At 32.7% G+C, this 241005-nt stretch overlaps 24 protein-coding genes and 1 long non-coding RNA gene across 31 annotated transcripts; 11 read left to right on the forward strand and 14 right to left on the reverse strand.

Annotated features, from left to right (window-relative positions):
* Positions 1 to 767: 767 nt before the first annotated feature.
* On the forward strand, positions 768 to 13920 carry LOC130645115 (transient receptor potential cation channel subfamily A member 1 homolog). Its single transcript, XM_057450990.1, has 20 exons — positions 768 to 896; positions 1248 to 1285; positions 2307 to 2493; positions 2602 to 2670; positions 2865 to 3016; positions 3380 to 3538; positions 4069 to 4418; positions 7843 to 8029; positions 8276 to 8472; positions 8594 to 8820; positions 8884 to 9049; positions 9271 to 9386; positions 9708 to 9943; positions 10682 to 10969; positions 11400 to 11533; positions 11810 to 12023; positions 12316 to 12486; positions 12920 to 12988; positions 13175 to 13336; positions 13449 to 13920. The coding sequence occupies exons 2-20, from the start codon at positions 1271 to 1273 to the stop codon at positions 13683 to 13685; spliced, it is 3336 nt and encodes a 1111-aa protein (XP_057306973.1). The 5' UTR covers positions 768 to 896; positions 1248 to 1270; the 3' UTR covers positions 13686 to 13920.
* Positions 5345 to 6456, reverse strand: LOC130645125 (cystatin-C-like). The gene is made up of 2 exons (XM_057451003.1): positions 6233 to 6456; positions 5345 to 5656 (listed from the first exon to the last, which is right to left on the reverse strand). Exons 1-2 carry the CDS (start codon positions 6406 to 6408, stop codon positions 5410 to 5412), a joined length of 423 nt encoding a protein of 140 aa, XP_057306986.1. The 5' UTR covers positions 6409 to 6456; the 3' UTR covers positions 5345 to 5409.
* Positions 13921 to 14066: 146 nt separating the features above from the next.
* On the reverse strand, positions 14067 to 17564 carry LOC130645118 (protein kinase C and casein kinase substrate in neurons protein 1-like). The gene is made up of 5 exons (XM_057450995.1): positions 16791 to 17564; positions 16449 to 16715; positions 15353 to 15677; positions 14890 to 15010; positions 14067 to 14436 (listed from the first exon to the last, which is right to left on the reverse strand). The coding sequence occupies exons 1-5, from the start codon at positions 17452 to 17454 to the stop codon at positions 14317 to 14319; spliced, it is 1497 nt and encodes a 498-aa protein (XP_057306978.1). The 5' UTR covers positions 17455 to 17564; the 3' UTR covers positions 14067 to 14316.
* A 380-nt stretch (positions 17565 to 17944) lies between these two features.
* On the forward strand, positions 17945 to 24441 carry LOC130645121 (histone-binding protein RBBP7). Its single transcript, XM_057450998.1, has 14 exons — positions 17945 to 18102; positions 19095 to 19242; positions 19504 to 19554; positions 21336 to 21430; positions 21515 to 21590; positions 22254 to 22351; positions 22423 to 22699; positions 22917 to 22980; positions 23057 to 23119; positions 23200 to 23277; positions 23409 to 23485; positions 23569 to 23626; positions 23700 to 23810; positions 23983 to 24441. The coding sequence occupies exons 1-14, from the start codon at positions 18072 to 18074 to the stop codon at positions 24061 to 24063; spliced, it is 1308 nt and encodes a 435-aa protein (XP_057306981.1). The 5' UTR covers positions 17945 to 18071; the 3' UTR covers positions 24064 to 24441.
* On the reverse strand, positions 24275 to 43216 carry LOC130645117 (NADPH oxidase 4-like). Of its 2 annotated transcripts, none has more exons than XM_057450993.1 (17): positions 43128 to 43216; positions 29212 to 29281; positions 28615 to 28710; positions 28200 to 28313; positions 28028 to 28112; positions 27797 to 27925; positions 27665 to 27711; positions 27311 to 27417; positions 27098 to 27224; positions 26922 to 27014; positions 26764 to 26835; positions 26524 to 26586; positions 25937 to 26173; positions 25407 to 25489; positions 25116 to 25239; positions 24769 to 24950; positions 24275 to 24588 (listed from the first exon to the last, which is right to left on the reverse strand). In XM_057450993.1, the coding sequence occupies exons 2-17, from the start codon at positions 29266 to 29268 to the stop codon at positions 24468 to 24470; spliced, it is 1737 nt and encodes a 578-aa protein (XP_057306976.1). In that variant the 5' UTR covers positions 29269 to 29281; positions 43128 to 43216; the 3' UTR covers positions 24275 to 24467. The 2 variants fall into 2 exon arrangements, with proteins under 2 accessions (XP_057306976.1, XP_057306977.1); XM_057450994.1 differs by lacking the exon at positions 43128 to 43216 and adding an exon at positions 36510 to 36579.
* A 238-nt stretch (positions 43217 to 43454) lies between these two features.
* On the reverse strand, positions 43455 to 58246 carry LOC130645120 (homogentisate 1,2-dioxygenase-like). The gene is made up of 14 exons (XM_057450997.1): positions 58056 to 58246; positions 50649 to 50714; positions 50169 to 50257; positions 49950 to 50055; positions 48582 to 48724; positions 48253 to 48287; positions 47805 to 47884; positions 47523 to 47622; positions 47301 to 47428; positions 46907 to 47011; positions 46406 to 46532; positions 45820 to 45875; positions 45505 to 45627; positions 43455 to 44369 (listed from the first exon to the last, which is right to left on the reverse strand). The coding sequence occupies exons 1-14, from the start codon at positions 58092 to 58094 to the stop codon at positions 44223 to 44225; spliced, it is 1344 nt and encodes a 447-aa protein (XP_057306980.1). The 5' UTR covers positions 58095 to 58246; the 3' UTR covers positions 43455 to 44222.
* On the forward strand, positions 51812 to 52641 carry LOC130645126 (uncharacterized). 2 transcript variants are annotated; one of them, XR_008982681.1, is made up of 2 exons: positions 51812 to 51861; positions 52258 to 52641. It is a non-coding gene; the product is annotated as an uncharacterized LOC130645126 (long non-coding RNA). The 2 variants fall into 2 exon arrangements; XR_008982680.1 differs by lacking the exon at positions 51812 to 51861 and adding an exon at positions 51868 to 52028.
* LOC130645122 (uncharacterized) lies at positions 52613 to 54679 on the reverse strand. Its single transcript, XM_057451000.1, has 7 exons — positions 54552 to 54679; positions 54313 to 54439; positions 54128 to 54240; positions 53978 to 54054; positions 53673 to 53875; positions 53189 to 53518; positions 52613 to 52822 (listed from the first exon to the last, which is right to left on the reverse strand). Exons 1-7 carry the CDS (start codon positions 54569 to 54571, stop codon positions 52613 to 52615), a joined length of 1080 nt encoding a protein of 359 aa, XP_057306983.1. The 5' UTR covers positions 54572 to 54679.
* Positions 54319 to 58048, reverse strand: LOC130645119 (V(D)J recombination-activating protein 1-like). Its single transcript, XM_057450996.1, has 3 exons — positions 55592 to 58048; positions 55137 to 55429; positions 54319 to 54764 (listed from the first exon to the last, which is right to left on the reverse strand). The coding sequence occupies exons 1-3, from the start codon at positions 56528 to 56530 to the stop codon at positions 54581 to 54583; spliced, it is 1416 nt and encodes a 471-aa protein (XP_057306979.1). The 5' UTR covers positions 56531 to 58048; the 3' UTR covers positions 54319 to 54580.
* A 1420-nt stretch (positions 58247 to 59666) lies between the features above and the next one.
* LOC130645123 (pyridoxal kinase-like) lies at positions 59667 to 67524 on the reverse strand. Its single transcript, XM_057451001.1, has 11 exons — positions 65928 to 67524; positions 64184 to 64238; positions 63422 to 63526; positions 62783 to 62866; positions 62669 to 62703; positions 62445 to 62530; positions 62169 to 62214; positions 61787 to 61889; positions 61434 to 61552; positions 60938 to 61004; positions 59667 to 60404 (listed from the first exon to the last, which is right to left on the reverse strand). Exons 1-11 carry the CDS (start codon positions 66018 to 66020, stop codon positions 60283 to 60285), a joined length of 915 nt encoding a protein of 304 aa, XP_057306984.1. The 5' UTR covers positions 66021 to 67524; the 3' UTR covers positions 59667 to 60282.
* Positions 67525 to 72909: 5385 nt separating this feature from the next.
* LOC130645124 (cytosolic Fe-S cluster assembly factor NUBP2 homolog) lies at positions 72910 to 76001 on the forward strand. The gene is made up of 2 exons (XM_057451002.1): positions 72910 to 73225; positions 75142 to 76001. Exon 2 carries the CDS (start codon positions 75159 to 75161, stop codon positions 75933 to 75935), a length of 777 nt encoding a protein of 258 aa, XP_057306985.1. The 5' UTR covers positions 72910 to 73225; positions 75142 to 75158; the 3' UTR covers positions 75936 to 76001.
* Positions 76002 to 77629: 1628 nt separating this feature from the next.
* On the forward strand, positions 77630 to 85895 carry LOC130645116 (mitogen-activated protein kinase kinase kinase 7-like). Its single transcript, XM_057450992.1, has 17 exons — positions 77630 to 77765; positions 78419 to 78433; positions 78561 to 78637; positions 78791 to 78895; positions 79000 to 79071; positions 79147 to 79192; positions 79495 to 79642; positions 80906 to 81030; positions 81496 to 81529; positions 81708 to 81802; positions 81888 to 81945; positions 82647 to 82719; positions 83053 to 83695; positions 83773 to 83957; positions 84207 to 84262; positions 85120 to 85213; positions 85406 to 85895. The coding sequence occupies exons 1-17, from the start codon at positions 77759 to 77761 to the stop codon at positions 85508 to 85510; spliced, it is 1938 nt and encodes a 645-aa protein (XP_057306975.1). The 5' UTR covers positions 77630 to 77758; the 3' UTR covers positions 85511 to 85895.
* Positions 85896 to 86690: 795 nt separating this feature from the next.
* On the forward strand, positions 86691 to 116703 carry LOC130645127 (tyrosine-protein phosphatase non-receptor type 13-like). Of its 3 annotated transcripts, none has more exons than XM_057451004.1 (46): positions 86691 to 86810; positions 89060 to 89195; positions 89544 to 89645; positions 89808 to 89881; positions 90031 to 90090; positions 92823 to 92915; positions 93888 to 93974; positions 95589 to 95766; positions 95928 to 96317; positions 96630 to 96786; positions 96967 to 97060; positions 97154 to 97222; positions 97350 to 97433; positions 97665 to 97755; positions 98096 to 98166; positions 98659 to 98735; positions 99270 to 99456; positions 99763 to 99918; positions 100220 to 100285; positions 100372 to 100440; positions 100837 to 100913; positions 101000 to 101088; positions 101293 to 101352; positions 101572 to 101760; positions 103102 to 103236; positions 103487 to 103666; positions 104377 to 104822; positions 105306 to 105455; positions 106084 to 106312; positions 106794 to 107066; positions 107495 to 108122; positions 108293 to 108695; positions 109049 to 109213; positions 109734 to 109825; positions 110041 to 111142; positions 111513 to 111603; positions 112230 to 112297; positions 112811 to 112852; positions 112925 to 113023; positions 113452 to 113510; positions 113751 to 113826; positions 114033 to 114098; positions 114427 to 114503; positions 115394 to 115466; positions 116128 to 116190; positions 116374 to 116703. In XM_057451004.1, exons 2-46 carry the CDS (start codon positions 89063 to 89065, stop codon positions 116431 to 116433), a joined length of 7230 nt encoding a protein of 2409 aa, XP_057306987.1. In that variant the 5' UTR covers positions 86691 to 86810; positions 89060 to 89062; the 3' UTR covers positions 116434 to 116703. The 3 variants fall into 3 exon arrangements, with proteins under 3 accessions (XP_057306987.1, XP_057306989.1, XP_057306988.1); XM_057451005.1 differs by lacking the exon at positions 86691 to 86810 and adding an exon at positions 88405 to 88679; XM_057451006.1 differs by lacking the exons at positions 116128 to 116190; positions 116374 to 116703 and adding an exon at positions 115562 to 116086.
* LOC130645128 (macoilin-1-like) lies at positions 97172 to 127283 on the forward strand. Its single transcript, XM_057451007.1, has 10 exons — positions 97172 to 97175; positions 118793 to 118892; positions 122008 to 122149; positions 122678 to 122804; positions 123658 to 123787; positions 124134 to 124200; positions 124621 to 124699; positions 124976 to 125429; positions 125640 to 125825; positions 126223 to 127283. Exons 2-10 carry the CDS (start codon positions 118813 to 118815, stop codon positions 126908 to 126910), a joined length of 1953 nt encoding a protein of 650 aa, XP_057306990.1. The 5' UTR covers positions 97172 to 97175; positions 118793 to 118812; the 3' UTR covers positions 126911 to 127283.
* Positions 127284 to 128811: 1528 nt separating this feature from the next.
* On the forward strand, positions 128812 to 136515 carry LOC130645129 (uncharacterized). Its single transcript, XM_057451008.1, has 3 exons — positions 128812 to 128971; positions 132398 to 132577; positions 135113 to 136515. Exons 2-3 carry the CDS (start codon positions 132455 to 132457, stop codon positions 136430 to 136432), a joined length of 1443 nt encoding a protein of 480 aa, XP_057306991.1. The 5' UTR covers positions 128812 to 128971; positions 132398 to 132454; the 3' UTR covers positions 136433 to 136515.
* Positions 136516 to 137570: 1055 nt separating this feature from the next.
* LOC130645130 (pyrroline-5-carboxylate reductase 1, mitochondrial-like) lies at positions 137571 to 142212 on the forward strand. Of its 3 annotated transcripts, XM_057451010.1 has the most exons (6): positions 137572 to 137781; positions 138265 to 138459; positions 138632 to 138773; positions 139028 to 139236; positions 140782 to 140918; positions 141953 to 142090. In XM_057451010.1, exons 1-6 carry the CDS (start codon positions 137635 to 137637, stop codon positions 141954 to 141956), a joined length of 834 nt encoding a protein of 277 aa, XP_057306993.1. In that variant the 5' UTR covers positions 137572 to 137634; the 3' UTR covers positions 141957 to 142090. The 3 variants fall into 3 exon arrangements, with proteins under 3 accessions (XP_057306994.1, XP_057306993.1, XP_057306992.1); XM_057451011.1 differs by lacking the exon at positions 140782 to 140918 and having other exon boundaries at positions 137571 to 137781; positions 141953 to 142212; XM_057451009.1 differs by lacking the exon at positions 141953 to 142090 and having other exon boundaries at positions 137573 to 137781; positions 140782 to 141040.
* Positions 142213 to 142985: 773 nt separating this feature from the next.
* Positions 142986 to 145312, forward strand: LOC130645133 (feline leukemia virus subgroup C receptor-related protein 2-like). The gene has a single exon (XM_057451013.1). It carries the CDS (start codon positions 143269 to 143271, stop codon positions 144883 to 144885), a length of 1617 nt encoding a protein of 538 aa, XP_057306996.1. The 5' UTR covers positions 142986 to 143268; the 3' UTR covers positions 144886 to 145312.
* A 168-nt stretch (positions 145313 to 145480) lies between these two features.
* Positions 145481 to 158157, reverse strand: LOC130645132 (uncharacterized). Its single transcript, XM_057451012.1, has 10 exons — positions 158002 to 158157; positions 154307 to 154546; positions 152241 to 153515; positions 151572 to 151771; positions 150887 to 151094; positions 150417 to 150579; positions 149768 to 149880; positions 148758 to 149149; positions 147917 to 148063; positions 145481 to 147318 (listed from the first exon to the last, which is right to left on the reverse strand). Exons 1-10 carry the CDS (start codon positions 158096 to 158098, stop codon positions 146728 to 146730), a joined length of 3426 nt encoding a protein of 1141 aa, XP_057306995.1. The 5' UTR covers positions 158099 to 158157; the 3' UTR covers positions 145481 to 146727.
* A 2829-nt stretch (positions 158158 to 160986) lies between these two features.
* LOC130645134 (uncharacterized) lies at positions 160987 to 163793 on the reverse strand. Its single transcript, XM_057451015.1, has 7 exons — positions 163686 to 163793; positions 163275 to 163477; positions 162825 to 163191; positions 162520 to 162632; positions 162249 to 162438; positions 161996 to 162139; positions 160987 to 161873 (listed from the first exon to the last, which is right to left on the reverse strand). The coding sequence occupies exons 1-7, from the start codon at positions 163783 to 163785 to the stop codon at positions 161701 to 161703; spliced, it is 1290 nt and encodes a 429-aa protein (XP_057306998.1). The 5' UTR covers positions 163786 to 163793; the 3' UTR covers positions 160987 to 161700.
* Positions 163785 to 164742, reverse strand: LOC130645136 (uncharacterized). The gene is made up of 2 exons (XM_057451017.1): positions 164190 to 164742; positions 163785 to 164023 (listed from the first exon to the last, which is right to left on the reverse strand). The coding sequence occupies exons 1-2, from the start codon at positions 164740 to 164742 to the stop codon at positions 163854 to 163856; spliced, it is 723 nt and encodes a 240-aa protein (XP_057307000.1). The 3' UTR covers positions 163785 to 163853.
* A 667-nt stretch (positions 164743 to 165409) lies between these two features.
* LOC130646025 (V(D)J recombination-activating protein 1-like) lies at positions 165410 to 166345 on the reverse strand. The gene has a single exon (XM_057452159.1). It carries the CDS (start codon positions 166343 to 166345, stop codon positions 165410 to 165412), a length of 936 nt encoding a protein of 311 aa, XP_057308142.1.
* A 7365-nt stretch (positions 166346 to 173710) lies between these two features.
* On the reverse strand, positions 173711 to 175519 carry LOC130645135 (homeobox protein Hox-A1-like). Its single transcript, XM_057451016.1, has 3 exons — positions 175008 to 175519; positions 174664 to 174921; positions 173711 to 174541 (listed from the first exon to the last, which is right to left on the reverse strand). The coding sequence occupies exons 1-3, from the start codon at positions 175384 to 175386 to the stop codon at positions 174096 to 174098; spliced, it is 1083 nt and encodes a 360-aa protein (XP_057306999.1). The 5' UTR covers positions 175387 to 175519; the 3' UTR covers positions 173711 to 174095.
* A 1105-nt stretch (positions 175520 to 176624) lies between these two features.
* Positions 176625 to 195221, reverse strand: LOC130645137 (malonyl-CoA-acyl carrier protein transacylase, mitochondrial-like). Its single transcript, XM_057451018.1, has 6 exons — positions 195048 to 195221; positions 180488 to 180765; positions 179975 to 180074; positions 179806 to 179881; positions 179399 to 179643; positions 176625 to 179059 (listed from the first exon to the last, which is right to left on the reverse strand). Exons 2-6 carry the CDS (start codon positions 180760 to 180762, stop codon positions 178688 to 178690), a joined length of 1068 nt encoding a protein of 355 aa, XP_057307001.1. The 5' UTR covers positions 180763 to 180765; positions 195048 to 195221; the 3' UTR covers positions 176625 to 178687.
* Positions 195222 to 199788: 4567 nt separating this feature from the next.
* Positions 199789 to 210657, reverse strand: LOC130645144 (succinate--CoA ligase [ADP/GDP-forming] subunit alpha, mitochondrial-like). Its single transcript, XM_057451031.1, has 13 exons — positions 210628 to 210657; positions 208808 to 208868; positions 206655 to 206767; positions 203993 to 204109; positions 203661 to 203804; positions 202911 to 202979; positions 202759 to 202816; positions 202599 to 202682; positions 201150 to 201227; positions 200663 to 200803; positions 200241 to 200290; positions 200082 to 200153; positions 199789 to 199877 (listed from the first exon to the last, which is right to left on the reverse strand). The coding sequence occupies exons 1-13, from the start codon at positions 210640 to 210642 to the stop codon at positions 199845 to 199847; spliced, it is 1035 nt and encodes a 344-aa protein (XP_057307014.1). The 5' UTR covers positions 210643 to 210657; the 3' UTR covers positions 199789 to 199844.
* Positions 209022 to 239708, forward strand: LOC130645138 (protein RRP5 homolog). Its single transcript, XM_057451019.1, has 48 exons — positions 209022 to 209249; positions 209699 to 209815; positions 209956 to 210126; positions 216333 to 216497; positions 217789 to 217885; positions 218032 to 218132; positions 219247 to 219315; positions 220369 to 220476; positions 220549 to 220752; positions 220995 to 221062; positions 221689 to 221745; positions 222535 to 222595; positions 222884 to 223030; positions 223366 to 223571; positions 224325 to 224433; positions 224811 to 224861; positions 224998 to 225204; positions 225498 to 225566; positions 225653 to 225748; positions 226088 to 226156; positions 226331 to 226502; positions 226668 to 226720; positions 226811 to 226907; positions 227363 to 227502; positions 227763 to 227873; positions 228090 to 228160; positions 231954 to 232034; positions 232233 to 232332; positions 232442 to 232524; positions 232608 to 232670; positions 232883 to 232976; positions 233115 to 233198; positions 233656 to 233758; positions 234069 to 234249; positions 234567 to 234626; positions 234761 to 234786; positions 234889 to 234985; positions 235327 to 235440; positions 235680 to 235876; positions 236619 to 236665; positions 236748 to 236783; positions 237353 to 237451; positions 237675 to 237743; positions 237830 to 238014; positions 238282 to 238450; positions 238725 to 238878; positions 239146 to 239311; positions 239484 to 239708. The coding sequence occupies exons 1-48, from the start codon at positions 209037 to 209039 to the stop codon at positions 239650 to 239652; spliced, it is 5406 nt and encodes a 1801-aa protein (XP_057307002.1). The 5' UTR covers positions 209022 to 209036; the 3' UTR covers positions 239653 to 239708.
* The last annotated feature ends 1297 nt before the right edge of the window (positions 239709 to 241005 follow it).

Raw genomic sequence — 241005 nt, forward strand, 5'->3', positions numbered from 1 at the left:
AACTATTTTCAAAAGCTTGCACCACTGATAGCGTTAGTAAAGTCGCGACCGCTAATTATAAGTCGTGGCTGCATTTAACGAGATAACAATTTACAGACCGCAGCCATAGAATATAAATATTATACGTACCAAATCCGTTCATTTCTGGCGGTAGAACTAGCGGCCGCGACTTATAAACGCAACTAGCGGCTACAAGTTACAAGTCGCGGAGACGGGTTTTACCGCCAGTTTTGCCGCCAGTTTTGAAACAGAATTTAGTTTGTCCAACTTAGTCCTGGCACAACAATGATATAGCAACGTTGCGCAACTTTACCCATACAATAAATTATAACGAAGTTCCTGTCAAATTCAAATTAACATACAATAAACTTCCTAGCTACTGAAATCACTTTTTTTTATCACATAATTTATTCTCGCCAATTAAAAACGTTAACATTTTTTTGGAGGATGTTTTATAGACGCTTTTAAATAAAATTGTAAATAATATAATCGACTTTGCCTGTTACAGACAGAAAGACCTGTTTTCGTATTATTTTATGCCAAAAATTTAAGAGGCTCTAGGAACGAGGTTGTTTGTCGTTTTATTCTTTTTGTACTATATCGTTTTCCACTTGAAAATAATATCTGGGAGTTTAATTAATTAACAATACTGTGCATTTTTCGTCTTAGATTCTGGGTCATTTTAAATCTAAGAAACTTCACAGCATCTTATACAGAGCATGCGAAAAAAATTCAGAAGATACCGTGCTCGGTAAAATATTTTATAAAATTACTCATGCGAGAAAAAAAAATTATTGGACGAATTAAATAGATTTTTACGATAAATTTTCACGTGGTTTAGTATTTGTTTACTTTTGACCAGAACTGTAGAAAGAAGATGCTGTTGTAAGCATTGTGTAAGTTATTATGTCTGAGAGCAACTTTCAAAACTTGAGTTTTAACGTGTTGAAATTATTTGTAGTTTTTCGTGTGCAATTTTTAAACGATTCTAACTGATATGTTTATAGCTTCCAATATCTGATATAATTTGTTTAAATAATAAATATATTAACAAGCGATTTTTTGACTACAATTTGCGAAGTAAAACCCGGCACGGTGTAGAAAAATGGCATCAATGCAATAAATATGTGACTTGCTATATGATTCTACACCGCATAATGAAATAAATTATACAAGAAATAAAGATTAAGAAAGATGTAAATAAATAAATATAAGTGAATTATTAATAATGTCTTTTTATGTTTCAGAAATCCATCAGACATATGGGATAATGAATCTTTATGAGGTGAGAATTGCTTTATAACAGCCCATGGACTTCTGTGCTGCTTTGAATAAATGCACGGAAACGCTTAAAAGAGGGCGGCAAAAGGAATTTTTTTTGTATTTTTTCGCTTTTTTCTTGCATATAAATAGTTATATCACCACCATTAATATCGTCATCGTCAATTGTGTCAGCCTGTGAAGCATTAGCCATATTTTTTTCTTGAAATTTCCAATGGGTACTTGTGAAGTTTTTTTATTGTTGAAATTCAACATTCGCATTTTGTTTCAAATAAATATCTCCTTAAAAGATACATTTATGAGTGGGAGCGTCTTGAAAAGGGAGAGCGTTTAATTTTAATTAAGGGTGGCATCTAGCAGCAATGGCGGTTTATTGGAAGCATAACATCATTTCATTGATGCAAAACTGTTTCGTGGCTTGTAAAATATTTGGGCGTAAAAACATAGTGTAGTGAAGACGGATGATTAAAAAAAAAACATTTTTTAAAATAAATACACTAGAACAATACACAAGTCTAAAAAAATTTTGAGCTATTAACCGTTCAGAGCTTTGGCTTGAATCAGAAAAAAAAAAATGAGGAAACGGAAAAGTTCTTTGGCAACTATGCGTTTAAGGAGGCAAGGATCTTTTCTGCAAAGGTGGAACATTTATTATTACAGATAATAAAAAGAGGAAATTTGGTAATCCTTAAAATTGATTTTTTGCTTTTTGTTTATAAACCCATGAGCTTTTTCTTGAGGTTTTTCTAACAGGCCCAACTGTGCAATAGTCACTCAGTACTGTTTCAAGTGTCACAGCCTAAAATTAATAATTCATTAAAGGGTACATTTGGGACTTTTTTTTTGATGAAAGAAAACGGCGAGGGTAAGGTCCATATGAAAGAGAATTGTATTTCTCATCCGGTAGCGCCTAACCTTAAACGTCGCGAAAGCATGCGGCATGAAACCATGCTTGGCAACGAAAGATTAAGATCGTAGTATTTCAAAAAATAAGAGGAATTAAGATTTTCTTCTTCGTTTAACAGAGTGCCAAAAATGGAAACGAAAAAGAATTAAAAAGTCGCATCGATGAACTGTTCAGTGAAATAGTTGATCTCGCTGGTCGCAAAGCAACTTTGGGGAGACACGACTCACATCAATTGACGCCCCTTCATTACGCAGTAAAGTACAATAACATTGGTGTGGTCCGAATACTGCTAGAAAAAGGCGCCGGTAAGGGTTGCTTTGGGGAAAAAATTTAAAGCGTTAAATGATCATAATTTAATATTTACAAAAACATAAACTATGATCTCTGTTTCTCTTTCTAACATGTATTTTTAGATATAAATGTACCAGGAAAGGGAAACACTACCCCACTTCATTATGCAACCCGATATATGAAAGCGAATGGTAAGACTAACCAGATTGTTTCCAATTTTAAAACTTTCATCTGAAACAATAATAATAATGATAACAGAGAATTCAAAAAATGACTGGAAAGGAGGTTGCGTGCTACAAACCATGCCCAAGTATACAAGCAACCTCGTGCCCATGATAGATGCAAGTTTTGTTCGTTTCTTTTAAAAGAGCCGTCTTTTGTTTAGATGATTGCTCACTGTTGCAGTTATTAATATACAGTGAAGCAAACGCTAATGCTGTAGATGACAGCGGATCAACGCCTTTGCATTACGCGTGTTTAAAGGGAAATGAGAAGGCCGTGAGGGAACTTCTTAAAGTTAAAGATATCAATATCGAGGTATCTACCAACGCTTTCTTAATAAATATAATATAATTTTAGTTCTCTCCGTTTATTTATTCCATTTAGAGGTAAAGAAATTAATTCCTTGATTTACCACGCTCCCTCTGAATAAGCACAACATTTAGAGACAAAAAGGCTTTATAAGCTTGCTCCTTTGGTTAATCGCACCCTCCAGCGCAGACATCTGTTTTAATTGGGCCACTATTCCTGCAAAGTAAACATTTACCGATGAAACAATTTTCCTAAATGATGTATTACGCACTGTATTTAGGACGATTAAAAAAAGTAACGCTTTTAAAAACAGAAAGATTGTTAGGCTTTAATTATCTGCACAAGGTTATTCTTTTACATATCTTTTAGGCGCAAGACAAGTTAAAAACCCAGCCAATACATCACGCTTGCGCATTCGGCTCTCTAGATATTTTGGATTTGCTGTCAGAAAAGGGCGCAAATATACTGGCAGAAAATGAAGCAAAAATGACACCAATTCATGTTGCAGTCTCCACTGGTCATACAAAAGTAAGTTCACAATTTTTTTATTCAAATGGATGTTAAAAAACGCTCAAAAATTATTTTTTTTTAAACTTAATGAAAATTTTTATGTCGTGAAAACCTTACAAGAAAGCAGAGACTAAACTACTCAATCGTCATTCGCGCATCATTTAAGGTTGTCATAGTGACTGGTACAACTTGGCCGAGGTTTGAACCAATGTCCTCTTTTATTAGGTAGGGAACACTCTACCTAATGTAGCGATGGATTACAAAAGCAAATTATCGTGTCTGTTATATTGAGACTTTAGGTTCCACTTGAATATAATAAGCCTAACAAAAGTAAGAACCGAGTTATACCGATAACTTTACGGGACCAACAAAATTGTTTGAATAATCGATGGTTCGGATAATTGGCCATGATATATACTGTGACGCCTTCGTTACGTCTTTTTGTAAAAGAGTAGAATTTACATTTGGAAGAAGAGATCTTGCCACCTGGGCGGAAAATTTTACAACATTAAACCTATATTCTAAAACTTTGCTTATCTTTTTTACAGTTGATTGAACATATGTTTGATCTCGTTCAACAACAACATGGCATATCAGCTATACCCAGAATTATCGAGCAGCAGAATATAGAAGGTCAAGCGTTGTTACATCTAGCTGTTCTTAGTTCTCACTTGCAAGTAGTAAAATTATTACTGGAACGAGGCTGTGACGTCAATCAACTTATGGATGACGGAGAAACAGTGTTACATATTGCTGCTGTTACTGGACATGTTGAAATTGTGAAATTATTGTTAGCGCATGGATGCGAGGTTGATAAAAAAAATGATATGGGACGAACAGCTTTGCATAAAGCTTCAAGATTCGGAAAGAATAAAGTTGTGGATATGCTGATTAAGGAGTATGTATAATTGTTTACTACTTGCATGGCTTCTCGAGCTTTAAAATTGATGTCTATTATATTGTTAAAATAAAATCATGTAAAACGATAAGTTTAACATGTGAAGCCTCCCTGCATTTTTCAACGCATTAACGGAAGATTTGTACAGAAACGGGTAAAATATTCTAGTCCAACCCTTAGGACACTTTACAGCAGACAGATTTTCCTAACGACTAATGGACAATTTCATTACAGGGAACCTGAAATTGGTCAAACTATATTTAAACTTTTCTCTTCGTGACCATATTAGTAATGTAAAACTGGCTCCTAATTTTTTCTTTAATCCGACCTCACCGACAGAATTCTTTTCTCAATTTCATATTGGACGCCGTCTCGCAGCACCGGTAGACTCAATCACTACATGCGCAGACTTATTTGAGGCAGGCGTATAGTATATACATCTAATGGACCTGCAATGTTGTACATTCAATTTACATCCGTCTACACCTAGAAAAATCATTTATTAGGGGCCACCCTTTCTCTTCTACTTAGTCTTGGTCTGGTTCCATTCCATATCTAACAACCAACCTCTGCATAGCGGATACGTTTTTGGTTAGAATAATGTCTACTATAGATAGGTTTTACTATATTATAAAAGATACGACGCTATAGTTTATTTGTTTTTTGATCTGCTAAAAGAAACTAAAAATTTGTATGAGCAAAGTCGTTTCTATCTCCATTTGGTAGAGGAGCTAATTGGGAATGGTAAGTCTGATTATCATATTTAATTTTATGATTTTATGAAAGTAGCGTGTAGATACCCTCTTTTATCTGTGCCACAATTGCTCCAACGGATTGTAATATTTAGATTGTCAATAATATTCTATTGAAAAAAACAGATGTTTTCTAACTTGAGATGTTTAAATAAAATGAAAACTACGAAAGAGTAAACAATCTATCATCATAATATTTCATGTCAAAATTACTTTATCTTTCATCGTTAGGTGTACATTTAATTCTGCGAGCAGTGGATACCTCTGATAAGAATTTGTTTTTTCTCGTTTACCCACGGTCGTGACCAAATGGTGAACTTGCATCGTCGGCTTACACCACTGTTGTCAGCAGGACAGTCAGTGATCTTTTTGTTGCTATTTGCATCTGTGTTTTTACAAACAGAGCTGACCATTCTGATTTCTACTCTGTATAACGTACCACTAACGACTTGTCTGGACGCTCTCACAATAGATTCTGCAACAAGTCTAGATAAAATTCCATCAAATTTTTACAAATATTCCCTTAAACCTTACAGTAGAACCCCATTTTCGAACTTTCAAGGCACCAAGAAGAACGTTCAAAAAATCCGGGATTCGGGAAATCAAGAGTTGTACAGAAATGTGAAAAAGAATGAAGAAAAAAAGCATTGAATACCAACCTCGTTCCCAGGGTTTTGCCGCTATCAACTTCATCAACAAGGCAAAATGCCCTGGAAACGAGGTTGATTAAATACGTGTTAGTAAGATATTTTTTCTTATCTATTTTAAGAAATAGCTTGTAATCACACTTTTTTATATTTCTGAAGTTGAATCAACCCGTTAGCTAAGAACGGCAGTGGATTTTGGATTTATTTGCGGCTGCTTTATCCTAGAATAGTTAAGATTATCGAGGAACTAAAAAAACATACATAACATTTATCGCAGTGTTAAATTTCCATCAGTATCACAATCACAACCATACATTTGTGAAAACCGAATTTGACTTCTGTTCTCTTGTCCACATTCACGTGCACACAAAAGCGTTGTAAATATTAACAAATATTTTGATAAAAAAAGCTATACCTCATTTTGTTTTCGCGTCTATTGTTCTTCTCATTCAACTGATCAACAGCCATGTCGACTCCTGTCATCAAATCTTGAGCTTTCGAAATTTCTTCTTTCGACATTTCAAAAATCCCGCCGCCCAATCCTGCCACAGCGCAGGCGATTCCAGCCAAAAACACTAACACAGAATACATTACGAGGCAATCGACTACTTTCGAAATGAAGTATTGAAAAACATCTTCTTTTTATACTTTCTGAGACTAATAACGCTTAACTTATAAATAGGGGGGAAAACTATTTCAACCTTTTTCCTAAACTTATTTTTTATTCTGATCAGAAAGCTTTAAATGAAAGCTGGATATCAAAATGATAGACACGGGGATATGTGTTCAACCCCCGGAATGTAAATGATATTGACAAAGTCTGTTCTAATTAAGACGCCATTTTGTTGATACAAATGATAGAGAAAGTAAGTATGAATAAATATACTATTTGTACGGCTGTCAAGCTGTTTGTGTGCAGCTATTACACCATCTTCTATTTACCTCATTCCCAGGCCATCATTTGAGAGTCAAACCAAACGATAAACTTAGAAAAACGTCTGAAGTCTACTTGTAATAACAGTTTAATACCATTTTAATTTTTTTTAAATGAGTATTTATACTCCGCGTGTAATAGTTCTCGATACAACGATGGGGTGTGCATAAAGCAGAAATCCGTCGAAACGGACACTTACGTCAAACCAAACACTACCTTACGTTGCTTTGTTATTACAAAAAATCAAGAATAGTCTTGAATTACATTATATTTTTCATTTTACAATTAAATTTTAGACCTCTCAAAATCTGGTACCTCCTTAAACCAGACATCTCTTAAAATCGGACACATCTCTGAATTGGACACCTGTTTAAAGCGGACAAAACCGTAGCCTGTACCGGTTAAGGCGGCGTTTTATTTTGTTTCTTTTCTACAAAATGCACTGGTAACTTTATATAATGAAAGAAAAAACAAAAGTATTTAGATGTCTTAATTTTGCTTTCAGTTTATAAATTCATAGTTCATATTTCAGAAACGTCCCGCAACGTATCTACAATCTTAGACATTAATTAGCATACAATTATTACATTTTGGTCCCCATTCTGCTACACTTAGTCGTAGGGTCAAAACTGGTTGCCTCTTGAAAATCCAACCTAGATGGGAAAGGCAGGAATTAAAGATTGTAGTTAAGTTTCAATAATTCACTCGTTAACATTTCTCTATTGGTCATCCTCATACTCAATACGGGTCAATCAAACTTGTACCTAAACTGTATACTGCAATGAAGAAACTTTGAGTATCCTTTGCCTCACTTCCTATAACATTTAGGCTTTCCAGTGCGTGTTACATTAAATTTTATTTGACATTACTAATGAATCGATTAACTGCTTATTTAGTGCACTGACCGTAAAAAAGTTTATGGAAATCATTTTAAACACTGCCAGTAAGCCTTGCAACTGTGATTTCGTGTTTAACCGTGGATATCTTTCACCTCTACACCATATTACATGTCTGGCACGATTTTACACCCTGTAACATTATCTTTTTTGCATGTACAAAGTTTTTTTAATAATCCAAAATAATCATTTTAGAAATGCTGACATCAACATGAGGGACGATTTGCAGCTAACTCCTTTAATTCTCGCATCGAGCAGCTCTAGTAATTCTAGAACTATTAAATACTTACTGGAGAACGGTGCTAACATCGAGTTATGCGATAAAGAAGATCGTACCGCACTTCATATGGCAGTGCAAGATAACAATGAGAAAGGTGTACATGTGAGTTAACATTGGTTAACTTATGAAAATACCAAACCTCGTTCACAGGGTCTCTTTTTGCCTTTTTGAAACCTGGGAAAACAATATCAAAAAGAAATGTTCGCGTCGGTCCCAATGTCAATAAAGTGAAATAAGGCCTTAAACAATAATTTTAACCTTGAGACCATTCAAATTTCACCAAATCTAGCTTTAAAATGGTAAAAAGAGTCAAAATGTTCCGTTGCCGCTAATTATTAAACTTTTTAGACGCTATTGAAGTTTGCAGATTTAGACAAGATCATTAACACGAAAGATAAAGACAGCAACACACCATTGCATATTGCATGCGCAAATGGTTATGAAGAAATCGCTATTAGATTATTAGATGCAGACGCTGATGTACAAAGTAGAAATAATGATGGAAAAACACCTTTGCATTTAGCAGCTTTTTATGGACAGGACGAGTAAGTAACTTGTCTAATCAGCTTAGTATTGGTTCGTAACGTTCGTAATGTTTTATAGGCTGGCTGTTATCACAAAGAATATATATTTAGGGGCAAAAATTTAATAAATATTGTTTTTTAGTGTCGTTGATAATATCTTGGAGAAAAATGCTTCTGCTATTAACGACTTTGACACGGAAGGAAATGCCGCACTTCACCTTGCTGCTTTAAAAGGTCACCACGATGTAATTGAATATTTACTGAAATGTGGAGCTGCAGTTAACGATAAAAATGCCGAAGCAATGACTCCATTGGATTGTGCTGCAACTAGCGGACATACAGAGGCAGTGAAAATACTTATTTGGGGAGGTAAGTGCGAACATTATTCTTGCATATAGTACAATCTCATGCTAAAACAATTATCTCATGCAGGTGCGTCCGTCCAGTCCGCAAGTGAATCGGGGTCAACACCTCTCCATCTTAGTTGCATTGAAGGTCATGTTGAAACAACGGAAGAATTACTAAAACACTGTGAAGTTGGAATGACGGATAATAATGGTAGAAATGCTTTGGATCTCGCCATCGATAATCGAAATGAGTATGCTTTTTCTCTTCCCGTATTAAGACTTCTCATAACTTCACTTTGATTACAAGGCGTTTTCAAACCCTAGTAAATCTCTTGCTGCTTTTGTGCTCTTACGAATAACATTTATTAGTACTCATCACACAAAAAGTCAAAATCCTGGTAACTACTGTTGATAAGGACACCTTATATGAAACATGCTTTCTATGTATTACCATAACCTGATGTATTTTTAGTGATGCAGCCATTGCCATATTAAATCACAGAGATTGGCATACCGCCATGCGTAATCGCACTCTGGAAGATGGGCGCGTTACGACTCCGTTAAGAAAAATGATAGCTCGTATGCCAGGTGGGTTCATTTTCACGTTATGTTAAAGGCGTTTGATTTACTTGTGTCTGCGTTGTTAAGTTTGTACTATAGTTTTGTAACTGACTTGCGAGAAGGTAATCAACTGCGGCCTAGTCTGATTTGGACTGATCTATTGTAATTCGACAACGTCATTTTGTTTTGCCTATTTGTGATGATAACTTTAGCCACACTCTGTTAAAATGACTGCGGTGAAAGTTACCATAAGATATTAAATGTTCATATCCACTTTTCTTATCATAAAAGAAGTGCATGCGACCGAGGTTAATATGAATCTTTTATTTTGAATTTATTGTGTATTAGATGTTGCGATGCATTGTTTAAACCGTTGCATCGCTGAAGAAGAAGAGTTTCCGAACGATGATGAAAAATACAGCTTTACTTTAAAGTACGAATTCTTGGACGACGTGTACAGTAACTGGCCATGTGATATTGTTAGAAAGGACACAGAGGAGGGGAAAGGGAAAGGAGAATTATATACGATAGAAAAAATAGAAAAGGAATTGGAGAAAAAAGAGTCGCATGTGTTTAGTTATATGGTATGTGTTTTTTGCAGTTCTTGTCATTAAGGTCACCGGTAGTCATGTTAGCGATAGCGGTCTTGGAACGAGGATGTTTTAGGATTTAGCAGGTTATAATATCTCAATTCAAAATATGTCCAGCAACACCGTGTTCATGCACTTCACCGCTTTTTTTAACATCGAAATAAGTGGCCACTCATTTTTCTATTTTTAAACTCTCTCACAAAAACGCTTGTCCTTTGGCATAAAATTTAGCGTTAATTAACCCTGGAAGCCACCCAGGATTTTTTCTCTTTTTGATATAAGGAACGACAAGAAAGAAAATTTTGTCTATTTCGTCCGCCGTCCCGTTATAACAAAGAGACGAAGCGCCCGGGGTTAAGGTTGCCCTGGAAGATATCTTCGCTTAGATTTTCTTGATTTTCTGTGATGTATCTTTGTCTTTATGAAGAATATAGTAAGATAACCGAAAGAGTGAAAATAAGCAAAACAGTTTGCTATATTTTTAATTCCTTCAATTCGCAACTTGTTCAAATCACATTGGATTTTAAATAATTACCTGCTTTCATAAAAAATACTGTTATACAATAAAATTACCTCCTTGCTCTAATTGACGCCCCCTTAGAGCCTCAAACTATAAAGCACCCGGGGGCTTTATCAATGATTTATAGCGGCTGTATATCTTCAACACTGGCATGGCCCTTTAAGGATCTCAGTAAAAAAAGAATCTTAAAAATGCATTACATTATTTTACAGGTCGAACATCAACGTCAAGAACTTTTAAGTCATCCGCTAACACTAAGTATGATCAACATGAAGTGGATGAAATTTGCGTTCTATGTTTACTATTTCAAGTTGCTACTGTATGTCTGTTTTCTCTTCTTTGTGACTGGTTATATCATGGTATCCGCACCGCTCCGTGAACCATACAGAGCTACAGATTGCACTATAGATGTAAAGAATGCAACTTTAGAAATGAAGATTTTCGTGGTGTTTGGGAAATATGTGGTGTTTCTTTTAGCACTTATTCATCTACTGTTCGAGGTGAGTGAGTTCATGTCTTTGTAAAGAATTTTCAAAGCAGCCCACTGACTAAATTTTATTCCGCTTAATTGTTTCGGTGGGACATGCTTTTAACTTTTAATAATTTTTAAAAAATAACATTTAACATAATAGCATCAGAGATTTTCGTGCCCAGAGTTCGTTTTATTTGCGAAAATTTATAGTCTTTGTTTGTGGGAATTTACGCGATTAAAATAAAGGTAACAGTTATTTACCTGAAAATTGATTGATACCAACCTTATTGTGGCATTTAGTATCCTCCTAAGTACCAACAAAGACATTATCACTGTATCACCATATAAATATTTTCTACCAAAATTAATTTCGCGATTTATTAAACGCTTTTTCGCTGGAATTCAATTTCGCCAATTTCGCGCAAATGTCTTGAATTTATTTCATCTATTTTTTTTAGTTAATGCAAATGGTTAGTCAACGTTTGGATTACTTTGCTATTGACAACCTTCTTGAATGGACAGTCTATCTGTTAGCAATTGCCAATGTTATTGATGATTTGATTGATCTTCCTTTGGAGAAGGCTGGTTTAGTGTACGTTATAGACCATTTTTATAGCATTTCATTGTAGATATTTCCTAGCGTTTTCTCACCTTCTGTCTCGTCTTAATGATTTTTTGCCAAGCCACATTCTGGATGGATGGATGAATCACATTATTTACAATTATATCCTTACTGGCCAAATACAACACGAAGCTTACGTGTGTTTAGCCCAGCTCCAACATGAATTTTGGTTGCTATATATAAAAGTGTAGCACAAACAATAGCAATGTTTGGATTCACTTTTAAATAATGTTTCCTATTATCTAGATGTGGATCATATCAGAAAAGTGCGGGAGCAATTTGTGTATTTTTGGCATGGTTTAATTTTATTTTATTCATCCGAAAAGTTCCGATGTTTGGTATATATATCGTCATGTTTTTATACGTTATCAGCACGTTCTTCAAATTTTTTGTCGTGTTTATATTTCTTATTATGGCGTTCGGATTCTCATTTTATGTCCTGTTACACGACGAAAAATCAGTAAGTTGAATATCTTTTATCTATTTGCTCATTTTTTATCATTGTTCGTAGTTTTATTAGATGAATTCTTCTCCAACATCGATCGATCGATCGGTCGGTTGGTTGATCACCGATCGGGGGGTTAAATAGTAAATACGGTATGACACCCTTTTTTAAATCCAGCGTAGCGCTAATTTTTGTAGTCAAGTCGAATGGCGGGAAAGTATATAAAATAAATAACTCCAATTTTATATTTGTTACCTGCGATTGTGTTTACTACTTCATTTACTTACTTCTTCTCTATTTTACCTAGATTCCTTCTTTTGACAGTCCATTTGGCTCTTTAATCAAAACCGGTGCTATGATGACTGGTGAAATGAATTTTGACGACTTCTTTTTTGGTGACCATAAACCATCTATTGTCACGTGGGTTCTCTTCATTTTGTTTATATTGCTAATGGTCATCGTTCTAATGAACTTGCTGGTAAGACACAACGTTTAAACGAAACCTTTTTCTAATTGTTACAACTCTTTAAAACGTACGAGCACTTTTTATGAATAGAAATTAATGGTTGCGAAGCGGAATAGAGTACTTTATGTTCATCATAGGCATATAATATGTTACGTAAGGCCAAACTAAAAACCGCAATACCGTACAATCTAAGCTTTCATTTCAAGACACCACTTGAAAATGGTCGTTGGCGAACGCTCAGAGAAAGTTTTAAACAATATTGAACAATGTTTAGCTTTCATTAAAACAAGTTATTCACGATTGTTATTGAAGTGTGGCAATTTACTATGATTGTTACTTGGCCGTTAATAGGACTGTAAAACAGTCGGGACAAAACTGTACTGAAATTTGATTGGAGGTTACCAGAATTTTTATTTTTTACAATTTTTTTTATTTATGTGAATAGGTTGGTTTAGCCGTAGATGATATTCAAGAAGTTCAAAAACAAGCAGAAATGACCAAAGCCACTATGCAGGTCAGTTATGCGGATTGTAGCTAACAACTTTGAGTCTATCGCTGCAGCAGTGCAATTGGCTTAGAACGACTCTACTAAGTAAACTACTTACTTTAACCTGAATTAGACAGAGAATTTTAGAAATGCTACAAGGGAATACCAAAATCTGCCAATGGAATTCGTTCTCTTATCTTATCTTTTTTTCAGATTGATTTATGTTTGGACTCTGAGAAAATATTTCCAAAAATGTTACGTCAAAAATTCATAGCACGTGAACAGACAGTTTATCCAAATACAGATAAGATGTTACCATCAAACATAAATGCAGAAATTATCGCGCAATTGCGTGATATTGTAAAGACGGAAAAGGTATACAATTACAACAATTTCTCATACAATTTCTCTGTTCTTGACGATGTTGTTGTTGTTGTTGTTGTTGTTTTTATCCTACAAATCTTATCAATTCTCCCTCTTTCTTAAGGAACCAATAGATGAGTTACAGGATAGCTTAAAAGGGTTGCAACAGAAGATGGGTGGTCTGGGAACAAAAGTGGAAGATATGGAGGATCAGTTACAACATACAATAAACGAATTAAAAACTATGATGGCACAGATGCTCGAACATCAACAAAGAAGGAGGAAAAAAAGACCAGCAAAGCCTACAGATGATAAACCAGGAGAAGCTGACACAGAAGATGTTGATGAAATTGCTACATGAGATCGTGTAGCAACCAAGCTCGTTAAAATTAACATATCTAAAATTTAAAACTTGTTTCTAAGGACCCTGGGAATTTAATAGAGTTGTTTTATTACTAAAAACGTATGTTTCTAAAACCTCCTAACACTCGGAATACGGTACTGTTGCTTGGTACTGTTGCTTGGTAGTGTTAGATGGCCCATTTCATCCTCTTTCTAAAACATGGGGCACTTCTCATACCAACCTAGTCTGTGTGATTGTTTTTGCCAACTTTTGACCACAAATTTGTGATTTGTCGTTTATGGGTGAATTGCTGTCAAGCACAAAGTAAGTATTAGGAAATTATATTGTAAATAAAAAGTGAAATTAATGTAAATTATGTATGTAGAAAAGTAGCTAGACTAAAAAATAACCAAAATCTATTGTTAAAATAGAAATGAAATAATTCTTCATACAATACGAAAGCATTAACTTTTTGTCTTGTTGTTGTGCAACTGATGCAAAGAGACTTTGGGATCGAAGTTGTTAAAACTATCGTTAAGGAAGAATTGCTTTATACGCCTTCACTTATTCACTTTAAGTTCTGCATAAGAACGCGTCAAAATCAGGACCAGATCACAGTAACTGCTTTCAGCATTAGGAAGGCCTTTGTTTATAAAGTTGTGCAAACGCCACTTTTTTTTTGTTTCGATGATGGTGAAAGTGTTGCTCTCTGGTTTGTTTGACCATTTGCAGGGGTTTCGTGCGGGTTGTGCAATGCGGGATCATACTCCTAAAAAAGAAAAGTAAGTTACTTATATTTTTAGCTTTTGTTTTATCGTCGTCTGCTGATCAAAAAAGTGTTTTTAACAGGGGTTAGTTTCGTTGTGTTTACAGAATTTAATTTCACAATTCATTATATCAGGCAGTAAAAATAAACTTGTGGGTGAGATCGTGATATTCGCAAATAAAGCCTATTAATTTTTTAAAAGACAACCTCGTTCCCAGAGCATTTTGCCTCTCCCTTGTGCTGCGATTATTAACAGATATGACGAAAACCATGTTCGCCTTGGTGTCGAGATATATAAAAAAGAAACAACAGGCCCTGGGATGGAGGTTGTATAAAAGCGCTAGGGGTAAAAAAACAAAGGCTTTATTTTTTTCTGAACACTTTAAAATGCACAAAAGCCTAACATTAGGGTAAGCTTACAGAAATAGCAATTTATAACACAGCAAGGTAACTTACAACATATGACAGCGTCACAAACGGATGGTCGATACCATAACTTTGCTGGTACCAATTTAAATCATTTTGAATATGTATGTTTTGGTATACTAAACTTAACTCAGCGTAGATGTCTTTATAGCTAAACGAGAAGAAGATTTTTGTGAATGGAACTTAACAAACAAAATCTTTGTTAAAGCACAAAATTACAGTTTGGGAAAAAAAGTTTGCAGGAAATTATTTAGCAAGGTATATTATCCGTGTAAAGTCGTGTATGGAAAAACAAGGAAAGACCTTTCAATATGTTTTTGCATAGCTAACCCAACATCATTGGAGACAAGTGTCACATTAAAAGTTGATACAACAAAATTTCCTAGCATGGAGCAATGAAACCGGGCAAAGAACTAAAATATATATTCTACCGAAATAGTTAAAGAGAAAGAAACCTAACCTAATAATACTATTGTAAATTAATGATACATACTTTTCAATAAAAATGGTGCGATCCAAGCATGCATGTAGAGCAATCAACTTCTCCTTAATAAATGTTCTTCTTGTTTCTTCAAACTTCTGACACTTTCCAAACTCGTACTGCATGTCGTCCATATATTTAGGATTATAATTGCTGATGTCTCGTAAAGCTTCTTTATACTTTTCTTTATTGACGTCAATCTCTTGTTCTAATTTTTTAACTTTTGTTTGAAGTTTTGACTTCTGTTCAGGTGTTAATTCAGTAGAGCTTTTTTCTTCTGTTTTTGCAAGTCCCCAAAGATGATTGGCGGAGTGGTAGGCTTTCATACATTTGTTAGCTATATCAAAGAAAAAGAAGAGAAAAAGTGAGGTGTTTTTTTTGCTTTATTTTAACAGATTAAGCAGGCTTTTGTAAAACCATGTGTTACTTCTAGATTTCAAACGGGTTTTTTAGCATGTAAAAGAAAATTAGTCGTTTGACATAATAAAACGTAAAACATTATAATTCCTGGTGGTCAATTGTCTTGAAGTACTTCTACCAAATATAAGTTATAGTGCCCACCTGGTGCATACCAAGTGGCCAATTTGATACGTATACCATATGAACAATAAGAACACACCTTGTAGATGTATACAACTAGGCGTTTACCCATAAAATAATCCACTGGATCGCTCGTTCTTTTATATATTGCATTTTGTGTTTCCGTAACACGATTTTCTAACTTGCGTGAACTCTGCGCAGAGACAGACAGAGAAGAGAAAAGGCCATTAAAGAAATTGCACGTTTGTATATCGCATACAAAAATATGCTGCGTTTCGACGCTACGTCACTGAGAATTCTTTGTAGCAGAGGGAAGTTAAGACGAATCGAAAAGAAACAAAGTGCACTGAGAACGACTTTGTGTTTTGTAAAAGAAACTTCAATCGGTGTAATTTCCAGACTTTAATTACTTGCAGGTCAAGTATTTTAAAAAAGGTTGCTACTGACGAATTCAAAATAAATATAAATAGCTCCGTGGCAATCGTGGTTTGTTTTGAGAATATATGAAGTTAATTTGAATTCAATCATTGATAAAATTGAATTGGAAAAATAAATATTAAATGAATACCTTCGTTATATTTTATAACCCAAGGCTTTTGAGCTTTAGCAAAAGCTTCTTCGCTTCTTTTTGCTTCTTTTATTTTTGTGAGCGTTTTTGGGTAAACTTCATTTCTCCATTCTTGAATACTTTTACTTAGACCTTCAAGCCTCGTGTAAACTGATGAATGGAGATCTGCTAACGATACTCCTTCTTTTAGCCCGTCGATGACAGCTGAAAATGATGTCCCATATTCGAAGGATTTGTTGGAAACTTCGAACCACTTGTTCTGCCATGCTGAGAAGTAAAAGCAGTTAGAAATAAAAAAAAAACGAAAACAAAAACAAAAACAGAGAGAAAAAAATGACTTACATTTAAGTTTAGTCGCATATAAATTTTCAATTTCAGCCCTTTCGTGGATCATTTTAGACAAATCTTCCAATGTTTTAGAACCATCCTCTATTCGTCGTACAACTTTGCGATAATTATTTTCAATCCAAAAATTTTCTTCAACAGGTTGAACCTTGGTGTTTCCTTCTTTGATTTCAATCTCTTTAACTAATTTCTCTTGCTCCTGTAAAACTGGATACAGTAGAGCGTCGGCCGGCGGTGGAGCAGTAGGTGTGGAAGGTTTGTTTATAGGTTTATCGCGTTCATGCTCAGCTGAGGTTTCGTCGCTTGAAGGCTCTTTTACTTTCTCTTGCTCTACAATCTCCTTAGTTGCCTCTGGCATTTCTTCTTCTTTTTTATCGGCTTCTTTTTCCTTTGTTTCTTTCTGCTCCTTATTCACTTCTACGTCTTTTTCTTGTTCTGGGTTTTCAGGTTCTATTGCTGGCAAATCTTCTTTCATTTCTTTTTCTTTCGATTCATCATTTTCTTTTTCAGTGTTTTCTTTTATTTCTTTTACTTTTGAATCATCTGTGGAATCCATTTCTTTGTCACTTAGATCTATATCTGAAATATCTTCAATCGCAACGTCGTCTGCTGAATGGTGAAGCGTTTTGTTGTTATCCTGCTGGTCTGTAGATTGTTTCATATCTCGTGTCGAAAAATGAATAGAAATAAGAATAGCTTTTTCTGTCGTTTTAGTAAAAATAAATTCATTCGTACAATTTGTTTAACAATTTTATTGATATTCTTATTAATTCATTTTGTAAAAATATTAGTGGTTTTTATACTAATGTTACTTCGCCGAGAAAAGCAATTGAACTTCTCACCTGGTCACTATATACGAGAGGATATTTTAAGGAATGTTCGTTGCTCAATAAAAACCGCTTTGTGATGTAGCGTAAGACTGAAGTATTACAACTCAGGGGTCGTGAGACCCTGGGTGACGAGATATGATTGGCAATTTTGTTTTATTTGTATAAGCAAAAAGTCAAATAAAGAAAAAGTAGTTGAAGAACAAAAAGTTTTATCTTTGATAAAAATAAAATAAACTGCAAATTACTCAATTTTAAGCAAAAAAAATCAATAGATAGCTGGGCTAAATTCAGTCAGTAAAATACACATACGTGACTATTTAGACCAATCAGTCAGTTCCCGCCATATTTGTTCAGGATTTGCCGCGAACAAAAATAGTGGTGATCACCAGAGATCACAAACAGCATAAAACTCCATATAACTTTACACTAATTCTCACATAAATATAAAATGGCTACAGGCGGCGTGTCTGGTACAACAGGTAATTAATATTTTGAGTTTATTTACTTATAATTTTAGATAGTTTAGCTAGTTAGTTGGATAGCTAAAACTATTTTTTGTAATTTGATTTACTGATATGATTGTCGGGGACGGTTCTAGGGTGTTTAAAGCTTTCAAGGTATTTCGGGTACAAATACCTAATAGGCGAAAAAAAAAAATATTGGTGACCAACTGGTAAAAATATAGGTTTTTATTTTTACCTATATTTTTACCAGTTGGTCACCAATATTTATTTTTTATTGTGACGTGGTCCAACTTTTCTGTCTCTCTTTTTCCTAGATCTAAGCAAACTCTACCACATTTCTAGAAAAGCTCCTTCTCTAACAGATAACAGTTGTTTTGCAGTTCTTGTTTGGCAATAAATTACATAATCTTGTTCTCAGATCAGTTACCAAATTACTGAAAAATTCTCGGTTTCTGCACTACGATATCGTACATGCAAACTTGTTGCAAACATTTAGTGCAAGTGATATATTTTCAACTTGCACAGATTTTTTCAGCCCTCACAAAGAATTTTTTGCCAATGTTGTGTAAATTACCAAAAGCATATCAAAATCATATCACTAGCAACAGCTTTAGAACAAAAAGACCATACTAAAATATAAGAACAAAATATCTCTCATCTGAAGCTGTATTTAAACATTTTTTTTTTTGCTAATTTCCAATGTTTTGTGTAATGTGTTGCTGAATCAAATTTAACCAATGAAAAAAAGTACCTCGACAAAAAATTGCAGAAGCAAAAAAGATGCATTCCTGCTTATAACCAATGACTTTAACTTCTGCTTTTTCTTAACATTTTTACAAATAGTTTTATTTTAAAACTAGTCGGTGGCCTGTGGAAAAATCCATGGGTTCACCCAGTCTTTTTAGACCGCATTGGGTGCTTCTCGCTACTTATGGTACCATTTTGCGTGACAGACAGAGAGACGTATACAGGTATTATAATATAGATGATTTTGTTTGTTTGTTTAGAAGCTTATGATGATGCAGCTGAGGAAAGAATTATTAATGAAGAATATAAAATATGGAAGAAAAATACACCATTTTTGTATGACTTAGTGATGACACATGCATTAGAATGGCCTAGTCTCACTGTCCAGTGGCTTCCAGATGTTACCAAGTAGGTTGTTTGGAAACTTGTGTATCCAGTATGATTTTATTAAAGATATTTAAAATTGCTGAATGTGTACTTGTCCAATCGTCATTACATGCCCTGACTTTCTGTTCCTTTTGTATTTATCACAAGCAGGTTTTTTTAAATCTGTTTTTGCAATACTTTCTTAACATCAGTACATAGGTTTAACAAGTTTGTCTTGTGAGGTTAGTTTCATTGTTTAAACACCTTTTCCTATTAGTAATGTTTTTTATTTTTTTATTTTAGACCAGAAGGAAAAGATTATTCAGTCCATCGACTCATACTTGGAACACATACGTAAGTAATAATTCCTACTCAGAATTATACCTTATAGGTAAATACAGCCAAACTAGTCGTTAGCCCATGGAAAAATCCATGGGTTCGCCCATCCTTTTTATGCCACATTGCAAGTGTCTCGATACTTATGCAGCTAAGCTACCATTTTGCATGACTGACAGGCAGGCGTATACGGGTATTATAATATAGATACTAATTTAGCTAATTTTTTAAAAACCAAAAATTTGTTTTAAAAACACTTTATAATGTCTATTAAAATAAGCTCTTTTCCATATCACATGTTCACAAATTACTTAACAAATTTATCCATTTTTGTTGTTCAATATGGGTCACTCTCAAGCATTACTACCTAATACTAAAACAGTTAAGGGTTTGGAAGACTTAGTATCATTGCGTGTTCCTGAACTAAAAAGGATTTTGTTTGCTTACAAGGAGAAAACATCTTGCACAAAAACTGACCTTATCCTTTGAGTTTATGCTGTATTCTGTTGCATAACAAATGATAGCAACACTTAATATCCCTACATGTTCTGAAGAAGATGGCAATGCTTATGGTATTTATATAGGGAGAGTGTCATAAGGTTCCCTAGGTTGGCAAGCAAAAAATTTTAGTGAGTCTTATTCTGAAAAGATGATTTGAGACGTCAAGATGAACAAGGCATTGTTGTGCTCTATAAATGAAAGTAATGAATGTATTTAACACTACCCCCTACAATTCGAGGAATACCAATTGTCCTCACATATACTTATTATTACCTGATTGTTGTAGTTACAAGATAATTATGTTTTTCCTAGCTAGTCCAGGATTTGAACCTGGATCTCTCGTTTGCATGAGTGTCATAGCCATTAGACCAACAGGGTATAAATATATATGAAAAATTTAAAGGTGCAATTATATATGCTTACGGATTTACAGCACACATAGACTACTTAACTTTTTTGTGGATATCAAAATTCAATTTTTTTTATTAACTAACTGGGCGTTGACGTTGAAATGTCTGGTTAAGTCAAGTTTACTGTGTTATCTGCCATTAAAAGTGTGGTAACCAGACTTTTTCCTTAGTTCTTTGTCACTCACTCGATCAGCCCATAACTTTGATACAAACGTGATACTTCCATTGGGGGATAACCCCACCAAAGCTTTCCAAGTGGTATGATATTTATACTGTGACTGCGTTTGTGACTGTGATACCATAGAAGAAGGGGTTTGTATAAAAATTTCAGTACCATCAATGATAACACGTGTTGTCAGATACACTCGAAATTGCTTAGGCATGTATTTTCAAACCATTTTTTGAGAAGGAAATAGGAACAACAGAAGAAGTTCATAATAAGGAAAGTTAGTTCTTGAGATGTGACCAGAAGATACATTAAAACGATCAACAAACCAACCTTCAAACGTACTAAGGCAATAAAAAACTTTTCCAATAAAGACTGATCGTTTACGACCAGGTTTGGAATGACCATATCTGGAGTTTTGATAAAATAAATTACCATGATTCCTACTAAGAGCAAGGCATGCAATCTTTCGCTCATCTACAAAAAGGAAATTTAGAAGTGCGAACGCAATTTGCATGTGTGAAATACTTCACATGTTTAAAGTAGTTCAGGTGCTGTGTTGCATGTCTTGATTCCTTGTTAATTTACTTGTATTTCAAATCACCCCGGATTCTACATTTAAATTTATTTTTTTATTTTCTACCTAGTATCAGTGATAGAATTGGTTATTTGTAAGAGTTAGCTGTGTTTCTATCTATTTATTTTTTCTATTCTTTTTTTAGATCTGATGAACAAAATCATTTAGTTATTGCCAGTGTACAACTACCAAAAGACGAAACTCAGTTTGATGCTAGTCATTATGATCATGACAAAGGAGGTATGTAGGAATGCTGATGACAAGTGCTAAGTTTTATAATTTTTGTTGTATCATGAGTGTTGAAACTTTGCATTGGTTTTCCAGAATTCGGTGGATTTGGTACAGTCAGTGGTAAAATTGAAATCGATATAAAAATAAATCATGAAGGTGAAGTAAACAGGTGAAAATTATTTAAAAACATTTTATTATTACTGTCACATGAAGATTAACAACCAACTTGCTTGTGTGCTACCATTTCTGGACTAGAATTGTTATAGAACTAACATCAGTAAAGCTGTTAAATATATATAGGGTGAAACTAATATCAGTAAAAAGCTTTTTTATGTGTAATTTGTGGTACATTATTTTGAGGGGACTAAAGTATGTGTAAATAGACTTATTTAAGCTGTTGTTTTGTTGTGGACTGCCAAATAATATTCAAAAGAAACCTTAACTTGTATCTAAAGCAAAACAGAAAACTTTTATATGATGAAGAGTTGTGAAATCAAACCACTTAAAAAATAAACAGCGTAATTTTCTCTAAGACACATTGATAACATGAATGGTTACAAAGATGTGTGAAGATATGCCAAGTAACATCTGTAAAACATATCCAGTTTTAAACAGACATCTTGGATATTTAAAAATTTCTGCACTACACACATGCAGCTTTTAAGACATCTTAAAATTACAATGTTTTTGATATCTGACTTTTGTAGGATCATAATAGTTTGGATATAGTTGTATTCAGTTTTATCTTCTGCAATTATCTGTTGTCTTGTAATAATTTCAAGTTGTTATCAACTTTTGGGACTTATCCACTTTTGTTTATTGAAACGTTTAGAGCACGATTCATGCCACAAAATCCATGCGTAATAGCAACCAAAACACCAACATCCGATGTTCTAATTTTCGATTACACAAAGCATCCATCAAAACCAGGTAATTCTATATAGAAAGTTAGATTGTTTTTTTTATGTCCTGCAGTATTAAAACATACAAATCTTTTTTAGATCCTAACTCGGGTTGTAATCCAGAACTTCGACTGAAAGGACATTCAAAAGAAGGTTACGGTTTATCCTGGAATCCCAACTTAAGTGGTCACTTACTCAGCGCTTCCGATGATCATACGATATGTTTGTGGGACTTAAAAACAGCAGCTAAAGAAGCAAAGACACTAGACGCTGCCCGGATTTTTAACGGTCATTCTGATGTGGTGGAGGATGTTTCCTGGCATTTGTTACACGAGAGTCTGTTTGGATCAGTGGCTGATGATCATAAGTTGATGATGTATGTTTTTCTTCTCGAATTGATTTATCTAAACTGCATGTCCGATGTTCTAACTTTTCAATTCAAATAGATTCAAACTTGTTTCTCTTTATGAGATATTTTTCTACTTTTAAAGAAACAGTGTTCATAAAATGTTTCAGGTGTTGTTGATAGACACCCGGCAAAAGGTTTTTATTTGCAACAGCAATATGCTTATTTTATTTTTCTCTTCTTCTAGCTGGGACACTAGAAGAGGAAGCAACAACAAGCCCAGTCATACTGTTGATGCACACACAGCCGAGGTGTGCTAATCTTTTATATCGTTTTTGTATCGATACTGAAATGTCAAGCATTGCAATTTGCTATCTTTTTTTATAGGTCAACTGTTTATCTTTTAATCCATACAGTGAATTCATTCTTGCCACCGGCTCAGCTGATAAGGTGAAAATTTATTTAAAGTTTTAAACAAGAAATGTTTGTTTTTCAATTCTATCGCTTAACTGTCCTTGATTTGAATTTAGACTGTTGCATTATGGGATTTACGGAACTTGCGATTAAAACTACATTCTTTCGAATCTCACAAAGACGAAATTTTCCAGGTAGGTGGAAATTTCCAGATTTTGTCCTGAAATATATAAATGATGTATTTGCATGTATCACAACTAATTCTGTCTATGACTTAACTTGTTACCTTGGAAACCTGCTTATGTTACTGCTAAACATTTAATAGGTTCAGTGGTCACCCCATAACGAGACTATATTAGCCTCAAGTGGAACTGACCGTCGCCTGCATGTATGGGATTTAAGGTAGGGTGATAACATATATACGATATTGGTTTAAAAATTTACGTGCAAAAATGATTGAAAATATTGTTATATTATAATTTTAGTAAAATAGGAGAAGAACAAAGCTCAGAAGATGCTGAAGATGGCCCGCCTGAACTTCTGGTAAGTACTGCTTTTGTCAGTTGTTTTGTTTTTAAAAATACAATCAAATTCAACTGATTTGGACTTTTTTTAGTTTATCCACGGTGGTCACACTGCAAAAATATCAGATTTTGCTTGGAATCCAAGCGATCCCTGGGTAATCTGTAGTGTGTCAGAAGATAATATCATGCAAGTTTGGCAAATGGTAAGTGAGCGAGCGAATATGCTAGATGTCTACTAGATGCTTACTTTTAAAGCAAAACAATATTTGTGCCGTTTGACGTGTTATATTTGTATGTTGTTTTTAGTTATTCGATATTTCCCCCGTCTGTTGTTTTCCAAGCGACCCCTAATATGAAGTTTTCCTACTTATTTAGGCGGAAAATATATATAACGACGAAGAAATCGATACACCAGCAGGCGAACTCGAGTCACGTCAACAAACGCAGACATCGTAAAAAGAACGCGATAGTGAAATGTTCGTTTCATTATCGATACTCGTCTAACGTTAATAAACGAAAAAGAAGTGGCCTAATATTTTGTTGCTGTTGCGCTAAATCGGACAATGCGGAGACTTTTAGGAAGTACTGTAAACGTAGAAAATATATATAAAAAAATTAAGATTTTTTCCTAAAGAAAATTCGTTTTAGACAACTTAACAAAACAAAATTGTGTTCGAGCATATTTTTCCTAGAAATAAAATTTTAAAATTTACAAAAAAGTATATTAAAATACCGTAACCGAAACAATATGTATATTCAGTTTTTATTCTTGTTATGAATATTTATTTACACGGATATTGCGTCGATCGACCGAAAGATAGTCCTGTTTTGTTACGTAATTTGATTTTCTTCCTTCATGTTTATGCAAAACTTTCTTTGTGGAATATAAAAGAGTTTTCGCGGTCCTTCGTGACGGTGCAAGCTTCATATAAAGCGTGTGCTAGCGGGTTTGGTCCACAGAAAAACACGCCAATTCTTGTTCTAAAGGAAGAGCAGTAAACATGTTAGCACGGATGTAGTTTAGTTTAAGGGGTTAACTAGAATTATAAACTATTATATTATTAAGAGGGCGCCAGAGGCTGATTACACTTGTTTCAATTTGATTAGATAAAGAATATAAATTTTAAAATCTTGGACTTGTATATTTGTAGGTTGCCATACTTGTTATAGCTCTGTGCTATTGTTTTTAAGATTTCGTCGAATTTAGGTCTTCCGTAATTCAGCCGCTTTTGAAACCATTGCATTCTCTGATCAATCATGGAAGGATCGTCTGTCGTAAGCTTCGAATCACGTGTGACGTATAAATGACAGACAAGCATATCTGGCATATTAATCGATTCCAGCTGAAAAAAACATTTAAGATAATTATTCTCGACAATTATACTTAATGAAGTAAAGTCTACCGGTAAAAATCTTTGCAGAACTATAAAGTTTATCGCTAAAGACACTTGGGACGAGAATGAGCAAGGAAGTCCTCAAATATACAATAAAACTTAGCAGGAACCTACGTGTTTCACGGTATCAGACATGAGTTCCAGGAACCATGTAAATTCTTTTATATCTCGACAAACCCACACAAGGTAGATTCTTTTCATCTTAAATTTTTTGTTCAAATTTGTTGGGTCTAAATATCTAGAAAGAAGTTTGTTACATTTTATATTTTCTTATATTTTACTACGTTTTCAATAGAAACCCTAGGTATACTTGGTCGAAGTGACGGTTGTTCATGTTTGACAAGTACTTAAAGTGGTCACACTTTCTTTAAATAATTCATCACAAAAGCAAATGGTCACACTTACTTTAAATAATTCAACACACAAGCAAATGGTGTAATTCCAATACCAGCAGCTACACTGACATTAACTGGATACCTGAAGGAATCCTGAAAAAAAGATATTCCACACTTCAAAACAAACTCTCCTCCATCTTATGTATTTTAAACTTGAAAGTTGTTTATGTAGGAGTTGATATAACTCGCCAGGACGCTCTGCGGAAATTGTTATCATTTTAAATTGGCACAAAAACAGACGAAAAAAATGCAATAGACTTGCTTGAAGATTACCCTTCTTCACAGGATAATTTAAGATTTTTTTACATTGGTTAGCTTAAAAATCTAATAGTGATTCTGCTTGTTTACTCTCATGAATCGAGAGACTCAGCTCTATATACTTCCCTATTAGTGTTTATCCCCAATCCCATAGGGCTGTCCAAATATAGAAAGCCTCATAAGTCCTGGGGACGAGGTTGCAAACTCGAGCATGTTTAGGTTTCGACCAAGTAAAAAAAATTGGAAAGTTGGAATAATTCAATCATAGGTTTAATTGTTTACCTCATTAGGACTACCGTACGGACCGTCAACTCTAATAATTGGAAGGGCTCCTCTGCAAGCAGACTCCGTCCACTCCGCATCAACTTTCATTACACAGCTATCCCCAACTCTCTTAAGCTCGACACCATTCTCCTCGCAACTCTCCAGCAACAATTCTTTTAACAGTTCAGTCCAGTTACCGGTAACTTTTATATGCACGGAAAATGTGGCGGCATCACCTTCCTTAGCAGTTGGAATCTAAGAAGGAAAACTTAAATATATTATATAGCAAATAACACCTATAAATACATTTTGTTATTGAATACGAACGGATCAAAATTTCGAAGGCAATTTGGAACTAAAAATTTCATTTGCGATTTTGCACTAAAAAATGCTTAATTTTTTGACTTGAAAATGTCCCAGTACGTTTATTTTTTTAATTAAGTCTAATATCCCGAATAGTTCCTTGCATATGATAAAAAGTAAAGTAAAGTTCTTCGTAACCACACGGGATAATACAAACTTCGTAGTTTTTAAGTAGAACGGCAATAGTACATTACGAGGTTGACTAACTACATAATTTTTTTATCGTGTGCCGGTTTTCTTACCTTGCTAAGAGTGAATGCATGCCATTCAAATTCTGCGATATCCGGACATTGGACAAGTATATACTAAAGCATAAAGATAAGAGACGTGATTGACATATTTTGGCTTTCGAAATGATTTCTTGTTGCATATAAAAAACAGTCATCGGGTAAAATAGATTGATAAATTTCGTGCCCAGGACCCTGTCTCTTCACTGTTTCTTCGAAGGTTTAAGAAAGAAATTGGATATAGTAAATACATACATGTCCAGGTTTAGCTTTAAAACCTTTCTTCAACATATGCAACTCAATCACTCTTCCTTCATGTAGAGTTACCTGGTAAATAGACGGATCAAATCTTCAGCATGATGGACACATTACAAATGGCATATATAGAATGAAAATTTATATACTCTGGTTACCTTAGCAATGGTAACATTGCGGGTTGCTCTGTACCATCGAATTATACGATCAATAATGTACAAGCAAAATGGACCAATCAGCCACTTCCATGTCTAGATTAAAAGTATTTCATTGGATAATAAATATAAGAACCAGGAAAACACAAAACAAAGTAAAGTATGCAACATAAACTTACTTGTGCGCCATTAGGTTCAAACTTAGGAGGTTCACAATGCATGGTTTTGTTCATCCATGTTTTATAATCAAGGCTTTGACATCTGCGCGGATGTTCGTTTAAATTTGATTGCCATTTTGTTATCCCACTAAAGTAGAAAAAAATATATTTTGATTCCGTGTTACATAGGATCTATATATATATATATATACAAATTAAAGTTTTGTAACTTACCCTAGGCCATGGATTCCCACGAGAATTAAGAAACACAAGGATAGATGATGTGTGTACCAGAATATTTCATAATGTTTTCGACGAACTGCTTGAAATGATGTTAAAACCTAAACTCAAAACAAAAAATAGTAAGAAGAAGAAGAAAGAAGAACAAGAACAAGAACAGGAACAAGAACAAGAACAAGAACAAGAACAAGAACAAGAACAAGAACAAGAACAAGAACAAGAAGAAGAAGAAGAAGAAGAAGAAGAAGAAGAAGAAGAAGAAGAAGAAGAAGAAGAAGAAGAAGAAGAAGAAGAAGAAGAAGAAGAAGAAGAAGAAGAAGAAGAAGAAGAAGAAGAAGAAGAACATACCACCGCTGAAAGGACCAACAACATGACAATACCACTCCAACCAGCAACTGAAAACAAAAAAAGAACAACATTAAATACCAACATTAACAGTCACTTCGCTACTAGTAACGTGCACAAAAAAATGAGTTTTACCTTCAGTTAAGAAAAACCACAACGTCGTATCCTCTTTCGAATTTTTATTAGGATTTAAGTCTTCCACAACCTTTGTATAATTCATGCGAAATCGCATAACATTTACCAAGTGAGACAATGAATGTGTAACTAAACAAAGAAATAGTTTGGTTAAACGAGACATAAAGTGAAAAATAACGAGTCTGAGTATCACAAAATAACAAAAAGAATTCGGTAAAATTATTTACGTACCCCCAAGGACGCATATCGTAAATGCACACATAATGTGAAGTCCCTTCATATGGTTGATCAAACGTCTTGGATTGCTGTGTATATACTAAAATTATATCATGTAAAATAAGTGTTTGTTTATTTATTTTAAAAAGTAAGTTAGCTAATTATATATAAAGTTTAAATAAACTACCTTGAGTATTTTGGTCCTCACAAATGAATTCACCGTCCGGCACATAGGGATAAGGATCAAAGCACAATTGAAATTTAATGCCATTGCGCATGCTCGAGACAAACATATGGAATCCTAAAAATAGAAATAAGTTGTTATCAACGAATGGAACAAGGAAGTTGATTCCTAGAAGATTTTGTTTTGTCTTTTGATTTGAATTAGTTAAATTCATGCAAAGGGCCTGAATCTGAAAATTTAAGAAACAAAATACTCCATGGAAAATGAACAACAAGACAACTTAGTCATTGTTTAAGACTACACCAGCTGCTTTTTTTACAGCTCGTTGTGAGTATACATGATGTATAATCTGCATAACGATTTAAAAGCAAAATAATACATCCATAATGGTATACTCATTAACCAACCAATATCTTACCTTCAGCAGCATATATAGGTAGTGGTATTTATCCGAATTTCTGTATAGCAGATACGTGTCCGTAAATAGATAGATATTGACGCCAAGCCATACCGTCTACAAATGAAAAGCATGCCGTGTTTAAATAATTAAGTTTAGAATAACACCTTCGTTTACAGGACTTTACGCGTTCGTTTTTTAAATCATAAACAAACGCGTTAGGACCGATTTTTGCGGTACTTTTCCGAGGTCAGGAGGCTGAGTTCAAGGTTGTTGGATTTAAATCCTTAATTTTGTTCATACTCGACTGATACATTATTTCTCTAGAAGCTGTGCAGAGGCTGTATAAAATTGACGGATGTAATAAAAAACCTAAAAATTAGCACTCAATTTCAATTTTGTTTTTTTTATGAGAAACGTTCGCGTCATTTACCTGATGAGTGTAATTACAGTAAGTGGGCAAGCATTCTTAAAAAATAGATTATTTTCCTCATTGTTTTTTGTTTTCTAAGTTGTTTATAAAAAGTAGAAAAAAGGTTGTCAAACTATATTTCCTGTAAACTTAATATAAAATTCGATAAATAAAAAAAAGCAAAATTTAGAAAAAAATATACTTACCCAAATAAATATTTTTAAGGCTTGATTTTGTATAAAAGTTCTAATATTTTTGCCCATTTTTTTTGTTTAACTAAAAAAAAGAAAAAAGAACATATCTACATCAATATGTTTACATATAGCAATGGCTTCTGTCTAACAATCTTTAGTATATATGTACATAAAGCACTGACTACAATAACCCTCACTGACTCTTTCACAAGCACCAATCCAAAGCAAGTACACTTTATTTCATATCAACAGTTGTATACAACAGACAACATTTTATTAGTCAAAACTACATATATAATATATATCCAACAAAAATCAAACTCTTTAACTAATGTAAAATTGAATATGAAATCTGTTTATCTTCTTCTATCCCAACTTGAAAACACATTGTTAAGAGGCAAACGAAATACTTCAGAAAGTCATTAACGATAATTTTCGCAAGCCTTTAACGAGGTGTTTGATTAATTACGCCAGATCGGAATTGTGTCATTGTGTCAGCTTGCATAATGACAATAATTACACAATGTTGATTTCATCTGTAAAAAGATGGGAGCAGATTCGATCAACTTTTGTGTCCATACCACTTTGATGTTTGATATGTTTGTTAGCAATCATCGTTGGGAATGAAAATAAAAAGGGTGACAAACTTACTGTGATCTTAATTCAATTATAACGATTTATAGTCATTTTAACCCACTTATAATATCGTTGAAATTTTATTGTTAAACTGATATTAGGGCTACCCTCATTCATAACTAACATATATATTTTATTGCTAAATAACAGCGATTTGTTTCCGCGTTTTATTATAATTTTTTTAAGTCATTTCGGCTGAAAAAAACTTTTTAACACGTGATTTATTGTACATGTAATACACCTTGACTGTACTTTATAAATCTTTGAAAGAAATTTTTGTTTAGATAATAAAAGATGTGAACTCTTGTGCAGATATTACTTTTTGGTCACAGGAAATAAGTTTTTTAAAATATGTTGATCCAGTTGCTGTCGTCGGCTTTCGTTTTCGCTGGCTTTCGTTTTCACCGGCTTTCGTTGTCGTCGGCTTTCGTTGTCGTCATTTTTTAACATAAACCTCTAGTTATTTAAATGTTTCAGATGAAACTCTATTTTTTCTCTCTTTTCCTAATCAATAGAAACTAATTATCGCTCAAAATACAACAACAACAACGGGTGAGTAAAAGTTAAATGTAAAAAAGGAGTTCGAGGAATTTGAACGCTTTTGACGTCTTTATATATTGACATCACGAAACATAATTATCCACAATTTCCTAATTTGTAATAGCTTGTCGAAATGAGCATGACATGGCTTCTTTTCTCGTCAAAAACGATTTTCACATTCTCTGTAAGGAAACTTCCTTGTATTAAAAATTATTCTACACATAAACCCCGCAGATGTCAACATCTGCCTACGCTCGAAACATTATACCGAAAAAAAAAAACAGTTGTTAGTCGTGGAAAAAAGCACGAATTCGCCCTACTTGAATTATGCGTCGAAACAAAGTGAACAAAAATATATTTTATTTGCTATTATGTGTGCCCGTAACACTGTTTTTTTGCGCATCGATAAAATGACAACTGAACTGAACTGAAATATTGAAAGGCTAGAGGCCGAGCACCTCTAGTAGACCTTTAAGAAAAATTGATATAATCTATAACAATGTGAATTATATTTTCCTAGTTAACGCTCCCTTTAAATATGTAAGTAACAGTACGCGATATTAACACTGTGTATAATCTTATTTTCCCCAACATTTTTTAATTTTTTTTTTTGGTAAATAAGTTGCACGTGTAAAAACTTTTAGAACTCTTAGTATTCGCTTTCCTATAAAAGAGTTTCTTATAAAAAATATGCGTCTACGTCGAGAATAATCAAGGCAGGATATCAACTGGTTTAATCAGCTTAAAACATACAAGTAACGATCTTATAAAAAATTGTATCGCATGCTTTCTAACCCAATTAATCATTTTTGTAAGCAGGTGTGGCGAAGAACATCAACCGCCATAAGTAATAATACATGATCATACAAAATGGAGTAGGAGATACTGTTTCGTGAATCTTTGCACGACAAAGTCGAAAAGCGTTTTTACGACTCCTATCTTGACGTTTTATTATATAACATTTTATAAATGACACTTACTTGTTAATATCTGATTTGTCATGGGACACCACCCTTCCCCCTTCTTGGTGGCGGTGCCGGGTACAAGGTGTTGAGGTGTAAATTTTTATAAAAAATGTAGTATTTTGATGAGGAAGGCATTGATGAGCTTTAGGCCCTCTATTAGGCCGATGTTGCTTGATAAAAAACTTACAGAAGACACGACGAAATCTACGGCTACGACGACGACATATATAAAAAAAACAAGTGATGTTGTCATCCCAGTCAATCTCGATATGGGACATCCTCATAAAAGGCCCTGGGATCGAGGTTGCGCTTAGTTTTAAGTTTAAGTTTTAGCAGTTAAGATCATTTGTAGACATGTTCTTCAAATACGCACATTATATGATCTTGTCTCTAGGGCTTTCCTTAATTTGTGAAAGTAACTCGCATAGAAAAGTAGAAGCGGAGGGGTCGAGGTGGAAAAAATACCGGTTGCTAAATTTAGTTATTAGAGCGGTTAGGTTTCAGAATATACCAAATGGGAAAATGAATTATAAAAGAAAAAATGGTTCAAGCTCGTATGTAAAATTTAATTATAAAAGAACAAATGGTTCAAGTTTGTATGTCAAATCGGAAAAAAGTTATTACTCCTATGTAAGTTTTAATTATTTCGTTGTGTAAAAAGTCACGTAAAGCAAACAATATCTTATTCTGTTCAAAATGGTTGCACACAGCTTACTCCGTAACCCCGCAGAATAAGTTAATTACTTCAACAAACAAAGATAAAAGAAAGAGTGATTTGGGGAAGGTCAAATTTACCACGGGCTAATAATTATTATTTAGGGTATCCGTTGTGTTGCTCTGAACACGAAAAATGCAAATGGGCCAAGCTGAAAAAAAAGAATAGACAAATCCGCGGATTTATCAGTGGGATTACGACCAGTTTCTACATTAATAATCCCCGTGTTCTGTGGATCTGTGTACGCAAAAAAAAAGAATTCGTGCTACAGGTACACGAAATAGCAAATACGATATATTTTTTATTTACTTTGTTGCGACAGACGAATTCCCGTAAATTTAAAGGACGGGTGATCGGTCCGCAAATCAAGAAATCAACAAAAAAAAATTCGCGTTGTGGAAATGCCAATTGCATTTCGAATAAAAAAAGGCTGTCTCTTTCACTGAAAATTGTTTTCTTTATAAACATTTTTCTACCAACCTCGTTCCTAGGGCGTCTTACCTAACTAGCAGGATAGAAAGAGCCTAAAGAGAGTGATCTGATAATACAAAAAAGACAAGATTACATGGGATCGAGTTTGACTCCTTGATTTTGTGGATTAATTATGCAGTCTGTCCTGTTTTGAATTCAAGTTTTTAATTGAGAAAATTTTTTTATGGAATTCTTGTTGAATTTTAGTGAGGAAATAATATAGTTACTCGATGACGAGGAATAAATTAAATTAGAAAATCATGTTCTGCGTGAAATAAATATTCTCTAAAGCTTGGCTCTCACTATGGGCTAACGATGTGCTAACCATACTGCGCATGACGCGCTAAGACCTTATCCCATAGTGTGAACGTAAAAGTACCTGCTTAGCTAACAGCTGAACTCATCGTTAGCTCATCGTTAGCCGATTTTTTAAAATTTTCTAATTTTTTTTTTTAAATTTTTCGGCTAACAGTGAGATAAGCTCACTTTCAGCAACCTTCAAAGCAAGCCGACATAAATCATGCTAAAATCGATTTATTCGTGTTAAAAATAGTAGTATGTTTTGTTGTGAAAGGTCATTTTCAAAACTAAAATGGGTGACAAAATTAAAAAAATGATGTTTGAAGAAGAAGGAGAAGAGTTGGTGTTCCGAGTGAAAGATTTTCTCTACCTTTCTGACCCAAAGTCGTTTCCTTTTTCGTAATTTTGTTAATTCCTTTCTTTTCCAGGCTACGTCTCTTCTCGAAGTAGTAATAATAACAAGACTTTCTTTCTATTTTTATTTTTCTGTTCTTTTTCACATTAAAATCGACTACAAAAGAGCTAATGATGCACCGCAGTGTGAACGTGAAATGAATGCATCAGGTACACGCAGCTCAAAAATTGAAATCGGCTTATGCGCACTATGGTTAGCTCATTGTTAGCCCATGGTGAGAACCAAGCTTAACCTACTTTGTCAATCACTTTATGGATTGTACTATTTATTTGCATATTTTGTAGATTTATTTAAAAGAACGCTTGCAATTGGTCGAACTAAATAGTGCTACTACATGTTTGTACATAATCAATACAATACCGTACTGTCATCCCTGCAAATTTGTTTATTTCTCATGCGTTTTCTAATTAGGACAAAAATAGACCTTTAAATAAAATATTATTACCCCTTATTGTCTAGAAAATAATAATTTCTTTCGTTAATTAAAATGGGGTATACATACAAAGTGCAAATTAACGATTAGAAAAGACATATGAAAAGCCATACACAAAATTAAAAAGAATGCTTTGATAACAATTTCTCTTTACTAGAAATGATGAGTCATGCAATTAAAAATCAGCTTGCGTCTGATGCACGCTACATCTCCGAATAAAAGATAAAATACCTGTATTTTTTTATATTCTGTTCATTTTACTCTTTGAACAAATTTAATCTAGATCAAAAGTTTCGAGCAAATGTTAAAAAATGGTTTTTGTTTTTTTTAAATTGCATTATTATTATCTCAATATGGGAATTTAACCTATGGTTGCCATCGACTTGTCCTATTTGAAAAAAAAATTATTTTCCATAATATTTGAGAATTTTAGCGGTATTTTAATTTCGAAAATTTTAAAATTCGCTAAATTCGCTACTTTGTGAGGCTTCAGAACGTTCAGGTGCAAAGAAGAAACTTCACGATTGTCTAAATTATTGGTCAAATGTGTTAAACTACGGTGTGTGTTTTTTCATCGCCTGTTTTTTTAGAAAGAAATCCCTAAATCCCTTTTGAAATCCTTAAATTATTTCAAGACATTCTAAGGCACTTTCTTTCCTTCCTTTAAGTTAATTTTGTTATTCTTGATTTTTAGAAACGCCTCACAAACATATAACACACATTCATAGCGTCAACTTCGAGAGAATTGTTATTTTAGTAGCCATGCCGCGCTAGTTAAATAAGATTGTGGCTAAAATTGCAAAATTTTACTGCTATCACACAAAGACTGTGCCTTTTTCTTCATTTTAAAGTTCGCGCATAGTGTAAATCAAATATTCGACTATGAATCACCTAATCTAGAAATTTTTAAAATAACATGAAAAAAATATGATAAGGCACTTTAAGTTAGCCACAAACAAAGATACGCTGCAAAAAGTTTACAAAAATTGTATTTTTGATGAGTAATCTCTATTAATTTTTTCACAGTAAGTTATTGTTTATCTACGGCGCGAAATATGTCCCTACCTCGCGCATGCGTAATTGACACTTGAAGAATATAAGAACGCATGTCACGGCTTTTCCACAGTTGAAGGTCACATGCTATTAATGACACTGGGTTTACGAATGTTATCATCCCAAACATAATTAAATGACAGACATTTAGAAAAAAAGAGCGGTAATCAAAAACTGGTATTCCAGAACTATAAAAGATATAAAACAGTTGGAGATAAACATCAGATTAATAAAAGAATTTCGAAGTAAGCCTGATGAGGAAACGAAACCATCATTTTTATAATAAAGAAAAGAACAGAGAGATATATTAAACAAATCGTAGCTAAGTTGATTGCAAAGTAAATGCGCTTAAACTTACACCGAAGAACCGGTATGCTCTTTACTTTAGTTTCAAATTGTGAACTGAACGCCCTGTATTTTAAAAATAATGTTTATAAGAATCATTGAGGCTGAATTTCCAGAATTTTAAGTATATCATAAAAATGATGTAAAAGGTTATTAGACAACTATTCTAAAAAAATTGAAAATATGTTATACACTGGTTCTAATTAGATATTAACCTGTATTCCTCTCATTCATTCAACAATGTTTTAAATGCTATAACATTTTTTGGCAGTTTTACTTAAACTATTCGTCGAATTTTTTAAGAACACGAGACTCGAATCAACATATATGATTCTTATATTATTCAGGTGTGCAGTGGAAGTAAAATACGTTTTCTTTGTTTTATAAACATAACTTTTATAAGCTTAGAATATTCTTAACTTCACCATCAAAGCGACCAAATGATAAAGCTGAAATTATAACGAGGAAGTTCAAATGAAACCATAAAATCTGACATTCTCGTCCCCAGAGCTCTAAATCTTATCCATGGGGATGAGAATGCATCACATAATTTTAAGTGAAACGTACTTTTCACAAACGCATACAAGATGCTATAATCGGAGTACATTTGCTATTTAAAAGCTTTATGAAACCAATATAGTATGAGAGCTAGATGGTCAGAACAATGATCTTATGAAAATAGTTACTTTAATGTACTCTACTTATCTTCTTCTTTAAAACAATCTTCTGTTTCTTTTCTTCGTTTTACACGAGTAGCCATTATTTAAACAGAAAAAATAAAAACACAACAATGATGTCACAGCAAAGTATCATTTCTTATACATGCACGATCAATATGAACAATTACTTCATTTAATGTAACAACCTAGTTCCAGCTCTCTTATCTGGCATAAACCAACACTATGTAAACATAAAAAGAAAAGCACTGTTTATGAATGCCATTGTAATCTTCATGTGAAGGAAACACGAAAGTAACAATTTGGAAATAGAACACACAGCTTTTGGTGAGATTTATAGGAATATTTTTTTCCAATTTTTGTTGTAGTATTATACACAGTTAGTCACGTGATAACTAGTGGTCACGTGGTCTTATAGTATGGATAATTTAATTGACGGCTATTACTTTACGCACGCTGCTTTTTAGAGTCGTTAGCAAATGTCATATCAGAGGAATTGATATGCTTTAGAATTATTTTCCATCACCACGCAAAACATTTGTTCACCTGAAGCAGAAAATCGAAAATCCACCCCCTCCCTGCTATACGAAAATGATGGCCTGCTTCGAAAGTTTTAAAATGCGTAGGTTGCACTTTGTGTTGATGCTACCAGGAAAAAATTTCTGCGCAAAAAGTCATTACTAAGAAAAAAGATACTCGATGTCAAAGTTATTAAACACAATCGCTTGAGAGAACATTAAAAAATAGATTCAAATCTCACCGGACTGTATTGACATAAAAACGTGGTTATTTCATCCTCCTGTATTCATGAACCCACTCTTTTAATCATGTTTTTTTCTCAGAAGTATATAATAAGTTTATTTAAAAGCAAGAAACCAAACAAATTTTTCAAATAGTTAAAATGGAAAAACATTAGGCTTGATTGACGTCAATTTTAAACTCTGTCAGGTTTTTATATTTACATCGAAACATTCTGCAAAGAATTGTGGGTATCAGAAGCTGCGGAAGTGAATAAAGCAGATAAAATAATTAAAAAACGTAAACATGGCAGATTCATAAAGCGAACGGAACCTGAATTGTTTAGGATCTGTCTAAATATAAGAAAAAACATAACAAGTCCTAGGTACGAGGTTGATGAGATAATTTGCTTTAATAATGTACTTCGTCGTTCACACTGCACTTTGATCGTCGTCAATTCTAATTGACTGTCATTATATGTTACTGCTAGCTAACAATTGAAATCGCTTTCGACTTTACGAAGTTGAAAGGTAAGCTTAAACGTCGACCTCGGTCAACAATTTTTTTTGCATTTAAAGCAGGGGTAAAATATAAACATGAATTTTAAGTTTTACATACACTTTGTAATTTCAATCGGCCCTTTTTATGTTGCGAAGAATAAAGATAAAAAAGAATGTCTGAAAAATGTTTTCTTTTCATTTCGAATTTTCTTTTTCTTTATATTAGTATTTTTCTGCAATACATTTTGGTGATTTTACAGATAATAAGATTTTCGTTAATTAGTTAACCCAGAAATTTTCAACTTTACCTTTTTTTTTTGACTTTGAATACTGCAGTAATCAAAACCTAAGAAACAGAATTAACATGAGCTTGCAGTTTCCTTACTTTTTATAAGCAGCCTATTTAAAATTACCACTAAACAACACATTTTTTGTTATCAAATCTCAGAGTTCATTACAAGTTCACCACGATTTATAAGAATCATCAAAAGGTCAGTTTCTGAAATTTAAAGAATAATTTAAGAATAATGCAGAGGCTTTCTCATAATTTTTTGTTAAAATTCGATTATTCTGAAATATTCACATTCTTTTTGTGCGTTACATTACTTTTTTTTCAGATATTTTTGCTTTTCCTTATTTCTTTACCATGTCAAAGTATTATTCACGTCTCTGTCTTCAAAAATTATTGGAGAATCACAACAAGTCGAGCTACAGACACAGGAAAAGACAAATGCGATATATTTTATCCACTTTGCTTCAAGCAGCGATTTCCTTTTTAACAATTGTTGACACATGTGTTTTTCTGTGAACGAGAAAAACGTCGTGCTACAGACACACGAAATAACAAATGCGATATAATTTTGTCACTTCGATACGATGGGCGAATTTCCAGACTGACCAACCTGTGGTGTTTTACTCGACATAACGATTAGTCCCTATAATAATACTACCCATGGTCCATCTGTTCGTTTGTAACGCATAGTTGGGTCGTGTTACAAAAACACAAAATGCAAGATGTATATAAAGGACAAGCGAACCTGTGGATTTATCCACGGTCCCCCGTAGTCTATAATAGTAACAGTCAATTTTCCGTATGTTTGAAAGCCAAAGATATTTATAAAAAAACATTTGCAGAATTACCCCAAAGAAACAAATAAATAAAAAAATACCAAGCCGTTGATATCAAAAACTATGTACTTCGTCTGATGAAACATCCTTAACAGTCAAGACCGCATCCACTGCGAATTTCATATACAATCATAACTCCCCTTTTGTTTCTTTAATATCGCAATTCAACCTTATTAAAAACAATGGCATTGGCTAATCGAGTATAAGCAAAGTTTAATTACACCATGTAGGAGTGAAAGGATCGAAACTAGGGGAAGTATTTGTGTTAGACGGCGTTTTCTTGTCGTCAGAATGACTCGACAGTTACTACAGCTTACGACAGGCTTAAAATAAGCGTGTGGAATGTATTTTACATAGACACTCCCTTCAGTTACAATTAAACCATTTTTGATACCACTTTTTGCTTTTATTCTTAAAGTTTGTATATCCGGTTTCACATATAAACTGTTAAGTAGTAAAAATTTATCTAGGCTGCGAATTTTCCCCTTAAAGATGACACAACGCATTGCTTTTTTTGTCATGCATGACTCTATATTTTTAAGAAGTCAGTTCAGACGTTTTAAATATGTCTCGCTTTCAGCCTAAAATTTGTCCTGTTATGTATATAGATCTTTATTTATGTTCGGTAAAACATACTTATGTTTGTATATATATTACGCATCAGGCTTTGATTTGGGGAGTTGAGAATACATGCTTAAAAACAAACGACATAACATATCCTTAATATATTATTCCATAGAAGTTAGGAACGGCTTAACAATAAGACCAGACTAAATTTTTTTATTAAAATTTTTTGACTCTTGTTGGAATCTTACTTTCTACAATTATTTTTTAATATGACAAAAAGCGTGTAAAATAAAGTAGCAGCTATAGTGACTCCTATGGTCAATCGTAATTCTGCAGGAACGTAAAGTTCTTCTCAGCCACTCCCAGTCTCATTACAGAATTGTTCTTATAAAAACTTCTTTAACAATTCACGCATTCATAGCATTACTAACTTAACATGTGCTCAACATGAATTTGGTCAGATAGATAATCGAGAACACGCATTAAATGTTTATTCTTGATGATTCACGTTTGATAAAAAAGCGGAAAAAAGATTACGATGAAACTTTCTCACATGATTTGTAAACAAGAAAACCGAAAGTTACTTAAAAATGCTTTATTGTATGCAAAAAATAAAATAGCTAAATTGCGATTTGCTAGACATTTTAGAAAACTTTCCTTTCTAATCTTAGATAATAGTAATGCAATTTTAAAAGCCTGGTTTAATAATCGGAGCAGAACTTTCATGTAATCAGCTACTACTTGACATGCCTTTCTCGTTTTCAGGGATTTATTTTGTCTTGTTCACGCAGAAGCTTTATACAAGACGAAAAATCCCTGGGAACGAGAAATAAAAAACTTCTTGCTTCAAGGAAACTTCAAATTTATGAGTGATTCTCACTTTTAAGAACAAGATTTAGCACTGTCTACTACTCGCGAAAATAACAACAACGCCTTCTTAGAGCACTGCAAAATACAGAGTCCTAATAGATGTTTGATGTTTCCCGTTAAAAGTGTAAATAAAGACCAATACATCCCTTTCCAGTTAGTCATTATTTCAACAATTCTTCAAATAATTTTTAAATTAAATGACACGTGTGCGGTGGAAGGAAGTTGGAAGTAAAGGTGCGACATGCTAATTAAAAGGTGATACAAACACTTTAGGAAATTTTCTTCAGACAGTATTGAAAATAGTCTGCAGCCTTTCTTTCCGTTGAAGGAAGAAGTTTCGGAAAAAATAAGGTGTACTTTCTTTCGAGCTGTGAAGCAAACCTACAGGGAAGGAAAGATTTTATCACGTAATCTTTCTAGAACATAAAAATCACACTGAAGACGACGACAAAGAGGACAAAATACAACCTCGTTCCCAGGGCATCTTGCGTTTTTGATTATTTTGGTTGCAGGCTTTTTAATAATGGCGCCGGGGGCTAGAGATCCTGGGGACGACGATAGATATAGTTGCAACCCGAGATGAAGTGATAAACCTTTTTTTAATCTACAATTTTCATAAAAAAATAAAAAAAATGAAAGTCAAAAAAGATGACAGTACTTAGTATATATATTTTCAAATGTTTTGTGCAAAAGCAACATTTCCTTAGCAAGGATATAATAAAACCTCTACAGGAAAATATTACAATACAATGTCATTTAAAAGAAACCAGGTATGAATAGATTTGAGCGCGATAACGATTCTTGATGAAAATTTTATTTTTGTCGCTGTAAGTATTGTATGACTAATAATCCACATTTAAGGTGGTCGCTACGTTAACTTTATTTGAAAAAATATTTTTTAAATTTCTTAAATGTGTTGATTACATGTGAGGTTTGATAAACCAAAATTTTTAATTAACAAAACCAACGAATTTGGGAATGAAAAATGAAAATAGGCTGAAATTTTGCAGATTTTTTTTTTTTGTCTCGAAAAACACTCAAAAGTTGGGAATATAAATTTCCTTAAAGCACGGGTCCTGAAAATAACCGGCTAAAATTGGGCTACAAAAGCCACACTGTTACAACGCCATAACCATGAAAAGTGCTCATGTTTTAGAAAAGGTAAAGCCTCCCCACTTTTTTTGCCAATTAGTGATGTTTTTTTGATAAGGTTATCAAGTGTTTTAATCAATTATTAATTCGTCAATATATACATACGCTCTGTATTCGTGCTACAATTATATGGAAAAAATGTTATCTAAATACCTGATCAAAATTGCCATATACTATAGCCTTTCTCTGCATTATCTTTATTTTGCTTCGATATTACTATTGCTTATTTTGAAAATATATCTTACATAAAATATGGCGTGTCTTCTATATTTCTATATGTAATCTCCTGCATTTAGTGAAGGCTTTCGAGTGCAATATTTCGAAATTTTGAAGTATGTTTTAGCCAATCTAGGGGGGCACAAGTTTAAAAGTTTTTTTAGCCCGTCGGCTCCACCCAAGGTTAGACCTCTTTTAATACTTAATAATTCTACATTTCTACAACTTCTCAGAGTGTTTTAACTTCGTATCGGAAAATTCCAATGTAAAAAATCTATAAAGTCTTGGGAACAAGGTTGATGTAGCATGTCAATCATACGTCCCCGTCTCCCCTGACTCTCTTGTCTTACAAAAGTGGACTTACATTTTTACCAGACAAACCTAAAATGAACAACATCGCTTGTTTTAATGGTAATCACCGAATTAACTTAACTAAGTTTAATTCGTTGAATCTTGATAACAAAGTAATTAGTGAAATCAAGTAAAAGCAGATAGAAAGAAATTCAATAGATCTAAAATACCATAATAGAGGGGTAAAAAAAGAAAATTAATATTATACATTTACATGCAATGAATAAGCAAATTACATACTCCAATCAGTGGGTGTGGTCTAGAAGGTGTGATGAAATATAAGCATATATTTTATTGGCTTACAAAGAGAAGGCATCACAACAGAGTGATCGCATTACAATTATAATAATTTAGGCTTGGTTACCATGGTAACAAATTCAGTCTGGTCGTTATGCTACCTGCTGTTGGATTCATTTGCAAGATCATATAATATTAACGTAATAACATCGTGCAGCATACATGTTGTTATGTGGCTTATTGCTGATGTTTTCCAATTTTAAGGGCGTTTTCTATTTTTTTTATTATATATATTAGAATCATATAAATTAATATTATCATTCAATTTAAATTTAGTACCTGGTTAAACACAACCTGTGTTCATGTCGGGTATTACAAAAAATGTCAGTTAGAACAAATACACCCGGAGAAATTCACCCTCGTTCCCAGATTTTTTTGACTTTTGCCTCTTAGATCGGAATATCTGTGGGAACGAGGTGGGAGAGAAATCATCGATTAAAACCATTAATAAATAGATGTAACCTCGTTTTCAGGACAAAGCAAAATACTCTGATAATCTAAGAGGGGGCAGGTTTGGTTGCGGAAAAAAACTCGTCGCTAATAAGCGTCATCTTTAGAAACCAATCAATTCTTGTTTAACGAATCAATTGCTTGTGTGCGCTTTTTCCGCTATGGAATATGTTTTGGAATACCGTTTGGCGAATCTCTAAAGAGCAAAAAGCAATTATAGAATGCGATAGTAACGAGTTATCTAAAATGAGAATAGTTGTTCGTCTTTACGATAAAAGTCTTTTTGTTTCACAGCAGTAGTTCTGAATTTACACGCTTCACCTACAAAGAAGTCTTCTACAACTGGAAGCCGCAGACGAACGCACTACTCTACACCCGCTCGCTGCAGCATTCCGAGTCCCGTTCGCTACCAGGCAGTGTTAGTAAAAAGGAGTGTGCTTTTATATGAATATACTAATTATACTCGGCAGTCATGATCGAAGTGCAATCGGGGGTGAACCATTCTTATTATCTACATCTCCTGCTTAAATTGCTCATGGAATCCCTTGCATAAGCTAACATATTGCAAATTGATTTTATCTGAATTGTCTTACAGAAGACCGAAGAAATCGTAAGAAAGAAGCAGCTGAATTCCAAGGAAAAAAATCCGCGGAGTAAGACATCTCGATCGTCAGGGACTGTTTACTTAAAAGTTATTTTAAAAGTTAAGTTGTTTTGTTAAATCGATGGATGTTGTAATACAAAAATATGAAAATCAATAATAATTTAAAAATGATAAGTACTGGGTACGAGGTTGGCTGGGACGTAGTAGTAATAAAAAGTTTCTAGACATTAAGTCTTACTATAAAGCAAAACAAGTCACAGTCATGCCGTGCACACTGAAAATCAAACATAAAACTAATATACGTAGTACTGGGTACTAAATTGGCTGTCACGTTATAGTAAAAAAAATGCTCTAGTCAGAAGCAGAAGAAACTACAGGTTATGCCATGTACACAATGAAAATCAAACATAATCTAAGTTAAGAAGTACTGGGTACGAGGTTGGCTGGCACGTAATAGCATTAAAAATTCTCTGGACATCAAGTCTTACTATGAAGCAAAACATACCTTAAATGAAGTTCTTTATTACAACAGTCGACAAAGATAAAGCACAGGAGCTTCTGCGTTAAGCTACCATTTTTAATCATATCAACGTGTATGATTCAGCGGGCTTTAAAAAATAGACTTCCGTTAAAAAATAGTCCTTATCTACTTCGCTTTTTTATCAACAAAAGTTTTTATCAACAAAGGTGAATGCAAAACAAACAATGCGCGGTCCTGTCGTGCTATGACGAATGAAATAGTGTCATAAAATCGAATTGATTGACCGAATCTTTCGTACTGTCGCACTGATGTTAAAAATTCTGAGATGAAAACTAAAACACTTTTAACAAATAAAAATCAAATCAGTGTATTTTTTTTTACTGTTACATTAACGAAAAACAAATGAACAAACATTAAAAATACAAATAAAAAAATAAAAACTAGAAAATTTTCTAAGTAAGAAGGAAATCGATAAAAAAACGATTTAAATAATTTTATAAAATAACTCACCAAGGATAAGGGTGGCAAAAAATCATTTAAGTACATGATCGTCAAAAAGTTAAAGAGTTAAAAGCATTTTATATTTAGCTTGGCCCTGCATGTCAGTACCTAACTGCATCTGTAGTTTTTACAGATAGTGATGTATTCTTTAAGGCATGAACGAAATTGATCGACGTCGAGCGATTCGACCATTTCAATCCGACCAAATCCGGTAACGCAAAAGAATATAGCTTTTAAGTTAAAGTGTTAATATAAAACTTTAAGTCAGATATTTTAAATCGTTTAAAATAAATCTATTTGTTTTTTCCATGTCTGTGTTAAGATGTTTAAAAATTCACTGTAATTTACGTGCGCTCGTGAACATATTTGAGGACAGGGGACATGTGCTATATACTTTTAATAGAAAGAAAAAAACAATTTATAGTAACCACACTAATTTTCAGGTCAGTGGATGAGAATCAACATTATTTATAAACGATTAAATATTACATTATTTTCACCTAAGTGGATTTTTACCACCAACATTGTACTGTGTCGAAATATATCTACAAATTGACGTCAAAATATTATCAGAAAATTATAAAACAACGTGTTAAGCGGTTTATTACTGGCATTGGATTATCGGTTTTCTTCCGGTTTCCAGTTCGGGTCAAAATTGGGTTTCAAGTCTTGCCAGCATTTGTAATAGTTTTTATCTAATTTCTTACACGACATTTCACCCCATTCTGTCAACCCGAGGCTCAATGATGATTCGAACATAAATGCCTAAAAACGAAATGTATACGAGTTAAATACATGCTTATAGCAAATTTTGAATTGTATTTCACTACTGTAATGCTTCGAATAAACGCCCGGGGCGTTTATTAAATATTTTGACATTTTTGGGGGCGTCTATTCGAGGGAGCGTTTAAAAGAGGGGGCGTTTATTATAGAATTTATTATATATAAATTTATTATAGAAAATTTCCTTATTTTGCCGATGATATGAGGGATTGTGTTTATGAAATTTCTATATTATAAGCACCATTAAAATTGCCTTTTAATTAAAAGAGCAAAACAATAACAGTTATTGATTTTTTTATTATATATTTTTACTATCGCCTCGAGTAAACGCCCCCTTATGAGGGAGGGGCGTCTATTAGAGGGGGCGTTTATTTAAAAAATGATTGAAAACGTGGGGCGTCTATTCGAAGGATTACTACATTTTTTATAAGAATCATACTGTTTGGTTTGAGCTTTGTCATTTTTAGGAAATCGCTATTTTAAATGATACTTTAGCGAATATAAAATTGTGGATAGTGTAACGCAGTTTCAAACATGGTTGAACAAACGAGGCCGACATTTTATAAAAAAGCCCGCCTTTTTTACAAACAAAATAAAAATATTGTCTAATGATCGAGCCTCAGAATTATTTTTTAAAAATTTTAAAAATTTAGGGATTGCGCCTTGATAACATTTATAAAAGAATGTGTACAATAAAAGAATAAAATGAGATAACTTTGAGAGATTACATAAGATCAAAAAGTAAGAATACTTCTAATTTCAAAACATTTTGACCCAACTACTGTATTCTGGTAACAAATCTTACTGCGTGCTTATATTTTTCTTATTCAAATTTTAACGATGGTGAACGTACCAAATGCAAACACGACAAAATCTCCTTATTTTGCGACACTTGTAAAAACGGATTTTGTTGGAAGACATTCAATATTTTAATTATCTACAACAATTTAACTATGCAGGATAATTAACAAAGACTTTCCGGGACTTCCTTCGTTACTATAATCACTCCGAAATGCGTCAACATTTTGGAAGTCTACACATGACATGTCATCAGCAACAAAGTTCACTGGCACACAAAACAAAATGATTTAATATTGTGTATAAAAAAATAACTTACAAGCGCTCCTTCAGCAATTCTCTCTGGTTTCAAGTCTGCTTTTGATCCAGCCTCAAATACATTTGCAGCCGGACCATGTGGGGTCATCATACTATGGAGGGTTGCTCCACCAATAGAAACATTCTAAAAAAACATGCTGGCTAGGTTAAACACAATGGTATAAGTTAAAGCAGATTATGCGCGCGAATTGAATTTTTGTTGTCTGTACAACTGGGAAGTTACCATAAGTTATTACAAACAAATAAACGAAACTTTTACATCAACACTTAAGAATACAACGCTTTTATCAATCAACAAAACTTAACCTAACTCCACCTTTTTAGCTTCGTATTGACCTTTCAAAACACCCATAAATTCACTCATGCAGTTGCCTATTTAAAAAAAAAATATTTTAAAAACAATATACATTGATATAAATATATGTTAGCCCGTGGAAAAGGCCTAACGGGCGCATATATTTCCTATCGTCATTCCGTGCATCCTTGTTAGCTATAAGTATGAAGTAGTCGAATTTAATCTGCTGGGGGTCTGAAATCCAGCTGTGCACAATTAAGGAAAATTGAGCACACGGAACGAAATTGGAGGAAAGTCAAGATCCGTTTTTTCAGTAAAAAAAACACCCTTATCACGCTTCTCAATCAGCAAACTTTTGTATTATGTTCTCATTTCACCACCCTTTCTCAAGCTTGTGAGGAAAATTTTAAAACAAACGAATCATTAACACAAGTTTAATTTATTACCACACACATCCCCTCAATCTTTATTTATTTCTCAGCTCTCCCAACTATTATGAACCTGTCCCTCTTCCCAAAATACAAACGTCGACTTAAATGCCTATTCCCTCCCGTACAATTATAGAGTCATTTAAAAATTCAACAGAACACATAACACCAGTACTTACGGTGATAATACGGTGGACGAAATGTGTTTTCGTGCACCGACCAGCGTGGCGGGAAGATGACAAAATCAGCTATTGCAGTACCAGGTTTGTGACCAGGACAACTTAACACTGTAAATATTGAAGGATCCTTAAAACAAGTTTGCGAGAAAAAGGTGAAAATAACATCAAAGCAAAACATCACGCATGTTTTTTTATATAGTCTTTGAGTTCAGTATCCACGTGCTGGACTACAATTCAAATTTAAGACTAAAATAAATTTGCTTACATTGTGAACAAAATGAAGCACTGAGTATTTTATTTTGTACGAAGAGCTTAAAAAAGCTTTTTTAACATGCCATATTTTTCTCTCCATCTTAACCCTTCACACAATGGATGTTATAAAACCACGTGCTATTTATTTCAACGTGCAACATTTCACATTTGTTTACATTTTCAAGGAAAGAACTAAGATTTTATATTTCGTAATAATAAATATTCAAATGAAGCGATAATTGAACTTACCATGTGATCAAACGATACGGAGTTTACAACATTAAACTTATTCAAATCATACTTGTAGGGTGCATAGTTGCCATGCCAAGCTACAACATCAAACGGAGTGTGATCCTAAAGAAAAAGAAAAGATCTTCACAGAAACGGTTTCAGAGCTTACTTTTTAAACTAGGCTCTTAACTTTTTAAACTCTTCTAATTTGCAGGCTTGTGTACTTCATGATCTTAATTTTTAAAAACATTTAGCCTCCTTTTATTGTACCTAATTCATGATCTATCCTGTGGATCGTCCAAATGTCTTATCCATTCAATTCACACGTATGATATTGAAAAAAGACCCTTGAAAGATTTTCATGTCAGATTTGGAAAAAAAAGCATTTAAGAAAAGAATCTGCATCACAAACCTGCACAGCCTTAAACAATTTTCCTTGATACTTTAAAATGATTTCGTAACCATCTGGCCGCATGTAATCTTTATCGTATGCAGCAACAGGTGTCAAAAAATGTTTGGGATAAGCAAGACCATTGGCACCTAAAAGCAGATTAAATTTCAATATTATTTGTTGTGTGGTGGAGGTGGCATAACATTACTATTTTTTCATGGTGGCCGGTCAATATTTTCTTACCAATAGGTCCTAAATCAGGCAGCACAAAGTGGTTATCAAATACTTCAAGGATGAAACCTCGACATTGTTGCTCAACATGAACTGTAAATTTGATACCTTGCTAAACAGTAAAACATAACATGTGGGAAATTAAACGATAAAATTGATATACTATTTCTGCTGGAAAGCCAGTTTGACCTGATCCAAAAAGTGACACTTTTTTGATTTATGACTTCAACCATTGTACCTGAGCATGATCACTGAAAAGTGACATTACACACTCGAGATTGTCCTGCGTATTACCTGAATTACACAAATTTCGTCAGGTGCAACTGTCATCTTTCCAAATTCAGTAAAAATGCCAAGAGCACCATGCTGTGGAACTAAATTAAAAAGATTACGCGACATATATCAACACGTTACGTAAACATATCAACACATATTGTTACATTCAAGTAAGAAACAGCCCATGAAATGGGCAAACAACATCGCCTGACAAATACCCAGCCGGTAGGCTGTAAAACCTCTACTTTGGCACATTGAGACCTGGGAATACAACATGCATTAATCACAATTTTTTTGTCCATATTATGAAACAATTAATGTAACGTAAAACCTGTTTTAACATTGACAAGTTCCTAAACCTAAATTTTTTTAGCCAGTGTAGACATCTTGTTAAAACTCTGCTCAAAAATATTAAAAATCTAAATTTAAAAATTTGCAGAAGAATTGAGATGACAAATTTACGTACCAATAAGAAAGTCTCCATCAGAATTGTAAAAGCATCTAAAAGAGAGATGCTAGTCATATAAAACTTCTTGTTATCTTGTTGCTCACTACATGATGAAATATATTATATTTTGCTCTGATATGTACATAATTAGGCTACGTCCAGCGAGTACATAGACTCGTTGGTAGAGGTAGAAACTTCGATGACAACTTTCAACACCTAAAATAATTTGTGAATTGCTATTTCCTGTGCTCTTTAGAACACAAGTTCGGCAGTAAAACAAGAATTGACAATTCTTAAAGAGATTAGGGTTGCGTGGTGCCTAACATTTGCTAATACAAAGCACAAACCTGTCCCCCATTGGTTTGTTACAGCAGTAAACATGGATTCCTAGTCCATGGCGTGTCTTTGGATCTCCAGCCCCACAAATGGTTGCTAATCCGTCTATAAAATCAGTTGGATTTTCTGGAAGGTCAAACGGGTTCCATTTTAACTACAAAAAAATGTGTACAACTGTAATTGGCCTAAATATGTCAATTTTTCCTCACCATCTATCTTTTCATGCGTTAGTACTTCAAAATAATAAAAAAGTAATAATGTGTAATGATCCTGTCGATCAAACAGTGGAACAGACAAAAAGTCAGTAAAATAATACCAAAACAGTATATGTTACTTTTTTTTTTGAGGGGGGAGAGGGGGTGGGTGGTTAAGCAAAACTTTAAAGGGACCCTAACACAAATAATTATTTTTTTATATATTTTAGAGGATAACAAATTATTTAATAAAGTCTTTTGGGAGTTTTTAAAAATGTATTTTCGTTCTTAAGATACTTAGGTTTAAAGATTTCCATTTGACCTTATGACATTATTATTGACTAATTAACAAATCAGTAGAAAGATCCACATAGGTAGTCAACTTAAGTACAATAGAAAGGTTCATCTGAACTTTGATAATGTCAGCAATGACCTGTCGATGCACAAAAAATTTTTTTACCCGCTGCCTTAAAAAAAGATATAGCACCATTTGCTTTTGACTTTGCCACACTGTTTCTAAGTTATTTGGCCTCAACATTATAAGTGGATATTAATGGCTGCATTAATGTAATTTAAGCTATTGATGTTAATGTACTGCTATTGACATTGAATTAACTTTATTGACATTGTGATGTTTAATTTGTCTATTAACATTCAAGACATGCGTTTTTGCGACTTTAGTCAGCACAAACTAAATTTTTAAATGTCTTGTGGAATTATATTATTAATATCTTGACATAAACAAATTTTGAAAGCTTAATAATGAACTTATCACAAGCTTGTTTTATGTCAATTTGTTTTTTGTGCAAAAAAGTGGCTACATTTTAATGTGAATTACAATAGGAAGCAAATCTAGAACCCTGTATTTTCCTAATGAATATTTATTTCCTCAAGATTCAAATTAAACCTTATTGTCCTAAGGTGAAATTGAATATCATATGCTTTAAAGTGAGAAAATGTGGTTTATCTTAGATAGTTCTAGAGTGTTAGGAACGTACTCGCAATCTTGTGGGTGAAGATATCAATATGGATAAAATTATGTTTACGTGATTTTTAATGGCTTATAATGCCAATTTCTTGTAAACAACTTTTTATCATCTGCAACACACACGAAAATCATTTTCTGTGTCAGAGTATGATTTGTGCAGTCCATGTAAATTACAAATGCAGATGTTTAAAACAAACCTGATTGGGATTAGGGTGTCTGTCATTCCAATCACCGTTAAATGTATTCATGGGATACTTCTCAAATGGTGAATGCTTTACTGATGGCAGTATTCGATAAAGCCAACTGAAAATTTTTATAGGAAATTAACACATTTGAAATAATAAAAATAATTTAAGAAATCTACCCTTGAAGTGATATAGAATAAATCCGCTTTGCTACAAATAATAAAGACTTACGATCTTTGGTTATGTGTTTTTGGGCATGTAAAAGCTGTGCCAGACAATTGTTCTGCATATAAGTTATATGGACAAACTTGCGGTGTGTTCTAGATGTGTGAAAATGTAACAATACGCAACTGAAACTTAAAGTTGCACCAAGGTCATAGGAATGTTTTAAAATCTCAAGTTATCCAGACAAGTGTATACCTATAATGGCATTGAGTTGGAAAAACTATATACAATTTGTGATGTGATCCCACAGCAATATCAAAATGTGAAAGCAATAATTATTAAAAAAAGATTATGGAATACACCCAAAAACTAAAAATGTTGAAAGGAATAGTGAGATAAAATGGGACAACTAAAAATTCTCTTTCATTTTGAGAACCACAATCGGTTTGCTGAATTTGCATTATTTCTTTTAACAAATAAATTTCAAGCCTTGATGGAATAAAAAAAAATATTCATATATAATGTAATTTTTTGTTTCTAACTTACTCCATCTCTTGGTAATGCATGTGGTAATGCTTCTGAAGAAAACTCGTTGCCAAAACCGCTGACATACTAAATCAACAAATCAATACAAGGTAATCAGTTAACAGTCTACATTGGTGTAAAAATATGGAATTGAAAAAATCACAAATCTGTTTTTGCACATATCTAGATTTTATTCTTTTTATGGTCAACTAAGTCTGATTACAAGGTTCTCGATATTCACAACGTAGTAAGAGATAGTAGTTAAAATTTTCAAATGTTTACAAAGTTTTAATACACATATCAAGCAAACATATGATGAAAGTCAAAAACGAAGGGTTAAATTGTAAAAATAGTGTAAATGTCCAATTAAGAGTTCTAGACATTTATTTAACCTCACAATTTTATAGGTTGGTGCTTAAAAATAGATGTTAATCAAGCACTGGGTGCTTGCTGACAATAACTTAATTCTATTCATGCTGTAGTAGGGGATTTTTTTGAAAATATGCCGAAATGTTGCCACGGCAAACAATTTTTTGGGTTTAGTATATTTTTCATATTTTTTCTTTATAAAAAAAATTAGTTTTCCCCTAAAGCAAACTGTATTTATTTGCTTTAGGGGACTTCTTGGGAGACAGTATATTAATACATTATTTTTTGTTTGTAACATTAGTACGACTAAATACAAAGCAATTATACAAATCTTATTAGGATTTATTTATTAGGAAAATTTTGATTTAATTTTGAGAACAATATATGGAATCACAGTCCCGATATTTACTTGCTCGCGCATCTAAGTGAATACGTAATCCCAGATGCGCGCGGAGAAATGGAGGTAAAAATGTAAACAAACCAAGCGGGCACATTACTGTTCTTCCCAGATTGCGAAAACGGCCTGTTTACAACCAGGACAGCCGGATTATGTATGCATGGTCCGATTATGTCTTTTTTGCACTGGTTATGTCGTGGTGACAGGATTATGAATGCTGATATATATGGCTGGCCAGGCAGGCTGCACGCATATTTACGGGACGAATTTATTTGTGTGCATGCGCTGAATCACACTCGTGAAAACTAAACTTTTTAAAAATGGTAACCATAGCTACGCCGAGCAAGGGAAAGACAATAGATTGCAACGCTTCGTTGATTATAAGTTTTTAAATAGTTTATAGTATGCGCGGTTTTTTACATTGAGAATTTTTCTGAAGAGGAAGGAGCGATGTAGCCAGAGGAATAAGTAAGTTATAAAAAAGTTTATTGTTTTCTCCAGTATTTGACGTGGGACTTCGTCCCCTTCCAAAACATTAAAATTGGTAGTGGGTGTAGTAAAATTGTAATATCTTTTTAACTAAAGTTTTCTGTGGGAAAGACTCTTAGATTTAGCTTATCAACACCATCCTGATGGTAAGTTTAGTAAATTAAAAACCATTTCACTTTTTTTTGTGGTGTTTTTATTATCACAAAGTCGAAGGAAAAAGGCACCTTCCACACCACGGTGAGTCAGCCTAGCTATTCAATGAACATCCAATAAAAATATTTACATTATATATACATGATATACACATTGTGTAGGGATGCTCTATAAACATCAGCTAGAGCTAGCTAGTAGAGAGTTTTCTCTTTTTTATTTCAGGAACCATCCCTTGTCCTACGGGGTTACATCGCAAATAATGCTCCTTTGTCATTAAAAGTAGACGATTTGTGTCCGGTTTTACTGCATGGTATAGCCGTGCAATGCCATTGAATTCAGCATGGATGCTTTCTGCACCTTGTTCTCCATAGAACCCTAAACCTGTACCCCAAGCAGAAACAAAGTTTACGGCATGATCCTCAAGTAGATGTAACTTTGGAGTGATCGATTGAAGGGGAAATATATCTCGAAGAAACACCATCAGTTCTTTTACATTTAGTTCTAAAACAAATGTTTACATGTTATGGCTTTTATATATGTGTGTAATTTGTGCAAAAATGTGACCAATTATTAGTGTTTATATAATATACCTACCAAAGTTTTCAATTTTGTCTTGGTTCATAACTTCACGTGTATTTAATGTTTTGTGACATTTCGAATAATGTAAAAACAGCTGTTTAAAGTTTTCAGCATGTAAAATAGCATCTGCATGTATGTCTGATCCATTGTATCCAAGTTTAGTGACAGTGATTGGAAGTATATTGCACATTTGGATAAAGTTGTTAGGCTAAATATCAAATGTTGTTGATTACAGTTTCTGTTAATGCACTTTTTTAATAATAAGCAAATATTATTAATTACTATTCAAGCCCTAGTTCGTTAATGGTAAGTTGCTTATTAAAAAATATACAATATAGAACATTATTTTTTCACCTCAAGCATTTTATTTACATGATTTCCAATAAAGCTACCACCATAATAAGCTTGGCGTTTAATGTTGAGCTTGTTGAGGATAGCATCAACTGCTTGCACACAAGGACCATCAGTTTTTTTAAAATTGTTTGCTTCTTTTAACTCAAAATATTGAATTAAATTGAGAATATTTTTTTGCATTTGTTTTGAAAAAATTTGTCTTCAAATTTAATATTTATACCTTTTCAATCTTTTTTGCTTCAAAGTGTTCAATTCTTAGTTGGTACATGTTTTTAATTTTATCCTCATTGTTTGGGTCTCGCATTACAGCTGCAATGATGGTGTCATTAATCAATTGGATCTTTTCATCACAGTCTTCAATATTTTTTTCTAACAAGTCTATTTCTGATGTTAAAGCAATAAACTTGTTAAATTCCTCTTCTTGGGTTTTCTGATTAGCGTTTGCCATCTTGGTTGCTAACGCGATGTCCACACTGTGGCATTTATCTTCAAACATTGTAAAAAATTTTAAAAAACATCCCAAGGAAATGTGTAGTCCAGGTAAAGATGCCTAAAATTGAGTAATAAAACTTGACTGATTAAATATTACTTTATTATCACTAATATATATAACTATGACTAAAATGTATTTTAAAACAATAGTTTTGGAGGCAACAGTGATCAAAAATATACATACAGTATAGTATAGCATGAATTTTACTTACCTGGTCAATTGGAATGTTAAAAAGTGGGTCATCAATTACATTGTAGTTGAATTTTGCATTCTTCAAATTGCCACCAGAGTCTCTAAATTTTGCTAAATTCTCCTTCAAAGTTTCCAGGGTTCTTACAGGAAATTTTCCACGTATATCCACAGGTTTCTGTATTTCTTCTTTTGTTGCTATGCAATACAAACATGGGTGTCTCCCTGAATATTTTAAATGAAAATAAAATAAAATAGGATTTTTTATTTTGACTAATACATTTTATATTTTGTACTTTTTTTATATTTTGTACTATTTTTACATACCGTTAGCTCCGGTTATGCCATATGCACTGCTTAAAAATTTGTAATCACCCGAAAGAAATACTCTTACTCTCTGGTCACTAAATGTAGAATATAGGTATAAATTTTAAACATAGAAGTGTTAACTCTAACAAAAATGTGATAAATACCAACCCAAATTTGCTGGACTGTAGTCTATCAATTTGTTCTGTAAATCGACTTGTCCCAATTTTCAAATTTGATCTTCTATCCTTGGCCTCAAAGATACTGAAGACCACAGTGTTTGACTATAAAAATCATAGGAAAATAATGTTTTTTTTTCTAAAAGGTAGTAAAAGTTATCTAGCACTTTCTTTTACCTTGCTGTTTGGATTCTTTGTGTTACATATTTGAAATGAAAGCTTGAATGAACCACCGCCATGATCTCCTCCTATTTTTACATGTATTTCATTATTCATGAAGGGGTAATCAGTTAATAGTCCATTCCTAAATAGAAGTAGAATTGCATCTGTCTTAAATTTTTATTTTTATTTATTTTTTAAGTTTTTTTTAACTATATGTATCTTTTTCCTAAGAGTAAGTAAACACAAAAACCTACTGTCTTAGACAGTGAAACATTGTTTTGACTTAGGATTCCAGGCTTTCAACATAAACCCATGCCGCACTTCTTATTTCAAATTTGCCTTTGTGCCCTTTAACTTCGAATGAGAATGGAGCTAGTTCTGAACGCAATTGATCACCAGTCCATTCCGTAGCCACTTTTCTTTGTTTTCTCTGTGATGGTATGGATATGTTAAAGGTTGATAACCATCTATATGCAGAATATTATTATTTTTTTAAATGTGCATACTATATACCTTAGGAAAATAAAGTTTGCAGTTTTCTTTTTTGGTAAGAATTTAATTTGACAGATGCTAAATAAAATAAATTTGATGAGCACTAATCCACCAACACTGCTGACACACTTTCTTTCCTTAAGGTATTAATTTTGCATAAATGCTATTATGATAAATATATAAACAGGTAGATGTATAACACCTTTTTCATAAGAATTATACTTTTCATTTGAGTCTCATGATTTTAAAAGTCTTATTTAAAAAGGTGTAACATGTCTATTCTGTCTTTTTTGTGAATTTTCATATATATAATTATTTATGTATTAGTACTCAATTTTCAGCCATACCTTGACATTGTTTTTAATTTTGACAAGGGAATACTCAAGTCTGCCTTCATTGCTACAAATTCCTCTGGAGTTATACTCTTTGTTGTTATATTGGCTCTCTTGAGTATTTCTACTCTCTCATTTTCCTTCAGACTCTTGACTAATTTGCCAGTTTGTACGCTGAACCCACTTTCATTTCCACCAGAAGAAAAAAGTAATTGGTTTTTTAAAAACTTGTTCCTTTTTTCTATGGTCCGCTTGCAGACTTCATTACTATTTTTAACCGGTTTCGGTGTTGAGGTAAACATGTAGGGCTAAAATAAATTTGTTTGAAATCATTAGTTTAATTTTATTTAATTTTTAAAATATCAAGGATATATATGTATATATATATAATGTAAAATAATTGGATATGTAAATCAGTTATTTTTGTAAATATATGCATTTTCCATTAACTGAGATTTTAAGATACATACCCTAGGTCCTCCACTTTTAAATTCTATGCTGTTATTTATATCAGTTGATTGTTTCATTTTATGTTTTAAAACATGCAAGGTGGCATCCTCTATTTCTTTTGGAACAGGAGATGACTCGTCCAATAAAAATACATCTCTTATTGAATAATTTGCACTTGTATTTGAACTTGTGGATGTGTTGCACGATATATTGTGTAATTTAAGCTCATGTAATTTATCCAATGTAAATTTCTCTCCACATTTGTTATCACAGTCAACTTGTAAACTATTTACCATGTGGTTTCGGTGCAAACTTGGTTTTAAATTTGATTGGTTGACAAGAGTGATGATGTCATCGCGTTTGCACTTAGGGCATTCACTTTCATCTTGAAAACTTCCTTCAAGATATATAAGGATGCATTCTTTACAAAATGCATGTTCACATGTGATAACCATTAAAGGTTGTCTCAGAAGATTTCCACAAAGCATGCACAAACAAAACTTGTAATGTGGATTTTTTTCTAAGCCATGGTGACTGACAACGGGTGGAATAATGTCATTTAAATTTTTGTCACTAATTTCCTCTAAGGCTTTTCTTGACCATATCTGCTTAAAAGTACTTGGTCGTCCTGTTTTCTTCTTTTTTGATAGCCTGCCTCCTTTTTTCATACCTTGAACATTTTCACATACAGAGCAAACTTCTGTATGGGGAGACCAATTTTTAGGTTTCAACTGTGTTGTTGTATTCCTATTTTCAATATTTTTAAGTGTGTTGTAACACCGAAAGCAAATATATTTGGGATGAATGTTGTCCACATCCTCCTGGATATGAACAAAAAGTAGTTCTAATTCCTTCTCCAATGTCATTTTCTGTTTTGCAATACCTTTACTTTTAGTTAAAAATTCTCCACAAACTCTACAAAGTTTTGCCAACATGTTTTCATGGTTTGTGGCGGCCATATTTTTTTCAAAAAGCAGGGTCTGTTTCAAGTCTTTAAATTTTTAGGAAAAAAGTGAAATGCATTCCAAACATAGTTTTTTGAAGAGCTTAAGGTCTGAACTAAATGCTGTAAAAACCTCTTTGGTAAAAAAACTTTGGTTGTCGAGATATTTAATGATGTAGCTAGGTCATTTTTTGTGTTTACTTTCGTTTTGTTTTTTTACCGCGTAACTTCAAAACAAAAGCAAGTAAGATGTTTTTTTCGCTTAGTTACGTAACCTGGCCTCACTTCCTTCAATTAAAATAGTACATTTCCTTAGTTTGTTGGTTAAATCGCCGTAAAAAGCATCAATTTTGGGATAGGCAATCTGACCAAGAATCGGGCTTTCGCCTCTGAGGCGCTATATTTAAAAAACAATTTTTCGCGCATGCGCATAATTAAATTCGCTATCCGCGTACCGCTAGAACTAGCGTGGCTGTGATTGGCATTTTCTTCGAACTTTTGTGAATTAAAAATTTCCTGGAAGGTAGAACACCCTTAAAAACTAGACATGGCAAAAGAAAAAAGTCTAGACGTAATTCTTAGTATAAAGTGCTCTTGTAGTAAATACATTTCAACATAATATACTTAGAAGTAACTAAATTTCACGGAACCTAAATTATTCTTTTTGTGGGAGTTAAGTTTGGTGAAAAGATATTAAACTTGCGAATCCTAAAATTTAGTATTTGTCACGAAATTTCGTTTTATTTGAGAACAACAACAACTTTGCCACCAGTGATGACGAATGATATAAAAGCGATCGGCCCGATTATATTTGTTCTAGAAGTCTCGAACAATATTTGACTGTCATACATTAGCTGGCCTTGCCCGATTATGTGCGTTCTATAATAAGTGAGAAATAATATTAGACTGTTGTATATAAACTGGTCTGCCCTGATTATGTTCCTTTTATATGTGCCAAATAATATTTTTTTGAGTAATAAGCCAGCCCATCCTGATTATGTTGCCCTGATTACGTATTTTCTGCCCTGTTCTTAACCGGGGCAAGCTGTCATACTTAATCAGGGCAGCGTTTATTATCCGGGCAGAACATTACCTCCATTTCTGCGCACGCAGGAAAAACATGGCACTATGATTGAATGTATGGTCATGCACGCTCTTTTGTGTAGGTAAAAAAGCAGGACTTACAAAATGGTTATTAATGAATATTAAAGATTTTTAGCATAAGATCCAAGAGGAGTCGGAATTAAATTTTAACTTTATTCTTCTAATTTTTCTTAAAAAATTTCACTTTTTTAGGCGAATATATTTTTTGGGATAGATTTCTTTGATTATTGTGGTTTGTTGTTGATATTTTCTACCTATAGAAATACTTGTATGAAAAAAAAAACTTTATAAAAAATATTTCACTCTTTGCTACAAGCCTTCTTATGACACACCTCCCAATACTCCCTTTTGTGTCTTGTGGATTCTTACAGTTTTTCAAAATTCCAATTGTAGTTTTTGATGCAACGGTCTGAAATTTAAATTGCTGTTTCCCTCACCTTACAATCAGCAAAGGCTACAGACGATAATTCAGACATTGTTTGATTTGATGTTGTTGTGTTGTGATGGCTTGTTTTGTTGGTGATGTTATCAGCCGTCAATCAATGTTTCCGTGTATTGGTACCACCATTGAAGCCTGTTTTCAAAGAACGGCATCACCCGCCACCCTCAGTCCCGGGCTTTTAACTTTTGAGATAAAAGAGATGACCACTGCGGGACGAGGGTTAAGTGCACCCCTTACATTTTTTGAACGCGTGTTTGATTTTTATACAGCAGGGGGTATAGGTTTGTCTATGGTTTGTCATATGATCTAATAGAAGTCATATTACGGCCTCTTTGAAGGCCTTTGCATAGTTGACGGCGTTCCGAGGGCCAAGCGCCAAGGAAAACGACTTGGGACGTCTTAGTCCTGGAGACTTGAAGGATTATACCGATGGCGCAGCGAGCGTATATTAAAAAAAAGCGGTGAATTTATTAACTGCCATTGTATATCATTCTCAGGCTTATTTTGAAAAATTCTTTGTGGCAAACAGGAGGGTGTATTCTGTACGTTTGTATAGAAACTAAATACGGGAAATGTCGCTTTAAAGAACGCCTTAAAAAGTAATTTTTTCAATCATTTCACACAAAAATTGAATGCCAACAAAGAATCCAAATTATTATAACAAAACAGGTAACTGTGTTAAATGCACTCAAATTAATACAGAAAGTGAAAATTCTAAGAAAACGCTGAAAAGGGCCCTGTTTGTTTTTGTAGGCGAATTTTCATTTGACAAGTTCTTTTAATCGTCAACAAATATTTCCAAGCACGCACTTTCTATATCCGTCATTAAGTTGAGCAACTTCGCTTATAGGACATTTTGCCTTTTTCATTAATTTGATAGCAGCAAAAAATTGTTGGCTACTCCGTTAGCGGCTCAGGGACCAAAAAAACCCTGAGGATGAGAATGATATACTTTAGGAGTACTAATTTTCACGGGTATTTATTTTCGCGAGTCAAGAAAAGTTGTACTTCACGGGTATTAATTTTCGCAAATCGAAGAAATGTTGATTTTTCGCGAGTAATAATTTTCATGAATTGTTCGTATTTCGAATTTTCGCGGGAATTGATTTTCGCAGAAGTAGACTTTAAATAAAAAAATGTAATTTATTAACTTTGCATTCCACAAGGCTAATCAAACTAAATTGTTTAGTTTTATAAATGTATAATATAGATAGGAAAACAGATGTTATAGGGGTCGATGTATTTAGCAATCGTATTTGCAGCCAGCGAACTTGTTTCCAGAGTTTTTTTGTTTCTGGTAAAAAAAGAACGAACATAACTGTGTAAGATAAATAAATCCCAAAGTTAACGTTGGCAAAGAGCAGAACTTAGAGTCCATTGCCCATGTGATTGCGAGTAAAACCTCTCACCAAAATATAGTGAGAGTAACAAACTTTCGACCATTTTACAAATTCGCCAATTCTTGGCATGCGACGCAAATTTCTCAGATTCGTAAGTTGCATAAATTACGTTTCAATTGCGTCTGCTTCGTGCCGAAATATTAAAAATGGCCATGCTGACACCAGAAAACTGGACATTATTAATTATTTATTTCTTTTTACATATAAATGATAAAAATCCAAGACTTTTTTCGTAAATATTATTATCAATATAACATTGCTATTTTTTCTATTTGTACTTAGACCTTTATTATTTGTTTTGTTTTTTTCCCACTCTCAAACTGTCGTGTATATACAATTAATAGCTACCACTTTTAACGCCACACACAAATATAAACTTACAAGGATAATTGGTTTTATGACACATAAATGCCATTATCCGTTTTAAAAACGGAATAATAAACAGTGTGATAGCAAGCATAAGACAGTGATAAACAGCAATACTTTCCAGAGGCAAAATTCTAGCTATGAGATATTAAAGTTGCAAAAACATTTAGAAGAGTTAAAAGTATAGCATTGTTGCAAACAAAATAATAAAAAATAAAATATAATTTTGTATTACAATTTTATAATCTTTTATTTAAATTTTTAAAAATATAATTTTGTGTTAAAATTGTGTTAACAAAATTGGCAAGATAAATGTAAATGTTTTAAATATTTGATATTAATAAATGCATTATGTTTGGATGAAGTGTAAAATCGTTCAAAATTAATCCTACTGAAATTTTAATTAATTTCATTTAAACTTTTTAAACGCTCAGTTTCTGCAAGAATAAAAAAATATTACGTGAAGGTTCGAATTTCAGCCGTGAATGTTACTTCGGGATTTCGGATTATGTCTAAGCTTTGAACTAGACGAAGTTCTTTTTGTGCAACTGATGGTTTCTTTCCTTCTTCAGCAAGAGCTAAAAACAAAATAGACACTACAATTCTATAGCCAAATCATACATGTAAAAAACACTGAAATACGAAAAACACTGGCTAAATCGTGGTGTTTTTTAAAGCAGGTTTTTTACCACAAGATGCAAGCCTTTAACACATAATGGGCATTGAACTCCTTCATGGTAACATTTCTTTCTCGCATTGATATTCACTCTTTCAGGAAAGTATTCCTGATCTCTCAACGCTAATTTATTTGAGTTTCGCTAATGCTTCAGGTCAAAGCTTTAACATGTTCTTTTAAAATTTATAATTAGAGTCCATTTTAGTAGGAGAAGGTAAATAGAGCATTTAAACATTCGAAAAATCAAATATATCTAAAAAGAAAATTGTTTAAAAAATTCGAATTATCAATTTTTTGGGAGTCAACTATAAATGATTACATAAAGTTTTGCGGTTTTGATTGGTTCACATCTTCAGATGAATATCCAATCACCTGATTCAAGGCTATCGCTCACAACCTCAAAAGGTTTGGAAAAAGAAGTTTCATGCAACATACCATTCGCTTCCATCAACGTTTTTTTCAACACCGCTTGCATTGCAGACATGGTCTTTTCGCATGCCAGCTACATAAAACAAATTTTAGGAAAGTGAGTTAGAGGGGAAACAAAACAATCTATCCTGCAACAACAAGGTTTCCACTCATTTTGCTAATAATTTTTTTCAGCATATTGAAGAGAATTTAGAAGAATTTAAGCGGATTTTTTGGAGATTGTTTTGACTAGCAAGAAAAAACAAATATAAAGTTTAGAAGATTTTAGGAGAATTTGAATTAGTGAAAGTGTTAGGATCACAAGAGTCAGGAATTCCAAAAAAAAATTGAGCAAGGAAGACAATAGAATTGACCAGATCTCATTTCTGCATTAGCTGATTAAGAGTATAATGTATTAACTTATATTACGCAAAAGAAAATCCATTACAAAAATTGAGTTTTTAAGAAAATTTGAGTCCTATTTACACCAATAATTCATCAAAAATATGCAGAAGTAACACACCTTTAGATTATCCGGATGCACGTGTAGCCATGCCAACAGCATGCTGGAAAACAAATCCCCAGTACCAGTAAAGGTCTCATCAAGTCGTGGAACCGGTAGACGAATATAGTGGCCCTTTTCTAATAGATTAGAAGAAGATTGACATTAAAAAACATGTTTTTCAACGACATTTAAATGTCAAAATAATGAACAAGAGTTATTTCCATTTAACAAGTTTACAAACTTAGGTATATTGCAAGTTTGACCCAGTCAGACATTTCATTTGCTGAAATTATTTTGGTACTGCCCAATGCATACTCAAGATATACCAAGAAACGACTAAAGTTGTGCCAACTCAACTAAAAGCAACTTACTATCATGCTGTGAAGCCAGTAAAACCAACCTGTCTTCGTTCTCTAAACATGTACTTGTGAGAATGACTGTTTTAACTCCTATGCTGTGCAGCAACTTTAATGCCTGAAATATCAAACACGTTCTTAAAGTTGGTAGCCAATTTAAAACATTGAATTTCTGTACATCTAAATTTTCGTACAAACTACACAGAACTAATAAAGTATGTTTTTTTTTCTTTCCATGGTATTTGTAAGGGAAAAAAACCTTCCAAAGTGACTTAATTCTTCTGTACACGAGAAGAGATAATGAACATCATCAAACCGTAGTTAAATTTCATTAAAGGAGAATTATAGAAAATTCACATTGCACAACAATTAAGAAAAAAGAAAACCGCAAAAATACCTTGCAGGCATCTGACTCAGTTTTTATTTCCACCCCAGTTAAAAGTCTGAAAGAAATAGTTGTCTACACACTCACTGTAATGCAGTAATTTTTAATCAACAAGCATCTAACGTCCTATACATATGTATACCCTGTATGAGCTCGGTGTTGGGGAGGGAGAATTATAAAAGAAAAAGAAATATCCGAAATAATAATAGAGTATCAACCATTGTAATAATTCCGTGTACACTTTTGTTAGAAAATGCTGGTACTAAAATAATTTTTAATTTCACTTACTCAGCTTCGAATTGATTAGGAGTCAAGATATCAGCGAGAGGAACAAGTTCATCACGATAGATCGGCAGCAAACTTTCAGGAACATACTAGCAAAAAAGTTAACTCAAATAGTGCAAAATCATTTTTCTTCGTATTAACAAAAGTAAATGTACAAAGCAGGTTCTTTAATTCATTTTTTATGCAAAAGATAGACCATCATAATGTTAAAAAAATATCAAACTTACAAATTTCCCATCATCTCCCATAACAGGATCACACACTAAAAATAATAATAAAATAAGAATAATAATTAACACGGAAATAAAATAAATAAATAATTAAAAATACAATAAATGTACCATATATTATGTTAGGGTTTTTTAATTTGAGGTGTTTTAAAACATTTACTATCTCCTTTAGAAATGATTCTGAGCCACAATATCCTAAAAAAAAATTAAGGCATATAATTTCAAGTTTAGTGCTCTATCACTTTATAACAAAAATATTAAGACAGTTTTCTTTTGTCACACACAATGCTATCTAACATGTGTGCACTTTGAGGCAGCAATTTGTTATTTCTATATGTATACTTACACACTTTTCCTTGAATCTTTTCAAAAAATCAATATCATTTCCTTTCACCAGTGAATTTTACAACAAAAAGTATATTTTTCATGATGGTGTTATACCAAAAATTTATTTTTGCAATTTTCTAAGTTGAAGACATGGGTTGAGACTATTTACCTACTATCTGCACACAGTAAAAGACGCTATTTTTAGTGTTAACAATGATTTCCAATATTTATTACTTTATGAATTTTAACATTTTATTGGTTTGGTTACCAATCTATCGGTTTATCAGTATAATATACCGGTTTTTAAATATATCACAATGTCAATACAATTACATTGACATAAAAACAGAGTTTATCATTACTCTGCCATTCACCTATAACCTAAACGTTTAAGGACAGCGGCCATATTGGGGCTAAACTAACCTGTTAAAAAGTGAGAGTAAATATCAATTTCATTTTCTTTCAAACCATTAAAAAGTACTTTTAACTCTTCTGCCTGTAGAACTTGACCTTGAATTGATTTATAACCTGCAACAAGAATAGCAAATGTAATTATAATGAAAATAAATAAAATTTGATTGGATCTAATACCTGATTTAAAATAGTACATCTGCTACAAGCTGTTACATGCGGTTAATATTTGCAAGTTTTAACGTAATCCTCAAAAACAAATAAGTGTACAATGCAAATCTTGAAGGTATCAATGTTATGCACTTTGTGTTAAATTTATACAGTACATGAAAAAAATATGACCGCAAGACCTTTGAAATTCACCTCACAAAAACAATATCTAAAGTATTGTCTCACTCCTATTACATTAGCAAAGAATTGCAGAGGTAAAAAAATATTTCTCTTATCTTATAGTTTTTATTATTGCAAATTCAGTTCACTTTAAAACCAATGGAAGAAAACTAATCAGTTATAGAATCTACAATACAATTCGTACCAAATACTGCGAGTTTGAACAAACATGACACTTTAATCAACCGAAAATAATAATTGTATTTCAAATAAAGATTTGAGCATATTTCATCAAAATTAATCTGAAACAAAACTTTGTACAAAGTCGTCTGCTGTGGCTAACAATGTGAAAATATAAAAAAACCCGACTTATTTTACTAATCTAATAAAAGTGGATCCTATCTGCTGAACCATCTTTTTTAGTATGTAACAAAAAATTGTTACCTGTGTGGTTAGACAATTGTACAGAATTCATTGCATCCACATCAAAACCTAGAACCTAAAACAAGAGGTTCACACAATTTCACATGATGTTTGATGGTTTCATCAGCAAATCATAGTGAACACTGATGCAATTCCTATCTCGATAATTAAAGTTGTTTACATTACATTTTATTCAAAATCTCTTGTGTTTTTTAAGGTTGATTTTAATTTTTCATTACATTAATGTGTATGTAAACAAACTTAAGAACTATTAAGCAGACAAACAAAACAAAAAAAAGTAGAGGAAGTCAATTTTAGTGTGCTTGTAAACAAATTATATCATTCTATATACTTGAATTTTGTCACATCAGGAATTAATTGCATCCCCGTTTGCCAACTGCCAACATGTATTGGAAGGGATACATTCTGGTTTTGGTTTATAATAAGTTTGACCAAATTTCTTGCAGCAGTAAATAAAAACAGTCGATTGATATTTTTAGTTGTTCAATGACTGCTTTAATTATCATCATCAGCATCATCATCGGATTAACATCCGTTTTCCATACTATCATGGGATATATTAATGACTGTTTTTAATCTGATCCAGAATGTGCTTGTTTTAAACTCAAACTCGTCTGCATTAAGTCTGCCCTTTTAACCACCTGCCAAATCTTTCCCAGTCTAGCACTTGTCCTAAGACTACACTTTATCCTCCTCTGAATGCCCCAGCCAAGCAGATCTTCTTATCTGGGTAATGGCCCAAAAGTAACTCAGCCTGCTTTTTAGCTTATCTAAACTCTTTCTGTCTTTCAAACTGGTGTTACACATCCACCTAACTATTTTCATATCATTCTTTTCTGAATCGCTCTGTGTGAATAAAACACAATAATACTAGGAAATTTGAATTAGCAAGTATTTAAACTACAATTATTTTATTTCTAATTTTTTTTGAGTTAAATGTCACTTTTTTAACAAAAATAAATAACTTGTACCTCCAAGCAATGTTACCCAGAGACAGATAGGATTAAGTCTGTACTAAATGTTTATGATGGCATTATCAGAGGATATTGACTGATGTCTAAAGCATTGCTTGACTTGCGGGTACAACTGTTTTAGTTGTGCATATTTAGTGATACATATTGTGGTGTTCATTTGTTAATCCTGTATAGGCATTTTTGGCATTTGCATACTGTTTGTGTCTTACGCGCTCCGTAACTGTACGTAATTTGTTGAGAAACGGTAAAAACTATCATAAAATATTAAGCAACTGTTATAACTGAGATACTTCTTTCTAATTACATTCACGCAGATACAAAATAAACACCAAAAATCACAATTACATCTTGGAATAATCAATAGACAAATCCAGATAATAATCTTTCTCAGTTTGGAGGAGATATCACAGTTCAAAAAGTTTTTTATCTTTATTTTATCAACATATGCTCACTCAACCACCAGAAAATATTTAAAATTTAAAAAAATGAGAATTTTATAATTTTAGCCATTTTTATACTTATATTTAACTCCTTTTTTAAAAAAATATTAAAATTAATTATCATATAAAGGCCCTAATATCATATTTATTTTTTTAGACTAGTTTTACGGGCATACAGGAAAATGTTACTTTATATATCTTTCTTCTACAAAAGTGCTAAGTTTGACTTAACTTCGCTAAGTTCAGGAGGGAATGTAGACCAGCCAGAAATTATTAAAAAGTCTTTGAGCAGACTAGGATTAATGTAGATATTACAAATTTACTAGACACCTGTAAGGGAAATGTTGCAGACTTGTTTCCAACATAGCCAGACACAACATGACTTTGTATTGACAGAATACGTTTCAACTTTTCCATTGCCATTAACACATTCACCAAATTAAACGCTTCTAATAACCTTTTTTATATATCTAAAATAAAACTTTATGAACATTAAAGCTGAAATTCAACCATTGAGACAAGAAAGACTTTTTGGCAATGTGGCAATTGTTTAGGGGTTTCGAATTAAGATTTTAAATAGGGTTGTGAACTTTTTTTAATGGTATACATTGATGTACTCAAATGTTTGATAAATTGACACAACTGTTGTGTTAAACTTTGGACCATCTATGTTTAAAATTGATTATTGTCAAGTTCTGCATCTGGGATATATTTTCCACATTTTGCTTGCATACATTAATTTATTTTCTGTGAAATAAATTTTGCATTTCTGTTGGAGTTTTAATCTCAAGAAACCTAAAAAGTACAACAGAAGAGAGTTTGTAATAATGAAAAATAGCAAGGTGGTTCGAAGGGAAACATAAAGATTAATGTTAACTTTATTTAAGCCTTTTTGGGGGGCTATAAAAAGCCTGTGGAAGGATAAATACCCTCTTCAAAAATAATAAAGCAGATATAAAGGCCTATCAATAAGAGAATAACACTCGAGCGAAAAATCGATTCCCCAAAATTACAATAATTTAGACTGGGCAAGCAATCTGAATAAATAGAATAGAATAGATATAAACGCATATTTTATCACAAAGTCTTTTTTTATTTTACTTTATCTTTTTTATATATTTTTGTTTTTTACTGTAAATAATAAGGAGAACATTGATTTCCATGTGAGATAAATTGATATTGCTCAGCTCCAAATTTTTTTTTTTTGGAATTGGGGGAGCAATTAATGGCTCAGCAAGTTTCTCATTCCTCAGAATTGGGCGAGCCTTTGCGTGAGCAAGAGCAATTGTTCTTCCGTTATTGATAAGCCAGCAGACATCATATTGGCGCAAAACTTGACACAAATGTTTGTTAGCACATTAGGGGACAACCGAAATAAAAGAATTTTGATGATCCATTAACTAAAATTGTAAAAAAGGTAACAAATTCCAACCTCTATAATGTATGCTTCAAAAGTTATTACAAAAAAAATTTGAAGGGTCGGGGCATAAAAAGCTCTCTACTTACTGTCCATCTTACTTACTGTCCATCTATGGATTTGCTTGTTCATTTAGAATTACCTACAATTTTTTTCACAAAACTAATCTACAATCATTATTAAAATACTTTTCAATGTCAAATTATTTTTTCACATAATCTTGTCATGTCATGATAACTAATAAAATTGCCTAGACCTGCTGCTGCTAGTTTAATTCATTTCCCTAATACTAAATTTTAGAGGCTACATCCATACACAATTTACCACTGCCATAATAGTAATAATTTTCGCATGCAGAAAAATTCACAGTTAAAAAATATGAAAATTTTACATTATTTTCACAAGATTTCCACAAGATTTACAATTTAGTTTTTAATTTATTTATTTGTTTTGCACCTTTCTAATTTCTTTTTATTCTATATACTTTACCTTTATTATCACTTTCAATTTAATTTACTTTTAATTTGCTTCTTTAAATTTAAAATTTAGCTTGGCTAAGAGCTGTCATGGCAAACCATAATGCATTTTGCCATTGACAAGTGTGCACTAGTCAAAAAAATTTAAGTGGTGATAGAAACAAACCCTGTAGTGCAATTTTACAACCCTCCACCCCTTGAAAACCTAACTTTAGGGTCAGAACTTTTGCAGGCAGATTAGTTCGCTTCTTTGCATTTTATGGTTGCTTTCACGAAATTTTTTCACTACAAAAAAATCAAGGTTAGTGATTTAATTCTTCTTTAATCATCAACTAAAATACATTTGTTGTCTTTATTCTTCTTTGGTGCTATAAACATTTCTTGGATATTCCGATTTCTTGAAAAAGTAATAGATGCAGACTTCTGATTACTAAAAAAAAGATTTTCCTTGTCAATTAAGTGGTTTTTGGTTTTTAGAATAGTTTTGTTGCAAAATTTTGCAATTTTTAAGCAGTTCAGAATCAAAACTGCAGAAGCAAGACCTAACAAAACAAGAGTAAATAATCAAACTAATTAATTCTATTTTTATAATGTATGAAATGCGTAGTTTGGGTAAGCACTGTCTTAATATGAGACAAGGATCCGGATCACCTTTTTTATCATAACATTTGAAGCTTTCATTAGAACGAGAGTTATATGTCATTGATAGAAGATCATCACAAATTTATTTAAATATAAACAAATATATATGATAAAAAACTTATATTGTGTACTATTGTTTCCGAAATACACTTCTTTATTTTTTATACAGACCTTAAATAAAAATCACACCACTCTTAAAATAGCAACTAAGTTATATAAGGGCATGGGCCAGAGGTTGAGTAAGTGTCTAACAATAAATGCGTTTATGACAATATAAAAACAGGTATTTTAAAGGTATTATGGTACACTATGGCAACTCTTGCCCAAGCGAAATTTTTAATTACATTTGTTTTAATTTCATTTTTGTTTTAGGCTAAAAGTAAAACAATTTTAAATTAAATTATATTTAAAATGAAATAATTATAAAATAGTTTAAGTTTAATTTAAAAAATATATATATACATACAATAAATAAAAATACAAAAGTCAAATTAAAAGTAAATTAAATTAAAAGTAGACAAAAAAGAAATTAAATAGAAAATAAAAAAATCGAAAAGAATTGAAAATGAATATATAAATAAATTAAAAATGCAATTTTAAACAGTTTTTCAAGTGACAGATCTCGGTGACCATACTAATGGCTAGATCAAGAATATACAGTACTGGAAAAAGGTTGTTTAACATATCGAGCGCGCAACGTGAGCGGACTCCTTCAATACGCGATGTACCACGTTTATAATAATAAGAAACAATTAAAATAAATTGTCAAGATCTATCGAGAATCTAGTATCATGACAAAATCCATCTCAATGTGTCGATGATAGGTGATAATAAGAATACATAGAAAGTTTTTTTAATGAGAATAAAGAAAAAGTTTTTTTTTCAAACACATCTCCGTTTTATTTTATTTTTATTTTAAATAAGTGTATATTAAAAGAAAATTTTTAACTTTTGTATTTATTAAAGTTTTCAACATATTTTTTTTATCACTGCTTTTCGTTTGTAAACTTTTAAAAAAGCGATCTAAAAATGCTTTTCTATCACCGCTTTTCGTTCTTAAACTTTTATGCATAAGTTAAAAAAATATAACACAAAGGAAGTATAATTATATTTAAACATCCCGCGATTATTGTTGAATACATTCTTATAGTTTTATTATAAGAAAGTGTTAATGGCCTTTATAACTTCGAGAATGATATCGAGACAGATGCATCATGAAGCCCTCTTGATACAATTTGAAGGTAAAAAAACGTCTATTGCAATTTAAGAATACCGTCGCGAAGCGCGATGTTAAACAAAATCTTTCCAGTACTGTATGTCTAGCTAAGACAAGATACTGTGATGTAATTTTTCTTAACCTGTTACATTGATAATGGGATAAGTTGAATCATCAGGACATAGTAGATGAGTTGCGAATGCTTCCAAAGTTCCGCATATGCAAGCGCATCCTGACAAGCAAGAAAAGAAGGACCATCTTTTTTTCTAATCTATGGATTTTTAGGAATATAAGGTTGAAAATAAAGTAGAATAGTTTCTCCACTATTATCTTCTCTGTTTTTAAGTGCAGACATCACAAATTTTAGAACCAGTTTTTTTTTTACCCTTAATATTTGCCTGTGCACATGCGTGTGCATGTCCATTGTTCTTGATGCAAAATCAAAACATTACATCACATCGAAATTCATCTATAACAGCACAGGCAGCAAGTTGGGCTAGGAATTCCCTAATTAGCAGTATAGCCACTTAAGTTGGCCAGCTGGGGAGAGAATTTCTTGTTGAATTTCTTTGTGGTGCCAGAGATTAGTTGCTATAGCTCTCGTACTCTGTGCAGGAGACCAGGGTTCGATTCCTCTTGACAGCGATTCAACATGGACGAGTGAATGTTACAATAGCCCCAGGTTAACCCAAGTCATGTGAGGGAAGGTGGCACACTGTGTGGGCTGTTGGGTGTTGCCGAGAGTTGTCTAGTAAAATGTGGACCCTAATTGGGTCTGCATAGCTCAAAATGAGCATTAAATACTCTAGGACTCTCCATCTAAGCCATGGCTCCTCCTGGAAATAATAGACAGGGTATATCCCTCGATATTTGTGAGGCTAGCCATGTAAAAATATGCACATCATCTAATTTCCAAGATCCTGTAGCTCAGAGAGCTTTAAACACAAAAAACAGCTTTATTATCTCTCCCCTCCTTGTACATAAGTAAGTAAATATTATTTCACACAAGTACTTTTAAGCTATGGCTATAGCTACAATACATGGAATCACATTCCCAATATTTACTTGCGCGTGCATCTAAGTGATTACGTAATGCTCGATACGCGTGCAAAAATGGAGGTAAAAATGTAAACAAACCAAGCAGACACTAATGTGTCTGCTTGGTTTGTTTACACACGCAGGAAAAAACACGGCACTATGATTGAGTGTATTACAATAAAAATGATGTTGGATAGGAAAAATATGAAAAATGCTAGGTAATGTCCATGTCTCTCAAAATTATCAAAGCAAACAGAAAAACGAACGTATAAAATATGTAGCGTGACGCTGTAGTTTAGTGGTTTTCACTCTCGTACTTTGTGCGGGAGACCAGGGTTCGATTCCTCTTGACAGCGATTCAACATGGACGAGTGAATGTTACAATAGCCCCAGGTTAACCCAAGTCATGTGAGGGAAGGTGGCACACTGTGTGGGCTGTTGGGTGTTGCCGAGAGTTGTCTAGTAAAATGTGGACCCTAATTGGGTCTGCATAGCTCAAAATGAGCATTAAATACTCTAGGACTCTCCATCTAAGCCATGGCTCCTCCTGGAAATAATAGACAGGGTATATCCCTCGATATTTGTGAGGCTAGCCATGTAAAAATATGCACATCATCTAATTTCCAAGATCCTGTAGCTCAGAGAGCTTTAAACACAAAAAACAGCTTTATTATCTCTCCCCTCCTTGTACATAAGTAAGTAAATATTATTTCACACAAGTACTTTTAAGCTATGGCTATAGCTACAATACATGGAATCACATTCCCAATATTTACTTGCGCGTGCATCTAAGTGATTACGTAATGCTCGATACGCGTGCAAAAATGGAGGTAAAAATGTAAACAAACCAAGCAGACACTAATGTGTCTGCTTGGTTTGTTTACACACGCAGGAAAAAACACGGCACTATGATTGAGTGTATTACAATAAAAATGATGTTGGATAGGAAAAATATGAAAAATGCTAGGTAATGTCCATGTCTCTCAAAATTATCAAAGCAAACAGAAAAACGAACGTATAAAATATGTAGCGTGACGCTGTAGTTTAGTGGTTTTCACTCTCGTACTTTGTGCGGGAGACCAAGGTTCGATTTCCCCCTTGACGGCAATTGGGGAGATGTTGCACTGGTGGGCCGTTAGATGTTGCAGGGAGTTGTCTGGGCAGAGTGCTGACCCTAATTTAGTTTGATCAGTGCAGGACAGAGAGAGCATTAAATACCCCAGGATTCCCCATCAAAGCCTGGCCTCTCCTAGAAATAATAGACAGGGTATATCCCTTGATATTTGTTAGGCTAGCCATGTAAAATATGCACATCTATTTATCTATCTAGCTAACCAGCTACTACACAATTGAGAACAAAATAGATGATGGCGTGGTTTTCGATTTTTCGCTTAAAATGTATTTCGGACGTCGGAGGAGCAGCCCCTGCGGTTAAAGTCCCGAAAAATTCGGGAGACATTTGGAAATCTTTCCATTAAAAAATCGGAAATATGGAAAATAAAAAGTTACCCATTTACACCAGGGGAAAGGCATTTACGCAAAACTGAAAGAAGAAAAGATTTAGCTCATAGTTTTTGTTACATATTATTTTTGTAGTGTTAAAGGAAGTAAAAGTTATAAATAAAATTTCCTACTAATTTGTTTCATTGACGGACGGTAGGGTTCACATTTTTTTATTGCATTCAGGATTGAAATTGGAGTGAAATTTGAAAGATTAAAGGAGTGAGAATTTGAAGGATTAAAGGAGTGAAATTTGACCTATGTGTCATGTTATTAATGGGGTGACATAGTTTCCTTATTTTTCTTTTTATAGCTATGGATATGTTCATTTAGAAAGTTGCCAATCTCCAAAAGTGTCACATTTTACTTTATTTTTACCTATTTTTACTGATTATCTGTAATGTAATGTTTTATCTTGTTTTATTCTTCAGGTCATGGTACATCACTGTCATTTTTAAGAAGCAACTTTACTATAACAATTGTAAAAAAACATTCAATGTAGCATATTATTTGATAAGATTGCTACAATGATAGCTTTGCTGAAACTGTTAAAATTGCTACAATGTGACAATTACTACATTGCTACAATTGCCACTTGCTACAGTACTGTAAAAAGGTATCCTAACATTGTGACCCTGTAACATGCGCACAATTTATACGCAATAGATTTTTTGACATTTCAAATCTATCAGGACAGGATATTGCGATAGACCTGATTTATAGTGCAGCATTCACTAAATGAAATGAATTAATTCATGTTTATTATTTCATATCAAATATTATGCTTGAAAGAAAGAATAAGAAAAATGAATATATGCAAAAAGCTTTGCAATCCTGTTTTAATATTTTTTAAATGAATCACAATGATGGTACCTTTCTGCGTTCACATTTTAATTATTTTTAAACAAATTATATAGCAACTTTTAAGCTTTCTGCAATCCTGTTTTGACGGATTTAGACAAATTGGGACAACGTTAGTTTTTCACAATCTCGTTTTGATGGTATTTGGTATTAAATCACAAGGACAGTTAAGCTTCCTTATTTTTAAAAGGAATTATACCTTTTTAACTCTCTTGTTTTAATGGTTTACAATCAAATAATGATATTTAGGCTTTCTGCGATTTGACTTTGTAGTAATCAAATGAATAACAGCAATGTTTTAGTTTTAAACAAACTTGTTTAGATGGTTTTTAAAATAATGGCAGCAACATTTTAGCTTTCTATGGTCTTATTTTAGTAGTGATAGCTGATAATGTGGGAAAAAAAGAGCAAGCATAGTTATTCGCATAAATTCTACTGCACAGCTGGCCGATCCTTTCTTCATTCACAAGACTGACCTGTACGTTGTTTTTTTAAGACCTATTGCTAATAAATTTGATATTTAATCAATGCAATTAACAATTTCAAATTAATTTTCGCAAAGTAGATTTCTAAAAGTAGTCTTCCACCTTTTCTTAATTTATATACATTGGTTCGCGTTAAGAGACTGTCTCCCAAGAGGCTGATCCAGATATTTATTTTGGGCGTCGTTAGCCCCTGCCCCTGAAATGTTTTTAGAGACTTTGCAGGGGGTCTCTAGATTGGCTTAAATAGCTTTACCTAGAAACACAAAATGTCTCTATAAAACTTTTGATATTTCCCAGTCAAAAAAACAAAATTTATGAACGATGGCCACCTATTTTTTCATATCTCTTTCTTGGAATAAAGTTTTTATTATACTTGTCTCGTTTATAGGTGAATTATATATCATATAGTTGTCCAAACTTATAAACCAATACGAACGCAAGTAATATACACTGACAAACGATCAAAGAAATCTGACATTTTGAATTTAATGACTAATAAGATCGCGCATTAAATAATAAATCAATCAATAAACAGTGAACCTTGTTGCCATGCATCTATTTATCAACATGTTTTGTTGAAAGTTTAGTTCATAAAAATGAAATTATATTTTTGTTCTGAGCAGGTCTTTTTGTAATTCGATTTATATAATTTTAAAATTTGTATTTGAATTGAAACAATGCAACTGCATTCGTTTTTTTGTTTTTTTAAATGTGGTTTATGAAAAGTTAGTTGCATTTTTAAATAGTTGGGGAAGGTTTTAGAGAAGGTTTTATATAGTTCAAGAAATTTTCAAATAATCCAAAAATAAATCTAGCGCTACTGTTTGGGCACCCAAGTATATATCTCCCCAAAATTGGTATACCGATGTCCAAATTGACCTGGATCGGCCCCTGTCTCCACCATCGTTTCACATCTTATACAAATTGAAACATTATTTATGGATTTTGAAACTGTTTTAAAACGAATCTAGAAACAAAATTTGAAACAATTATGACATAAATTCCAAAACAAATTGTTTTCTCAAAGCAATTAAAAATGTGATGAATTTATTATGTGAAAGTATTTTTGAACAATACTTTTCTTCGTCAGATGTCACAAAAATTTACCCAATGTTACTTTCTTTGAAAGGATTAGAAAAATTGCGTATTCATAGTTTTGATTCAAACAATGTACGGTGATCTTTACGCTTTCTATGATCCCCATTTTGATTGTTTTTAAACGATCTATGGCAATATATCTTTTTGTTGATCTTGTTTTGACAATTTCTAAATGATCTATGGCGTCTTTTTGCTTTCTACGATCTTGTTTGACTGTTTTTAAACAATGTACAGCAATCTTTTTGCTTTTCAAGACCCTGTTTGACAGATTCTAAACAATATGCTGCAATCTTTTCGTTTACCAACTGTGAAGCGCCATGTTAACAATATGTCAGTCTACATAATAGTTACAAACATTAATGACTCCTCTTACAACTGTTTCGTATATTCCTGGTCATAAACATTGCTGAAATTTATACTATGTTTGTTCCCCATGTCAACACAACAACCTCTGCACAGTGTACACAGCAAAGGAATTTTGTTTCCTAATGTTTTGGAATTCTTTTCATAATGTTTATTTTAATATCATCAGCTAAAACTATTAAAGCCTGTGTGCGCGATTGTGATTGTGCATGTGTTTTATCTTATAGATTGGCCTGATTTCTCAAGAGAAAAATTCAGCCTGCAATCTGTTGCTTTGTTTTAAATAAAATAATTCTTAGAGAATTTTCTTTTAAACCTTGAGGAAATTTGCTGAGAAAAACACTATTTTAATTTCACTTAAATTACCTTTGCTACATGTAATATGTACAGTGTTAATCACTGTAAATGCTAGATTTCTAATATAAAACCATTGCGCTTTTTATTATAGAATATTCACAACATAAGATGACTGAGAACTTGAAATCTATTAAGCATGTGTTTTTAATTTTGTCTGGCAAAGGAGGAGTTGGTAAAAGTACATTTGCTGTACAGTTTGCTCAAGGCTTGGTGAAGCAGGGAAAGAAAGTTGGCATCCTGGATGTAGATTTGTGTGGTCCAAGTATACCCCACATGCTAAAACTAAAAGGAAAGGATATTCACCAGTGCACAGAAGGTTGGGTGCCAGTGTACACAGACAGCAGTCAGAATTTAGCAGTGATGTCTATTGCTTTTTTACTGAAGAACGAGAATGATGCAGTTGTTTGGCGAGGTCCAAAAAAGAATGCTATGATCAAGCAGTTTTTATCTGATGTTTACTGGAAAGATGTAGAATATTTAGTAATTGACACCCCACCTGGTACTTCAGACGAACACATTTCAACAGTGGAAGCCTTGCAAGCATTACATCCAGACGGAGCTATACTGATAACTACTCCGCAAAATGTTGCTACTGCTGATGTAAAAAGGGAGTTGACATTTTGCCGTAAAACTTCTATGCCTGTATTGGGTATAGTTGAAAATATGAGTGGTTATGTTTGTCCGTCTTGTAAAGAATGTTCAAATATATTTTCAAGTGGTGGTGGCGAAGAGCTAGCAAAACATGCTGGTGTTACTTATTTAGGAAACATACCTTTTGATCCTTTGTTAGCAAGCGCTCTTGATGAAGGATCCAACATGATGGATTCGGAGGATTCTCCAACAACAAAAGCAATTAATCAAATTATTAATTTAGTTACATCCTAGTTAATAACATAAAAAATGATTTATTTTTAATTATACGTACTTCAAAAAATAGTTTTCTCTTCCATACCAATGTTATCATTCAGTCCGGGTCATATGAATTTTAGAGTGATACTTCACTCGCCTTGATTGTCGTAGGTGTGTGATGAATTTCACGCGTCTTGCCTTAATTGGGGAGAGTGATTATTCAGTTTTTTATAATTTGAGGTGCGTGATAACACATGAAAAGTGTGGTCATCTGGTAGGCCTACTGAGTAATTGAATGTATTTGCATCTTTATTAAAGGACCGTCTCAAAATTTCAAAATTTTGTGAAATTTGAATGAATGCCACAATCAAAAACGGTCGGTGTTATTATGAAGAATGTAAGGTAGAGAACATTAAAGTAGGCCCCTTTCCTTCATGCTGACACTCTTATGCCCGGCTGATGCATTACACTGAGATTGAACGAAAGACGGCAGACCATTTGGAACCATGTCACAAGTCAGTCCGACCTTCATCGTCACAGAGAATACTGCGAGTGGAGTGCGCACATATGGAAGTTAAATATAACCAGAACTTGGGAGAGGTTAGGTGTCTTGAACCTTAGTACAGCTTTCAGACAAATACCACAGAAAAAACATGTTGAATAAAGTTTAATCTTTTTAAAAGGGGAAAGAGAAATCAAATATCTTTAGTATTAATAATCGAAAAAAATTGTATATAGTATTAAAAAGAAGTCCAGAAGTTCTGTCTCCCACGCAACACAGCAGGCAATAAGTCCTGCCCTCAGTTTTGTAAGAAGAGATGTTCTGCGAAGACTCTAACAATTGAGTCTCCTGTACAGTTTTGCTTCATGTTAAGCTGTGCCAGTGACAAGCATTTTCGAAGCATGTCATTGGCGACTTCTGCTATATACAACTTAATGATGCCCTAACCTAATGAATTTATCTAGAACGTTTTCAACTTCTAAAAATAATTCATTTTTAAACGCGCCTGTTTTTCATTCAAATTCCGAACTTTAAGTCATTTTTTTCTTTAATTATTAGCATAGATAATAATTACTTTATACAAAAGACATTTCAGGTGCCCATTATTGAAGTGACTAAAGTGTTTTTGATGCGTGATTGAAAACGCTGCTCCATTGTTGCAGGAGCGTGTGGAGGTGCGGGGCGTGATCGCGCACCTCAAAAGACCAGGACTGTCATTATATGTTTAACTTTAATTTATGCAGTTAATTGTCATAGGAATTCAATACTTTTCTTTTTAAGTAAAAGAATAAGTTCAGAAAATACTTTTCTACACATTTGCTGTGATTAAAAAAATTGTTTTGTAAAGAACAATATATATATATATAACAAAATTCCTATCCTTTTTAAAGTAAAACTTTAAGTCATAAGGTAAAAATATGTTTTAACTGATGACATAAGGTTTCACATATGAAAAGCTTTGTGATTTAGTTCTTTATAATTATGTTGTTATTTAAATACACTATTTAACTGTACTTTTCTTTGCTGTATGTATGTTTCTTTGTAAACTGTGACAATAACACACTTTCCTATCTGTCTTGTGATAGATACGCAATCTAAATAGTTGTCATGGAGAACAAGCAAACAACATTCTGTAAGACATTGGTTTTTGTCATTAACATACTAAAATTTGAAACAGCAGCCATATTGGTGCTGAGCTTTTTAACAGTAAAAAGTTTGAGCAGACTTTTATGTGTGTATGTGTGTAAACATCACTATGACTGTCACCTCTTTCATGAATTATTATTTTCAATACTAGATGTTAGATAATTATTTCTTTGAACTGAGACCAGATTGATAAAGTAAAAATTTTCTCACCATGACTGGTAAGTTTATGTGTTGTGCTTAACAAATTTTGAGAACGAGAACTGGACTCTGTGTATATGCTTGCATTTCCTTTAAAAGCTATCAGAACAATTCATATTGGCATTAAACTATTTTTAAGAATTATCAACACATATCGTGTTTTTTGTTCTCAAGATATTTTGTATTCAAGGATTGTCAAGGTGCATAAATATGACGTCCAAAAATTTTTTTTGATACATGTAATAATATTTATTGACAAATGGGACCAGTAATAGCCTACAAGCCTAAGATGGATTTAAGTTATTATGAATTCCCAGTTTTTTAGGGCGGGGCGAAAAAAATTGGATATCAGTTAATGAAATTAATTGAATTGAGAAGAGACATTTGACTGAAGAATCCCACCCCTTTGTCAGGCTTGAAGAGAGGAGTATATTTATTTACTCCGTAATTAGAAATTTTTAAAACAAACTCAAAATAAAGGGCACCATGTTTTGTCAAATTTTCTTTGTATGACTGTATGGAGCCTTCATTGTGTTATTATGTCCAGGGGTTTTTTCTGTCAAAAAATTGCTTAATATTACCAAAATTGCTAGATTACGACTCCGTTTCAATTTTTGTTAGCTTTTAAGTGTTTAATATAAATAAAATAACACTACTATTTTTTTTATTTCAGCTTATGAACCCATCGGTAAGTTTTCAATCATGTGTACATTGTGATTTTTGCCGGAACATACAAGTAATATTTTCTTTATTAACATTTTTAAATGCTATATTCAGATCTTGAAAAAGGTTCATATTATTTTATTGTTTCTTAGATTCCCTCGATTTTGAACCGTTGGCGCCATATGGATTTATCAATGAAATTGACTATAATGAATTAGAATTACTTGAGGTAGAATTCTCTTGTTTCTTTTATTAACTAATTCTGTTTGGCATAACTGATAGTAAAAATAAAGAGTGCAGTCTAAATCCTGGGAGATTTGAGCAGATTTCTTTTATGACAAATTGCTTGTACTTGTGCATAAATTTCTTTTTAAAATTATAGATAGTTGGAAGGGGAGCATTTGGTATTGTTCAAAAAGCCAGATGGAAAGGTCATATTGTTGCCATCAAAACCATTGAAAATGAGAATGGTGAATTTAGGGATGAAGTATGGATAAAGCAAGAATTTTTTGTTTATTATTTTTATATTATTTAAGCAACGAAGTGATATATCTGTCCTAAGGAATAAGAATATGATGCCAATTATTTTAGGTGGAGTCTCTTTCAAGTGTTCGACATCAAAACATAATTCGACTTTTTGGAACTAGTGTGAAGAAACCAAAGGTATTACCAATTTTTGATACAAAACTTTTAACAGAATAATAGATATTTTTTCTAAAAGCTTTTCTTCTATTTTAGGTGTGTTTGGTTATGGAGTATGCTGAGTGTGGGTCATTGTACAACCGTAAGTTGTTCTGCATTTCTTCATTTTTATCTGATTGATGAGTTATTTCAGGATCATGTGTCCATCATAATCAAATTTTTGTAGAACTGTATATTTTTAATACATTAGGCTCTTTGTAAGCATTGGTAAATTTAACACAAACTTATTAAAAGGATTTCTAGATGGACGATTTGATGAAGTGGCATTATTTCATGTGACTGATTAGATTCATATCACAAATATTTAACAGCAAATGTTGAATTGGAGGCGTAAATAAACTATGCATGTCCAATTTATTGATCTGCTTTTTTTATGTTATCCAGTTCTTCATCCATCTGATCCGAGTCAAGACCTAATACCATATACGTTTGCGCACGTAATGAGCTGGTCTCTTCAATGTGCAGAGGCAGTTGAATATTTACACAATATGAAACCAAAAGCGGTTATTCACAGAGATTTAAAACCACCAAAGTAAGACATTTATCTATATAATAATACGTCAATTCCGTCTGTATGTCTGTCACTTTTGCATAGTGGATTATATTCTTCACATTTTTCTTTGATAAAGTCTGTAAAACATCGCCCATAAAATTGTTTTGTAATTTACCAAACTTTATCATTAAAATATTATTAACATCAAAGGAAAGTATATTAAAGTAATGAAGCCATTACAATGCACTTAAGATTTGAGGCCAAATAACTTGGAAACGAGGTGGTGACGTCAATTATTTTTAACCGCTTGGGTAACTAGGGACCACCTAGGACCAATTTGGGTAATTTTCCCAAACCTGGGTTCCCAAATCCGTTTCAGAATTGATGGGTTATGACGTCATCAAAAAACTTTAAACCACAATATTTCCGTAACCGTTTGTGAAAAGTACATGATTCTATACATTTTCTTGATCAGATACAAACCTCTTAGATAAAATTTTTGGGTTGTGTTAAGGGGCAATTGCTAACTAAAAAATTTTTAAACCTTTATAACTTTTTAACCATTGGTCAATAGCACATGTAATTATACATTTTCCTCATGAGTGTTTCAAACTCATTACAGGAAACGGATAAACAAATTTTGTGAACTAAAACCTAAAACAACCTATCTTTTTCTATTATTTCTCCACGGGTCTTATCGACTAGTAGTTACATAATTTGAGGATGACAAAATTGATTGACAGAAACATTGAGAAACTCATTTATTTAGGAGGGGAATATAAACAAGTTTAAATGGAATGTAAAATACGAATTCTAATGTCGTAGACTCCTTCAGTATTGAGTTGTGAAATAACTATTTAGTTAAGTACAAATTGGTGAAAATACAAGAGCTTAGTCGTTTTGTTTAAAAAAAGACTTAGGCAACAATTATGACCATTTTTTATCGAAAAGCATGAACATTATATTTGTAATCTGCATGACTTTTATTTTATCGAGAATCATTTTTTTGTATGATTATCAGTTGACACTGTGATAGCTAGCTAGAGTGCTTATTAGAAAAGGCACTTTTTAAATTAAATTGTGATAGGACAGATTTGCTTATTGGCAGGTTTGCCTAAAGTAAGTGAGATGCTTAATAGTAAGTTTCAGGATAAAGGTTAAAATGTATATAATATTGAAGAAACAACAGTCCTTTCTTCAAAAAAGTCATTTAAATATTGAATTATTTTAAAATCTATTGACCTGCAATACTTAATAAAAGTGTTGGGACATCAACTTTACATGTTTTTTATGTTTTACTAGTATGTTATTGACTAACAATGGTACGGTCCTGAAAATATGTGATTTTGGAACAGCATGTCCAATTCATACAGAAATGACCAGCAACAAGGGAAGTGCATCTTGGATGGCACCAGAAGTTTTTGAAGGTTAGTTTTTCTTGGTTTTACTTTTTAATGACATTATGAATAAAAGAATAATAATATAGAATCCGAAGGTTGTAATAAACGAGATTAGCAATGAATGTATGATAATCAAACTTAAAGATAATACAATAAGGTTATTTTGATTGGTTGGAATACTACTTAGGCTCGTCTTTGATAATTCACCCGCTAAGAGTCTTTCATTCTATCTCAAAGGGGCTGTCTCACTAAGCATAGAACAATGTCTTATGAAATTTAGATAAAGTCTCTTCTCCTATTCTTCCAGCACATTTTGCCCAATAGGTGTAGGGCTAGAATTTCTTATCAGATTAGTTTGATATTTAAAGTTTAAATTAAAAGCCAATTTATTTTAATAGTTCAACACTGATGTCAGCAAATTAACGTCTCTATGTTTTATGTGGGTAATCTGATTTTGTAAATATTAGATTTAATAAAGGAATTTTGTTTTAGGTACAAGATATACTGAAAAGTGTGATGTATATAGGTTTGTATTTATTTATGTATTGAAGGTTTAAGAATAATGTAGATTTGGAGTACATTCCTATTGATAATGTTTTAATTTATTTATCTTCCAGAAAGTTTTAATCTTAGATTAATGATTTAATCATCTCGACATGATTAATTTTTCAGTAGATAGTATTACATGGTTGACTTTGTTTTAGTTTTGGCATAGTGTTGTGGGAAATGTTGACACGTAGAAAGCCATTTGATGAAATAGGCCCCCCTGCTTTTCGTATTATGTGGGCCGTTCATAGCGGTAGGTAAAATGTTTTGAAGTTGGTATAAAAGTTTCTACCGTTCATCATACTTCACTATTATTATTTTGTATAATTTACTTTTAGGCACCAGACCTCCTCCAATACAAGGTATCCCAGAATGCTTAGACAAGTTAATGTGTAGGTAAGAACACTTTTTATAGAAAAAATCCTCAAACTGTCAAGTATCAATTTCCTTAATTTGCGCATACTTTCAAATTTTGACTTTTGTAAATGTACAAAATTCATAAAAAATATCTTAACATAATTTCAGTTCAATTTCAGTTCCTAATTTTTGTTAAAAATATTGAGGCCTAGCACAAAATAATGCCTAAAAAGTAATTTTTAGTTGACATATTTTCCTTATCGGTTAGAATCGCACATCATGTTGATAAAGAAGATGTGCAGGTTTTTATCTTTCGGGTTGGCAGTCATCTGTCTCTGAAAAAAAATCCCCCTGAAACATATCTACTGAAAAAGACTGGAAAACAAATTTAGATGTAGGTGTAAAGGTAAATACTGATTGGACGCTTAGGGTGCTTGTTAAAACTTTAAATCTTGAATAAATGGGCGCTTAAACGAGAAGGGCGGATAACCGAGAGGGTACATAATCGAGAGGGTCGCTTAATTAATTTTATTTCTCCTTTTCGAATTATTTCTTTTTAAAGCTTGTTTATGAAATTTTTAACAGCCTCTTTATTCATTGCTGGGTTAAAAAAAAAACGATTTCTGTATATATCCTTTTACAAGGCACGAAAAATTCTCATTACAGGTAAAAAACCTCTTCGTGAGGACTCTTCAGTTAAAATGGACTTCTAAATCGGGTGTTGAAATATTTGTTTCTAGATGTTGGGATAAAGATGAAGCAACAAGGCCATCTTTTGAAATCATTGTTCGCTTTTTCAAAATAGCCAACATGGTGAGTTAAATTTTACACCCCTTCTTAAGAAGAGTGAACAGCGAAATATCTGCTGCCTGAAGGAATATAAAATCAAATTCCATCCCATGCGAAATATATTGCGCCTGTTTTGCCGAGATCAAGCAAACTAAAGATGCAAAAAGTTGTGCCATTCCTGGAGAAAACAAAACTAATAATCCGAATTTATTTTTGACTTAGATTCGGTCTTTTTAATTGTCATGTTATGGGAACCATTACGGCTTTTTTTCTTATTGAAATTGAATGGAATTGCTCCTAAATAATTTTATTAAAAGTTTTTAATAACGTTCCATATTTATTTGTATTTTATTTTAGTATGTTAATGGAGGTCTCAAACCAATTTTTGAAAGTGTTTCTACACCAGACTTAGAGGAATTCCTACCATTTGAGAATTGCGAAGAGCGCACTTCAATACCACTAAATGCTCAGCAGGAAGAAATATTACAATACAGCTATCCTGTTGGTGTAAACAGTAATAATTCCGACAAGATGGACGGCGAACCTCGACATCGGACTAGTAGTGCCGATTCAGCTTCGTCAAGAAAAAGTTCTGCTTCCGTTCACTCGCCGTACGATAGACCAGGTCTTTACAGCCCGTCAAATAGTCAGGGGCAACCGTTTCAAAAGACGCCTGCAGGTCGCCACGTTCGAGAATACAGTGATCCGGAAAAATTAGGTCTTATTGCTTGGCAGGCGCCCCCAGATCATTTGAGGTCGCCGTCGCCGTCGCCAAATCCTTACATGTTTTCAACTTTTAACGCACCGAATGGATATCCAATAGTTCCAGAAACATCAGAAATCCAACATGGCATTCACAATATGAATCTGCGACCTCTATCACCCCAGCCCCATAGATATATAGTTCAGTACCCATCAAACAGTTCAAATACAACGTCGCCGACTTTTATGGATAAAGTTACGATCGAGCGTTCGGACGAACGCTCACCCACCAGGGCAGGTTGGATATCTTTTATTTGAATTCCTAACACTCCAAAGTCTATATCACATGTGCATTTTTTAATTCCCTATTCTTAGGTGCCGTTCGACGACCATTACATGAGCGATCCCAATCGACGCCTATTCTTGCAGATAACCAGAATTCTCAAGCTAAAAAGAACAAGTCAGATATCGATTTCCGCGTTGTTCCATCGAATTTAATGCCTATCACTCCTTTGGACTGGGATGAAAGATCAGTAAAAATGTACGAGAACTATATGGAGGTAAATATCTTGTTATTGTTGTTGTCGTTGTTGTTGTTGTTGTTGTTGTTGAAACAGTTTTGCTTTGTTTATTATTTTTATTTGCATGTTAGTCTTTTTTTTCATTAGCGCTGAATTAATGCACAAACATTTAGCAATCTTGTCTATTTTTTATTGTTTCTTCTAAAGAAAGTAAAATATCAAATTAATTTTTGTTGCTAGCACTACAGCTGTTTGGAATTGTAATTTCGACCTCATTTTTTGTTATAGTCTTTAAAGCAGTACATTGAGGTCCAAGGAAAAATAGAACGCTTACTACAAAAGAAGTAAGTTAGTGATCATTAAGAAATAGTTCCTTTCTCTTTGTTGTGTTTTATTCAGTCATGGGAAAGTTTTTATTTCTTATGAAGAATATACTGAAAACATAGGATCTTGCACCATACCGTATTTACTATAGTATTTCGACGAGCGTTCCAACCTTAGAAATAGTCTGGAATAAAAGAGAGGCGGAATAATTTTTATAGGCATAAATAGTAGATTATATTTTAACAAAAGAAAATCATTGATGAAAAGCAAAACAATGATGAATGCTTTTAAAACTTTTAATTGAAATTCTAGCATGTATCCTCCAAGCATGTATGCAAATAAAAGTTGTTGTAAAATTTACTTACACTGCTATACGGCGGAAATATTTGAGAAAGTAGGTACGAATTAGAAATTACAGCAATCCCCCTTATGCGAAATTAGTAGAGACCGAATTATTTTTTTATCCAATACCAAAAAAAGAGGGGTTCGCTAGAGAGGCTAAATTAATATAGTAAATACGTCTCAGAATAAACCAGGACGTGAAAAACCTAGTATGGATGTTTTTTTTGTCTAAAATTTTCAAACTGATTAAGCTACTCTGTAGTATTTTAACGCAGTTAAGGAAATTATCGTGACGAAATATTCACGAGACGGAATACCAGCTTAAAGTACGAAGAAAAAAGTTATTGTTAACTTATTGCTATATTCATGATTGGTTCATTTCCTGTGATAAAATCCATTTCACGCTTGTTTGGCGCGTGTATGGCTTTTCCCCCATATATTTTGAACTTTAGCGTTAAAATCAAACAGGATCCAAGAAGTTTTAAGAGATTTTTATTTTATTTCTGCATGAAATGTTTTTTGTTTTTTGCTTTAGGGATACAATTTCCAAACATATCGAAGAAATTGATAACGAACAGAAACGAGAGTCTCACTATCTGAAGGATTATATCAGAGAACAGGCCGACAAGGTACAGCTAAGTATTAAGAGACGATACGCCCTAGCCAGATCTTGCGACAATATAATTTAAAATTATTGAGTTTTTCTAGCTTTTGTTCAGCCTAAAAACAAGTCAAAATTACCTTTTATTTTTGTAAATATTTGTAAATTGTTTGTAAATTTAATTTTTCCTGATCAAAAACTAATGACTTGAACATTTCAGCAATCGCTACTGGCCTTTCACAGCGCTGTGAAAACAGCTTTGGAAAGAGACAAGCCAAACCAAAGACCACGTTCATTATTGCCTGCAGCAAGAAAAATGTCTTGATATCCGGTTTCTCCTATACTATAGTCCGTTATGTTGGTGTTGTTTGGTGCTGGTCGGTAGAATTCAGTCGTCGTCTGAGATTATGTGATTGTAAACTGTGCTTTTTATATAACGTTTGTAGTAGTAATAATGTTTTTATTCCTTAAAATAAACTTAGTGCTGTCTGTCTGTGCGTCAATAATGATTGGTGCGAGTAGATGCAGGTGCTTTTTGCGTGCTTAAGTCGAGATCTTTAAAATAAGAAAAATAAAATAAGAGAAAATGTCATTGGTAATCTTAATTTTTTGATTAAATTTTACTTTGTATATAACTAGCATTTCTCTGTATTTAATTTAGAACGAATAAAAGGTGTTACTTTTTAAAAAATATTGATTGGACACCCTCATTTATCCTACTACTTTGTCTAAATCCCTCATGCTTATCGAGAATGATTGAATAAGCGCCTTTGGGTATTGGATAGCGTCACTGCTAGATAGTGCTCCCAAATTTCGCAAATCATCTTTAAAAAACAAAAAAAGCGCGTTTATTAAAACAAAAAGCACAAAATTAGGGCGCGTGTTAAAATAAAGGTAAAAAGGGACATAAAATTTGTTCAATCCTTAATTGAAATTATTATACCTTCTCGAAAAATAATATTCGTCTTTTAAAAAAGCCTGATTGTAAATGAGCCGTTAACTTAAGGCGGATTTCCATTTAAACTATTTTTACGCGCAGTCGTAAGTCGATATGGGCATGTGCAGTTGTTAATCAAATCGGTGATTGCATCATTCTATTCTCTGCGATCGGTCGCCAAAAAAAAGTAGAAACAGATCTTACTTGCACGATCGTAAAAATGCTTTTGTTAAAAATTAGCCAATAACACTAAAAATAAAAAAATAGCTAAACAAGACTTCATCAATGCTGAAGTAGAGCACAACGAATATATATATATTTTTTTTAGAAAGACACGGAATGTTGAGCTGAAAAATACGCGTGGGCGAAAATAATTTGAATGGAAATATGCCTTTTTGGAAAAGTTTTTTTGTAAATCGAGCTTCCCCGCCCGCTGGAGTGTTTATTGTTCCATGGGACATGTTTCTTAGAATTATTACTCTTCTCCGGGGTGATCCATTTACGTCATTGGAAGGTATGAAGTAGACACAGGGGACCGATGATTGGCCACAATATGCATTTGATGAGTTGATTGGTTTCGTACAACATTTATAGTTTTTTTTCAAATTTTATCTGCTCAAAAATGGCGGCGATTGATCTGTAAACAAAAAGTAATCACAACAGCAACCGACTCTGATAATAATTATAGGTAATTGTTGGTGTAAGTTTTTGCTGGAAATTTTAGGTTTTATAAAGTTGAAAATATTACTTCTTTAAATTTTAATTATTAGGCGAGAAACAAAATGAGAAATGTAACGATTTTTTATATAACATCTTATAAATAATAATGCTCATTTCAATAGCCAGCTAGCTAAGACCATCCTATCCTATAAACCAGATTACACAGCATTATGCTTTTTATTTACAGAAACAGAAACAGAAAAACATGGAGAACCATGTATAACACATCCCATTAAAAACCCTACCTGACCTATATAAACAAATATTTGTGTGAGGTTTTTAAGACAAAAGGTTCATGATTTTTTTACATAAAAACATTTCTGCATAAAACAGTCATACTTGTATATGGAAGCTATAGTAGCAATTTTGGTCTCAGCTGACCATATAAATATGTCTCTGTATTATGATGGAATACTATGTTTTGCCAATCCATGTATATCATGCAGTGCTACCTATTTTGACTATACGGCGGGTTAAAGCAACTTTCTGTTTCGATTTTTACTGGATGTATCTATGCTGTTGATAAACAAACTCATGGTTATATCCTGATTTCGCCAATGCTTCTTTATAAATTGGTACGGATGCGTTAAATACCTCCTATGTATAAAATATATAAATAGCGATTTCTAAGATTTTTGTAAAGGTAGTCAATTTAAGTTGAAATACGGTGACTTTTAATCTTTGTAGCGACAGGTTCTTATTATTTTTCAACCAATTATAATTAATTAATGATTTTTTTTAAACTGAACATCAGATTTGATTACAATTGGCATTTCTCTTTTTGCCAAGCAGAGAGAAAACCTTACTTAATTACTTCTCTTAGGGTAATTGGAAGGCAACTTTATAACTAAGACAATTAATTTTCATCTTTTTTTTATCAGTCAATCATCATTCGCTGCATTTTCAATTGGATTCACTAAAGTTTATTCCCTTAAAATGTAAGTCCAACGTTTCCAAAATTAGTTTTTTCCAAAATAAAGAAAAAAAAAACTAAAAAAAATCTGAAAAATTATTTACAATTTTTTATTTTAATATTGTAAACTTTTATTCATGTTTTAACAACTTATATATGTACAACTTTATCTGTCAAAATACCCTGTTTATATCAGAGCAAAAGGGGTTTTAAATTTAAATATTATAGTAGTAATTCTTAAAGCAATCCATCCATGTATGCTGCACTGTAAACTTAACTAAAGTCGTATTTTAGTATAAACTCATAGTGATCAAGAAATGAATAAATATTTATTGACTAACAATCATAACACTTTGGATTGCAACATAAAGCGAAGTATTCGAACTTGTGCATGTACTTTATTACTTATAATCAGATATCCTATACACTTGCTGTCTTTTAGGGATAGAACATCTTTTTATTATCCTGAAAATGATGTTAAAAAAAACTCAACATTTTTTATTTAATGAGATACTCTTAACAAAGATTTTATGAAATTAACCGCAGAGTTGCTATAAAATCCCTACTTTGTAACCATTGGTTTTACATATGGACAAAATTCAATTAAACTATATAAAGATGTGCTATAATGTTCTTGATTAACAATGACTGAAAATGTACCTACAATGTGTTACGTATGTCACAATAAGGTGACATTTGTACATTAAGTTGGATTAACAATCCATAGTAAAATGTAAGCAAGGTAACTACATCCAAGTATATAATACATCATTTTTTTGTTTTTGTATTTTTTTCACACAGAAAAATATTTCTTATATTGTTTAAGAACTTTTTCTTTGTAGTTTCAAACTGATTTAATGAAATCAAACAGAATTAAAGAAATTTAAAACTTATTAAATCTTATAACCAGAATTTATTGTTTAAGTAAGAAGATTTCTCTTATTATTGATTTTTTACAGGAACGTTAAAGCATAGCTACAATTTCCAAATTCATATTTTATTAATATATAGGTAAAAGATGTACATTCTATAAGCTGTTATAGATTAATTTAATACAGTCATTTACGATAATCCTAATAATAATGAAGTTTGATGTAATCATTGTGTTTATCAACACCTGGTCTTGCTATTATTTGTAGATCATAATATACATAAACAAGATATTATCTTTACATCATATAACCAAATGAATTAGTCATTAATCATTCTCTTTTATAATTTTTTTGAAGTAAAATAGAATATAATTTTTAATATAAAGTAAGTTAGAGAAATACAAGTATGTTTTTATGACTTGTGATTTTTAGAGTATGCCAAGTTTGCCATTTGATCAGGCAACTCTTGAGGAAGTATTGGAGGTGAGAGGTGAGCCATTGTATGAGGAAGAGTTATGGGCCTTGGTAATGGAAGGTGTTAATGCACTGAGAAGTGTTTTATCTAAAGGTCTGTTAGTTTGTTTTTGTTTTATTTTTCACTGTTTTTTTTCAAATAGTATTTCTACGAAAGTACCTATGTGCTATACAAAGTTAGTTTTTATATGAAGAGTTGAATTAGCATTTTGCACGAAAAAAATTAGATATATAACTGATACATTTTTTTACCACATGAGAATATACTAAAATTAGTCTACACCCCTGTTTTAATCAATGTAAATAGCATGTGAAAACTGTTAAATTAAAATACTGTCTTTCATTTTAAATCTTGAGTTAGCTTTTCTCTTTTATTCTCTGTTATCAATTTTAACATGATCAAAGCTAGTTTACTATGAACGCCTTGTTTTATACTTTTTAGGTGAACGTGATGAACGGCTGTACCATCTGGCACATACTTTAAGACCTGACACGATTTTACTTTGTTTAAATGGAAGAATTAGATTTGCAATTACTAAGCATGGTAAAATAACCTTTAAGTTTTCAGTATTCGTAACGATTACTTATGGGCGCTAACATTTAAGGTGTTAAGTTGACTTGTAAATAGTGTGCCTAGTACGTTTCAAGAAAAAGTATTGTAAGCTGTTTTGCTTTGTTTGATTATGATATGTTTATATATTTTTAGTTAAAACTGATCCAAGATTTGTTCCACCTGAAACTTACTCTGAAAAATCGAAGTCAAAGTCGAATATGGAAAAGGTATAAGAAATGTCTACAGATTTAATACAAAATATTTTAAGAAATCGTCATCTTTAATGTGAGAAACAAATGTGCTGCTTTAAAGTTTTTAAATTAAAGACTTTTTGTTTTAGTCAATATGCCTTTATTCGTTGCTGTTGTTGTCTTAGATGCTGATTTACTCTTTGGGCATGGCCGTGTTAAGTGCTGCAGAGAATGGAGAAAGTGTTGTAAGTTTTAAAAATTTTAACTTTTTTCAGCATTAACCCAAAATATATTGAAGATACAGAATCCTTTCCATGCTGTTTTAATAACTTTCATTGTGAAACTATTTTGATACGATTGTTTAAAATATCATTTGCGATACAATGTAAAGGTGTTAATGACAGATTATTAAAACACATTTTAAACAATGTTAAACCAATAAAACCAATTAAACTTGTTAAACATAATATATTTTTTTGTAAAAGGACGTGGAAACATCCCTTCAAAGCCTAAAATTTGCTGCACTTTCTTCAGAAACGATGAGCAGACATCCTTACAGAGCTTAACAATTAATGCACTTTGATCTAGAATGCCCAGAATACATTCTTTTAGCTTAATTGAAGCTTAATGTTGCCATATTTCATTGTAAACAAGAATGCCACCCTACTAAGATTAATTTCTTGTGTTTTGTACTAAAATGAGAAGAAAAATTCTTTGCAAAGCTTTGAAAACTCTGTATTTCGTTCTAAAATAATGAGAAAACGTTTTTGAAGCTTCAATATGGCCATATTCTTCTTAATTAAAAAAAGCGTCTCATCGAAGATTAAATAGCGTCATAATTCTTTCGAAAAGGACGAAAAAACGTCCAACAAAGCATTAAAGTTGGTGTAAAAAAGAAAAAACCTCTGCGAAGCATAAAAGTCACCATACTTCCTTCTGAAATGTTGAAACGAATTATGCTATGTGAAACGATCATACATAAACATAAAAAAATATAGTTTTTAATGTTTTTGTATGATCGAATTTAAAACAAACAGTACAAAATAATTTTGGAAACGATCTTGGAGACAATCCCCATATGGCCATAACTCAAAAGTACCCCTTAAATTTCTATGAAACACTTATAATTGGGAAAATTTAAAGCTTTCGTTAGAATTATCCTTAAAACTTGAAACTTACACAATTTATTTAATCAAGAAAAATGATTCTGCAAAGTTTGGACACTGTTTAGGCAATTTTGATTTTTATGCAAGTAAAGTTATAATGTGTCATTTTTCAATTCGAATAGGACAACAGTTAATATGTGAAAATGTTTCCTGATTTCTAATAAGCAACATGTTATCAACAAAAAACGAACTGCTTAAGAGCTTTATTAACGCATTAAAAACCAAATTATGAGAATCAAGAAATATATTAGAGCCTGGGCGAGTTGGCTAAGTGTTGGCCCGATTGACAAGTCAGCTGATTGAAAAAATTGCATAATTTATGGGAAAAGTCAACCCGGGACAAAACCTACAGTGTTGCCCAGTTGAAACAAAAGGCATTTCATTTTTTAATAATGGCAGATGCAAGATGTAAACAAACAAGCAAAATTAAAACAAAATTATCATTTAGGGAGTTTATAATCTACTCCACAAGTTCTAAAGTCTAATTAAACTTCTAGGCTGCTGCTTTGCTTGCTATTATTGTTTTTCTTCTGTTTTGGATTGCAAAACGAATGCTTTTCTTTTTCAACCTGGCACCTGGTCTTGGCAAAGTGACATTAAATGAACCTAGCCAACCCACCTAACCAACCCGTCACGGGTTAAAAAAATGCGCCTGGTTGACTCACCTCATATAATGTCAAGTGTTTTTTAGTAGTGATCTGCCATTGTGCCAAGCTGTTTAATTTTATCATACTGAGCATGTGGGGAGCCCACTCCCCTCATATATTCAGGCTCTTAGACTTAGTGGTATCAGTTTTTAGATAAGTACTGTGTTTGCAAATCCTACCAAATCGGATTTATTCACTTTCAATTTTTAAAAAACTTGTGTAATTTTGGTGGAACATGTCCAGCACCTGAAAATAGCAAATTTTATCAAATGCGTTTTAGAGCTTTTAAGATTGAAAAGTCGTGTGAAAGTGAAAATCACTTTTTTGTTGAAAGCCTAGTCACGTGAGTATGTTTATACAGCTGGATCATATAAGGTATAAATATTTTACTGCCAGGGGCAACTGGATTGATACTGAAGCAGTAGAAAAAATAGCTTTTTATTACAATAGGTCTTTCTGGGCAACTGGGTTGATAATGAAATGGAAGCTTTTTAGTTATTCCTATAAAAGAACCAAACTTTTTGTAACTTCGAATGTGTAGTTTAATCTACAATCTTTTGAATATTTAGGATTATGTGATTTTTTATAAGAAAAATTGTTTTATTTTTTTAAATAATATTGTGCTAATTATTATCACACTTATGTCCAAGATTTAACATCTAAATCACTGAAAGAATTCAAACATTAAAAAAAATGAAAATTAAGAAACTTCCTTTTCTGAAAAGGCATCAAAACTTCGGCCGCTTTCCTTTCCATGTCTTTTTTGTTTGGGGTCTGCAATTTTTTTAGATCTGACACTTCAGTGCAATGGCTTCATAAACAATCAATTCATGTCCTGAAGACATTTTTATTAGAAGTATTTGTTTTAAAATTATGTACAAAATGATTCGTCTTTTTTTTTCTTTCACACATTGATTTATGAATTTTGAAAAACAACTTAATGAGTATTAATTAATACACACCTTGCATTAATGCAATACTGGCATGACTTGGTGTAGTAAGGTATATATAGTTCTAAAAATTTGAAGTTTTGTTATAAATTTGTCAGAAGTGCCATTGAAACTTGCTAAATGAAAAACCAATCCATTTTTTTTATATATACACATGAAAGCATTATAAATTTATAAGGAGCATTTTTACACCAGTTATTACATCCTCTTATAGAAATTCCAACTTGACAGAAATCTAGATGCACTTCTTTGCAACATGGTTGAAGATATCTACTATATGCGATCAAGTATCTCTGAAATAATTCAAGTATGTTATATTTTTGTCTGTTCTTGTATTCATCTTCTTAATTTTGAGCTGCAGCGTTATATAATTTTTTAGTCTAATAAATATATATTTTATAAGGTTTTATAGAATCCATACTATATCAAAAGAATAATCTAAATTTTGCCAAAAAAAACAAAAAAAAATCTTTGCTTAATAAGACAAAAAGTATCGAAATATTAAAGGTGTTCATTGTTCTTTATTAACTTCAAGAAATGCAAAGGTTGACAGAAAAAGAAACTAAAAGAAAAGAAAATATTTTGAAGCACCCACTTTAAAAACAAGATATTAAAAACTAATATTTCTGAAAAAGCCATTCTAAATAGCTCAAGGTATTTAACAATTTTTATTTTGGTCTGACAGAGTGTTTTTGTTGGACCATTATTATACAGCCTGCATTATTTAAAAAAAAAACATGTTATAAAAATAACCTTACACTCAGGTGAGATGCTTTCTTAATAATTGATAACCTTACTCATTAATCCTTGAACAACGGATTTAAACTAATGTGTCTGCTACCTCAAAACATTAACTAATTTAATACCAGCCCCATGGGTCTATTTTTAATAGCTTTTTGTTTTAGATGAGGTATTGACTAGAAAAATTATGACTTTACCTATTACAAGAATTTTAGAAAGTTTTATTACTGTTACTAAAATGAAAGTGATAATTTTTTTTATTTTGTTTGTGAAAACATTTTTTCATTTTATTTTTTTATTTTACATTATAAATTAGGCAAATATAAAGTAAAAGATGAAGAAATTGGAAAAGGCAGTTTTTAGAGAAAATGATGACATCAGCAAGAAAAAATAGTCTTAGTAACGTTTTTAGTAATGCTTAGTAACTGTGGCACATTTTATAGTCCTTTCCTAAATTTAATGCAAGTGGTAAAATTATGACCCCCTTAAAAATGAAACTGAAAGCTGACTATTAAATGTTTTATTTTTTTTTTCTTAGGTATGTCTTGAACATATTGATTCTACTACTTGTTATATAAAAATCAAAAGTATGGCTGCAGAAATTGTTGGTCCTTATGGCTTGGAGGTATGATGGTGTTAATGTTTACTGGTTTTAGGGTGACCAGCAGATATAGATAAGATACCCAAATATCTGGATAAAACATTAACATTTAAACAGGCAGTAAAATTGGGCATTATCCACATATATGTATATATTACTAAATCAAGTACCTTAGATGTTGATATCAAGCATCTAACCTTCCTCTGCTTTATAAATGGTTGCAACAGCGTTTCTTTCATTATGTTTGATCAACCATTTTAATTCAACTAGCCCATAAGCCTATGGAAAAATTCAATTAGGCAGAAGAACAATGAAAGAGATATGTCGTTTGTATTTTGATGATGTCTGCATATACACCAAAAATCATTTTAGAATTTTTATCTATTTTGTCTTTATTTATTTTTTTTTTCTATTTTGTTTGTTTTGTTTATTTTGTTGAGCTTAAAACGCTGTTCAAGATGATGTATGGAATCGTGTGTTTTAGACAAATGTTTAAAAAGATTTTGGTGTTTAAAGGTTTTTGATGATATCATTATCCTGTTTGTTCCAAAATAGGTTGACACAGCTTTAGGATATTAGGATGGGACTGAAATAGGATATCCTGCTATTTCAGTCTCAGGTGGTTCCTAGTTATCCATTTCCAAGCTATTATGCCTAAATTTAAAAGTGCAATGCAATGGTTTCACTAATGATAATTAACTATAATAAGTATATGATAAGTATGTCAAACTAATGTATTAATGTCATCAAACAAACAATATCCTCTTTGCAAGAGTGACAGATACACACAGTGTTTTATTAAAGAGACTAGTCGATAAGCCTATGGTAAATATCCAGTTCAGCAAAAGAACAATTTAAAATATCTGTCATTATATTTTTCACTGATCGTCTGTAACAACGATTTATAGAAGATTCTTTTTTCATGTTTTTGCGATTTTATTATCCATTTTTATTTTAGCTGACAAAGTGTTTACACTTGTCTAAAACAAAAAATGCTTTTATACTTTGATGTTCTGAAAGATCAAAAGATGTATTATCATTGCAACTTGCACAAAAAAAGAGTTGTTAGAAACTTTATTTGAACATATTATTTAGTATTCGTTATGTATTAATACTTTTATTATGTTTAAAAAGTGTTTTTAGCATGGGACTTAAAAATGACCTTTTTTATTTGTTTAAAGTTATTGTGGTACTTCATTCGTGTGACAATTATTTTATTGTCGTAGTTCTGCCATCTTACATCCTGAGAAAGACAAAAATTTAATTAAAACTTGCTGTCACCATTTTGAATTCCTAGTAGTACTAATACTAATAAGTACTAATTTTCAGACCTTCAGGCTGTCAAGTAGATTGTTCCATATTGCGGACATCGTGGAAAGTTCAGCTACTGTTTACTTGTTTACTTGGATTACATTTGCAACCTACTGTTGTTAAGTGATTCTGTTTGGCCATATCAAGAAATACTATATTCAGGATTGTAGCTAGAACACACAGTGATTTTGGTCTATTGTGTGTATTTTGTGCATGTTTAGCACAAATGGGTACCTAGAGAACATGCAGCAATAAAAAGATATTTTTGGAATTTATAATTCAAAATATTTAAAATTAAAAGACACTACTTTTTTTTCTTTTTTTTAGCCATTAACAGCCAACACAGAATTGATCCTTCCCCAAATACCCACAAAATCTTTGACGAATGGAGATAACAAGGAAAATTACCCATTCGATCCTGGTCCAATGTCACACATACAACCTATGGAAGCCTTGAAACCAGTCACTTCATCCAAAGAAAAGGGAATAACCATAGACATAACTGGTATATAAATACTCTATTGAGTTCATAGTGATTATAATGCTAAAATAACATTGACGTAGTTGTGTTCTTTTTCTAAAATAGAATTAAATTTGAAAAATCAGAAGCATGTTGCTAGACTATATCTTGTTTCTTGATTTATCATGGTTTATTTCTGTTTTTAGATCATGGTGGTCGACCAATGCTAAATTCACTTGACCAAAACTCTTGGGACATCCCAAAACAACAAGCAAACTCCCCTTCCACAAGACATCCTTTGTCACCAAGATCACTGAACATGGACGGTGGGAGAATGACAAACTTTTCAAAACCTGATGTGGTTGGGGCACCTGAGCAGCTGCTAGAATCAAAAGCCTGGTCACCAACTTATTCTAGTCCTGACTTTAAAGTTCTAATGGATTTAGAACATAAAAAGCTTGCTGAAGACGGGTATACCAGAGATGTACCTAGGATGATTTCTCCAAGCAAAAACTATAGAAGTATGCCAGCATTAAATAACATGGCAGAACAACAATCACCACCTTTGAATCACCAATATAAACACAAAATAAAGGGTAAATTGTTTTACTGATTTAAGTTTTATGTAAGCACTTTGATCCAATACAAAAAAAGGAAAAGAAAGAAAAATATACTTTTTCTGTGTCAAAATACACTTTAATTAGATGGTGCGCTGTTGCGGTTTCATACGTAACAATATTATTACCAGTTAGGGTATACTGTATGAATAATAAGAAAAAATTAAATACAATTTGAAAGTAATATATCTAAACCTTTGTTCACTTAAAATTAAAAAAAAAAATATCACATTTTACTTTATATTTTGATTCTCAAATCATATTCCAATAAAAGTTACTGTTTTTCATTAGAAACACCAGTGGGATTACCCCGTTACAAAAGTGCCAGTTTTATAGCAGATTCTACATCCGTTCATACACCCACCAGTCAGTATTCATCCCAAATTTCATTAACACATGGTGCATATGTATTGGATGCAGATTCCAATTGGGGACAAACTTTAAAAAGGTTGATACAATTTGATAGTATAGCTTTTGGTAAAGTCACATTAAGTTTTTTATGTCGTTTTTTAAAGTACGTAGTATGAATAGTAGGGAGAGAAAATCTTTAATTGCTCATGCCTTGAAAATAAAATACAGAGAAAAATACAATGTGATTTTTAATTAATGGTTACTAATTTTTCTTTAGGTTTGGTAGTGGCAGTACAATATCTCAATACTCAGATGATGGCTCAAAATATTTTACAACTTTGCAGCCACAACAATATCGACCAATCGAGTTGGTGAGATAATTATTTTACAACACTAGATCGTTTTTTAGAAATTAGATTGTTTTTTTTAATGGCTAATAAATGTATCTGGTAATTGTTTTCCAGCCCCACTTAGGTCCTGAGTTTATTCGAATATCTGCAGATCCGGACACTGCTTTCGTTGACATAACACCAGTAGGTTCTCTTTTTCTGTTTGCGTAATTTTTTGACTATCATTAAATGTGAAATTTTTCATGCATTATTGTTGTGTTCCCAGATGTAATTTTTGTTACTGTTGCAGTGTTTTTTTTTCTTGTTACAGCCTCGTTTAGGACCATTGCCAAAAGGTACACGTCCAGTATCAGTTTTTCTCCCTAACACACAAAAAGTGCAAACTAATGTCCAGGTGAGGAGTAAATTTTTAGATTATGTATTTTTGAAATAGCTGCATGCTCTATATTGTTTAATTACCTTCTCTTATTTGCCAAAACTATTTGATTTTTTCTTATTATTTTAAAGAAATACTATGAAATGGTATACAGGAATTTCAAAGTAATAAAAAATATTTTTGGTGCCATGAAAGCTGTTCAGACAGGCGTATACTTCATAAAAGTAAAAATTCTTTATTTTTTTCCAGGTGAATTCTAAGGGAAAGGAGTTATTTGATCAAATTGTTGTCTATTTGGGTTTAAAGGAAACCGTTTATTTTGGTTTAACAGAAATCAAAGGTTTGTAATTGTTAAAAGATAAAACCCATAATCAAACCGATATGTATTACGTTTTTTGTTGATTACTTAAATGTTTTGTAGTATATAGAAATATTTTTTATCATGTCTATACAATCAGTATATTTTTAAAATAATTGTTTCATTTTTAAATATTACCACACAGTTAATTCCAGTCTAAGAAACCCACACATAATAGAGTTTTAAAAGAAAAATTACTTTAAAATTGTCAAAGCAATTGTGTGACATTTTATTAACTTCATTTGGATCTTGGATGAAAAAGTAAATTTAATTGACTGTAATAATACTATTTTTCTAATACGATTTTTTTTGCTATTTCTAGATGAAGAACATCTCTTCCTGGACTTAGACACAAAATTATCAAAGCATGCCCCTGCTGGCTGGAAGGATGAGGTACAAAATTATTCCTGCTGAAAGTGTTAATGATTGTCTTTCCCATATAAGTGCTGATATTGTAGTTCTTAGCTTATTTAACTTGTAGGGAGTTGTTATCTAGCCTTATAGCAGTTTGCATGACAGTTAAAAAAGCAAATTGGAGCTACTTCTTATGTAGCTCTAGTGGGTAACATAAAGATGCTAAACCTTAGTGTGTATGAAACACTTAGATATACTGTTAAAATCAAGCAAAGAGAGTAGAACATTATGAGAAGTACTCTTCATGTTGTAGAAAGAGGATAAACTGGGCTTGACATGAACATGAACCATATAAGTCTTTACTTAGCCACCAATGGCAACTAGAATTTTTGGAAACCCTAAAAAGGTACAAAAACAGGCAAGAATTTCAAGGGTTAAAGTTGAAGTTTATAAGAATCACATTTATATGATGATTGTGTTTGAAGTACCTGATAGTTATTTCATTAATAATTTATTAATCATATTTATTAGAATCCAAAAAAGAGGAAGATAGAATTCATATTGCATTTTAAAGTCAAGTTCTTTGTGGAGAACCCAAGTACTCTCAAGTATGTATTTTCATGTTATTGCTATTGTTTTTTAATGTTCTGCTGTGAATTTTTAATAATTGGACAAGAAGAGCTCTCTTTGTATTTACAGGATTATTATTCAAGGCCATACTGTTTTATTTTGGGTCTAAATGAGTAAAAAGGTTGAATAAAAAAATCCCTAACTCGTTTTTTACCTTTCATATTTGTAATAATGATTACATAACATTTTAATGCAAATTCACTCTTGCAAACCACGAAACTAATGTAACTGTGCAGAAATAAAAATTTAAAAACACGAATCAACACATCATCAAATAAAACTCGTTTTGTATCGAGTATTTAAAGTTATTCAGTTATATTTTCTTGATTTATTGAAAGCCTTTAATAGAACATGTACATGGACATATGCACAAAAGTATACTTTAAATGATCCTTTGTTATGATTTTGGCATCAATGTGTCCATATAAAATAAAATCTTAATAATTAATGGCTTTTCTTAATTTTTGCAAGCATGTAACTAAAGCATAAAATCTTCTAATGTTCCCACTTAGACACAACTTAACTGCACATTTATACTACATCCAACTCCGTCAAGATCTGTTGAGTGGGTATACCCATTGTCCAGATGAAACCTTATTGCTGTTAACATCGTATGCTCTTCAAGCTGAGTATGGACCATTTGAACCAGAATATCATGGAACAGAATATTTTCGAATTGAAAGTTATTTACCTGGTCGAGTATGTTTTACTACTGCTAGTATTTATGATGTCTATAAAATTAAAGTACCTCTGATGGTCTTTCTGAATAAGAAAATAAGACAAGAGAAGGGTTAAAACAGCTAAGAAGTAAAATGATTCACATATAGATCTCATTATACTATTTTTTTTGTTTGTTCCAGTCATATTTTATCTTGTTTTATTGTTTTCAACACAGCTTTGTTGATATCAATATGCAGTTTAAAACAATTTGACGTTTATGCAAAGGCTCTTTTAACTTTTAAATTACTTTGATCTCTTCAAAAAAAAAATTCTCGTTTAATTCAGGTTTTAAGCCGTATGAGTCGATTAGAATTACTTCGAAAACTACCATTAATGCATCAATCTCACAATGCCTTGGAGAGTCATGCAGCTGAAGCTGGTTTTTTAGAGGAGGCCAAAAAGTTGCCTGAGTATGGTGTCATCTTTCATAAAGTGTCAAGAGTAAGCAACTTGTTTTTTTGTCTGTGATATCTAAATTTTTTTTAAAAAAGGGTACACACAAATATAGGTTTACGCTTACACAGACTTGGTCTCAATCAGCATCTATGGATACGAAAGTTGTTTCGCTTTCTACTTTTTGTTGACTGACTTTGACCGTTTTGATCAAATTGAGCATTTTTGTTATACTGAAAACTTGCCTGTTGTTATCATTATGTAAAATAACAATTTTTTTTTAAATTTATTGAAATAAGATAACTTTATCTTATTTTACTGATCTGAGATAACTTTCATTCTTTTTCAGTCAAAGAAGATAGAAACAGACATTGTATGGCTTGGTATATGTGTCAAAGGAATTATTATATTAGAGGTAAATCAATATGTTTAAGTAACTTATGTGTAAGTAGCGGATAAAATGTAAAAGAAATTGGTTGTGTTGTATATTTATAATTTTAGCCTAAAGGTAAACAAAGGGCTGCAGTTCATAAACAAGAATGGAACTTGATAAAAGAATTCAATTTTGAGGTATGATTGTTCTTACTTCATAAAGCATGTAATGGATATGGGCATTAAAATAAGCCTGTTGTTTTAAAAAATAAACGAAGAAAAACGTGGTAAAATTATGATCATGTGTAGCATTGATGTCAAAAGTACCCAAAATCTAATCGTGACAGAATTGTTCTTAGCAAATAATTATGATTACCATAAAAGCTAATTTAAGAAACTGATTTTGGAATAATTATTTTTTTAACCGGTAAAATGTAGGTGCAATTAAATGTACTAAAGAGAGGCCTTTTCAGCGGGAGTGATAAACCTGTTTTTTGGAATTTGCTGTTGTATAGAACAATTTTATGCTAAAATATAACACTAATATTTTGTAGAGTGTTTTATATACGTGAAAAGTTACCATTTGATTTTTAGAAAAAGAAATTTTTAATCAAACCAAAAAATCCGGAAGAACATCCTAAAATGGTTTTCTACACAAATCATTATCGAAGGTATGTTGGTCTGTGTTTTTTTTTTAATGTTAGTTCTGGTTAGCGCACACCGATCATAAATTTTTGTAACACTTGTTTGGTTTTAGATCAAAATATTTATTCAAGATGTGCCAATCATTCCATCGTTTTCAGATTTTTAACGAAACTAGAGCATCCAGCAAACCTACAATGCAAGGTACATAATCATATCTCATATGCGGACTTACTGTAGTGTGATACTTAAGGAATACCTTTTAGACTTTGTGCTTAAGCAACACGTAAATAATGCAAGAAGGGGGAATGGTGCCTAAAATAGCAAGGAACTGTAATTCAAATAGCAAGTTTTCATGAGGTTGTTAAGAACATTATTATTGTTAAATTTTCTTACATCCTATTTTAGGCTCTCTAGTAAAAAAAGACGTGAAGGAAAGTAAACAATATTTTGAAGACAAAAAAGCAGGTATTGTATTGTACAATTATTCAGAGAATATTGGGACAAGACTGCACAAAAAATCTTGTTTCGATTGCAATTCTCCACAATATGTTTGATGTATATTTGTGAGTTGCAGGTTGGTTTGCATTTTTTGAAAAGATGTTTAAAATTTCAGCACCTATTATGACCTAGTATAAAGACAAAGGTAACAACAACTTTAATGATAACCTTATCTATATTTTTCAGATGTGAACCAACAACAGAATAATGACAGAGAAAAAAAAATTGTCTTGGTAAACTTGCGAAAGACTTCAAAGGAAGGGTTAGGGATAACAATAGTTGGCGGTGAAGATTCTAATCGAATATCTCAAGGAATATTTATAAAGAAAATAAAGCCTGGAAGTTTATGTGCTAAGGATGAAAGATTAAATGAAGGTATATGGCCTAACTCTCTCTGTATACACATGCTTTAACCCTATTTATATTGGGGGAGATTCCACCACCAGCCCAACTTTTTTATAACTCCTAAAATATTGCTCAAACAGGTTAAAACCTGGTTAATTTCAACATTTTTCTATTTGGTAACTTTTGATGAAAAAAAAAATTTTAAATATCGTTTTGTGACTTGCTATGGTAATCGTATTGCTAAATGTGGTCCTAACCTTTTTAACAATGTTTTTATTCACCGTTTGTATTTGTCATGTAAATTATAGCGGGTGATGACCTAGGAACCATTTTGCAAACAAAATTCATGTGCAAACCAATCGACTCCTTGAATAATATGAATATTATCATGTTATGAGCAAGCGAGTTTATTCTATGCTATGTTTCGACAGCTACAGCTGTCATCGACGGGCAATGATCGTAATCATCTTTGGCTATTTATTATTTGAAGAGATAATTGAAGGATCGAAATTAACCAATCAGATCACAGCAATTAAAGTAACTTTTTTCACGGACCCAGATGGAAGCAATAAATTGATTAAAATCTTTCCTTTTTCTAAAAGTTCGCTTTATGTTACGTTTCAAAAATCGAGCCCTTGTGGTCAGCAGCGAAAACACAGCAAAATTGCTGAAATTATCAAATTTTAATCCTTAATCAATTTTTTTAATGCTGTTTAAGGTGGTTTAACCCGCCCGGGGAATTCGATGCCATATAGGCCAGTATGAATAGCGTTAATGACTTATGAACATGTTTGTTTATGCTTGTTTATCATAAAAAATTAGGTAAAATCGTAGCTTCATTAACAAAGAGGTTAACTTTTTGTTGCTTTCAAAATGATAAAAAAAAAACATTCTAAAGTTATCAACAAAAAGCATGCAAAATTGGGCATTTTTTTAATCATAGAATTAATATTTACCCTTTATTTAAAATCATTTTGTCATTTTTGTAAATTTGCAATCCTGATAGCAACCCAAATATCCTAATAGATTTTGATACCGATGAACCAGTACCATCTCAGACGCTTAAAAATATGTTTCATTTGTCAAAATGAATTTAAAGTGGTTTAATTGGCTGCCAGAGAAAAACTGCCTTTTTTGCTCTCGTAGTCTGATATCCTAAAAGAACTCTGGATTGATCAAAATTGTTAAGACATGAAAATGTGGTAAAAAAACATGTTAATTACTAATTCAGTAGATGTGGTATTCTACAATTTCAGTATAATGTTGTCTAGCGGTAATCAGTATTAGTATTGTTGAAAATCCTTCTTATTTTCACTTGTGTTAATAAAAGTGACCACTTAGCCAACTGAAGAATTTTCATGCAAATCTTAGGTGACAAAATCATATCTGTTAATGGCCATAGTTTGGAAACTGCGTCCCACGATGAAGCAGTTAACGTTTTGCGCAATGCTGGAAACGAAATTGAACTCATAGTGTCAAAGATGGTGGGAAATGCCAGTATTTTAGGTATGGCAGCATTGCGTTTTTTCCATATTATTCTTATGTATTATGACTGTAAGCAATGCCAACTACACACAACAAAATGTTGTAAAAGTGTCGGAACTTTTAGGTCTTAATGTTAACCTCTTGAACTGCAACGAGGTTCAGTTTTCTTGGCAGGCATTTTGTTCTCATTAGATCAGAAAATTGACTGATCAAATTCATTTTTTAATCATGAAAAATGTTTTTTTTCAATCCTTTAAATATTCCTAACCAGATGTGACTGGTTTATCACCAACTATGAACCATTTACAATTAATCCGAGAAGACCAACAGAAATGGACAAGTACACAAAAGTCTGAACATCATGCCAATTTAAAAGAAAAATTATCAGGAATTGATTTTATTGATGATGACGATGAGGAGGAGGATCAATTTAGTGAACGCCCAATTGATGGTAAATATGTTTTTTTTTTAAAAAAATAAAAATAATTCGAGTATAATTATTACAAAGAAGGTAAACATGGAATACTTAGGGAGTTGTTTTTACCTAAGAACCTAAATAACTGTTTTTACGTTTTTACTTTTTTCTCACAGCTGCGAAATAGATAAATAAATGTGCATATTTTACATGACCCTGTATATTATTTCCAGGAGGGGCCATGTCAGGGAGTCCTGGAGGTCAATTAAGATTTTTTGGAGAAAATTGGAAACATTTTTTAACCTCTCAGTTCTTGAGCGAGAGCTTTTTTATTCATTTGAAAAGTCTATAGAATCTAAAAATTATTTTTATTTTTTGACTGTTATTGAGGACTATATATCATATCATCAGAGTTGGATGACTGGTGTAATATGTTGAATTATATAACCTAAAAACACACGTACTCTTGTGGGACTATTGTTCCCATCATCATGTTACAGTTGCCTGCAAGCACATATCGTGAACAAAAAAACAATTATATGGTTATGTAAATATATAAATTGTTTCTGGTAAAATACGCTGCTGATATATTAAACATTATAAAACCATAGAAGTAAGTAATAAAAATGACGTAGAAACATGTGATAGAGTAACACATGATATGGAGGTATGTTAAGATGAACGTAAAAGCTTAATGTATATTTATGAACCATACTGTCTAATAATCAATTTATTTTTTAACACAGTTCCAAACACAAAGAAAGTACCAAAAGACAACACTGTTGTCAAAGATGTTGCACCAAGAGAAAGTTCACACACTCGAAATGAAAGATCTGCTGATCAAGCGGGTAGTCCAAGAGGGATGTTTTTGGTAAACGATGTTGAAATCAATCATGATGAGGATTCTTTGTATAGTGAAACTGAAGACAGCTTTTCAGAACAAAATACTACTTTAAAAAGGTTTGGGGGTTTTGAAGAGTTAGACAAAATTGATAGTCTTGATCAACCAAATTTTTTTCACAATGTGTTCAAGAAGAATTCTGTAGAAAAAGAGAACAATCTTCGCCAGCACGAAGTTGATGTTGTGCAAAGTGTACCAGGCAACCATGTGGGAGTTGATATGAACGAAACCATTGAAGATATAGAAGTTGAGATTCGAAGAGAAAAAGGATCGTATGGATTCAGCGTAATGGTAAATCCTCTGCAAAATGTTTGGGGGAAAAAACGGCCACCCTTTTTCAAATTATATTTGTAAAATTTGTAAACTTGAAAACATTCTTGCTTAGATACATTGTGGAGCTGCGTTAATAGTATGAATTTTCTTTCCAGCCAGTTTTCAGTTCGAACAGTAATTTTGCGACATAAGAATACAATCCTTCTTTTTACATAATCTTTGTGAATTTACTGCATCTTTTTGCTTTGTTTTTCTGTGAGAAAAAGTTGCTGTTTATCAAAGATGCAACCTTTCTAATTCATGTCTGCGCTCCCCAAAAGTTCACAGCAGACTCTATTTATTTATTTATTGGGGGATTTTAAAAACATTTTTGTTAAGAGAATAGTGTTGAGGTTAGACTCAAGATTCTAGCGATTGGTTTGTAGAACATTATAAAAACATTTACATTTAGCCCAAAAAATTGTCTCTTGTATTTGTTTTGATAAAACCTTTTTCTCATAGGGCGGAATAGAAAGTTCTCTGCCACTTGGTGGTATCTACATACGATCTTTACAAAATAATGGAACAGCAAAAGCTACTAGCAAAATCAGGACGGGTGATCGTTTATTGTCTATAAATGGTGTATCCTTGGAACATGTTTCTCATAAAGAGGTACTTTTAACCACTAGGGAATTTATTTTACCTGTTAATGACTACTGTTAAAAATTTTCTTTAAATTTTAAAAAAAGCTATACCTGTGCCTACTAGAATTTTGCGATTTAAAAGGTCAGAGTATTCTGTCTTTTATAATATGGTCATTTCGCTTATATTATTATCCAAAACTACTGGAGTTTATATTATTAATTTTTATAAGCAATACATAATTGCATGGTTTCTTCCAATAAAATAACTAATTAGCTCTGTATTTTTATGTTGTAAAACTTAGTGTCTTTAATTTTCAAATAAGACAAAGTTACCCCTTTCAAAATCACCTGATAACATTTTGAAAATCTATATCTTGTGGTGTTCTACAGTATTCGTTATAAATGCGTTTATACAATTTAGAGTTCTGCTGATGAAAACGTGTTTTTTTTAAATATGTTGCATTAAAATATATTGCATTACAATATATATTATATAATGTAATGATTTTGTGATATATAACATCAGTTGTTTAGTGAAGATGAAGTGTTTTAAAATTATTGTTAGCAAAAGTTTAAATTTATCCATTTAATTCCGTTTTAACCCGAGTACGAAATAGTTTTGTCATTTTTTATTTTTTTATTCTTCTTTCTTTCAGGCAGTTGAAACGATACAGAATGCACCACTTTCCACATCCGTAATTATTGACCGAGGAATCGAGATATCTCCCGAATACCTAGCAGCTGTTTCACCAGTTGTTAATAAATTTCAAAGTTTAAAAGCTGAACATTCAAAACAGCATGTATTCGAAGAAGAAATCGAAAAAGTGAATGATGGAATTGGGCTCAGTTTAGCTGGTGGTAAAGATTCTGACATTGTGTATCAAGGTAATGACATTTGCAAAAAAATTTAAAAAGAAATGTGAAATGCAATCGATAATAATATTTTGGTACTTGTGGTTAGCTATTTCGTGCATCTTTGGCACAAAATAGCGATTCCTCTACCATTTTGAACAAAGTACGGCTAGTATTAAAGAGACTAGTCGTTAGCCCGTGAGAAATCGATCCGTCGCAGCGAATTCAACAAAGATACAACGTGTTTGTTATTTGCAGCTGAAAGATTTTGTGCAAGGTTTAACATGAGCCGGTTTTGACTAACAGACAACGTTTATTATAGAGTCTAGTCGTTAGCCTGTGGGAAATCTACGAAAATTTGACCGTTGTAGCAAAGTTGATAAAAATATATCGTATTAGTCCCTTTTACAGAGATTCTTTATTTTTGACTCATTCTCCTTCGTACAGTATGTTTCAGTGCATGTTCTTCTGCTTCGGATTGTGAATGTTTTAACTGGTTTTTAAAAATCTTTAGGTCAGCTTATGATCAAAAAATTATTTCCTGGACAGCCCATGGAGCAAAGTGGTAAGTTCTGCGTTGGAGATGTGATTTTAGCGATAAACGATCAAATCGTGGAAGAGATGACGTTGCAGGAAGCCCTCAGTGTGATTCGTTCTGCTTCGAAGACAGTAAAGATCATAGCAAAACGACCCAGCAGATCCGACATCCCAGAAGAGCTGTTTCTGCATAGTCGACCTGTTTCTCCAGAAAAATTGTTGCAAGACTTTCATAAGAAGGATATGCAAGGTAATGTCTCGAACAATGCATTTGATGAGAGAACATTGGGATAAGTCTAGGGGTAGAATATCTATGCTTAGCCTTTTTACGTTTTTTGCTCGTTTAAAGTTTGCGATACTTAAGGAGTAGTTTTACGTGGAGTTTGCTATTTCCTCCAGTTTCTTGATTTTTTTTAAAGTATCAAAATCGTCTCTAATCTTCTCAATGTTTTTTGCAGAAAGCATTACGATCTCCTTAAAAGCAGTTAAAAAAATTTCTGAAACACCCTCAATTCTCCTCAATTTTGACTCTAAAAAACAGTGGAAGCACTTTCTTGTACGATGATTGTCACTTCATTTTTTATTATAAACAAGGGTGTATTGAAAGAATGTTATAAAGGATACGTACCGAAATATTATCTCGATTTACCTGTTAAATATTATCATTTTTTTTTTCAGTTGATGGTCGTGGATCCCGAGAGGGAAACAGAATTGCGAAACAGTTGCTTCAAGCTATGGCATACAACGACTCTGATGATTCGGCTGATGGCTTCAGTTTTTCTGAAGGTTTAAGCAACGACGAGAACGGTGTGAATGATGATGAAATATTAGTGCTTCCACCCAAACCAACCCAGCCAAAATCTGACAAGATTGAAAAAAATATACCTAAAGGATTGAACCTACTACCAATGAATAAAAAAACTAAAGCTGTTTCAGACAATATCCCCTTGGCAACTAGCACTCCTTCGCCAAGAAGTTTGTTGGATGTGGTAGATGGCATGCAGCAAAATATGGATGTAGAAACAAAGGAAAACCAAGGTGAAAGAGAACGTCTACATAACCAGTTTAAAAATGTTAATGAAGAGGATTCTCAAAGTAGGACGGATTCTGACTCGTCGTTGGGTTATCGCCGTCATCGGCCATCTAAACAAAAACATGACGGCGATATTAAATTAGATCATCTGAAAGGTGCATCCAATGTATTATATTTAGTCAAGGATGAACAAGGAAGGCATGGTCTTTTATTTGAAAACATCAAAAATCAACTTGTTGTGAAAGAAGTGTTAAAGGATCAACCAGCTGACTTGTGAGTTTTGTTTCTTTTTTTCAGAAAAAGACATACAAATAACAACTTCGTGAAGTTGCTATCCTGCGTGAATAATAGTTCTTCCTATCAAAAAGTCCTTTTGAATTAGTTTCGCTATTATTTTAGTTCTGTAAAATAGTCAGCTATCATCCATGTTTCTTTTTTTTTAGACAACAAGCTTTTCAAAAAGGACTTGTTATTAAAAGTATTAATAATCAATCTACTCAATCGTTCACGCCTCAAATGGCTGATGCTCTAATTGCATCGCTTGACTCAAGAGTCAAGTTTGATGTTGAGCCTGCTCTTATAACGGAACAAGTTCAAGAAGCAGTAGTGGAAAAGACGGAGACGTCGTTTAGTACTGAGAAGGTACCCACTGACCAACAGAACTCAAATAACCCATATTTAAATCGAAATGAGGCTACATCTCTAGGTGCGGCGTCAACTCCAGGTGGAGTATTTCGTGCTGTGCCAAGCTCTCCTGTTTTAAAGAGGCTTGATATGTCGAGTAGGTCGCCGTCACACGATAGTGGATCAAGAAGAGTTTCTTCGTCATCAGTGACGTCATCCACGGTAAGGCCTGATATAAGTCTTTTACTTTCAAAACTCTGATATGTTGTTTTGACATAATGTACAATGAGCAGGAAAACCGACGTTCAGATATTTGTTGTTCAAGTTGTCAACAGTTCAATGAAAATGCGTACTTTAGTTCCATAGTGGGAAGGTTATTGCATAAAAGACTAAAGAGTATATCAGGGAACGGCTACTTAAAGTGTTTAAAGCAAAGCCTCTTGGCAATTCTGCATACGATCAAAATGCAAGAAATTCTCATAAAAGATCAATGTTTTAGACCAATTAAATCCCCATATATTTTCTGACAATGCTTAAGAAAGAATTTTGTGGTAAACCATTAGTTTTTATTGTAGGGAGAAGTGATTCTTGTTCAACTGGAAAAAGGATCAAAAGGTTTGGGTATCACATTAGGGTCTGGTAATGATATTGATAGCGACTATGTTTTTATCAAGAAAATTGTACCAGGTAGCGTTGCAGAAGAGAACGGACAACTTCGTATACGGGATCGACTAATTTGTGTAAGTGGCTTCCGAATATTTTTTGAAGATGGTCCACCGCCTACATGAGACCCGATTTACCCAGTATTTTAATATAGACCATAAAAAGCTTTTGTCGACATGATATGCTCCATTTGAGTGTTAAAGGTCTCATGTCGAATCAACATAAAATCTTTGTCAAGATTATTTGATCAAATGAAAAATGATGATCATGGGTAATAAAAAGATATTCTATGCCCAAAAGACAACAACAAAGTGTATATGATATCCGATTATAAGTAATAAAGTACATGCACAAGTTGGAACACTTAATGCTGTGGGTATTAAATAAAAACAAGTGTTTTTAATTTTTTTTTTAATGTTGTACATGTCTTAATTTGTTGGTTTGTTTTCAATGTGGTTAAATAGTGAGGTTTTCAGAGCAAAGAGATTTAATTTAGTTTGAGCGAAAGAACTTTTCGTCCCACGATGTATTCGGCGCCTTAGTTAAATACGATAAGAATTTTCCACTTGACTAACGGAATCCAACATTTATTTTCAGATAAATGGTGAAAACGTAGAAGATTCAACACAGAAAGAGATTGTTGCCAGATTTCGAAGACTTTCCGGAACTGTAGCTCTAGAGTGTTACAGGTACGCTCCTCTTTAGTGTTTTTTATACGGACTTCAATATTTGCGGAATAGTTTGTGATGCATTTTCAGATTCTTTCAAATGTTATGAAAGAGAAAATGATCTGTCAAAGACTATAATTTTGCGATTAACAGAACTGTTAAGTTTTGCGCTATTGTAAAAAGTCATGAATTTTAGGTACGTCTTTCAAACAAAAATTGCGTGTGTTCTCTTTTAGACCACCAGACAATATCTCCCCAACCCATAAATCTCGCTTGTCACCGGCTAAGACTTCAAGTATAAATCCACTCAAACTGCCAACGTTACCAGCACCGCTTGTAAACCAATCACAAAAAAAAGGAATAAAGATACCGAAAAACCACTTTGAATTAAATAAATTAAATGGAGAATCGAAAATGGAAAACCATGGGGAGAAAATGGAAAACCACGGGGAGAAAATGACTGAAACTATCTTTTCGTCGAGTAGAGCTGCATTTGACTTCTCTGCTGGGCCATCCAATACTAACTCCTCGTCTACAATGAGCTCCGATGAGAACGATGCTTACGTCGAACTAAATACTGCTCCTACTTACTATCCCCGCAGAGATGTAAGACATATTCGTGATATGAAACGAATGCTTTCTCCAATTGAATCTGCATCTACAACTTTAGAAGTGACAGCGATGGAGGAAAACCACAAAGAAGAAGAACAAATAGTACAGGACAAAAAAACAGAGTTTGACATAGCGAATGAGTTTAATATTGCTGACTTAGTGATTCCTCCACCTCAACTACCTGATGATGTTGGATGGAGTTCAGATGATGACCTTAACTCTCAATCTCTGGATTTTTCTCTTCCTGGGATGGATGTTAACGGAGTACTTCAACCATCCAGCTCGAGCAATAGTCTTAACAATGAGAAAGAAGATAAAACAGTGGCGAAAAAGGTAAACGGTAATATTGCTACTAAATCTAATGAAAATATTTCTGCATCCCCTGCAAGTAAAGAAAAGACTGGGTCACCAGCGAATGTTGTTTCCAGACCTCCTTCCGGTGCATCTTCTTCACAGAGTATGCGCAGTGGTATTCCCCGTCTGATCAGGTCTCGATCGAACTCATTGTCCTCTGAGAACTCCTCAAGATGTCCATCAAGAAAGCAATCGATCGAGTCACAAAATGTAATATCTGCTGACATCAGCTTTAAAAACGGCAACCCTTCCACTGAAGATCATTTTGTGGAAAGAAAAAATTTCGTTTTCTATACAAAAGATAGAATTAGTAAATTGATCAAATCTATTGATACTAAAATGGAGAATTTACAAATCAATTCGGAGTTCATGGTGTGTACCGTTTTCTTTTCAATCTTTCGTTGTTTTTTTGTATCTATGTTTGTTATTTATTGTTTGTTTGTTTATATCAAGTTAGGTGTGTCCAATTAGTAGCACCTAGACATGTTTTTTGTAATGTATTAGCCATGTTTACGTTGGATTTGGCTCTAAGTTATGATGACAAAGGAGAAGTTACTCGAAATGGAATAACGTAGTTCTAAATTAAATAATCACCCTTTTATGTAAAAATGTCGCTGGCGCTTAATTAAGATGGCCGCTTATTTTAAACGAGTTCTTACAAGTGAACCGGTTTGAGTGGGGCGCTTAAATCGATATAGCATGCCACATCAGATATTTACTGTGGTTATTTTTACTTTCTTAGACTCTTCGTCAAGTGAAAACAACTTCGACTTCTGATGTGGGCAATCGAGCCTGCAATCGAGGGAAGAATCGAAACAAAACAATATTGCCCTGTAAGTTTACTTTCGTCATAGCAACTCTTCAAATAAGGCTGAACACGTGATGCATTAAAGACAAGTGTTTTAAGTAGACAATTTTAGTCATCGACAGAATACTGAGTACTAGGTGTGTAGATAGATGCAATTTGATGTTTTAGTTTGAAACAGACTACTCGGAAGACATATGTAGATAGTGAATTTGAAGACATCTACTGAAAGGTTTCGACACTATGTTCATATGGTGATTTAATTAGTGTGAAAAATGGAGCCATGCTGAAACAAATGAAGGGTGTTTATTTTAGCTTTTACGGTAGTTTTTAGTTTTAGTTCAGAATATTAATATGTATTAATATTTTTGTTAGTAAACTAGTCTTTTGATGAAGTTGGGTTTTCACGAAAGGAAAATGACATCGGGCATAAGTAGCCTCAATTTGATACGTTTGAAGATATGCTTGTAACAATATATTTAAGATCTCTACAAAAGGAAGCCTTAAAAGTCCTTAACTTAGCTACTTTAGAAATATTCTTATATTCCGGCTGGACGAAAAGATTTCTGACAAGATTTCTAACGTGTGTCTGGCTATATTTCTATTTTGCGTGGCTGATATAGCGCCTTAAGATATCTCCCTAATCTTATTTAGATGATGACAACCGCATAGTGCTGGCAGGTGGCGAAGAAACTGATTACATCAACGCGTCACTTATCAAGGTTATCACTTAGTAACAAACTTATTTTAAAGATATCTTACTTTTCCACAACTCCTGTCTGGAAGATTAGAAATTCGTGATGTGCCCAAGTGTTTGGGATACATCAGAAATTCTAAAAAATATTTTTTGTAAGAAATTATCGAAATTATAATGGTACTTAAATAAACTACTCAACTAACTTTAGGTGAAACAAACGTTTTGGTTTTTATCATTCCATTTTATCAACGTTTTCAGGGTGTAATCCAGAAATGTAAAATAAGGCCGCTAAATCCCAAATGGGAATTTCATCCAGGTAGTCTTTAGTATTATTGGAATCTTATTCCTTCACAACTTGCATAAAATGGATATTTTGTAGTGAGTATAATCAGCTCTTTTAATAAATTGGGAAATAACCGTTTAACGGCTACTAAGAATGCTGGATTACACCCTGTTTTTTTCTTGCCTACAACTTTTGCTTTATCATATCTTGGTGATATTTCAGTTTATGACTTTATTTTCTTTTTACGTTTTTTAGATTCCAATCGAAGGGAGAACACTGGATTACATTGTAACACAGGTAAGTACGGTGTAATTAAATACTACAGAATTTTTTTCGAATTTTCCTTCTGTCAACTGAATTCTATTCTAGGCTCCGTTAGAATCGACGGTTAACGACTTCTGGAGATGTATTTGGGAACAAAAGATCGAGCTTGTAGTTATGTTGACTAAGCAAATTGAAGGAGGAAAGGTGCGATTCCGCAACGAAACCCTTGTTTTTATGTTCAATATTTGTACTTCTGTATATGATCGGTTAAAAATGTTAAAAATGTGAAATGAATACGACATTTGGAATTCTTCAGGACAGAACAAATTTGTTTGCAGGGAACAACTGTTGATATGTTTTTCTTTCTTTCGTGTCTTTGCAAGTGAGAGAAAACTAACTACTGTATGCAATTAAACCTTTAAAAGGGCGAAAGAAAGAAGTCTGGGCTAGTTAGAGTAGAGAAATTAAATGTTGGCCAGATAAAATGGAAGAATGTCTAAATTATCAAGGTTCTTTTCACAAGAAAGTATTAGTAAAAGGGTCACGAATATACCGAACTTTTCAACAAAATAACGACTAAAATACGTAAAAAACGTAAATATTCAGACGCTTTTTTCATTTTCGTTTTTTAGGCCAAGTGTTATCAGTATTGGCCGAATGCTACCGCCTCTCCAATGAAGATCATGGATAAGTACGTGTACATGGAACTATTTCTATTAACTGCAGTTCTTTGCGTTCTTTGTGGAGTATCTCCTTCAAGCTTTGCGAAGAAGAGCATTCTCGCCAAAAAAGCTTCATGCTTAATCTCCTACATTTTTAAACCGATAAGCCAGAAGAATATTAAATATATAGATCTACCTTAGCGTGTTTTTGGTAAAACTAAGCTATCTAACTATCAGTTAAACTTAATTTTTGATCTTCACAAATTTAGATTTGAAATTGAACTGCTTTACGAAGAAGACAATGGATCCTTTATATACAGACAGATACAACTACGAAATTCCAGGGTGAGTAGTTTTCGTTGAGTCTGTATGATGCAAGCACATCGTGTAGGTCAAGAAAATTGTCTCTCGTCTTTTCTGGGTGTTACAAAACTATTACTGTGAACTTCACCTTCTCTGCTTCAGTATTGCACAGAAATTTGTAAATTCCGTGTCCCTATCTGCCTATTGTTCATATTCTTTCTCACATTTTAATCTCTGTATCATTTTAGATGGACAAATCATTGTTTATAACACAAGCTGCTTTTACATCATGGCCTGATAATGGTGTGCCAAAGGTTGGTTGATTCCATCTTTATATTTGTTGCTGTTGTTGTTCTGGAGGAACCAGAAGCTTCATTTTTGAGTTAAAAAACAAAATCATGATGCATGTAAACATTTTTAGTAAATCAAGGTTTTTTTACGCAATTATTTCTTATCTCAGTAAATGCCATAATGTAGTGCAGGAGTGCTTCAAGTCTTTAAACAAAAGGTCCGTGTGAAATCATTAGAAACTTTTTAAAGTAATAATCTAAAAAACTGTGAAACCAATATTTTGATAACTTTTTTGGTTTCTGTTTGTTTACTTTTTTTTCTTCTGTTTATTGCTTTCCGTTCTGTTCGTAGGATGTGATAGAGTTCTTGGGGTTCATGAAATTTGCTCAAAACTTTAGATCTTCTTCTCCGACATTAGTACACTGCAGGTAAGTGACGTCACAAAGATGCAACAGTTATTTTCCCCCAATCATATAAACATCTAATTAAGTTATGCACCAATAACAAAAGCCAGCATCTCTGAGGACGGCAGGTGTTTTTTTTTCTTTATGACGCCATTAGAAGATTTAACAGATGTCGAGATTTCCATTATATTTATTTTGTCACGTGATCAATCGTTAATTCAGATCTGAAAGCGACGTTTTTTTCTCTTTGTTTCATTTTATCAATAAAAATTTATTTTAAAACGCAACCTATTTCCTCTAATTAGAAATTATTGTGCTGTTAGTATTCTCATTTTACAACGTCACTGCGGGTTAACTGTTCACGTAAGCTTCGCTTTTTACAACTACAAATCTTTTGGAAAAGCACAAATAGGTCTTCTTTGTTAGTATTTTTTTTTGCACTTTGGTTGCTCTTTTTATATAAATTTGTTTTTTTCTCGAAAATAATGAATAAAAAAAGGTTAATGAAAGTCAAATACTGTTTACATTTGATAATTCGACTACCCGATAATGTAAACTTTCGTCCTAGCATGGCCGAGGAATTAGTTTTGAAAATGGAGACGTCAATTTATTAGCTAAGAAAGTCCTCTATTGTTAAGGTTTCCGTAGAAATCCAGTCCATTCAATTTTACTGTGCGAGTGTTTACAAGCAATACCATCTATTTCTGAAAAATGGTAGGGGAATGGGGGCTTCAACTCCTCCATTTCTTGTTTGGTCGGCCCTGTCTGGATTCGTTCAATCACAGAAACGACATTTTTTTTTTTTTTTTGTGTTTTTCAATTTCATATCTTATATTTTTTTGGTTTACGCGTATATTTCGCAGACCATCTACAATGTTATAGAAAATCATTCAGTGATTAACTTTTTGTTTCAGTTCTGGTGTTGGACGAAGTGGTGCTTATGTTGTGATCGATAGTGTTTGGAACGCCATAGAATATGACGTAATGGTAGGTATAATCAACAACTTGGGTTGAATTATCAAAACGATACTTTTTATTCTTGCTGGCATTTTGTAATTCTCAACACAAATGTTGACTTTTAGTCCTTGTACTGTCAAGTTCACGTCAGCAAAAAGTTTTGCAACATTCTACGTTTTCAGATCTCTCAAATCAATTACCTTTATCCACCAGATCAAATTATTTAATTCTTGCACTATTTGAGAAGGTAAGATGTGATCACGCTGCTTTGTGCTTATTGGTTTATTTTCATTGAAGGTTTGCTCTGTCAAATGTCTTCGTGTTTATTGGTGGATTTGAATAAGGGATTCTCTCTGACACATTCTTTTGCATCAAGCTTTCGTGAGAGAACCTGAATTTTCGATATCCTCGAAGAAAGCTTAGTTAACTAGGCGATTAATCTAATATTGTCCTAGTTTAAAATAGCGTCCAACATTGTTTAAGCGTCCATGTCAAAAAAACGTTAATAATATTAAGAAGGCAGGCAGAAGTCGTAAATATCCCAAAGGGATAAACAATGTGTGCAGATGAGTTATCGGCCAATGTTTGTTTACGCTGAGCTTTGTGATCGAATGAACAACTAGGGAAATGGAATGTTTATATCTGGTAAGAAAATTCAATAATTAGAAATTCTTCTATATTTTTTTTGTAGTTCGACGTAAGTAAAATCACCAAACTTGGTAAAGAGCAAAGACAACTGCTTATCCAAACCAAGGTAGGCTGCAAGACTTCATTCCGTTACTTGTTCATGAACAAATCAAAGAATAAATCAGGACATTTTACCAACTTCTTTAAATATATTTTGTCAGTTCACCTTGATTTGGTGGTTCCGTCAAGCATGCGTACTAGATTGGTTCTTTTAAATGTTAATTTTTGGAATTATTTTTTATATTTTCAGGAACAGTATCAATTCTGCTATCGAGTCATTCGAGAGCTTCTGGACGATATACCATGGTGAAAGATCAAGAAACTATAGCAGACATTATGTTTCAGTTTAGTTACTGTGGTTGAGTTACACGCCCCTCTTTTCCCTGCTCCCTTTTTACTTTCTCTCATGATAACCCTCTGTTATAAATTACAACCAAGTTCAAACCTCTCTTAACAAAAATCTGTTTTAGGATTGTGAGAAGTATCCAAAATCTAGGTTATGTTAAAAAAATTATTCAGTTGCATTTATTTATTTGTATTTTGTACATCGGATTTTTAAATATATTATTTGTTTCATTTATTTTTTCCTTTTTAATGCGTCGATGTACAGCTTTAGCTTTATATTGGGGACGGCGCGAAGAAAACGGCGCGCCGTCCCTACTATAAAAAAACGGAAAAGGGTCCCTTGGGACGAGTTTAAGCACATACAAATTAACACCATTTAAAGCCGGCGTAACAAAAGATTGGATTTAATCTTGCACGGGCCCTTATCTTTTTTCCAAGGCACCTTCTTTTCGTTTCGTCTTAGATTTTCATAAAGAACAAGACGAGCTATGTACCAACATCTTGCTAACTCCCACACACTCGACAAAACTTGTACATGTATGTAGGTGAATGTTGATCTAAAAAACATGAAATGTTAGCCGTAGGTGGCGAGGTTACTGATTAAATAACGACACAGCTTACTAAACCAATATCTAGTGGTGTTTTGATCGATTATTAAGCCAAATGACAAACCAAGCCGTGCTGAAGGATACACATAACGTAAAACTGCTTATTTGTATAAGCTGTGTCCTGAGGCGTACCGAGGTGTGATGTTTTAGGAGTTTAATTTGGAACGACACCGCCCAGCTTATATAATGGCCCTTAGATATTCATGTCGGTCAGAAACAATATCTTACTCAGAGCTTCTCTTTTCACTTTCAATCAAAAAAAACCTGGGAACGAGATGACTTCTAGAAGAACTAGAAACGAAGTCGCATAGTTAGTTAGCTTTTGATTTATTGAATACGTGTACGTGACTTCCAGTATAAAGAACTTCCTCCGAAGCATTGTATGCTTTTCCCGCTATCAGCTAAATTCATAGGCCAGAAGAATGGGCGCTAATATTTTGCTTGCGGGGAAAAAATTCATAATGGGGGGTTTGTTGGCTTCTAAAGTGAAGCAAATAGAGTCAAACACAAAACATCCAGCTTTATATTATGAACGTTATTATAAACATTTAGCTGCATAATATTGCAATATACAACGTTTTTCTTATTTATTATCTAGCCAAGTACACCAAAACAATCGCCGCCATTATGATTTTTTTCCCTACAAGTGAATTCAGACGAACTTGACCGTATGAATTTGGCTAATGGCATTATCAGCTAACTAAGAATTTTGTAAAGATACGTGTTCTCGTGTTTTGTCGTGAGGTTTTGTGTAGGAAAGCCATTTGGAAATATCTTTCCTTTCACATAGGCACACAGACACGCAAAGAACTACTTTTTTAGTAAACAAAGTATTTTGCGTTGACTGAAATCCGTTTTACGAGAGAAACAGTGTTATTGAACTGTTAAATTTATATTAGGTGCGGTACTAACATTTCAGGATCATTGCAGAATCCAAAAAATAACCTTCTTTCCCGCAATCTCCAAACTCGGGAAACATCGCCACTAAACGTTCAGAATAGATTATACCAATCCGATCTAGGGGTTTTAATTCCCCGCCTAGCCCGTCATACGAATCGATTCTCTGGCTCTGCAACTTACTAAAGGCTAATATCTTACATTTTTTTCTTCTTTTTAGTACCCAACTCCCTCTCTGTACAAAAATAAAAAGTGTCAAAAGAAAACTTTGCGAAGTGTTCTTTTAGACCTGAGAATTAAAAATGACTTGGAATTGCTGGCGGAAGAGTTAAAAACAACTAATTAGGTTGTAAGTTAATTTTGAAATAAAGTACGGTATAAATTACTATAATTTTGCACTGAGTTTCCAAAATAAAAAATGGAATAAGCTTGCAAGAAGAAGTTCTGAAGTTAGCCATTTCAAAATCCTGATGAAAACAGTGCGTAAACAGTGAATTAATAAGGTAAGAAGTTTTCGAGTTCCTATATTAAAAAAATTTAACGTTGTTGAATTCCTCCTCGTCTATAAAATAAGTTTGTGCGGTGAATGGGCGCAGCTGAGCTCATTTCCCCTTCCTGCGAACAGACGAGGGTTATCTGGAGATGTGCGCATGCGTATTAATTAGTCTGGAAAATGGAAGCAACACAACATTCTGAAATGTTGTTGTTTCTTCAAAACATCGTAGAGCGGAAGGTTCTTTTGGGGGCAAGAAGAAGGATAGCTTTTGATTACTTTATTAGATGATAAAGTTGTTTAACTGATATTTTGAATTCCATTATAGAAACAATTATTATATGTCATGAAGAGAAGAACTATAGACCCTTCTAAGCTTCGGAGACCAGTGAAACGTTCGCGTATTACAGATTCCGTTAATGGCAGGTGTGTTTCATAGCTTCTGGCATAAATTTATCAAACTAGCTAAATAATTATACGTAGCTGTTAAAGATGCCATTTCGCGTAGTTAAAACCATACAAAGTTGTTTTTATTAGATCGTTGGGTATAAGAACTTCGTAACTAGTTTAAGCAAATACCGACTGTTGGGCAACTTTTTTATTAAGCATACACATAGACATAGCTAATTTTATTTTTATGTGAATTTCTTTGTATAGAGAGATGCTATTTATGTACCTGTGGTGCCTCCAAGCCCATGGCAACAGGTCGTGGGGGGAGGAGTAAAAGGGGGCAATCGGTCTTTTGCACTAGCCTGATTAAAAAATGCAGTCCTGTTTGCAAACAGTATAATAGATAAATTCTGTTGTTTATATTTTTTAGGTGGTAAGCTATTTCAGCTCTGGCATTTGCGTGGCAGGAAAAAAGGTTGGGTCACTAGGTGAATCGGATTAATTATCAGTCCATTTTGTCACACAAAAAGGCATTCTTGCGACTTGAATTCAAACAATGTTTTCGTGAAAAGAAATCCACAGGAAAAGACCTTTCTTAACCAAATCCTAACATCTTTTTTCCTCGCAAATGCCAGAGCCAGAGAGCTTTTCACTTAAAAGTAAACAAATAATGTCACTCTGGAATTCATTTATGTAGCCCAATTTTAAACGCTTGTTCCGTTTCAGAAAGCCCCATCCTGGGTAATTTTGTTCAGCTTTGTTGCCATAGTGATGATTAATATTTTGCTTAATTGACGAATCACATTTGTGCTACATCCGGCATTTTTAAGCTGTTTACGTTAATATTTATGTTTTCTCAGATAACAATGTTTATCAAAATGTTCAAAGTTCCCTAATCAGTGGTGATTTTCAATTTGATAATTATTTGCATAAAAAAAATAAAACAGCTAAATCTCAATACTCAAAAAGTATATATAATTTTGTGAGTATTTTTTATGGAAATGCAACCAGCAGCGTGTTTTTCATTTAGCGAGAAAAACATTATTTTATAATTTATCAAATTTTGTGTATTTTAGAGAAAAAGGGGGTTAGAGGGTGTTTTAGTCTGTAACAAGATGAAAGGTGATAAGATATAAGAGCTTGCCTGTAAGAAATCTTCTTACCTATACTGCATCAACTTATAACAATAGGGAAAGAAAATACGCGCGTACTTTTACCATGTCATCAGTTGCTCAAAAATGGATATATTTTTTAGACTGAAAAAATTTATTTTTTCACAACGGCTAAAAATTTCTTATTTAAGAGATCAGAATTGATACAATGTGGCATTGAGACGTAGATTTTGAACTGCAAGTCCTACTAATTTTACATCAATATCTTAATTTAAATTATTGAAGCCATTACAATGAAGCTATAACTTTGAGGCTAAATAACTTGGAAACGAGGTTGTGATGTCAGTAATTTTTCTATACATTTTCTTATTCAGTGTTTTAAGCTATATGAACTGTCAACAAAATTTATAAAGATGGTAGGAAAAGTGTTTACGATGGGTCAGGCAGGGTCTATTATTTGTGATAAAATGTTTTTGTTATAAGCTCCTTTGCAGTGGCTACTGTGCAGCCATTTTTTTAATTTCTTGTGTAAAAGGGGATTTTCATGAAGCAAATTGGATGATGAAGTTGCTGATTTGTTTTGATTTTGCTTCACAAAATTCGCTTCACTGTAAAGTAGAAACAGTTTCTATTTTTTACCGATAATGCAAAATATTTCACTGTAAAATTTTAACCAATCAGAACGCAATCTTATTTATTCTTAAAAACCTAATCACTGGAAAAAATTTAAAATAGCTGCCTTGTTTTTAATACCCAAATTCATTACATGTTTTGTTTGCTGTTTTTTTTCTTGTAAAAGTCAAAACATATTTCACAGCTAATTTTTGCAGAATTAGGCATTCATTCACAATCCCCCTTAGAATGGTTCTGATTTGCATATCCATGTGGGTAAACATTGCTACATTGAGTGTTTTGGCTAACACAGTGTGAAACTGGTTAACAGCTTAAGCATTTTTTTCCTAATTAGGATTTAAATAAAATATATGCTGATGATGACTCTGAAAAAAACCCATTTTAACACAGAAATTTGGTATTTTTTAGACTTATTACCAAATCACTATTTCCTTTTGTATTTCAAAGAAAACCAATTATGTTGTCATATTCCCCATCATATTGTTATAAACCTCCAACTTTTCATTTTATTTTTTATGTGACCTATTGTAAAAACAAAATTAGAAAATTTTTAGACGCAGCTAAATTAGCTTGCTGATACTAGGTGTCCCAATACACCAAAAGTGAATATGTTGTATATTATCCAATATTTCATTTCCCAGACTAGCTTTTTCTTAACTTAGCTGGTTATGTAGTTCAGCATTTCACATTTGGTTGATACTAGAAGACAATGTTTTGCTGTAAATAAAAAAAAGGATTTTATTCCAATGTCTATAGATAAGCTTGAAACACTGATAAAAAAGTATCAACATCATGCCCATTCAACAAAGCATTAAAAAAGTATATTTGAGTGCAGACATTTTTTAATGATGTCATCTGGTAGCCTTATGATAGAGCGTTCGATTTCGGTGCGGGAGGTCTTGGGTTCAAACCCCGGCCGAGTTATGCCAGAGACTATAAAGTGTGAATCTATTCTTTCTGCTTAGCGCTCGGCATGAGAATAGGATTGATATCTTAGGCGGTAGTTGAGCGATGGCTGTGCTTGCACAACTTTTGTAGCTCAAATAGAAGGGGGTCCTGTGTAGGGGGTCCTAGTGCATTTGCACTAGGACCCCCTTCACAGGACTCTCGTTGATAGCAGTACCAATAGGAACTAAAGAGGCTATCTTAGGTAAATAATTTCAGTAATAATAATAACAATAATAATTGTGCGGTGTCAACCTATCAACTTCTTAATGATACATCAGCTAAAACTTTACTTTGTTAGCATGATATGATGATATAGTTGCAGATTAATATTTCCACATGGTTACATTAGATAAAGATGCAATGAGCTACAAAAAGCAACCTAAGCTTGCTTTATTGATTGCAGGAAAAATTTTACATAAAAGATAGCACTTTATACTTGTGATGTATTCTTTTTTTAGTTGGTTCTTGTACTTGCGTTTCTTCATTGTTTGGCTACTGATCATCACAGTGGATTTTTTACTAGAATTTCGATTTGAATTTTTGTGGCCATTTTGGTTACTCATTCGAAGTTCTTTTGACTCATTTAGATATCAGGGAATGGTAAGTCTTTTTTTTAAATTATTACTTTAATGTTTTTATAGCAAAACTATTTATCAAGAGTGTGATTAATATATATTTTTTCAAATTTTTGTCAGTTTACAATGTAATTAATATACGGGTACGAGTTTGCACAAGTTATTAAAAATTTTTGCACTCCTTGAATGCAAGGGTAAATAATGTTGGAACTCGAATACAGTATTGTGTTTTTTATTTACGTAGCTTTATCAATGTTAGTTAATGTGCTTCAAAAAAATATAAAATTTGTAAATTTTAAAGGGTTTGTGTTAGTAAGAGAATCTTAATGCTTAAAATGTTTGCTGTGTTAAACTTTTATAGTTGCCACAAATTTTATAGTATTATTTTTTTCCTAAAAAAACCCTTTCAACTCACTACTAAAAGCTTTAAATTTAAGGAACAAGCCTGATTTTTTGGTTTGATACCCAATGCATTTATCACTATATAACTATGGAAGGATGCGTGATTATTATCAAGGTGTACACTAATTTAAAGTTTAAAATTTTATTTCAGGGATTAACACTTCTGTTTCTTGTCTTCACATTGTTTTCTGACATTTTATGCTTCCTATTTCTTCCTGTTCCCTGGTTGTTTTTTGTGGCTAGTACATATGTTTGGGTACAATTTGTTTGTAATACAGGTAAGTGATGACTCATTTTTAAAATATTTCTCAGTTATCGCATCACAGAGAGCCTTCAGTTACTTATGATTTGCCTACTATATGTTGAGTCACACTTTTATCTACTAATATACCCTGGAACTAAAATAAGTGCCACATTTAATAAGCCTAACCTTTCTCCAGCAAAGGCAGGCTAATTGAAAAATAAATTTTCTGGGTAGACATGGCAAATCTCTAATGGAAAAATCCATTCAACAGTTCTCATGGCGATTGAGACAAGATTTTTTTAGATACATTTGGAGAATGAAGATGATTCCACTGATCTTGATTTTGTAGCAATAATTCTAAATCATTTTTATATTATTTTTTTGTTTTCTAAAAAAAAAGAAAAAAAGTAATATAAAGAGTTTTAAAATATTTTGTTAGTGCTACCCTCGTATTAGCACCACTCTCCACTCATCATCTTCAAGGTCAGTTCTTTATTAAGAACCAAACAATTGATATAAAGGTTATATCCCAAAGGTAATCAATCAGATTTTTCAACTGCAACTATAACAAAATTTGGAATAAAGTTGGAATTCAACTAAGAAAAGGTTTTTGAGATCTGATTTACCGTTTCGTTCCAAACTAACAGTCCTTTCAAAAATTCATTTCAACTTTTCTTGAAGACAGGAGCAAAGAAAATTATGAAAACAGAAGTATACATTTAACAAAAGCCAATCAAGATTATTTATTCTTGTTTTGTTCCAATCCTGTCTGTGCTTGGGTAGAAATCCAGCTTATAAAAATTCACAATTTAATCTGGTAAGATAGAATTAAACGATTCTGACGTTGGCAACTTGCTTTTATCATTTGAATAATTTGTTTTTTTTAGAACGTGGACCATGTATAGCTACAATATCCTTATGGTTGGTCTTTGTTTATGTCGAAGCATCAGTCCGTCTGCGTGAAATAAAAGCAGCTCCATTCCACTTAGATTTATGCAGACCATTTGCAGCTCATTGGTAATGTGTAACCTATATAACTGCACATACTCGCTGTGTTGTGTCGTACTTTGCTTGATTCAGGCTTGTCTTAGACAATCTGTTCTTTTTTATACCCTGAGTCAGATTCATAGTTTTTGTCATTCTTCTTTTAAGTTAAAATGTGTACAAGGCTTCAACTAGTTGCGCAATTTATTGCCTTGTACACTTTTTAAGTTCCATCCATGATTTTTAGCACTTTAAGAGTGCTGACTTAATATACTAAAAATCATGGATTCCTTTTCTGCTTAGCAATCAGCTAAAGGGACTGTTTTTTAATTTTTTTGTCATTGGTTTGTTTGGATAACATTATTTTTTTACTCTTTAGTATTGGCTACCCTGTAGTTAGTTTGGGCTATGGTTTTAAAAGTTATGTGGGATACAAAGTCAAAAATGTAAGTGGTGTACTGTTTTTATGTAATAACAAACACATGAGAATGTTTGAGTTATGGAGTTTTTTATCGTTAATTTTAAAACAGACTTGTGGGGAAAACGGTGAGAACTCCTGAAATATGGAAGTGCATTAGTAAATGGTACTGATAATCGACTTATTTGTTTTCAAATATTTACTTTTCACAAAAAAAAATTCTTGTGGAATATTCAAAAGTAATTGCAAAAGTCTCCTCGATTAAAGCAGATTTTCACGAATTAAAAATTTAACATGGTGAGATTTGTGTGTCGAGTATATCTTTATTACATGGTTGCAGAGAAGAGTAGTGGATGTGTCCTTGTATGGCTGAGATATTGAGCCAACCTGTGTGTAAAGTTATAAAGACCACAACGTGTGCTAAATGAATGTTTATTTTCTTTACTAGTATAAACAAACAGAAGTAGGCAAGAAAAATAGTTTTTATCACGAACTTGTATCATATGCACTACCTGTAGAAATGCAAGGTATGTTTTTTATATTTCTATTTGAAAACTGTCGTTGAAGGTAAAGTGTGAATTTTGTGTCAACTGTGTGTCGCAGCCAGGTGATATATACTAATTAAGCACACACGCACACACACACACTATAAAAGTTTTGAGGTCGACAATTTTTTTATGGCGCATCATTTCGCCAGCTTAGTAGAGTGTGGCGGAAACTTTAGTAGCAAATTAAATTGCCTATTTTACTCTGCATGCATCTTTAAATTAGATATTGATTTCGTATAAACTTTCCTATTTTAGACACAAACATACAACAAAAGAAAGCATTGACTTTTACAAATGGCATAAACACGAAAACAGACATTGAAAGTATATTAAGTACTGAAGCCAGAAAACGAGGGCTTAAATTAACAGACATTGAGGAGCGTCAAGGAAGCAGTCCGCTTTCATTGAATGACCTCGAAGTGATTGCTAACGTACCGGTGAAAAAGAACAGCGTAAATATTGAACCCAGTGAAATGGGATTTGTGAAAGTTCCGAGTAGAAACGGTAAATTTAGTAACGGTGATTTACATTCGAATTATCAAAAAAAGAGTAAACATAGTAAGAAGTCAGTGGAGAGCGAAGATGAACTGTCCGATAGCACGGAGTCTTCCACGAGTAGTCGTATAAGTTATGATAATTCACCGAAGACAGCAAAAGATATTAAGTATGAGAGTTTGCAGTCCAAGTTGAAAGAAGAACAGCTCAGCAGGTCTCTTGTTTATTATTCTTTATTTTATTCTTTATATTATTCTTATTGTCCTGAAGGCGGTTGTTGAGACGAGACCATTCATTTTCTCAAATCGGTAATATTTAAATTTTAAGGAAACTATTTAAAAACTACTTAATTAATATGCCGTTCTATAAATTGTATGTAAAGTTCTTCAAAATATCCAGCTTTTTTGTGGTTCCTATTTTTTAGACGCAAAGCTGAGCAGCAGGTTTCTCAATTTGAATGCGAAACGAGAAGATTACGCTCTGAACTAAATAATGTGCGACAAGCTGAAATGGAATTGAAAACTCAAGTGAATGCAAGTCTGATAAGCGAACGTTATTTGAAAGCAGAGTTAGAGCAGCTCAAGTCAGATAATGAAAGCTTACAGTTGAAGTAAATAATCATTTGTTTTTTTTTGTGTTCTTGAAAAACTTTGAACTGGTGTTCAGTTACTTTGTAGCTACTGTTTATATACTTTTTTGACATTGCATTTTATCCGCCTGATACACTTGTCGTTGTTGTTATATATAAAGTGTCAGCAGAATGAATAGTTAGATATGTTGCGACGGAGTGTCCTAGAAGTTCACTTTAAATTGTGCTGTCAACTCAGTTAGCATGTAATAGCTATTTGCGAGGCTGCACTGACATTCCCTCCGGGGTGTTTATTTTTTATTCTATAGTGTAAAAAAAATATTCTCAGTGATAATTTCATTGAAGTAAGGGCCATTAACAAAACAAATATTTTAATTTTGTCTCCGGTACAATAGATATTGGGATTATTTTATTTTAGAATTAATTCAATGTCGTCATCTAAGTCTCAGGATAAATCTTTAATCTCATCTCTCGAACGTAAACTTAAGCTGGAACGTGAAAATCGTGCTAATGTCGAGTTACAATTAAAAGAAAGCAAGAAAAAATCGAGTAAACTCGAAGCGGATTCGATCGTGGCGCCCCGAGCGGAGAATCACGACGCATGTCATTCGCGTCGACAAGAGCTCGAGTACGAAATATCTAAACTCCAAAGCAAGTTAGATGAAAGCGCTCAAAACATCAACGAATTGCAGAAGGAAAACGACAATGCGAAAAAGAAAAACTCAGAAAAAGAGCGAGAAAAGATGAAGAAAGATGTGGAATTTTTAACTGGTGCTTTGAATGCCATGCAAGGCAAGAATTTACATCTGGAAAGCAGTTTAAGTTCAGAAACCCGTCTGAAACTAGACTTATTCTCGGCTCTCGGTGAAACTCGTCGCCAGCTAGAGATTGTTCAAGGCCAAATGAAAGTGAAATGCAGCGAAGTGGATGCACTGAAACTAAAGATTGCCGAAGTGATGGCTGTGATGCCACAAGAATACAACTCCTCATTGGCTGGATTAGTTTCTTCAAACGCTAATGCCACGCATATGAAATCAAATGGAATCGATAGTATCGTTACAACATCGAGTTATATGCCAGCTATCAGTCAGCAAAACGGACTTTAAGTTGACTCGTGTCAACAACATGCTTGTATTGACTGTTCTTAGAGATTGAACATTGCTCTCACACACCTATCTTTTCGTTTTGTTTACATTATGTTTATGCGATAGCTGGTCTGTTGTGTAGAACAGGGACGGTAAAGAACACATTCCACATAAACGCTATCTCAAAAATGTTTGTCATCTATAAATAAAACCTTACTCAAAAAGCCTTTTTCTTACTTAGGTGTTTGTTCTCATACAGTAAGAGCAACTGTGGCGGGGTGTAATTTTTATTTTGAAGCTGTGACGGGGGTTCGATTTTGTTTTAACCTTGTACATTCTTGTATTTAAGACATAGAATGTGTTTTAGTTTGTTTTTAACATAGCAAAATATTCACATATTTGTTATTTATGATTTCCCCCATTTTATGTCCTATGCTGTGTTTAGATGCATCGTTAAAGATTTTATTTCAGGCATATCCTTTGAATTTATGAATTTATGAAGCCTAAATGCTCCATCCTCTATTCCAGGGCTTTTCTTCTCTTTTTGATATAGGAATGTCGTCTCCCCGTCTCGTTATAAAAAAGAGACAAAGGATCGAGGTTGCAAAAACTCATCTTCCTCCCTACGATCTCTTGACTCCTAAGTCCTTTTTTAGATTTTGCAAGGTAAACGAAGAATGACGTACATTAAAGACACTTTGAAAATTGTTACCCAAATTCGCGAAATTTAGGCCCCGCAAAAATTTTGAACAAACTTATTCGCTAAAATTTTATTTTTGCGAACTTTTAATCTTACTAACTCCTTGTATTGATTAATTATGGTAGATTATGGTAATTTTAAACGCTTTTGCAATACGAGTACATAAAGACTCGTGAGAGTACATAAAGTACCGATGGCTTTAGAGGCAAAAGGGGAATCCTCGTGTTAAATTCGTTAAATAACAAACGCTTTTGATCTCAAAGAGATTTCTTCAATTGTGCAGAATTAATAATTCCTGAAACATTGGGCTGCGCAACTATTAAATAACTTGATGATTAACTTTTGGCTATCTTTTGCCATTCCTCAGAATTCATATAATAAGACGATCGACTTCCCCCCCCCCCCCCTCCAGTGATTTTTAAAATTGCCTTCTCCTATTGACGGGTTTTCTACGAGTCGAATCGTCGTAGCAAATTAAATATTATATACCAAATATAAATAAGTTTTAGGTACTAGAAATAAAAAAAAACACGTTTTGAATGAATTTGAAAGAGGCAGGCAAAATCAAAGCAAAAGAAACTGCGCATTTTCAGACACACAATAGAGTCTAGGTAAGACTGGTACCGCATTTTCTCATCTGACGCCCTGGGCGTTCAATTAATTTTCGAGTCTTGATCTATTAAGTTGAATTCAACATTATTTGCCCTAAGTGTAAACTCTTAATAAACGCCTCCTTTACATAAAATATGGGATGGGCGTTAACTAAAGAGTGGTCGTATACCTTAATGCTTCAAATAAACGCCCCCCCCTTCTCTTAAAACGCCCCCTCGAATAGACGCCCTTTTTCAGTCATTTTTTTAAATAAACGCCCCCTCTAATGGACGCCTCCTCGAAAAGACGCCCCCTCAATTAGGGACGTTTATTCGAGGCGACTGTAAAAGTATTTGCTTACTTTTTTCCTAAATCTTTGGTTTAAGGTTGGAAATGTTGAAACATTGTGAATATCTTTTATTTTCTGTTGTAATATATTTTAAAAGTATCCTTAACAACTGCAAAAAAGACGAAATTTAAAATTTTAATAAACGCCCCCTTCTTTTAAACGCCCCACTCCAATAAACGCCCACCCTAAAACCGTATTACCGTAATGCTTCGAATAAACGCCCGGGGCGTTTTACTAAATTTTTTTATTTTTTTAAATAGAGAGAATACTGTACGGTAGTCCAGGCTAGCTTTGTTTTATTTCTCAACCAATAGAAAGTGTATGGTAGCTAGAATAATTTTTGGCCAAAACTTTGTCACTTCTCCAGAGCAAAGAAGTATCAACAACAAAAAGAAAAAATTAGTACTTTTTGAAACCCTAAGTTTGATTCAAGACTTACCTGGTAAGACTTGTTGTGTTTTATTAGATAAATAAAACTGGGAAAAGTTAGCTAGATATCTCAGCTAGTTTTTCCTTTTGACCAGCTACTAAAAAGATCAATGAGGTAAAAAAGCTTGCTAACTAAACCTCTTCTAAGTTTAAATTTGAAAAAAACTAGCTAGCTGTTATATATAAATTCTGATTTTAGCCTAAAAGTGGCAGCAGCACCACCAGACAGGAACGGATGGTATTAGTCTCAGATGTATAGTATATAATACTTTTTTAGGAAGGAATTGACTCAAAAAGACACCCTAATATCATAGCATCAGATTTAGTGATGGATTTAATGTAAGAGTTCTATACAAAATTGCGAAAAAATTAGAGACAGACATGGGAATCCTGTCAAACAAATCCTAGTCTTACCTAAAGTCAAGCAGAGAGTAGTGTCATAAGTCTGTATTAGCAAGTTTACTAAGAATAGTACATATCAGTTAATTATTGAAAATAGAAAGAAAAAACATTAGGGCATGCCATATCAAAGAGGAAGGAAGTAATGAAATCTGAGACTGCACCAGGATTTTATTTATGTATTAAAACTGCAAGAATTTTATCAGTACCAGTGGTGATTAGGACTTGGAAACCATCTTAGGATTTATGACAGAGGAAGTATAACTGACATCAGTCCTAGGCTGGAATTCAGTTAAGGAACATAACAATTGTCACCAACAGTAATGTTACTGCTGGGCTTTCAATCAAAGAGCTCTGCCTTAATACTAGCAACACCTTTGGTTTATTGAAAAGTGGAGAAATTATGGATACAGTAGACCCTTTTGACACATGTTCAGTATATATATATATACATTAAAAATATCTCCTTTACATGCTACTTTTTTAAAAAAACTTTGAAATATTATAAAACATTGATATATATTTGTAGAAAAAAACTGGAACGAAGAACACCCTCCTTTGTTAAAACCGCAGTATAGATAATGATTTGTTTGTGTGCCATAACTAATTCTACAGTATCTTTGTATGTGGTTGCTTTTTCTTTTTTTTTTAATATATATATACCTGATTGAGCAAGCCTTCATTTTTTTTCATGTTAGAGGCAGGGGAGGTATACATATGTTTAAACTTGCACAAGAAATGTTTGTCTGTTAAACGAGTCTAGATAGCATAACATAGATGTAGACATTTTAAGCCTTAGGTTTTTCTATGATTAAAATTTAGAATTCATTTAGAAAAACAAACTTCTGTTTACAAATAAACACTTCTTTTACCTTCACAAAAGTTTATGTTCACCCCAGCCACTTTTATTAAAATAATGAATTATTAATAACATAAAATTTTTAAGGATTTGTTTTTCAATAAAATAGCTGATTAGTTTTTAAAAATTGGACAGGAAAAAGGGAAATAAAAGTTTTTCAACTAGAAACATACAGTGCCGATCGCAAGTAACTATACATGAGTATACGAGTATGCATACAATAAATACCGAGTACTGTGCAAGACGAGTACAAGTAATTGGCGAGTATACTACTACATACCCTTGAGTATAGCCTTATTATGTATGCGACTACAATAAGTGAATGATTTGTAAGTACGTGTGCGAGTATAAGATAAAAAACGGGAATTCCAGGAATTCCTGTTTTTTAGGAATCCTTGTAACATAATTTTTATCGATGCTACCTTAGACATTGTAAAAACTTTTACTTCGTATTTGCGTCGTAAGAAAGAACATTTTATTTTACATTATTTATTTTTTTTCATGTTGCAAAAAATTCTTTTTAGTTCACATAAAAATGTATTCTTTTCTGTGATAGCTTTTTATAACTCTACACTCAAAATCTCAATGAAGGGGAAACCCTTTGCTTATTAATTACATCTGATATCTAAATGCTTTTTTCTCCTAGCTATTTTCTAAGTAATCAAATGTTAAGTTTACAGGGAGTCATAGATCAAGTGATAATGATGTGCATCAAATTTTGAGTAACAGGCCCTCTATTACTTTAAAAAGTGTTGTCACAAAAGTCAACCATCAGCATTCACAATTTTGAAAGTTTAAAAGGGCATTTTAGCACTAAATTTTTTGCTATGAAGCTTTATGCTCTTATATAAACATTTTGCTTTTTAAAAAAATAACGTGTACCAAGGATCTGCGTCTTCACCTGTGTTATTTATGGTATTTAAAAGGTGTGAATAGAAAATGGATAGATTTTTAAAAGTGTAATGTTTCGGACGGTTGGCTTTTATAATTTTATTCAAAATGAGAAACATGTATGTAAGAAATACCTTAGAAATGTATATTTTTTATCTAGGGGAAACTAAGGTAACAAGAAGTTATATTGTGTGCAACTGTCTGCTTGTAGCACAGAATATAAATATCGTTTTGTTTTTCAAAAAAATATTGAAACATAGAATAATGTAAGCACCGAAACATATTTTTAGAAAATATTGAAAAGTTTCTCGTTTGCATGCTAGCAAGTACTGTGTGAGTACAATAGCAATAATGTGCAAGTATTTTTGGTGTACTCATACACGCAAGATACTCGTCTCGTACTGTTGAATACCCACGGACGAAATTACTTGTACCTGTTGTTTAATACCACGATTAATACCATGTTTAATACCATAGTTACTCGCGATCAGCACTGTAACTAATAAAGAGTTTTAAAAAATAGGTTACACCCAAAACACAGCTTTATTGATTTGAAACATACTATATACCTGCACTAAAGCATTTAACCTGGATGTGTTCAAAGCGTATTATTCTGAATTATGACATAGGTGTTATATGTTTTTTGATTTATGTTCTTGATTTTTTTATTATCTGTATTCTCTATGTTAAAGATTCATGCAATTTATATAAAGTGAAAAGTAAATATTTATATAATCACTTTCCAGTTTCAAGATTTTGCCTGTAAACATACTTTGTGGGTTCTTTCATATGACATGGTAACGACAGGTTGTAGCCTGTGTTTTAACAGATTCTAGATGTTATTTTCAAAAACATTACTTCAAAGATGCTTTATTAAGTTGTAATTGGTCCACTCAGATTGCAACAAACAGTATACCTGTATTACCTCCCACTCCTTTTCCTCCAATTTTCAACACAGTCTAACCTGCATTGCACTTAACTTGGCGTTTGCTCACTAGATCACTCAAGAAGAATATGTAGATCATTTTTTTTAACAATAAACATAGTTTTGGTTTGTGAAATATTTACTACTGTTGGTCATAATGTCTTTTTTAAGATTATTATCCAACTTTTTTTAAGCCCTTAAAGAGTCTGAAGAGTTTATTGTATGTTTACTTCAAGTTAACTGTTGTATAAAGTAAATTTTTAATCATAAAAAAGACAAGGTAAAAAATAATGCTTGTCTAATATTATTTTTAAGAAATTTACACTTACAGATTTTCAAATTTAATTATGCTGTATGAATTATAGGTTGTTGGTTTATGGAATATCTGTACAGAACAAGATTCTTACCATCATATATTGAGAATGGATAGTCTTGTACAGCATGTCGAGAATGTTATTTATTTTTCACAACAACACAATAGAGATAAGGTCAATCTTCTAAATTCAAATGGTTATGTTTTCTGTGGTCCTTCAATTTTGAAACAGGTATTTTTAGGTTCTTTCAATTTGCACATTTTTTTTATTTTTTATAAGTGTTTTTAATTAAGAAATGTGATATTATTGTTATGGTTTGGTATAAATTATTTTGCAGCAAATAACTTTTTTCAGTTTTCATAAATTAACTCAGCATAGGATCGAAGCTATATAAAAAAAGCAGGTTGGTGAGACATGTTTTTCGTGAAGTAAGTTTTGTGTGTTGATAGGCAGTGATTTTGCCTGCAGCCTGCTTCATTTTATTACTGATTTTTAAACTACCATATTTTTATGCTGCAACTATAAAATTTTCTGATATTTTCAAAAAATGAAACTGCAACACGCATGCTTAATACACATAGTAAAATAAAATTTTATGTGATAGATCACAAAAATTGATTACGTTTAGCACAAATGTTAAAATAAATTGTGCATTTGTGTATTACTTATATAATGAAGTTATGATTTTAAACCAGCAACTTTGTAGTGTCAGTTTGCATCAGTGGTATGTTTTCATAAAGCAAATCTCCTCTGAAAATTTCAGCTCCCATGTTCAGTATTGATGTTTTTTCTAGCTTCATTGATTGTTATGAATATGTCAAGATTCAACAAAACTAAATTTAATAAATTGCCTTCTGCATGTTGTTGTCATTGTTTATAGCTGATAGAACTCTGTTTACCAGAAACCTATTTTTTGGCATTGCTTGACAACCTTATCCCCAAGGCAGCTTATATCTTTCTGACATCAGAATGGTGATACAGACATGACTCTTCACACAGGGCTGGTCTATAACCATTTTTCAACCCAAAATCTCGGTTGTAATAATTTTTCTCTTGATAACCCAGATTTTTCTTTAAGGTTAGTCGTTAAAAGTAAGCAAAAGTCACTTGACATCAAGATTAAACTAGGATTTCTGGTGAGTGACAAAAATGGTGGTGAAACCAAAACAAGTGAAATGAACAGTATGTTTTTACTTCATACAAATAAATTTGCCAGGATCATACTGATTTTTGGTTGTGTTATTTTATGCTGATTAGTTTGACTAGCTAGCTAGCTCAAACTAAGTTAAAAAGTTAATTGACTTTTAATTTTTTTTAAGTTTTCAAAAATTTAGTAATAACTATATTCAGAAAATTCTTTGTAAAACTCAAGCAGGGTATGAAATAAGAGCACTTTGTCGTTATTATCTCTTGACAACTGTAATTAATTTTTTTTATGTGACAAGAAAACGTAAACAGAGAATTTTAGGCTAGGGACAACAATTAATATTAGCAGGTCTTGCCTAGTGTGGCACGCTGGATGCAGAATTATAGAATAAATGTCTTTTCATCATTTTACTTAAGTTCCAGTATATTATAGGTACTTGGCAGGTTGATCAGAATAATTGCAGAAAATAATGGATTTTGAACTAATTAAATAGGCTTGATTTGTTAAACCCAATCATTTGTTTAAAGGGGCCAAGTGATAATTAAATCAGCACATTTTTGTATTCCTCAACATGAGATGCATAATGATAAGCGCCTGAAGTGACAAAATTTCAATTCATTGTGATTATTACTGTGCAGATTTCACGTGTCATCCCTCAATATTGTGATCAAAAGCTATGTATAATAAAAAAAAGAAAAATAAGCTTGTCATTGTTTGTAGGCCAAATGTTGATAACAGTGTACCAACCTGAAAAATTTTGATATCTCACAACCCAATTTAAATATTATGAATATAATAACCCTAACGTGTAGTATACTACCATATTTACAATTTATTTCGAATTGTAATTTCAAAAGAATATTAAAATTAACAATAAATTTTGTTTTGTTTTTTCCTTTTTTTGGCTGCTAACCTATATTTAAATATTTGAACATCAATGATATTTTATTACTGTGACAAACCGAAGACAAACTGAAATAATATCTTCAATAACAATGATATTTTCTCTGTAATTAGAAGTAAAACAAATTCGATCATTCAAATTAAAATTTCTAGCTAAATTCACGGCTATACCATTCGCCATTTTTAAATTTTTATTTTAACACCAGCGGTAACTCAAGATGTAATGTCGTTCAATCACAGCACAGTACCAGGAAGTTTTTGCCAGGGTCATGGTAGTATTGCTGTCCTGGATATCAGATAAGATACATGATGCCCTGGGGACAAAGTTGATTGCTGGACTATGAGTCTAATTAATGCAATCGTTACAACAACAAAAAAACGAGCAATATAATGTCACCTTGCCACAATTTTCAAAATTATATACTGTTAATAAAAAATGTCAAAATTTGACATGATTTTATTTGGCATGATTTTCATATCACAATTAACCCAGAAACTTTTAAAACTGGAATATCTTTAGACTGAAATACCTTTTTTTGACATATTAAAGTCAATTGGTTTATATAAATTAAGATGATAAAAATCAAAAAATGACCATGTCAGCAAAAATAGTGTCGGCATTTAGTCTTAAAGTAAATCGTTTTAGGTAGTTTCTGTGCCAAGTTTCGTATAGTCACAGCATTTTTCCTACCCTAAATTCTAACGTTTTTTTTTAGAATGAAAGCATGATATACTCTGTGGACCATTGGGAAGCATTAAGCAACAAAATCTCTGTACCTATTTGTCAACCTAACAAGCTTACGCCTGGTGTATTTTCCAGGTATGTTAGAATCAAGTTGGATGATTTTGACAAAGAGCTGTCAGATGCAAGATCGTGCATGAATCTTTTTGTAAAAAAACATTACAGAGTAAGGAGGACATATCCGGAAATTGATTCTGAAGAGGCAGATCTCATATCATTTTTGTACCATTATATAAAAACAACAACACCAATGTCCCTCTTAGTAACTATACGTGATAAGGATTTTTGTTTTGAACGAAATCGCCAATTGAATGATGTGAGTTACAAAAGGTGTTGTGCAGATTATGTGTCTGATAATTATGGGATTGTGCTGTTCAAAACGAATGAGAGGAAGTTGAAGCTTTTTTATTTGGACTTGCTGTCGGGATATACAGATCATGGAGATATAAAATGTTCTCCTAGAAGATTTGGTGTCCGTTTTTACAAATGCGTATTGTGGGTTATTCACGAACCTGTAGCCTGCGTCTCAGAGATTTGGTTTGTTAGGTTTGGAATAGATCGGTTAAAGCCCACTAAGTTATTTTTGACCACTGATAGGAATCACGGAAATTTGGTTCATAGTGTAACTGCATCAAGAAATCTCCTGGTGTTTTCTGGTCTCAAAACGTATTTGTTTTTTGATGAAAAAACCAGAGTCCTCTCACAAAAAACATTCCCCGATAATGTTTTTAATAAAATTTCTACAGTGTATGCTGTTAATAAGATGTTATTAATCCAAGGCAAACCCAGAGAAGCCTTGCCACCGTTGCTGTACTTAGCTACAGTATTCCCTGATGTGAGGATTAGGAAAGAGATTGATTTGGCTAAACTTTTTACGAACTACAAACATTACATCCCGTTCGGTTTCGAACTGGATGTCTTTCCTTCCGCGATGAAAGCCTTAGTTAGGAGCAGAGAAATGTGGTCGTTATGTTATGTGGTCGTTGTTGACCTTCGATTGGGTATTGTATCACAGATATTAACCTATATCGATTGCTTTTGGCAGCATAAGCTCCTTGTCGATTTTTCCAGAAATGGAAAGGAAATAAGATTGATAGGAAAGGAGAGATCATCGGGTGGTCCTGGAAGCAAACCTGGTACAGAATATATGTGTATAAAGTTTTCTGTTTGGAATGGTATGAAATTAACAGATCTTTGTAAAAAAACATTGACGCATTATTTTTCTTGGGAGACAATTCAGACATTTGGTCTTTCAAAACATCTCTTAAAGGATATCGAGGATAATTATACTTAAATTATGTTTATAATATTTTTTATTTTTTTACTTGTAAGTGTTATGTTTTTTATTTATTATCAATATTAAACATATGTTTTTGAGCTTAGTGGTTTAGTGATAGCGCTATCGGCTTGTTGTTATAAGATTTCAATTTCGAGTCCTTCCTCTGACGCACTTTAGATGTGGTGTTGTCAACCTATTTAAAACCATCTACTGACTGCTAACCGGTTTGTGCGGCAGGTAACAATTCAGAGCAATGCTAACCTTTTTGTTACAGTCGGTGGGAAGGAAGAATCAGTTGTTGTCAGCAGGTGTTAGTTTTACAGCCAAAACTAAAAGTGTCAAGCATGGAGCATTTAGGTCTTTTTTTACTTGTTTTCTGTATATAAAAAAACCGAATATCGATCCAGACAATTATCATTTACACAATTCTTTTTGTCAACAAATTTTCAAACAGTGCACTGCAATAAACCTTTTCGTTAATAATACATCAAAAACAAGATATGCGACTTGTATTATTAATTTTCATCATCTTTAAAGTAATGTTTGTCTATAGTAGAATCTATTTTGTGGGTATTGATTGGGAAAATGGTGTAGCATGGTCACGAAAGTGTAAAATTATGTACCTTAAACACAGTGTTCATCCTATTATTTCAACCTCTGATATTATCAATGTGTACTGCATTTTAGGTCTGCACATGGCATACGTTGGGAAATTGAGGATAAATTTTTTTTGTCAAACTATAAAAGACACAAAAGCTGGGAGTTAACGGCAGGCAATTTATAAAATGAAATTCGATGTGCATTTTTCTTTCTCTTTCATGAATATAAGACAGCACTAGCCATGAATTATGAATTTGATAACGTGTTGTTTTGTTAGTCTGTTCTTTGAAACACAAAAAACCAATTTCCCACATTTTTGTTGGTTTTTTATGTTTTTTTCAAGACTGCCAGTTTCAAAATAGCTATTTTATTTGCATTGTAATTTCATTGTAATTATTTTTTAATTTATATATATTTATCTTTTCTTATATTATATTATATTATATTAGTTTAGTTTTGTAAATTAAAATCGAGAAATATAAATTTAAGTAAAAATAAAAAAATGTATTTTTGTTAACTGTAAATTGCTGCATGACACCTTTATACCTATAAATTTTTTTAAAAAAACAAGTTCTTTTTAAGAATATTGGTTCAGATTACAGAAAATATCTGCAAGAATGATGGAAGGTAAAAAAGTTGGCTTCATTGGAGGTGGAAACATGGCATACGCGATTGCCAAAGGACTTGTATCTAGTGGGTTGATCAAAAAAGAAGATATTATCACAAGCGCAAAAACACAGACCAGATTACAAACAGTTTGGAAAGTAAGTAACAGATGTCGAACTTGGGTTAGCAATGTTGATTTAAGAGTTGCATTACATCTTAAAACAACGATAACTGGAATTTATTAACGCGAAGACGAATGTCAGATCAAGATACACAAATGCAAATAGAAATGGTTATTTCATTTTGGTAAGGTGGATCATATTTCTGTTTGTAGCAAATTTAGAAAGATGTTAATCTATGGAAGAATGTATGGAAATTCCTCCTCCCCATCGTGTTATTTCCCGCATCGATATTTTGTGCATCGTCAACATATTTTGTGTGTTTCGTAGCAGAGCATGGTTTTAAAGTATTACTTTGGTAGAAAGATAAAATTTCAATAAAAAATCATAATTTTAATTGTCTGCGTGTCATATTTTGTCAATGTTGCAATATTAGGGGTACTAAAAAGGAAGATGATTGATTTTGTTTATTTCATCATCTTTTATTTCATGTTGGCTATTTCTTTTTAACTTCTTTTGCAGGATCTTGGAGTGAAAACAACGACAGACAACATTGAAGTTGCTATATTTGCAGATATTATCTTTTTAGCTGTAAAACCTCATATTCTCCCCAGTGTTTTGACGGAAATATCGTCTGAATTTTGTGTGAATGAAAAAATAAAAGACAAACTCTTTGTTTCTGTCGCAGCTGGGGTTACCATTTCCATTATGGAGGAGGTAGGACGTTATCACTATCATTTGACTTCGTGTTTTAGAACTCATTTTTCTGTTTCAAAATGAAATATGGTAGTGATATCGGCTTGTAATCTATGCGATACGCCTAAAGCCAATCGTTTTCTTTTAAAACTAGTTTAATAATCTTTTTCTTCATTTTTTTTTTGTATGTTAGGGTCTTTCTTCACAACCTCGAGTCATCCGAACAATGCCAAACACACCATGTTTGGTTCAAAGTGGTGTCGTGGTGTATGCGTGTGGTCAGCATTGTGTCGCTGGAGATGGGAAAGACTTGGAAACTTTACTGAGTGTAGTTGGTCAGAAAAATTGTTTTGTTTGCTGTTTGTAGCTAATCTCATTTTGTTTAGTGGTCGTTGTTCGTACTACGAGACTGTGTACTAGACTGCGTACGAGACTGTTACGCATATAAGCAAAGTGGTTTTTTTAACGATTTTGTTTGAGTACCGAGATTCAAAATTCATTAAAACGCCATGTTGGGTTGCTTGTGTAATTGTTCGGTATCTCAAGTTGATACCGTGCACCATATTTTAAGCCACTTACATATCTTTAGGCCACGTTGAAGAAGTAGAGGAAAACCACATTGATGCAATGTCTTCACTGATGGGTTGTAGCATTGCATGGTTTGATATGATCATCGAAGCTATGTCCGATGGTGGCGTTAAAAATGGCGTGCCAAGGAAGATTTCCTATACGCTAGCCGCCAAAGCTATGGAAGGGGCGGCTAAACTGTTTCTACAAAGTGGAAAGCATGCTGGTCAGGTGGGTTTCTTTCTCTAACAGTAGCGTTTATTTATGCCTCATCCTGAAGATGCTATGGTAGTTTCGGGTTTTCAAAAGTAGGCGGGGTGGGGGTGGAATAAAGGGAAGTTGGACAATCGAGTGCGAAGGGGGGGGGGGGGTAAATGGGACTGGATTAGAAGAAAATTAGACAATTTCCTAAGCATAATATTGGGATGGAGGCATTTTCCGAAATATTATTAATATGAGGGGGGAGGGGTTAGAATTTTTTTTTAATGTTTTAATGGAAAGGTGGGGGTGGACTGGAAACACTTGAGATCTTTAAAATTAGTGTGAACAGCATCGTGAATGGTTCAAACATAACAATACTCATACAGCAATATCAATTTCCTACTATTTATGTCAACAGGCCGCATTTAAAAAACCGAGATTATCTTGCGTGGCTAAAACTTAGTAGGTGCGTATGTGAGATAAGAAAGTCCTGGCTAAAAATATTTTCAAAAATAAATAGTGCGTGTATGGGGGATGCACTATCGGAGACTTCAGAGTAGTTGAGTTTCCAAAGTGAGCCACCTAAAGATCAATAAAAGTCAATAGCAATATGGAGATTTATCGAGTCTTGTGATGATAGTTTTCTCTGCGACAAAGTCAGAACTCTCTGTATTAACAAAAAAAAGGGAAATGTAATATAAGACGTCATCAGTTACAAAACTATCTTATTTTTTCATACTTGTGTGTCATTCACACACACGTTGGTGAATTCGGTTGCGCTCTAATAGGTATTAGGTAGAAAATACTGGGTTTGTTGTCTTCAGGAGTACTGGCAAATTTAGTAAACACCTTAAGGGAAGAAGTTTTTGTGGGAAAAAATTTACAATTCACGAAATTAAATTCTCGCCAAAAAATTGATTTTTTTACGTTCGTAAATATAAATTTTCCTGAAAAATCTTTTTTGTTAAACGCGAAATGAAACTCCCTTGAAAATTTCTTCCCTTGAGCCGCATTCACATGTACGAAAATTTTACGTAAGAGATCTCTTCATACGTGAGGTTTTGTTCACAGGCTACATAAAGTTCTGTTAACATGCGTAAGTCTCTTACGTAACTCACGTAAATTTACTTCTTGTTTTTTTGTTGGTTATTCAAAATTGCAGCAATCAACAAATATCATGTTTTAACTGCTCTTTTTGTGTTAAGACGGAGACCTCGCTGTGGTCAAACAAAAGGAAGTGAAACACGACTTAAAAATAGTTCATGGCTACACTCACAAATCTTAATAGAAATCTGCGTGTCTTGTGAAAAGAACAGTGTATTTAAAAACACAAAAACAACCCAGCTTCAACAATTTGATTATATTTTGTTTTCGTTTTATTGAATTTTTTAAATTATAAACGTTTGACATGTCACATGTACGTAAAGATTTTGAACGAACACCAGACATTCCGTAAGCCTTTACGTAGAAATTTGCGTTCATGAGAATGCGGCTAAGGTATTTTATATATGGTATTTTAAAATGATTTTAGGATTTAAAAACTGAGAATTTATTTCTTAAAAAAATTATTTTTAGTTGAAGGACGAAGTGACGTCACCAGGGGGGTCGACGATATGCGGTTTGTATGAGTTAGAACAAGCAGGTATGAGAGGGATATTTATGCGAGCAGTGGATGCTGCCACAAACAGAAATAAAGAACTCGGAAAACAAAAGTAACTATGGAATGAAAATGTTTTTATACAAAATCGAGTTTTAGATCGACCTGATAACTAAGACAATATTTCGATTTGTAATTTTTTTTAACTTTTATAAAAAACCTTGCTTTATAACTGTGTTTGGATTGTCAAATATCTTGTTAAAAGCACCCTGCCCCCTCCCCCCACCCACCCCCCCCCTAAAGTGAAAACAAGTAAATGCCCAATCATGATACCCAAATGTCTATAATTTGGGTTGTTTTTCACAGTTGCAAAAACTTGTACTGTTTTGTGAGAAAGAAAATGAGATCCTATAAAATGGCCTGTGTCCGTGCGTCCGTCCGTTGCTAGCTTTTCTCAGAATTGGACCATTGGTTTTATGTGATTGATTGCACTAAGATAGAGAACAATGTAATCACAAATGCGACACAGGGTCACTTTTTTTTAAAAAAAAAATTTATTGCCTCCAAAATGGCGAATTTATGAGCAATATGAGAACAAACGTTCCAAAAAATCCGGTTATTACGACATATCTCAGAATTGAACAATTTAGTTTGTTCTAATTTTTTTGCACAAAAAAAAAACAGTTGACCATCAAATGTGACACGAAGTCAGTTTTTGAGAATTTTTATATTTCGGTCCAAAAATAACAAACTTGTGGGCAAGATGAGTTAAAATACCGGTTTTCAAACTTTTGAGGATTATATTATTAGTTTTTTAAATATTTTAAATCCAGATAGGTCGATAGAAAAAAGTTTATCTTGTTTGGCTTATGTACAGTTTTTTTACAAACAAAAGTTTTGTACGTAGGAGAATATGTAAACACTTCGACGTAAGGGTTTACGTACTAATCCGTTAAACATGTCACATCTACGTAATGACATTACGTAGCGTAAAAGACTGAATAAATATCAGCCAATCAATTAGTCCTTATGTAGAAATTTACGTTCATGAGAATGCGGCCTATTGCAAACTATATATGATAGTATTTCATGTATTTAAGGTTTTTAAAATAACTAACAATTTATCTGCTAAAAAATATATATTTTTAGTTAAAGGACGAATCGACATCACCAGAGGGGTCGACGATATGCGGTTTGTATGAGTTACAACAAGCAGGTATGAGAGGGATATTTATGCGAGCAGTGGATGCTGCTACAAACAGAAATAAAGAACTCGGAAAACAAAAGTAACTATAGAATAAAAATGTTTTTATACAAAATCGAGTTTTAGATCGACCTGATAACTAAGACAATATTTCGATTTGTAATTTTTTTTTAACTTTCACAGAAATTTAAATATACTAAGTAATGCATAAAAAAATCTTGCTTTATAACTGTGTTTGGATTGTCAAATATCTTGTTAAAAGCACTTTGAACACGCTCATCCTCGGTAGAATCTAAATATGCCACATTTTTAACATTCTTTTTTATCATAACAAGTTTAAAAAGTTTTCGAACATCGTTTTTACTGTATTCGAATTAATTTTTTTTCTATGCGCTCTCGCGATGCGCAGAAGCCCCTCTAAAGTGAAAACAAATAAACGCCCTATCATGATACCTGTAATCCCTCACGTTAAAATATGCAACTAACCCCATTTGCTGCTAGGAAAATTGGCCAAAATATTTTGTAAGCGATTGTAGTTCCACGTGGGATTTTCTCGGGGGAAACTAAATGATTTTCGCCAGGGAAATTCCATTATTTTTTTGGCGAATAACCCTGCATGAAGAGCCATTTTTGTCAAGAAGTATCGTTATATGATTTATAACCCTCAACCTGGAAGTTCGTATGTACTTGTGCTCATGATACATGACACCCCTATGCGCATATGCATGTAGCTCCCCTTACTTCCATATTGCTTGTGCCGCTAAACAAATTTTATGTTTCAGCAGAATACGTCCTTGTAATCAAAGCAAATTATTTGTTAATTTTAGTCAAAATTCTCGAAAAATACGAATTTTTTTTTTATATATTTTTGTTGTAAATTCGCAAAAAAAGTTGAGTTTTTTTAATTTAAAAAGCATACATGTTCGGCCGTGTTTAGTTGCTAGAAATTTGTCGGTAGAACAACACCCGCGAAAATACATACGTTTGAGGAGGTAATAAACACCACAAAAACATTCCGCAAGCCGAACCCAACCATACGCACTTGTTTTTTCATTCTCTTTTTACATAATGCAGAAAATGAGCTGTTCTACAGAATAGGTGTTGATAATGCTTAATGTGAGCAATGTTTCACTATGTTTTGTACGTTTTGTATAGCAAAGAGATTCTGAATCAATAACAAAAGCTGTTCCAATGTATTTCATCTCATTTTATCAGAGATTCCTCGAAATGCTTGTATAAGCACTTGTTTGCAATTAAGGTCATGAATCAAAACGAGAAAATTTTAAACCAACTGGAGATATCTAGCGACGAAAATGAGATAAATAATGGAAGAGAAGTTACGAATGGCGTTACAAGCTGTTCAAGTTCTTTAAACAACGATACAGCTAGAAGTGATTTTATTTGTGATGCAGATGAAGTTAACTTTGAAAGTTGTGAAAAACAAGGGCTTAATGTTAAAAATCATGCTGAATATTCGTTGCACAAAAGTGAAACAGAAAAGAGAGAAAAAAAGGAAAAGGAAGGGGAAAATTTTGATGAGATAGATTATCCAACTTGCTCCACCTTAAATATAAAAGAAGAAAGTGCACAGGAGGAAAATATATATAAAATCTACAGTTACAGATGGTTAATTTTATTCATATTTTCAATGAATACAATGATAAACGGAGTGTTATTCACTGGCTTAAGTCCTGTCACTAACATAGCGAGTAATTATTATAATGTATCCTCGGTAATAATTGACTGGTTATCTAATTCTTTTATGATTGTGTATGTTTTCGTCGCACTACCGGCAGCTTATCTCATGTTTATATTCGGTTTAAGACCATTATTGACTGCCATTTCATGCATGCATTCTCTTGCAATGCTTTTGAGATACATCGGTCACGAAAATGAAAGATTCTCGTACATTTTAGCTGGACAGTGCTTGGGTGCTATATCATTTGGAATGCTTTTGCAAATTCCAGGCCAGCTATCTTCCGTATGGTTTCCTGAAAATGAAAGATCTAAGGCTACATCAATTGGAGTTGCGATGAATTTATTTGGGGTTGGAATTGCTTTTTTGCAAACAACAAGTTTTGTGAAAAATTCAACAGATCAGCGTATCGTCCAGAGTGGATTTGAAGCTTTGTTTGTGACGCAACTGGCTTTTTCTGTTGTTATATTTTTACTAACGATTGTGGCTTACAAGGAGAAACCAGAGACGTCTCCATCACACATTGTAAATGTTGAAGAGCTCCAATTTACAGCGTCGTTAAAACATTTATCCAAAAGTAAAGATTTCCTCTTTATGTCGCAGTCATATGCCATTTATTACGCGTTGCTCGTATGTTTTACTATACTCCTGAATGTTATGGTCACAACTTATTACCCAGAAGGTTATGAAAGAAAAATTGGCTGGATGGGTTTCACTGGTTACGTCGTTAGTATCTGCAGCTGCGTACTTGTTGGATTGTGGCTGGACAAATTTCACGCTCATCAATTGGTTGCAATGTTTTTAAATGGACTTTCTGCAGTGACTTGGTTGCTGTTTGTTTTTTTATTAACACAAACAAAAAATTTTATTTCTTTGTTTATTTACTTCAGTGTCGTGGCATCAGTTGCTGTGCCGAATTTTGCAACTGGCATTGAACAAGCAGCAGAAATGACTTATCCTGTCCCGGTCATCATTTCCAGTTCCGTCATTTTAGTACTCAGTAATCTGTATGCTTTTATTTTATTGTTGTGTTTTGGTTTATTAGCTGAGGCTGGATTTATTCAGATTGTTTGCTACACGATGTTTGGTTTTTACTTGGTATCAACACTGTTGTCATGTTTAGCACGGACTGAATTGAAGAGAGGACAAGCGGAGGAGGAAGCATTAAACAATTCCAATTAAAACTGTTGGACAGAAAACAGAATATGTACCCTACGACTGGTTTGGTATTTGGTATTTTTAACCAGACGTATATCTAGAGAGCTCTTTGTAAAAGTGTATAAACATGCATTGTAATACTTTTTTAGTTAGTTGGTTTAGTTACCCGGAAAAACTAAAACAAATTATATTCAACACAGACAAATATCAAAATACTTTATTTACGGTTAATTTGGGGTAGTTAGGCGCTGTCTAACATAAAATCAACTGACATTTGAAATTAATCTGTTATCAGGTTATAGTTTATCTATAAAAAAAAAACAAATTAGGGAAATGTGGATTTTCTAATTTAAAGGCCAATTCGTGTTTGTATAGGAAATTGAGTCGGCGTTCAGAAAAAGCAAATTTTGTATCAACCAATTGAAATTGTGACAATAAAAAAATTCCTTAACATGTAAAAATTTTTTTGCATGTATTTAATATTTTAAAAAACCCGAGAAATACGTTGGTAAATTTAGTCCAAAAAAAGTGAGTAATATTTGTGCAAGTAATTAATACTTTCACAACTAAAAGTTTTCGCCGTTTTTTTCACCAATAAGATAATTATAAAAAAACAGGATACATTATTACACATTATTACTTTTAAAATTAGTATGTACAACTTAAGAAAATTATATAAAACTACATTCTCCATACGCATCATACATGTCGTCATTCAATGCGAGAATACAAAAGTACGAACTTTCACCGACAGTGTAACGAACTCCTATCGGCAATAGAAACGATGTACGATTTCTTACCGAGAACAGTCATGCATGATGCTTGCTTACTTTCTAAATATAATTGATGTGCTAAGTCATAGTTTCAAATAAAATAAAACATTTTTTTTTATAAATACACGTACACAAGTGCAGGTTACAGGAGTCGACTCTGTGCTACGTTTCAAATACAGTGTTACTTTTTTAATTATTGAATTTGTACATCAATAGATATCTACAGCTTCCAAAGCTTTTTATATTTTGAAGATTTTTTTAATTGTTGGAGGATTTAAACAAAAAAAGAGATTCAAATAAACAAGATAAATAATTTTTAATTAATTTTATTACAAAATTTCTGTGAGACCTATTTTAGGTTCAGTACATTTTGCGACTTATTTTTATGATCAGGAAAATGTTTCAGTTCTGTGAAAGGACAAAAAATTTGGATTTGCGAATTTTAATTTTAACTGATGACGTTACAAGCGAGCTGAACATATAATTATACAAAGTAAAAATAGCGAGTAAATCTGTTGTTATAAGCAACTTAAATTTTTGATCATTTGTAGTCAATACCTAGAAATGAAGTTGCTTAATGATTGCTTTCTTATATTTAGCCAATTCTCATAATTTTGGTGAAAAAAAAGAAAAACGTCGCACGGCGGAAATACGGAATCCGATTAAGTACGGTCGAACCCGTGAATTTCTCCATAGGCGACCGACTAGCTTAACGAGTTGCTTATAAAAACATTGTGTAATAATAACTCTAAAAAAGAAAAATAGTAAATACCAAAAAATTAATACAGAACTCAGTATAAAAAAATAAAATAAATACAAAAAATCCTTTATTCTTCGTCATTTTGCAATAGTGAAAATTGTTTGCTGTTTGTTGACTTTTATATACTGTAAAAAAAATTATATACATTGTTATATACAAATGGAAATATTTAATTCATAGACCAGATTTGTAATGACTCATTCTAGTTCAGATAAGCTCTTATTCAGATAAGCTTCTTGTTTTCAGTGATTATACATAATTTAAGGTATATAAAAAAAAGAGATATGAAAATATTTACTTTAAAATTAAAAAACAAAAATGCTTCCCTCTATTTCAGCAATTTGTTTCTTCGTTTAGATTATTTTTCTTGAAAGTTTTGTCTTCTTCCTCTTGATCAGGTCGAAATTGATTGACACTGGGTCCCCTCAAGATAGGACGCTCATATCGCACGGAATTCTGCGTTTGCTTTTTTTCATCATCTATCTCTTTTATATTAGTGTACTCGTTGTTTAGATCAACTGTGTCCATCTTACTACCATTTTCTTCTTTCACGACAGTATACTCGTTGCTCAGCTCGACCGTGTCGCACTTACCAACATTTATTTCTTTTACACTAGTGTACTCGTTACTTGGATTAACCCTTTCAATCTTTTCGTCTGTAGCATCTTTCTCTTTGTCAGTGTCAACAGACAAAGCTGCACTATCATATACACCCTTTTTTGCATTCGATTCTTCATACAGCGGGTTTTTACCAGATTTTCCAATCGACGCATAAATATGGGATTTATCTTCAGGTACTCCCGATTTGTCATCTTCAATGTAGGCATTATTGGTTGCGGAGCGGGCACGGTATGTAGGATTAGGCACATCGAATATATTAACACTAGGTTGATGGTTAGGAGAGAAGATGGCATTGTCAAATACCTGCAAAAGAAAGGTGTTTCCATTGTTATTTTTTACTAGATTACGTTTATTGTTGTGTACAAAAAACAAGAACAAAGATCTTTGAATATTTTATTAAGTACAAAACACTGTTTTGGATTGGTGGTCCTAAAATGCTTCATATTGCGAATATATATTTGTGAATGTCAACTACAACTTACAAAAATTAACAGCATTAATTTTTGAGGATGCCGAAGATTTAGTAGTTTTAGTAGTACCAAAATGAATATTTTGTTGAACATACAGCTTTTAGAAGTAAAGTTATTCTTAAATAAACAACGCATGACTCAATGCTTTGGGTCCTACAAAAACCGACGTCTGAAATCAAAGATATTGCGGTAAGACGTATGAAATATTGCGTAAAGGATTGTTACAGATAAAAGAATTATAAAACTTTGCGGAATGAATTTTATGGCACTAAATCTTAAAATTTTTGCGAAACATACTTTTACGGATTTTAGTTACATCCACTTCAATACAACCTTTTGCGTTTTAAATGTTATCTGCGCTACTAGGCTGCCAGTGGGTTAACGGTCTACGAAATAACACTTCTAAAAAGTGTAAAATATAAGCAACTCACAGTGATGTCAGTTTTTTGTTTCAAAGCTTCAATCTCTCTCATCGTTTGATTGTTGTTCAACGGCCTCTTTACCGGACTTTCACTTGAGACTGGCGAATAATTTACATGATTGGAATGACTACTGACCATGATGTTTTCGGGAACCATCTGTTGTAGACAAAAAAAAGAAGTGATGAGGAAATGATAAAAAAATAAGAAATAGGAAATATAATAAAAGATTGGAAAGGTGAGCTATTGAAGATAGATAGATAGATAGATGTGCATATTTTACATGGCTAGCCTCACAAATATCGAGGGATATACCCTGTCTATTATTTCCAGGAGGGGCCATGGCGTAGATGAAGAGTCCTAGAGTATTTAATGCTCATTTTAAGCTACGCAGACCCAATTAGAGCCCGCGCTCTACTAGACAACTCCCGGCAACATCCAACGGCCCACACAGTGTGCCATCTTCCCAATTTCCCTCACATGGCTTGGGTTAACCCGGGGCTATGGTAACATTCACTCGCCCATGTTGAATCGCCGTCAAGAGGAATCGAACCCCGGTCTCCCGCACAGAGTACGAGAGCTATAACCACTAATCTACGGCTTAATTTGAGCTCTTATCTATATTATAATACCCGCATACGTCTGTCTGTCTGTCACGCAAAATGGTAGCTTAGCTGCGCAAGTAGCGAGAAGCACGCAATGCGGTATAAAAAAGACGGGCGAACCCGTGGATTTCTCCACGGGCTAACAACTAGTTATTTAATATTATTATTCCTTTGTGACGACACCAGGATTATAATTTTTTTTCTGGAGATTAAAAAAGGATAAAAATTCTGGATAAAAACCGACTTACTGCTTTTTTGTGCCTCCTGTAAAAAACGAATGCAACAGCTATAAGGACGATCACTACACTCAAAACAACAGGAGTAGAATACGTCCATGGCGCTGGTGCTCCGTTGTCATTCTTTACTTCCTTCCGTGTGTCAGTAGTAACATCGAAGCTGTAAGGACATACGATGCCGAAAGACACAAGAATTTTGCAATCCTCTTCAGTGAGGCATCGCATGGAAGTGTCTTTCAATCGTGGACATAATTTCTCTCCCGTAAGAAGTGCAAAGTTTTCTTTCTCGTCAGTAGGTAAGAATCTCACATATGAATATGAAAAGGTTTTACTTTGAATGCGTGTTGCGCCTGCAGCTTCGATGTATATCCTTTCTTCCGATGATCGCCGTTTTCGTGTCACAACTGCAACAGTAAAAATGAAAAACGCTGATTAATTTTAAGTTAAATTCTATCAGTATTCTTTAAAAATATTCAAAAGTAAACAAAGCCTTCGCTTTTTTAGAAACACTGAATGAGATCAAATAACGAAAGTCCCTTGCTATGATTTATTATTTTATTTCATATGATCACATGGAAGAAGAAATTGGGATTTGGTTCAAAAAAAGAAAGAGCACTTCACTCATCAAACAAAGGTCTTTATCCACGAAAAAAATATCAGTAAAAAGACTTCGCTTGTTGATTTTAATTTGTTCTTTAAAAGCTCTAAAAGTTGTGATATCACATTCAATGAAAGTTATCGGAAGGATATTGTTTGTTTTTTCTTACTATTAAGAAAAGCTCACCACTGAAATATCGTTTTTGTAGCGATTTCATAGGGCAATATTTTAATGCGTACACGAAACACAAAATTTCAATCAAGAAATTGCAGAGAAATTCTCAAGGGACGAGCATGCGCAGTGACAACTTATGTCGAAAAAAATATTAATAATAAATTAAATTGAATCTTCTACTGGTTGAAAAGAACAGACAGTGCTATATTTTCTATTACATTTTTTTAAAAAATACAAAAAGTTGCCATACCATTATTTACATTCTCCAAATTTTTCTTCATGTTCTCCTCTTCATTCTCTTGATTATATTTGTCAAAAGAAAGCTTCAACAAAACCGGTAACTGATTGGCTACTGGAATACATCTAAAAATACAAAACAATCGTTTAACCTTACCTTTAATGCAATGATCAATTTTCGCATGGTTGAGTAAAACATTTTAAGAAGACTGGGCTCTAATCTTTGTTTCCCTTACATATAATGTTCGATTACATATGCCGTAATAACTCCAACAATCCATCTTGTGCCATTTATTATCCCTTTCCAAATATAACCCATTCATTTACTACTAGAGAAGCGAATTGCCATTAATATAAGCCTATATAAGCATTTCAGGGTTATACCACATAAATATAAGAAACCTGTAGAACAAGAAAAACCATCCAGTTTGATCACAAGATAGTGAAAAACTAGTTAATGATTCTAGTTTGAACTGTGGTTTTGATGAGATAGCAGTTTTAGTAACCTAATATATCAATTGTAGATTGCCATGGAAAACGAGCATTCTTAGGAGTCTATTTTCCTTTGATATTCATCTCGTGTAGAACCTGGGTATCTTAAAAAAAAATTTTTCTCTATTTTACAAATATGAATCACGAATCACGACATATCTTTTTCTTACCTTGTAGGACTGTATATAAAAGTGGAACAGGCTTCGTTCTTCTTACATTGATCTTTTCTGCAGAGAGACATGTTGCGGTCGCAATTTTTACCAGACAGTCTATTCACACACAAGCATTTAAAACCAGCCACTCGATAAAATTGTTTAGGACAGGAAAATGAAGCTAAAGAAAAGAACAAAACGTTTATAACTCAAAAATGAATTTTAAACTACACCTACTTCAATAGGCAGTGGAAACTACGTTTGAGACATAAAACATACAGATGAAGGCCGAACAAATGATGTGAACCATTCGGTATTCTATTAGGAATTTTCGGGGGTGACAGGGGTTATTGGAGGTGGCAGGGGGCCATTGCACGGTTTAGTATTACCCGTTAATTTTATAGTAAATATGTAATGAAGTGCTGCAGAAAAATTATTACAACAAAAAAGAGTTTACAAGCACATAACCAATCCAAACGCTCTTTTACCTGTTACATAGATGGGAATACTTCTGGTTATGGACAAAGGTATGAAACCGTTATCTTGGCAGGATATAGTAACATTGTACACACTTTGATTAGCATGGTCTAACTTCCGACCAGCCCTTAAAACAATGTTAAATGCTCTTAATTTGAATGGACTGTGTGCGTCGAGGATTGAGCAGTTATGTGTTGAGTCAGCATCAACATCTAGAACCTGAAGAAGAAAAATATTCAAATAATACCGATCTAAAACAACAGAAAGACTAGAATGCTAATGACATCATTATCACTTTCAGTTCAAAGCTCGTTTTTTAGAATGTTAGAGTAGTTTCATTTATTATTAGACAATTACATCACTATCGGACTAATCTCACTTCAGCTTTTAAATTTCCTTGACAATTGATCCGACATAAGTTTTAAGCACAACTTGCCGTAAAGTATAGTTCTCTCTCTCTTCTTAATACAAATTCTTATTTGGATGCATTTTGCATAAACTGAAAGGATTTAGGTGTATTTAATTGTTTAAATTGCAAACATTTATCGCCTTATACTACAAAAATAATTAACTGTAATTCTACTCCTCAAAAACGAAACCAATGCTGGTCTTTTAACTTTAATAATACTTCTAATGATAAGGACATCTAACTTTATAAAAAATTATATAAACACTTAAATACTTAAATATACATACCTCTAATTCACCTGCTAACGTATCTTTTTCACTACCCTCGTCAATTTTGTTGAGTCTAACCTTGATGTTATAAGGTGGTTCGTTTACATCCACAACTTTTAGCAAAAACCGTTTTACGTCGTATTCTCCTTTCGCATCAGTTGCTTTCAACGCCAAATCGTACTGGTTTGCTGTTTCGTAGTCCAGTTTTTGCATCAACACTAAAGGTTATACCGCTCTAATTCAACAAACACATCAAACAGACAACATAGGTTGTTTATTAAAGAGTATAGATATTACCATGTCATGAACAAGCGAGTTTATTATAGGCTACATTTTGACAGCTACAGCTACAGGTGTCATTGACGGGAAATAACCTTAATCATCTTTGGCGATTCCGATCATTGCTCATCGATGACAGCTGTGGCCATCGAAACGTAGCCTACATTAAACTCGCTTGTTCGTTACACGATGTATATTAATATTAATAATATATTAATAATATGTATATTATTCAATGACAGTGAATGAAAAGTCTGTTTGAGGTGTTTTGTGACAGTGGTGACAATGATAATACTGACAACAATAAATCAAGCCTCTAGTATTTTATTACAATAAGGCAAGACAAAATATTATTTCTAAAATTTAGCTGATCATTGTAAAAACCACATCAATTAAAAATCTTCTTACCTATTTCAGCGTCACACTGCATTTTACCATTTCCAATGCCCTTACAGTCTGTTTTACCGAAGTTGAAAATTTTATTTAACGATATGTTCTCAAACACTATTGTATCGTTATCATTGTCTGTTGCAGTGACTGTTCCAATAACAGAACCTGTAGGTGTGTTCTCAGAAACAGGTTTTATGTTAATCACAATATTTACTGGTGGTGAATTCAAGTTTTTTCTTTCTATAAACAATTCTTTTACCGTTGAGGCTGGCATTGTGTCTTTATCAGTACACACAATAGACACTTTGTGAAAAGAGTCTGGCCCTTCTGGAAATTTTTTTGTCAGTACTAACAAACTGCCATTCGATATGGTAAAGTGTTGATTTACTAGAGAATCTTTCAAGGTCCATACAAACATAGTAGAAGATCTCACAGGCGGCAGGATATCATAATCGATTGCTGACAGATTGCCAATAACACTTCCAACAGGAGTTAAATCGGTGAAAATGTAAGAAGATATCTCAATATCTTTGGGAGGATCATTTACATTCAAAATTTTAATAGTAAACAAAGCTTCTGTGTTCAACTTTGGGTCAGTTGCATCTGTTGCTCTAATTTTCACATCGATTGTAGTATCACTCAAAGATTTAATGGTGAACACCTTTGAATTTTGTAGGAAATTTCGATTTACTATAAAGCTGTTTACTCCTTCTGAGCTCTCTATACTGAATACTACAGTTGATGGATACACTGCAGATAATAATCCCACATTACTGTGAATAGGGGAATGTTCTAGGATGCTGCTATTAGAGATCTGTAAATTCTTGGGCGGGTCTTTAAATCGACGACAATAATAGGTTTGATATACACTGCTATGAACGTCCCATTTTCCAGATCCATTAAAAATGCACTTAATTTCTAATTCAACGTTGTTAAAATTAACTGATTGCAAACTTTCACCAAATTTTTCATTCGCTACACTATTAATCGTGGCTAAACCATATCCTGATGGGCACTGAAAACGACAACTTTGATTAAAGAAACTGCCTTTTGGACAAGAAACAGTAACATTATTACAAACAGCTCCAAGGTGGTCAATGTAAGTATTAGCAGGACATTTTGCAAGTACAAGATCTTGACAAGGGTAGGGGATGCATGTTTTACCATCTGAATCTAAGTAATAACCTTCACGGCACCGGCAGTCGTAACTACCTAACGTATTTGTGCATATCTGACTACAGCCGCCAATGTTCAAAGCACATTCATCAATATCGTGGCAAAACTTTCCACTTGCTAAAAAAGATTAATTAAAATTAAACTTATTTTGCAATAGAGTTAATATGATGATCAGTAGACGTGGGACCAGGTTTAGACTGTGACAAAAGTAGCATATAGTTAATCATGAGTAAAAACTTTAAAAAGCTTTTATTTGTTAACAACAGTGAAACAACATAATTTACACAATTTGCTACATTTTATCTCACTTATTAGCAACCATTACACATCATTTAATTGCATTAGCAGCATGGTTAGTTTTCAGCTCAGGCTCATCGTCATTTCGACGTTGTTTTTTAAGTGGCTTAAAACAATTACTTTTAAACGTACTATATTGACAAACTGCGGAAAAATGTGCAAATTTGATTGATCTCTTATTTTAACCTTGCCATAAATTATTCATGATAATATAGTAATTTTGTTTTTACACACAACTACTACAACTACTTATCACTCATAAAAAAAGTTTGAACCACAAACATTAATTTTTTTAAAAGCTTCCATTCGCAAAAATAAGACCCCATTTTGCAAAAAACCCTTTAAATAGGAAAAAATTGGTTATGCAGAGAAAATATATTCAGACATATTTTCTTCCCTTATAATAAAACTACATGAAAATCACATATTTCAAAAAAATGACTGAAGTCAGCTCATAGCTCCCTCCAGTAAATTTATACACACTGTTAAAGTCATATGATCACAACAAAATGCAATGAGAACACCTTTTACTGAACATGTTAAAATTAATCAAGTATCCAAAGACACACAGGCTCCGTCCATACATTAAAAATCATTTATTCTTTTCTTACCTGCATCTAAGTTATATCCTTTGTCACATGAGCAGCTCCCATCTCTGCTATTACAGGTTTGTTCACAATCGTTTTTCAGTTTTCCACACTCTTTTGTTTGACAACTATTTGGATATAGGTCACAGTTATTACATCGGGAACAAAAAATATTATTATATTCCCGATGTCTTGTTATGAAGCCAGTTACGCATAAGTTTGCATTGTTGCATGGTGAAAACTCACCCCACTTATTCCACTTGTCTAAAAGTTAAAAATATAAGACTGTTGATTACTAGTGGTAGGAGATTTTCGGAATTTTATGACATCAGCACTGCTTATTCAAAAATATATTTTTAGAAATTTGGTGAACTGTTGCATCTATTGTTCACAGCTTGAAACTCTGACCAAAATAATGTATAGGATCACGTGGGTTTTTTTCAATGAATGGTTAAGGTTTTAATTTTTTCGCTGACTGCAGCAAAAACCCACTAACGTTTAAAAAATATTTTGTTTAGAAATTCACCAACCTTGTTATGTGAAGCTTAAAGCACTGATCAAGAAAATGTACAGCACCATGTCCTTTCAAAGAACTTTTACAAAGATATAGAGGTTTAACAATTGTTTGATGACATTATCAACCTGTCATTTCCGAATTGGATGTGTTGACCAAGCTTTAGAAAAATTGGTCTTTTTTGGGTGGTCACTAGTTACTATCGGTGAGAATATCTCAGTTATTTCCAGCCGTTTACAAATTATTTAGTGTCCATATTATTGACTGAGACAATAAAAAAAGAGACTGGTTGGACAGCAAGAAAAGTGAAAGAAATCATAAATAGTACAGAAAAGATTTTATTAGATTGCTGTGATCTGATTGGTTGATTTCAATCCTCTTATTATCTCCACAACTAAAAAAGTCAAAGATGATTACAATTGCCCGTTGATGAAAGCTTTTGCTGGTGAAATTTAGCCTAGAATAAACTTGCTTGTTCATGACATTAAATATTGCACACAAAAAATTTCCAAAGAGAGAGAAATGTCTTACTACCTTTGTTGCCCAAATTAGATGTGCCTAAAATTGATATATTGATATCTAAATTGTCCAGGATCAGCCTTTGGTAAAATTAAGAAGGAACAATTTTTTTCTTTCCTCGTGACAATAATGAATCTGATAAAAACTTCTTTGTACCGGGCGTATAAAAATATTTGTGTGCACCAGAACTTTTTAGGTAATGATAATATTTACCAGCTTTCTATAATTGTACATTTTTTTATTTTATTTAACATTGTTGAAGGAAATAATCTTAGTAACCCCTTTTTTAGCCATTCAAGCAGATGGATCTTTTAGGTAATATTTGGCAATTTTTTTTTGTATACTTAATATAATCCCTTTTTTTGACATTTTATAAATTCAGAGCACAAAAAATTAGGGTGAAGGTTATTAACCCTATTATACCTGACCATTTTTGGCCCTTGTAACCCTGGGGGGGCACAAAGTGCCCACAGGTCATAGATCCTGAACCACTTATGCTTAGGTGATGAAACCTGGCACAGTTGTATAATGTCTTAGTACAAACTCATTCCAAATAAAAAAAATTGATGACGTCATAAGGATTAGATATGATGTCATATATATGACTAATTTTCTGGTCCTGATAATATAAAATTTGTGGTCTGCATTAGATACACGTTGTGGTTTGTATCCTTGGTAACACAAAAACATTCATTAGCACATATAAAACTATTTTAAAACAAAACAACGCAACAAAACTGTTTTATATTGACTTGCTGAAAAAAATTCTAAAAAAAACAAACATGTTATCAAAAATGGTGGGAAATTCCAGGAAATTGAAATTTCTCTTAAAAATTTTTTTTGCCGGAGTCTATAATAAAAGTTACGAAAAGTCACCAAATTTCAACATTCAATGTCATGCACAAAAAAAGATATGCCCAATTGAAATTGCCCTAGGTATAATAGAGTTAGTTCGTAGGTAGGTATAATAGTTTGTTCATCCTTAAACTATTAAAAAACATCAAAGAAGAAGACAAGAAAGTTTAATAAATATATTTTATAAAAAAAAAAGAAAATTAAGAAGTATTATTTTTTCGAATTAAAATAACAAAATTTTATGAATTTACTATTTATTACAAGAACTAATATATCAATAACACAGAATAACACAGACATATATGTCATAGGAATAAACAGTTCCTAATAAAATTGCCCTATTATAATGAGATAATTCTGTATGTCTGTCTGTGACATTTACAAGAGAATGTTTTTACATCTCATTTTTCTATCCACAAATTAGCACCTTGTTCACGTTAATACAATAGTTTGACGTCAGTGACTTAATTATGGTTATTTTATTTATAGGTGTTTTAAGCTTTATATGATAGAGAAAATAGGTTAAAGAATTTCTATAAAAACTATTTGGACAATAAAAGGCAAATTTTCAAACCCTTATATCTCCTCAACCATTTAGATGCTACATGAGTTAACAAATTTCTGAAAATAATTTTTATGTATATAAACATAAATTCAAATGATGAATCTTTTCCATTCGAATTTTCCTAGTGGATTTTTCCACAGGATTAGCAACTAGCAATAAAATAAAGCAAACAACTATAATCTCCACATGTTTGAGGATGAACAAACTGATAGCTTTATGGACAGTTTACATAGTAATATGTAATTTTTTTTCATGAAAAATACAAATTGCACCAGGATACCTATGTAACTAGAAAATAATAGACTACAGATAAGTAAAAATTAAGAAGTCAAAATTGCTAACGAGGCAAATTCTACGTAAATAAAATAATTTATGATACAAGAAGGTATATGTTTAGATTTTACAATATCTAACGCTTGACTGCACAGCATTCATAACAAGACTAAAGGTATAACAATAATGGATGCAACTACTCACATTTTATAAGAATATATATATATCGAAAATGGAGAAATTGGTTTAAAACTAAAAAACAGTATTTCGTTTCACAAATTGTACATTCTGAGCTGCATATTCAAACCCAGACAGATTATTAATGTTCATAGATACATGCACTGTTATGTTGAACCTATTTTGTGTTGCTTTGTAACTTTTGGAAAGCTAAATTTAAAACAAACATTGAATTGTTCTTTGTCCTTTGAATATGATGTAATTTGCAAATACCTACAATCACCTTTAGGCGGATTGAATTTTATAAATTTGAATTCTACAACAGTTTTTTTTTTAAGGAATCAAGAAATCCTAGCTACATTTTTTGTTTAAAATCTCTGACATCATTTCTTCAGCTATTTCAGGTTGGTACAAATAAGTTTGGATACCAAAAAATGTAAATTTCATACCAATGGTAAAGCAGACTGTAAGTTATATAATTCCCTTAAGGATCTTAATAAAATTTCTCACATTATTCCAACAGACCTAAGAAATTTCTGAGAGTGACTCGATTCCATAGACGCAGTTCAGTACGACTTATCTGTACCACTGCAACCCAACTCGGTGACACACATAGTGTAACGGAAACATAAAGAAAAAAGTTACCAGGCTACAGAAAATGATATCTTTAAAAAAAAGTATGATTTTCCTGATCTTTTTTTATAGTTGGTCAACAGAATATTTTTAGTATGTATACAAATTAGGACATAGTATATAAATTAATCAATTTATTTAACAAAAATATGCTTAAAGAGATCAGCTAAAACAAAAACTTACCACTGTCTGAACTTGCACAGTCACATTGCTGACAACTATGAAAATCTCGTAGCAATATGTATATTGTCACACAATACCTCAATATACCAAGCATCATTGTTTTAGTTATTTATATACATATACTAAAAATATAAACGTACAATTTATATTCGAACACAATTTTCACTAGAGCACTCCCTCTTTTTTATGGAAAAAATCTTACGATATTTTGGTTGTATAATATTAATTATTAACTAAAGAAATTAGAATTAGCACAATAGAGCTCACAGTTATACAAAAAAATGTAATAGCAACAACAAAACTAAACAGCTGTACTTTTTTGTGAATGAAACTTCCTACTAGTGAGTAAGCCCTTTCTAGACATGTGCTATTAAAACAAAAGCTGAACATAAGATTTATATATACAAATCTTTAAATATGTAATAATTTTTTAAGAGTAGCTATAAAGATGAATTTCAACTTAATTTATTCAATTTACAGATATTGACAAAATTCAATCTTTAAAAGGTATTATGCTTTGAATTAGGGGCTGGTATATTTTGTTCAAAATAATAGATTGAGTATCTTCAACTTTTTAAATCAGAAATTATTTGCTGTCGAAAGAGTAGTCTAAAACAAAAAGGAATTGAAATTGTTGCTAAAATCTTCAAATTTTCACAATTTCTACTCAAGTTGTCAACACATCGTTCACATAGACTACATTATATAATATATGTTTTACTTTATTTTATCTCTATAATGAATTATATACTTAATGCTTGAAATGAAACGTTTAGTGCCAAATGGTTTATTCATTGGGATAATCACAAAATTATTTACGTCAATGCTGTGATGTCATCTCCTGATAATATTCTTATACATAGTGAGAAAATTTTGTGTCACACACCATGTGACCATTTGGCATGTTTTATAGATGAAGATGTGAAATCTCTTACTTTCTTCATTTTTTACATGCTCTGTGCTCTTATATTTCCAAAGGCTTTTTACAGTTAACCTTTTAAAAAAAATTACAAAACTTTCTTTATAATGATATAAAATAAAAAAAATAGTGTCACATAAGAAATTGAGTAAAAATATGTAAAAATAAAACAATAAGTTTTAAATTTCAAATTTCCACACACTAGTAATTATATATATCGGCTATATATATATTATACATAATTTTTAGGCAAATGGGTTTTGTTCAGCACTCAAAGTTGCTTAACCATTATTTAAGATAAGAATTTATAGAATAAATAATAATAAGAATTTATATGATTTTTATCAGTGAAAATAGATGAAATTACAATTCTACATTTTTAAAAAAACAGCTTTTAGTTGTTCCACATTGGTTGGTTGCTTATTTAAAAAGTGTAAGGCATTTAGAACTTGTTACTCTCAAGTCTCCAATAGTACTCCAAATGCTAATTATTTTGTGTTATAAAACTTATACTTGCTATTGCTTGCTATTGCTTTAAAAATATTTTGTTAGCTTTAACCATTTAACAACATTTCCAATCCCCTTGACTATTTCAACCCCTACAATTGACATTCCAGAAATTGTCCAACCCTCTGTTATTATGGAGGCTCAAAAATCTAATTCATTCCAGCACTTGGCAATTACCAATTACAATGCTGGTTGATTAAAAAGGTAGGCAGGCAAATTGTGATCCAAGTTAGCAGAGTGTTAGCTAAAAAATTCAAATTGACATTGTCACAAGTTTTTCAGATAACAGCCTGTGGCAATTTCCAGAGAAAAAAATATAAAATTCTATTGTCTCAAATGTCGGGAAACAGCTCTGTTGGAGTTTGTAACACTAAACAAAAATTTCAAGTCATTTTGTGTTTTCTAATTCAATCTGTTACCATTTTTAATTTTTAAATTGTCTGCTGCTGTACCTTTTTATTTTTTTAACTCACCTGCTTTTATTTTAAAAATCCTTGCACACAACATACCTGATGTGACCAAGGCAAATAAAAGTAAAATCAAATGATCTACCTAGCCACACCAGGCATCAATATATAAAATGATAAAAAGAACCAAACAAGATATAGTGAAGCCATGCAACAAAAGTCAATTATGGCTAAGTGTACTTTACTGTTACGTGCCTTGCAAATAAAAAATTAAAATTGACATGCAATGAATAAATTTGGGATGGCATTATCAGTTGAGCTTCAAGAAACAAACACATAAGGAATTGGCGTCTAACAGAAAAAATAAGACTAGCTAACACCCGGGCTAGATTCACAGCTTCAATATGCCAGCCGGCCCTTGTGTTCTCCAACATACCACCCTGAAGAAGGGATTGTTTTGATAGTTACATAAAATTCACATATGAGGCTGCGATATCTAGTTTTATTACGACTTTTATGAGATATAGTTTGTTAGGCAAAGGAAAGGGTAGCTAGCTGAACAGATTTCCATTGTAGCCAAGTTTTTCTAAAAAAAACATTAAAATTTTCAATAATAAATTTACTTTTTTCCCTTTGCCAGCTAGTTAACTTCAGGGCTAAAGTAACCTATATAGCTAGTGTTATTATAGATAGAGAATAATCACCTCCTCTTCCCCTCCCCCTAAAAAATGCACCTAAAATAAATGATAACAGATATTGAACGAGTTGAATATATTTTACAGGTTGTTATCAGACTATTATCTTATTTTGACTGTACATGTTAAGAACGTTAATCAGGTGCATTTTGTAAAGAAATGTTAGGTACCTCAAAAAACAATTCCCGCCAGTGTTTTCAAATAAACTTGTGTTTGTTTATATTCTCCAGCCTGTTTCTAAGAACTTGGATAAAAAGCGGAATGAATGCTTGTATCTTTTCGGCGGCGAATATTTTTATAATTTACAGAACAATAAAATGACGTCACAATAACCAAACATCGCCACGGCTGTTTCAGAGCGGAAACTAAGACTGCGCATGCGTCAATAATTACGGCCACGTTGAGGCGCAAGATGGCGGGCGCAAATAAAAACAATCATGATAAATAAGTAACTAACTTTTTGAAATCGCTTTTGCATGATAGAATCTATTTCAGTGGATTTAATTTAGTTTTTTAAAGCATTTCAACACGCTGGAAGCTAAATCTTTCTTTTACCTTTGCGACAAGCATGCTGTTGGAGTAATACTGTGGCAGTTTTGAAGGCATACTTTTTTTTGTTAAAATTAACATGGCAACTTGTTCCAACTAATTTTTGGTTTTGTGGACGTTGCGAAGTTATGTGGCTGGTGTATTATATATTTTTGGAAAGCTGAAAGGCTCATCTACAAGGTAAGAAAAACGAAAAAACTGTATCAGTACTTCTGAAAGAATGCTAGAGCGCTGAATTCTGGCAATAAAAGTTAGTGTAAAACCTGAAAATTTTAACTCCCTCTTTGACATAATCTACTGTATGATTTATTGTAGGCATTAAAACTGTTGTAGTTTACTAAGCTAATATTTCACAGAATAACAACACTAAACAACATTCTATATAAACAATTCTGTAACTCTAAATAAGGTTTCTGCGTCTCATACACTACTAACGTAAGCTCGACAAAAAGTCAAATAAAAATGAACTATGCATGTAGTAAGCTAATTAACTGTTCAATTCTTTTTCTTTCTAGACCAGCTGATCCACCTTTGAAATAATGCAAAGACTAAAGGAGCTTGCAAAGTAATGCTAATATGCAGTTAAAGATATAACTAGCTATCTAAGCTGTAAGTCTAAAAGTTATTCTTCACGTGCAATTTTTCTTTTTTTAATTTTTGGTTTTAATTGGCTCGATTCAGGATTTACATTAACAAAATGTTGCTTTAATGTATTTCGTAACCGCTCGACTGGGTTTTTGATGCAGCTGTACCTGCTCGACATCCTGTTGATTTCATGATGCAAGCTTTCTCCACCTTAAAAATGTTATAATTTGACATTTAAGCTAGCTAGCTACACATTTTCTGAAAAATAACACATTTTGGTAAAAAACACAAATTTTGGTGTTACCAGGTTACAAATTTAAGTGGCTGTTTACCTTGTTCGCCATAAAACCCAAATCCAACATTCCATTTTGCTATGAACTCAGTGACATGATCTTCAAGCATATGCAGTTTTGGTGAAATATTAACTTTTGGCCAGTTAGTTCGCAGATGCATCATGAATTTATTAATTGAAATTTCTAGAATTATGTACTATATGTATATTATTCTTTCTTTTTGTTTTGTTTTTGGCACATGAAATTTTAAAAAAAACTTATTTATTATTAAAAAAAGGAACAAGTTTCTCACCTAAAGCCAGTATTTCCTCACATGACAGATATTTTGCCGAATTGTAAATGTTATGAACTTCTGCAAAGTAAGTAAATAACATGTCGTACTTATCCATTTCTAAATTCACACTGTGAATAAGCTGGTCATCATGCTTTTGTGCTGCAACAATCTCTTTAATGCTGGATGTTAAATTTTGGATGTTTTCTTTCTATAAGAGCAAGATTGTTTTTTTAATTTTCTTTAAATATGTTATTTTTAAATTGCTACATTATTGTTAGTATTAACAAACCTTTAGCAATTTATGTACATGGTTGCCGATAAAACTTTGGCCATGGTAGGCCTGACGTTCAACACCCATTTTTTGCAGCGTTTTATCTATTGAAGAAGCACAAGGACCAACACCTAAAATAAGATGAACAAACTATTAAACATAGCTTTAGATTGGAGAGAATATAAGGCTTGCATCATAAGATCAGAATGAAAATTATAATTTTGGAAAGTTTTTTTTCGGGAATTAAATTTCTTGGAATTTCCAGACAAAAAAACATTTGCGAATATCACAAAAAATTACTTAGGTAATAAAAATGATCATACCCACTAAAATTCTTTTGTTGTTTCCCAAGGTTGAGATTTCTAATTCTAATTCTGTGATTTTCTTCTCAGTTTTTATTATACTTTTCTCGTACGTCAGTATATTTCGTTGTAAGCCACCAGATATTACAAGCCAGTTTAACTGATCTTGCTGGTTTGCTAATTTGGCTTTTTCATCTTCCAGCTTTTGCTGCAAGTCATTTGTTTCTTTAAGGACTTCGATGTAGTCACCATAATCTGAATCCAGTTCATTGTCTTCTGTTGCCAACAGCAGAGCTATTTTTACATCATAGTCTTGGCAAGAAGACTCAAACATTTTAAACATCTTTTGATATACACCCAAGGAAATATGAAGACCAGGAATACAGACCTAAAATTAGGTGTTTATATAGATTTTATTTTGGGATTATTAAATCAACTTGCAGTGGAAAAGCATAAAAATATGATGTATACTTGATCAATAGGTATGTCAAAAAATATGTTGTCAATGACATTATAAAATTCTTTCGCATTTTTAGGGCTCCCACCACTTTCACGGAAATCTGCTAAATTTTCTTCAAGTGTCGCCAGTGACCTTTTCTTAAATTTCTTGCGAGTAAACACTGGGATGTTCATTAGTTTTGAGGTAATGTTGCAAAACAAACAGCTGTGACGCCCTAAACACAAATGTTAAAGTATACATATTTTATTAGAAACTTTTAAAAATAAACCATTTTTAACTATGCATTTCCCATATCTGCGTAGTAAAAACCCATTGTTAAACTACAGGAACTTTATGAAGTTGCAAAAAAAGTTCTGTAAAAATTAATTAATTTTGATTATCAACTAGCAACTTGCCCCAGATCTTAAGTAATTAATATTTACCATTTGCACCAGTTATACCATACATTGCACACAGAAATTCGTAGTCGCCATACATAAATACACGGAATATCGACTCTTTATATTTGACTTGTTGCAGCATTTTTATTTGTGGTCAAAAATTAATTAATTTTGATTATCAACTAGCAACTTGCCCCAGATCTTAAGTAATTAATATTTACCATTTGCACCAGTTATACCATACATTGCACACAGAAATTCGTAGTCGCCATACATAAATACACGGAATATCGACTCTTTATATTTGACTTGTTGCAGCATTTTTATTTGTGGTCGAAACCGTTCAAGGCAGACTCTTAAGTTTGTTCTTGTGTCTTTCCCTAATTTAAAAAAAAAATATAAAAAATGTTTTGATTTCTACTTTAGATCACTTAGATCATTTCTACTTTAGATCACAATTAGACATCACATGCATAGAATTTTGGAAATTCCAGTTTTAATTTTTTTTTTTTCATATTTGTAATATATTGCATTAATGTTTGTTACCTTCAAAAATGCTAAACATTATTGTGTTTTCCTTCTTGTTTGGGTTTAGAACATTGCCTATTTGATATGCCATTTTAAAACTATTTCCTCCATGGTCTCCACCAATTTTAACATGGATCTCATTGTCAGGAATGAAACTATGTTTTACAAGTAAATTGTGACATTCTAGCTTTTTGAGTTGATACAGAATGTGGCCAACTACATTATACAGATACCCCCAGGGCCTAGGTATAACGGATACCCTGTTTCCAACTGATAATTTGGTGAGAGGAGCCAGCTCAACTCTCAGTCCTTGGCCTACCCATTCAGCAGCGACACTTCTTGCTTTTTTTTCTGATTCAATTTTTATGTTGAATGTTTTCAACCAACGTGATATTTCACGTAGTTGATTCCATGGCATGTTTAAATTTGATTTCATTGCTGTGATGTGATTGGCTGGAATAATGACTTCTGTACCCAAATTTTTAATGATAGTATTTCTGTCACTTTCTTCCATAGACTTTAGCAGTGCTGTGGTCTGTTTTGTGACAGATTGGGTTTCTTCACCAGACATCAGATGGATTAACTCCTTGGCTGTATTTGCTCTTTTCCGCACATTCCTTTCACATGTTTCATCAGAAGACTTGCGAGGAATTCTAATGGGTGTTATTGTCAATGGCTAAAATATGGAACATATGTTATTAATTTGTTTTATGTAAAATGTAATATTACTATTAAAATTATCATATTGTTACAGACAATTATGTGTACATTATTTTTAATATAACATAGCATAGTTTTGTATTTTTGTATAAAGTAGTTATACACATTTTTTATATAAGATCACTTAACGATGTAGACGCCTTAGCATTTAGGGTGGGCACATCAAAATTTTAGTAAATCTCCTAATATATAGAATGGTTTTTATTGACCCCCAAAACTTCCTATATTCTGTGACCCCTCTAGCCACTTACTTATATTTATTATTATTTTTAATTATTTACTCTGAACATTTTAAAATTTGTCTTGTTCTTATTATGGCTTGTTTTTTGTATAAAAAATGTGTATAAGAAACATTTCACTGGAATTGTAAAAAAATGATAACCTAGGTATGCACATATATAGACATATACAAAAGCAACTTATTTTCAGTTTTGATTTCAGCCTTAAAATTGCTAAGATCAAAATTTTTTGCTTTATCAGCCGTTTGAAAATCAGTTGCTTGTTAAAAAAAGTCAATGTCAAATCACTTTTACTGAGTCCACTCCATACATAAGTAATCTTACTTGTGAACTTCCACTGGGCAATTGGACAGTTTTATTCGGCAAGTTTGACTGCTGCATTTTTATTCCAACCACATGAGCAATGCATTCTTCTACCTTTTTCGGTACAGGCTTGGAAGGGCTCAACTGCATCATCTCTAGTGTTGTAAATGACAATGCTGGAGAGCATGTGTGCGATTGTGCAGACAGCAGTTTAAATGAACAACCACATGTTCCCTTGACAACTCGTGTGTTTAAAATCCTGGAAATGCACAAACCAGGCGAGACATCCCCGGGTGTTGTTGGGATGCTGCAGGTGGGACATCTATTTGAATTTTCCAACCAATTTGTTAAACACAAGGCACAAAACACGTGGTTACATTGGTTTATCATTAATGGCCTTTTTAAAATATTGCTACACAAAGCACAAATCAGATGTTCCCAGTTGCCTTCACTGATATTTATGTCTGAGAGAACGTTTCCACTATAGTCAAAAAGTTCAGAGGTTTTTCTGTAAATTTTATTAAGTTCTAGGGGTGTCCAAGTTTTTTCTGCGGAATCCACAGCTTTGTGTGTTGGGTTACCACCGCCCCTTCTTTTCATAGGTTTGCCACCTCTCTTTTTTTGTGCACTTAATATGCATGTTTTGCACTCGGTGTCTTTATGTGTATACCATTTAACAGGCACAATAGCGGTAGCTGAGTCACGTTTTAGGACATTACTTATTGTAGCAAAGCACGAGTGACAGAATTTTTTTGGGTGAATGCCTGCCCGATCAGAATAAAAATCAGCTCTGAAAATACTGTCCAAGTTCTTTATGTGCTCTTGGACAATATGTGATCGTCCAGGCAGAGTGTTTCCACATATTCGACACAGCTTGTTCAACCGAGCTAGGTGTAAATCCCCAGTAGCCATCTTGAACTTTAACAAAAATTTTGAAAAAAAAGTACCTAATGTTTGATACAATATCAATTCGTAATGTACTGATACACCTACAGTTCTTTTTTTATTCGTATCTCGTAACTATCTTGGAATGATTTTTATAAAAATTATCTGTGGGATAACTTCGTATCTGAAAATATTTTGCTTTAAGTTGGCATGGTGTCCACAGTCTTCAAAATGGAGGTTGAAAGTTTTTGTTTTGTTTTAGCTAGGCAACAAGCGAATAGCTTTGTATTTGAATTAATCTTATTGGTATAGGACTATATTTTATTTAAACCACTTAGTTTCCAGTCCTTAAGTTGGTTTATGTGATTAAAATGCCTATTAAACCTGGTGCTAGCTACCCTAAAATTTGTTTACTTTTAAGCGCAACTCGCCCCAGTCCTTATTTTAAATTTTTTTTTGACATGCGCAGTCTGAGTTTCCGAAATCTCGCTAGCTGAAACAGCCGTGTCGCCTGTCAGTATTATTTTTTATTCGTATTTCATTTTTTGTCTCTGTGCCATCCTAAGTTTTCAATTTGGGCCAACATACTTTTCCTGTCTTTCACAATTCATATGTTATTAACACTAAATTAGTTATGCTTTTAATTAAAAAAGCGATCAACAAAACACTTATTTCTTAATGAGCATCCTGCGCACTATTGTTTCATATTTTTAATATGTATAAAATAGTATTTTTATTGATCTTTATTTAGAAGATAAGCTATTTAAACAGTGCTAGAGTGGGGAAAAAATGCAATATATAAGAAACGTTAACAAGACACGCCCAATATTTTCTCTTTTAAAAATGATAAAACATACTTCCAAAGACTTGTTTTCTCTCGCCGACGCCATGTTTATTGAAATATCTCTCGCCGTCTGATGCACAAAAAAAGACTGGGATTGAGGTTGTCATATCAGTATTTCTCTACTACTTTGTTAAGCTCGTGATTTTTAACGTGATTGCATCTATTGCCAGCTTTATTAATTAAAGCTTATTAAAAGATTAATGTAAAAAATTTTTTACCTACAATATATGTTGTATATATTATATAGTAGTAGTCACACTAAAAGCAGAACAAACACAGAACAACGAAAACAACAACAAAAATAACAACAAATAACAATAACAACAAAAATAATAACAAATAACAACAAATGAAAGCAATAACAACAACAAGGAAAACAACAACAACAACAACAACATCTTAGTTAATTTAAAAAAAGGAAAAGTTCTTTCTTCTACTTTTACGTCAAAGTATAATTAGTTAATTTAAACCTTTACATACAGATAGAAAATAATAATAATACACAAAAATATTGGATAATTGCTATAAATGACTCACCTTAATTTAGTATACTCTTTTTTTTATTCGGCGGACAATTTTAATCAAATATAATCTACTGACTGTAAGAGTATATAGGTAACATAGTCGCTAAAAAATTCCCTTGATTTTATTTATAAAATAAATACTTCAGTTAATCCTGTCTTTGCTTAAACGTTCTAAGTAAATATATGTGACAATATTTATTCTACGAAAAAGTTTTAATATGTTTATAAATGTCGGCATTTCAAATTGGGGAGGTAAAAAATAAATTAACTTCCGTCATTTTCGTCGCCAGATCTTTGGCTGTTACATAAAGCACTCTTCGTATAGCGAAACACTAAAAAGATGGGAGACTGGTAAATATCTTTCCACCAGACAATGATGATTTTAACAGGTATCTAAATATGTCTTTGAATTATAGAAAGAGAAAGAAAAACTTTCATCTTGTGTCAAAACAAACTACGTTGTATTAGTGAAACATGAAAAAAATCGTTATTTTTTATTAACTCCATAATTTTTAGAACATAACACTGTCATAACGACCTTAAACGTGAGATGTCATATGTTTTAATATGAGGAAATTGTTCCGGAATGTGAGGTTCCTTCTCAGAACCTAACTCATGGGTAAGAGGTTGGCCGTTACATCATATTGATATTTTTTATATTTGATTGAAAAATAATCCCTTCTTTAGAATCCCTAAACATTCACAAAGTTTTTATTGACTGTCTCTCCCACCATAATTTTCTCGTTACAGAAAATGCGTATAACAGTGTAAAAACTACCCTAGCTTCAACACAAATCAGTTAGCTGTGAATCTATGACTGCAAATGCTGACGAAACGGTGCGATGACACTATCCAAGAATGCAAACTGGTGTAAAAGCACCCACAATGTTTAATTCAACTGACTAACAGAAAACTAAATTTTGTGGGGAAAAAAACTTCAAATAAAGCATGAGAATTTAACGTCTACGATAGGATACAACTTAAAATAAAATACCGAATCATTCAAGCAAAATTTAAAAACGAAAGTTTTTCTTTTTTGGATAATTCAACGATATTCTTTTATTACCTGTTGAAATGTTTGCCTAATTTCATCTTGAATATTCGTAGTGTGTACATAGTGGCGATGACAACCCGAACACGCTAATTTCCACATTAAAACTTTCGTATTTTCATATAATTAATTGTCTAGTGTACACTAACTTCACGTGTTCACTTTTTTTATATAGCCATCACTGGAACATAAATTGAAGTGAAAGGTTTTAAAATTATATTTATAGTAATGGGAATTACGCATTGTCCTTTATATAAAAAGTCCTGCGAAAGAGTTTTATCTAGCTCTCCTCCTTTAAATATGACAGCTCAGCTGACAAAAATTTCGTGGAAATTGAAGGTACTTTTTTACTGTGTTGATTCTTACTTAGTTTTTAGATTCTAGTGCCAATGTGAAAAAATAATTTGTTTTAAAATAAACAAACAACTAAAAAAATCAGCGCCTTTAAAAAAAAAAGATTGAAATAAATACGTTTCATCAATTTTTTAGTTTGGACATTTGAGGAACAAGCTTTATGGAAACGAGTTATAAAGTGTCGGGTTTCCAATTATAGGTTCCACACTTTACATAAGTTACAATTTTTGGCGGGGAAAAAATAATCCAGGCAAACTTTCGGACGAACTTGAGTGTTTGAGCTTTGTTGGGTGAGAGGAGAGGGAGACAGAGTAGGGTTCGCCGACTTAACAAGCAAAAGCGGCGTTGACGACCTTTTGCCAAGGTCCTGCAGTGTTTTAAAATTTTGAGCTTTCAGGTTGAGAACTATTTTACGAATTAGGAAAAGAAAGAGAAAGTAGATCACAACAACAACACTAAGCAAAACAAAAGCAACATTAAACCTGGCCTGAATAAAAAAATCGATAAACTTCGTTTCTGAAAAACGCGAATAAAAATAATGCAAACGTACTGTCATATCGTTTGACTTCAACTCTTCTTTTCCTTCAATGTTCTTGCAGTCTGACAATAAACCGTGAAAACGAAAACAATCTCAATCATTATGTCACACAGAAAAAATTTCCAAAGAAGTAAGCAAAACAAAAGTAAAAAAAAGGTCCTCAATTTTCCGTTTACATTGTGAGAAGTGCTAGACTCCTTCGCGATATAAGGTAAAGAAGCCAAAGTTTACAACTCTAGTTTAAGTTCGTTCTTACAAAAACCTCATGGATGGAGGCTTCAAAAAATTCTGATATGAAAACAATTGTTTAAATAACATATATAGACAATAATAGACAAAATCCTGTCAATATCAAGTTATAACATAACATATAACTGATATATGGTGAACGCGTTGGAATGAAAAAATATATTACGTAATAATGATATCATGAAAAGACGTGTATTTATTGGAATTTCGTTGATTATATGCATGTTTCATTTTTATGATATATTAGCACAAGACATCTCGTCCCCAGGGTTTGTTTCCCGGGGTCAAAGTCGCTGGCGTCGACGGCAAAAAGAAAGAAAACCTGGGGACGAGGTTGGGCAAAGGAAGCATCTTTCTAATTACTTAGTTCAAAGCAGCGATTACTCATTTATTACTTGTTAAACGTAAGACGAAGAAAATAAAAGCATACGGCACATGAGATAGCCAACCTCGTTTCCAGTAACTAAAACAAAAATTATTTGACAAATGGTCATTTATTAGCTTCCATTTACATGATCTATCTATAGTTGTATTAGACGTTCCACTGATAACTCGCTAAAAAAATAGTAGGAAACATAAGGAAAGTCTACTAACATATCGAAAAAAAACTCGCATCAGATACATTTTTTAATCTTTTACCTGTTGTCAACGATATTACTAAAACTTGATTGATCTAAATTTTTGTTGATATTTGTAACTAGTTAACACAGACCATGATCCAGTTAGATGGCATGCCCTTTTAGGTAAAGGAGGGGGGCCTGCTATGGTGCAGTGGATTATTTCATAGGCGAACACGTGTTTATATGGATCCACTTATATATACACGCCACCTAATAACCATCTGCGTGCATCGATAACATACTGCTGTACGTAGTATACACAATTTTATAAGAAACTATGTTATAAGAAACTGGAAAAAATTAAAAATTTAAGTAAGAAACTTTTTTCACACATTCAAAATTTTTGGAGTATATATTGGCGAAGGCAATGTCATTATTTATGAACTTCGTATGTAAATTATTTTTTTTAGTCCGCTCGTTTTTAAAGGTCGACTTTGCTTTTAACCAAGAACTTTTCATTGGCTGTATAAAGTATATTTTTTTTATCACGCTAGGCCTATAGAATCAAGGCACTTGATATGTTTAGATAGAAGGTTCCGAACAAATGGCTTTTATTCATGCAAGTCATTTTATAGGCACCTTTGCCTAATGTTGTGAAAACCAACAAAGAGTGCTTAATATTATCCGTACCTAGTTTGATCACCGATGCTTAATTCCGAACAATGCTAGATAACAAAGATTACTGGCTTAGTAAGCCGTTTGTTCTAACCATATGGAGCTATAGAAAATCTAGTAGTTAACTACCAAAACATAAGAGAGGTATAAGCTTTCTATTTTCGTAATGGTTATCTCACTGGACTGAATTGCAGGAGTATCTTTTTATTAACAACTGATAAGCTGCAAACGCTTTTGTTTATATGGAAGTTTTTTAAATGAAACTGATGTTCACAAATAAACATAAGGCAAAAAATTAGAAACAACAGTCCGCGAAGATAATAGAAGAAATCGAGTGGAAAAAGCTGGCGTTAAAATTAATAAATCAACAATTGCAACGGCTTCCATTCTTGTATCTATATATTACGGAGTTTGATACTGCACAGGTCTGGGCACTAGAGAAACGGTTGTAGGGACAAATTTTTAGCTTGTTTATGTTGCACTCGATTACCCCTATTGGTTTCCCGGTCAGTTGCTCATAAAGTTTATACAGTATGGGCGCAGTTAAGGCATAAATTGCTAATTTTAGCATATATTTTTTCCTTATAATTATACTTTTCTACAACATTAACTTACCTAAAACATGGTTAAATAGTTCTGCTCGTCATCCTTTTGCTATAATGACTTTCGAACACAAAATTTAAATGGAGAAAAGCTTATATTTTACAGATTGTCAAGGACCAAGGATTTAGAAATGGAGTACCAAAAAATTATTAAAACTACTGCAGTTATTTGGAAAAACGGACACATATGTTGCGAACATTGGAGTACTGGTTATAAAATTAATGAAACTCTTCCTGATGTTACAGTACCCCAGTCACAAATTGTTGTTCTGCGATGCCATTTCTGCATTTGCTCAGTGCAAGATAGAGCTAAAAAATTTTCCTTTGCCTCGTACAAGTTTTTAAATAGAGAAGCAAGGCTAATGTATGGCAACATAAGCCACTAACATCAACAGGACATTCACAATAGACTTTAACTGGAATATGCTACTAAATAGAATAACTGTAAGTCTTGTTAATTCACCATATGATTTTTTAACAAGAGCTCTAACAAATACATTATTATCACCTCCAACATGTGTTTTTACTGAAACTATTTTCCTGCTTGTCAACATGGCATAAGCTTTCTGTTGCTGACCTAAACTATCTTCTCTTTTTCAAGAACAGTAATCTTTAAATATAGATGCTGTAATTATTGGATACAATTCCCCTTTAGGACACCAATCTAATGTTGTACTAAAATTAAAATTTCTTTCTCGTTTGACTATCAATTTTTCCGCAAGTGATGGGTATAATTTGAATCGATTAACACGCATACTAAGCTCTTGTATTGTTCCTCCTGTGGACAGGCCACGTTCTATAAGCCATTGTACACAATCTTTCTTTTCCATTATTGCAAAAACAATACGTATAAGTGTTTAACAGCAATAACTATAATATAATAACTAGGAAGTGTGTACAAACGCTAGCTAAATGTTTACACTTCGCTCGGGCCCAGACTTGCGCGGTATGAATCTCCGTAATAAAACGCCAATTTTCTCTACGTTGTCCTCCTTTTCGTGCCTGTCATGGTGGGTGTACATGTATGTATACATGTAAGAGGTTAAATGACCTGAGAACGAGGTTGCATATGCAGACCTTCTGTTCACAATTCTCAACAATGAATAAGAACAGAAAAAAACAGTGTTGGAGTAATTTGGCATATTGATATGGTATTTGTAGTGGAACATCACAGGACATATTTTAGAAACATATTTTATATTCGTCACAAATCTTTGTATTTGACATCGGGCAACTTGTGACCAGCAACTGGTAAAAACTTCTTCAGTATGCACAGTCAAATATGGATTGCGTATTTTGTGCGTATTTTCCAAGAAAGAAAGCCAGGAAGCTGGTCACTTTACAGTGGTCGATGTCCGTCTCTTCTTCCCGCGCTAACATTTTCGTGATTATTTGCGCCGTTGGGGTACATAAAAAGAAAATTACAGTAATTAATATTAATGACAGTTATCGATGCTTCCACGCAACCAAAGACTGAGACTTGCCCGAGGAAAAGACACATGCATATAAACTATTCTGATGCGCATTCGCATAACTCGAAAAGTCGGGTTACATTGTGGTGCGGAATCAGAACAGAAAATTCGTTCCCCCACTTATCGCCGAACGCCGCAAACAGCATTTTGTACACATTCGCAACTCCATTCTCGTCCCCAGAGCTCTTTGGGATATCTTAAAGAGCCCTGCGATCAAGAATGTCGCAATTCTTCTATTCACTAATATTATTCCGTGCTTTGATTAAACATATCTTTGTTTATTTTTTCATTTTTATTAACAACTTTCATGTCACCTTCGTTTCTAGGGCCTTTTCTCGCCCTTTGATATCAAAAAGCAAAAAAAGATCCTGAGAACAAGGCTGCTTTCATGCGATCATATGGATTGCCTGGGTTATTCTTACAAAATAATTAATCTATACTGTAACACAGCTATTTCAATGTGATCTGAAGACTTCGATAACGCGTTTTTCACTTAAGCAATAAGAGTAAATAAAAAAAGATTATAGTTAAACAGCTTCTATATTGAATATTTATTTTACAAACTCAAAAGATTTTTAAATTATCAGTCTTAAAATTAGTTACTACAAATGTCTGCAGTTTTTAGGTTAATTTTTGTCGTTGCAACCATAAGCAACTTTTTTAAAAATGTTAGTATTACATAAAAATAATTTAAAGTTTTAAATAGATAGCTAATAAATAATAATTTAAAAACATACAGCTCTTTATTTCTCTTATAAGAAGAAACACAAAGACAAAACAAGCCGAGAGAACAGAATTTGTATCCTTAGAACATTCCCAAAATGTTATGTAATAGTAGGTGACTCAACATAAAATATTTCGCGACTCAACATAAAACCATCGTAAACGCAAATTTTTGACACAAAATTTTACACGTGCGCGTTGACTGGAGGATAGTTCATGCCGTAATACTTCCTATAACATTCCAATTCTTCTTGAGTGATCTCTTTATGCATGAAAGGTATGCGACGTGCAAAGTTATCGTACTTTCTATGTTCATCGTAAAATACTTCCGACGTATCGGAGGACACCGACATTGGTCGAGATGGCTCCGAACTTGCATCGGACGATCCCGATATCATACGAGGCGGACAATCAGGTACACAAGAAGCCGCTCGTTTTTTATATTTCATTCTTCGGTTTTGAAACCAAATTTTAATTTGACGTTCAGATAAACCCAAAACTGCCGCCATTTCCATACGACGGTCTCTTGTTAAAAATTGACTGCAACGAAACTCCAGTTCGAGCTCTGTAAGCTGTTTACGCGTATACGCGGTTCGTTTACGTCTTTTCGACTCCAGCGCAGGTGATTTCTCTAGAAACAAAAACATTAAGTCATTTTACAAGAAAACCCTCTAATTTTGAATAGCTGATTTTAAAACCTTACCGACTTTAAAAAAGCTACAAACAAAAGAACACAACATCTCAAGAACTTACCTGTTATGACGGGAGGAATTACCGATGGCGGTGACGGAATTGTATTGTTGTTTATTTCATTGTTTAGAACTGGTTTATTCGTACTCCACCACATTTCTGCATTTTGAGATTTAGTCCAAGGTAACTGTTGATACATGCCGTGAGGAAAATGACCATGTGGTGGAGAATTATCATGATGTAATGTTGGTACATGTGAATAGATCTCCGGCGGCGGGAAATACGAGGGAAAGTAGGCTGGTGGTGTGGGAAAGCAGACAGCTAAATTTAGAGAATATTAAGGTTGAAAAAACAAAACATGGATGTTTAAAATTTGCAAAATATTGTTAAGTATTGACGATTTTTACCTGGTTCGGTCTCATTGCCAATGTATCCATTATTGTAATTATGCATTGAGTAGCATGGTGTAACAAACGACGGAACATCATTGTTTGAAGTATTTGTCAAAGACCTTCCTGTCGAATGCCAATGTTCACTTCCAACATAGGGGCTAGTTTTATACCGTTCAATATTAAAAGGTGACTGTATTGATCGCGTTGTATTTAAGAGGTTTCTTTCCTTGTAGTAGGTATCAAGCGGTGATGTTGATTTCGTTATAGCTTCAGAACTTGTTGGAATGAATTCTTGTTTTACCGAAGCTCCCCCATTTTCTGGATACACTGTTGTAATTGGAGATTGAGAGCATTCGTCTCCTTCAACTTCCTTGTTTTCAACAACTACACTCATTATCAACTTTCTGATTACAATTTACTCAAATTACTAATCGTTAAAATTTTAATTCGATAATTTTGTACTAAATTTTTTTTTAATACACTTACAGTTTACAAGCCTCCGAAGTCGTTAGATTATCCTATTTTACTGATTGCTGAGACGTAACGAGCATATTAACACTTTTTATTTTATTGTATTCTTAACATAAAGAATTAAAAGAAACACTTTATCAAGGGAGTTATTACTCATACAAAAGTTTCTTACGTATTTAAAATGTCAATTAAATATCCCGCGTGTATTTTTTAGCCAATAAGAATTCAGAGATTTCAATTTTTAGCGAATCAGAAACGGCTGTTTTTTGTCAAGAGATATCAATCAAAAGGGTCAACTTGTATGAAAGTAAAATTCTAATTCGAAGTTTCACACCGAGAATTTTGAAGTGTATATAGAAGGAATTGAAATGTACACAATTAAGTGCATCTTTTTATTTTTTAATCTGGCCAAAAATTTGTATATTAATGAGAATGTCCTGTTTTCTACGTTAAGAAGAAGAACATTATAAACTGATTTTATTTATATTTGAGTATCAATAAAAAGAGATATCTCTATGACGCCTTAGAGTAAAGGAAGCTCCTTTACTCTAAGGCGTCATAGAGATATCTCTTTTTATTGCATCTCTATATATTTTGTATATTATCCACTAAGAACTTAGGACACAAAAAAAACTTGAGAACACAGAAGATAGTACAAGATATTCTTCGTTACCATAGTTATGAAAAAGACGAAATAAAAATGTGATGTTCCTCTCACAATATAAGTAAGGTGTTAACTTTTTTCTCTCTGTTGTTACTTTCACAACATCAAACAAATGTCAATTATTGCGGGTATTTATCAACATCTACGACTATGAATGCGAATTTAGGTTTTTCATTTGAGCTCTTCTTAATAGTTATCTTTGAGGTTGCTTAATTTCTTAATGATTCTTAATATTCGGATATATTTTTTTGCCCAATTTCAATGAGCCTTGATTCTATTCAATTTCACTACCCTATGAAATAATCTATTTTTTCCCCAGAATACACACCCCATTCTCAATTCATCAACGTTCAAGTTACGTTTTATTATCAAAACACTCGACAGAGGCAAATTGGGATAGAACTGAATGCAGTTACTAAAATTATTTTTTTTACAATAAACATATCTCCTCCAGCGTACATCAAATCAAATTCTTGTTAAAACCAACTTTGCCCTAGATCCCTTATCGCGAACTAAATTTAAAATGGGGGCAAATTTTGAATAGGGCCGTTGTGTTGTTCGTTTAGTGTCGGAATCATGCAAAGCTTTAGACACATGTCATGATGTTCATGATATATTGTTTTTGTTATAATAGAGGGAGTTAGTTATAAGGAGTTCCTTAAGGTAGCTACAGAGATGAAATTTTACCCCTGTCAGAAAGTCAAAAAGAGGTTCGAGAAATAAAAACTTAAGTTAGAGGCAGTCTGCTGTAAACTTTTTATAATATTTATGCTGATTGTGTCTTATGTCAACCTCGTACCCAGGGCTTCTACCTTTTTTTTGGTTGGTCTTATGCAGACAGGACAGAAAAACAAATACCGTTTTTATAATATGGACTAGTCGTTAACCCGTGAAAATATCCACGGAGTCATCCGTCTTTAAATTACACCCTATTCGCGTGCACGTTAGAAGAAAGAAATAACCGCTAAGAAATAAACGTTACATGTGGATAAATTCCATGAACACTTTCAACGGCATCTACCGATAAATCAAATATGCTATTGAACTTTGAAAAAGACGACAGATCTCTTTCTTATATAAGCTCTTCAAACACAAGAACGGTACTAAACAAAAAATCTCATTTCTTCATTATTGACATGCCAATGGCGTAGTTAGTGACAAAAAAAAGAAGGAACGGGCATTTGAAGAATGGATTGATTGCAAAAAGAGAGGATTCAATTCAAAGACAATATAAAAATAAGAAGAGATCACCAGATGAGTATTTCCTCCACTCCTAGTCCAGCCTTGGAGGAAAGAATACAGATTCTTTCCTCCAAGATCCAGCAGGATCATGCGTAGAATTTCAAAGCAAGACAAAAGTTATATATATTTCAACTTAAAAATGCAAAAATGGTGCGTCGTGTTACTTTTGAGTTTAAATTGAAAGGCAAAGTTAACCTGAAAGAACAATGTAATATTGTTAACGTGGTCGTGATCGCGATGGTGTGTGCTCATATTTTAGCAAAAACAAGAACAAGAGGAAATAATGCGTGTATTGAGTCACGGATTGTGAAAACGAAATTGCGGACCACAGCTGGAGAGATATTCAACAAGAATCAAAAGAAGATCTTTGTCAAAGAATCTAGAACAACCGCTAGGAAGTTAAAAAAAAATCAACATGTATAGAATGTGACAAACTCATAAAACAGCATTTCGTATCAACTTTCTTAGATTTCGTTACCAGCTCTCCAAAAAGCAGTTGCTTTTATACAGGCCCAGAAAATATTGATTACGGTAATTAAAATCCTTGTTTCTGATTGGCTAATGATTTTTGATCTCCCGCATTTATAGAATAATAGCTGTCCAGCACTAGTTTGGTAAAACCTAATGGTTCGAAAAAGAAACGTCGCCTATTCAAGATTCAATAAGAGTAATTATAAATTATTATTTTGATCAAAACCTTTGCACAGTGGCTTAAATTAGATTCGTAGCTAAGGACTGGTTTTCAATCTAGCGTCCACTTTTTCACGAAGGTTTACATCTACTTGGCGGTGAAATAAGAATCTTATAACATTTAGTATATATTGCAGCTGTAAACAGAGTCGTTTCCTAGTAATCAAAAAATTAATTTTGTTATGAGATATTCGAGGTATGGATCACAAGCCACACGTGGACAGTGGTAATTTTGATGAGCGATGCGGCTACTATTTTGAATAGCGATGCGGCTACTATTTTGAACAAAATGCGGGAATTATTACAGACTAGTCCTTAGTCCATGTAAAAGAATCCACCCATTCCGGGTCCTCAGAATCGCGACACCGGTTCATTATTTCCGCATCAATATTCCTTACATTTGTGTCCGTATGTTAACATAAACTAATCAACCTACTCTACGGAAGGCAGGGGGCCTAAATGAAGCTGTGCACAAGCCTGTTGAAGAGGATATTGAAGATAATAACATCAAACCATAATATAATCCCTAATATCGACTGATGATTCTAAAATAGTAGTGTTAAAAAGTTATACTCAATACATCAAAGTTAACTCAATACATTGTTTAAGAGAAAAGAAATTGTGTTGGTCACATGTCAACAGACTGTACATTTCCAAATAAATCACGATCCAATTTTTCATACATTCTTTTCAACTGTCGACCGGCTCCTACTTCATATATATTTTCGACATCACCTGACATGTATTTTTGACGTATTTTGTCTAATATCGTATTCCATAACATAGGTTCCGCAATTTGACGTGCCATTAATTCCACAACATCATCTTTGTTTGTATATTTTTCCGCCGTAACGTTCGAAATAACCGTAGTATCGTTAGGAGTGATGTTTACGCTGCAAAGTGCGTCGTAAAACTCTTCTATCGCAGGATTCATGTATGGCGTATGGAATGCTCCACTCACGAATACTTTTGATACCACCACTTTTGCAGGATCCTTAAGCTAAACAAAATAAAACTGTTCTTATCTACAAAATCAATTAACAAGTTCTTAAATAGTTTCTTGCCAGCGGTATATAAATTGATTTTAATAATGTTAACAAGATGTATTAATTACACTCTCGTCCGTTACACTCGCCGCTGTACGAAGGAGTGCACTGGTTTAGACGTTTTTCTCTGTTCCTCTATGACAAAAAATGCCGGTGAGTTTGATATTATTTATGACACGTCCCTTTAGCATGTAGTTTTACATGCGTATAAATCTTTGCGCAAGAACAACCAAAGATGCACCTTGCATATTATCGCACTCAAAATAGGATAGTAAACTATAGGTAATACTTACAAAAAAATGTTCTCGGTTTAGTACTTTCTGGACCAAATCTTTAGAACCACCCAAACATACACTGTTATAGAATCGCTCAACTGCTACCGAAATATGCTTCTTTGGGTCGACAGCGCCTTTCGTTATATCTTCACACATTCCTTTCGCATCATCACAATCTAGTCCATGCACAGCAACCATTGCAGACTCTGCAATATTTACAGCTCTTTCCATGGCTTTCGATCTTGCTTTTATAAGATACAATGCTAAAAAAAAAAATAAAAATATTTCAGCTTTGCTATACTTTTTATTGCTACTTGATAGTCACTCATTTGACCAATAAAAGTTCTGCTAAAGTTTACCCCTAAAGGAATACACAAGGGAGCACATTGTATTGGTAAAAAACATTATAAAAATATGAAAATTACCATCTTCAAAGGTGATCCAGTTTGCGATACATAATGCAGAAACTTCTCCCACGCTATTCCCAATAACAAATCCGGCCTAAAAATTAATGCGGTTATTTTTTACTATTGTTAATTTAAAGATAAGCATGAGTGCAGTTTATTCTACAAGAAACGACATTTCTCAACGTACATTAAAATCTTTCACATCGTGTTTTTGCCGCAGTATATTTTTTAGCTTATAGTACCCAAGTATGGACGCTACCATTACAGCTGGTTGGGTATGTAAGGTTCTAAAGTAAAATCACACACTAACTAAATAGCTTAAAATGTGAATACAAAATTTTTAGACTTTGAATATAAAATGTATATTAGAATCAACTAATCAATCTTTTTTATCCGCGTTAACGATCACAACTAATATTTTGTAATACATAATTTGCATTGTTTTTGCTCGTATAAACTCTTGAATTTGAAAATTTGTTTTGGGGCTAAACATGGTATTAAAGATACTAAAATTTGCCCTAAGAAAAATTACTTTGTTCGGGGTTGTAGCAGGAGGTTGAAGACTTTCTTTTGAATTGACATATAATAGAGCCAAAACCTCGACGACTCACAAAATGTGGCAATATTTTACGTCAGGTTTAATAATCCTGCATCTCTAGAAAATTTGATCGCTTTAAATCTTTATACAAATCATTCTCACCTGTCTAGAACTTCCTTTGGTCCATTCTGACAAATCTCCACTAAATCATAACCCAGTATATCTGATGTCATTTCGCGCAAAGGTTCTTCAATAGCAGGGCTTAGATTTTGTAACATACCAACGTATTGTGCGCCTTGACCAGGACATAATATGACAGTTCTTTCTTCTCGGAAAGTTGGCAACGATGCATTTACGGCTACCGAGACATAATTACGAAGCCAAGGAGTTTTTAAAAAGCATTTAGCTTTGGAGAGGGCAGAAACAATCCCTTTCATTTTCTGTTACGCAAAAATAAACAAAGAACACTAAGTTAATTTGCATAAGAAGAATGACTCATTTTATTTCAATTCTCAAAAATCATTTTAAGTTATTATAATAATTTTTATTTATCGTTTAAGTTAAACGAATATCTGAATATGTTAAACTTTAATGCTATTCACATTTGTCAAATAGAATTGTCAGTAGCTACAAAAAAATTGCATCATTTTATTTTGCCAAAATTCTCCCTTTAAAAAGATACTTTACCAGGGTTTGGTGCGTCTTAGAGTAGAAAGGAAAATATATTATAGCTATTCTCTTCATTATTACTATAAAATTGTCTTGAATATATAAATAAATAAGTGTACGTATCTCTGAGCTTTTTAACTAGAGATTATCTACTTTTTCACCTACCTTATCAATCTCTGTCAGAATGTAATAAATTTTGAAATGGTATAAATGAAAGTAATAGTACCAGGTCGACAACCAGCGCTAAGGTGGTTGGGTTTGCTTCATATGCTTCAAAGCAACTTATGATGAATTTGACTACTTTTGATTAAATTCGCGCTTTTTATGTATGTAAAGAAAGCTAGTATGGGAGGTCAGGTATTCTTTTTTGATTGGCTAAAAATTAGCTACTTAATCCATGACAATTAAAGATTTTTCAAAGCGCCGATGGAGCTGTTCGATCACGTGTTGAAATGTAATTATTTGAGATACGGACAATAAGACTGCGGGGGAGTCGCGAAACTGGCTCCCAGGTCTTTTTGTACGGTTGTTCTACTTGTGAAAGATTAGGAAAAAAATTAGGTTTTTCACTTGATTCCTCCATGTTCATTGGTCAAAAACACTTAGCGGTTTATCGTAGCCTTCGAAATAATGTGTATCCATAATTTTGAATAGGATCAGTTGGAGAGTAAGCTCTGAATTGATTTCGGTTATGGGATATAATCAATTTGTCGAGTTTTTGTCGAGTTTTGAAGGAAGATAATCATAAGAGGCGGAGAGGATGCAAATCGAAAAAGTCCTAAAATTTAAAAAGGGAAAAAGGGAAACAAATAAGTAAAATAACATTAACCCTATTCGGTCCGGGGTTTTTCGAACATACTATGACCGGGGGGGGGGGCGGATTCCGCCCCCCCTCAATAACTTTTTATAGGGTTGTTCAAATTGAATCAAACTTGGCACACTTATAGTACGTCAAAAAAGGAACAAAATGGCGCCAAAAAATATTTGCTTGCGTCAGCACATTTTCTGTGACGTCATCAAAAGCTTGAAAATTGTTAAAAATGCCACTATCTGCTTAAAATATAATTACTTTTGTTCTAGAGCGAATTTTTACATTCTGTTTGAAGTTTCTGAAAGCTAAATAAAAGTTATTTAACATATCTTCCGGTTTTTACATGGATCGGATGAAAAATTGCCAAAAATTGCCCGAAAATCCGGGTTTTTCCGATTTTCGGGTAAAATCCGACAAAATCGGGAAATCGGATTAGTCACGTGTTCAAATAATTCAAAATGATTCTTCTTAATGAAACAAAGTTGTGTTGCAAGTTTCAAGTTCTAAGGATAATCCTACCAGGAGTTATTATATTTTCCCCATTATAAGGATTTCATAGAGATTTTTAGGGGTAGTTTCGAGTAATGGCCAATATCAAAGCCTCTGAAAGGTATGGGACCTAAAAAATTAGCATGCAGGTGTCTAATAGATAAATGTTGAAACTCAGTAAGTATCATAGCCATATAACAAAGCAATCAGGAGTTATTAAAAAAAAACCCTCAGGGGGGGCGGAATCCGCCCCCCCCGGACCGAATAGGGTTAAAATAACAATAAAATAAAAGCGAACATAAATTATACAATGGCATGAAAATGATGACTTGTGAATATATGCAAATACAACGAAAGGTTTATTTTGGCATTCAATGGAAACAATCGTCAGTAAAGTGTTACGAGCAGATATAAAACCAAGAATTTTTTGGTAAGGTCTCTTTTCTTTTGATTGCTTCCAACGATAGTTTACGAAGTACGCCATTTAATTATTCCGAAGTCATCTTATTAAAACTGAGCTCTTTGTCGTCACAAGAGGGGGCGACTTGTACAACCGAAAGCTGGACAATTTGGCATACATATAAGATACACAATTATTGACCAAATATTTACTAACTCTCTTTTTGAAAGCCACATCACGTCAGGTATCATAAAAACAGATGTTTCTGACCACTTTCCAGTTTTTTTTACATGCAATGCTGCTAACGACACTCCAATCCATGCAGCAAAAAAAGATTATTTACAAAAAAAAGTTTTTCTAAACCAGCAATGTAGAAATTTAGGCTGGCTGGCAAATTGGGAGCAAGTAGAAAACGGGTAAAGTGTTAATGACGCGTACAATAAATTTATAAAGATCTTCTCTGACCATTATTAACCAATGCAAAAAGAACGTGGCAAATGATAAAAGAAGTTATAGGTAAAAACAAAATGTGCAATATTGTCTTCCAGACAAGATCACATTAACAACAATATTATCAAAAATGATACTGAAATAGGTAACACATTTAACGATTTTTTTGTAAATGTAGGACCAAATCTGGCTTCAAATATTACAAGCAATATGAACTATAAAAACTACATACCGAAATGTAAATTTAAAATACTAAATGATGAACTTCAATTAGAGAAATTAGAAATGCATTCAAAGGCCTAAAAAAGAGTAAAGCTCCAGGTTACGAAAATGTTAGAAGTCATATAGTAATAAATTGTTTCCAATCGATTAAACACATCATATATCATATTTTTCGCCAATCATATTTCCATAGCTACTTAAACTGTTAAAGTAATTCCATTACACAAATCAGGCGATACTGAATCGGTCTCAAATAACAGCCCAATCTCATTATTGCCAGTATTTTCGAAGCTGTTGGAAAGAATTATGTATAACAGGGTTTTCAATTACTTTGCTAAAAACTTTGTCAACAGCACTCGACAGAACATGCCATTATGCAACTTGTGGTAGATTTATACAATTCATTTTTAAGCGGTAAATATACCCTGAGTGTATTTATTGACCTTTCAAAAACTTTTGACACTGTTAGTCATAAGATTTTATTAGAAAAACTACATGCTTATGGTATAGATGGAATTACGCAAGTGGTTTGACAGTTATTTATCTAATCGTACACAGTTTGTCAATGTTGGGAATGGCAAAAAACAAAGAAGCTGTTGATAAAATGGGGAGTCCTTCAAGGCATTATACTTAGGCCTCTCCTGTTTTTGATTTACATTAATGATCTTAAATATTCCACTTAAGTTCTAAATCCCATTATGTTTGCAGATGATACTAACCTTTTCTATTCTCATGAAGATCTCAAAACACTCTACAGAACTGTAAACAACGAACTTAAAAAACTTGATAGACTGGTTTAAGGCAAATAAATTATCTCTAAATGTTAAAAAGACTAAATATGCATTATTCCACCGAGCACATAAATGAAACAAACTACTAAGAATATTAATTAATTTTTAACTCCCCTAGTTAAAAAAACTAGTAAATAATAAACTCCCCAGTCATAATAAACTAGTGAATTGTTACCCCCTAGAGTCCACATTTCCTAGGAAATAATACCCCCCCGTACAAAGTCGGTTCAGTTACTAAATTTTATATGTCCAAAATTTTGCTTCAACTAAAAAATTTGTCAGCAAACTCTTTTTGCATTTTTTGACTTAAATTTGTGCTTTGAACTAAAAGAAAAAATAGAAGATTTAAAATGATTTGAAAGATTTAGTAGAATTTAACAATCTTCAAGTTAATCGGCGGGAAGTGACAAAACTTGTTGTAAAAAACACATGACTACAGAATATGAAGTACAGCAGAATTTTTTTTTTGAAATTCTAGCAAAGTTACAAAATATTAAAAATAGGAAATAATAAAGATAAGGTAAAAATAAGGTGCGTTTTATTCATAAATGCCAAAATACGTCAAAAATTGATAGAAATAGTAGAAAACGTAACAAAGGTTTTTAAAATGAGGCTAAGATCAACAGGGGCGGATTTAGACTTCGGCCACTTCAGCACTCGCCTAAGGAGAAATTTTGCCAATGAGAAAATCATGTGTATCTAAATGTAGAAATTGATTTAAAGCAACGTATAATGTTTAATAAGATTCCTTTGCGCCCAGGATCCGAGGTAATATTCTTATCTCCACTCAGGAGTCTTTGCCGAGGCTCAACTCTCCTTCGATGTGCTTTGCCGAAGTAATGTGGTTCTTACGGTAGTCGAACTACATTTTGCTGCATTTTGCTGAATTTGTTTCTCTCGATTCCTTTGTTTTCTGCCGTAAAAACAGTCAACTTTGGCGGCCGCCGAGGTGTGGACTTTTGGATTCACTTAAACAAAAGAAAAACAAAAGAATTATGACGTCGAGAAAAATCTCGCCGAGGTGTGGACTTTTGGACTCTGGTTAAAACAAAAGAATTTGTGACGTAAAAAGAATCTCGCAGAAGTGTGGACTTTTGGACTCTCTTTAGTCGAAATTTACGGTGAAAGAAAGATTGATATAAGGGGATGGGTGCGTAGGAATAATTTACTCTTCCTATTGTTATTGCCTTGCAGTAGCCGGTCTGTTTAATGGGTTCGGCCAACTTCGACCAACTGCAATTATGAAGTTCTTTCTGATCCAACATGTTTTCTGATGGGAGCTTGCGGGATCGGGTTGTGCTTGCTGTAAAAAGCAATGATATTTGCGAATGTAAAAGTCTTTATAAGATATTGAAAGATAAAATAACAGAGTTTCCTGATTTTGGAACATTAGATCATTGGAGAAAGATTGAGAAAAAGTTTGTTAAGCAGAAATTTCAGTGTTGAACATTTTATTCCTGGGTATGCAAAAGAGAAAGCATTCGTCGCTTTGAGGTAACTATCTATTTTTACTTTTGTTTATAATCCCTAAGGAATGTTTTCAAATAAATTATTTGTATTGTGGTGCCAAAGCGCTATTAAGCTTTTAAACAATAAACAAAAGGGGGTTCACTACAATAAACAAAAAGTTTCTATTTGGGTCATCGAGACTATTTAATGACAAAAATGGAGCCAGCTGTTATAATAATTTAGCCTCCGATCGTAAGTATTCAAATGAGATTCGGCTTCCGTAAATTTCCTCTTTCGATTTCGTAAACAAATGTAGACGGACGCGAAGTGCTGCTAACAATGGATAACACTTCAGCAGTAGCCTGTGTAAACAAAATGGGTAGCGTAAAATCTATCCCAATGGATAAGATTACACATAGCATTTGGGAATGGGCAATAAGCAAAAATAATTGGATAGTCGCTACACATCTCCCTGGCATTCTTAACGTAGAAGCAGACAGAGAGTCGCGACAACAGGAGACAAGAACAGAATGGATGTTAAACAAATCAACATTCCGCTATGCACTGAACGGAACTTTTTCTCTTCCCAAATTTTTATTCCAATCATCCTCTATTTTCTTCCATCTTTCAAGAGCAGAGAGGTTCTTTCAGTTCTCTGAAAAATATTCTATTTTTCTGTGTTTCCCATGTTGCTTGTGACAGCAATAAAGAGGGAGAAGAGCTTATAAAAGAGGAAGCTGTCTTAAATTTAAGTGACAAAAACTGGTCAAGTTTCCTTTGCCTTTTAGCTTTGTCCTCAGTTACAGGGAGAATTATATTCTGCTCATATTACCCTGATATTGGAGAGGAAAAGTTTAAGGTTTGCATGAACCAAAAAATAATTCCCCGTAAGCAATTTCAATGAAGGCTGATCTACACATAATGTTTTGCTATGAAGGCCTATGTTATCTTCAAAATTTCAGTCCAACCATTTCGTGCCTCTCGTTCATTCTTCTTTAAAACGAAAGACTGATCAATCACGTAAATTATATTTTCCTAAAAAAGTGTTTACTGACGGTAATATGTGTGTAGGTGGTAAATTACAGACAAAACTTAATTTCTTAACAAAACCTATAGTTAAAACATATGAATCACCTGCTATAACTTCCAGTATTAGCACAATTTCCAAAAATTGTTCCACTGTTGATAGCACAGAACCTGAAATGGTTTATGTTTGTGAAAATGATGTTGATGTTGAAAATGATCTTTTCGATAAAAAGTTGCTAAATTAAAGGAAAGTGATATTCATAAACTTATTACAAATTTATTCATTCCGGATAACACTTACAATTTCCCTGTCAGTAACATGAAATTTCAGTCTACGGTCCGTGTGCAAGAAAATAGACCTAGAGTTTGTTCTTGGCAGGTACATGGAATCAATGTATCAGCTGATACTTTATCTAGTTACTACCTGCGCAATTTAACAATTCCAATTCTAGATCACCTAAGCACTGAACTTAGTAAACGATTTGAACCTAGTTCTTTAGCAGCTTATGCTGGTCTTGCAGTAATTCCATCCAACATGATTTCTCTTCTTTACCATCACCATCACCAAAAATCTGGGAAGGATAACTTCAGAAATTTTGTTCAGTTTTACGAAGAAGACATGCCTAATTCTTTAGCTATTGAAACTGAAATGGACTTGTGGGAAGAATATTGGACTTGGTACAAATTTGATGCACCAGATAATGTTTTCTCTACACTTAAATTAATTCATTTTCCTGCCTTTGAAAATATAACTGTGGGCCTAAGAATTTTAGGCACATTACCAGTCACGTCATGTGAATATGAAAGGTCCTTTTCTGCACTACGACGATTAAAAATTTATAACCGCAGTACTATGTCTAACGATAGACTAAATGGCTTAGCTCTTCTCCAAAGAAATAAATATTGATATAAATGAAGTTATAAATAAATTTTCCATTGATAACAGAAGACTAAAATTTTAAGACATGACAAGTTTTCAGATATATAACTAATGATAAAGAAATGTTAATAGATAGTACTTACCATGTTAACCCCACCCCCCCCCCCCTTCCCCCCGTTATCTTTTTTACCTCTCTGCTCTTTTTCTCTCTCTCCCCTTCGCCCTTTTTCTTTTCATCTGATTGTTAATTTTTTTAGATGTGATTGATAAGATTTAGGCTATTTTCATAAATTCTGTATACATCCATGATAGTAGTATAAATAATATTCAGTTAATAAGGTTACCAAAAAGCTAGCTGCGATGATAATACTTGCCTAAAGACGGTTATACTTTAAGTTAACGTAACAAAACAGCTAGCTGCAATGGTAATACTTGTCTTAAGTCAGCCTGGTGGGTGCGAGTATTCCCCTAACACAATGATAATAGTAAGTAGGAAAGGGAAGTAGGTAAGTAAGTTGGTATATAAGGGAGTATGTTTTTTTATGCTTCATGTTGACCTGGTGTACTGAAACTTAGTTTAAAATTTTCAGTTTTGATTGTTGTTCATTCATTCATTCATTGGTTGGTTTTGACAATTGATCAATTTTACTCATTTCATGACAGATTCATTTTGTTCATGGTTGGTTATATTACCTGTTGTGCAAGCTGGAAGAAAGAAGAAAGAAGATTTTGAATGAAGAAAGAAGATTTTGACTGGATTATTAATTCAATCCTCTAATCTTTAAAAAATTTTATTTTTGGATTTCATTTATCTGGATGTGAATCTGGAAGAAAGAAGAAGTTTTGCTGGCTATCTAATTTTAGCCTTAATTTTTCTGAAAACATTATTTGGCTTTTATTTATGAATTTTATGGTTGTTTTTTTTCCAATAACATATTAGAAATAGACATGTGAAGGTTCTGTCTGCTTCATTTTTGAGTGCCGAAATAAATAAATAAGCCCAAGACCCCCAGCTGTTTTATCACGCGCAATTTTTGCTACGCAAAAATTGCGCGTTGGCTTCACTTCGCTTCGCAAATCCGCCTAAGGAGGAAAAAATCCTGTATCCGCCCCTGATCAAATTGAAAAAAAATCTCTTGATAATTTGTGACGACTTTTATGAAAGAGTTGTTTAGTGTGTATTTTTAGTATAAAAGTAATATGAGAAAAATCCTTCAGTTTGCTTACTTTCAATGACATGAAAAAGCTTTTTTCTGATAAAAAGAAAACAAAAAATGTCGTAGAATACAAAAGAATAAAATCTTCAAACCTGCTCATAGAAATAGAAACTGAAATAACGTCAAAATGGGTTAACCCTAAGGAAAAATTAATTTCCATCTGGATATTTTTGATTTTAAATATACTTTAATTTCACTAAATGGCTTTACCTTTAAACTTCTCTTTGGAAAATAAGGGGAGTGATTATTAACTAGGGGAGTCATTATTTACTAGTTTATTTTGACCCCGGGAGTTATCTTTCACAGGGAGTTAAGATAATCTGCTACATCGGAATTAAAAATCGGAGATTTCACAATATCATGTGAAAAACAGACACGAAGTTCCTGCGAGTTATACCTAATAAAAATCTTACCTGGCGGAAACACATTGAAACTGTAAGTATAAAACTTTTAAAATCTATTGGTGTTCTTTAGAAAGCTCGACATCTCTTATAAACACTGTCGAACTGGTTATTTAAACCCGTGGAAGAATCCTCCTAAAATTATTGTGCTTCTTATTAATAATTTAGTTAAGAATGATAAAATAACATTTTAAACGAAATCCCGTGTAAAATTCAAACACATTTAAATTTAATGTATGCTTCTTATCACAAAATTTGTTGTCTATTTCATTAAAAAATGCTAAAAAATTAATTAAAACGAAATGAACAACAATAATATCAGCGTTAATTGTTAGTGACTTTACCCGTACAACAATTTATAACAAAGCACGGTAAATTTGAATTAGCATGCAATAAAATTCCCAACTAATAAAATCACTTTCTTTTATCACATGATTTTTTCTAGCCAATTAAAATCGTAAACAAAACGTTTACAAAATACAGAACATTTTTATAGGGGATGTATTATAGACGCTTTTAAAATGTACTTTGTCTGTTATAGACAGACACATTCATACATAGACAATAAATTACGCAAATATAGTTTGGGGCAGCACTAATTAATCTAAACTTGAATCGATATATAAACGTCAAAACACGCTGTAAGAACAATTCTTTTCCAAGGCAAATTTACGCATAGCAAACCACTACTACTGCAGTTTATAAAAGCTTTAAATATTTTCCAGATAAATATTTTTCAGAACGTATGCTTTATGTATAAAATGAAAAACAAATCTATACCCCCCATAATTTCTAACATGTTTTAAGCAAGAGAAAGTAAATATTCAACCAGGTGATTTGGTCAGCACTATCCACCATACAGAAAAACTAAGACCAGTCAGTTTCAACTTCATATCGTGGTCCATAATCTGGAATAGCATACACAAAATTGATAGATGAGAGAAATCCTTTAAATGTTTTCAAAATAAAGTCAAAACATTTATATTACACAGATTGAACAACGAAGTTTTGTACTTTTAGATCTTTTTTTATCTTTGCAGGCATTCATTATATAATATTTAGCTTTTTTACGTAGGTTATTTTAGTTCTCTTTTTCATGCATATTTTTGTATGTATGCAAGCCTCTTCGTATCAAGAGCATGATACGTTATTTCAACAGGTTCTTAATGATAAGACTAGTTTGTCTTCTGGGAGTTTCCTGATTTACAAGGGTGTTTAATTAGATATCATTATTACATATTTTTGATTTCCGCCAGCGATGGCGGAGTCTTTAAAATCGCCTGAGGAGATAGAGAGATAGATAGATAGAGACATCGCAGCTAGGCTGGACACCCGAAACTTATCCAGGCTAAAGCCTAAATTCCCGTTTTGACTGATTTTTTCTAAGAACGAGGCTAGAATGAGTTTAAAGCCAATGAAATCCTAACAGTGCAACAAGAACTATACCTTATTTAAGGTTTTATGCTATCGAAAGTTAAAGCTTGTGCAGTGTAGCATAATGAAGATCCTCCTAAATTTCTACATAATGCGCCATCTTTGATGTATCGTTTTCCTTCAATAATTACGTCATTCCCTTCTTTACAATTTCGCACGCACGTAGGCTAAAGCTATATTCTGCAGAACTAATTAATTACTAACTGAATACCTGTGGGAGAATCCACTGAATCTCTCATTAAACCGATGTAAGGGATACCAAACAAAAACATACAACACAGTAATATGAATTTTTAAAAGTCACAATTTGTATTATTCTAGTTTATAACCACTGGAACAAAACGTCCAAAAAAATAAACAGGTGCAACATAAAAAAATAACAATAAAAGAGAAAAAAACCCTGGGATTGAAGTTGCTCACAATCTGCGTTATATTTGTACCCGCTGAAACAGAACGCTTAAAAATATAAGCATGTCCAGCAACAAATAAAAATGCAAAAAGTTTAACAAAATTGAAGGTGGCTAACAAATCTGTTAAAACTATATACTTGCTTTGCCATACCCGAAATATAAAAGGGAAAATGGTATACCAGACATTAGAAAAAATCGATAAGTCACACAAATAAGGTTATTGCAAAGTTTCCACAACGTACAGATTCTAATGCATCATACCAAATTAGCTATTTAGTCTATTGCATATAGCAACCTTCCCAATGCGCAAACGTGCAGTGCATGATAACAATGCAGTGTTTTCGAATTGAAGAATCGAATATTATTTTAAACGGTAACGTAACAGATGTAAACATTGATTTAACTTTGTTTACATTAAGGTTTATTATAACGACATCAACCACTTCGTAGCGTTAAAAACAGTAACAACGAAAATATACTTTTCTCAAAGTGTATATCTTCATTTTCCTTTGATGTTGCCGAAAAAAAATCTTTGATGTTGCCAAAAAAATATGTCTTCTTTGTCGTGAAAAGCCGCGAGTTTTGTGTGGTTTGTTAAATGAAGTTCTACCACAAAGTAACGGAAATTGTGTTTGCAAAAAAGATGGCTGTCCTTTTTAAGCATTTGTCTTCCCTTGCCTTCAAAATAAATCTTTAAAAAAGCATTTAAAAAGGGGCATGGTATATAAATGAAGTATAGAAAGGTTTCTGTAAGGTTTGTTTATGTTTTTTGAAGTTTTGATGATATTATTGATGCGAGACATGTTTGTTAGCTAGCATCAACCACACCAACAACAACTAGCTAGGTAGCTAGGAATTTATAAATATGTAGCCATGTTCTTTATACCTAGCTAAGTCTCCAGTTTATATTTAAGTGACCAGCTATTAGCTAGTCGTTAGCCCGTGGAAAATCCTTTTTATACCGCATTGCGTGCTTCTAGCTACTTTCGCAGCTAAGCCACCATTTTGCGTGACAGACAGACAGGCAGACAGACAGACGTATACGGGTATTATAATATAGAGACTGTCATACTTTGTAGTATTCAGTAATACGCTGTAATACTTTGTAGTATTCAGTAATACACTGTAGTACTTATTAATATACGGTAATACTTTGTAGTATTTGGTAATACAGTGTAATACCTTTTATGATATAGTAATACACTTTAGTACTTAGTAATATACGGTAATACACTGTAATACCTTGCAATATTCAGTAATAGTCGATTAGGCCCAGGGAAAATCCACTTAGGCACAAAAACAATTGAAAAGTTCTGTCATTTGAATTTTGATGACATCAGCAAATATTTCAGTATATTGAATATGCCTTTTACTAAAAAAAATAATCTGAAAATGCATAAAAAGAAAGTATATAAGTCATAATTTAACAAAAAAGTTCTTAAAATCTAACACAAAATATCAAATGTCAAATCGCATGAAATCCTCCCAACAAAACTTCAGACAAAATATGAAAAACAACGGCGTGCAAGGTGTAAAATCTAGTTAGTAGAAAGTTACAACATTGACAGTCACAACCCAGACAGTTACGACAACAATAATAATAATGTCAGAAATAACACATATCTGAAATATGTGTACATCTTATTATGTGATTATGTTGAAAACCTTCAATATTTTAATCTGAAGTGTCGAAAAGAAAGGCTTGCAACAGTAAGCACAGATCTATGAAAAAAGTTCTTTAAGCATTTTAAACATTGTCTTTTCCCTAAATGCTTATACAACAATACAACCTGAACAATATCAAAAAGCCAAACTTAAACAAACACAAAACACCTAAAAACAAAAAGTTAAACTTTGAAAAATCATTTATTCGGTTGCATACCATCCTCTCCCGTAAAAATATGCACAAAATGTAAAAATTAACCGGTTAACAAAACAATTTTTTGTCTAATGATCCGTACTGACTTTACCAAACATTTTAACCTGAAATGTCGAAAAAGCAATGAGCAAGGAGTAAATTTCAAATCAACAAAAATCATTATTTTGAAAACATTGTATATATATATATGGTCCTTCCTCACAAAAGTTTACAATAAATGTAGAACACAAAGGTTTATGAGGAGAAAATCAAAATATGAACAAAAATCAGTTCAATTGGCATGTTCTATATTGTCTTCAGCCATAAAATCTTCCACAAAATTGATATGAAACCCATCAAATTCAACTCAGAAAAAGCAGTCATTTAAGTGCATACAAAAATACAACTTGTAGAATATCAAATTATTATTTTTAGTATATATAATTGCATATGGTCCTCCCTCACAACAGTTAAATTTTTGCACTAAATTTGCAACACAAAATACAAATTCTAAATAATTCCTATGGTTTTCCTCATAAGTTTAATCAAAATATAAAAGATGAGAGGTGAACGACAAAATCAAAGCAGCTAATAACTGGTCACTTAAATATAAACTGGAGACTTAGCTAGGTATAAAGAACATGGCTACATATTTATAAATTCCTAGCTACCTAGCTAGTCGTTGTTGGTGTGGTTGATGCTAGCTAACAAACATGTCTCGCATCAATAATATCATCAAAACTTTAAAAAACATAAACAAACCTTACAGAAACCTTTCTATACTTCATTTATATACCATGCCCCTTTTTAAATGCTTTTGTAAAGATTTATTTTGAAGGCAAGAGAAGACATATGCTTAAAAAGGACAGCCATCTTTTTTGCAAACACAATTTCTGTTACTTTGTGCTAGAACTTCATTTAACAAACCACACAAAACTCGCGGCTTTTCACGACAAAGAAGACATATTTTTTTCGGCAAGATTCATAAATTTTGATTTAAAGAGGAATTGTTGAGGCTGAATATTTTTGGTGAAAATGTATTATACTGCTATAAAATCGAGACAAGTGTGTTATAAAAGAAAAAATATGAACACATAGTCTAAACATAACCTTTCGTAACTGCTTATGTAAAAAAAAATTGCTGCCACCTTAAAAGATATTTTCCAAGTTGCTTTTCAGAGAAAATAGATAAATTTTCAGCCTTGCCGTTGTTCTTATTTTGTTTTTATTGTTCATCAATCTTCAGGTTTATTACTTTTCTTTTAAAATTGTTCTTATAGAGAAATGAAGTTTATGTAAGTTTAGTTAGCTATGATTTACAGTTACAATAATATTAAAAAATTGAACTTCAAAATTTTAGAACATTCAATGATTTTGTTCCCCTGTGTTACTTAGTCCTCTTTAAAGTTCAATACTTTTTTAGATTATTGCTAATGGTTAATCTTGTAACAATCAAATTTAATTTACGAAAAACAAAAAATATCTATCTAAAATTGAACTTTTATGCACTTTTCAACGTTACAAACCATCTTCGGCCCAGTCTTTTTTTACAGAGTTAGGGGTAGAAATTTGTAGTTTTTTTTTGAAGTGATAAAGTTCGTATTTATGCCACTTTGGAGTCATATGAAACAGTAAGACTGCTTGAATTCGTTTTCTTATGGTAGTAGTAACAATGTATCAAAAAATAATTTTTGTGTGTAGTTTCCCTTTAAGACAATTTCTACAATCTCAAGATAATTTTACGATTATAAGATCGTTTTACCATTTGAAGAAATTCTACGATCTTTGGATAATTTTTCGATCTGCAAATAATTTTAACGATATTAAGATAATTTTTCAAACCGCAGATATTTTCTGCGATCTTATATTTCTATCAGATCGCATGTTAAGATCGTAAAAATTAAATGCAGATCGTAGAGTTACCTTAAGATCAAAAATTATCTAAAGATGGTAGATTTATGAATTATCTCAAGATAATAAATAAAAAAATAAATATAAGTATAACATGTCCCTAATGGACTTCTGTAAATTTCAGTGTGGCTTTTGCTATTGAAGTAAATAAGAAATCATGACGTAAATACTGTGTACACGTCATTTATGCCACTTCACTACCGCCTAAAGTTAGAGAAAATTAACAAATTTAGCCAGGAATAGATATTTCATATTCAAGTACTGTGATATACACTATAGTCTTCTAAGTTTTGAAAATACTTACTTGTAGCTGCGTGCAGTTGTGAGCTGAAAATTCAACGAAGTGAGAGTTTTTGAAAATTATAGTTGAAGTTTCAGAAAAACTACAACCTTATTGATTATAACAAAGTCAGCCTCTCAGATTTAACGATGCGGATTTGAACCGTACCCTGGATTTTGTTTTATTCATGCAGGCCACCAACTTGGTTTTGTTTTGGCAACATCAACTAAACATGGATATAACCACTATGTGTTTTACAACAAAATTTTAATGATTAAAATTATTGCTGACGTTTTCAACAAAATTTAATAAGCGATAAGGCATGTTTTGTTTAGGACCTCATACGCTGTAGGATATTTCACCAAATATACAATGGTTGTAAATGCAAATTAAAAAAGGACTGCTATTATTTTAAAGCATTCAGAGATCCGGATGGATTCCGGATGTTTTTAGACAAAGGATTGATTCTGATTTAGAAAGTGAAAAGTCAATTGCAAGTAAAAAAGGATACGAGTATGAATCAAGACACGTATACTTTTGCTCAGTTGGAATCTCCGCTTTTGTAGTGTAATTTAATAAAGATTTTATGCCGTAATTTTGCAGATAATAAAAATCAGTTTCCATTGAAATTCATAACTTTTGTGCAACATCTTGTGTGGTATTGCTGTGCAACATGTGTTTTTAATAAAGTCGAAACGGAGACTATTTTTTATGCTAATCTGAGGAAAATAAATTATGGAAGCCAGTTGAAATCATAAGTTGACATAGTTCCGCATACTTCTTTAAAAAACAGATTAAACAACAATTTGGAAAATTATCTCACGTTGAGGCTTAAACAAGATTAAATATTTTATAACAAGAACTTTTGGTCTTTATCAGAACACACGCACGACTTTGTTCAGAGTGTACTTAGCTCTATAATAATAGCTGCCTTCCTGGTTGTGACGGTGGTAAATCACGGACTAAATCTTGAAATCTTGAAATAACTAGCAGAGTGTAATGAGCGAATTCTTGTGGATTTTCATGGATCAAAGAATATTCATAGTACTCGCTATCTGTCTGTTTGTCTCTATATCACCCTGTTGTACAATAGGCGATCTCTCCTGGGATTTTTCATGGGCTAGTTGATTATGAGTAAAAATAATCGTTTTAATTTTGATGGACTAGAGGTATTATTTTATGTGCCAATTTTTTATTGTAGTTAATTATTATTTAGTAAAAGTGCCAAAATTAAACTGGCACATCAAACGATAATGGCTATACTACCTCTTTCGATTTGCATTGGTACAAATCTTTTCCTTTTTAGACAAAAATATGCGCAAACAGAGTAAGCGAGACGCGAGACCAACACGACAGTGTTATCACTGTTTCATGTTTTTGCGTTAAAAACCATTTTACTCAAGTTTAGCCTGGGAAAGATACGCACACAGCCGGAGTAGGGCTGGGTCACGGGGTCAGATAGGACTTTAAATGTCGTTACGTTACAGCAATCGGTTAAAAAATCTGTCGAAGAAAAGAAGAAGAAGAAGAAAAAGACCGCCCGTTTTAATAAGATCTCGGATGTTATCCGAAATCTTAATTATAAAGGTGACCTGTTGTCTTTTTTGTATATCGGACGGCGGAGACGAACACTTTTCGTCAAAACTATCAATTCACGCAGCGCCGATGAGAGACAAAAAGCCCTGGGAACGAGGTTGGTGCCAGCCCTTACTATATCGGATTATCTTATGTGATATTCTTGTTGTTCTTTCGCCTAATTAAATTAATTTGCTTAATTAAATGTTTTGATTTCAAAAAAACACTGAAACTTCCTTTCAAAACGAATTGTGACATGTTGCTTTTCCCTTTTGTCACGAACGCGGTTATGGGGCTGTATCCAATACACTCAATACATTTTGGACTTGTCAATGCTTATAGTTAACTTAAAAATCGAAACTCTTGAAATGTGCTAATTATTGCTGATGTCAACGTGGCCATTCTGTGGCCACAAATTTCGTTGCATTTATGGATTATTTAGCCGTGTTGGCGTACAAACGAATGCGACTACGAAGCTTCAAACGCTCTATGCCTAGCCTACGTGCATACATGCGTGCCAATGTACCGACTTTACAGCCTGCCGCCTACAACGCATTGGCCGTTTGACGGTTTTGTGTTTATATTTGAAAAATGATGAAAAACTGCCTTTGTCCCAATATTTTTGACCTGGATTGTAGATGCGAATCCAATCATATTAAATGTTCATTTTACTAACTACAAAATTCTTCACAATTTTCCCGAAACACGAAAGCTGTTTTTTTTTTTTACTGTTTGTGCAGCGTCGATAAAAAGTTTATGGTAAAAGGGCTTTCCATTTAGCTGGTTTTAGCTGGTTCTAATGTTTTATAGTGATATGGTTTTAAACTGGAAAACGCTTGAAGCATTTGTCGAGCTATAAGATATTTTTGATATCAACAATTCCAAGTGGCCCTTTAATAGTTTTAACCAATATTTCCCTATTATATTACGGGGACTACACGGCACAGGGCCGCGAAAAGTAAAAAAAATCCAGAGTACAAGTCAAACAGGAGAGCGTCAGTTGGGCCCTTTGTGAATTTAAATTTACAATCTTAATTCACGTCGCCGATTGGCTGAAATTCTAATTGTCGGCGTGAACAAAAAAATATAGATAAATTGTCGGTGAGGCACGTTTAACCGACAAAAGGAAAGCAAAACGAAAGTTTTTTAATCAACCTAGACCCCAACGTTAGTTAACTTTATTTGTTTAAGTTGTCGAGAATTAAGTAATAAGTTGTTCAACTGGTGCCGTCTAATTCGCATATGAGTAGACGGTAGCTGTTGATATGGTTCCATAATCATTAGCTGTTAGGGTGGTTTGTTTTTGCTTTTGATAAATAATTCTGTTTATTGTCATTTCTTTCATTCTTATGTCAGATTCCGTATTTTATAACTCTATTTTATTGCTTATAGAATGTTCATAAACACCCTACCTCCTGTAAATAGCTCTCGTTAATTGAGTACAACTGAAATAAGAAAAATGATAAACACCAGGATTTTCCACAAGCTTTCTTTTTTACGTTCTTTGTGACCTCACATGCTCACACGTACTATGAAAAACAACACGCTTATCTAATAAATTCTATCGTTATTCCATTGAATGATGTGACGTCATTATACACGCCGTAAAAAAAATAGCGACCTCTTTTCAGGCAAGTACCAACGAACTAATTAGTACAGTATGTTTCTACAAGGCAGTCATCGTCTAAATCCGTTAAAAAAAATTGGACGAAATAAATTGCTGGAATTGACGGGAAATTAAGAAACGACTATTTGGCGAATGATGTCAGATGGTCGTCAAATGACGCTTTTTAATACGTCATTGAACGTACGGCTTCCTCATAACTTCTGCCCTATATCTGCAAATTTTACTGCAAAAACATAGTAGCCAGAAATCGCGGAAAATATAATATTTTGTTTTGAAGGAGACATTTCTCTGCTTTGGAGCTGGATAGAACCATGGCAAAGTATTTTAAAGTGGATTTAGAAGGAATTATTTACTAAGAGCACACAAGGAACTTCATATTTCAAATAATGACAAAAGGTACGAACTGTTTGCAATCACAGTTTGAAGCCACTATTTTCATGGATCAATTTTACTACCTGAACAGAAAGCGGTATACAAGAAAAAGTTCTGTGCGTCTGGACAAAGCCCTTGTTTCTTAGGCCATTTCTTTACCCGCACAAATTTCGTTCTCTACATACAATACTCCGAATCATCCACGGGAGAGGAGGGACAACCAATCCACATTTTACAGGGCGACAACAGAAATTCACAACACTCAAATGTAGGTAGATCATTTGCTATAATATAATAATAATTGAGGCCAGGTTGAATTTTAAATGTTTGACGACTGCTAAGGCTTCATATTACATAAGTTACTGTATTTAACAAAATCGACTGCTGTTATCTTAATGGTAAAATTCTGCTCGCATCTTTTTTATGCCAGCTACGTACTGAATTGATATAAAAAAATCCTAACCTAAGAAATAATAGATTCATAGCTTTTTAACTTGAGTATATTCCATTTCAAGGGGTTTGCAGGCGTGGCTTATTTTGCTTTGTAAATTATTAGACAGGTTTAACCCACAGTTTACCTTCTTAAACAATCCAAGAAAAGAAATGTAGAACTCAGTTATATTTTGTGGTTAAAAATTGTCAAAGTAGCTAGCTAATTTTTATAATACCAGTACAACAGAAGTAAGTTGCGACATTTCAAAGAAAAAAAAGCCAAGGTTATTAAATTAAACTTAAAAATTAATTCACTAAACTATACATTAAAAGAGAATGCAACTTCATTTCAAAATTCTGTTATCGCTTTCTTCGTGAACGACAAGATTTCTATATCAGTTGTAGCATGTAATCGTGATTGAAAATCATATTCGTATTTTCAAAATAAGGCTCCAGCAAAGTAATTGTTACAAATTCATGTTTTATTGTACTACATCTCCGTATTTATCTCCGTTACGTTACATAAAAAACTGGGCCAAAATTCAGTCAAAAATAAAATTCAAAACAATTCGTTGAAACGTTTTAATGATTTTGGGTGGCATGGATCGCAACCATTTCTCAAAAACAAATTGTCATTCTATTTCAAAAATAACGCATATCATGCCGGATTAATGTCATAACTACTACGTGTCTGTTGGGATAGCATTGCACCGGTTACCGAAAAAGCACTGAACCGGCTACCGAAAAAGTAATTGAAAATTCGATTTCAAATTAACAGTTTTATGTATAAATATATCTGTACATTAAGCAATTCTTTAATGGCTACCGATGTAAAAATCGTCAAATACCTAAAAAAAAGCAAAGCAAAAATCGTTTTTCATACACAGTCGTCATTAGCAACATCAGCATTACCATCAACAAAGATAACAAGAACAACATCAACAACAAACAACGAAAACGATGTGAAAGATATAAACAAAAAACACAGACAGCAACAGCGACGCAAAATCAACGCAGACAAACAACAAAAAACGTAGCAATGGGGTGCTTACCTTTCTAAGGGTGTGGCCTAACTGTGCAGGGGACCTAGTAACGACAACGCCAGCACTTTCCAAAGCAGCAATCTAAAGGATGAAAATAAATAAATAAAAAACGTGTAAGATGAAAAATGTTTAAGGTTTCGTTTTGTTAACGCAATATGAAGACATTACCTTATCTTCTGCACCTCCCTTTCCACCTGAAATGATTGCACCAGCATGTCCTGCAGTAAAAAATAGGCACAATCATAAAACATTTTATGGAAACTTCTGTTATTTGGTTAAACACTTAGATTGCATAGAACACAAATTGGCGCCGCAGCAAAGGCGAAAAGGCGACATGCCATCTATTGGCCTTCACTTATGATTGCTCCCTTTTGAGATAACAAGATCCACATTTGGAAGTGCTCAAATTCATCTTCGTTGAGGTAGCAGCTGGCCAGAAGAGTTCAAAGTCTGGCCGATTTTTCAAAAAAACAGCTTGGGGGAGGAACATTTCCTGTGTTAAAACAACAATTACTAACAATAAACCCACTTGACACAAACAAGGCTTTTATGTAAACAGATTATGTTGACCAACAATACACGTTACTTACCCATTCGTCGGCCAGGCGGGGCAGTTAACCCTGCAATAAATCCTACAACTGGTATTCTATTCTCTCCTACATTGTTTTGCTGCAAAAATTCTGCAGCGCGTTCTTCTGCTGCTCCACCGATTTCACCAATAAGTATAATAGCTGAAAGAAAAAGAACAGGATGCATGGTCAAGATTTTTAAGGTTAAAGCAATAGTGTCTATTACCATATAAGACTAAGTGCAGGCCAAAGCTGACCACATTTAAAGGCCGATGAGGTCCTACGCTAATATCGGCTGATACCGTGGCAACGTATAATTTATACTCTTTGCGGAAGACTTTAATTGGCTATTGAAGGGCAACCTCGGCTACGTCATTATGTCAGCGGTGAGAAGTTTTCTTGCTCAAAAAAAAACAACAAATAATATTATTTGATAAAAGCCCGGTCAAATATCAAGTAACCACCCTGAATAAGAGCTTAGGAATCATTAACCTTTTTAGCACAATACCTTTGGTCTCAGGGTCTTTTATAAACACATCTAAACAATCCATGAAGTTGGTACCATTAAATGGATCTCCTCCAATACCTACAGGTAAAATAATACAAGGATTAAGTTTTTTTTTATGTCAACTTGCAGCATTTTTGGTGGTTGTTTACATGACTCTAGGTAACAAAAAATCATTGTTTTAGTAATGAAAAAATCAACAAAACGGCTTCTACATGTTAGTACTAATGCTTGTAAGTTTAGATTTTAAAAATTCACTAAACATCCGATCCGATCCGACATGTTAGCTTGGTGAGAATCACTTGAAATTTATTTGCAATCTTGTGGCAACCTTTTCAAAAACGTTTGTTAAGGTGGCAGTAACCCTTTAAAAAATTTTTCTTTTACATAATTAGTTACGAAAGGTTATTTTGAGACTATATATCCATATTTTTTCTGTTATAACACACTTGTCACGATTTTATGGCTAAAATACTATTATCTTTCACCAAAAATATTCAACCTCAACAATTCCTCTTTAAAATAAAATTCATGAATAATTAATTAGTTTTGCCAAATATAGTTTAAGTCTACGCGCTTGCAATATTGTACAGAAAGAAATGACGTAATTATTAAAGAGAAACTGTAATAACAACAAAGATGGCGCATTATGTCGAAATTTAAGACGATCTGCATTATGCTACACTGCACGAGTTTTAACTTTTGATAGTATTTTCGTTTTACTTTAAAATTTTCAGACATGCTTGATGAACCATGCAGCCAAGATACGGTGTGCGGAAATCTTTTTATTCGGAATATTTTAACAGCGTTCGATGCAACAGGGGATGCTAACAAAGAATCTTTTGAAAAAAAACAAAAGGCTTTTGTTAAAAAAATAAAAATGAACAAAAAAATCCGCACACCGTTTTAACAAGGTTAACTCAAGGTGTATTAAAAAACAGAAGCTGATGAAAAAAAAGAGATTGTAAAAAGTTGGAGCTCGTAGAAGCCGATTTTTTCTTGTTTATGATACATTTTTAAATAGAAATTTCTGCTGACTCAACAACTTTAGTGTTAAGTTAAAATTATTTTATTATGGATTAACGCCAATATTTTTAGAAAACTAGTCGTTAGCCCGTGGAAAAATCCACGGGTTCCCCCGTCCTTTTTATACCGCATTGCGTGCTTCTCGCTATTGCGCAGCTAAGCTACCATTTTGCGTGACAGACAGACGGACGGACGGACAGACGTATACGGGCATTATAATATAGATAGTAAAAAAAAAAAAATAAATAAAACACTAAGTAAATAATTCAGCTATTTGGACAGCCATAAAAGGGTTACTGCCACTTTAAAATAACTCGAAAAGAAAAATTTCTCAGAAATTTCCTGGGAAACAGAGAAAATAACACTCTCTCCAGCTTTTTCTCCATGTTAGCCTTTAACCACAAACTAAATGTTCGACTGACTCACCTACACAAAGAGACTGTCCTAAGCCAACATGGGTCGTTTGATGAACAGCTTCGTATGTTAGAGTGCCAGAACGAGAAACGATACCTGAAAAAAACGCCCAGCAACATTGAGTCAAGGACTACGGATAAAATACAAAAAGTAGTCTTATGAGTGTTCTTACCAACTGTACCAGGTTGGTGAATATGACCAGGCATAATACCAATTTTACATTCTCCAGGCTAAAAGATATTTAAAAGGAGTTATTATACTAGTATAAAATCATTTTTAAATCGCGGAAAAGATTGTTAGAAAACATAATAATTAAACATATACTTTGATTATCCCTGGACAATTAGGACCAATCAAGCGACTTTTATCTTGTCTTTCAAGCATATGTTTGACCTACAACAGAAAAAAATAACAGAAAAACTCAATGTTATGCAATAATATGTTATGTCCTTTTATTTTTTTCCTTATATCAATTTTGATATTTCTTTTTTTTAAGCTATTATTGTGGGTGTCTCAGTAAATGTGTCTCAGTATGCGTTCTCAGTAAATCAACAAGCTGAATCAACCCTGGCAACCATATTACTCTTGTATGACAGGGGTGATCTTTAGTTGTGGACTGAACCACTCAGAAATAAAGTATAAACTTTAAGTACCTCTCTTTCCTACATTTTTTTCTTAGAAAGAAGATAGCAATGAAACAAACATCAAAGGAAAAAATAGTACGTTTTTTAGCTTGGATAACAATATCAGACATTATGCAATAATTTTGCAAAAAATCTGTTGACGATTTTAAGAGAGATTTTGGAGGTATACATTGCTTTTCACCTTGATCAAAAACCTACATTAATGTTGTATTTGCAGCATGTTTTATATCAGAAGTTTGGTTTTCAATAAAGTATATTGTGCAAACGATGTCATGCATCAGTGGTTGTGCAACTTTGTTCCACAACTTTTGTTCCAACATAGACCTTAAAATCGCGACTGTTATACAACTGTTGAACAACCTTTGCTTAATAACGGCAATGTTATTGAAAACCAAATTTAACAAGCACATATTAAAAAAACACAGTTTACCTTGACCATATCTTGTTGTGGAATTCCTTCTGTTATGCACACGATAAGTGGGACCTCAGCTTCAACTGCTTCCTCAATAGCAGCTGCAGCACCAGGTGGTGGTACATATATAACAGATGCATCACAATTTGTAGCTTCTTTAGCCTGAAATTTAACCATATTATTAAACTAGATGTGAATACACTCTTTTTTTTATAAACAACGCCAAATTTCATAATCAACTCAAAAAATATTTAAAATCGTGCCCCCAAAATGAAACTTAATGTAGTTTTGATCAAAAAACATGTCAATTGGGTGAATATTGCAGATTAAAGAAAACAATAAAGTAGTACCTCTCGAACACTAGCAAACACAGGTTGTCCTAAATGTGTCGTACCAGCTTTCTTTGGTGAAACACCACCAACTACTTTTGTGCCATATTGGATAGCCTGTTCACTATGAAATGTTCCCTACATAGTAAAATTTACAAAAAAATGTTACTCTGTGCGTTTAAATATTTAGGCTTACACTGTTAATATTATAAAAGGACCCAGCAACTATTTACATTTACAGAGTGTTGTTGTCACATTACAACATGAATTGTTCACATGTGCATAAAATATGTGTTATGTTAAATCGGTAAATACAAGGTAAAATTTAAGAATGAAAAGCAGTGATAGAAATGCGTTTTTAGATCGCATTTTAAAAGTTTATGGACAAAAAGCGACGATTGAACTACTTTTTTAGATCGCATTTTAAAAGTTTAGAAAAGAAATTTAATTTGTTTTTGAAATCTTATTATGAAGGGTAAAAAGTCCTGAACGTTGGGTTTCTCTGTTTGCGTTGTTAAACGTGGCTTTTTATAAGGAGAACTTTTAAAAGTTTTGCATGTTAAAAAATATGCTTCGATGATAAAGAAATATTACTAAAAGTTTTAAAAAGTAGCAGCATTAGTTCTTTTTAAATACTAAGACCATTAGATTTCAAAAACAAAAAATCAATTTAATGATTTAATTTTTACGTGCTATGCTCGTTCATTTTTCTAAAATAATATATTTTAATAGCTTTCCAGATCTTTAACACTTTTAAACAATAACATACATGTTACATGTGACAACAAAAGGATTCATCAAATCTTATTGTTATGACTCACGAACGGCGATAACAATAGAAAGCAATTAAGTTCGTGTGTAAACAAAAGATATATGAAGGTTCTTTATGTAGACATGAGATTGTTACATGAGTTCGAAAAACTCTGGTACATGTAGAGCTACATTCAGGTGGTACTGTAATTATCATTTTCCAAAAATCTTGACTGGCAATTTTTGTCATTTTGTCAAAATTTGAAGCACTTCTTTTAGTTTTTTTAGAAGATTATTTTTACAAAACAAGGATGCTAACAGACAGTAAATAGTAGTACCTTAAGTGTACAAATTTCCGCCAGATGAAATTTTCGCGATTTTTGCCCAAATTCACGAAATTAAATCCTCGCGAAATATTACCAAATGAGGAATTCGCAAAAACAAATCCTTGCAAAAATTTTCTTTAAAAACCCTTTTTTTTGAGTTTTCACCATTTTTTCCAAAGTATAATATTAAAATAGTTATAAAAATCACACATTTACCACATATTTTCATAAAAAAATGCTTCTTTAAAGATTTCATCGCTATAAAAATTTAGTTTCAAGTTGAACAGGTAACTTGTAATTTGGTTTAAAATTAAACTTTCCAAAATGAAGCACTGAAATACATCAGCAACCAAAATCCATCATCCTCACCATGTGCACGTGAAGAACGAGGATTTGATCAGGGTTAAAAATTTGGGAGAAATTAGTGCACTTTTTGGAAAAAAATAGAAAATAAATACATTAAGCCATAAAGCCATACATAAAAGAAAACAGCTGCCCCTGTTTCTTTTGTTAGAATGAATTAGTTCACTTTATTTTCATTCTTTAAACGAAGGCATTACATTGTTGTGAAGCTATACAAAGCCGTAATAGGTTATGATAAAGTTCATACAATTAGCAGACTTCTCCAATTAGTTGTTATATTCTATTTGTCTTTATTCATGCCAGTAATGATATTAAATATTTGTGAACTGACTGTTTAGCCTATTAAAGAGGCAGCTGTGATTCTATGTAGCAGTGTGATTAACATTATGTCTAGCAAACGCTTCTGTTAGTTGAAACTTTTCTTGTAAATTATTTCCAATTATGGCCTGGGAATCAGTTTGTCACAAACATAATAAAGCATATAACAGCAACAATATACAAAGCAGTTTTTTGAGTACATTATTGTAGAAGCTAAACAATCTTAAACAATCTAAAAATGTTTACAGATCGTTTTATGAATCGAAAAAAGCGACTTGGAAACGTAGTTTATTTTGTTTTTTAAGCTTAAAAACGATACGAAGTAAAAGCAAACGATTTTGAAACTGTTTCAAAACAAATTTAGAAACAAAATTTAAATTAATTTACGAAACGAATTGTGAAAATTGTGTTTAAACAATCTGTGGTAATCTTTTCACTTTCTCTGATCCTATTTTTATGATTTTCAAACAATCTATGCTGAACTTTTTGCTTTTTATGATCCTGTTCTCATGATTTTTTAACAATCTACAGTGATATTTTTTGCTATCTACGATCCCATTTTCTTATTTTTGTGATGAAGAATGCAAATATTTATATAATTTGATAATTAAATTTCTTTAGAATTAGGCGATGTGTGATGTTAGAAGTGATTTTAAAAGTATTTTGAACTAAAACGAATTAAAATGAATTAATTTTAATTGTTTTAAATAATTGTGAAACAATTTTCAATTTAACAAAGCAATTTGAAACTTTTTGAAACAAATTTGAAACAACTTTTTGGAAACTAATTTTTTCAAATTCATTTCAAAATCAAATAGAGATAGTTTTAAATAAAATATTATATGAATTAAAACAATTATTTTTGAAACAATCATGGGGGCAATCCCTTAGCATGTTTGAATCTAAATAAAATTTGTTAAAGATACCTGTTTCCCAGTAAATCCTTGGCAAATGACTTTTGTGTTTTTGTTTATAGACAGGGCCGGTCGAGTTGCTTCATAACTTGCACTTCTGGATAAGAATGATCTTAAACAAGGACCTAAAAGAAATGATTTCCCACTTTTTATTATCATAGAGACAGTAAAAGATTCATTACAGCTGACCTTGGCCAAGACTCTGGGTTGTATAATTTAACTGGTCAAATTTAACTTACAATTAAATGGTCACCAATTTTTTTGCTAAAGGGTTGATAATAAAAACCTTTGTGATATAGACAAGTTTCTTTTTGACATGGTGGTGTTTATTGCCCAGTGTTCCATATAAGAATTATATACAAAGTGATTTGTGACAAAAACTGAAAAATAACCAATGAAGATAGAAAGCAACATGGATTCTATAAGCTTTCTGAAAACTGATAGATAAAATACTAGTTTGCGTCTAAATTTAGATACTCTAGTACGCATTTGTATGTACACCAGTTTTTTAGAACGAATGTATATATATATTTTACGCTTGACATATAATAGAATAGCAAATGTGGCATCACAAAAAAAAAAAAATTATATTATTTTATTTTACGACTTTAGTATGTCTACTAATAGTTTAATAGAAATACTGAATCCTATGATGACATGGATCCTATCAAAAGTTAACATTTAAACTTTTTCTATATAAATTTTGACTTTGCATTATGAATTCCTGCATAACTTTATGTTTCTATTTTTTAGTGGTAAGCCTTTTTGGCTCTGACATTCGTGTGACACAACTATTGTAGAGTGTATATGGATGCCTTCTGATTTATTTGAATATTATCTAGAAGACAATAATTATGCTCTAACCCAATTAAAAAAAGTCCTGTTTGCAAATTGGACATCCTGATCTCAAACACTTGTTTTAGAATGCTATATTCTGGTTTAAAACACTGATATAAACTTTGTCTGGTTTTAAACAGGGGTCCTGATCAAAAACCCAAAAAAGTATTATATCTAAAAAAAGTACTAAGAGTGAGTTGATGGCAGTTTTCTCCTTTATTTTGAAAAAAACAATTTTAATTCTTTTCACATTGACTTGAGAATACAGCAGGTATTTAAAAGTATAACATTAAAAAAAGAGTAAAAAAAAAAAAAATTCGCAGACTAAAGTGGTATTCGATTTTTTGTTTTTCTATGTTATCTGTTTCAGTCACAATGTATATTTTACATGATGTTTTGTTATAAACAGGTATGTCTTTATCAGTTTCATGCAATTATAGCAGTAATTTATTACTAGTGTTAATCTTTTTTATAAATAAATAAATTACTCTGTGAAGCTTGTTTGAATTATTGGCATAATAAGTTCCATTGCAGAAAAAGCTCTGGCGATTAACTCAACTATTACTCAGTCCACAAGAAGTCAGTCAACTGCCTCACACTAAGTTCTAAAAAATCCTCATACGTTGTAAGAGGCATAATTTGATCGTAAAAATATGTTTAAAGTTGATTAAATATCTACTTCACCGTTAAAATAATAATAAAAGAAACTCAGTATCCCTAAGTCCTACACGTGTATTTAATTGCTATTTCTAATTCATTAATAGATCAAAGCAATACGCTTAAATAAATGTTGTCTGGTGTTATCCCCTGTTACTTAGAAAAAAAACATTACGAAGACCTAAACACGCTAAGAGTGTATATAAAACTTGTTTCTTTTTATGTGTTTAAAGATAGTTTTCTACTATGGCATATAGGGTTTAAAGTTCAACTTGCACCACCGGGCTTCGAAAATCACTAATGGCGCATAATTTCCGAAATGGTCTATTGTAACCTTCACTTGCCCATTACATCTGCACCAAAAGGGGAATCCAACCCTGCTCTCCTGCATGAAGTGTGAGATTTATAACCACTAAGCTATGGCGCCACAATCAAGCTAGTTTTGTGTCTGGTGTCACGTGCGCATGGTTACGGAACTTTTAGAAAAAGGCTTTTAAAAATAAATGTGGATCTGATCATGTTGCAACTGGTCAAAGGTAACATGCCCTTTGATGCTTGATTAATGTTTCAGTGGAAAAAAAGCGATCATGATCACTTGCGTAAATTCTACGAGGACGATTTGCTCATTGCAAGGCCTGATAATAATAAAAAGTATATCAAAACCAACTAACCAAATCTTCTTGACACAACTGACGCCGCCATAGCTAGAAGGGATTTCGTGCAACCGTTACACTATGTTTTAAACAGTAAAAGCAAATTAGACAAAAACGTTTTTTGTATTCCTTTTCTCAAATTTACTAATACAATAACAGAAATTTTTTTTTTAGATAACAGGAAATATGCAACATAATATCTGTGAAATTATCAAATATTATTCTAATACTGTGCTGAATTGCGCAAATGTACCATAATCCTAACGTAAAGATCAGCCTTGCTTATTTCTTTTCAACGCACATGGACCATCTTCAAAAATTAATACGGGAGAGGACAGCACAAACAATCAACATGTCTGAGGAGGTTGTTGAAGATTTTCCAAGAGGAGGTGCCCAATCGCTTACACCCTTAGAAGCGCGTAAAGTTAGAGATAAGGCAGAAAAAGATGTTTTATTTGGGGTACGTACCTCGAACTTTTCCCCCTAGTTCAACACAGAGTTTGGCAAAAAAGCCTTCCCGTCTGCAAAAATGTGAAAAAATTTTATTAGTGAAAATAACAGCCATGGTGATAACAATCAGGGAAAAAATTTAAATATGCTGTTGCGGTATAAATAAACTACATCTCTTAATAAGGCATCTAGTACATCTTTACCTAAGCAGTAAATCGCTTGTTTAAAATGTTAATCGGTAAATCTGTGCATAATTAGTTTACAATTTCAGATAAAAAAAAATTATAAAGCTATATTGCATTTTTGCTGATCCTTGCTCTTTTTAAATCCAGTTTTAAGCAAAAAAATACTCACCTGATTTATGGAAATCTTGCCCGATTAAAATAATTTTGTACACTTACCTCATTTGCCTCCAATGATTTGATTGTAATTAGCTATATGTCTTAATTTTTGTTTTAGAATGTTGAACCAGAGAAAAAGAAAAGAAAGAAGTCTGAGCAAATTAAAAAACACAATGAATTTAATTCTACACCAATAAAATCAAAAGGAGTTGCAATAGATCACTTTTCATTTAAGGTTCAATTTACTGTTTATTTATTCAACCTTTTCTTAAAAAATGTTGACACATGCAGTAACCGTTGTGAATTTAGAAATAAAGAAAAGTTTCTTTTCAAAATTAGAAAATTTAATATATATATAATAATAATCCATTGTAGTATTTGCTGAAAGGTTTAATGGTTCTTGGATATGTCAAAGAAATAAACAAGAAGGATATCATTGTTGGCTTACCAAACAGTTTAAATGGATGTATTGCTTTATCAGATCTCCATGCCCACCTCCATGGGCAGGAAGAAGATGAATCTACAGATGAAAAAGAAGAGGACAATGTAAGCAAGGAGATTCTTTCATTATTCTCCATGCATTCTAAACAATCTAAATGAGATTGATTTATGGGGAATTTTTTTAGTAAGGCCTGGTTTTATAAAATGATTAGAAAAAGTTTTATTTTTATCTTTCATCATTCGAAATAGTCCCATATTGAGCAGCACCATTTTTTATATTTTGTGATGCATACAACTTCTGGCAATGACATCAGTTAACAGAGTTTGTCTCTCAAACAGTGAAAACAATGCAATGTCTATTATGAAAAATGTAAATAAAATAGAAATAGGAACCTGTAGCATAGTTGTTTTTTATTTTTGTTTTTCCAAAATGAAACTATTTAACCCTGATTCATGTTATGCTATTTAGGGACTCCTTAATGCTGAGTGGGCTGATTCGCACCCCTTGTATTTCTAAAGTTGTTGTTATTGTTTTATAGACATAAAACTTACATGTTGCTCAGACAATAAAATGATCCAGAGGTACTTTTTACCATTTGGACTTACCTGAAATATTTTCATAAGAAATTCCCAATGACATATTCACTTTTTGTTAAAAAGTTCATGTAACCCCAGATATCCTTTTTAAATATTTGTTTTTCTTGCCACCTTGATGGCCACTTCAATCTTCTTGTTTGTTAATAATTTCAGACAAGGTATAGTATTTTTCTGGGGACATGACGCTGTTACATAATTTTGTACTGCTCAAATTAATGACTTTCATTTGCTATAATTAATGACTTTCATAGCCAAAAATAATTACCATATTTTCTAAATCGATCTTTGTACCAATAATTTTTGTTTTCTAAGCAATAAAATAAAAAAAAATAATATGGAGTTGAAAAGAATTTAGTTCAACAAACAGGTTGTAAAATTTGCTGACCTATAACCTATTGACCATGATACAGCAAGAGACAAAAAATGCTATTTAATTAAAGTTTGTTTTTTAATGATGCTTTTCCAACATGCAGCACAAACATCAACACCACATGTTTGGTTGTATGAACGTTTGAACACAAAAGATTTGGGGAATCAGTTTCAAAGTTAGAGTATGCTAACCTTGTCTCGAGGCATTTTGGTTTTCAACTACTCTGCATAAGATCTTTAAAAGCATGCATGGTACATTAATGTCCAATGGAAACCTTGTAATTCTTGTAATTCTACATTTTTAGCGTAGACAAATAACTGCTGTTGTGATTTTAAAGCTTCTAAATTTTTAAACTTAACAAAACACAAAAAATGTTTTACAGTACTGTGAAAAGATTTGTTGACATCGTGTTTGTGTAACGAGCGTGGTGCACACGAATCACGATAAAATCGTGGTCTTTATGTATAACAAACATTTAAAAATTCTATCATGGCCACCCCGCAATATTATTATCTCCACGAAGGATCTTGTGTCCCACAAATTATTTTTGCGAGCTCTACGATTTTTATAGCCAGTATAATTTAATTTTTTTTCTTTTCAAAAAAGTCTTTCATTAAAGTTAATTATTTTTATCAAGTTAAAAAAGCATATCCGTAGTTTTTGCTTGGTGTATACTTTTTGGTCATGGACGCGATTGTATTTTTACAAAATGTCATTTGTATAGAAATGTTAAATTTGTCTGTGGTGATACAAATGCTTTTTTAGATTGCATTTTAAAAGTTTAAGAACGAAGAGTGGCGATTAAAATGCTTTTTTAGATTGCATTTAAAAGTTTAAAAATGTAAAAGTTTATAAACGATAAGCGGCAGTAGAAATGTTTGTTTAGATTGCATTTTGAAAGTTTAAAAACGAAAAGCGGTGATAGAAATGTTTTTTTAGATCACATTTTAAAGGTTTAAAAACGAATAGTGGCGATAGAAATGCTTTTTAGATTGCATTTTAATAGTTGATAAACAAAAAGCAGCGATAGAAATGTTTTTTTTAGATTGCATTTTAAAAGTTTATAAACGAAAAGCTGTGATAAAAATGCTTTTTTACGTCGCATTTTGATTCACGAACGAATAAAACCTCCATGCTAACTTTATGACAACAAATTAAAACAACAAGTGTTAATTTATTTTTTCCTTCGGTTTTTGATTTAATTGATAAACTAATTCAGGGTGACCACTCCTCCTTAAATTTCTTAAATAACCTTAGAAAAAGAAAATCTCCTTAAAAGTACTTAAAAAAATTAAAGTTTTAGCTACTCTCCTTAATTTCTCCTTATTTCTTAATTTTTCTGATCGCAACTTTTTTGGAAATGTGTTCATGGATTGTTCATCACCAGTGAAATAGACATATTTCTCTGTTACCTGAAATCCTATATTTTCTATCTTTTAGGGCATAGTTTATATGTATATTTGTATAATATGTATAATTATAGAGAACTAAAATTGGTTTTCTCCTTAATTATCCTTATTTTTTATTTTTTTTTATTCTTGTCCGCAGCAAAATAAACAATTCCTTAATTCTCCTCAGTATCTTTACTTTTGTTCTCATTTTATTAGTGGTCACCCTGTAATACGTCTTTGTCTTTGTTGTTTTACAATAGAAGTTATCTATCGTGGACGCCATGTGTTGTGTTTAATGTTTTTTCGTGTAGTCCACAAAACATAATCATGAGGTCCACGATTGTTAAAAAAATACACATCATGGTTCGTGCGTAACATGAAATAAACACAAACCACGATGTTAACAAACCTTTTCACAGTACTGTAGCTACCTCCTAAATAAAAGATATTATTTTTACTGGAGTAAAGCAAAGAAAAATAAGAAATGAAATAATAGTTATTGTGTAACAATTATATCAAGACAGAATGGGTAGTGGAGGCTATTAGGAAATTGAAGATTGGCAAGGCTGCAGGAGTATCAGGTATTGTTGCAGAGATGGTAAAAGCATCTGGATATATTGGAGTTGAGCTTATTACAAGTCTTGCTAACCAGATTATAAAGGATGGTGCTATTCCGAGTGAGTGGCAGTCGAGTGTAATAGTGAATTGTTTCAAGGGCAAGGGTGATGCATTAGAAAGGGGTAACTATAGAGGTTTGAAGTTGGTTGATCAAGTAATGAAAGTTATTGAAAGAGTGATTGATAAGTTACTTGAGAATGAATTAATATAGATAAGATGCAATTTGGTTTTGTTCCCGGGCGTGGCACTACAGATGCAATATTTTTGCTCAGACAGCCTCAGGAAAAGTATTTAGGAAAGAAAAAGAATCTCTATTTTGCCTTTGTAGATTTAGAGAAAGCTTTTGATGGAGTGCCACATAAAGTTATTTGATGGGCTATGAGAAAATTACGTGTGGATGAGTGGCTAGTTACGATGGTACAGTCTATGTACAGCAATGCTAGAAGTCGTGTCAGGATTAACGATTCACTTAGTGATGAATTTAGTGTAAATGTTGGTGTACATCAGGGTTCTGTACTTAGTCCTTTGTTGTTTATTCTAGTCTTAGAAGTGCTGTCGATGGAGTTTAGAACAGGTTGTCCATGGGAGTTATTGTATGCAGATGATTTGGTTCTCATAGCAGAGTCGATGGAAGAATTAGTTAAAAAGTTTGAGAAGTGGAAGAAAGGACTAGAAGAGAAAGGGCTAAGGGTAAACACAGCAAAGTCTAAAGTCATGATTAGTAGCATTGCAGCCAAGTGTGACCTTGTAGTTGGAAAGTGGCCTTGTGGAGTTTGCAGGAAAGGGGTTGGTAGTAACTCAATTTTTTGTCAGACTTGCAAGCATTGGGTACATAAGAAGTGCAGTAGTATTAGTGGAAGGTTAAGAGCTGACATACAGTTTGTATGCAAGTGTTGCAAAGGTGAGATTATAGAGAATGAAGTATTTCCAGCTTTAATGATGTACAACAGTGGCTCGTTAGAGATAGTTTAGAACTTCTGTTACTTAAGTGATATGTTGGGCAGTGAAGGGGGTATTGGTAGAAGTGTTACTTGCAGGATAGGTTCTGCTTGGAAAAAGTTCAGAGAGTTACTTCCTTTGTTGACTAGCAGAGTCCTGTCAATTGAGGTAAAAGGTAGGTTGTATGAGGCCTGTGTAAGAAGTGTTATGTTGTACGGTAGTGAGACATGGGCAGTGAAGCAGGAAGATCTTGACTGTTTAGAAAGGAATGATATGAGAATGGTTAGGTGGATGTGTAACACCAGTCTGAGAGACAGAAAGAGTTCAGATGAGCTAAGAAGCAGGCTAAGTCTCTGTAGAATTAAAGATGTTATCCAGATAAGAAGATTGAACTGGCTGGGGCACTTGGAAAGAATGGAGGAGGATAATTGGGTAAGAAAGTGTAGAGACTTGATAGTTCCTGGGGCAAAGCCCAGAGGCAGACCTAGAAAGACTTGGCAGGAGGTTATAAGGACAGACTTGATACAGAGGAAGTTGAGTTTAGATCTAACACAGTCTAGATCAGATTGGAAGAGGGTCATTAATATACCTCGTCCAACCCATGCTAGCATGGAAAACGGACGTTAAGCCGAGAATGATGATGATGATGATGTGTAAATATTAAAGTTCGGCGCAGAGAAAACGGCATTTTATTAAATATATTTTTGCAATTTTCAAAATGATTTAATCAAACTACATTGGTGACAAACTGTTTTTAATGATGCAGTTGAAGTGCTAAACTAACTGCTTTTAATGATGCAGTTGAAGCGCAAAACTAACTGTTTTTTGCTAAGTTTGTTGTTCATGCATTGCCGTAGGAGGCAACTGAACTATGCTCTGGAAAAACAAATACTTTTTTCTGTTGTTATATATTTGGCTATTTTTTACACGTCTAATCGCACAATGCCTTTTTATGTGTGATTTTACCACATCAAATAATTTGTTGGTACTTACCTCGGCAAATGTCGAGTGCCGTCTCAAATTACAAAGGTTGTAACCGCCCTTAATCCTATTCGTGCTAGAAGGGGAGGGGTGATGCAGCCCACTCTCCCTTCTCTCTTCAACTTTTTCCATACCTTTTTATGGGCTTATAGTCACACCTTGATATTTTGTTACTCATATTTGCCTTCCAAATATATATCCTTTTAAAATAAGAACCATACACAAATGTGTGACATGTTGAAAAATCAGCAACTTTTGCAACCTGCGTCTCAAAAGTCCTTTGAAATAAAAATCATGCACAACTTGCGTCTCAAATAAAAGTCCTTTGAAATAAAAATCATGCGCAACTTGCATCTTAAATAAAAATCATGCACATTTTATTTTTCCTTTGATTTCTCATACATATATGCAGAATAATTCCTATTTTTTTAAAAAAAGTAATGTTTGTAAAGAACTTATTTTAATTTTTTTTTAAAAATAATTGTTCGTAAAGAGCTTTCGTTTCACTTTGCTGCGCGAAGGTATTTGTTCTGGTTATACAGTCAGTAATAATTAAAGCGCTACTAAAATATTACATAACAGGGTCACGTGCCACTAAAAAAGACTGGAGCTAGAATGAAAATTTTTTTACGAAGAAGAAGGTCGAAGATAACCACAAGGCGGTCGAGCAACAAGAAAAATAAATATTTAAAAAGCTATATCTGGAGTTACATGAAATTTTGACAAAAAGTAAATATATCATTTAGCATTTCTCATGCAAATCTTTCAGATGAGTCCAACTTGTAAAAGTACCTCGGGATCCCTTTAAGAATTTCTCTTTTAGTTTAGGGATCCCTTTTAGTAACAACTTGGTAAAAAAAATGCTGATGTTATCATCAAATTTGCTAAAGCGCCTAAAAATTAGCTTAAATTTGTGATTTGTAAAGTATTAGTATAATTGATTTATTTAGTCTCAGTAATGTTGTAAACAAACAAAAATATATATCAATAAATTCCCCTAAAGCTTAATAAAATAACAACAAAATTTCAAATTTTAATGACATTTTATTATGAGATGATTAAGGAGCTTCTTTTCTTTAGTGCAGTGAATTAATTCTAAACTCTAAATTATTCTATAACGCTGGTCATCTTGTAGTGCCACTAGGATGCAGATATTTATTTAGTTTTTCTAAACAGCTAAAAATATGTCTCAAAATGCCGCAAGAGTTTCTTTATTGTTGCCCCTTATTATTTTGCAGCTATCAGTCTTATCTAAGAGACTTTGTTATCTTCAGCAATTCAGACTTAAGTTTAATGCTCCTTTATATATAAAGTTGTAGTTAACTTAAATTAATGAATGAATTCCTAATAAGACAGGATTTTTGAAATCATCTATTCTAATTAAACAAAGCAAAAATAATTTGTCTTGATTTTAGGGTTCAACTTTAACTGCGTCCAACTTGTTTAAAGTTGGACAGTTAATTCCGGTGGTTGTGAAAGAGTTGTTTCCATCAAAACATGGATATCAAAAAATTCACTTGACGATATTCCCTAACGATGTGAATTCATCTGTTACGAAAAATTGCATCAATAAGAATATGGTATGTATAAAAGCACTAAAGTGTTACAAATTTACATCCTACAGCATCAAGTTCCTAACTGACAATTTTTGCAGTGACAAATAAATATAGCTAATATGAAACTTCTTTTGACTTCTTTTATTAAATTGTTTAGACAATTGCAGCAGTTTTTTGGTCATTTTTAAAATAAGGCCATAAAACATTGAATACTCAAGAGCTCACAACTTATCACAAACCTATCCGTGTTTCAGTAACTTTTCATGGATTTTTGCAAGTTATCTAAATCTGTTTAATTTAACATCTAAAGCTTACATTTTTCTGAGATTGATTGTTTTTCTTTTTCAGTTAATATGTTTTTAACTGCTAAAAAATTTTTGTTTCTGAGACTTTGGCCAGTCATTACGTAGGCTTACATTTTTTTAGGAAAAATTGCACAAGAAACTAATGTTTACGAAATGAGATCTAACTATTTTGTGGTTCAATTTAGGTCTATAAAGCATTTTTTTTGTGTTTATCAATGTGCTAGTGCATGTTTCAGCAAAATTGACCAAGTCGTATGAAATTAAAATAACTTCTTCTTATTTAATTTTACCAGGCACATTTAGTTAACATCAGGGAATTCCACGAAGAAAACAACACGCGTGCTACACATCACATGCGTAAATCTATTTTAGAAAATTTGCGCGTGCGTTTTTCCGATTCTTTTCCTGGTTTATTTCACTCTTATCAGTCCCATAAGTGTTCTTTAAAAGTGCTAAATATATTAACAAAACACCTTGGTTCGTTGTAGGAAGTTATTTATAATAGGTAAATACCATATAATTAAATTTAAACAGTGGATGAAGAGACGCTGACACGTGCTACACGTTGCACTTATTGCAATGGTCTGCCATTTTGTAGTGCTATTTATCCCCAATCTTGTTCCAAGGGTTATATTTTCTCCGTAGGTTATCTATTATCTATAACAATGGTAAAAATGGGAGTCATTTTTTCTTTATTGAGGTTTTATTTTAAATTAAATTTAATTTTAAAATAAAATGTTCAACACACATTTAATTTCACACAGGCAGAAAAAAACATATTTAATTTAAACACGGGGAAAAAACAATTTTTTTTATTAACGCGAGTAAAGAGCGTAATTAGCGTGTGTGATGATCGCACGCGTCTCATGGAATTCCCTGTAACATGCCATAAATGCTACATAGGAAGGCACCAGTTTGAAGGCTCAATTAGTATTATTGCAGAAAACAACAATATTTGGGGAATAGTTGTTTGGTTGTAATTCTTTTGTGTAACTATTTTCCCTTTTCAGCTGCTGTGGGGTGCTGTGCAAAGTGAAGAAGATCATGGCTATCTTGTATCCATTAAGAAAGACATGTCAGGGTTTTTACCAAAAGCTAAACTCAAGGGTATACATTTTACCATCTCGGTTTGATTATAAAAAGTTTCTCCAAGAATTTACACTTGATCTAAAAATGCTTAAATGACTTCTAAATTCTGCAAATATATTTCTTGTAGAAAAAGAGTTTATAGATAAATTCCTCTTAAACTTTAGGAAAGCTATCCATTGGATCTATGATGTGGTTTAATATCAAACAAATAAGTGCAAATAAAAAAGTGGTGACTTTGAGTTTGAAAAACATAAAAGATGTACAGGTATGTTAATTTGTGTTATTTTTGCTTTTTTGAACTGGCTAGGCAACATTAAAAGTATTCTCAGCAAATTGTGCTGTAATCTTTTTTCCTTGAGCTTTTTGTTAAATTTTCATAATATTAGCAAAAATGATTGATACAGAAAATTCTCTGAAATAATCAATGTAAGCGAAAGAAGTTTCTATGTGCATGCACCTAAGTAAACTTCAGCTTTTTTTGTGGTCATACTTACCCACAGCGTTTCCATTGGGAGTCGGATACCGGTAGACCGGTATGGGCGCCTAAACTCAGACGGCCAAAAAATAAATTTCACTTGAATTTTCAAAATGAAATTTCTCTCAAAATGATGTTTTATTGGTCCTGTTATGATACTATGATATTTTATAGGCAACTAGCATACCAGTCTTCATTTTCTACTTGTTAAATCAAATTTAAAAAGCAAAAAAAGAAACAACTCTTAGCAGTGTTGCCACCATGTTTATTTCATTAGATAAATCCAGTTTAGCCTTAGTCATGTGCGTGAAGTTCATGTGCATATAAGTGTGAGTTACGCGTCACGTTAGGAAATAGGAATAACATTAAGTTGGAGGTATTCAAATTCAGTACAAAAGTCAAGACCAATAATGTAGTGCCATACTTTTTTTGTATTGCATGAGAACAAGTGAAAATCATTATTACAAACATTGAATCTTTTTTTATTTAAAAAAACACTGACGGTTACGGGACCTCAGAATGTTGCGACTTGAATCTCTTTACCCCCTGAGTGTTTTTTGCAACATTTTAAAGGTAGATATCACACTATTTTTAACTGTTTAAGGCACTGAAAGAGTCCTGGACTCCCACCAGGGCTAGCCCTAGACCCACTAGGGGCGCCACAGCCGCTTCTCACCCCCTGCTGTTTTCTTCTAGCAGTCCGGTATCCCTAAAAAAATCCTGGATACGTTGCTGACTAGATATATGTTAAGTGAAAAAAAAGTTGATTTAAATTTTTCTGCCAGGCACAAAGGAAAATTGTGTACAGAAGATTTCAAACCATATTTTAGGACCTATGTCTGTCTAAAATTAAAACTGTTTGAAAATTTTGGTAATTAATGTATTTTCTAAAATGTATATTTAGGTAGAAGAAAAAGCATCTCACTTTAATTCTATACTACCTGGACAATTAGTGAAGCTAACTGTGACAGAGGTGAGGCTATGTAAGAATAACCATAAGAAAAAAGTGATTTTGTGTATTTAAACCAAATCCAGCAGTGATGCCAGGAATCTAGAATAGAAGTTGTTAAATACCAAATAAGACTTTTTTCCAGGTGGTTTATGAAATCTTAGTTTTAAGTAAATACTAGTCCATAAGACCTGTGGAAAAATCCAGTTAGGTAGGAAACAATAAAAAGGGAACCATCACTTGAATTTTAATGACGTCTGCAAGGACCTGTCAATAAACAAAACTTTTTTGGGGAATTTGTTTGCCTATTGCCTCTATTGTATAGAGCTTGAAAGGCTGGTAAAAATAATTTACAGAATCATGTCCTTTTGACAAACGCTTAAGGAGGTACAAGGGTTTTAAAATTTGCTAACGTCTGGAAGGACCTATCAATACACAAATTTTTTTTTGAAATTTGTATGCCCTTCATCGTATAGATCTTTACATGCTCATTAAGATGCTGATGTATAGGATCATTTAATTATGACAAACGGTTGCAGAGTTATTGAGATTTAAACGTTTTTTGAAGACTTCATCAACCTGGTCATTCCGAAACAGATTTGGGAACCCAGGTTTTGAGAAACTTACCCAATTTGATCCCAGGCTGTCAGTAGTTAACCATGCAATAAAAAATGACTGACGTTACCACCGGTTTCTTAGTTATTTGGTCCCAAAGTTTTAAGTGCATTGTAATGGCTTTATTAATTTAAATTAAGATATTGACATTACATTAATATTATTAATGTTGTGCCGTAATCTTAGAAAATTGAACATTTTAAACATAAATATTTTGGCGGCATCAAAGGAAAATGCAAAATGTTTAAATTACCTGTCAAACACACTAACACGCTGTATTATTATAATAGATAGTTTATGTTTCTCTAATGACTTTTTGATTGTGGGTGAATTTACTCCAAAAGACTGTTTTTACTTAACCACAGAGATGAACTTGATGTTTTGTGTGTTTGTTAAATTACACACTATTTGGTCAGTCAAATCGTTTGTAGCTACAAATAAACTGTGTAATTCATATTTAAGGTTTCGGACGAAATGGTATCTGGCAAAATATTTGAAAGTTTTGATGCTGTTGTTGATTTATTGCATTTACCTTCTGAACAAGAACCGGAGAAACTGCTTAAAAAAAAGGTTGGTTAATAAATTATTTTAGATTTGATAACAATGTTTTAAGTTTTAAGTAATCAGCATCTTTTTGGTTAGATAAGTGGCCGAATCATACACGTTAATCCACAGACGAAGCAAATTGGAATCTCCTGTTTAGAGAACATAATTTGCTTACCTGATAACATAATATCCAACAAATACAGCATTGGTGATATAGTTAAAGGATGTGAAATTGTGAATGCTGACTCATCATCTGGCTTGGTTGTCAAAATGACAAATGGTGAATCAGGAATAGTCCATGTATGTTAAATTTTTTCTGCTGTTCATAGTTGTGCTATTATCATGATTTTAAATTTTATTAAATGTTTGTTGTAGTTCCTTGGCCTAAAAGTAATAATTACTCAAAGATGTCAATATAACTAACTAAACACTACATTGTGTAGAAACAAATTTTAATTGTAAAGGGGGAATGAGTATGGGCCCCTCTTATTATAGAACATACAGCATTTTATGACTTTTTCATTATACTGTTACATTTGCAGATCTCAAGAGTATCTGATGAACATATTGAAAAGTTGAGCAAAAAGTACAAAGTAACTACCAAACACAAGTTAGTAAACTCTGTCGTTGTCTGCACTGGATGAGCTTCTTTTTATAATTGAAGTAACAAGAACATTCACCTAAATGTGCCATGTTATAATTGCTGGTTTTTAATTTGTTAAGGAAATAAAATTATTGAAATAAAGTTGATAATTAATTTGTGTTAACTAAGTTGTGATGGCTTATTGTTTAGCTTTCCATAACTGTAAAACATCTGCATTTTACTCAATAGTGAGATTAAGGAACCTTTTTGGCTTGCTAGGTGATGGTTAAATATAAAATTTTGACAGAAATTGCTTTCGTCTTCTTATAGCAATTTATTGCTTGGGTGTTATTTTCTTATTGATAGGCGTGATACGTATATAATTTTTTTTACTGGCGGTAATTTCTTTTGTCTTCTAATAAGGCATTTTAATTGGCAGCAGTAATGGTGGCAATTGTGATGTACTGCTATATATAGTTCTCTGATATTTTATTAAGGTCTGACATAAGATCAGGATTATCTCTTTTTAATTTTTCATAAACATTTTCCATGTTTTATTAAGTATTGAACCCAGATTTCATTGTTATGTCATCAAAGATTATTAAAAGTATTGTCATAAGTTGGTTAGCTATCTTGTTATTTCTTGTTTTTAGGTGTCGTGTATTAGGGTACAGTGCTTTGGATTCAAAATACACATTAACAATGAGAAAGTAAGTGGTATTATTTCTCTTGTTTGAACTTTTTTAGCGGTTTAGGGTCACTGTGTGCATTGTTGAGATTGCTAACACATATGGGAAAAAGTTTGAGTGAAGTGTCCTCACTAATCTCCTCCTTTATTCTTATTAAAAAAAAATTATTTTTTTATTTGTTGAATGTTAATAATTATTTTTGCATTTGACCTAATATTATTTTATATTTTTTATTTATTTTAATATAATAATTTTTTTATAAGGAAAAAATCAAACCTTAAGAAGCTCAGTTTAGTTTTCTGTTTTTGTTTTAAAATTAGAGATTGTGTTGCTAAAAGCAAAAAAAGAAACAGATATTTCTCAAAGAAATATTTTTACATGGCTTATCTCAATTTTAGAGGAGAAACTATTTCTTACGTAAGAATTGAAATCATGGTAAATTTTAAACCTTGCACACTATGTGTCTGTTTTGGAACCAACAGGTTATTGACACCTCATTAGAAGTCCCTTGTATAGTTATCTCCTTAACAATTTATCAAATGAGTATAATTCTTTTAACTTTTCTAAGCTCCATGTTATAGGGGATAAACAAAAATTCCCAATTTATTTTTTATATGTGAATAAACGTTTGCATACTTAATAAAAGTCTTTGTTTCTTTCTCTCGTTTTGCGCTTCTTAATAGTTTGACTACTAAAAAGGTAGGGAATAATGTAATCAACCAAACAATCAACATTAACCTTTATCAACAGCATTTCTCTTCTTTTGCTGAATTTATTAATTTTATCAAACATCCTATACTTTTGTTATAGTTCTGATCTTGAGAAAGAGTTTCTTCGTTACAATGATGTAAAGCCTGGAATGTTGGTGTCAGTAAGTTATAATAAAACTGTTTACTCTGTGAATTGTGTATTAAAAACCAGGTGATTTAAGGTCACCTTAAGGATTGCGCATAATCATGTAATATTCCAGTAAAAGCTCCATATTTGGGCAAAGTTACATTTGCGAGGTAAGTTATGTTGCTGTTGATGTGCTTTGTGTTGTTCTGTTTCCTGTTGTGGTTTTCTTGTGTGTTTTCAGTTATTTTGCTTCTGTATTTTAGAAATTGTTTTTGCTTTTGGTATCAAATACTAATATTAATTTTTATGTCTAATGTTTTAGGGTACAATAATAACATTGGAAGAATTTGGTTGTCTTGTGAAAATCACGGACCATATAAGAGGACTGTGTCCACGCATACACTTGGCAGATATTACCTTAAAGCACCCTGAAAAAAAGTTTACTGAAGGAAAGAAAGTTAAATGCAGGGTATGATAACTCGTTACTTGATTAGCTTTCTATTTATTAATTATATATTAACTTCATCTGTATTGTTAAAGTTTGGTTCTGTTTGTAGTAGTCGTGGTATCCTCAGGAATTTAAAAGGTAAAAGGTCAAATTTCCTGGCCTTAACTATGTAAAAAAGAGGAGAGGTGTGGGGCAGGTAACATTCGCTTTCCATGGGGGGGGGGGAAACATTCGCTTTCCAGGAAGGGTGAGCCGAAGAGGGGTTGTACTTACTATACATTTTATAATGCTCCTGATGCAAGACAGCCTAAAGTTTATAGGAGCGCATGCATCTTAAATTACTTTTTTACTTTCAGGTATTAACTGTTAAAGCTGAAACTCGAGGTTTGGTATTAACAAACAAGAAAACTCTTGTTAACTCTGAGCTACCTATCATAACATCATTGGAAGATGCAAAAGTTGGTGACGTGACGCATGGTTTTGTTTCGGATATTAAAAGTTTTGGCCTGTTTGTGAAATTCTACAATGGAGTAAGGGCTTTGTTGCCCAAGTCTCAAATAAAGTATGATTGTATTCTTTAAGTTAAAAGTTAATTTCCGACTTTGTCTACAGAAAATTCATTTCACTTTTCTGAACAGAATTAGTCTACGCCATCAAATTTGCGTTGCAAGGTTTACTGACTTCAAGAATTCCTAATTTTATTAAAGGTTATAATTTTACTCAGTTTTTTTCTCAGTTTTTTTTTCTCTGCTTGCATATTAAATAAATGTGTAGACCAAAACTCAACTAAAAAATAGGGACACTCCTACTAAATAACCTTAAATTTGAATCAAAAATATTGATCCTAAATTTTCTTAAATTTAATTATCCTGAGACTTTTTTCTTTTAAATTATTGTGTTTTAAAAATAGATTAACTAGTATTTATGTTAGAAAAGGCTTGATTAATACTGTTCATTGTCTCTAGTCAAAATATAGAATGGCTTTTACATTTTTTTGCTATTGTACCTAAATTTTAACCCCAAAACCTAAATTCCCCCTAAAATATAAAATTGCTTCTCTGTTTCAGGCTTTAAGATTACAAGGAATTCCAAATTATAATAATTTTTAAATTTTGATTTAATTTAAAGACACATATATATATATTCTATGTAATTGCTTCTTAGATTCTTGTATTTAAGAAGTATTCTTGTATGCTAGGACTTTTCAATAAAAATCATTTGGAAAAGCAACAGGAAGTGATTGCATAATTTTTTATTAGACCAGCAATTTTTTTTCATGATAAATGCAGCATTTATTATTTCGCCTAATTCATAGCTTGCCAAAAGATGCAACCCTGGAATCTACATATTACATTGGACAAGTTCTACAGTGTACAGTCGTTTCTGTGCAGTTGTCAAGCAACAGGATGACTGTTTCTTTAAAGGTATGAAATTGTCATTTTGTATGACTTTGTTGGCTATAAAGTTTATTGTAAAGTCACGAATGCATTTTTGACCCAGCTTATTTTTAAAATAACAACCTGTAATCTTGGCTACTGTTAGTTGTTTGCATTTTTAAAATCTATAATATTTCATTGAAAATATCTTTCTAAATAAACGTTTTCAATAAAAACCGAAAACATGTGCTGTCTGTGCTTCCTCCTGTGTTATCTTTGTTTTGAGGGAAAAATCTTTACTAGACTTTGGCCTTGAACAGTGATGCAACCAAAAAAGGTTAATATCTAAATAAAAAATAAAGCAGTACACTTACAGAACAAAATAATTTTGTACTGCTTAAAAAGAATTTATGTTTTTTTTTTAGCCACCTGAAATGTTATCATTAAAATCAAAGACACTTGTTAACAATGGAGAGGTAATTATGTAACTAGAACATAGCCTCCTATATGACACTAGTGTCTGAAATAATTATATTCGATAAATTCAGTAATTAACAAGGTAGTCTGAAGTGCGACTCTTTAATATTAACAGTAGTTACTTTGGATTTATAGATTGTCAGTGGAAAATTTGAAGGTTTTGTAGATGCCGCAATAGAAGTTGAGACAACAAATGGTGAAAAATGCTTGCTTCCCCTTCAACATTTATCTGATTTCACTTCGATTAATGAAGAGTACACTGAAGTGTTACAACATGTGTCAAGAAAGTTCACCTTTGAAAGTTTATGTGTGATAGGCCAAGACAAAAAAGCTAAATCAACTGTATCCTTTCGCTCAAATTTTGTATGCTTTACTTTATAAAAAATTCCTTACCTCGTTTTAAAAAAAGTTTTGTTGCGTCATTGGAATAAGGAGCAGTGACTTAATCTTTATTTCAGTGATTTTGTATGGAACCAAGATATGACTTGCTTGAAACTCCTGTGATGTTATTTAAAATAAAGATCTTCAGAGAAGTCAAAATTTATGTTTATTTGAATATTGTGTGTAGTTGTTCTTACTTAGCAGGAGCTTTTTACTCCTGTATGACTGTTTATTTTCTTTAACCACTGGAGTAGATTTTAACACAAAAAGATTTAATTATAAAATATTGTGATAAAAGAGTTAAACGGTTTGACGATGTAGAGGTGAGGGTTTTTCTAACAGCATATGTTTTATGCCTTAAAATTAAAATTCTTATTTTAATTTTAATTTTCATCTATCTGTTTACTAGGTTGGATGCATATATGGTGGAGTAATTTCTCACATTATGTCTTATGGCGTTTTTGTGGAGCTCAATCAAGGAGTAACTGGTTTAATTCCAAACTCGGTAAGATTAACATAAATATTGTCAGTGATTTTATGGAATGCTTAATCTAGGATGTAATGCTAGCAATTATTTATAATGTACGTGTAAAATGCACTGTTCCATTTTAACACTTTCGTGTTTACAACCATGTATGTTGGTAAGATTGTAGGCAATGTATATCTTTGCATAGTTGTTCACTTTCTCCTTTCCAATAAAAATTAGTTTTAAAACCGACACTGCTTGCTTTTTGATTAACATTAATGCATTAAAAAACAATCAAAATATTAAATTTTATTTGGTGTTGTTTAGCAATAATTCTATGTTCTCTGAGCTTACAAGACTTTTTTTATATTTATTTAGAATCTTGCAGATGGCTTCGTCAAAGATGTGACTACTTCTTATCAAATTGGACAGTCTGTTGTAGTAAAGGTTTGTATAACATGCTTGTGAAACATTGCTTTAATTTTCTTTACTTTGTTTACAATTTGACTGACTTAATATTTTTTTCAATGTTTAAAATTAATGTGAATTTGTGTTGTCACGGAAGGTTGGGGCTCCTAGTAAGTAGAAAAATGTAAATTATTGTGAATCTTGCATTGCTAGGTAACTGATGCTGACAAAGAGAAACGAAGATTTCTTGCCACCATGAAGCCGTCAGTGTTATTGCAAGATGGACAAGAGGTGTCTCTAAATGTCCAATACTCTGATCTTCAATGTTTGCTGGTGTATCTGGAACAGAGGGGAAGGTTGTTAAATTTGGCCCGGTCGTCTAAAAGTAAGTCTGTTTCTGTATACTCTTTCCACACACATTGTTGACCTGATGTTATTTTTTGGCTTATTAGGGTGTTAATTTACACATGCTTGTTTTGTTATTATTAATTTTATTTACTTGACACATCAGCATTTATTAATTTATGTTCAAAAATTAATTTTTGTTTAGGTAAAGTAATTCGTGCACTACCATCTTTGTTGGGAGAAGTTCTTCTTGTGAAGGTAGAAAAGCGAACAGAATGGTACATGTTTGTGCAGCAATAAAACAACATCAAAATTTTTTTTATTTTGAATAAATTATTTTTATTTCAGGTGGAGAGTGTTGGGCGTACTAACATAACTGTCAAATATCAAGATAATTCAAACAGTGTTGACGTCAATGGAATAATCCCGCAAACCTTAAGAGGCGGTATGTATTTTTAAACAATGTTTTGCCGGGTTGGAGGCTGACAGAGGATTGTTTAAAAGTACGAAATAAAATGCATATTTCACGCTTATTTTAGCTGCTTTGTTTTAATAACTTAGGGGAGGTATTCACTTTCCAATGCACCTACCCTTCAAACAGATTTTATAAGTACTTATGATGGTGTAGTGGTAGAGCGTTGTACTCGGAAACCAGGAGGACCTGGTCAAACTCTGCTTATGTCAGTTCATGAGAGTTACAATACAAGTGTGAATAGCTTAATATTGGTTTCAGCTGTGTTTCAGGAGATTGTTATGCCTGGTTGGAGAGTTTTCGTAATAATTAAGGTTTAGGAAAAAAGTAGATCTCCAGGTCCTGACCCAACAACTGTAGTGTGACATTTTGTGCACTGGCTACGGATTTAAGAGAGGTGAACCATGCATATTTTATTTTCTCTGTAGGTGCTGATATTGAAATTGGAGATGAATGTCAATGCTATGTCATTTATGTGGACTTAAAGGAGAAAAAATTTATCGCAAGTATGAATGAAAAAATGATTGAAGAAGTCATTAAAAGAAAAACGAAAGGATCAAGTTTGAAGGTTAGGTTATTTTATTTTATTCTGATTCTCCACGCTGCTCTGGTGTCTCCAAGGAAAGACTGGTGTAACTGCTACAGAAATTAGACTGAAGGGAGATAAGAGGGATTTCTTAAGTGATGAAAGACATAGGATTCTATTTTCAAAGGGTTGTTTTTCAATCACTTTTACTCTTCAGATTATTATATAATGCTAACATTTTCTTAAAATAGCTTGTGTGTTTTAAGATGTTATGTGTTTCCTTAATATACATTTATGTTTAGTTTCCAAGTGATACAAAACTGGATAGTATTGTCACATATATATCATGTGATGTAGTCGTATTGATCTTGCCGAACCAAGGCTATACACTAGCCTATATGCCTGCTCGAACAGTAAGTAATAAGATTCTGAAAAATTGTTGAAAAGTGAGATGTTTTGATCATTATATTCTAGAGAAGGGATCTTTTAGCTATGTTTCTTTAATGATCTTTGACTTTTAAAGCATTTTTCGGAAAAGTATAATTTGCAAAAATTCATGTTTTCTGTAGAAACACTTCCCGTGGTTACTGCTCAATGAAAATGATGTGCTTTATTTTTTTCATTTCTAGCATTTGAACGATATCAGTGATGCGTCTAAGAAGTTCGTCATCAATCAGAAATTAGCAGTAAAATACGAAAGGTACTTTTGTTTTTGTTTGTAATACCTCAATCAATTTGGATGAATATAACAGTTTCTCAAAAATTTACATTTTGAATATTTCATCATTAAATCATACAGCAACATGATTTAAGCAAAGCTTTCTTCAAAATATCAAAATTTAGTTCTCTCATACAAAAGCTTGATGCAAACGAATAAAGCAAATTCCTAATTTAAATCCACCAATTAACACAAAATAAATATCTGAAAGCAAAACTCTAACTAAGATCAACCAATGAGCTCAAAGCCACCGTGGTCACATCTTGCGATGTGAATAGTTAAATAGCACAAGAATTAATTATATTTGTTGGATAAGTGAGACCGCTTAAAACAAAGGATTTCCTGATCACGATCACGTGAGTAAAGAACAACAGAAGTAACCAATCAACAATTAGTCTGACTGCAGGAAATTCATTTGCGACCCAGAATAATATGTCCCACCTTAACTGATTTCCCAGTGATACTCCTTTCTGTTTATCTGTTAACATAAGTTATTTGTAAAGTCGGATGTCTGTTGAAAAATATTAGCTTAAAAGAGAATTTTTATTAATCAAAGCATCGTTGTTGATACAGTACTAGAAATGCAAATATCATTTTGGGCAGATAGAGTGAAAAATGTCAATTAATTTACGTGTGAAAAAATTAGCTGGTTTTCTAAAAAAACTAACCTGAAGTAAAAAACATGGATTTTTACAAATGCGATACCAGATGTTTCATTATATAACAACGAAGTAACATTTTTATTACACAGTTTTAAGTTTGCCTTTTAATGGAAAACCGGATGCTTTTTGACAGGATGATATTACTCATATTCTCTGTATCTCAAGATTATGACACTACAGGAAGCGTGTGCTTTTTTTCGTCTGTTCATTTTCTTTCTGCTTTAATGCTTTGATAATTGTTATTTATTATTCTCACTTTTGTGCAATTAAATTTTTTTTCGTACTTCCATGTGTTTTTCTTGTCTTGAAGAATTTCCAGCATTAGTTGCTATTTTCATTGAATTCATGCAGCTTTTTAATCGTCCAGGTTGTGTACCTCCATACTGCATTCACCAACCTTATTGTTATTGACGCCATCATGGTTTGTTGTGTTGCTGAAGAAAAAAGTTTTATTTTGGATTTTCTTTGTTTTATTAGCACCCTCTACGAAGGAGACACTTAATGATTGGCCCACAGTAACCAAACCAATAGTGCTTTGGTTTTCACACCTCCACACGTGTTTTAAATTGTTTTGTCTGTCGATTGGCACCACCTTTTTTGTGAGCGTGACGATCTGTGTAATGGTAGTACCTCTTTTAAAGCGTTTTAACCGCAATATGTACTCAGCATATTTTCGATCAATGGCGTAATAAACAAATGGAAGGGCGGTGTATGAAACGAACGCAATCGTTCTGGCAATGGCGTTCAACATTTCGTACGTTTTTATATGCAATAAATTCTTTGTGACGTTAACAAGCGCGTATGGTAGCCAGATCGTAGAAAATACGATCCAAATTTTCCGAAGAAGTTTTATTCGCTTAACATCTGTGTACTGATTCTTCCCAAACTTCACCCATCGATTTTGATCGTATTTATTAGCCAAAGAAATCGCTTTCTTAGTTAAAATGACAACAATTAAGCTGCAATACGTTACATATATCACCATGGAAACGATCGTTATTGTTGCGCTGGGCGGTGGTTTACAATTATGGCGTTGGTTTATAATCATACAGATGTTGTAGAAAATGGGTACGTTGACGGAAATAATGACAAAAGCCATGAGCAGAGTCAAAACGCATTTCTTTTTTTTCTTACTGAATATGTTTACTCCAAAAATGAGTAGATACTTTTCCAGCATGTGACACGAGATACAGTGATGTAATGTTGAGCTGGAGAGAAATAACATAAAGTTACTGCACAAATCCACTTGTAAGCTGGTTGTTTTCAGAACAATGTTGGCTATCTCCATTGGTAATCCTAAAGGAGAACACAAGCTATTTACAAAACGGATTTTCAGTAACATGTGATCTCTTCTTCATTGTTTAAACTAGTTAATCGATTAATCGATTAATTATTTTTAGTTGAATGAGAACCCGTGTTAAATGCACTAGTAAACCAAGATTGATAGTTCATTTCATTATGAGAAGCGAACAATCAATCCAGTTGCGTGGTTGGCGCATGGGCAACACATATTTAATGTTCAAAGTTTGCCAGATAACCATTATACCAGTGGTAGCAACAAAAACATTTTTGTTCATGACAACAAAATCTAACTGAGACGTTTTTGGCATGGTTAGAGTTTAAAACCTTATACAGGATGCTAAGCCGCCCGCTAAAATTTCTAATAAACTTACCCACTGAAGCCATTGTCGTGAATGTTACAGTTATCAATTTGAAAAAAAACATACTCTGCTTCTTGACACGAGTATCGCTTATAAACATTAACATAGTGATGTTACTAAGTACTGCTACTAGTGTTATCAACACTCCTATACCGCATAGTACATATGTCAACGAATCTGGCACTAAGACTTTCACCGTGCAATTCCTCACCATGCTCATGGAGACAACCATGCTAAGGCTGTTATCTCGAAGTAGCTTGTGTTTACAGAAAGCAAGTTATGTCATGTTATTTTATGTAGAGTTTATGTAAAGAAATAATTTGTTTTGCTCGATATTGGCCATCTTAATGTTGTTCATTAATTATCAACGTAAATGATACCCAAATGGGTTTTGTAAAGTTCTAACTTATTGAGAAAGATAAAAAGTATTGTAGCTATGTATATAATTCATTTAAATTTCTATTGTTGCATAATGTAAATTCATTTTCCCTGATGTGTTGATATTATTAAAGATAAGGGATAAAATATCCAAAATCTACGATGAACCTTAATGTTTATCTTCAGCAAAAGCTTGTTATAACAGTATTTCATTTTGTCACATTTGACCTCTGCTTGAAACAGAGGCCTTATAGAAATAGTCGAAAGGATTTGACCCTAACAATACCGCCACCAAGGTAGCACTGTTCGAAGCACACTGATTTGAAGGGAACAGAAATTCATAGTTTCATTAACAAGTTCGGAGTGGTTTTTAAGAAAACCCTGGAGGTTTTAACACTCGTCCGAGCAGTTTTTCTAGAATTTGAGAATCTAATACACCTTTAACTCCCACAAGATCTTCCAAATATTCTCATTCTAAAGATCTGCAGGAAATGAGTAAACCAATGTCTCAGACAGGTGCGATAACTATATGAGGAGGCGTTATGTGAATAGAGGATGGATCCAGATTTTAATCTACCTTTGTCCTGGTGTTTTTTACCTTTATCATTAGAGAAGGCAAGTCTAAATGAATAATATTTTATCAACCGATGGACATGTAGAAATTGTTTTCGTGTCTGACAACTCATTAGTAGCTAGCTATGTACAGTATATCTTCGGACAGGTACGACAGAAACCAGTGTTACAGACAACCAGCTTATTTTCTTTGTTTGTAACAATATCTTTATTGTTCATAGATATCTCTATATGTGCATATCAAAAAACTCAAAATACGCAAAAATTAGTATAATCGTAATAGAAGTAACACAAGTATGCGCCAAGTTAATATGCGCGAAAATTGAGCTTCATAATTTCTTTTTCTGCTAATGATATTATACCCTGTTCGATATATAAAAGTATTTTAGCTCGTTTCGCAAAAATTAATGCTTACAAAAATTGACATGAATTATTGTGTCATATGTGTGTCACCGTAAAAGTACCGGAATTTCGTAACATTTCATGTGTTTCTCGTATTAGAAATTTCAACAATAATGTTATTGTCGAAAACATCAGTGATGAAGAGCAGAACATTGTTGTTGGTTCCATCGTAAATGCTGTGTAAGCTTTTATCTCCTTCACTTCTTGGGGATATAGTAAAAACTTAATGACCAGTGAAGTTGAGATTTACTTTTGTTTAATCTCTCTTTTAAATTGTCGCACTATCTGAAAAAAAATCCAAAAAGGATAAACCAATGTTTTTGTAATTCATTTTTTTAACAGTGATAACGTCATTGATATCGTCTTTTTCTTATCCAGTGTGAAAGGGATCAAGCCGACTCAGTTAAGCGTGACTTTACTTAATGGAAAGATGCATGGTCGTGTTCATATATCGCAAGTTATGGACTCGATTGAAGAGGTAATATAGTGAAAGATTTAATAGTAGGCAGTGTGGCCATTATCGCCTATGTTTTTACCTGTGCTATTTCTATTATATAGTGTTTTAAACGGGTTCAAATCTTTTTTAGGGCAAATCTCCCCTCCAGGATTTCAAACCATCGCAGACTATCCAAGCTAAAATTCTTGGATTCAGAGATTTAAAAAGTCACAAGTACGTTGTTTTATACGTGTGCTTTTACTTAATTTGTTCGCTTGCAAACATTGAGTAACAGATGTGAATTCTTGTATTTTTAGGTATTTACCAATCTCACATACCAATATTTCGAAATCTTTAGTGGAACTCTCAGTGAAACCGAGGTAATATATTGTGTCGCACGTGCGAAATTCTTTAGGCAAAAATTGAGGAATGACAATTCTTTGTTGTCGTCCTGATTGACCCACAGCGCTTGTTCCCTTAAGCTAATTCTTTGTAGAGTTTGGCTTTATTTTTTAACAAAAGTACGGCTAGAGATAAACCTGTATGTATTACTTTCTATCTCAGCCTCGTTTTTGTGTTGCATTTGTTATAGTGTTTTGGCTGGTGAAACTACGGCTGATGATCCTGTTGAAAAGAAAGTGAAGGATTACACTTTGGGAGAATCCATCGACTGTTTTATCACCTCTGTAAGTTATTCATTGTTTTGTTTGTTTTTTTTGTTTGTTTGGTGTGTTCGTTTACCACCTGCAATACATGCTTGCTGGTCACAGATTATGTACCTGTTGCATAATTCCTTAAACAGGCACACCTTTCGTTTTCTTTAGATCAGCAAATCGTGCGCCTGGGTTTCGGTTAGCCCTTCGGTATCCGGCAGAATATCATTTTTGTGTTTAACAGATGATGTGGAAGTATGTTCTTTATGTTTATAAAAATGTTTCTGTGTTTGTTTTCAATCCATATGCAATCAGTGTTTATCTAACCCACATAGTAACCATATATATATAACACACTGGAAAATTTCTTTGCTACATTTTGTGCTGGGGTGTACCTATATAGAGTATAGTATATAATATGTAGTAAAGTAGCGTACATATTGTGTATTATACTACACTAACCTTCTATCTAAAGTCTTTATAAACATGTATGTGCAATTTCCACACGTTATGTGTTATGTTATACCGACTGGTAGCCTTTCAGTACAGAAGGTTATTGGTTCAGACCATGGCTAAGTCATGCCAGAGATTATAAAAGTGTGAATTAATCCTTTCTACTTATGTTTAACACGAGAATGTGATATCTTAAGGCGTTTGTGTTGCTGAGCGGTTTTTGTCCACAGTGTTCTTAACAATAACTTTGCTTGTTCAGGAACAGAAAAAATTGTCGTCGAAATTCAAGTCTGGATTTGGTTATTCTGTTACTGTTATCGGCCACGATGACGAGTTCAAACATTTGGATTTATCAAGAATTGGTATGTGGCTTTCCATTCTGTTATTCTTCTATTTCTAATGAGCTTTGAACTAAAGTAATCTCATCATATGACACAGCTTCGGGCAAAATTAACTTAACAGGGTATGTTAGGGAAGTTTGTCTGGATTCATGGTTCATGCTGTTCACAGGGCAGTATATATGTGCGACATTAGCACGCAAGGTAGAAGAAAATTTATTCCAATAGTCTGATTGTCGAATGAAGGGGCAATATCCGTCGAAGTTTGCGCCAGTTTAAATTTAAAGTATATCAACCTGCGTACATTGATAATAAATTTGTTTGATGTCACTAGGCGATCCGATGAAGTTGGTTGCGAAAAACAACCAAGTAACAGGAAGAATATCTAAAGTACTGGCGTTTGGTCTGCTGATTCAATTACCCAATAACAAGTGCGGAGTAGCGCACGTGACAGAGTTGTTTGATTGCTACGGAGAGAACCCTCTAAAGAAATTCGCTCTCCATCAATTTGTGAGGTTTGTCTGTTGGTCTATTTGTTGGTGGTCTATTTGTTACCCTATTATCCTACGATTCGTCTAAAAATTCGTAATTATCAACATATTCTGTATAAACCCTCACTAAATAGTAAAGGTTAAGCGAGACAACCAATCGATTGCCTCGTTTGTTTTATTTTTTTTATAAAAATCTACATCAATGGTTACTATTTGTCAGATGAACATACTCTCTAACTTGGTTTGTATATTGCTAAAAATGGTTAATCATTTGTAAATGATACGCGAGAGCTTGTCTCGTTTAACTTGTAACTTTTGAAAAAAATTTTTAACTGTTTTAGATGTCGAGTGTTAGCTGTGAACAAAGATAATCAAGTCGATCTCTCATTACGGGAATCCAGGTTTGTTCGTTTAATTTGACATCACTTAATGTGCATCAGCTGAACGAAGTTTTTTTAACTGTCAAAATTGAGAACCATTTTTTTTGATAAGGTGGAAAAAAATTTTTTAGCTGCTTCATTTTTTTGTGTTTTAGAATATCGGGAGAGGTACCAGAGACAGGTATGGTTTTATTTAAAGTCAATTTCTGATAAGAATTTCAAATTTTAATGTTTGGTAAACTTAATTTTAAGGGAAATCTCTTGGTAACTTATTTTCTTTTAGAATTTGATCGTGTGATAAATGGATACGATGACATAAAGGAGGGCGATGTGTTACGCGGTTACGTTAAATCATGCTCGAAAGTCGGAGTTTTCGTCAGGTAAGCGTTGTAACGTTAGTTTACGTGTCGAAGGACTGTATTTTCGCGTTTATTTGGCCTGTTAGGCTTTTTCTTTGGCTTATTGAAGCTTATATGTACAATACATCCTAGTGAACATCCATTCAGAGTATGGGTTTCACTTCACCTTGGGACATTTCTATCGCCTGATTAAGTGTGTCTGTCTCTACGTAAACGCACTGTGTCGCACATAGACACTGTAATAACCAGAATTAACTGTATCAAAAGAGAATGATTCTGAAAAATTAGAAATTAGAATCCGTGTCGGTGTACGTAGTGTATCGCTCCTTTGTATAACAATGATTTATTTTCTTTTTATTTAGCCTTTCACATAGTATCGTTGGTCGTGTTCAAATTAAGAATTTATCGCAATATTTTGTGAAAGATTTCGCATCATTGTTTCCAGTTGGAAAATTGGTCAAAGCAAAAATTTTAAGGTAGTTATAACCTATCACACATGTTTGTTGCATGGTAGTTTGTTTTGTTTTAATTATTTGGTTAAGTGGCTGAAACTATAGTTGAAAAGAAATTGTTCGCAAATCAGATAATAAAGTAAAGGGCTGCTTAAGTGGGTTTCTTTTCACCATGATTATTTTTTTTTGTACTTTGTAAACGATTTACGATTATTTTACCACCAAAACCTTTTTCTATGTTTCCATCCACTCTTTTGCCTTAGTATCGATCCAAGCAACAACCGAATAGATTTATCTTTACGTGGTAAAGACGTCGGCGGACCCGACCCTGCACCCGCACCTAAACGAAAATCTCTCGATGAAAATCAAAATGGCGACGGCGATTCGGATGGAGAAGGAAACGTTTTAAAAAAGAAGAAAACATCTGATAGTGATGAGGAGAGTGACGATGACAGTGATGGTATGTTTATTTTCTTCTTTTTAGTGGTTGTTTTATTATGCACTTTTTTATTACAACAATTTTGTAAGAATCGCAAAATGGGAATGCTGGGAATCAAAGACAATGGCAAAATAATACTTATAGGTGAATATTTATCATAGCACATCCGTATTTCATTCTCAACAGAGAATGCTTCACCCCGATCAGACCTCTGGTCAAGACGGGCGAGTATAATGCGTGTAAGTCATATTGAAGAAGAACTACTTTGTTCATCACTAACATACTGCCAAGCAATGAGCCGGATTCGATTCTGTTGAGAATGAAATACGGATGTGCTATGATAAATATTCACCTATATGTATACACACCATCCGAATAAACTATCTGAGTTCATCACTAACATATTGCCGCACGTAGTGTGGTGGGTTTGTCTGCGGCTCCCAGTTCTGGGGACCGCGGATCGAATCCCGCTCACTGCTTGGCAGTATGTTAGTGATAAGCAAAGTAGTTCTTCTTCAATATAAAAAAATAATACTTGTTTTCTTTTTTTTATTAAAAAACAATAAAACGGACTTTGAGGAATATCTTTCAAGTCGGTAATTACCGGGAAATCAGTTGTAGGTTTACCTAGGTTCCAGCTTGCAAAAGTTTATAGAGTGTACTGTAAAAAAATGAAAGAAAGAAAAATAGGAACACTTAGGTTGTAGCCAAAGTTCCCAGTTATTATTAAAAGCAGTGTATTAATATTGTTTCTTGCCTTCAGATTCAGTTGAAAGCGACGACGAGCCGACACAAGAAGACGTTGTTATGGTGCGTTTGTACGACTTCTGTTTACACACGATGTACACGCTGTTGCGTATGTTGTATAGTTCTTCTTTGGTTTTTCTTATAGGACGAGAATACTAATGATGCTAAACCAAAACTAAAGGTATATAGATTGTTCTGTCGTATTGTTTTGTCGCATTGTAACTGAGGAGGATATACTTGTGAGAAAAGAAGCGCACGTTGCTGTTTCATTGAAAAGTATTGCATAAAAGGCGTGTAAAAATCTGAAATGTTTTAGTGATCAGTTATTTTTAAGATTATCAAAATTCGAACAAGGCAGGTCTTTATTCTTATTTATTAATGTTTTAAACAATATATTTATTGCTTTAAACCTGAAATCTCGGCCTGATGTTCTTCTAAAGCATAATCTAAGAAAGAGCGTGTTTTCGTTTCAAAATGTTCTAACATGATCAGTCAAGTGGACAGTAAACACACACAATACTTCTTTGACTTCGCTCTTTTAAAGTGTGTTACCAATGATTTCACTGAAAAAACATTGAATTATTGCCCACCAGAATTTTCTTACTCATACTGTTTATTTTTTACTAGCCTAGGAAATTTTTTCTAACTGTTATTGATGTTGGTGACGTCTTTGAAACCTATGACCCTGGAATAACCCTGGAACTGTTCAAAAAATGCATTTGTTAATTATTGTAGTTTTTATTTTGTCAGCTTTCCACGGCTTTTGATTGGTCAGCAAAGGATTCTGATGAAGAAAACGACCAATCAGAGAAAAGTGATGAAAGTTCTGATGAGGAAAACAATACAAAGGTTGGATTGGATATTTGTCTCTATAAAAAGTGGTTTAAATTAGAATTTGACTTCTTCCTCCTAATTTTACAAGCAAATCAATTCAGTTGTTCAAACTCATTAATGCCAGTCTCTGTTTTTTGATATGTTAAAACTTTGAATTGGATGCGTGTGTGGACAGTGGAAAAAAATGAAAAAGAATTATTGCTAAAATATGTAACTTTAATGTATTTTTATTCGCTAGGCATTAGCAAGGAAGACAAAACGCCAAAAAAGAGCTGCGAAGAAAGCCGAAGAGGAATACTTACACAAGGTTTACGCTTTATTTTATAAATGAAATGTTATCTTCATAGATTTGTTACTGTGTTAGTTGCTAACATAATAGTGGTACAATTTTAGGCGGAATTGGTATTACTTGATACAGAACGACAGATGGAATCTGCTGAAGATTTCGATCGTATCATTCTTGGTTCACCAAACAGTTCGATCATATGGATTCAATACATGGCTTTTCATCTTCATTCAGCCGAAGTGGAAAAAGCAAGAATGGTGGCACAAAGAGCTTTAAAGACAATCTCGTTTAGGTAACTTTCTCAGTTCAGTTCGTTCTACTTATAAGACACAATGCTTGTCATCAGGCTTCTCTGCAGGAATTTGCAGCTCTGTTTTTCCTTCCACTTTAATGTTCCTGTAAGCCTTCTATATTGTTCTTCTACCAGCAATTTCTTCCACACAAACACGCCTGTTTTTTGTAATCTATCTTCTTTACGTTAGTATTTATTGTAGCCTACATATCATTGCCACCCTACAGCTGAAATAACTACAAAAACGGGATAACTATTTCTGTTTAGAGAAGAACAAGAAAAGTTGAATGTTTGGGTAGCATTCTTAAATCTTGAAAGTTTGTATGGCACCAAGGAAACGTTAGAAAAGGCATTTCAAGATGCCGTTAAAGTAAACGAACCGAAAAAGATTTATTTAAAAATGGTGGAGATATATAACAAGAATAACAAGAAAGAGGTAAATATTTTTTCAATGATCCAATCCTGATTTTGTAGTATTCATATAGTATTTTATTTGGAGCTATTCTAAAACGAAATTCGAAGGTAAAAATGTTGGCTATGTATCTTTTAATACTTAATGATAGCAAGTACCAAACAAAATCGTGGCTAAGGAAGTCAGGCTCTGAAACATTTGATTTCTGCTGTTACAAATGTTTCTTTCTTTATCGAAATTTCCTCTGCAACAGTAATATACGACCTCTGTTTGCCATTTTTCTTATTTCACACACCAGGAAGCAGAAATGTTGTATCAAACCATGTTAAAACGATTTAAAAGCAGCAAAAGTGTTTGGACTGGTTATGCGACATTTCTGGCGAAATCCGACCAAGTTGAAGAGGCGCGGAAGTTGCTGCAGAGAAGTTTAAAGTCTTTGCCATCAAGAAAACGTGAGTTTGTTATGTCTTTAAGGCGGAAAAATTTTGGAGTTTTTTGGATTTCAACTAAAATAGCTAATTAGAAAATTTTTCCGCGACGAAACGATTATGATAAAGTTTATTGAAATATTCTTTAAGGTCAAATCAAATTTGGAATTTTCGTTTGCAACAACAAACTTTGTGAGAAAATTAAAAAATAATAATAAGCGCAAAAGAAAAATAATAGCGCCAATTTTAGTTATTGCGTACGCTCCATTGAAAAATGTGTTTTCTTTTCAGATGTCGAAACCATAGTAAAATTTGCCATTTTGGAATATAAAATGGGTGAGCCCCAGCGTGGCTCAACCATTTTTGAAAGTGTTCTGAAGAACTATCCAAAGAGAACGGATGTCTGGTCGGTTTATATTGACATGTCGATAAAAGAAGGAGATTTAGATCAAGTCAGGTATATATTTTGTGATGCTTGATTTCTGAGATACTTTCTGCTACTTAAGCAGACCATGGGTTGTTTATCTTCTAAGTTTTTCAAGTTATCTTTAAATCTGCATTTATTTAAACTCTAAATATTATAGTTAACCGATGCATGATTCACGAAAAAAATATTTTTTTTTTTTAAGAAATATATTCGAACGCGTAACAACGTTTAACATGAGTTTAAAGAAGATGAAGTTTCTTTTTAAAAGATACATCGAGTTTGAAGAACAATATGGTAGCAAAGCTACGGTTAAAGAAGTTCAAAAAAAGGCGTTGGAATATGTGGAGAGAACCAATGTGGATGAAGAATAGACATTGTGGTGTGCATTTTTTTTTAAAAAAAAATATAGTGTAGACATTTAACTAAAGCCATGTCGTATTTTTACTTCATTTGTATACAAGAATTATTTTTACAGCTTTGATTTTAATGGCGTCGCATTGAAATTCATAGGATATTTGCGTTATATATCTACGCAGCAGGGAAAGAAGAGATGTTAGGTATTTGCCACTATGACCCCGAATATTTTAATAATAACATCAACCCCTGAACACACCCCGTACGTACGTACCATATCAGAAATGTAGTTAAAACTGCACTAAACCCAAAATCGACGTTTAAAAATACAGATAATATGAGCGAAGATATATTTGCAATTTATGTTTGTATCCACAACCAAGTTCTCTGACTTTCACTGCTGTCTGTTGTGTTTACAATGGGAAATAAATTACCATACGCGCTTTGTTAACTAGGACCAGTATGAGCTTTACAAAATCTAGAGGAGTCTCATTTCTATTCACGTGCATGATGTACCACTTGGAGGGTTGTCACGCCTTAATAGAACTTCCAATATTCCTCAATTTTTAAAATCTCTAAAATTAGTTTTGTTAACAATATCTTTTCTGATCTTAATTTTTCTTAAGTGTTCTGGTTCAGTCTGTCATGTTTTTTTCTTTCAAAATGCTACACGGGTGCAGCCAAAAGTTGGTTTTTATTATTTATTTATCTTCATTTGGAGTTTCTCATATAAAGTTCTCAAATCTTAAATTTGGCTATAAAAACTGATTGAGGTTACTGATTGGAAGTAGTCACTCAGTTGACTTTTTCCACGACCCCATACAGTTCGTGTAGAAAATAATGACATCTTCATTGCAGCCTTATTCGCTTAACGAAGTTTTGGTGTTGTTGCATTTGTCTGTAATGCAAATCATACTGTCCGGTTTTTTTTGTGGTGCTTGCCTTAAGGTTTCATTGTAGTTTAATAAGTTACCAATTCTTTGTCTCCATTATATAACAATTCCTTACCTGTCTGTTCATGCGTGGAAATGGTACCGGAGCAACGACATCTTTTAATCTTTTTGCTAGGCTAGCAAAAAGCGAGGTCTACTCGGTTTCAATACGGCACATTGTGGCTTATGGACTTGAGCCCGTTGGTAAAATGTTGTCAAAACGATGTGTGCAGCGGTCATTTTGATTGTTTACGTTTTTTGTTTTCACACATCCAGCTAAAAAGTCAAAACTCAACAACAGACTTCATAATCTCTTATAAAACTGACTATTATTTTTGAACTTTCACAAAAAGTTATTTGGCAAAAATCACACAGTTGTGCGACATGGTTTATCTGCACAAAGCGCTGATCCCGGCATCACTCACGAATAATTTTTTT

This window comes from Hydractinia symbiolongicarpus, chromosome 5 (genome assembly GCF_029227915.1).
Source record: "Hydractinia symbiolongicarpus strain clone_291-10 chromosome 5, HSymV2.1, whole genome shotgun sequence".
NCBI classification, from domain to species: domain Eukaryota; kingdom Metazoa; phylum Cnidaria; class Hydrozoa; order Anthoathecata; family Hydractiniidae; genus Hydractinia; species Hydractinia symbiolongicarpus.

Bases quoted from the DNA above. Each gene is read 5' to 3' on its own strand.
- LOC130645124 (XM_057451002.1), top strand. From the start codon at position 75,159: ATGACTGAGAACTTGAAATCTATTAAGCATGTGTTTTTAATTTTGTCT.
- LOC130645121 (XM_057450998.1), top strand. From the start codon at position 18,072: ATGGCTACAGGCGGCGTGTCTGGTACAACAG. The intron at 21,591-22,253 runs GTGAAAATTATT...TGAAACGTTTAG, and splicing joins CATGAAGGTGAAGTAAACAG to AGCACGATTCATGCCACAAA. The intron at 23,120-23,199 runs GTGAAAATTTAT...ATTTGAATTTAG, and splicing joins CCACCGGCTCAGCTGATAAG to ACTGTTGCATTATGGGATTT.
- LOC130645138 (XM_057451019.1), top strand. From the start codon at position 209,037: ATGTACCATAATCCTAACGTAAAGATCAGCCTTGCTTATTTCTTTTCA. The intron at 225,567-225,652 runs GTGAGGGTTTTT...TCTGTTTACTAG, and splicing joins AACGGTTTGACGATGTAGAG to GTTGGATGCATATATGGTGG. The intron at 233,759-234,068 runs GTATGTGGCTTT...TGATGTCACTAG, and splicing joins TTTGGATTTATCAAGAATTG to GCGATCCGATGAAGTTGGTT.
- LOC130645125 (XM_057451003.1), bottom strand. From the start codon at position 6,408: ATGTATTCTGTGTTAGTGTTTTTGGCTGGAATCGCCTGCGCTGTGGCA. The intron at 5,657-6,232 runs GTATAGCTTTTT...AATTTTATCTAG, and splicing joins AGACGCGAAAACAAAATGAG to ACTTGTTGCAGAATCTATTG.
- LOC130645117 (XM_057450993.1), bottom strand. From the start codon at position 29,268: ATGGGCAAAAATATTAGAACTTTTATACAAAATCAAGCCTTAAAAATA. The intron at 28,314-28,614 runs GTAAGATATTGG...TTCTATTTTTAG, and splicing joins ACCTATATATGCTGCTGAAG to GATTCCATATGTTTGTCTCG. The intron at 27,225-27,310 runs GTAAGTTACAAA...TTTCTACTTTAG, and splicing joins GTGGGAATCCATGGCCTAGG to TGGGATAACAAAATGGCAAT.
- LOC130645137 (XM_057451018.1), bottom strand. From the start codon at position 180,762: ATGAAAGGGATTGTTTCTGCCCTCTCCAAAGCTAAATGCTTTTTAAAA. The intron at 180,075-180,487 runs GTGAGAATGATT...ATTTTACTTTAG, and splicing joins CCAAAGGAAGTTCTAGACAG to AACCTTACATACCCAACCAG. The intron at 179,882-179,974 runs GTACGTTGAGAA...ATTAATTTTTAG, and splicing joins ACGATGTGAAAGATTTTAAT to GCCGGATTTGTTATTGGGAA.
- LOC130645115 (XM_057450990.1), top strand. The intron at 8,030-8,275 runs GTGAGTTAACAT...TAAACTTTTTAG, and splicing joins ACAATGAGAAAGGTGTACAT to ACGCTATTGAAGTTTGCAGA. The intron at 12,989-13,174 runs GTCAGTTATGCG...TCTTTTTTTCAG, and splicing joins TGACCAAAGCCACTATGCAG to ATTGATTTATGTTTGGACTC.
- LOC130645120 (XM_057450997.1), bottom strand. From the start codon at position 58,094: ATGTCTGAATTATCGTCTGTAGCCTTTGCTGATTGTAAG. The intron at 50,258-50,648 runs GTAAGTTAGAAA...TCACACATCTAG, and splicing joins ATGCATTACCAAGAGATGGA to AACACACCGCAAGTTTGTCC. The intron at 45,628-45,819 runs GTGGAGTTAGGT...ATGTTTTTTTAG, and splicing joins GTCAATACGAAGCTAAAAAG to AATGTTTCTATTGGTGGAGC.
- LOC130645122 (XM_057451000.1), bottom strand. From the start codon at position 54,571: ATGTTTCACTGTCTAAGACA. The intron at 53,876-53,977 runs GTATGTAAAAAT...TAAAATATTCAG, and splicing joins TGGCATAACCGGAGCTAACG to GGAGACACCCATGTTTGTAT. The intron at 53,519-53,672 runs GTAAGTAAAATT...ACTCAATTTTAG, and splicing joins TTAACATTCCAATTGACCAG to GCATCTTTACCTGGACTACA.
- LOC130645133 (XM_057451013.1), top strand. From the start codon at position 143,269: ATGAATCAAAACGAGAAAATTTTAAACCAACTGGAGATATCTAGCGAC.
- LOC130645130 (XM_057451011.1), top strand. From the start codon at position 137,635: ATGATGGAAGGTAAAAAAGTTGGCTTCATTGGAGGTGGAAACATGGCA. The intron at 138,774-139,027 runs GTCAGAAAAATT...ACATATCTTTAG, and splicing joins AACTTTACTGAGTGTAGTTG to GCCACGTTGAAGAAGTAGAG. The intron at 139,237-141,952 runs GTGGGTTTCTTT...ATATATTTTTAG, and splicing joins GTGGAAAGCATGCTGGTCAG to TTAAAGGACGAATCGACATC.
- LOC130645132 (XM_057451012.1), bottom strand. From the start codon at position 158,098: ATGATGCTTGGTATATTGAGGTATTGTGTGACAATATACATATTGCTA. The intron at 154,547-158,001 runs GTAAGTTTTTGT...TTTAACTTTTAG, and splicing joins CTGTGCAAGTTCAGACAGTG to ACAAGTGGAATAAGTGGGGT. The intron at 151,772-152,240 runs GTAAGAAGATTT...TATAACCTTTAG, and splicing joins GCAGTGTGACGCTGAAATAG to TGTTGATGCAAAAACTGGAC.
- LOC130645123 (XM_057451001.1), bottom strand. From the start codon at position 66,020: ATGGCAATGGAAAAGTTGAAACGTATTCTGTCAATACAAAGTCATGTT. The intron at 62,704-62,782 runs GTACATTTATTG...TATTATTTTTAG, and splicing joins AAACCCTAACATAATATATG to TGTGTGATCCTGTTATGGGA. The intron at 61,890-62,168 runs GTATTTTTGCGG...TTGATATTTCAG, and splicing joins CTGAGTCAGATGCCTGCAAG to GCATTAAAGTTGCTGCACAG.
- LOC130645135 (XM_057451016.1), bottom strand. From the start codon at position 175,386: ATGAGTGTAGTTGTTGAAAACAAGGAAGTTGAAGGAGACGAATGCTCT. The intron at 174,922-175,007 runs GTAAAAATCGTC...CTCTAAATTTAG, and splicing joins TGGCAATGAGACCGAACCAG to CTGTCTGCTTTCCCACACCA. The intron at 174,542-174,663 runs GTAAGTTCTTGA...TTTTGTTTCTAG, and splicing joins AATTCCTCCCGTCATAACAG to AGAAATCACCTGCGCTGGAG.
- LOC130645128 (XM_057451007.1), top strand. From the start codon at position 118,813: ATGAAGAGAAGAACTATAGACCCTTCTAAGCTTCGGAGACCAGTGAAA. The intron at 124,700-124,975 runs GTATGTTTTTTA...TTCCTATTTTAG, and splicing joins ACTACCTGTAGAAATGCAAG to ACACAAACATACAACAAAAG. The intron at 125,826-126,222 runs GTAAATAATCAT...ATTTTATTTTAG, and splicing joins AATGAAAGCTTACAGTTGAA to AATTAATTCAATGTCGTCAT.
- LOC130646025 (XM_057452159.1), bottom strand. From the start codon at position 166,345: ATGGCTACTGGGGATTTACACCTAGCTCGGTTGAACAAGCTGTGTCGA.
- LOC130645134 (XM_057451015.1), bottom strand. From the start codon at position 163,785: ATGCTGCAACAAGTCAAATATAAAGAGTCGATATTCCGTGTATTTATG. The intron at 162,439-162,519 runs GTTTGTTAATAC...TTGCTCTTATAG, and splicing joins ATGTACATAAATTGCTAAAG to AAAGAAAACATCCAAAATTT. The intron at 161,874-161,995 runs GTAAACAGCCAC...AACATTTTTAAG, and splicing joins TGGGTTTTATGGCGAACAAG to GTGGAGAAAGCTTGCATCAT.
- LOC130645118 (XM_057450995.1), bottom strand. From the start codon at position 17,454: ATGAAACAATCTACAGACCAGCAGGATAACAACAAAACGCTTCACCAT. The intron at 16,716-16,790 runs GTAAGTCATTTT...TTTACTTCTCAG, and splicing joins ATATGCGACTAAACTTAAAT to CATGGCAGAACAAGTGGTTC. The intron at 15,011-15,352 runs GTATGTATCATT...CTTCTCGTTTAG, and splicing joins CGCACCATTTTTATTGAAAA to CTATAAAGACATCTACGCTG.
- LOC130645119 (XM_057450996.1), bottom strand. From the start codon at position 56,530: ATGGCCGCCACAAACCATGAAAACATGTTGGCAAAACTTTGTAGAGTT. The intron at 55,430-55,591 runs GTATGTATCTTA...AATTTATTTTAG, and splicing joins TTAAAAGTGGAGGACCTAGG to CCCTACATGTTTACCTCAAC. The intron at 54,765-55,136 runs GTATGGCTGAAA...TTCTGCATATAG, and splicing joins AAATTAAAAACAATGTCAAG to ATGGTTATCAACCTTTAACA.
- LOC130645116 (XM_057450992.1), top strand. The intron at 81,803-81,887 runs GTAGGTAAAATG...ATTTACTTTTAG, and splicing joins TATGTGGGCCGTTCATAGCG to GCACCAGACCTCCTCCAATA. The intron at 85,214-85,405 runs GTACAGCTAAGT...TGAACATTTCAG, and splicing joins TCAGAGAACAGGCCGACAAG to CAATCGCTACTGGCCTTTCA.
- LOC130645144 (XM_057451031.1), bottom strand. The intron at 201,228-202,598 runs GTGAGTCAGTCG...TTTTACCTGTAG, and splicing joins AGGACAGTCTCTTTGTGTAG to GTATTGGAGGAGATCCATTT. The intron at 200,804-201,149 runs GTATTGTGCTAA...TTTTTCTTTCAG, and splicing joins AAAAGACCCTGAGACCAAAG to CTATTATACTTATTGGTGAA.
- LOC130645129 (XM_057451008.1), top strand. From the start codon at position 132,455: ATGGATAGTCTTGTACAGCATGTCGAGAATGTTATTTATTTTTCACAA. The intron at 132,578-135,112 runs GTATTTTTAGGT...GTTTTTTTTTAG, and splicing joins GTCCTTCAATTTTGAAACAG to AATGAAAGCATGATATACTC.
- LOC130645127 (XM_057451004.1), top strand. From the start codon at position 89,063: ATGCCAAGTTTGCCATTTGATCAGGCAACTCTTGAGGAAGTATTGGAG. The intron at 101,089-101,292 runs GTACATAATCAT...ATCCTATTTTAG, and splicing joins CAGCAAACCTACAATGCAAG to GCTCTCTAGTAAAAAAAGAC. The intron at 114,099-114,426 runs GTTGGTTGATTC...TTCTGTTCGTAG, and splicing joins CTGATAATGGTGTGCCAAAG to GATGTGATAGAGTTCTTGGG.
- LOC130645136 (XM_057451017.1), bottom strand. From the start codon at position 164,742: ATGTCTGGTGAAGAAACCCAATCTGTCACAAAACAGACCACAGCACTG. The intron at 164,024-164,189 runs GTAACAAACATT...TTTTTAAATTAG, and splicing joins AATGTTTAGCATTTTTGAAG to GGAAAGACACAAGAACAAAC.